Source organism: Miniopterus natalensis, chromosome 4, assembly GCF_054644295.1.
Source record: "Miniopterus natalensis isolate mMinNat1 chromosome 4, mMinNat1.hap1, whole genome shotgun sequence".
NCBI lineage: Eukaryota > Metazoa > Chordata > Mammalia > Chiroptera > Miniopteridae > Miniopterus > Miniopterus natalensis.
Window position 1 is genome coordinate 16,215,470 of NC_142084.1, and position 242,570 is coordinate 16,458,039.

Consider the following 242,570-nt stretch of genomic DNA (forward strand, 5'->3'; position numbering starts at 1 on the left):
ATCTGCATTCTCTCAGAGACCCAGGACATCGGCCAGGAGGTGCTGTTCCTTCTAAGAGTTCCTTCTCCATTAAATCCAGGAGGCTAGGTACCTGCCTCACAGGGTGGGAGGAGGCATGCAGGCACAGCCCTCCAGCCTGCCTCCCACGAAGACAGGAATGAAGAATGAAAGTTAACATTAATGGGAGCGTTATGTAGATCACTAGACCACAGACTCAAAGACTGTGGGCACAGCTGAAAAAAACCTGCCCATCCCAGTCAGGAAAACCCACTGGAGTATCCTAAAGGGGACTTCACCCAGCCTGTTGGGACATTTCTAGTATCAGAGAATTAACCACTTTAAGCAGCATCATACCTTGAATAGCTCTGAGAGCTCTTCACCACGCAGTTACAGAGCCCCTGTTCCACCTCAGGCCCTATGCTGGGAGCCTGGAGTACAGACAAATCAGAAACAACCACTCCCTTGGGGAATTCTCGGTCCAGTAAGGGAGACAAACATGTAAGATAGTTGTGATTCAATGAGTGGGAGGGATCAACTCTATGAGGGAAGGGTGGTCCTCTGGAAGACTGTATGGAAAAGAAAACATTTAATATGGGTCTTGAGATGTGAATGTCACTTCCTCAGAAAGGACAACCCAAGCAAAAATGGGCAGCATGTTTAAAGGCTCTGAAACCTGAAAGTATATGGCCAAATCTGGGAATTAGAACTGATTAGGTAGGGCTGAAGATCATGGTGATGGAAGTTGGAAACATTGATTCAAGTGCCTATTATGTGTCAGGCACTAGGTTAAACCCTGTGAATATAGCAGGAATAAAGCAGAAGTTCTTGTATGTATGGAGTTCAGATTCTAGTTGGCTGGTGGGGGTGAGAGGAAGACAATAAACATATAATATATCAGACTTTGATAAGGGCTATGAAGAGATAGGAGACAGAGTGTTGAGGATTGATATGTTATATAGGATTGTTAGGGAAGGCCTCTCTGATAGGGGATTTTTGAACAGATACCCAAGTGAATTGGAAGAGAGAGCTTGAGGCTATCCAGGGGGAAAGTATTTGAGGCAGAGACAGCAGCAGGTAAAACATCCTGAGGTGTTCGAAATGTTCAAGGAAACAATAAAGAGGCCAGTGTGGCTGAAGGAGAGTAAGCAGGGGTGGTGGGGAGAATGGTAAGAGATGGGATTAGGGAGTGGCAGGGCCAGATCATGTAGAGCCTTGTAAAGCAACACTACTCAAAATATGCTCCAATGCAAATTGTTTATTACTGCACTATGAGGAGGTAAGTAAAAAAGTCAAGAATAAGTATTTTAAAACTTAATAAAATTTCACCTTGCAGCAACATTTCTATCGTATTTTAAAAAGTATAATCTGCAATGAATTGGTACTTTAAAACTGAAATTGGTCCCATGCCACGGAGAATTTGAGAAGCAATGTAAATATGGAGCATAGTAATGACTTTAGTTCTGGCTCTTAGTAAGTGTAGGAGCCGTCTCTCTCCTCTGACCTTAAAGGGAAAGTTTTTAGTATTTCACTATTGAGTATGTTATGTTCATTGGTTGTTTTTTTAAAGTTGATTTTTAGAGAGAAAGGGAGGGAGAGAAAGAAACTACAATGTGAGAGTGAAATATGGATTGGCTGACTCCCCCACGCCTCCTACCAGAGATCAAGCCCACAGCCCTGGCAAGTGCACTGACATGGAATGAACCAGCAACCTTTCTGTGCACAGGACAGGGCCCAACTAATTGAGCCACACCAACCTGGGTATGTTCATTGGTTTTTAAGCAGGGACAAATGGCATGGTTGTGTGCAGTGGGAATAATCCAGTAGAGAAGGAAAACTTGATGATTCAGGAGAAAGAAGAGAATTATGCTGGAGAACTGTTCTTGGAGTAGATAAAAGTGCCTGGTACCTAATTCACTAGTGGAGGGCTTAGCCTTAGTGGAAAGCAGAGAAACAATCACTTTACAGTCTGATATAGAGGGCAGGGTGTCTGGGCAGAAATGTTGGTAGGTACTTGTGGTAGCAGGAGTCTGTGGAACTATGAAATTGAAGCTCTAAATACAGATCTTTGAATGGCAGGCACCTTCTCATTGTTCAGGATTCAACTCAAATGTCACCTTATATGAAGGAGCCCCTCATGCCTCATCCTTTCCTTTGCAGCATTGATCTCAAATGGAAATCATCTTCTTTATATCTGTTTTTGTTTGTTTAGTCCTGTGTTGAAACCTCCAGGAGAGCAACAATTGTGTCAAGCTTATTCAATTCTGAATCTTCAGTCCCTAAAACAGTGCCTGGCACATGGCAGGTGCTCCATAGTCTTTATTAAATAATTGATTGAATGAAGGAGAAGAGTGGGCTGAGGGCTTTATTGCTGCCATGAGTTGAGAAAACACTGATGTACTTCACTAAAGTCAAATAAAAACATTTGCCTAACTGAGGTTGGACACCATAATGTACGTGTCACCGTTCCAGTGATCTGATAGTGCACAGCACCTTAGGGGGCAGCATTCATTCAAAATTGGGGGTGGGTGCACAGGGCAGCCCAAGTGAGGCCCAAAGATTGGGCAAGTTGTACTGATAGGGGCACAGCTGAAAAATGTGCCCTAGACAGGGAAGGAAGTGGCAGATGAACAAAGAGAAGCACAGGATCCACTTCCACATGGTACAATGAAGTCGGATATTGGGTGTGGTGCCACAAATTTTATACTGCAAGCATAGAATTGGAGGTCATTGGACTTCTTTTTCTGAGCCAAAATCAGTCTCCTTATAGCTTCCTCTTTTGTTCCTCTTCCGTCATCTGGAACTACCCAGATGTCAGTTCATTTCCTCAAAAACCCTTGTACCCTGAGTCGAGAGTTTTTGTTCCCTCCCATGGAGTCTTCTTTTCCCCAACATAACAACACAACCCCCCTGCCACTTCTTCTAATGCTCAGAGCCCCCTCATTCTCCAGAACATGGGGGGCTCCTTATGAGCTACTTAGAATTACCAGGAGTAAAAAATTTGAACAATGTCTTGGATATTTGAATATTCTAAAAATTTCCTAGTTTTCTTTTTTAGTATGGTGTAGTGTATGATAGGTGTGACATTGTGGTTATGTATAAGAAAGGCTGCTTGATAAAGACATCCAAGAAAAGAAAATTTCAGTCCAATATCTCTCATGAATGCGGATGCAGTTACCCTCAACTAAATGCTAGAAATTGACTCCAGCAATATATAAGAAGAGTTATACACCACAACCAACTTGGATTTATCCCAGGAATGAAGAGCTGGTTCATATGTATATACTTACAATGAACATCTTGAAAATGAAATTTAAAAATTCCATTTGCAATAACATCTAAAAGAATAAAATACTTAGGAGTAAGTATAACAAAAGAAGAACAAACTTACACTTCTAAAACTGAAAAATGTTGTTGAAAAATTTAAGGATGATCCAAATACATGGAATAACATTCCATGTTTTTGGATCTTAATATGGTTAAGATGTCAATTCTCTCCTAATTGATCTACAGATTCAATAACATTTTTATAAGAATCTAACCTGACTTTATGTATAAATTGGCATGATGGTTCTAAAGTTCATGTGGATTTCAACAGATGCTAGATAGACAAAGCAAGCTCATAAAAGGAGAACAAAGTTGGAGCACTCACACTATCTGACATCAGAAGTTATTGTGGGGCAACAGCAATGAAGACAGTGCTGACGCACTCTCCTTGGGCCATGCCCACTCAAATCTGCTTTTCGAATGTATTTTCTTTCTCCTAAACTCTAAGGTCCCCATGAGATTTGAAACCAGGGGAGCAATGGGCAGTGGCAGCTCATTCCTGTCTAATCCCCTGAACCTGTCTCCAAGGTCCCCTTTTCTCTGACTCTCCAGTGAGCTGACAGCAGCCTCACCTTTGCCCACTTCTTTCCCATAATGTTTCTAGAGAGCCAAAGCAGCCCCGCCTAGGCTCTCACCTGTTGCTTCTTCTATCCTAGGCCCTTCCTTGTTTCACTGTCCCCAGCTTTAGTAAACGTACTCTCTGAAAAACCAAAAACCAAAAACCAACAGTGTTGTACTGGCATAAGAATAAACAGAGAGACCAGTAGAAGAGAAGTGCTGTCCAGAAATAAATCCATGTTTCCATGGACAACTGATTTTGACAAGGATGTCAAGAACGTTCAATATGGAAACACTAATCTTTTTCACAAACGGCACTGGGACACCTAGATATCCAGACACAGATGAATGAAGTTGGACCCTTACCTCCGACCATAATAAAAAAATTAACTCAAAATGGACCAATTAACTAAATATAAGACCTAAAACTGTAAAGCTCTTAGGAGAAAGCGCAGAAATTAATCTTCATGACCTCTGACCTGGCAATGAATTCTTAGATATGACACCAAAATACAACAAAAAAAGTAAACTAGATTTCATAAAATTAAAAATTTTGTTTATCAAAAGTCATTATCAAAATGATGAAAAGACAACCTACAAAATGGGAGGAAATATTTGAAAATTATATATCTGATCATGGCCTAGTATCCATAATATATATAGAACTCCTGCAACTCAGCAAAAAAAAGACCAACAACTCAAGTAAAATGGGGAAAAGACTGGAATGGCCATTTTTCCAAAGCAGATATACAAATGCCTGACAGGGACATGAAAAGATGCTCAACATTCATTATTCATTTGTGAAATGCTAAAAGACAAACAATTAAAAACAACAAAAAACTTGAATAGATGTTTCTACAAAGAAGCTATACAAATTGCCAACAAGCTTGTGAAAGATGCTCAAAATCATTGGTCATTAAGGAAACACAAATAAAACTGAAGGAGGTGCCCAGCCAACGTGGCTCAGCAGTTCAGCATCGACCTAGGATCCAGGAGATTGCGGTTTGATTCCTGGTCAGGGCGCATGCAGACTCGATCCCCAGCAGGGGGCGTGCAGGAGGCAGCCGGTCAATGACTCGCTCATCATTGATGTTTCTCTCTCTCCCTCTCCCTTCCTCTCTCTGAAATCAAGAAAGATTATATATATATATCTCAAGGAGGCACCACTTCACACCTACAGTATGTATGGTATGACTCTAATAAAAAGAAAAATAACCATTGGCAAGGATGTGGAGAAATAGGAACCCTCATGCATGGCTTATGAGAAGGCAAAATGGTGCAGCCAATGGGGAAACAGTTTGGTGGTTCATCAAAAGTTAAACATAATTACAATATGACTCATCAATTCTATTCCTTGGTATGAAATGAAAGACATATGTTCACATAAAGAAGTGAAAATAAGAGAAATTACAAACAGCCCTGGCCAGGTGGCTCCGTTGCTTGAAGCGTCACCCCAAACGCCCAAAGGTTGTGGATTTGATTCCCCGGCACATATCTAGGCTTCCAGTTCAACATCTGGTTGAGGCAGGTGCAGGAGGCAACCTATAGATGTTTCTCTCTCTTCCTCTCTCTCTTGGCAATAAAAAAGAGAAATAAAAACATAAGTTCACACAGAATCTCATATACAAATGTTTTTAACAGCATTATTCATAATAACTAAAAGGCAGAAGCAATCCAACTGTCCATCAATGGATGACGGATAAACAAATTGGAATATACACATACAACAGGCTATTGTTCAGCCAAAAAGGGTCCTGGGTTGATTTATGCCACAACTTGGAAGAACCTCAAACACTAATGCTAAGTGGAAGAAGCCAGGTTCTAAAAGTCACATATTGTACTTTTTTTCATATAGTACACCCAGGATAAGCAAGCCCATAGAGACAGAAAGCTGTTGTCTCGGAAAGGAGAGGGGGAAATGGGAAGTGATTGCTTAATGGGTGTGACACATTTTTTGAGGGTGATGAAAAAGTTTTGAAACTAGAGAAAACTGATGGTTGCACAACATTGTGAATACAATAAATGCCATTGAACTATACACTTTAAAACGGTTAATTGTATGTATTGTGAATTTCACCTCAATTAAAAAAATAGAAGATCCAGAGGGAGGAAATGAAACGGTAAACTGTAATAAACTGTAATGATAAGTATTATAAGTGGGATGCATCGGGAGGAGTAGAAGCACAGTGAACACCTGGCTTGGACTGGACAGGGCTGGGATCTTCACAGAGGACGTGACACTGAAATTGGGGTTTTGAAGAATGCATAGGAATTCAAGATATTGCAAGTGTAGAAAGTGAGAGAAAAGGGGTTCTTTAAAGAAAAGTGTTTTTTCATGTTTCCATGGAGAGGGAGCTGAATGGGCCAAGTCTTAGAGGTGTGAGAAAGCAATTTCCATACTGAGTTGAAGACATGGTGTACATGGAGAATATAAATATCAGGAAAGGAAGGCAGAGATCAGATGACGAGCAGCTTGGCAGTCCGTGTTAATGCCTTTTGACTAGGAATTAAGCAGGATTTCTTTGTTAGAGGAACAGCACGGATGTGCTTCTTTTTGACTAAATTAAACTTTATATTTGGCAATATCTTACTAACTCATTTTAAAAATTGTCATTAATATACTGTTTACTGTGGCCTTGGCTAGATAGCTCAGTTGGTTAAAGCATTGTCCCATTATGTCATGGTTTTGGGTTCAATCCCTGGTCCTGGCACATACAAGAATTAACCAATGAATGCATAAATAGGTGGAACAACAAATCGATGCTTCTCTCTCTCAAATCAAGCAACCCCCCCCCCCCATATATACTGATTACTGTATGCCAGGCACTGTTCTAATGCTTGCTATATATTCAATCTCTTCAGCAGTGGTTCTCAACATCTAGGCCCCATCAGAATCACCTGGTAGTCTTCTTAAAACACAGACACCAGAGTTTCTGATTCAGCCAGTGCAGGGTGAAGCCTGAGAATTTTCTTTTCATTCCAATTCCCAAGAGATGCTTGATGCTGCTGGCCCAAGGAACACACTTTGAGAAACACAACCTTATATCAACCGTTTATAAAGAAGGTAAGTACCATTATTGTCACCATCATTTCCATTTTGCAGACAAGGAAACAAACAAATAGAAAGTTAAACAACTTGCCCAAGGCCATATAGCTCTTACACTATCACCACTATGGCGGAACTGTGATTAAACATCAGGTGACACCAGCCATGCCTCCTAATTCAGAGGCTGCACATAAGGGATGGTAGATTCAATCCTTGTTTGCAACCATCACATATATATGTTACACACACACACACACACACACACACACACACACACAGAAATACACACACTGGATCATTACTGACATGAGATAAAAGAGTTAGACACACTAATGCCAGCGAGGAAACGTCTTGGAGGAACTCTTTAGGCCCCTGCAGTGAAGTTTTTTTATTGGTCCTATTGGGATGACACCAGAATTTAGAATGCACAAATGTCAATGTACAAAGTGACTAGGAAGTTCTTAAAAGGAAACCACATCAAGTAAAAAGGACAACTCAAGACTGAATTGTACATAAACACTCAATATTTGTTGTTTTAAAAATATTTGTTTTTAATTATTTGTAAATCATAAAAATTAACAGTATTTAAAGAAGACAACCTTGTTACATATGCTGCTTTTGGGGTGTTCTGAGATGGAAATGCCAATTATTTCATTAATCTGCTCACTTTTCACATCTTAATCTAATTCATATCATCTCCTTGGTTTTCTTCCACTAAATAATTACTTTATAAAAGAAAAAATGAGCCCTGGCCGGTGTGGCTCAGTTGGTTGGAGCATTGTCCCATGCACCGAAGGGTGGTGGGTTCGATCCCTGGTCAGGGCACGTGTGGAGGCAACATATCGGTGTTTCTCTCCTCCCTCTCCCTTCCTCTCTCTAAAATCAATTTTTAAAAAGAAACAAATAAAAGAGAGAGTAATTCCATTCCTAGGTATGAAAACATGTCCACATAAAAACTTGTACACAAAGCTCATAGCAACATTATTCATAATAGCAAAAGGTGGAGTCAACCCAAATGTTCACCAGCAGATGAAGAAACAAAATGCTGTATGTCCATTTCTGTATCATAAAGAATGTAGCTGGTAATTAGCCCCTAAATCCTTGACATTTCTTGAGTGATAGGAGTGTCTTTGTTAGGTGGTCCCTGCTAATTTATGAGTATCTACCTTTGGCTTCTTCAGATTTATATCTACAAATAAATTTTTTTGTTAATCCTCACCTGAGGATATTTTTTCCATTGATTTTTTTAAAAAAAATATATCTTTATTGATTTCAGAGAGAGGAAAGGAGAAGGAGAGAGAGAGAGAGAAACATCAATGATGAGAGAGTCATTGATCGGCTGCCTCCTGCACGCCCCCAACTGGGGATCGAACCCGCAACCTGGGCATGTGCCCTGACCGGGAATCGAACACTAACCGCCTGGATCCTAGGCTGACGCTCAACCGGTGAGCCACGCCCGGCCGGGCTCCATTGATTTTTAGAGAGAGCGGAAGGGAAGGGGAGAGAGGAGGGGGAAGAGAGAGAAACATCGATGTGAGAGAGACACATCGATTGGTTGTCTCCCGAACGCGCCCCTACCAGGGAGGGGGATCGAACCTGCAACCCAGGTACATGCCTTTGACCTGGAATCGAACCCACAACCCTTCGGTGCACAGGTCAGTAATCTGGACCAGCATAGTAGCCAAACCTTCCAAAGGTAGAAAAGCTTGAATGTAAATGGAAAGTGAGGACTAGTAGCTGAGGGTAAAGGAGTAAGTGGGGTATGCAATGAGGGAAATCCAGTATTGCACTGACACTTTGAAAGAGGCTCGGGACAAAAGGTGGCATTGTTCCTTAGCTCAGTTATGCCAGATGTCTGAAAGGCTGAAGCCATATATTGCTGAAACCGCTCTTGATCTTGCAACCTGCCAAGACTGAACGTAAGACTGCCAACATAGCTGGCCTTGCTGTGAGACATTTTGATCATAAAATATGATGGACTGATAAAACTCTTATTTTTTATGTTACATCTACGTAATAAGATATACTATAGCCCTGGCCGGTGTGACTCAGTTGGCTGGAGCACTGTCCCGTACACTGAGAGGTCATTGGGCTCGATTCCTGATCAGGGCACATACCCAGGTTACGGGTTTGATCCCCAGTCGGGGTTTGTACGGGAGGCAACCGATCGATGTTCCTCTCTCACATTGATGTTTCTCCCTCTCCCTCTCCCTCTCCCTCTCCCTCTCCCTCTCCCTCTCCCTCTCCCTCTCCCTCTCCCTCTCCCTCTCCCTCTCCCTCTCCCTCTCCCTCTCCCTCTCCCTCTCCCTCTCCCTCTTCCTCTCCCTCTCCCTTCCTCTCTCTCTAAAATCAGTAAAAACATATCCTTGGGTGAAAATTTAAAAAAAGATATACCATAACACTGGCATTGTTGGTCAGATTATAATACCGATATTGACAGCCACGCGTATGGGGAAACTGAGCTAAAAGCCTCCTGTGCCTCCCTCACAGCGACCCCTCCAAGTGTTAGGAATGTGGATGCTGCTGCTGTTGGCCTGCCTCTGTCATGCCCGCAGGGTCCCTAGATAGCTTCAGGGTGCGGGAGGCTGCTGGCCAGAAAAACCAGCCATATGATTAGAGGTGTGGAGCTGAAGACTTTGCATTTTAACTTGTGGGATCTGGCGCTCACTCCAGGTAGTTAGAGTCAGAATTGGATCGAAGTGTACGACATCCAGTTGGTGTCGGAAAACTGGTGTCAGATCCAGTAAGCATATGCTCTCCTGAGTTCCGTGAGTTGTTCTAGTGAATTATGGAACCTGTGGGGGTAGTGGGAACCCCTGAAAGAGAAGATAACTGGTCAGAGGGATGTAGGACTGAGGACCCCCGAGCTTGAGAGCAGGGCCTGAAGTAAGGGCAGTCTTGTGGAGGACTGTGCTCTTAGCTGGGGAGTCGGGTCACACTCTGGGTAGTTGGTGACAAGTCATTTCATTCCTATGTGGAACACTATTCAGCTGCAGAAAGGGAAGAAGCACTGACACATGCAATAACACGGAGGAACCTTGAAAACCTTAGAAGGCGGTCACAGAAAGACCACACACTGTATGATCCCATTTATATGAAAGTTCAGAGTAGGCAAATCTACAGAGACAGAGGATTAGTGAGTAGGGATGGAAGGGGGCGGCGAGGAAGCAGGTGAAGGAAAGGGAACCAAGTTTCTTCATAAAGTGATGGAAAGGCTCTAGAATTAACTATGGCGCTAGTTATGTGTATCTGAAAACATACCGAAAGCCATTGAAATGTGTACTTGAGGTGGGTGAATTGTATGGGATGTGAACTGTATCTAAATAAAGCTGTTATCTTTTTTAAAGGGTGATGACCTTTTAGAAATATATACTGAAATAGCTATGGATGAAATAATAAGACATCTGGGATTTGCTTCTAAAGAATCCTTTGGGGTGGGGAGGGGAACGGGGGAGTAAGCCTGGCCCTACGCTGATCATTGCTGAAGCCGGGGGCCTGGTTTCACTAGATAATTCTCTACACAAGTAGGTATGTGGAACATCTTTCATGAGCGGAAAACAGAATCCCATGCAATGTTCTGACTAACTCAGAGGAGAGGGGACTGTCGTACCTTGGAGGTTATTTAGAGGCCCTGCCCAGAGATCCCTATCGGAGATGAATTATTGAGGGGAACCTGAGAGGCACGGAAGCCCCGGGGTGGAGAGGCGCCCAGGCCTGGGGCTGGCCCGCCCTCGCTCAACCGCAGGCCATGCTCACCGCGGTGGTGGAGGTGGAGCGGGGGAGCCAGCCAGGTAGGAAGCCGCAGGCTCACCATCAGAGGCAGTGCCCGTGGGAGAGCCTCTTGGGGAGGGAGAGGGCTAGGCCGCCTCCGGATAGGAAACCGAGGCAAAGGCTGAGGGCAGGACTCACGAGTTCTGGGAGCCCAGTTCCCCTCATGAGAGCTGATAGGAAGTCCACCTCTCCTAGGCCCCGAGGAGACCTGTCACCCCACCCTTCTTCTGGAGGGGTCCAACAGCATCCGCCTGCTTCGGCCAGGGACTCTGGAGACACAGGTGGAGAGGGGGTGAAGTGTGGGTGGGGCAGGGGAAGAGGGGAGTGACACTGCTGACCCCAGCCCTGCCCGCAGGAACAATGCGTCACCTTTGACAGAGTCCTGGGCTCTGATGCTGCTCAGGTAGGGGGGTCTGAGGGGGTGATGGGAGGAAGATGGGAGCCCTCAGGCCTGGAGCCTGGGGTACTGAGTCCTCCCAGAGCCCTTTGCTCAGGCCGGTCTGGGTCAGGGCACCCGAGACAGGGGGCTGTGCCTGTGTCTCCCTGCAGGAGGCAGAGCAGGAGCTGCTAGCTCGAGTCCAGCCCGCACTGGGCTCTGTGGGCCGAGGGTACAATGTGGCCCTGTTGCTTCGGGGTCGGGAAACAGAGGCACCCCGGCTCGTGCCTCAGGTGAGTCCCAGAGGAGCCACAGGTACAGGTATCATGAGGCTCGGGTGTTGCCTTCTCGAGGGGACCTTCGAGAACCTTCCTTTCCCACCATAGCTGAACTAGGTACCCCTCCTTGGGGCCCCTGTGATCCATACAGGATGTTTGGCCTGGGTCAATTTATCCAGCTGTTGAGAGATCAGAGGAGGTAGGAGGCTGGGGCTGATGGGGTGAGGGTCAGGGAGTGGGGATATGCAAGGATCAAATATCCAGGGAGGTCTAATTTTCACAGTTCTTGATAATACTAATAATGTAATAAACTTTGTGATAATAATAATAAAGTTTTGTGTTTTGTGGCTTCATCAAAATGCCCCCAAATCAAAATAGCTGCCTCAGAACCTTGTCATGGGCCCCTGCGCTAGCAAATAACAGGTCCCGCTGAAAATGTCTCTCACTTGTTTAGCTTGCTGTGAACTTGGGGCCTCCACCTGTTTCTGTCCTGGGCACGGTTTCCCCAACACCAAGCATAGGGCACGTCACCCTTAGAAAATCTTGAAAGACTTTTTTTTGGTCAATCCCTTTCTCAATTATTTCTCAATCCCCATTGAACCTCTTTCCCCCCCCACTTTAGCTGCTGCAGATGCTGTTTGAGGAAGCTCTGCCTCTTGGGAGCTCTGATCCTGTGCTTAGTACTCTTAGCCTGGTGCAGGTGAGACCCTGGAGGAAAGGGAGACCTGAGGAGCCAAGGCTTTGGTGATGCTGCAGAAAGAGCCTGAGGCTGGAGGGCAGCCAGAAGAGCTTGGGTGTGGCTCACCAGTGTGGGCTTGCCTTTCTGGGGTCCCCTTTTTCCTGCCTGAAATGGCTGAATTTTGGTGTCTTGCTTGGCCCGCAGGGCTCCGGCATGAGGATCATGTGAGCTGAAGGCTGGGGAAAGGCTCAGTTTGTAACAGCTGTTGTGTTTGTTTGACCCCAGCTCAGCCCCAATGGGAAGATTCGGGACCTGCTCTCTCCAGGGACAGAGAACCTGTCGGTGCTGGATGTGACCCCTCTGGGCTTGTGAGTGTCCAGGGCCCAACAGGGTCCAAGGATGCTTGTACTAAGGCAGGGTCGACACCCCCAAACCAGGCCCTTGGAGGTTTCTCCCCACTGCCACCCTAGAGGAGGGAAGCTCTGAGTTTGGGGTCATGCTTAGAGAGCTCAAGTTTGCTCCCAGGACTCCTTCTCACCCTCTTCCCTTCATCCTAGATCCCCATTCCTCTCGCTCCTCTCACCCATCCACTTAAACCTCTTTAACGCAGTCATTATCATTCTGGGTGATGCAAGCCTCTCTCCGAGCAGAACTTAGTTCAGTTTCTCCATCTGTAAGATGGGAGCAATCCCAACTACCCTGGTTGCCTCACTGGGCAGATGACAGGACAAAAAATAAGGTCATGAAGGCTTTTAGGGGATATAGTGATCTTGGAGCCTTGGGGATAATTCTTACAGGCTTTGGGACCCCCATGGGCTCCCCAGGCAGAAGTTCTGGGGAACTCTGGTGCCTAAGAGCTGAGCTCAGCCTCCCCTTCCCCCAGGGTGGTGCAAGACGCCAATGAAGTGGAGGTGTCCGACTCAAGAGCTGCCTCAGAACTGTACTTTCAGGCCACAAGGGGTGAAGGCAGGTAAGGACAAGAGGGCACCTGTCACTTCCTCCCTCTTAGACATGTGGCCTGATCCTAGCCTCTCCTCCACAGGGCCTGCTCTCTGCTTACTGTCACTATGTCCCGCCCAGGGCCTGACCCTCCTAAAGGTCCTGGGACTCAGAGTGTATGGCGAGGGGCCTTGAGGATCTTGCAGCTCCCAGGAGCTCTGTAAGTCTGACAGCTTTGGGGCGGGGTGGTGGTGACTGAAATATGGATGTCGAGATTCAGAGCAGCATCTGAGTCTTCTCCTTTCCTCACCTCCAGCAGGCCAAAGGACTCTCTTTAGCATTTCTTGTAAGGCAGGTCTACTAGCAATGAGCTCCTTCTGCTTTTGCTTATCTGGGAATATCTTAATTTTTCCTACATTTTTGAAGGATAGTTTTTGCCAGATATAGAATTCTTAGTTTCTTTCAGAGCTTTAAACATGTCATCTTACTGCATTCTGGCCTCCATAGTTTTGTTGTTGTTGTTGCTGTTTTTAATATATCTTTATTGATTTCAGAGAGAGGAAGGGGGTCGAGAGAGAGTCAGAAACATCCATGATGAGAGAGTCATTGATCGGCTGCCTCCTGCACCCCCCGCTGGGGATCGAGCCCTCAGCCCCTGGCATGTGCCCTGACCAGGAATCAAACCGCAGTCTCCTGGATCATAGATTGATGCTCAACCGCTGAGCCATGCGCACTGGGCTGGCCTCCGTAGTTTTAGATGAGAAATTTGTTTTTCAGTCTTATTGAAGATCTCTTATACATAACAAGTTGCTTCTCTCTTGCTGTTTTCAAGATTCTCTCTGACTTTGGCTTTTTTTGTTGTTAATCCTCACTGAGGACATTTTTTTCCCATTGATTTTTAGAGAGAGTGGAAGGGAGAGATAGAGAGGGGGCAGAGAGAGACAGAGACAGAGACAGAGAGAGAGAGGGAAGATCTCTTATACATAACAAGTTGCTTCTCTCTTGCTGTTTTCAAGATTCTCTCTGACTTTGGCTTTTTTTGTTGTTAATCCTCACTGAGGACATTTTTTTCCCATTGATTTTTAGAGAGAGTGGAAGGGAGAGATAGAGAGGGGGCAGAGAGAGACAGAGACAGAGACAGAGAGAGAGGGAGAGAGAGAGAAGGAGAAACATCAATGTGAGAGAGATACATCGATTGGTTGCCTCCTACACACCCCCCAACCGGACCAGGGACTGAACCTGCAACCCAGGTATTACGTGTCCTTGACTGGAAATCGAAGCCCTGGCCCCTTGGAGCATGGGCTGACACTCTAACAACTGAGCCACACCAGCCAGGGCTGACTTTGGCATTTGACACTTTGATTAAAAAGTGTCTTGGTGTGTATCTCTTGGAGTTCATCCTCACTGGAATTTTTTGAACTTCTTGGTTGTATAGAGTCATCATATCTTTCATAAAACTTGGGGAGTTTTTGAGCAGTTTTTCCTCAAATATCTTTTCTGCCCCTTTCTCTCTCTCTTCTCGCTATGGGCTCCCATTATGCAGGTTTGTATACTTGATGTCATCCCACAGGTCTCTTAGACTCATTTTCCTTCATTCTTTTTTCCTTCTGCTCCTCAGACCAGATAATTTGACCTACTGTATCTTTAAATTGGTTGGGATTCTTTCTTGCACCTGCTCAAATCTGCCCTCTAGTGGATTTTTAATTTGTTATTGCACTTTTCAGCTCTAGAGTTTCTATTTTTTTTAAAAAATAACTTCTGTCCCTTCTATTGATATTCTCTATTCACTGAGACATCATTGTCTTGATTTTCTTTTGTTTCCTGAGCATATTTAAGATAGTTGAATTACAGTCTTCATCTAGTGAATTAATGTCCAGATAGTTTCTGTTAATTCCATTTTTTCCCCTATGTATGAATGAGCCATACTTTCTTGTTTCTTTGCATGCCTCATATTTTTTTGTTGGAAACTGGCCAATCTGAGTATTGTTTGCAAAGATTGAATTCTCCATTGTGTTGGTCTCTTGAGTCTCCATCCTTCCCCTTAGTGCTCTCACATTTTTATTATGGTGATGTGGTAACTCTAAACACCAGACCCGCCCTCCTCTCCAGGGTTTGCATTGCAGCTTGTGGTGGGATGGAGCCATCTGTTTGCTTAGTTAGCTTTCCGAACAACTTTTGCAAAGGCTGTATTCTTTGTGGTCATCAAAGTCTCCATTCTAATCTTAGTGGTTAGCCTGACAGAATTCCTTAAACTCCTGGGAGAAAAATCAAACAAACAAAACCCCCTTATTTTAAAAAAGGAAGAAAGAGAGAAAGGAAAGGGAATGAAAAGCAGGAGGAGGGGTAGGGTGAGGAGAACAAGGAAAGAAGAAATCCCCCAGGTTTCTACAGATTGGCTCTAGGTTGGGTCAGTCCTATGCTTAGGCCACTTATAGTTCCCGCTTAGCCTCACTTCTGGCTTTTACTGAGCCTAAAAATCAGCCAGAGGTGAAAGCTTATGGTCTTCTCAGGGCTTTTTTGAGCGTCCAGCCTGCCCTGGGCACGTGCATGACTTTCTTTCTTTTTTTAATATTCACCTGAGGATATTTTTTCCATTGCCTTTCCAGAGAGTGGAAGGGGGAGAGGGAGAGAGAAACATTGATGTGGGAGAGACACATCGGTTGGCTGCCTCTTGCGCGCACCCCGACTAGGGTGGAGCCTGCAACTGAGGTACATGCCCTTGGCCGGAATTGAACCCAGACCCTTCAGTCTGTGGGCTGACGCTCTAACCACTGAGCCAAAACACATGCATGACTTTCTAGGTTTCCCAGTACACATGGGAACTTTTTAAAGTCCTTATTTCCCCCAAATCTCACTCTCCAACTTTTCCTTTGAATCTGTTCATGTATCTATTGTTTACTCCTACTGTTATTTTTGGCCGTTCTTTCATCTTCCAATGTTTTGGGGGGGTTATGTTTTTAAAACAATGTTTTCAATGTTTTATGTTCTCTGGTGTAGCTGCTCTGCCCTGAAAGAGTTCCAAGGTAAGTGAAACAAAGGAAAGCCCCTTTTGTCAGTGCTTTGGGGGAGACGCCAACCAGTCAAAACAGATAAACACAATTCCTTGGGAACAAGATCTGCTCTGCTCCCTCCAGAACTAGGCACCCTCACCAGAGATGTGGGCTGTTGTCTACAAGACCACTTCTGTTCTGGGGAGGAGGTTAGGGCTAGGGTAAGTTAAAACGTCACAAAAGTCTCTTACCATATGGAAGTTGCCTTTCTCCCAGAATTCTAGCAAGGTTGATTCTGGCCATTTTTGCCAGATGTTTGTGGGGAGAGACTGACTCCCAGAGTTCCCTACTCTGCCATTTTTGTTGATGTCACCTTGCTTTGCCATTTTAAAACTGGGTTGTCTTTTTCTTATTGAGGTGTAAGAGCTCATTGAACATTCTGGATGCAAGTGTAGTTAAATAATAATAATCAAATAAAAATCCATACAAGGTTGCAAATCTGTGGGATGTTGCACAGAAATTACTGGAAATAGTCTAACTTTCCATCAGAGTGTGATTGGGACAGTTTCTTCCTTTGGCAGAGACTGCCCCCTGCTGCAGGTGTTGGCGGGTGAGCTTGCCGAGGAGGAGGAGGGCTCTCTGCCCTGGGTTGTCTCATGGCTCCTGGAAGGAAACAACTACAGTGGTCTTCTTCTTCGCTTGGACCTTCAAGGTGGCCTGGGGGACCGTGTGGGGTTCCTTGGGAAGCTCTGGGGTCCGGCCTTACGCCTGTTCCACCTTCTCACCCAACCAGCCAAAGCCCCACCCTAGCCCAGAGACAGCCTGACTCTGCAACGGACAGGATTCGGAAAGGTCCCAGGGTGGCCAGCCTGCAGAATTCTGCAGAGGCAGGGCCAATAGTAAAAGCAGCCCCCACCCTTCAGAGGCCTTCAACAGTTTACCAAGCTTTTTTACACTGACTAATACCTTTGGTTCTTACTAAAACCCCATGAGGCAGATCTGATTTACAGATGAGGAAAGGGAGCATGAGAGAAGGAAAGGCACCCATTAAACACAAAACTCTGGCCCCTGACACACTCATTTGGCCAACACATGCCCAGACCTCCCGTGTGAGAGGTCCTGTGGAATGTGCAGGATAAGCTGGGGCAGTTCACACCCTCAGGGACAAAGCAGTGAGGGACAGGCACATGCTTACAGGCCAGTTTGGTATCACGATTAAGGGCACAGGCTTTAGTGTCAGACAGACCTGGGCTTGACTTTCAGCTCTGCTTGTCACCAGGAAGTTGCTTGACCTCTCTGAGCCTTAGTTGCCTCATCTGGAACCCGGGGGGGCGGCGGGGGGGGGGGGGGCAGGATAAAAATTTTAGAGTTGTTGCCTCATTGAGTGTTGCGTGGGTAAAAGGCACCCAGAGAAAGCCTTAGCACAGTGACATCGAGCACATGTAATCAAGCCTGATCGGTGTTGGCTGTTTGATGAATACTGCTATTAATAAAAATTAAAACTACTAGAGGCAGTAAGCTTTGGATTCCAGAGGAAAGAGCAGTTCACTCTGAGTGTCCTCTTGCTAGGCTGCTCCCTGAGCTTGCTCCAGGCTGCTCTCTTGGGGGCCGCAGGAAGGAGAATGCAGGTGAAACAGGTGAAGCCGACCCTGTGGGATGCAGCAGAAGAGGCCCGAGCCCGCCGGGCTGGCCTGAAGAGCCTGCGTTCGGGCCTTCTTGGGGACCCCCTGACAGATGCTGGGCTCACCCAGCTGGGCAGGGCACTGCGGGAGTTGCAGGTGAGCAAGGTGAGCTCTGCAGGTGTCTGGGCCAGCAGTGGCCAGAGCGCACCTTGAGCCATTTCTCCATAGGTGGTAAAAGCCTGGAGCCGGCGCTTGGGAAGCTGCATGCTCAAAGGGGTCAAAGCTGAGGCTGTGCTGCTCTCAGAACCACAGGTATGTCTTTTTATCCAGCCTCTTAGGAGCCCCTCTGACACCTGCCTTCCTTCCCCCTGTTTGCAGAGCACTATGAGGGGGCCCTTCCTTTACTCATCAATTTATTGATTCCCAAACATTTATTGACCACTCACGGTGTGCTGGGCACAGTGCCACGAAGGCCCTAGGAAATCCCTGTCCTCATGGAGTTTACAATGTGCGGAGAGAAACAATTACAACATATCAGTGCTCTAAAAGGGCTTATCAGCACCGGGTTCTGTGGGGCATCTAAGTTAGTTTGGCAAGAAAGGGACGGAAGACTTCAGGGGAAGCTGGTTCCTGGCGGAGGTGGCCAGCAATGAGTGAAGAGCACCTGAGGCAGAGAAAATAACAAGAACAGTTTCAGGGGTACGCAGGGGCTTGATCTCTTTGGGGGACTGCAAGTGGCTACATTTGTTGGAAGATAGAGTTTGGGGACGAGAGTCAGGGGAGAAGAATTAGAGAGGGAAGTGGGGGCCAGGTCACACAGGGCTTTGTAGATGTTTGGACTTAATCTTGAAGGTCAAAAGGAAGCCGCAGAAGTATTTCAAGCAGGGAGGACAACGTTGCTCCCACTTTTCAGTTGAGCAAACTGAGGCTCAGAGAAAGAGAGTATCCCAGGGTCACTGGGATGATCCAAGGCAGCATAGGTGCAAATGCCCAAGTCCTTCCCCTCAATCTGGTGCTTGCACCCTCTCAGGACGCAAGCCCACTCTTGTGCCGAAGGGGGCGCTATCTCCCATGATTTGCCACAGGGTGGCTGGGAGGCTGCCTGGACCGGTTTCTCCTGGTGTTTTCCTTTTCACGATTACTTCCAACTTGTTTTTACAGCCCTGGGCCTTGGGAATTAAGCAGGTAAGCTCCCATTTACTGAGCAGTGCCTGTCGCTGCTCAGTGCTTAGGGTGCCTTGTCCCATTCCATACTCTCTACAACTTTAATCAGCTCTATGTTATGGATGAAGAAAAATGGTGGCTCAGACTAGTCACCTGCCTGAGGTTATACAGCTAAGAAAGGAGAGGCTGGGACCCTGACCTGATTTCAAAGCCCTGAGCTTGCCTCAGTCTTCGCTGTGAGGAAGAGTGTGGACTTGCCATTCCCAATATCTTCTCAGCAGGTGATAAGTTCAGAAGCAAGCCACAGCCCAAGCCTCCAGGGGGAACCCCAAGGTGGGTCTGGGGCTTGGGGGCGGAGTTGGAGCTCTTCACCTTCTATGTGCTTAATTGCATTTTCCACCAGCGGCAGGAAGAACAGCATCTCTAGGACCTGGGCTCCACCAAAGGCATACTCTCAGGGACTCTGAGGAACAGGTATCCTCACGTGACCCAGAAATATGGGAAGGCGTTGAGGGAGTGAAGAGTTGCAGAGCTGCAGAGAGCAGTTCACATGTCTCCGGCTTACCCTGCCCCAACGTCAGGGAGAAATATGGAACTCCTGGCAATTAAAGGACCTGAAGGTCTACTGGATCCCTGAGGGAGGGCCACAGAAAGTGACTGTTTGCCTACTGGGTTGGATTAGGAGTATGCAATTCTTAGGGCCTCCGTGGCATCTATTGGCAGAGTCAATACTTTTCCTCTCCCCCCATGGCCTCCAAGTCTCTGTACAGACTACAGACTCTTCCAGGCCAGTTAGTCTGGGATGTAGTTCTTGGAGTAGCCCTGGCAATGGGATTCTGTTGGAAATGTTGGGTCTTATGTCCCAATGCCGTGTGCATACATGGGCTTCTGGCTGAGCCTAGACTGATGGCACCTAGGCCCGGCAGGCCCCAGATGTGTCCCTGCAGTTCTTCCTGGCCCAGGCTCGGAGGCAGAGACTGCGAGAAAAGCACCAAATTTGGATCCAAGAGGAACTGAAGAATTTGGAACAGGAGGAGGAGGAGGCAGGAGACCAGGTCAAAAGCCTGGTGGCTGGAGAAGAGGTAAGGAGGGTCATGGAGGGGACTTGAGCCTCTTCTGATTGGGCCAGGCAGTGTGCTGGAGCAGAGATCTAACAGACTGGGCCATAGCCCCTCTCCTGGTCCTCACAGCTGTGTGGGGCGTAGATGAGGCAGTTCTCAGTGTTAAGTGTTGTGATGAGGGGATCTAGGGGGAGAAAGAGGTGTACCTGACCCAGGCTGGAGTGGATCAGAGAAGATGGTATCCAAGCTGAGAATTAAAGGACAAATAAATCAGCCAGAGGGATTCATTAGACTCTGAGCCCCCCAGGGGGACTCTGTGCCCATCACACAGAGCTACTCAGTAAATATTACTGGTTTGAATAAATTAAGAAACAAAGCTTATGTGCATGGGGTTGGGGGTGGGGTGGAGAAACACATGTTCTAAGAGAGGACGATATTGTATGAACAAAGATCCACAGGGAAGCAATGGCAAAATGTGTCCTGGGTATTGCAAACTGTCCACCTGACTGGAGCCTGGCAGGTGCATGGTCAGAGGCAAGGCTAAAGAGGTTAGTATGTGCCATGCCTCTGGATGTGGGCTTTACCCTGAGGATGATGGTGAACCCTTGAAAGGCATGACATCTCAGCTCTGCCCCTCACACGCCATGTGAATTTGGGCACATTAAGTCACTCCTCTGATCCAGTTTCCAAATTTGTAAAATGACAACTACCTTATAGGGTTATCAATGGATAAAATGAAATCATACACATGAAGTACGTAGGACAGAGCGGGCACAAAGGTGGCACTCAAGAAAAAGTCATCCCTTGGTATCCAGAGAGGAGTGGTTCTAGGACCCCCGCGGATACCAAAATTCATGGATGCTCAAGTCCCTTATATAAAATGGCACAGTATTTGCATGTAACCTACACACATCCTCCCTGTACTATCATCTCTAGATTACTTATTATACTTAATACAATGTAAATGTTATGTAAATAGTTATACTGTATTGTTTAGGGAATAGTGACAAGAAAAAACACTTTGTACATGTTCAGTTCAGACATGCAGACACTGTGGACCTAACTACATCAGCAATAAAGGAACATTTAAAAAAATAAAATTTCAACCCACGGTTGGGTGAATCCGGGAACAGGTTGCAGATACAAAGGGCTGACTATATTATCACTTAAGGCCTCCAAGAAGAGACAGCGATGGCACCAGGAGCAGACAGTGCTGAGACACCAGCTGGAGGCTCTTAAGGCAGAGCGGGACACTGCGGAGCAGGACCTGATAGCCCTCTATGACCTGCATGTGCAGGCCACCCGAGCTCGGACACATCACGTGTTACAGGTCAGTGGGGAAAGAGGACAGGCCTCGAGCTGGTTACCAGGCTGGCTAACTGACAAGACATCTTGGAATCTGGGCACAGGTGTTCCAAGCCTGGCGGGGGCTGTGGGAGGAACAGACCATGGCCACAGAGCAGCACCACCGCAGCCTGCTGGCTGGCATCCTGCAAGACACCATCAGTTTGGCTGCACAGAACCAGGAGCTCCAAGCCCAGAACCAGCAGCTTCGGCAGGCTGCAGACTAGGCTGGGGGCTGGGGAAGTCATGCTGTCATGCCGGAGCCTTGCCCGGGGGATAAATCTGGTGATCAGGAATCCTTGGGGGCAGTTTCCTCTCTCCTTTTTTTGTTATGTATTGATTTTAGAGAGAAACATCAATTTGTTGTTCCACTTACTTATGCATTCATTGGTTGATTCTTGTATGTGTGCTGACCTGGGATCAAACCCACAACCTTGGCATATTAGGACAACGCTCTACCCAGCTGAGCCACCCAGCCAGATCCCGCTCTCCTTCTTAAGGGTCCTAGAAGAAAGAGGAAGTTGGGACACAATAGCAAAGCTAACCTTCATTGTAATTAATACCATTACTAACCAGGTCTCATTGTATCGGTCCCTGCTAAGTGCCTAATATCCGTGATTTCATTTAGCCTTTTCTACTACCCAAAATAATTGTAAGGTACCATTGGCCCCCATTTCAGAGCTAAGACAACTAAAGCTAGAAGAGGTTAAGTATCTGCCCAAGGGCAGTCAGCTAGTGACAGAGGCAGAATTCAAACTCAGATTTAGTTGGCTGTAGCTCCACACAGCAGACAGTGGTTCACAAGCTGCAGTGTGCATCAGAATCACCTAGGGCGCCGCTTAAAAAAAGAGAAAAAATGATTCCCAAACTCACTAAGATTCTGTTTCAGTAGACCTGGGACTTTAAAAAACCCCCACAATTTTACTTGATATTCTACCATGTGAGCAGGGCCTGACATTCCTTGTCATGAGATCAGATGATAGGCAGGAATATCAGTGATGGATCCAGAGGAAATGAGAGTCATAACCACATTGAGTCTTGAAGAGTTTTCTGGCCTAGAGTCTAGTTTGTCCTGTTGGGTGTAGTGCCTTCTATTCCCAAGATGCCTCCAAATCCCCCAGCAACCAAGTTTTGTGCTTCAGGAAAATTTCAAAAGCTCTGTGACAGAGAACAGTCTTGGCTCCATGGAGCCCTCAGAGGAAATAATGCTGCTGGCAACAGTGGGGGAAAAAAACAGCCTTTGCTTCTAGTCTATAAGTTACCCCAGGATTAAGATACTAAGGGTGCCAGGGGAACAAAATTGTTTGAGAGGAGCTATGCAACACAGAAGACACAGGACAATCATGGCCGATTGTAGGAATCGCCTACACTCCAGAATGCTTTATTAAGACCTTATTGCTTATGCAGTCTGACACTGATTGAGCTATACAAGTTTCCCTGTGCTGGTCCCAGGTCACTCTGTGCAGAGCTTCTGTGGCTGTTGGGAACTGGGACACTGCTAGGCAGGGGCAGGACCTAGAGTAGGAAGGACGGTAACTCCTAGGAGCTGTAGAGGGGGGCGCTGGGCTCCAAGAGGGTCTTTGGGTGAGTAGAGAGGTTGGGAGTATAGACTTAAGCCAGGGTCCAGGGGCAACATTTCCTGAGATGAGTCAAGCCCCAGCCCCTCTGGGGTTTCCAGAACAAAGGCTGGGTGTGGAGAGAGCAGGGGTATACTGTCTTCAGGTGCTGCTGGAGCTATGGGACCTTGGCAGAATGGCCCAGGTGATGGGTGTGGAGCCTGTGGCAATTGAGTTTTTCTGCAGGACAGTGGGGAGCGAGTATCCTTTACGGGGGAATCATGCGCCACAGCTGGGCTGGGCAGCTGGCACCAGGCCTGGGGGCAGTGGGTCTGCTGGGGTGGCCACAGTAGGCAAGGAATATCAACTGTTGCCCATGCCCCACTTTAAGCAACTACATTCATGCAGGATAGCAGGGAACCTGCTCTATCAGGGATGGGGTCATTTCTCAGGCCTAAGTGTTGATGCTCCCTTAATTCCTTAGTCTAGAAGAGCTTGGGGGGAGGATGTTTAAGAGTTTCGTTTCCTTAACCAAACCCACTCTACATGTCTATAAGGGGTACACCTTCATCCACCCATCTGGCTGCTCTCTCTTCCCCAGGTTTTCTCACAAGGCACTTGATACAGGGCTGCTGAGGGAAAGGGGGCTGGGAGGTGGCTCTCAGAGTGACACCCAATCTCCAGGGTCAGGAGTCAGGGTGGAGGTGGTCAGGGGCTAGTGGCTGCCATAGTACAGGTGCACTGCCAGACCAATGAGCAGTGTGGCCAGGAAGAAGGCAGCTGTGAGCTGTAGCCGCAGCAGGGCTGCGGAGAGCACAGCGTTGACCACCAGTGAGCAGGACACCACGAAGAGCCGAGTGATGCTGCTGCCGTGCTTCATGACAGCTGACATGAGCAGTCCATTTACTGCCTGGCTCAGTACCACGAGTGCTGCCCATCCTGAGAAGCCCTCCAGGAGGCCTGGGCCCGGGCCGCCACCTGCATGCAGACCTAGGTTCAGGAGCACACCGAAAGTGTAAAGGAAGAGGTTCTGAAGTGCCAGAGGCAGCCGCTGTCGCTTCATGAGCAGCTCTGTGTACACGGATGACAGGCCTGAGATGAGGCAGTACAGGACGAGGAGCAGCAGTCCTAGTGGAGTGATATGCAGGGGCATGGGGCCAGCCGCAGCTGCCGGAGGGGGCCCGGGAAGGGTGTTCCCAGGGTCCTGGAGGCCACCAGCTGCATAGCAGGCCCCTGCTGCCATCAGCAGCAGCAGTGCTAAGCCCTGGCGTGCAGAGAGGCGGTGCCGGAGGCAGAGGCAGTAGAATAGGGCTGTGCTTCCAATCTTGAGATTGCTCAGCACCTGATAGGTGCTGGGGTCCATGTATCGTTGAAGATAGATCACCAGGTTATTGTTAGCGCCATAGAGCAGGGCTGGTAGTGCAAAGGGGGCAGCCTGCCGCCAGGGAGGGGGCCCCCGGGGCCATGCTTGCCAGCCCACCAGGAGGGAGAAGGCGCACAGCAGCAGCTTGGTCAGCTCAGTCAGCAGCACAGCTGAGGAGGGTCGGAAGGGCACTCGGCCATCCACATGGCACAGTGCCAACAATGGGGCATGGGCACCATACATGGTAGTGGACAGGAGTAGCATCAGGGTCCAGCGGGCCTGCCCGGGACGGCCCAGGCCTGGGACACCCCCGTCCTCTACACTCATGCCCACACCAGAGCCTGGTGGCCTGTGCAGCGAGCAAGGGGCAGTGAGGATTGTCACACGTTTGGGAGGATCAAGACATGGAGTTGGCTCCCAGGAGGCAGGACCGTGGTGCCGGGCCAGAGAGAGAAGTGAGGATCATAGTCCGCCGCAAACTCCACAGTCAGGGTGGAAAGGGTCTGGTGGCCTTAGAAGCCACAGTCTTGGGATCAGTCCCATGGGGTCAGGGAGGGGAGGAGGAGTCCAGGGTGCTGGTTGATGCACCACTTTCCACCCTCTGCAAGAAGGGAAGCAAGGATGAAGGTGGCAGAAAAACTGGAGACAGCAAGTGGGTGATAGCTGGGGAAGCCAGATAGGGTGTTTGTGGTCGAGAGGCTTCCACCTGCAGGCCCCAGCTGTTCATCCTGCCTCCCCCATTGGATCCAGAGCTAGCCAGGCCCTTTGCGCAGTGACCGTAGATAGTCCCTCAATGTCTTCTCCACATTGGGCACAGCATATGCCTGAGCTGCGTAGATGCCAGTGCAGGTGCCCACAGCAAAGCCCAATACTGCTGATGCCCTCAGTTTGGCCACCACATAGCCAGCCAGGAAGCCTTTGAGGAATGGGGAGGACAAGAGCGAGCCATCCTGTGGAAGAAGATTCAGGAAGAAACTCAGCAGGTTCTCCCCTTCTCTAACCAGGAGCTACTCAAGCTGGGCTTAGAGCATCCCTCCACCTGCTTCTTTTTACTCTGGAAAGTTGCAGTACTCTCTCTAAAGATGTTCTCAAGGCTCTGGAGGCAGAAAAATAACCTAGGAGTCCTGATCACATAATCTCAGAACCGTGGGGTTAGGAGGCTCGAAACACAGAACCCTATTGCCACAAGGCCACAGAGATGTCCCAGAGGAACCTGACCCTGCTTGCTTCTCATTTTCTAGCATGGTCTCCCACCAGTGCAGGCAAAATGAACTGCTTTCACCCCCATGTTCATCATGCTACTCCCATCACAAGAACACTGCATATGTTATTCCATCTGCCTGGAATATTCTCTCCTCCCCTCTTCACCTAGTTAATCCCTATTTAAGATCCCAGTTCAAGTGCCATTTTTCTCAGGGAAACTTTCCTTGAAGTCACAGAGAACAGGCCTTCAATAACCATTTGCTGAATAAATCCCTACCACCAATTCAAAAGCATATTGGGCAATGAAGCCTAGGTGGGGAGGGGTCAGATGCAGTTACCTGGCCCACACCACTGCTGACTTCGTCTTCCACACGCTGTTGCAGGCGCTCTAGCTGGTTCTTGAGAAATGCCAGGTCCTTAAGCTTGGGCAGAGAATCCTAGGACAAGGGAGAGACTGGCTCCAGAAGACTGACCTGGCCCCATCCCCTGCTCAAATCTATCAGAGGCTGGGGAGGAGGGAGGATGGGGTGAGCCTGAGAAACCTCTTCATATAATAGCTTCCTAAGATGATATTGGTAAAGGAAAAAGGGCATTGAAAAGGAGAGAATTCACACTGGAGCAAGGGAGGGGGTGACAGATGGAATGTGCATCAGGAACTTTATATAGTAGGCAGAGTGCAGGGAAGGCGGGAGGGACAGATAGGGGGCCTTCAATTAGATCAATCAGGAAAGTAGTAATGACTATAAGCTACCTGGGACTGAGGTTCAGTCTGTCTTGTCTACTGAGTCCAAGGCCTAATGCAGGGACTAGCAAGTACTTAATAAACGTGAGTGGTGCTGAACTTCCAGACCACAAAGGTACGTAATGGTTGCAGGCAGTTCCCTGGACAATTTGGGGGTAATCTGGTTTGTGCCCGGGCTTCTCTCCCTTCGCCACCCAAGGCCAACCCAAACTGAATGTGTGGCTATGCGCGCGCGAGGGTGGAAGGGGCGGGGTCATGGCTGGCTTCAGGAGTGCGGGTAAATGAACTGAGTGACTCTGACCGCATATAAGTATGAAATTCAGTGTATGCGCGAGGGAGTGTCTGAATGGTTTGTCAGTATGAATTGGAAACGTGTCTCTGGGAGAGAAAAACTGGAGGGCTGCGGAATGGAGCGGAGCGGGGAGTGTGTCAAAGTGAAAAGGTTTGAGTGTGACTAACTAGGGACCGTATGGTCCCCCAGAGGGGATGCCTGGAGGATCATCAGCTCTGTTTGCCTCGTGAAGGGCTCCGCCACTCTACTCTACACTGTTGAGGCCGTCCACGTGAGCAAAAGCCCGCCCACAGGAAAAACAAGGGGCAACTCCACACCTGAGCCGCTCCGGTGTCACCTTTCCCCGGGACTAAAAAGATGTGAAGACCACCCTGACTGTGGACCACCCCCACGGCCCACTAACCTTGTCATCCGCCATCTTCCCCGTCGAGCTTGTTGCGCAGGCGCAGCTCCGCCTCCCTTACGCCAAGTGCTACGGCCATAATTACTGAGGGGGAGCACTTCCGGGGCGTTTTGGGGAAGGGTGAAGGCGCTTTCCCGGCGGCAGAGCCCAGGCGGTCTCTCGCCCACAGATACTTCCACGTGATTCCTCCTGTGGCTTCCTAGCGGCGTGTGCGCGCGCGCGCATACAGGCGGGGCGTGATGATCTCACGGGTGCGCGTGAACGTGGCCGGTCACCCGCTGCTTGCTGAGCTCATAGTTGCGCGGTGCCGTAGGCTGCTGCGCTGGCCACGGTGCTCCTTCCCGGGACGCGCATCCGCTCGGGAATTCAGACGCCTGTTTGCTTGCGCCACCTCTCGGCGGGAGGCGCTGCTCAGGCCCGTCATATTTCAACCCCAGGACCCGGCCCCTGCCCCGCCCTGGATTTGTGCAGCATCCGCTGGCTCGGCTGACTCCGGCGCAGAGAGGCTGGACTTCTCCGCGCAGCAACTCCAGAGATCGAGCTGGGCTGAGGGTGCAGGCCGGCAGAGGCCGGCGGGGACGCGGCCGGGGCTATGCTGGGCAAGGATTACATGCTGGCTATAATTCTGGTCAATTGCGATGGTGTGCACGGAGGGGGCCCGATGGGAGGGAGGACTGGGAGTTGAGAGGGCTACCCCAAGGCCCAAAGACAGGGAGGAGGGTACATCCCGGGGTGAGAACCAGGGTACAGATGAATCCTGGTGTTGGCGCTGTCATAATATCCAAGATTGGGAGCCTGGACGGTCGGCCTGGACCTGCAGCATAAGAGTTGACAAGGTGTTATTCTGAACCCGCAAATATGCCCTCCTCCACTCCTGTGTTCTCCATCCCCATTCTATGTTCCTGTAGATGACTTGTGGGGGGACCAGAGTCTCGAGGGAGAGCCAGGCCTGCCCCCTGGCTGGAGGAAGATCCACGATGCTGCGGGTACTTACTATTGGCACGTACCCAGTGGTAGTACCCAGTGGCAGCGCCCAACCTGGGAGCCAGGAGATGCAGAGGACCCAGGCACGGTAGGTGGAATGTGAGGAGGGGGCCTAAGCCATGTGTGGACCTAGCCTGCTGCTACACTGACTTAGCCCCCTTTCTGCAGAGGATGGACGGGATTTGGGGACTTCGGCCCCCCAAGGGGAGATCCTTCTCCAGTCTGGAGAGCTCACTGGACCGGAGGTAACAGGGATAGGCCAGGTCAAATGAAAGGCTTGGGGTTCCATAGCACTCAGAGGTGCAGCTGGTTTCCAGCCCAGGTTCTGAACTCTAGCCCATGTTCTTGACTCTCAGTATTTTGAGTTTTGCCCTTGTTCCAAGCTCTGTCTTTTGCCACATGTTCTTTTCTGTGTTCTGGGTCCTGACATATGTTCTAGACCTTGGCTACTGTCATGGGCTCTGTCCATGGAGGTTCCCATCCTGTGTTCTAGGTTCTCTTATCCCAATTTGGGGCTCTGGTTCACATTTTGGACCTGGCTCCATGTTTGCAACTTTTATTCTATGTCCCGTGTCCTGAATTTTTCCTCAGATTCTAATTCACACTTTTTATGTTACATGTAATATGTCCTGGGCCTTGTCCTGTTCTGGTTTTATGTTGGGGACACTATATTCTGGGTCTTAATCCCACATCTTTGCCTATCAAGTAGTCTGTGCCTCACCAGTGTCCCTTCTGTAGGAAGTGCGGTCCCTTACCAGCTCTGTTCTGTTCCAGTAACTCTCTGTCCTGGTATGGTGAGGAATCCTACATCCAGAGCATGGAACCTGGGGCCAAGGTAGTGACTTGGGCCTGAGGGCCAGCCCGCGGCATTGGGGAGGGTCCCAAGAGAAAGGTGGGATTGGGCTGAGCAGAGATGATCAAGGGAGGGGGTATCAGAGGGTTTGTATGTGTGGAGCCTGTGGCATCTTCTACCCTATTCCACGTCTACTCACTTGGGGCCCTCCTGTCCTTTTTCCCAATCTGTCAGTGCTTCGCAGTCCGCTCTCTGGGGTGGGTAGAGGTACCCGAAGAGGACCTGGTACCAGGGAAGAGCAGTATTGCAGTCAATAACTGCATCCAGCAGCTGGCCCAGACCCGCAGCCGGAGCCAGCCTCCAGATGGTGCCTGGGGCGAGGTGAGCTAGCCAGCCTTCAACGGGTTCAGCCCAATGTCCAGCAGAGGTAGTTGTCTCTGAATTGCCTGTTCCCCATGGCAGCCTCCTTCATCTGAGCTCTGGGCTGTCCTCTGTCCTTGGCAGGGCCAGAACATGCTAATGATCCTGAAGAAGGATGCCATGAGCTTGGTGAATCCGCTGGACCACAGTCTGATCCACTGCCAGCCTCTGGTGCACATCCGTGTATGGGGTGTGGGCAGCTCCAAGGGCCGGTGAGGACCCCTACATCCCCTCAGGTGAAAGTTGCTCCTTCCACCCCCTGCAGGCTGTGTTCCCTACTGATGCTGATCCCTTGTACTTGAACCCCTGGACACAGATCCTCTGACATGGACCCAAGCTCTGCCTCCCCTGCCTGGTGCAGCCCTGGTTGGGGAGGGTGGGCCCAGCTCAGCAGGGACAGATGGGGGAGAGCCTGAGAGGCTGAGCTGATTCTCTTCTGTGCTCCCACATGCTTCTGGAACAGTGACAGGTGAGTGACAGCCAGGTGCCTTGAGCCCCAGCCCTGACCTCCATGTCCATCCTTTCCATATCCCCTGCCTGACTTTTTAGCTTCCTGCAGGCATTATAGGCCCCTGCCCCTACCCAGCCTCTATCCCAGCCCCATCTCTGACCTGCCAGGGACTTTGCTTTTGTGGCGGGTGACAAAGACAGCTGTATGCTCAAGTGCCATGTGTTTCGCTGTGACGTCCCTGCCAAGGCCATCGCCAGTGCCCTACATGGGCTCTGTGCCCAGGTAAGGGCCAGGAGTGGGGTAGGGAATGTGGGATGGAGCTGGGTCTGAACTTGCCAGGGTGGTTGGGGCAGGGTAGTATTGGCTCCCTTACCTCAATTCCTCTCGTGACTCAAGCTAGCTGCATTGTGTTTCAGATCTTGTCAGAGCGAGTGGGGGTCAGTGGTGATTCCTCTTGCTGTTCCCTAGACCCAATCTCCCCTGAAGATCTGCCAAGGCAAGGTATGGGGAGGGAGGTCCTGCACTGCAGCAGTGTGCTGTTTTAGTGAAAGATGGGAGGGGGGTCCTGCTTACTTAGTACTTCCTTGGAAATATGGAACTTCTGAGGCATCCTGGTTCTAGGAATCCCAAGCCCTGAATTGGAGGCATATCCATGGCCTTTTCTTCTATCTTCTGCTAGCTTCAGCTCTCAGAAGGGTGGGGAAAGGGGTTGTGGAGAGAGCACACGGGCCAACATGCTGTGTATATTTCAGTGGAGCTGCTGGATGCGGTGAGCCAGGCTGCTCAGAAGTATGAGGCACTGTACATGGGGACCCTGCCAGTCACCAAAGCCATGGGTGAGGACTGAGTGGGCTGGAGGGGCTGGGGGGCTGTATAAGCCAAGGGGAAGCTGGGTGAGGTAGGATCTACCGCTGTTTCTCAGCATGCTTCCATGGCCCTGTAAGGCCTGGGATGTACTACCCTCCCCAGCTCAGGATTCTGAGGGCAGCCACAGGGAGTCTCCCCATCTCCCTGAATTCCGAGTCAGTGAGAGGGGCTTAGACACTCCCTGCAGATTCCTTCTTTATGTCTGGGAGACATGATGGTGGGTATTTCACCCCAGGAATGGATGTGCTGAACGAGGCCATTGGTATCCTCACCACCCGGGGGGACCGGGATTCCTGGGTCCCCGCCATGCTCAGTGTGTCTGACTCTCTCATGACTGCACATCCCATTCAGGTACCAGAAGGTGAAGTTGGCGGCTGTGGAGGGGTGGGCAGGGATGCCGGGCATCATTGCTTGCTGCTGGAAATTGCTCAGTGGATCCAGCCTGTGCCTGGCCCTCTAGTGACTAGGCCTGGTGTGGGCAGGCAGAGGCTGATGCAGAGGAGGAACCACTATGGCAGTGCCCTGTGCGCCTTGTGACCTTTATTGGTGTTGGCCGCGACCCACACACCTTTGGCCTCATTGCTGACCTGGGCCGACAGAGCTTCCAGTGCGCGGCCTTCTGGTGCCAGCCTCATGCAGGGGGACTCTCCGAAGCTGTGCAGGCTGCTTGCATGGTGAGTTAGGGGTAGGAGTGGTGGGTGGGGCTGCCCCGCAGCTGCTTTGTACTGGTGACTGCGGCTCAGGATTGGCAGCCTCTCCAGAAATCACAGACCAGTGATACAAGGGCTGACTATGGTTCATAGTGTTTTATTTGGCCCTCATGCTGTTTTTAATATGTTTTAATGAGTCTCCAATATTTATTTATTCATTTATTTTTAATCCTTACCCGAGGATATTTTTCCCATTGCTTTTCAGAGAAAGTGGAAGGGGGAGGGGGGAGAGAGAAACATCGATGTGAGAGAGAGAGATTGCTTGGTTGCCTCCCGCACATACCCCAACCAGGGCCAGGGATGGAGCCTGCAATTGAGGCATGTGCTCTTGGCCAGAATTGAACCCCATACTCTGTAGTCTAAGGGCCGATACTCTTAACCACTGAGCCAAACCAGCCAGGGCTGAGTTGCCAGTATTTAAAAGCCAGGACATTTCACACAATAATTGTTATTCCTGTTTTTCTTAAAATATCAGAAGCTCTGACAACTGGGTTCACGTGCATAAATTTCAACATTCAGCTGGAATTGTGTAGGGGCTGTGCCCTGTAGGGTGGGCATTGTCTTTTCTTTTTGTCTCATTTAGGTAATTTCCTGGTATCTGTGGGCATTTGCTTGTGGAATGCTCTCACTCTTCAGTATATGAGTGCCCGCAGGGTGCCAGGCACTATACTTGACCCCAGGAATTCAGTGGTATAGAGGGCAGAGCCTTAGGTTGAAGCAGAGACAGACCAGAAAGAAGTTGGACACCGCAGGATGATGGAGGAGAAGGTCCGTTCAGGGGTTCAAGAAGCCTACCTGTAAGAGGTGATAGGAAATTGAGAGTTGACGGTCTAAGGAGGAAGTTAGCTAGATGAAGGGGAGTAGAACAGAAGGTAGGCCAAGTACAGGGAACTCCAGCTGTGAAGGTGAGAGATGTTAGTGGATTAGAGAATCTGAGAGAATCTAGTGTATCTGGAGTGAGAGATGGGGGCAGAAAGAATGGCAGAAACTAGGTCATGGAAGAACTTATAGGTCAGGGTGATAAGTGCATTTTATCCTGTGAGCCATTGAAAGGCTTTGAGCAGGACAGTGAAGTCAGGTGTGTGGATTAGGAAGACCACTTAAGCTATAGTGTAGGTAAAAGATTTGGAATACACAAGATGTAGGAAGACCATTGAGTACCCTGTTGAGTTCAAATGAGAGAAGATTGGGGCAGTTGCATTGGGAATGGAGTTTGCGTGGAAGACCCTCTCCTTGACTAGGGGATCCACTTTGCTAGGGACCAGTCCACTCCAGTGAGAGATGGAGAGTCAGCATAGTGGTAAGAGCATAGTCAGCAGTATGGTTAAGAGCACAGGCTCTGCAGTTTGAGTCCCATTTCTACCATTTTCTGGCTAGGTGACCTTGGGCAAGTCATGTATTCTCTCTAAATCTCAATTTCCTCATTTGTAAAATGGGGATAGTAACACCTGATAAGTAATTGCACTGTTACAGTATACAAAGCATTTAGCACAGTGTCCAGCCCCCTTTAAGTGCTCAGTAAATGTCAAGTGTTAATGTTTTTGTTCTTGAGCTACCTGGGAATGCTGTAGGGGCTCCAGATGTGGTGGACTATGAGCCTCATGTCAGACTGAAGCCTTGGCCAGTCCCTTGTTCTGCAGAAGCTCTCAGGGAGTCCGAGGCAGAAGGGAGTTGGATCCTCACATACCCCTTCTCCCTAGGTTCAGTACCAGAAGTGTCTTGTGGCCTCTGCAGCTCGAGGCAAGGCCTGGGGTGCCCAGGCCCGTGCCCGCCTGCGGCTCAAGCGGACCAGCTCTGTGGACTCCCCAGGAGGTCCCCTGCCTCTCCCCTTACTCAAAGGAGGGGTTGGGGGTGCAGGGGCTGCCCCTCGAAAGCGGGGCATCTTCTCTTTTCTTGATGCCTTCCGACTGAAACCCTCTCTGCTCCATATGTCCTAAATTGATCTGGGATGACTGGGTAAAGAGGCTCTGGGTCCATGCCCAATCTCTACCCCTTCGTTCCCCAGTGGCCTGCAGCCTCTCACCCTTTGGAGCCTTCTGCCTGTCCCTCCAACCTTGTGCACCCTCTATTTATTGCCCAATTTATTGTTTATATGAGTAACTGAGAGGCCCTGCACCACAACCTAGGACCCTGGCTCTCCTTTCCCTGGGTCCCTGTGTTCCTTGCCCCGTCCAGCCCTGGACAGTTGGCTCTACCTCAGCAACACTTTATAGCAAAATCAGTATAAATAAAAATCCCTCAGTGACCTCACTGGGTGTGAGTATATTGGGCCTGCGACAGGGTTGGGGGGTTAACCTGTGTGAAGCGTCTGCGTCTGTGCTTGGTGTTGGCGGCTGCCTGTAGCCACATGAGGGCATGGGTGTGATGGAAATCTGACTTCATTCAATAAATATATTTTTAAATGTCTTCTCTTTGCCAAGCACTAAACTAAGCATTGGGGATGTAATAAAATAGGGTTTTTACTTTCTGAGACTGTCAGGGAGATGAACAAGACAGAAGATAGCATGTAGTTCAACTGGGAACTCTCAGAGGGCTGTGGGAGCTCGGATGAGACGCTACCTGGCCTGAGGCAGGACTAGCTTTCCCGAGCAGACCTGTGAGGGAGGGCATCCTGTACTAGTAATCGAGCCTAGAGGGGACAGTGTAGAGGCAGCGGCCAGAGGTGAGGTTCTGGGGTCTACCTGGCTGCTCACAGGGGCCCAGGTGGGGCAGTCCTGGTGGTTTACACTTGCCCCTGCGAGCACCTGTGAGGCGGGGCGAGACTGAGGGTAGTAGGGCTCCCAGAGCGCCGCCCCTGGAGGGCGGCCCCACTCGGCGACCGGAGCCCGTCTCTCGGAGAGCGGGCGCCGGGTCCCCGCGGCTCCGGGCGACCGGCCGGGGCGGGGCGCCCAGCAGCTCGGCGAGGCCGCCCGGAAGTGACGCGCTGCCCAGCTGGCTGCGGAAGCGGACATGGCGGAGCTCTACGTTAAACCGGGTGAGCGGGGCGGCGGGCCAGGGGCGCCGGGCCGCCTGTGCCCCGGCGGGGGCGGGGGCGGGGGCGACGGCGGCGCGGGCTGCGCGCTGCGCGCCCTGCCGCCCCCGGGCCGCTTCACTCTTGCCCTCCCCTCCGCAGGCAACAAGGAGCGCGGCTGGAACGACCCGCCGCAGTTCTCCTACGGGCTGCAGACCCAGGCCGGCGGACCCAAGCGCACTCCGCTCACCAAGAGGGTCGCCGCTCCCCAGGATGGAGCCCCCAGAGGTGCGTGGGGGCCCAGGGCGCGGAGACCGGCCGAGAATGGGCGGTGCCAGGGATAAGCTTGTCCCGAGGTTCCTTTTGCTCCTCCGAGGACTCCGTGAGGAGAGGTCGGAGCCCCAGAAGGCGCCGCAGGGCAGGCCCTTTTCTGAGCCCCTTCTCTGCTGCCCAGGTCAATAAATGGTATGTGGTTTCAAAAGACTCTATGCTTTCATCCAAGGTGATCTCATCCAAACCTATGGTTTTAATGTAGTTTTTACTCTCAAGTTATTTTCAAATTTTATTTCCACCCCGTCTCTTTCCAGAGCTCCATAGTGGAATATCCATTTGTTCTACATCTTCACTTGGCTATATAATAAGCATCTCAGACTTAACGTGTTACTCATTATTGTCCACCGAGCACCAACTATATGAGCCAGGCACTGTTTGAGGGCGAATTAGTCAGTAATTAGGACAAAAAGGTTTCTGCTTTCATGGAGTCCACACTGTAGCTTTGAAGATACACAAATGAAATAGTGGTAAGGGCTTTGCAGAGAAATAAAACTGATGAGTGTGACCACGTAGCTGAGGTATCTGAGGGGTTGACATTTAAGCTGAAATCTGAATGATCAAAAGCTATTTATCTTCGCTCGCTGGCGATGGCTCAGCAATTGAGCATCAATCTAGGGTCCAGGAGATTGCGGTTCAAATCTGGTCAGAGCACCTGCGGGGGTTGTGGGCTCCATCCCCAGTCTGAGGCGTGCAAGAGGCAGCTGATCAATGACAGCTGATCAATGACAACTCTCATCATTGATGTTTCTCTCTCCCCCTCTCCCTTCCTCTCTTTGAAATCAATTACAAAAAAAAAAAAAAATCAGGTGCCAGAGTATTTCAGGCATTGGAAACAGCTAGTGCAAAGGCCTGGAGAACATGTTCAGCAAGTTCAGAGACTAGTGGCTAGAGCACAGTGGGCTAGGGATAGAGATAAGTAGTTGGCAGGGGCCAGACCATGGTTTTGTTAGCCAGGAGAAGGAATTTGTATTTTAATCTATGTAAAGATGAAAGCCACTGAAAAGTTTAGAGGAGGGCTGCCTTTTCCCCTGACCAGTTCCCATGCCAATGGGTGGGGCTGTGGCCCTGAGAAAGAGGCTCAGCTTCAGCTTTCAGCACCCCTCTTTTCTCCACACCAAGCACTGTAGAGGAATGATATAAGCTAGGAATGATACAAGCTAGTGCCAAGGTAGAGACACGGCAGGGAAAGGGAAAGGGAAAGGGGGTGGGTAGAAAGTGTAGAGGAGGTAAGATGTGAAATAGTTGTTCCGAAGAGTGGGAAAATGAGGCCAAGTGTAGGACTTCCGAGCGGCACTGGATACCTTTTGAAACCTTTTGCCGTGTGTTTAATGTGTAACTCCTCAGCATGGTTTATTTTTCCTTCCAACAAGTGCAGGCAAGTTGGGTTCACCAGGAAAGTGGGGCAGTGGGAGGGGATAAGTGAGGTAAGAGTGTTTATAAGAGAGTGATTTTAATACATGGTTAAATCTGAGTAGCTGAGCTGGAAGGGTAGGAGGGGTGGTCAGATTTTGGAGATAGTTCAGTGTTCTTGAGAACACGCAGAGGGGAATGAGAGGCCGAGGTCAAGTGGAAACAATGATCACTGGAGGTGAGGTCAAGAAACCGAGAGGCCACATTATTAGATGAATTAAATATCTGTGTGGATGTTGATGCCCAAGAGCAAGTTCTTGATTTTTTCTAATCTTTTTCTGAAGTGGTTCCACCATCCCATTACTAAAATCAGAAACCAGGAGTCATCTTGACTCCTGTCCCTCACCCCCAATCCACCGAGTCCTGTTGCTACTCCCTCCTAAATAAATCTGACCGCTCCATTTCCCCTCATCTTGAGTCTTCGCTCGAGTCCATGCCAGCACCTTCTCTTCTCTTTCCAGGACTACTACTTCACCATTAACCTCCCAGCTGGTGGCCCTGCCTCCATTCTTGACCTGTTCTCATCAATTCAGAGCATACAGAATTAACGTCTTGACTTTTCCTGCCTCTTGGGTGCTGCCCTTACCTCTACCTAGTACTCATTTCCTTCAACTTTTCGTGGCTGCATCTATCTCATCCATCAGTTCTTAACTCTGTGAGCACTTTTCACTACACACTAATCTAGCAACTGTATCTATATTCTAATCATCATTGCAGCTCTGTAAAGTAAGTGCTATTACTATACTATCCCAGCTCAGGTTAAAAGTAACTTGCCAAATGTCACATAGTGGGTGGGCTAGGATAAAATTAAATGGCGTTCTAGGTAGGTGCCTCTATCCCGCTTTTTCACTTAATCCACTTAATTTTTTGTAGTACACAGCATAATTTGGTGATTTTTCTATTGTTCCCCCCCAATTGAAGCTCTGAGATCAGGAACCTCATCTGCCTGGCTTACTACTCTATCTCTGATGCCTCACACATAGGAGGGACTTTATATACACTTTTGAATGAGTTGTTCCAGAGAGTAGCCCTCCTTAGAAGACATGAAGTTAGAGTTGAGCTTCTTACCTATTTCGGCACCTGTACTTATGCTTGTTTGATCCTGCTTCACCTTTTCAGTCCCCACCTCAGAGACTTCTCCTGGGGCCCCCCCAATGGGGCCTCCACCTCCTTCAAGTACAGTTTCCAGGCCCCCAGCTGTGGGGAGTTGTCCTGCCTCCACTGTGGACCCCACAGATCTCCCAGTCATTGAGTGTGAGACTCTACTGGAAGATGTGCTGAGACCTCTGGAACAGGCACTGGATGATTGCCGTGGCCACACAAAGGTAAGCCCTGGCACTCTGGTGGGATGGGATGATGGGGAGGGTTCCTTTTTTTTTTTTTTTTTTTTAATCCTTACTGGAGAATATTTTTTCCATTGCCTTTTCAGAGAGAGAGTGGAAGGGAGAGAGAAACACTGATGTGAAAGAGACGCATCAATTGGTTGCCTCCTGCACACACCCCAACTGGGGCCAGGGATCAAGCCTGCAGCCGAGGTACGTGCCCTTGGCTGGAAGTGAACCCAGGACCCTTCAGTCCGCAGGCTGACACTGTAACCACTCAGCCAAACCTGCTAAGGCTGGGGAGGGTTCCTATGGACAGCCAGATGCAGAGGGTCTCCCAAAGGTCGACCCTTTGACCCTCTGGGCCATGGCTCTTAACCTTTCCTGAGTTATGGACCCCTTTGGAATCTGCTAAGGCCTTCCCAGAAAAATAAACACAGCGTTTCAGGAGGGTTCAAGAGACTCTTGAAGACCAGTCAGAAGAGGCTGGTAGGAATGAGAATTGAATTCAACTCCCTTTAGTGATAAACAGCCTGATTATCATCTCTCTAGGACCTCTAAGCCATTCAGAGCAGACCTTGCAGATATTGTGCTCAGGGAGGCAGGGAAGCCTCTTTCCTAAATTCTCTGGAGACAAGGGATCTGAGGAGTCTTAAAAGAAAGTAGCAGAGTAATTTTCACCTATTTGGTCCTTAGTTTCCTTATTTGTAAAGTAGCACTATAAAATGAGTTTCTGAGGGTCTGAGACACTGGAAATTTTAAAATTCTAGCCTTACATGCTTTTTTCTTGGAAAGAGATCCACTGGTTTCATCAAATTCTCAGTGGGGCCTCTAATCTTTGGGTAAGGAACCAGAATGCTAGGATTAAATGTAAAGTTCCTGGGCCAGAAAAAGCAGGTGCTTCCTATATGGTGCTAGGATTCCCCTGCCCCTGTTGTGCTGGCAGCACTGACTTAGAGGGGCTTTCTGTCTCTCAGAAGCAGGTATGTGATGATATTAGCCGACGCCTGGCTCTGCTGCAGGAACAGTGGGCTGGAGGGAAGCTGTCAATGCCTGTAAAGAAGAGGATGGCTCTGCTGGTGCAAGGTATGAGTGGGTCCCTTGGTATAGCCTAAGTCCCTTATCCTGCTGTGGTTGGCTGAGCGGGAATAGGTGGTGATGACCAGTTGGGAGGGGAGGAGTGGGAGCTGTGTTTTGCCCCAGACTGCTTGCTTAGCCTCTCTCTCTCTCCTCAGAGCTTTCAAGCCACCGGTGGGATGCAGCAGATGACATCCACCGCTCACTCATGGTTGACCACGTGACTGAAGTCAGTCAGTGGATGGTGGGAGTTAAAAGATTAATTGCAGAAAAGAGGAGTCTGTCTTCAGAGGAGGAGGCTGATGAAGAGAAATCTGCAGCCACAGCCAAGGAGAACCAGACTGTACCAGGTGTCCAACAGGACTCATAATCCTGTGGGTTCCTCAGACTCACCTGACCATCTCCTATGCCTAGGCATGGGAGGCCTTGTCTTACTTGGCTTCCTCTTAGCATTTGGGAGACTGACTGCCCTGCTGGGGTTCTTGGCCTGACCCACCTCTGGGGGAAGAGGTCCCACCTGGGCCACAGGGAGGTCACTTGTTACCCCTAACATATGCATTTCAATAAAAAACATCTCAATGTGGGCCCTGGGTAGGTGATAAATCCTTCTTATTCCAAACTGGTCACTTCTGGTGTCCTTGACTGTGTACCCTACAAACCTCTGTTCTTCCTCCATTCATCATGAATGGTCTTACTAGGCATGACCTAGTAAGACTAGGCAGATTACTGTCTGCCACTTCCCCCAAAATAGAACTAAATGCACATCCCTTGCTGGGCCGAGTAACCCTGTCTTTGTATGATTTTATTTCAGCATGAGAACAGAGGTTTGAATAGCATGGGGAGAATTTTCCAAGAAAAGGAGACTGCCTTGTTTGCACTGTATCACCCTTAAGTTATGCAAGTGCTATGGAAATTAGAATCAGATTATTAGAACATAGCTGAAATAAATTGGAGAAAAAGACCAGATTGCTGAGACATGGGATCATGACCTTTTATCCTGGGGAAGGGGAATATAATTATGACTATCTGACTTACCAAATAAGCTGCTGCCTCATTTTGGGCACTAAGGTCTCTTCTGACTCTTTGAAGACAATGGAATCAGGTTGAAGGGGCCTGTGAGAAGGGCCAGTACAGGTTTTGTGTTGGAATAAGGGGATTAGTTCTTAAAGGTGGGAGGCTGAGAAGGCATGAGGAAGAGACCAGAGAAGGCTAAAAGGTTAGGGCAGTGCCTTTTTTTCCTGGCTTGGTAGAGATAGGGATTACAGGAGAGGACTGATTCCAGGAAGGCTGCTTCCTGGAAAGGCTGAAACAGCCCTTGGCAGGGGTCAGGCTACTGCTGTTTACAGTTCGGTGGCTTCTGTAGCTTGCCCCTGTAGCCTAACACAGGCTCAGATTGCTACTGGAAGTGGGCTCAATCTGAGCTGGGAAGGGAACCTGGGACTGTCGATCCTAACCAGGTCTGCTGGGGCCCTCAGCTGTGTGGCTGAGGTGGGAAGATCAGCATTGAGAACACAAGCCAACGCATTTCTTTCAGTATTTACTAAGCAGTCAGACAGTGACATACTCCATCCCCCAGTCCCTGCCTCAGCCCGTGTGGAGGCTGGGGGTTGAGAGGAGTGCCTATAGTCGGAAGAGAAAATAGAGCTAAGGGCTTGGCGAGGTGCCCACTCCTATCCTTGGTCTAGCTGCCTCAGAACTAAGGGAGGCCTAGAACCAAGTCACTCCCTTCCAGATTAGATGAGGCCAGCTGGCCTTTGGATACCCCAGGAAGAGGTGGTGGCAGCAGTGGCAAGAGGGATTCCTCTAACTCCACACACGGGTCATCTGCACCGGATTAGATGTCCATTTCAAATTGTGCGTCATCTGGAGAGAGAAAAGGCAGGAGGACTGGTTGCTGGGCTGAGGGTCTGCAGGCTCAGCTTGTGCAGAAACCCCTCAGAACTGAACCCCCTCTCTACTTAACCAGTGCATTTGGACTCAGGCATTTCTTAATTTTAGGTCAGTTCCTGCTTTCCTTACCGAGTATCTCTTCCTCTGTCTCCTTCTGCTCCTTCAGCTCCTCCAGCTTGGAGGGTGGGACTGTTGGAGGAGTTGTGACCCCGGGAATCTGAGGGAGGCAGCAGGGGGGTGTCCGGGCAATGGGTGAGTTCTTGCACTCCAGCAGGAACTTTCTGTCGTAGATGATCCTGGTGCCTGTCAAGGGGTAGGGGGGCTACGTAAGAGGCAGGAGCTTGTGTAGAGAGCTGTCTGGGGCCCCAGAAAGGCCTTTTAGGGACCTAGGGGTCACTTTTCCCTGTGTTTTAAAGTACTGCATTGTAGCCCAGCCAGGATCTCAGCTGACTAGCCTTCACAGCACTTAAAGACTTCTGGGCCTAACCAGGATGTAGCTAAGCAAGTGCAACATCCCAGCTGGCCCAGGCAGGAGCTTTTGGTTTAGGGGAGCTTCAGGTCTTCCTTCTAGGAGGAGAACCAAATTTGGAGTCAGGTACTTCAGGCTGCTCTTCTCTGGCTCTGCCACTTCATTGCTTTGTTTCACAAGGTGAGGCCTAGACCTCCAGCCTTAGTTGGATCAGGAGGCTAAATAGCAGATGTGAAGGCGGTTCACCCAGTGTTGCCACCTGGGCTCTGATATCCTGCAGGGAGGAGCTGTGTTCCGTATAAAACAGGACATACTGTTCTTATCCTGACCCCTCCCAAGTCCTATCAGGCTCAGCCCAGCCTGGAGGAACTTGGCACCTAATCCTGTCCTCAAAGGGCCCTGCCCTTGTTCTCAGCCCTCCCCTCAGCCCCCACGTGGCAGGAACCCCTGGGTGGGAAGCCCAGCAGCTCATGATCCCAGGCTGCTTGCCCAGTCAAACAGCCGCTAGCAAGCTAGCCACAGATACCCCGAAGCCCATGCCCCCAACGACACGACCCGCTCTAACAACTCTGCAAAACCTGGCGATTCCTGCTGAGGCCGCGCTCAGCTGGGGCCTCCAGGCGGCAAAGTAGGGAGCGGAGGGTGACCAAGCCTCCCAGAACCCAGACCAGTGAGGATTTCAGCCCAAAGTTACCCGGAAACTAGGCTTGGGCTCCACCCCCCCTCCCCTACCTCTCCCACTTCCCTCAAGCTACAACCAGCGGAAGGGGCTGCGGACCAGTGCAAGCGCGCCCCTCCCCACCCCTGCCCGCTGCCTGCGGACCCCAGCCCGGCCAGCTGACCTCCCGGGGTAGTGGCGTATAGCGTGCCCCCCGGCGTGGTGCTGTAGCAGTCGGGCAGCCGGTCTCTGCCCCCGGGAATCGGGCAGCTCGTGAACGTGGACATAGCGAGCGAGAAGAGCAGGAAGAGCAGGAAGGCAAACGGCTGGTACTGAGGGCGCGGAGCGCAGCAGAGTCTGAGGAGGACTCCGTCGACCACGTGCAGCCGCAGCAACACCACCAAGACTACGTCACGCCCGGGGCGGGTCACCCGCCAGTCAGTCAACCCGACGGTCCCGCCCTACCCGCGAGGGAGCATGCCCCGGGCTGAACAAAAGTTGGAAGAAGTCCGGCGCTCACACGCCTGAAGTTCCTCTAGGCCCAACATTGGCCAGCGGCCGAGTACTGCAGCAGCTCGGCTGTTTACTATTCACTGTTTACAGCTGGGCGCTGGGGTCAAGTGAGGTACCGCACACGTTACTACCATGTATTAATTCACCCGGTCCTTTCAGCAGTTTAAAACAGTAAATCACTATTATTTGCCACATTTTACAGGTGAGGAAACTAAAACCCAGAGAGGTTCAAAGCCACATATCTTCTGGGAGTTCCAGGGAGTCAGACCCGAGTGTTTCTGATCCCAGAGCCTGTGCCTTTCGGTGCAGCTGTGTTCCATTAATCAATTACAGCAGAGGGTGGAGGCCTGGTGCACAGCACCAAGGGCAGGCATGGAGGGTGGGTTTTCTGGAAGGGGTGATATCTGGAAGAATGAATAAAGGTTGGGGGATAGGAAAGGCCTGATTTTTGATCTCTCAGCCACAGCTAACCTAACTTAAGGTGAGGAAGGCTTCGTCTTTCACTCTCAGGAAAGGAAGGTCGGAGAGTCTGGCCTTAGGTTTTTTGATGCACACAGTGATATAAAAGGAGGCAGGAGGTGGTGGGAGACTAAACTTAGTACCTATATACACTAAAAATCACTTCATCCAGTTGTCCTCTGGCTTCTTCAAAATCAGTATACCTCCACAGCTCCACCCTCCAAATAAAGTACAGACCACCTGACTTCAGGCATTTATCAATATTAAAGTTCTGGCTTCATCAGATTTTCCCTTAGCTCTGATTTCTTCACTCATTAATTTTTTTAAAAAGACTTTTATAAGTCAGTGCTTCTCAAACTTTAATATGCACATTACCTGGAGAGCTTGTTAAAATGAGAATTCTGATATAGGTGTGGGCTGGAAAGTCTGGGTTTTTAGTAAGATCCTGGGTGATGCAGACCCTTAGGTCAGCAGGTCCTTAGAATCACACTTCAGGGAGCAAGGCTCTGTATATTTTATGTTCTCAGAACGTTTTTGAGCCTCTTACAAAGCGGTGTATACTTAAAGTGTCTTAGCAGTGCTGGAGGGCAAGGTTTGTGAGCAGATTGTGAGGCGCCATCTATGACAACTCAGCTTTTAAGCACATAAGTAGTCTGGTGGGGGGAATAGGGGATGGGATGGAGAAGAGTGAGAATGAAGGTGAGGACTCCAGCCTAGTGAAATGGGGTGGACAAAAGGGCAGTGAATGGAAGGATAGAGAGAAGTGGGGGGATCCAGATACACAGAGGAGGAAGGATAAGATAACTAACTAAGGGTGGGGTGGGGGGAGGGAGATAAACTAAGATAATTCTCCTAATCTCCAGACCTGAGAGTCTTGGTAGCTAGTAATACACCCAATATAATAGAGAACACAAGGGGAGGGCCTTATCTTATATTGGGGATGTACGATGTCTGTGGAATGCTCAAATGGAGCAGCTCACAGAACTTTGGGCTAATGATGCAGATTTGAATGTAGTGAAATCCAAGAGCAATGCATTAAGGTATCATTTGGCGAGAAGATACAGCGAAAGAAGAGCCCTGGGCACATCAACATGTAAGGGGTAATGGAAGGATTCACCAAAACAGGGCTGAGAAAGATCAGCCACAGAAGCACTAGCAGAGGAGTGTCAAAGGCTTCCAAAAAGGATCAGTGTGGAAATGAGGTCTCCCTTCTGTTAATCCCTACTACAAAACAACAGCAGTAGGTATTACGGATATAAGACTGCTGGTAGAAGCTTACTTTTCTTGAGATGCTGTGTGCTATAAGGGCTAGGGAACTAGAGAATGGTTTGAGAGAGAAAGCCAGATCATCATCCATTTAATTTGAACGAAGGACCAAGAGTTTGAATCAGAGGATCAGCATTAGAGTATGGGAGCTTTAAACCCCACAAAAAATCTACGCCCATGTCCCAGCCCCAGAGATCTGCCTAAGCCTAAAAGGAAATACCAGGTCTCTGCCACCAGGCAAATTACAGTTGACCCTTGAACAACACAGGTTTGAATTGTGTAGGTCCAATTATATGCAGACTTTTTCAATATACAGTCAGCCCTCCATATCCCCAGGTTTTTGAATCCACAGGGCTGACTGTATGCATTATTCTATGCCATTTTAGATAAGGGACTTGAGCATCTCAAATTTAGGTATCTGAAGGGGGTCCTGGAATCAATCTCCTGTTCATACACCAAGGAACAACTGTACTTTGGACTCACACCAATACCATCAAGATAAAACAGGAGTTGAAAAGTAATCACAATATAGGTTTGCAATCTGGTCATTAGATTGTTTATCTTGTTTTCCAAATTAGGTCTTGAATCCCAGGCTCCTGCCCCTTTTTGGTGGTGGTCCTAATACACTTAAGTTGTGGATATTTAGAACCACCTTTCCTTCACCCATATTCTAACAGGACAGCATGAAGGGAAAGGAACCTGCCTGTTTGCAAATGGTGACAAATCTTTGAAAACGAACAGAAGATGCAGCATTATCAGAGCCCCTCACCCCAGGGCAGGGTCCACTGGAAGATGTCACAACCAGTCACACTTCTTGGAAGAAGACATCTAGGGCTAGGTTAGAGAACAAGATGTTCAGAAGCTGTTTTCCTACAGGCTTGTTTGCCTCTTCCTGGGATTACAATGTGGTCCAAAGGTCTGACTTAAACAGTAGGACAGAACCATGTAAACAAAGCACACCTCTTTGTTTGGCTTGAAACTATATGACCAACTTTCCCCTCTACAAGCTACCTCAAACAGAGGATGGTCTCCTTATATACTTATTTTGAGGTTTGGAGACAGATTTGACCAGAATTTATAAGAACAGATAGAAACTATAGTTCCAAGTCCTGAGATTTCTTACCTCTGGTTAGGAGAGGGCACCACTGGCTGTCCAACTCTCTTCTTCGCTCTGGTTAGCTGAGGTGGTGGGATTTCCCCTTTGAGAGCAGGGACTGAAGGAAGCAGACTGGCCTATAAAAGGGCAAGTCAGCACACTGTAGCCATAACAGGTTTAAAGGGTCTTAAAACATCAAGAATTTTATTGATAGTGGGGTTTTTTGTTTTGTTTCTTTACATTGAACACTACTTAAGTGGGCCCAGAAACCCTGATGACATAGTTTTATTCCTTGAAAGAGGTATTATTCTCATAGGGTTTGATCTATGTCCCAGCAGAATGTTTCTTAATGACTTGAGGGCTCACTATTGACGTGCAAGGTTTTCTTCTTCCTCCACTAAAATCTCAAAATCAATACCGGACTCCACAACAGCGGCTTTTATTCCATGTGGGAATCAATGGTAGGGGCTCTCAGACCTCAGCAATGTAACCATTCTATTGGCTGCCAGTATTCTCATACTGTATATTCTTATTCACAGGAAGAAGGAAAGAATCTGTGTTAGAACTAGGAGACTCTTCTGAGTTCATGAATGTTCAATTTCATTTTCAGATGAGGAAAGTAAAGCCCAGAAATGAGAAATTATTTGCGTAAGGTCATATAGCTTCAAGTGGCCGAAATGAAAACAATTTAGGCTTCTGACCCTTGTTCCACTGTACCCATGCTGCCTCCCCGCAAATCCCTTGTATATTTTGAAAGTAATTAAGTTCTTACCTGAGCTAGGTTTAGTCCAAGGTTCAGGTTGGTAAAATGGCAGTAAAGTAATGCCAGGAAGAGGCAAGACAGAGGTAGAAGAGATTATAGCAGGCAAAATGGGATGGGGAGTAGGCTATTGGCATCCAAATAGTCAGAAAGAAAAGAAGGCAGTGTTGGTAAGAGGGCAGGGAGGAGGTTAGCCTAAATAACTACTACCAACTGCACAGCTCCTGTTTCTTCCTAATCCTTCTAGGGGGTTTCTCATAATTGCCTCCTTTTCTCATGGGTTCTAGTTCCTGAACTGACATAAATTTTTCATTCTGTTGTCCTCAAGGTGCAGAAGATAGGGTAAAAGGCTCTTCCAGATAATTCAAATGTATTGTGGATAGTTAAGATAGAACAAAACTCACCTTTTTGTCCCACTGAATAATTTACTTAATATCACCTCTCACTAGTATATGTTTCATTAAGAGTAGTTTCATTCATTGCACTAATAGGTGATTTTTTGTTTTGTTAGTGCTAAATGGAAACAGCAGGATATGTAGATGACCCAAGGGGTCTTTTATCTCCCTCAAGGTAAGGGGGTCTCCTGAGAACACTTGATGTAATTATCAAGCACTACAAAGGCAAAAGCTTCAATACCAGTGATATGCTCCAAATCCATTCAATAGAAAGAAATGAGCTTAAAGAAGTTCTCGTATGTAAGATGATATGGAAGGCAAAAGAACCAGGTATGTCCAACACAGAGCAAACATGGTGTGTCTCATATAGTGGTGGCTCTAGTAGCCAGGCAGAGAAGATTAAGAACTCCTGCTGGTAAAAGAGTAGAAAAGTGCTGTTTGTGTGGTTTTGCCCCTAATGGCTATTTTTTTGTGCACCCTTCTTTTTGTTGTTCTCATTTTTGTCTGTGCATCCTTCTTTGCCTTGATATGTGCTTTGGGTTCTCTACCAGCCTCAAACGTTTTCTTTTTTAGATTTCTAATAAATAAGTCCAGGAAATTCAACTATATTAAAACATGAACAAGTTGATGACTGTTCTTTTCACTGGGACAGTTTCTCCTTTTCCACTGCATCAGATTCTTGGCATAGCCTATGGTTTGGCCAAAGCAATCCATTCCAGTGTTCCTGAGTTTAGCTTGTTAAACATATTGGCTCTTCATAGTTGGGGCGATGGAACTAAGCCCAGAATTAGTCACATATTTACAAGCATTACTCAGCTGATTCAACAATACAACAGAATTATAGGAGACATCCCCGCCCCCCTCCTATGTCCCAATCCAAACAAAACTTAAAACACATACAACCAAAATATTTAGATAAAAAAAGTCAGGAAGCACAAAAGGAACCTGAAGTTGATGATTTGGGTGCAGTTTGTTCAATATCATCTGATTGAAATCCTATTGTTCTTAATGACATACTCATGGTCCATAAAATGCTAAACCTATCAATGACCTATCAATCTGCTAACATCCGATAAGTCACATTGCAGGGGCTTGAAACTTTCTCATTTATAAAATGATATGGGAGAGAAAGAGAAGGAACTTAGTTTGACACACTAAGTAGATAACTAGTCTTAAAAGTGCTTTTTCAAGGCAGTCTAAGAATAGACTCTAAAGTGTATAATGTGAGAAACCTGTTACAAAATATAGTATTAACAACCTGGTTCAATATGATTGTGGACTGGGTGGTACCTGCATGACCACTGAAAGGATCACACCCCACTTCTAAACACTGTTCATCTTTTTATTGAATATTCTGGTAAATATTTCACATTAATACAGGCTACATTAAGTAGAGCCACTATATGACAAGAAATTTACTCAACTTTTTCCTTTTAAGTATGTAAACAACTGTACATGTATTTACCACCCTAAAAGGTAATCATCTAATTCTCTTCTGCATACAAGTAGCATTCAGTATGTTTAGCCAACGCACTAAGTTCAAAATGGCTAAACTAACCACAGAACATAATCAGGTGGATAGGAAATCACTTTGTTCTTATACAATGGGCAATCAAATTTCCATTGCTAAAGCCTCAGAGAAAATTTCTTAGTTAGGCACATTAAAAAAAAAAATCCCCGGGGTTCTTCCAAGGTCATAGGTTTCTCAAACAAGGCTAAAGAATAAGACCTTCTAACTTAGTTGACATATTTGAGATGCATGTTTCCAATATGAGGTGCCCACGTGCCAGGCCAAATCTGAAAAGGGGGAGGAAAAAATTGGAATTTCTAATTAGGAATCTTTAGACATTTACAAAATGAATATATAAATGCAATGGCAATTCACTGTTTCTGCCTAGGAAGAATACACATACATGAAATAAAATGTTTAGTTGCATAATCTTGATATTGAAAAACTTAATTCAGAACAAGGTGATCAGATATGATGACTTTTGATATTCAGAACTTGCACTACCCAAAGAATGACATGAAAAATCTGAAAAATAAATGAGCAGTAAGTCCATTTTACCTGTTGGGCATCAGTGCATTCAGTTGAATTCTGAATAACTTTTATCATAGGGTTCCAAGCAGGATCTGGGCTGTGAAGTCCATTAAACAGAGGGCCTCCTGGAACATCAGCAAGCTGAGGATGAGAGGGTATTATGGTGCCTCCATACATGGAAATTGGCAGACCCTAAAACAGCAGAAAGAAAGGTTTAACCATCAAGTAATTATAAATGATTCCACAGTACCAACTTAGATCTCTCTAGTTTTCCTTCATTAAAAGAACTCCAGAGGATCCTGTAAGTTCAGCACTATACAGTGTTGAGAAACCAAAAGTGGTTATCTGCATCAGTAACACTTTTCAACAAGAAGAGAAAAAAACAACTAAATCAAATATCAAATCATCAGGAAATTTCCCATATTTGATGAACACATATAATACCTCAATTTTCCTGTATTTTAGTTTCACTAATAAGCTTGTGCTAAGAAAAGAGGAACTCTATAGGAATGCTTGCAGCCATAATCTGGCTTTATGGCAGCCAGGAAGCTCTCAGAGCAGACGGGGGCATTAGGGAGCTGGCAGCCAGCTTTTTGAGGGGCAGAGGCAAAATCCAAATCTCCTAGGCTTTCTGGGAAGACAGGGCATCTTCAGGATAGTTTGAAGACAAACTACTGGAGAGAACATAATCCATTCTTAAAACTGGATAAAGAAAGATGGGGCAAAGTCATGGAAACAAATTAGTTCCACCAAAAGGGAGAATTATTTCAATATAAACTATTCCTTAACATGTAACTATATTGGCTGGTAAAGTGTTAAACAAGTTACAATGATGTTTGTCAACTCACTTTAGAAAAATCCACAAAACTGCTTGCCATAGGCTGATGAAAAATGTTAGAGGGGGCTACCATTCCAGAATCATCTCTTTCCATTGGCTGATGCTGGGAGAATGTGCTTGGGTCTGATAATTGTTGATGCATTGGATGGTTCCCTATCACAGACTGTGACCAACCTGATAAGCCTTCTGGAAAGAAGAATTGAGAACAGGGTTTGATATTTATTTGGATAAATTAACAAAACATTACCACTTGATCTTTTTTCATACTAAATTTTATCAAAATCATTCCCCTGAAGAATTCAGGGCACGTTCATGACAACCTCTGCAAACCAAAAAAACAAGTTCCTGGAAACTGGGTGAAGTCCTCTGAGTACCCCAAACAGTCTACCTTGTCCTTCAAAAGATTAGGTGTTTTGTGAAAAACTCAAATGATTGTCCCATTTTACACTAAAAAGCTTAAGAGAGAAAGAAAATATGCTTTGAATCTTTTACTTCTAATCAACCCTATATGTTATTTTATATATATCATATATTATTATTATACATATTACATATATTATATAACATTCCAGACTCTGAGACTGTACTGAATTCTTCAAAAGTATAAACACTCCTAATGATTAAGTGTAGGAAATACGTTTTTTTGTTTTGTTTTATTTTTAAAAAACTAAGTTTTAATGACAAAATCCCACAACTTACTTGAGATATCCCTCCAGACAGAGGGCAAGGTAACTGTACCTGACATGGCGTTCACACCAAATGACCAGATTCCACTGTGTCCAACAGGAGCAACAAAACTGGTCCCCACAGGGGCTTGTGCGACAGACCCTCCTTGCCGAATCCGGGCTAGTCTCTCTGTTCCAATGGGGGGAGGTATCTTTCGATCCTGGCTGGCACTGCCTCCTTTTGGTTGGCCCAATGCTGGTGGGGCAGAAGTGGCTGAAAGAGGTGAAGGTGATCCCGAAGAAACAGATGGAATAGGAGAGTCACCTGGTGGCAAAATATTTCTCTATTGTTTTATTACATATAAAAACTAATGATAAGAATATGAGAAACCTTGTTGGAAAGATCTATTCCACAACATAGGTTCTGTAAAAAAAATTTTATAATTTTATAAGATCATTCAAATGAGAATGTGTAAATTCTATAAACATTATCCTACACTACCTTCTGCCTATAGGAAGTATAAACAAATAGTCTAAAAAAAAATTCCAGATTGAACTGAACAAGGTTAGAAAAGAAGGCTGTATTTATTCTTATACTAGTTCTAAATTATCTTATCAAAATATATATAGTCATATTTTAACTTAAATGTGGAAATGTTTGCACAGTACCTAGCATATTGTCTGGAAAACAGCTGGTGGCCCTTTGTACTTATTAGCTGTTTTCTTTTTTTCTCTTTCTACAGCCTTTGTTTCCCATAAGGAAAAAGGTTAAATATTAGCAAAGCATCATAGGATTCAACTCATGGCTTTGTTTCTTAATGGGACTGTCAGGTAATAAATATGGGTAGTTTTCCTTGTCAAAAGGGCCAATATTCACTGACTACCTCATGAAGCTCATAAAAAAAAAAAAAATCAAATATTATTCAAGTACTGTTAGAACTTCATCTATTCAAAATATTGAAATAATTAAGTCAGAATAGAGGAATACTTTTACTTATAAATGGCAATAATCCAATTGTCTAAAACATAAATGAGGAAGCATACCAAACTGACCAGATACATAAATTCAACTTCTTTTCAGACTTAAGAAATTATTTCACAACACTGTCCCCAAATGGACCTTTTATAAAACTACTTGTGTAGTACCTCTTTTCTTGATCCAAGTCCCAATGTAAACATTTCTGGCTTGGAAGAAGAGCTTGACCCTTCTCAAGGTTTCTATCCAACAAATGACTAACCACTTTTGACATGACTGCAATACAAACCTTGGATATCTGTATACCATTTAGAATACTAAAGTTACAATATAGTGTTCCCTGAAACAAATGGTTTGGTAACTTATTCAAGACATTTTGAGAAGAGTTCCTCCAGGATCCCTACATGAGTTTGATGCGCTCGTCCAAGGATGGGGAGAAAAATGTTGTCTGTTGAAACTTGGAGTCCCAACAGGAGCTGGCCCTTGCAGGAAAACACGTGTTCCTGGTATGCTGGAAAAACTTGTCAGAGGAGCAGAAGAGGAAGATGGGGAGCTGCCTGATGGGTCAATGGATGGTAACCCTGAAATAAAACAGGTCCAGGACATCCAAATTAGTCAAGGCTTTAAAATGGAAAGTTCAAGGTTCAGTTAATTTTTAAAAAGAAGAAAGCATGTAGTTAATTTCATAGATCACGGCAAAAAGAATAAATTTACACCCTGGCTGGTTTTGCTCAGTGGTTAGAACGCTGGCCCGTGGAATGAAGGGTCTCTGGTTCGATTTCGGCCAAGGGCAGGTACCTCGGTTGCAGGCTCGATCCCCAGCCTTGGTTGGGGCACGTGCGGGAGGCAACTAATCGATGTGTCTCTCTCACATCGATGTTTCTCTCTCTCTCACTGATGTTTCCCCCTCCCTCCCTCCCTCCCTCCCTCCCTCCCTCCCTCCCTCCCTCCCTCCCTCCCTCCCTCCCTCCCTCTCTGAAAAGCAATGGAAGAAATATCCTGTGAGGATTAAAAAAAAAAAAAAAGAATCCACTTACTATGTGCTATATGGGCCAAACCCATTTTTTTTCTTGCAGTCCAGAAGCGTATCACCAAATAGCACTAGACAGAAATGTGAGCCCAATGTTTAAGAATGGCAGCTGCTAGGAGTATGTTCTAGATAAATCTCAAAGCTTTCACTGGAGAAAACATGAAGTGAGAGTGTGTTGTGACTAAGTGGCACCTATCAATAATTTCTGCTTTCCCTTCTGTGAAAAATCTCAGAGTACAGCTTGCCCCTATATTCCTAGTCATGTTCTATGGAAGATGAAGAACAAAACCTACTGCTGTTTCCTCCCTAACAGGAGGAAAAGCATACTATTAACCCTTTGCAGTCGTTTGTCTACTCTCAGCCACCACAGCTTTTTTACCGTTCCGGTCGTATGTCTACTCTCAGCCACCAAAGCTTTTTTACTGTTCCGGTCGTATGTCTGCTCTCAGCCACCACAGCAAGGAACAGTACGAATCTTAACTGTATTCATTCATGTTATCAGTTCATAATTTCTCTGAAAGCTCTTAATTCCAACCAGTACGACACCCATGTCCAAATTTAATACGACCGCAAAGGGTTAAAGATCATTTCAGTCTGCCATCTGATAAAACCAGTTACAAACGATATCAGAGTTTTTACCTAGCTTGCATGAGTTTCAATTTAGCAGTCTTCTCAAATTCCATTGCTTTCTCTGGAAAAGGTATTTGAGAAAGGGGACAAGGGTCTGGAAAAGGATTATAGGTGCTCATTTCAGGACAAAGTATTAATATCAACAAAAACCTGTCAAAACTTTTTCAAGCTGGTCTTATTCATCTGTTTATATAATTCAAAGGTTTTTAGAATATCCACAGGGCTGTGCAACCATCACAATCAATGTTAGAACATTTTTGCCTACCATGAAAGAAGCTCTGTATGCATTACCTGTCAGTCTCCACGGTCCTTTACAACATATTGCCCACTTCTAAGCAACCACTAATAAACTTCCTGTCTCTACAGATTTGCCTGCCTATCCTGGAAATTTCATGTAATTGGAATCATACAATATGAGGTCTTTTGTGACTGGCTTCTTTCACTTAGCATATGGTTTTCAAAGCTCATCCATGTTGTAGCATAAATCAGTACTTCCTTTCTATTATATCTGATTATATATGTTATAATAATATATTACACATTAATACATTATGACCGTATCTATTATATATTGATTGCTTTTCTATTCACCAGTAGAGGGATGGTGGGTTGTTTCCACTTTTTGGCTATTATGAATAATGCTGTTATGAACATTTATGTACCAGTTTTTATGTAAACATTTATTTTACTCTAGGTATACCTAGGAGTAGAATAACTAGAACATATGGTAACTCTGTTTAACTTTTTGAGGAAAGTCAAACTTTTTCCAATGCCTGTACCATTTTAAATGTCCACCAGCAGTGTTGGAAGGTTTCAATTTTTTCATATCCTTTCTCATCTTCTTAAGTATTACTATTTCTTATTTGTAAAGCAGAAGAGTAAATACTATCCATGAGAGAAGATCGCCAGCAAAAGAAACCATACAATCAGTTAAGAAATGAGGCCAAATCAGTAGATGAGTGGATAAAAAAGCTGTGGTACATTTACACCATGGAATACTATGCATCTGTAAAGAAGAAGGATCTCTTGCCCTTTGGGACAGTATGGAGGGACCTGGAGAGTATCACGCTAAGTGAAATAAGCCAGTCAGAGAAAGACAAGTATCACATGATCTCCATCATATGTGGAATCTAATGAACAAAATAAACTGATAAACAAAATAGGTCCAGAGACATGGAAGTATGGAACAGGCTGAGGAATCTCAGAGGGAAGGAGGTGGGGGAGGGAAGAGATCAACCAAAGAACTTATATGCACATATGCATAACCCATGGACAACAGAGAATAGTGGGGTAAAGGCCTAGGAAGGGGACAGGAATGGGGAGCAAGGGGGGTCAGTGGGGAGAAAAAAGGGGACATCTGTAATACTCTCAACAATAAAGATAAATTTAAAAAAAAAGAAAGGAGGCCAAGCTTAATCAATCCTGGACCTCAGAAGAAAGGCCAAGGATTAATGCTTGCTTTTTTATTATTATTTTAATTAGCAATAAATTATTTTGATGCTATGGATCTGAATAACCAAAACCAAACTAAGCCAGATGATTTCTTTTACTCCCTTCCCCCCCGACATTCATAATCTGTACACTTTCTGGGATATAGTATGTGAAGTGCAAAGGGCTCAAACACTGGAAATGAGAACTCTGAAATCCAACTCTGGTTAGGGTACTGTAAATTCACGTATTAGTTAGTGTCGGTCAAGTCAATAATTAATGCCTTCTATCACAGCCTGAGCATTGGCAATGAGCTCTTCTTTTATTCTGGGGCCCTTGAAAACCTCTATTAGTTTCCCCAAAGTGAAAAGTTAAAATAGATACCTATTTATAAAAAAGAAAAAAAATCCTAGAGAACATTTTGGGCCATAGATGGTCTCATGTAAGCTTATATTTCTATTTGAAAGATGATACAAAAACTACATTTTCCTAAAAAGACAAGTAAATGGAAACATATCAGAAATGAAAGCTAAGGCTCTACAAATTTTAAACAACATAGATCAATTTATAATTAGTAAAAAAGGAAGGATGGACAGTTTTCCAACTGGAAGAAAAATGTTAAGTGGCAATAAAATTCTTATCCCCATTCTAGGTCTGCCACAGTTTCTAACTGTTTTTCAGAATAGTGCAGATTAGAGTGAAATTAGGCTCTTAGACTCTGGAAAATAGAATCTGGTTTTCCAAGTATCTCCAAGCCAACACAGGCCTTTCATCTTAATATATATTTCTTATAATTCTTTTTTTTTTTTTTTTAAATATATCTTTATTGATTTCAGAGAGAGGAAAGGAAAGGGAGAGAGAGGGATAGAAACATCAACGATGAGAGAGCCAGTGATCAGCTGCAGCCCACAACCCGGGCATGTGCCCTGACTGGGAATCGAACCCTGATCACCTGGATCCTAGGTTGACACTCAACCACTGAGCCAAGCCCAGCTGGGCTATATTTCTTATAATTCTTCAGCAGCTAATTTCTGATTTTGAGGGATGAATAGCTGAACCCAAGCTGGTCTTTTTAAAATAAAGAAAAAATGACTGGATCTCTTCAACTAGCTCCATTAACGTAAGTAACACAGAGTACAATTTTTTTTTAAATCCTCACTTGAGGAGTGAGGATATTTTTTCCATTGATTTATACAGAGTGGAAGGGAGGGAGAAAGGGGGAGAGAGAGAGAGGAAAAAAACATCAAAACATCATTGTGACAGGGACACATCAATTGGTTGCCTCCCACACACACCCTGACTAGGGGTGGGGATTGGACCTGCAACCCAGGTATGTGCCCTTGACTGGGAGTTGAACACACCACCCCCAGGTGCGCAGGCCAATGCTCTAACTATTGAGCCACACTGGCCAGGGCAACATAAGATTACTATTAAACAACATCATTTAATATTCGGTCTGAGCACCCAAGATTGAAAACAAAGAATGAAGATTATGGGCTGATGCCTAAATACCTTTGTAACTCAAACTTTAAATCTGAGAAAAAAAAGCAGTCACTGTGATTTTAGAAAGCTTATAAATTTGGAGTCCTTGAAGCAGCCCATAAGTCTTGTTTTATTATCATCTTATACCAATTCCAAGAAAATGGACTGACACAATGTCATTGCTATGAGGGACAGAGATCATATAGAGAACATAAAGCAGCTCATTATAAGTGAGTGGCTTACTTATAGCTACTTTTCTGTCCAGTCAGTCAGCAATGATTAAAGGGTCTTTACTACTTATGAAACACACTCATTTCTTTAAGATTATGCAATGTTATGTACAAAATAAACACTATTATCATCTTGAAATATTAGATGATGCTGTTAGAGCCCCAAACTGAGTTGTAGTGATAGTTATAGTCCACTTACCAACCGGACTAGTAGAAACTCGCTGGGAAGGTGGTCTGAAGCCAGGTGCCTTGGAGTTGTCAGGGTGCACATTTTCCAAGTGTCCAAGTACAGAGTTATTTAGGAAGGCTGACTGAACAGTGAAAGAGGCGTCTGCAGCAACTCGTGAGGATAGTGGAGCATCTCCCCAACCCTGATTAGCTGGAACCTGACTGCTATCAAAAAGACTACTGAAGTGATTGAAAAGTGTGGCTGGGCCAAATGTCGGCGGCAATGATTTATTTGCTGGGTTAATGTGCATCTGAGAACCATTCATAATGTTCATGGCTGAAGAAAGCTGCACTGCAGCTGGTGGGCCTTGAGGTGGTGTTAAAGGAACTGGATTTGTAACAAAAATAGACTGGGGATCTTGGTGTAGAGTTGCATTTGGTACCACTGAGTAAAAAGAACCTCTGGGCTGCATTCGATGAGAAACTCGAGGTGCTGGTACAGCTAACTGAGGTAAATTATTGGTATCCTGATTATCAGCAGCAACCAATCTCGGTGGTGCCAAAGTCAATGGAGCAGGTTCTGAATTAGACGCAAAAGGCATTGACATAGGACTTAAATCAGACACACTGGATGGCTGGGCCTCCTCATGCGTGTTGTTAGAGGGAGGAGTGGGACTACTGGATGGGTGAGTTTCTGGAGCTCCTGGGGTGTTACTGGCAGAGCTATTGCAGCTATTTGCAGTTGAAGATGGGGTACACAGGTTTGCCATTGGTTGGTCCTGTGTGGACACTTTCTCTTTGGGGGCTGGCATGGCAGAGAAAGACTCTACCTTTTGTGAAGACAGCTGTGCTTGAGGAGCACTTGCAGGTAGAAATGTGGTAGGAACTTGCCCACTAGTGACAGGTGCAGAGGAGACGGAAGGCAGGGAACTACAAGTGCTTGTCACAGAAGAAATCACTGTTGCTGGAGGACTTGTCTTAGGCACACATGCAAACAACTGTTTTCTGACTGATGAAGGAGTCCGGGTGTTAGTCACGCACAGTTGCTGACTGGCAGCAACTACAGAAGAGACAGTGATAGGACAACTGGCAGTAGCTAGTCCAGCAGACTCGGAGGGTAAAACAGTTCCATTCTGGTTAGGTAGACGGCCTGTAGTATTATGCTTTGGAGAGCTATTTGCATTGCCAGGATTCACAGGTCTCACTGGGAATGGTCCCCAAGTGTTAGGAGAGGGCGAAAAGGTTCCTCCAAACTGGGCCATGGGTAAGCGAGGATGTCGAATCTGTTGCATAGTCTGAGCAGCCAGTAGGGCAAAATGAGGGTGGGGATAGGCTAAGGGTAGAGAAACTGGGAAGGAAGAACGTACATTTGTTGGAACGTTCTTGTTAAGTTTATTAGTGGGCTGGAACGTAGATAATGTTGTCGCCTGTGAAGTTACAAGAGTTGGAGCACCCAAGGGAAATGCATTTTTACTGGAAGCTGCTGTGGTGCCTACTCCAGATGAGAAGTTTGCATGGATGGACTTGGTGCTGGTAGGTGTTCTGATATGATTTTTAGGAATTAAGTCTTCCAGTTCCTTAGCAGGATCTTGAATAAGTGCATTGATAAGTTGAACTGCATATCTTGTTGATTCTGTACCACCCCTGGGGAGAAAACAAAAACATTAAAAAAACAGGTAATCTTTACCATGAAAGAAAATTCTTTATTCTACCATACCTAACAAAAGTATGCTTCTAATAAAATTTAATTTTCACACAGAACTAGCAATATACATTTTCTAAAATTACCTTATTGTGATCATCCTCTCGCCATTCTTATCTTTTTGTTTATCCACATCAATATGGGCACCAGTAACATCTTGTATTGCGGTGATGTTGCACCCTCCTCTTCCCATTATCCTAGAAACCACTGAGGCTGGAACAGACAATTTCTTTGACCTAAAAAATGAAGACTACACATGAGCTTATGAAATCAAATGTCTTCAAATAGAATATTTATAAAAGAGATGTTTCAGTAAGTATCATCATGGACATCTGTAAATGGTATTTCTGAAATCTTGAAAAGGAAATTATTAGAATTTTTATTTTAAAAACTAACCTCATCATATTTAATTCAGTAAAGGTAAAAACTCCACTGCCATTAAAACAAAAACTATATTTAAATCACTCATGATCTAAGCATTCAAATTTGCCCAACATGTCATACATCAACTAAGCTGCAGTATTTGCCCAACATGTCATACATCAACTAAGCTGCAGTGACCATAGGTACTGACCCTTTCTATTTTTTTAAAAAAATATATCTTTATTGATTTCATAGAGAGGAAAGGAGAGTAATAGTGAGATAGAAACATCAATGATGAGAGAGTCATTGATCGGCTGCCTTCTGCACACCCCCGACTGGGGATCGAGCCTGCAACCCGGACATGTGCCCTGACTGGGAATCGAACCCTGATCGCCTGGATCCTGGGTCGATACTCAACCACTGAGCCACGCCTGGCTGGACGGTATTGACCCTTTCTAAATTAAATAATGTGTACAGTATTGTTAAACTTCATACTAAATAACAGGGACTAGTTTATCAATATCAGCAACTTATACTTAGCAATAAAGAATAAAGCCTCGGATTTGAACTACATAAAAAGCAACTCCCAAGTGGAACCTGGGACTTCCACTTGTGTGTGAGGTGAGTCAAGCCAGAGAGAATACTAGAGGCTGATACTGGGATCTGAAAGGATGGCCCAATGGCCTTGCAGGACTATCAAAGAAACCTAGTGTTTGCTGGCACAACCAGATGAGAAAAACACCCATTATTTTCATGTGGTCATTGGTAGGCCCTAGGATTCCCCCTTTGAGGGAGCGATCTTTAAACCTGAACTACTCTTTCCAGAAGAATACCCAGTGGCAGCTCCTAAAGTACACTTCATAATCAAAATTTATTATCTTAATATAGACAAGTTGGGAAGGAAATAGTTAGATATTCTAAAAGCTAGAGCATGGAATAGGCTATGTGTCATGAATAGTATTTATATCAATCTGATCAAGTGTGCATCACATCTCCTATTCTGCCAAGACTTCTTCCTTTTTTGTTTGCATTTATGGAAACAAAGTCTTAGAAAAATTACAGAATAAAAGCCCAGATACCTCAATCCTTTGGTGATTAAATGTACAATAGCAAATCTATGTCTGTCCTGACTCTGGTAAAGAGTGAGCAGAGGCTCGAAGTATCATTTGGATTGTGTGTAACATTTAAAGCAGCAGGTCCTCTCTGCTTTTAGTCATTTTCCCTATCATGGCTTAAGTATTAGGCAGTGTGAAAGTAGCTGCAGGGGTATGGGTGTTTTTCTTTCTTTCTTTTTGAGGAGGAAGGTGGTTTTGATTTTACAGGCTCCTTTCCCCCCTTTTTATGGCGATCTAATTGCATTAAAAGCAGTTAACCAGTTCTTCAGAATATGCTCTTTAGCCAAGTCTAACTTTACTGAAACGCTATAAATACATAAGCGTGATTGTCTGAACCAAAACGGGACCATTAAACAAACATCATAGCCTCACTAATAACATTGTGACTTTGCTGTCAGTGTAGAATCTTCCCTTTAAGAAGCTTGTGGCCATTTTGTATGGTTTGTAAACTTCTGTAAATCTTGTTTTTAAAAAAATTTTGTTTTAATAAAATATTTTTTGTTATTCTAAAGCCAATATTTGTCTTTTTATATAAAATATGCACGCAAAATTTATATATTACTTCTAATTTTGCTTTAGCTTACTATGGATTTAGTATGACCCTATAGTTTAAAATAATAACCACATTCAAATTATTCATGAATTAACTGGATAACCATCTTGCAGAGGACAATCTGTATGGTCTATGAAAGTTAAAAAGGTAAGACTAATTCTACTTACCTTCTTACAACTTCTTTCCACCCTTCTTCTCTTTTTTGCCCCCTTTTAGGGCTAGTAAGATTCAGCTTTATGTTTGGAGAGTTTAAAGGCAATGACACTGACTTGTAGCTTGTTGATAAGGAATTAGGATTCACTTCGCCTTCAAGTCTGAGAAGAGAGAAATATCAAATCCAATAAAAGATTAATTTTAAGTTAGAAACTCAAAAGATTACTATTATGGACAAAGTTATACTGAAATATTTGAATTAAAATAAGACACATCAAATTATCAATAATTCAGAAAAAAATAGGACAAAGAGTCCAACATCTATTTTAGAATAAAAACGGATTCAGAAGCCAAAAGTTGTACTATAATCTATAAAAAATGACATAGTGAAAATCAAGGTATGCTAATATTTTCAACTTCAAAACAGAATCATAAAATTTTTTAATAATCTCATTTCATAATTAGCACATTATTAGGATACTGATAAATTCCACTTCTGAATACTGAAGACAGATAATGAGGTGGACTTAAATTGGTAACACCACTTGTGCTTGAAGAATAAACTTCAAATTATTGTGCCAAGCATGAAAAAAAACATAAGTGTCGAGTTAATAAATCAGAAAAATTTACCGGCTTTGAGTTTTAGAAGTGGCAGTACTCGTTTTTTCTTCTTGGGAATGGAGTAGCAGTGATGAGTATCTCCGATCACCAGAGGAACTCACATCCATAGTGAAGTTTAACTCTTGGCTTTTACCACCACTGCTGCTCTCACTGTTGCAATCTGTGCTGTCCAGATTATCTGAATCACTGTTCCCTCCTGCCCCACCACCTCTGGGTTCTCCATTTATTTTATTTTTGTCTGCCTTTTGCTGTGTTAAGGATATATGCTGTTCTGGTAATATTAAAGGTGCAGTAGGAGGGGTCTCTTTCGTTTTGTTCTTCTTGTTTTTCCGATTGGTGCTGGGGGTTGTCACCACATTGGCCCTTTTTTTCCCAAACGCATTTGTGAATGTTGCAGATGTTGCAGAGATTCCAATTGTGGTGGTGGTAGTTGCACTAGGAGGCTCTATGGGAACTTCTTGCTCCACTGAAATTATCAAAAAAGATAAAAATCACATTGAGAGCCACAGATCTCAAAACAAATTATTACAGATATACCTAATATTTCATAATAATTCAGTCCCTTACTCATCTTTTTCTTACACCAATATTTACTAGTAAATAAATCTTTACTGCTGTTAGAACAAATATGCTATATCATATTTTGATGTTTAAATTGGTATAAAACATTCATACTGTTAACACTCTTAAGATCTAAAATGCTAGTCTCATAAAACAAAAATCACAATATTAGTTTGAATTTAGGAAATTTTTCTAATAGGATTTTAGAATTAGAATTCAAATACAGCAAAATTATTTGCCTACTACAAGCACTGTCACACTGTACAATAAACAACTCTTTGAGAGTAATAAACACCAGCTCTAGCCTGAACCTTAATTAAAAATTTATTGGGGAACTGGACCTCTCCCAGTTTCCAACTGGGGGAGGAGAGAGTTGAGAAGAACCTGGCATACCTCTCTCATTATAATGATTTTAGGACGTACACAATGTTTTACAGGGTGACTTAAATTACAACTGAACTTCCTCAAATTATATGTTTGCCTCCCCCCTTCTGTTTCCCCGTATCACTTTACAATGTAAAATATTTAGAAATATTTACTGTAAGAGTCAATTGTCAATTTCAGATTAAAGTAACTGAATATTAAACTAGATTTAATTAGAGCAAAAGGCACTCAAAATGAAGCTGATAAACACCAGAGAATTTTATGCCTAATTCAAGGGCATTTCTCACCATCGTCGTCATTCTCCTCTTCATCTTCATCCTCTGGGAGCTCTGAACTCTCTTTAGGTTTGTTTTCTTCATCTTCCTCCTGCTTCCTTTTCTGCTCCTCTTTTTTCTTTTTTCTCTTTTCTTTTCTTTTCTCTCTTTTAGCTGCAAGAGCCTGCTTTCTGCTCTCCTCTCTAGACTGCAAATAAAGCAGGTACATCATATTATCAACAAAGCAATAATTTAAAATACAGAATGAAATGACAGTTTTGTTTATATGAGGGGCTTCTTATGAATATCAGTCTCAAAATACATTCATAAAAGCAACAAAAGAAAAAATAAATAAACTGGACATCATGAGAAATAAAAGTTTTTGTGCTTCAAAAAAACTGTCAAGAAAGTACAAAGACAACCCATAAAAAGGGGGGGGAAATTTGCAAATCATACATCTGGGAAGGGACTGGTATCAAGTATATAGTAGTCTCCCCTTATCTATAGTTTTCGTTTTTTGCAGTTTCAGTTACCCAGTCAAACCATATGGCCTGCAAAGCCTAAAATATTTACTATTCGGCATTTTATGGAAAAAATTGGCCGATCCCCTGTGTTAATGAGAAAGGGACTGAGGATTGAAAAAAAAGACTGTATATTCAATTAAAAATCATTTCATTACTCTATTGGCATAAATCCAATTGGCTATTTAGGGAATTGCTGACCATGTTCTTGGGTAGTTACACAAAAATAGAAATTAGAGACATGGATGGGACCTTAGTTGTAATCTAACTTCAAACTTCACTTTACTTAAAAATGAAGATAGCTTTTTTCCTTCTGATTTTAACTGTAATCAAGTTTATCATGGAGTACTAAAATTTATTTAATTCCCTAATTATTAAGACTTTAGGTTGACACTTTTCCCCCTAGTATAAGCAATGCAACAATGAATTACCTTATATACATTCACATCTTTGAGCATTTGTCTATTTACTTTAGATAAAATTTCGGTAAGTGAAATGGCTGGAGTAAGGGTCCTCACCTTTTTAATTGATTCATTTGTCAAAACAGCTCCATTAGTAGTTATACTAATTTACACCATATATATAAAAATCATACTAGAGTGCTAATTTTTTCACACCCTCACCATAAATAGCTATTACTAGACCTTTAAATTTTAAGTTTGACAGTCTGGTCAAAAAAACTTAAAATACTCTTTAACTGTGTATTTCTTTGTTTATTTACAAAGTTAGGCATTCTCCATTTATTTATTGAATATCCGTATTTCTTTTTCTGTGAAATGTCCATTTATGTGATCATTTCTTATTCTGAGCAAGTTATCTTTTTCTCATTGATTTGTAAGCAATCTTTCCTTCTGTTCTTAGCTTACAAGTTTTGCTTTATGTTTTTTAAACTAAGAATTGGTGTCAAAATTTTAGCATTTCTCAAAATGATCATATCTTTTTTCTTTCTTTAATTAATAAAATATCTTCATGTTAAGCTATCTCTTGCATTCCCAGAATGATTATGATTGTGGAGTTTGTCCTTTTAATATAAATTCTGGTTTCAATAACAACACCCTTATTTCTCTGTTAAGTGGAATGAGCCTCAGAAAAATGATCTTTTGATTTAACTTTTTCCATTTTACCACACATCCTAGGCCTTGAGACTTAGTCTTTGAGGATCTAATAAACCACTTTACAGCCCAGATCTTATAATAAACAAATGATTTGCAATGTTTTACTAAATTTCTTCTCAGACTAATGTTAAAAACACTTAGGCAATAAGTGCCATTTAGTAAATTGTGATCTACTTGAAAACTAGTCCCTCATTTATATGGTTCAAAATATTTTTTATGAATGATAGGTTCAAATTAAAAATTATAGTGGTTTGATAATCTATTAATCATTTCCTTTGAAAAATATTTTGTTAATATTGGTCATAGAGGTGACAAATTTATCCTAGATTTCAACACTTTCTAATAAGGAAAATTATTTTTCCCACTCACCTTTTCGAGATCAAGTTCCTTTAAAAGAATACTTGCATTCTTATTTGCTTCTGCAGCCTGCTGGTCTTTAGCCTTCACAATTGTCTCAACACATTGGTGACACTTTTTCAACAGTTCCTAGAGTGAAAAATGGAATTACGTCAGTATAGGAACACATAACATAAATAGACCAAATAAAATGAAATGATTAGTATACAAAAATCCAGGGCTTAAGCTCAAATAACTGTAAATTCACTAAACCAAATTAAGTTATCCTTTGAGTCTAGTCATGAATCAATCTTTTATTAAAATAAGGAACCATTTCCTAAAAACTTTACATGTTCTTAGAAAACTCTAAATCAGGCTAATGGTCTAGTAATAAACTCTTGCTGCAGTCACTGTAATTATGGTTCAGAAGAGCCAGGGAATAATTTATCAAAAGTATTATACTGATTCTCTATTTACAAATGGAGAAACTAAAGCACAGAAAGATCAGGTGATCAGTCTCACAGAGGACATAAGAACAGGTTGGTAACTGCACATTTTGGCACATAATTCCGCAAAAAACAAAAATGTGCTTCAACAGCATATTAAACCTACCTTATCTGTAATCGTTGCTATGTATCTCATGCATTCTATATCAGAAGGGAACTGATTGACTTCCTTCACCAAATACTGAACAACTTTTACATGACCCTGTAAAGAGTACAACAAAAAATACACAAATAAATCTCTTGACATTTTCCCCATATGCTTAAAAACTTAAGAGTAAAAGGCATAGTAATACTTTAAGATAGTTTATTAAATTACAACTTGAAATTATAAAAAAAGAACAGTGTTAAGTTTATAAACAGAAAAACATAAGTACAACATGCTCAGGAATATATGGTAGACCAAAAGACATTTCTCCTGAATTTAATATGCCCATTTCCCACTCAAAGTAGAAAAGTTTTTGTAAATTAGTCCTAAAAACAAAGAGGATGTTCTAGATTCCAAAGCATTATTTTGGCTCTCACCTTACTTAACAAGGTACACTGCCACCTTTATCTGAGTCCTATGGCTTGAATCTAGAAAAAACACTTTCTAAATGTCATTATCAGAGGCCCAATAATCTGTAATCAATTCTAAGTACATCTAATATAACATAGTCAAATGTGGATAGTTTCTCCTCCTACTAAGGTTCTAAGGCATCCTCAAAAATTAGTCTGGGGGGAACACAAAACAGAAAAGTGGTTGCCTCCAGAGTAGAGAATTAATTGAGAACAGGCATGATAAAACTTTCTAGAATTACGGAAGTATTTTATATCTTTATGGGGTGTGGGTTACATGGACATATGCATTTATCAAAACTAATTAAACTATGAATCTTATGATTTGTGCATTTCACTGTATGTAAATTATACCTCAATTAAAAGAAGAGAAAAAAATTGTGAAACACAATTAAGTCTAGAAAATATTTTAAGATTTTTTTCCTAAGACACATAACTTAGACTGCTCTCATTCAATGGCTATTTAGTTACCAGCTATTATGAGTTAGGTACTGTGCCAAACAACTGGGCATGAACAGTGGTGAAAAAGTCATGGATCTTGTTCTTCATGGATCTTCCAGACTAGCTGAGAAGACGGGCATTAAAAAAGTAAACATGTTTGAATGTATAATTACAAATTGGGATAAGGAAAATAACAGTGTACTATAAAAGAGGGCCTTTTCAGATGTTAGAGAAGAACTCACTGAGAAGTGACACTTAAAATGGGAGCAAAGGGGAGAGTAGAAGTGAGCCTGGTATAAGCAAGGGAAAGAACATTTTGGGAAAAGAAAATCAGTGAGAAAATGCCCCGAGGCAGTTAAAAATTTAGTGCTGAAGTGTAGTGAGCAAGGGGAAGGGTAGCATAAATGATTGGTCTGGGGAGGCTGGCATAAGCCATATTCTGCAGGGCTTTGAAGCTATGTTAAGTAGTTTACAGTTTATCATAATTGAATGGGAAGGCTTTTAATAACAGATAAGCGAGCCTTTATATTCATTTATATATATATATAAAATAACTTTTATGAAAGAGTCCACTCATTTTTGTTCCTCTTGAGGTAGAGAAGACATCCATCTGCACATATCTATCCTTAAATCTCATGTACAACAGCATTACAAAATTAGTCCAGACACCAACTGATCTAATAATAAAGTTGCTTGTAGTGAACTACCATGTAGCTGTTAGATTTGGCCACAAAAAGTGAAAATATAGCAGTGATTTGTGTATAGATATATAATCAATTATCCAAGGTCAATTTATCTTTCTTATATGGTTTTTAACTTAGAATTGATTTAAAATTATTAAATTTTAACCCCCTTCATCCACATCAAATTACCTTGCGAAATGCTGACATAAGAGGTGTGATTTTCCGGTTATCTGCTGCATCCACATCAGCACCTGCTTGCACTAGCAACTGCACCACATCAAAATGACCACCATTGGATGCCAACCAAAGTGGTGTGTTTCCCTTCTTGTTATGAACATCAATATGGGCTCCCCTATAAAATCAAAAGATGTTAATAGTTTGTTTCATATGAGAAGAGGCAGGTTTTTTCTATTTTTCTCTATCTTTTATTGTTTACAAAATATCATGCAAATAATCTGCACTTTAAAATGTCAGTAAGGTAGGAAAATTTTATTAGCTTTAATGGCTACGGAAAGTGAAAGTGATCGTAGAAAGTTCTATATATAAATATAAAATCTACCCACCTACTAATCAGGAGCTCACAAAATTTGTAGTGACCTTTGTCCGCTGCTATTGTTAAAGCAGTATCTCTTGAGGAAGGCACAGGGGGGGCATTGACATCTGCTCCTTTATCAAGGAGAACTCTTCCAACCTCTGCATACCCTCCAGAAGCAGCTTCCATCAAGGGAGTAAGACCAGTCTGTTTAAACCAAAAATTATTCAAATACATTAATATAACTGCTAAACAATTGACTTGTGTTTTCTATTTGTGATTTTCTCTCATAAAACAGCTAAGCAATATTCACAATCTTAAATTTCACCAAACAGCAGGTTAAAATTATTAGAATCAGTTAGACAAGCTAGAATGAATTAACTTATACCATACAATATGCTAAATTTTAAAAAAAACAATTCATAACTTCCATACTGTTACAAATTTACACATGAGACCATACCTTCTCTGTACAGTAAATATTAAAAATAAATAAAACGAAAAATAAAGCACAATGTTCAATCGGAAAACTTTTTTTAAGGTAATACTTTATCTGAGAATGCAGTCTGCTAAATAACTCAGGGCAAATTCTTGCAATCCTATTCAAACTTAGGTAAAACAGATTAAAATATCTCTTCATAAATTTTATTCATATGTCTTTTGTTCATTAGGCTCCAACATTTTTGCCAACAGACATTTCCTACTGGTACCATATACAAAATAATATGACCTCTCTAGGAATTCTAATAATCAAGTAAGCCACACTGGTTATCTGTAATATGAAAAGATAAATTGGATAGCAGTAAAGGCTCATTTCTCTTTGTGCCATGAAAAGTCTGAGGGAAAACTATACTTCCTTACTAAATTTTAAGAAATATAATTAATGAAATTCAGGGAGAAAATATGAGATTTTCGTTCAAACCCTTCCAATTTGAAATGACTACCAGATTTGCCATTGTCTGATTATAAAGAAGTCTACATAAGCTACGTATTTCTAGGTTCTAAGTACCTAACAGTTCTAAGCAAAAAAAGAAAAAAAGAAAAATCAAAACACTGATATGCTCCTACTTTCTGAATGCTAAATAGTCATGAAGTTATCAGAATATGTCATGGTCAGGTCATATTTTAGCTATCTTAAATTTATAATCTATGGTATGCAGTAATTTTTAAAAAAATTGACGTGAAAGAGAGGAAGGGAGAGGAATATTAATGTGAGAGAGAAACATCGATTGGTTGCCTCCCATATGAGCCCTGACCTGGGATCAAACCCGCAGCCTTTTGGTATATGGGACGATGCTCCAACCAACCAAGCCGCACTGGGCAGGGCTGTGCAGTAATTTTTTGAATGGGGTTTTAACCAATGATAAGCACATACCTCATTAGAGCTCTTTAAAAATGTACATTAATGCACTCTATAAAATAATCTTACTACAAAAAAAATCTTACTACAAAATAATTTTACTACATTCAAAAGTTGCATACCAGAGGATTAAGAGAGCCACTCAAGCCTGAGATTGAAAAAGTACTGACTCTATTTTCTTCACTATCCTTAAAAGTCATGAATGGTGATGATAGTGTGTCACTGACCACTGTATAGCACAATTCTCCAATCCTGCATTGGGCATCAGTTTTAACTTACGACAATTTAAAACAGCACATCAATTTGAGTTGAAATGACATTCCCTAATAGAAATATATATGAGGAAGTTGACACGTTATAAAAGCCTTACCTTTGCTCTATGTTCAACATTGGCTTTTCGGTCCAGGAGCAAACTCACCACTTCTGCTCGACCTTGGAAACAGGCCAAGGTGAGAGCTGTATTCCGATTAGTCTCTATTTGGGCGTTAATGTCTGAACCCATATCAAGCAACAATTTCACTGCAGGAACGTGTCCATTCATTGCAGCCAACATCAGGGGAGAAATACCTAGTTTACTCCCAGTCCTAAGGGGGAAAATGTGCTTAGAAAATTAAAATATTTACCTATTATTTTTTAAAAAGCATAGAGAACATAAAAGATGAAAATGTTTCAGTAAAAAGAAACCAATGAATGACTTTGTTTAGGCTAATAATTAGAAATAGGGAAATCTCACAACTTAAAACATAATTCCTATTTAGAGTTATAAATTTCCAACTATACATAACAAAGTACTTTCTGAAGGAGAATTCTTTAAAAACAGCGACTATAGCTGAAACAATCTGTGATTATCTGTAAGCACATTAGGAATAACTGTTGGCCCTTGCAGCTTTAACGCTATCTTAATTAAAAATGATATCTATCCAAATATTTAGGGGAAGATACTTATTCCAAGGAGTAACTTATTAATCATGAGTAATAAAACAGATAGGTGATAGATACCTTGAATTAATTTCTGCCCCAGCATTAAGCAGAATCTTAATGATATTAACATATCCTCCAGATGCAGCTAGACTCAGTGGTGTATAATCAGACACATTCCTGTGTTCTTTATTTGCACCTCGAGCCAGTAGCAAGTCTACCACCTACAAAGTAAAATATGAACAGAGAAATCCAGTTTACACCAAGGGTTCAACTTATAATTAATTAGACTTTATGTATTCAAAAATCAGCGTTAGAGAAATGGATTCAATTTCACATCAAGGAATTCAGAGTTCTGAAATCCCAATTGCATTGAAATGACGAGGTTGCTCTTTCTATTTGTCAATTGTTGAGTAATGATTTGCATTTCATGTGTGTTAGGATTGTGGTCCATTCACCACATACGTATTTAAAATATAAGCAAAATATTTACAAGATGAAAATTAACATTAACACACCTCCTGACGCCCACCAGAACATGCCAATGAAAGTGGAGTATCCTTAGTTCGTTCAGACTGTGCTTCTATATCTCCACCTTTATCCAAAAGGATTTCAACAACTCCAACATGCCCTGCTGTTGCTGCCAGGATCAGTGGTGTGAAACCTAAATCAGAAAATAAAAATCTCAAAATCTGTGGTTTTTAATAATTAAGCCCTTGATTTCATTTCTTTATTGTTTTAGTAAGAAAAAGTCTTTAGGCCAGATACTTAAACCCAATTAACATAAAACTGCTCTAAACCCTAATTTGTTAGTGACAAAAATCCATAAACATCTGATAAAAAGGAAATGCTAAGTCAAAGGAAACTATTAAAGTTTATACTCATAATGAACTTTGATACCTCTGCATACTCAACTTTTGGATTAAGGAGAAAGGAAGGCAACCACACTTGCTGTACTTCACTGATAATTTACAGCTGAATTTTTGGAGAATAATTAGGCCCTGTAGATGAACAAATTTGGAATTCCAGATTGAAATACACTTACCCATCTTTCCACTGAGATAGTCTAGGAACCACTTATACATAGTGAAAAAAACGTTTTCTGATGTAACTACACTCTGACTTTATTTTATTTATTTATTTTAATTGATCTTAGGGAGGAAGGGAGAGAGAAACATTGATGTTAGAGAGAGACATGGACTAGCTGCCTCCTGCACATGCCACAGCTGGGGATTGAACCTGCAACCTAGGTATGTGCTCTAAATGGAACTGAATCAGCAACCTTCTGGTGCACAGGATGATGCTCCAACCAACTGAGCCACACCGGCCAGGGCCAGACTTTATTTTTGACTGACATTCCTTACCTTTTTTGTCTCTGTGCTCGATTTTAGCATCTCGTGCAATGAGTACAGATACAAGTTCTTCATGACCACCCGCACAAGCTAGTGTTAATGCCGTGTCATGATTGCTCTCAGTCTAGAAGGGGAAAAAATGTTAGAGGTTTTTTTGTTTACAATGGAGTTATCAACTGAAGAGCAAATAACATTTTCACAGTGAATATGAAATGATAATTTTCTTTTCCAAACAAAGAAAATAAAAATGTGCAAATAAGTTTAAAGAAAGCAATATACTCACATGCGCATCAATGTCAACTGAGGGATACACAGGGGGCAATGACTGCGAAGCCACATTGCTTGGAGACTGTGAACAGGGTTCAGGTGTAAGACATTCTGTGGTCTGAGAGGAACTGTTTGAACCAGTGGGCACTCTGCTACTCACAGCTGAAAAACAATATCCATATTGCTGAATTTTACTAAAAAGGGTAAAGCCATTTCTATACAAAAAATATAGAAAACATAAAATTCTGTATCAGTAGTATAATGCAGTAGTTAAATCCCAAGCTTTGGAGTCAGATGAACCTATGTTTGAATCCCAGTTCCACTACTGACTTTCTGGTCTTGGGCAAGTAATTAAACCTCTCATAGTCTCAGTTTTCCTTATGTGTAAAATGGGGATGATAATAATACCCATCTTGTAAGGTAGTTGGAAGGACTACTTAGAATAATGCAGGTAAAATACTTAGTACAGGGCCTGGTACTGAATGCAAATATAACAAATGGTAGCCTTTTACACTGTCAATAGAGAGAAAATATTTTCCATTACAAAATTAAAGAAATTTTATATCAATTTGTAAAAGACATTTAGATAAAAATATCCTGAGAACAATGCAAAAAAAACGAGAACAAGTTAGAATATTTCTCACATACACAGCAGAGAGCATGTTGTTTTTTTTAAAAAAAAAATTCAATATTTGCCTTGAAAATTTGCCACAATGAATCAGTGTCTAAAAACTAAACTATTTTGAACATTGGAACTTTTATTTGGGATCTCTATATCTGGTGTTTGAAAACTTTGTTAACTGAAATTATATCTTTATGCTTCTGCATTTTATTAGAGATGAAGTTTGCCTCCTAAAGAGGGAAATACAACCTGTCTCAGTGGGATGCTGTGAGTTGTCTGTGAGATAATTTATGAAAGGCATTTAACACAGCATTTGGCATATAGTAAGTACTCAATAAATGTAATTATCAGATATTTTATGGGACTTTCAGTAGTATTATTCACTGTATTCAAAATAAAAACATTACCACTCACTCAAGAAGGAAAAATTGAGAAAAAACATACAACCATTAATAATATAGAAAAAGACACAAAGCTTCAGTGATGGCAATAAATAAACTTCTATTACCTGGACTGAATAAAAAACATATAGGTCCTAAGGGGAAGTATAAGCATTTCAAATGTTAGAGAATGTTTTCTCTCTAGAATTTTGACTTTGATAGGACTGGATCCAGATCACTTGCTAAGGAGTTCACAGGTGTGAGTGACTCAATTTAGTACATTACTTCTTTAAATAACAAATTTTTAAGATGTTCAGATATGTTTCTACATGAGCTGTCCTTCCCCCTCCCAACACCAATATACATAAAATTATCTTGGCAATATGAATTTCTTCAGCTTGTCACCACTTAAATATATATAATTTAACTATCCATTTACAAACAGTAATGATCATTATATATATTTGTTTCACCTATAAGAACATGCAAATGAAAAAAAAGCTTATATATTTTTTGTCACTTAATCAAATAAAAGCAGATATTAATTTGTTACTCCTCCTCAAAATAGCTGATATATTTGAAAACTAGCTCCAGTAAACAAGATACTAAAGACTGATATACAGCACCTTTATATTAAGATTTTTACAGTGGTCTCATTATTAACATATACCTTATTAAAGAGCTACTTTATCATTATTAATTTAATAATTATTAATTTTATCATTATTATGTTATATGAAAAACAGACATTTAAAAATTTTTAAACAGTTGACTAGAGTGCTGTTCCAGAATGTGATGTTATAAAAGACTTCGTCACAGAGTTGACTTTAAAAAAATACTTTTGTGTATTTAAAAACTCTATTACCAAAAATGTGTTGTCACATCAATTATTGTACATTTTCTACATTATTCTAGAAATTTTTTCCTCCTTGCAATAATGACAATCAGAAACATTCTATAGAAATGACTTTAATAGGATTAATTACATACAAATGTTATAAAGATAAAACCAGAAAGTAGCAAAGATTTAAAGGTATATGTGGAATAAAGGTTTTATTAAGATAAAATTATACCAAGGCTATGACATTTTTATAAATCCTAAATTGTTTCCTACCTCTGAACAAAATATCTCTAAAAATGATTATGATCACTATCACAAAAGTCACTACATAATTCAAATTAAATTTATGCACTATCCTAAAAAGGGGTGATAAAAGAACTCAGGGTAATAGTCTAGTTAATTCTTTATGAAATTTAAGATAGTTTTGTAGGCAATATGGAAGATAATAAATCTTACTGTATAAAAATCTCAGATACTAGGTGTACATACTAAATTGTAAGGTTTTAATAAATTAAATCATTATAATTTGTTTTACATAACAGTCACTATTAGTTTCACGTAAATAAATAAAAAGCTATAAGTAAATATTAACATCTATTGGAAGAAATTATTATTTAAACATTTTATTATAAATGCCCTCAAAAATAAGAGAATTTCCTAATTACTCTTTTATTCTTAAACCACATTGGCTACTACCACAGGATTATTTATAGTAAAATACTTTTGAACTGGAATTTGTTATAAGGGAAACTATTAAGGTGCCAACAGCAGTAATGATGTGCTAAAGTCACAAAACTACATTAAATCTTACATGCACATCAAATCTTAATATAAAAATAAGAAAAATTTTATTTAATAGAATCTAGAAGTTTGAGAAAATAACATCTTCAAGATAAATTCTGAACTTCAAGTTGAATCAGATGCATGCATATTACATCTAAAGTTCTGGTTGAACTGACTTTGACTCTTGTTACTAGCAACTAAATTACCATAAGCCTCAGTTTTTTTTAAACAGAAAAACAAGTGAGAAAGTACCTATTTTATAGGGTTATTATAAATAGCCCACGAGATAATGTGCATAAGCATTTAGCACAGAGCTTACTGTATGGTAAGTGCTCAATAAATGTGAATAAATTAATATTAGTTGAATTCTTGCCAATGTTCTTTATATATCAATAATGAAATTTTTACCAGACATTTCTAGAACTGCTCAATGGTCAAAACTATTTTGAATTTCTTTAAATTGCTTTGAATTTCCAGACCTCTGTTCTAGACATCTGAACTGAGAATCACTTGCTATTATGCTAAACTCTAAAAGTCCAACACTTTCAGAAGAAAAGGACTTGAAGAACTATGCTCCCAATCAAGAATTTACATACATTTTGCCTGGGACTATATCAAGTATGACACAAATTAGACTATCTACTAAAAGTCTAAATCACGATATTAATAAATTATGTAGCTACCTACTCATGATAAATTTTGAGAATAAAACGGCAATAAAGAAAAAATATTCCTATATTCCTAGAGTAAATTTATTGCAATTATAAATAAATATTCTCTAAAGTATAACTGTAAGATGTACAGTATTCTCCCCTTTATTAAATATAAGGCATGAGAACTAATTTAATTTAGATAAAAGTAATTACATCTTTGGTCTCACATACACTCCTACCAATTTCAATACATCATACAATTGTAGAATTAGGTATTCACCAAATTCATCCTTTTCTAATTTCTTTAATCTTCAATTAAAAAATTAAGAGAAACTTGGGATCAATTGAAATATTTTTGTATGAACATAATTTTTGTATTTATTGGCTGATTTACAAGTTAAGGCTTATTAATAAAAGAATATTGCACAATATGGTAGGCAAACTATCACTAGACAATGTCTACCAGAAATTAAATATTATTAGCTTATATTAATATTATATATAATTAAAAGATGTTTTCTAAATAAGCTTTTTGAAGTTTCATGTTAACTTGTAAAAGACCATTTCAATTTAACAAATAGTTCAGTGAAATAAAATTTGACCTCCTGTACAAAACCATCCGACCATCTGTTAATACTACCATAAAGTTCTTATCGACAAGTTACCTTTAGAGCTGTTTGTACATTCTTTAAAAAAACAAACAAACCCCAAACAGGCCCTAAGTTACAACAAAACTAGATCAATCAGTAATGTGGGTTTCGTAGCTGCAAACTGAGTATTTAATTAGGCACATTATAATGCTACTTAATAGAACCCTATGTCTTAAAAATGTTATTCCTAGATGACCAGTTTTATTATTATTCATAATCATACTTCACACTCCAATATATGCTTTTACCCAGATTAGAAATTAGAACTTAGAACTATAAATGAACTATAAATTTACTTATAATTTATAACAACTCTCAATGCTAATGACACAAAGTTAATTTGAGTTAAGTGGCTGTGGGCTGAAGATATAAAAACCCAAATTAAAGAATCTAACTCCTTAAAACATTTCCCAGCATTTTTATTTTCTTTACAAAAACTAAGATATTTCTCCTCTGCACAATGATACCTATATTATATAACAGAGGAGCCCCACAGGCTATATTACAATTCTATAACCACTGAAAGTCATACACATGCCGAATAAAATTCCTGATTTAAGTAACTGTATTCCACATTTTTAAAGATTCAGTAAAGATTAGGAAGACTAAAGGCTCACAAAAGAGGAAAGAAAACTGGGATAGCATAATTGGGATGGGAGGAGGGGAGGAGAATATGACAAGAGGAAACAGACAACAGCAAGGAAAAAAATGTTGCAATCAAGAGACAGAGGACTGGCCTGCCTTTGAATATCACTCCAGCTACATCTTAGTTCTTGGTCTTCATCCACTGTCAACAGCCATTCTGGCTGCATTTCTGAACTGGGCTCTCATGGAGGTGATACATTCACCAGCCATCTTTAGGAAGGTAAATGATTAATTGCACTGTTTTCCCACTGCTGCAAGGACAATGAAAGGGAAAGTAAACTTGTGCACCTCATTTCATATCTAGTTGTAAATTTTCCACCAAAAAAAGAAAAGAAACATATACTTTAAGGTTACCAGGTCCTCGTGTGTGTGTGTGTGTGTGTGTGATGTCTGTCTGTGTGCTTTCATTAAGACAGTTAATATAAAAATCCCAATCTCCAAATCATCAAGTTGACAGTAATTTCTAACTTTAAATATTCTAACCACAAATACTGTATCAACATGGAATGCTTAGTTTTCTCTGAACATCCCTTTTAATCAGAAATATTTAAATTGATCTAATAACATTATAAAGAAAAAGCAATGTGATTTAGAATTCTGATTTCCCAACATCAAAATCACTAGCAAGAAAATTTATGTATAATCTTATGTGAATATCTCTAAAGCCTACAAAGATTTTCTACTTTGAGATCTCCTAACCAAGACACAACACTGGTGGTTTTGATACTAAAGGTCTAAAAGAAAGGATCATGGCAACTTTACTTTTTTGCCTTTGTAAACAAAAAGGAAGAGGGGCAAACACATCTCTGTGTGTTAGTGCTGTTGAGCTTAAATTCACTTCCAAAACACCTCAGGAAATAATTTTACAAAGATAGTTCTAAAATAGAAAAGTACAAAGTTGGTGTTTTTGGAGGGTCGTGTAAAGAAGTTGAGCACACAGATTAAAGAGAAATTATTACAGATATATTTCTTAACCCACCTGCTATCAGGTCATCAAGAGTGTCGGTAAGCGTCTGGGCTGGAGTTGCAACCATTAGTCCATCTGGTTCTTGAACTAACAGCCCCTGATCATGTCCAGTAATAGCAATCTGAGGCTGTCCTATAATCTGATGATTACCTGATACTTTGTGAAGTTCAAGAGAATTTGTCCCATTAGAACCTAAGTCACTGGAAAAGTTACACTGCGGAGATGATAAAGGCTGGACTGGGACAAAATCAATTTGTTCTGCCGATGGTGGAGACTGTTGCTCATCATCAACATCATTATCTTTAAATAAGATTGTGTCAACCTGAGGTAACTCTGAAAAGTGATCCTCTAGGAGACTACCATTTCCTTCCCCTTCTGGGAAGACTCCTCTATGAGAGCACTGCTGGTGTAGAGATACTGTGTCTTTCTGACCTTTGGTTTCCAAGTATTCTTTGGTAAATTGTTGCTGTGTTTTCATCTGCAACTGCCTTTCCACTTTCTGCAGCTCTTTCAGTATTTTCTTCTTCTTCTGGACTTGCTCTTCTCTGTTCTTTTTAAGTTCTTCTATCTTATCTTTGTTCAGAGGTTCACCTTGAATTAACTCCAATGACTTAAGCTGTGCTTTTTCAATAGCGCTAATTCTTTGTCCCAGTTCATTCAGCTTGCCTTCAGTCTCCTCTACTATGCACTCCAAAGGCTGGTATGGGTGAAAAGGTGGCAGTACGTCCTGATCTGCTACCTGCAGGGAACTGGACTTCTGCTTGGATGTACCTAAGCACATGAAAAATGTTTGAAAAAGTGCCATGCTAAAAAAAAAAAATCAGCTCCCCCTCCCACACACATGGACCTCCCTCCCCAAACCCGTATAACTAACGCTGTAGAATGAATGTTCAAAGATTCACACAGTGGTAGGTAGATTAAAGGCTATACTCATTTATTTAACAGCACAAACTGGGATTTGCCAATTAAAAAAATGTGTATTTTTTAATAAAAAATTTAATCTTTAGAACAGGAGGATTTTGGAAATTAAGACAGGACAGGAAGAGAAGAAAATCAAAGAGGAAAGAATCTCAAAATTCTGCTAACCTGACCAGACTTTTTAAAGAACATCAGATCTAAAGCATTATCAACATAGTGTTAAGATACCATTAATGTTAGCTTAACTGCTCAACTGTTCTTTGCACAATATTAACTGTGCAAGCAAAGATTACAGGAAACTATAACTTGTAGATGAAAGTAGAGTGTTTTTCAAACTGCCAAATGCTTCTCTTAATATATCAAAATATAATGTGAAATCAGTTTTTTTCAAGACATATCCCTCTAAACTTTTCCATTAAGTCTTTAGCACTTCTGTACCTGAACACTAATATTAAAAAGGACAATTTTTTTTGAGTTTAAATAAACTCTTTATGTAAAAGTCTATAAGAGAAAAAAAATAAATGTTACCTAGGAGAAAACCAGATTTTCCATGTAAGATGACTCATATTGATAATGTATGTTAAAAATAAAGTAAATATATATTATTTTAAGGTTTTGAATTACACTTATATTAAGTTACTCCCCTCAAGATAAAATATAATTATCAATATTAACAATCCTAAAATCTGGCCACAGCATGGAGGGTATATATAATAACTACTTTAATTCAAGGCTTAATCCTCTTCTTTAGGAAGAACTGGGGCTATTCAGCAACAAAAAGGAACAAACTACTGACATACCCTACAACATGAATAAACTTTGAAAACATTATGCTAAGTCAGCGATTTTCAACTAGTGTGCTGCCATAAGAATTTTTAAAACATGCAATACCTGACTATTATGTCAGAGGCACTGACCTCTTTCCCACTAGACTGTCAAAAAAATAACAACTGCCAACACAACAACAGCTGTCCTGAGTCAATGAATCAAAATTATACCTTTTTTTGGTCAGATCTGCAAAAATATTTGTGGTGTGCCGCAGAATTTTAGCAATTAGTTTATGTGTGCCACGAGATGAAAAAGGCTGAAAATCACTATGCTAAGTGAAAGAAGACATACAAAAGACCATATATTGTGCAATTCCATTTATGTCAAATCTATAAGGACAGAAAGGAAAGCAGTGGCTGTTGCTTGAGGGTATGGTGAGAATGAAGATTGTCACAAACAGGCATGAGAGATCTTTTTGGAGTGATAGAAATATTCTAAAATTAGATGGTGGTGATGGTTGCACAACTCTGGAAATTTATTAAAACTCATTGTACTGTACATTAAAATGTGAACTTTATGGAATTTAAATTAAGTAACAATGAAGCTGTTTTTTAAAAAGAACTGGGTTAAAAAGAGTTGTCTACTCTTCTGGACTGCAGTCAACAGATACATATACAAATAACATAGTTAACTTAAGAATTTAAAAAACAGATCATCTAATGCATTCAAAATGATTATCAAATCCAAAGGAAAAAAGTCATGCATTAGATGTTAAAATATACTGAATTGCAAGAAGGTGACAAGACCATTGAAAAAAAATAATCAGAGATTCAAACTGCTTCTTTGCTAGAATGAGAGATCTTAAAACTGCAGGTAGCTCAAATATCTGCAACATGTCTTATGAAAAAGTCTAACAGTTTTTCTATAGAAAACTGTCTTTAATAAGGTCAGAAGACAACAGTTCCAAAATCACTGTCATCACTTTAAGAGACTTAGTTTCTTTAAAAGCAAACTTCAGCCAAATGTATTGTCTATGCTCAATTTTATATTTCTATCTGAGCAAAGTGGTAGGGAAGGACTTCATCCTTTCAGAGCCATAGCCTTTAGATTTGTGAGATAATTTTATAAATATTTCCATAAGCTTATATTGAAATCCGTGGTTTGATTTATTTGTTCCAAGTACATAATGACAATCAACAGATAAGAAAAGGAAGGTTAATCAGTACGAATAGCAATATATAAATCTGCTAGCCCAGCAACAAAAATTTTCAGTTGTGTGGTAAATTTAATAACATGAGCAGACTAAATTTAGAAATTCTGAAAAGACTGAAAGCTCCTTTAAACATTTATTAATTTAAAAACACCCTTATACAGTTGCTATGTAATTTCTATATAAGATTAAGGAAACCCATTAAGAGTTCGATGCTAACCAGACTTAATTATATAAACTTATTCAATGTTCACAAATTAAAAATTTTATAAATAATAAGATGATCCAAAATAAAGACTAGAATTTTGAGGACAGTAACCAATAGGATTACCCTTTCTTGTTAACAAATAAGATGCAAGAAGCTTAGAGTACAAGATTACTAAAAGTAACTTAATTGAATACAGAAACTATAAGCCTAGAACATACGCAGCAGTAAAAATGAAGGATGGTGAAAGTAAAGAACAAAAAGCAGTTCTTCTCCAAAGAGCTAATGGCAGAGAATCGGTAACCATGGAATTAGTGGGATTGCCTACATACACATCAAAGCACTAACACAAGCTATAACAACATCAAGAGTAAACCAGGTCGGTGAAAAATAAATAATGTAACCTAATCATACCTAGAAGCTGAAGCAACACCTTCAGTTTTGGGGAAAAGTAGAGAATGTGACAAGTGTCCTTTTAGCAACAAATTTTCCGTTAGTGGGAAGGGTAGTAGCATATAAGATGCTAGAAAATAAGAGTTCTGTCTCCTTCCAGTATCTCCCACTGTCACATATAAATAAATAAATCTATTCATTGGTAACACTGAATGACATTATAAAGTACTTTCTAGGAATTTAGGAAAAGTCACCATCTCATCTTTTTGGTTTGGCTTCCATCCTACTTCCTGATCTTTCACTTTTCCTCCATTAATAAAAGTAGAAAAGCTTTTTAATAGGAAACCATAATATAGAGACAGCTTAGAACGTGACCTTTATTTTTTTAATGGGCAGTGAGGGAATGAGGTGGACATGTACTTGCCAAATATTTAGTTTATTACTAAAATGAGTTAATTCTACCAATCATTTTTGTGTCTAAAATAATTAGTATATGGCACAATAGAAAAATAATGGCCAAAGGACAAAATGCATGGCATACAGATGGATCTACATTTGCTTTCATATTTTCTTACTTGTTTTTTTTCCTAATCAAATATAAACTTTGTTCTGTGACTCCTTTGCTTTCTTATATCACTACATAGCACCTTACTAGAATAATTTTTTTTTTTTAGATGATTTTTTAACAGCATTCCCAACTGGGTCTTAAATAGAAAAAAAAAGGCTGATGTATAGAAAACAACACAGAATATCAAATACAGTAGAGCATATATTATGTAATGAAATGTGTGTTTCAATAAACAGATGTATATTGTGTCCTGGGTTTTAATATTCTTATTGTGGTCATAGTAAAAAATGAAAGCCATTGACCCAGAACTGACTCATTTTTTCTCTGTGTCTAAACATCCGCCTCAAAATTTCCCAAAGTAACAGGGCATGCCATAATCTTTAACACAGTAAGGTGAACCAAGAGCGTCCAAAGACATGCTAAGAGATTAAATTAAACCTTCTGCCTTTCACTATAAGCAGTTACATGCTAAGAGATTAATTAAACCTTCTGCCTTTCACTATAAGCAGTTACATGCTAAGAGATTAATTAAACCTTCTGCCTTTCACTATAAGCAGTTATATGTTAAAGACATTATTAAATTTGGGCATATGTAATCCATGTAAGCATTATTACGTAATGGAAATCTACAAAACGAGAATATCAGCAGTAAAATTTCCATAAGAACACTCAATTTCATTCACTTATACATATATTTTCTTCTATATACTTTTAATGATTTAATATAAAAATATGAGAACTTTTCATGTTACCTATCCCAATAAACAACTCTGGGATATAAAGCATTATGTTCATTTAATCCTTACCTTACATTTATATTTCTGTTTTCAATCTTTTCCCTGCCATTCTAGAATACTACTTCTTGATTAATTTTTAAAAAACATCCTTCTTTAATCACAATGTCTCCCTTCTTAAAAATTCTTAATAATTTTCTCTTGCATTCAGAATGATCTATCTTCTGAGCCTGGTATTTATTAGTTTATTCAACAAATATTGGAACATCTAGTACAAGCAAGGCAAGTAGACCATACAAAGATAAACAACATAAACCCTGCCCTTGAGGAGCTTACAGTCTAAAAGAGGAGATAAAAGTGTACAAGTCCAAATATAAGGATAAATCCAAGGGTTGGCAGGCATGGAATGGGGGTTATAATATAGGAACCCTCATGCATTGCTGGTGGGAGTGTAAGCTGCTCTAGCCATTCTAGAGGTGAATTTGTAGTACTGTCAGATAAACATCATGCATTCCTATAACAGGCAATTCTGCTCCTAGGTTTATCCCAAAGAAATTCTCACACAGATCCATAAGGGGAGTGTATCAGGATTCTCATCACAGCATTGTCTGTGGTGGAGAGAAATGAGAGGCAACTGGGTACCCATAACTGGGAGAAAGGTTAGGTGAAAACTGGAAGATACAGAGGGTGAAGCACTGTGCTGCAGGCAGAAACAACGTAGAGGTAGACACATATAGATCTTTAAAACAGTATTGAGTGAAAAAAGTAAAAAACAAAATGGGATTACATCCCAATACCATTTATGTAAATTAAAGATACCCATAAAGTAGTAAACATACTATTTTAACTTGTAAGAACAAAGGAACCTGCACAGCAAATAAAACAGAACGATTGCTCACAGGGTGAGTAGGGCAATGGGAAAAGGGATAAAAGGGAGTAAGTAAAACAAGGGCCACAATGTCAAAGCACCAGGAATTGAGTAAGATTAACTCAACCTTCTAGCTTGAGGTCCAAAAGGGAGGGGCAGAGGTAGGAGTGACCAGAGTCAGAAAGAAGATCCAGTAAAGTGCTGTGGAAGTTGAGAGCAAAGAAATTACTCTCAAGAGGGCTTGAGGTGCACACAAAAGATGTATGTTTTGTTTTATCCTGACATCATTTAAATGCTTTGTAACATATTAAATTCTAAGCTGTAAACCTGCACAGGATAATTGAGTCCTCTCAGAATATCTGTAGAACCAGTTACAACAAATAAGATTCAACAAATGACTTCAATCAACAAATTTATTTTAAAAATTGCTTTTGAAAGGCATGAGGTTGATATTACTTATATATCCTTTCCCATCTGAATATTCACAACTATACATAATAAAGCTAAATAATACTGGAAAACTGAGCGTACAACTCGCACCTAGTTTCACGTTTTGTTTATAGAGGTGATTCTGAGGTCTGTCAGATGCCACCTAGAATTGCAAATCCTTGAAAATCAACAACAGATAAGTGAGATTAGTTGCCTAAATCAGGAGATTATAGTCAAGATGGATGGAGCCTAGACAAATGGTACAAATGGGTCATGAAAGAAAAGAATATGTGAGTAGAATATATATATATATATATATATATATATATATATATATATATATAGAGAGAGAGAGAGAGAGAGAGAGAGAGAGAGAGAGATATTAATCTCTCTATATATATATCTGTAACACCTGGGTAAGATTTAAGGGTATGAATATATTTTAAAAGGATGCAAGTATGAATAATAAAAAAGATTTATTTAAAACAGACAGGAGTAAAATGTTATAGAACTTGAAAAGATGATTGCTAGAAGAGGAAAATAAGAGTCTTAGAGAATAAGAACCCTTCTTTATCCCTAATCACATATGCAACACAGATGTAATATATACCCTTAGGAAAACAAAAGGGTCAAACATCAATTTCATCACTAAAGGAACTTCTCTAGAGACATAAATGAGAAGTATTAAAGTGAAAAAGCCACCTTAACGAGGAAAATATAATAATATATCTTTAATAATTTAAGATATGTTTTTCTATCCTGTTAATTCAGTGTTTACTTTTATATCAACTGATTTCTCCTATTTCATAGTGATATAACATACTACGATGCACATGATTTATCCTAACATTACATCTTAACACAATGCATTATCACAGTTTGATTCTGCATAAATAAATATTAGGTTGTCAATGCCACTTGGCAGCTAGCAACAGCAAGTGCCCAAGTGTCTAGATATGTGTTAACATTTTTCTTTCCCTAATAATTTAGAAAAATGAAAGATTCCTTAAAAGGTTAGTTCATTTTTACATTATTCAGTAAGTAATAAAACATCAAAGTGAAGAAGATCAATTGATACTCCATATAAGAAGGTATCTTAGTAAGCAAAAATATGATTACTCACTTGAGTACAATTGAAAAATCACTACCCAAACATTTCAGTTTACTTACATATTAAATCTAAACTTAAAATGTTTTACTTCCTCTCTACAAATACTTGTCATTCCTAGCTTATTCCTTGGTTATTTTGTGGTCTGTGTTAATAATATATATATTTTAAAGATTTCTTATTTAGTACTGAATTTCCCTAGCCAAAGTCAGTACAGTCCTCTATAGGATTTAGTCACATAAGAAACAACAAAAACAGAGGCATTTAGGTTTCAGTATTTTACTAAAGGCTGTCAGCTAGTTATGATGTTCAGATTCCTTAGCAAGTACACACTTAATTTGCTTTTTACTTGTTAAGATTAAAAATGGCAGCTTTCATTTTCTGAAAAGTTTGAATAAGCTGTGTGTCCAATGGAAAGCTGCTATAATTAACATAAGTCAGAGAGACTACAGACATTTTATCTCTAAAATTAATAGTTTAGAAATGAAGTAATCCTTGATGAAGGCTCTCAATACTCTAAATTACTAAAACTGACATCATTTGAAAGAAGTTTCTGTTTGCTGCTATAAAAATTACCTCTAACAAACTTTTCTTAAAGCACAGTACTAAAGATACTAAAACATGCTAACATACCTCACCTGTGATTTCAAAAATCTAGGACCTGATTATCATATACCGAATGAAATATGCACATAAATTTGTTTTTATGTAATTTTTAATACCTTACAAAGTACCTATTTTCTTATATCAGAGAACTAAGATTTGAACTATATATGATTATCAAGTCAAGGTACTTTTTATATCTACAAATGAAAAGATAGCAGAAAGATATCAGAGATCATAAACTTGGGTCCTTTAAATAGTGTATACTCCTTAATCTTCACTTGGATATTATTTACACACTTTTTGGTAGTTATTTGTCCAAGTCCACATATTAACAGATGTTAACCCACTATATTTTGCATTATGTGAAACTAAATTTAGTAATTCTTAAACTTCTCACTCACTGAACTGAATCATTGTTACTAAGACTTAACTAGACAACAAATACACATTTTCATTCCTCATATTACACTACTGTTTGGCTAAAAAATTGTCAAATGAAAAGTGAATATCTGATAAATTTTTGCTACTTCAATTTAATCAAGAACTTGGTTTGCTTCTTCTTAAGTATTTCCACCTGTGCCAGATAAAAACTACACCTAGCAATATGTTAAGAAAATAAGAAGTTATTTTTCCTAGTACTTACACTTAATCTATTTTAAATAGTCTGTAAGACTATTAGCATTTTAAGAATTACCTACCTCAATTCATCATGGGATACATATTTATGAATTCATTAATTACATAATAAAATACCCATTTTAAGAAAATAATTTTAAAAACTAACCTTTTTGTACTCCTAAAAGGGCAGGGGAGTTCTCCTGTGAAGTTCTGTCAGGCTCTTGGGGAGGTACAACCATGGCGAGTGTATGCATTGGTACACGTGGAACCTAAAAAGTCAACTCAGAAAAAAATAATTTCAGACCAAAGAATAAAACAAAGACCCACAAATTAAACAGATATCCTGTTGCAGGTTTTCTTCATACTACCAAATTCACTTTTTTGTTTCTTAAAAATTAAAACAAAAACACCAAAAAAACTTCGCTAAGGGATAATTTCTGAGAATGTTGATTGGACAAACTCAGGCAATCTACAAGTAAATGATTTAAGCTAAATGGAATTATTACTCTCTTGCTAAGAAGAAAGCCTTGCTGGTTCCAGTTATAGCTAGGAGTACAATTCACATATTCACTCGCCAATTTACCCATGTTCAAATTCCACATGGGTCACAAGAAAGAAAAATTCTGCATATTTCCGGAGTTGAGGTATTTTAGCAGCTCTCAGGATAATTTTGTAGACAAGAACTTAAGATTTCACTAAATTCTGTATGCTTAGTATACTCTCTATGTTCTCTCCATATTTTTAGATAGGTTTAAAAGTTAACTTAATAAACTTTTGGTGCATATATCCTGGCTAACTATACTTTGCTGGTTGGCAAAGTAGTTATCTCTAGGATAAATACTTTTGGGAGATATTAAGGGACAAGTCTTTTCTTGGTTCAAAATTATGCTTAATACATTCATTAGAAGACAACCCTAAAGACCTCATTGTGGTAAGATGACAACTTGGAATATTTATATTTATATTTGGTAGTAAGTGTTCTTTAAAAACACTATTTTTAGTAAGTAAGATTTTAAAGTGTCCCATGTACTTTCGAAGAAAATAAACCTTAAGAACTTAGGATCATGTTTATCTCAATATGTAACAGAAAAAAGAAACAAACTAATTTTGCTTAAAACAAATTTTAAACCAAAATTCCCAATTTGTAAGAATAGTTATATTTACAAATAAGCTCTGTTTTACTTTACCTGAGATTGATCTTGAGAAGGTGGAGTGAGTAGAGATACATCTGTAGTAGGAACAGACAGAACGTTGTTTGGATAATCCAATAGATAAGAAACAACATTAGTATGGCCACCTTTTGCAGCTTCGATGAGCATTGTTGAGCCATCCTGAGAAAAATTGACACCATAATTAATTATTTGTAAATTTCTTCTCATATGATTACTATACACATTTAGTTTCTTAGCAACTCATATGAAATCAAAACTCATTAAGCAGTAATGAATATTAAGCATTAAGAGCAATATGTATTTTAATAACAATATATATATTATTTATTTGTTCACTTATTTTTAAGTAGAATACCTTGAGTCGATGAGTAGGGTCAGCCCCATGAGCCAAGAGTAGTTCAACAACTGCCAGGTGACCTCCTGCACATGCCAGCGACACCACTGTATGGTCATTATTGGCTGTAGCCCGATTCACATTGGCACCTTCAAAGAGAAATAAATGGCAATCTTAGCCAAAGTTGGAAATCAAGCCAGTTCACAGACAATATCATTTTAAAGATTTTTTTGAACTAGAATACAGATATAAGAAAAGCACATCAATCAATATTGTATAGTTTGAAAAATTTTCACAAAGTGAACACACCTGTGTCACCAGCACCCAGATTAAGAAATAGAACATTACCCACATACCAGAAGTTCCACCTTGTGCCCCTTTCAGTCAGTACCCACCCCTCCAATGGTAACTACTATTCTGACTTCCAAACTGGTTTTAGTTTTTGAACTTTATATGAATGAAGTCATACAATGTACTCTTTTGTTTGTGTCTGGCTTCTTTCACTCAATATAATATTTGTGAGATTCATCCACATTGTTGCACGTAGTTGTAGTTCGTTCACTCAATATCACTTTTAAAATGGAAAATCTAGAAGACTAAGATTAATAAATATATATGGGTTAACATAAGCATCAAATAATACCATTTTATGTAACTTTCAAAATGTTTCAAAGACATTTTTGATCTATTTCCAGAACAAGGCGCAATATAGCCAGGTCTCAAAGTAGAGAAAACAGATTTTTATAAACCATATTTAAGAGAAATGTAATTCTTCATACTGTGTATTTTAAGAGTCAGAGGATGTGGATATGAAGACAAGATTATCCAAATATGTTATCTGAAAGGCTATTTAGTAAATTGCTCAATAGCTTTGTACAATATGACTTGAAGCAAACCTAAAGGCAAAATCTTTTCTTAGCTTCTTTTTGAAAAATTATTTTTGGCCCCTGGAAAAAAGAGCTGGTTTTTAGTTCAACTACCTTTTACATACCCCAAAGGGCTAAACTAGATACTTAAGACTATAGCAATATTCATTCTTCCCTCTTCCTTAATTCCAAACTTACTTCACGAGGAGAAAACTAAACCTATGGGTGAAACTATTATTAATTTATTTAATTTTCAGAAATATCCAGCTGAACCTAATCCTTGGGAAAGTCAAGGCACATCAATGAGCATCCTTACTTTAGCAATGTGAGATAATATTTAAAGTTGCTAATAATAAATTTAGATGGTAGGACTGTTGAGCAGTTACTACAGCCTAGAAAGGCTACAATCAATGTGTTCCTACTCCTAACAAGCCTGGTTATATGCTTGGCAGGGTAGTTGTTGGTATGAAAGGAGCATAAGAGAACTTCAAAGGTTATCCATCTATTTATTACTTATGTGTGGGTGAGGTAAATAATTTTTACAGAATATATTATAACATTATATAAAGATAGGCCTTAGTCCTGGCCAAATAGCTCAGCTGGGTAGAGCGTCGTCCTAGTATGCCAAGGTTCTGGGTTCAATCCCCAGTCAAAGAATCAACCAATGAATGCATAAATGAGTGGAACAACAAATTGATGTTTCTCTCTCTCCCTCTCTAAAGCAAAATTGTGATATGAAAAAAAATAAACATTTTATTTAATTAAAGAAATATTTCATATTTAAAATGATAAAATATTATACTGCATTCTTAATGGCACAAAATGTCAGCATTTCATTGGAATAGATATAAAATTTTTATTTTAATAATATGACATCACCTGAGTGGACCTTCCTTGCATTTTACCATCCTATCCTAGAATTTTTCATCAGACACCAAAACTTCTAACACTATAATATGCAAAGTTAGACTACACCAAATGAAATGGCTGATATTATACACCATTTTTGACGTATAAAATGACAATTTTATGTGGTTCAGCCTAACATGAGTTCAGCAGCATTTCATTTTTCTATTGTAAACAGTACTGAACTACCTCATCTATCATTTGAACTTCTTTGCCTAAATATAATCAAATAAATATGTAATATAATAATAACCTTTGCATACTTGATTAATTCATCTGTCCCATAAACAATAGTAGCAGACTTTCTCCCTTCTACCTCCCCTTCCCCATTTCCAGCAGAACTGTCTTATAATCATTAAGTGCTGAACAATATTCTATCTACTAAATATACCCAGACATTTACAACTGGCTTTTCCAACTTTTAAGAGTTAACTATCTGCTATTCGGTTGATAAAAACTTCAAACTCAGAACTAATAAAGAAAGATACCAGTAACTACCTCACAAACTCTATGATTACTAAATAAAATATAGCAACAAAAGACTAGAATATAGCACTTATGGTGCAGGCAAAGTAGCTTTAACATAAATTGTAACAGTTTAGGATCCCCCCCCACCCCCCAGAAATTGTAGCCTCTTAGAAACGATCATTTGTACTCTCTTTACCTTTGCTAATAAGAAACTGCACAGTGCACAAATGACCAGCTCTGGCAGCTTTCATCAAAGGTGTTCTTCCACCTTCAGATTCATGTTCCTATTAAAGAAACAAAAATAATCCATCAGAAACAATTCATTAAGCATCTATTTTAAATAGTACCAAGACATAGGCATAATGAAGATTTAATACTTATTCCATGTAGTCACTTATACAATCTACCTCAATTCCTTTAAAATATAGGATTAATTTCAGTCCACACTAGAAGGTTGTAACCTTTTAAGGTCAAGTTCAGTTTTGCATACCAAACAATAACCATTAAAGATAATATTTCTGTTTAGTTTGAGCTCCAGAGAAATTGCTGCATTTTCCTCCTAAAATTAAAAAGATATTTTCCTAACTATTCATCTGAACTGTGAAAAAGGAACTTTAGTATTGTGAGGTGATTAGGAGGACCTTGATCTTATATCAGAAGCCGTTAAGAATTCTATCATAGGATAGAAAATCCCTGAAGAAAAACACTATGGAATTTCAGGTGTAAAGGGGAAAGGAAAACAAAAAATATACCAAAGAGCAGATATTTCTTAGAGTAGAAATTAAATGTCTGAATATCAAAGGCAAAAGACACAATTTTATAATAGCATAAAGACTGTTATTCTTCCTAGGAAGTTTGCCAACAAGAGGAATGAATAATTAAACAGCTTCCAACCATCCTAATATCAAATGTCACTAAAGGAATAATACTTGTAGGGTAAGTAGCACTGTCTGTTGGGAGAACAGGGAACTCTTTCTTATGCATCCACCTAAATGATAAAATGTAGCTAACACTCTGGCCAGCACGGTTCTGTGGTTAGAGCATCGGCCCTCTAACCGCAATGAAGGGTCTCACAATGGAGGGTCTCGGGCTCAATTCCTGGTCAAGGGCACATACTTGAGTTACAGGTTTGATTCTGGTACAGGTCGGGGTGCGCGTGGGAGGCAACCAATCAGTGTCTCTCTCTCATATCAATGTTTGTTTGTTTTTCTCTCTCTCTCTCTCTCCACCTCCCCCTTTCCTTCCACTGTCTCTTAAACAATCAATGGAAAAAAATATCCTCGGGTAAGGATTAACAACAAAAATGTAGCTGATAACATCGCTTCTATGAAAAGTTCTCTCACCTATCCACTCACTATGTATGCAAACAGTAATTTCTGTTGATCTGGTCTTCTTTTGTAAGTAAGAAATACTTGATAAAGAACAGTGATTAAGTCAGCTCTATTCTAATTAACTGAGAACCCTTTAGCTACCACAGAGTCAATTTAAAAATTGTGTGCTCTGCCAAAAGGATGCAACTTAATCTATTTACACAACTGTATCTGATCTACAACTCAGGCAAACTAACCATGGAAAATAAAAGTAGATTGTCAACCCAATGGAAACGTTAAACTGGCCTGCAGTGATAGGAACTGCCCTCTAAAAGACATATAAAAAAATCTTGGTGGTGTAGAATCTTTCAACCTCCTATAAAAATCAGTTTATGCTTTGACTTTTGTTATGAATAGGGTGGTACAAAAGTAGATTTACAGTTTTTAGTAAGAGAAACAGTTTATTCTTGTATTATTATTATTATTTACTAATTACTGTATTATTTTCCATAAGAACTGTAAACCTGCTTTTATCCCACCCTGTATATTGATTAGACAACAACTTTTATTAACTCTAAGGTACGGAAGAATGAATAACTATAGATAATGCCAAAATAATTTCGCTTTAGAATGGGTTTTGAACCTAAAGTCAAATGTAGGTAAATATGATTCTGGCAACTTCAAACAAAACAGAATATACACGGTGAAGATCTTACTCAGAAAGACCTAGAAAGTTGTTTGTCCAGTTTTTCATCTGACTTATTTCTGAAATATCATTACAACTAACAACACACTGGAAATAAACTACTCCTTTAGCAACTTATTTCCCCTCTTGCCTCAGGGCCTTTCTGCTCAGCTGTTCTCTCTTCTCAGTAATACTTGCCTATTAGCTCTTTTTCATCTTTCCTACTGTGTAATTTCCTCAAGGAAGGAATACTTCCCTGAAATTCTTGACTAGATCACTCTTTTTATTAATGACTTACAGCTCTATGAACCGCTCCTTCAAAAGTTCCAATTATATATTAGTTTGTGTAACTATTTGGCTAACATGTCTCAGCCACTAAAATGTAGGATCCATGAGAACAGCAATTGCATCCATTCTTGCTTACCATTATAAACCCAACATCTAAAACAATGAAGGGCCTGAACACTGTTTACCAAGAAGAAACTTAAGCATAACTGACCTCTTAAATCTTCCCTTTCATAGTACTGAGGTTTGAAGTTTTAATTTTCTACTAAGTAAGTAAGAGAAAGAAAAATTAATTTAACAGGGAATTAAGAGTAGTAGCTAAACTTAGAGTAAGATATTCATTATCTGCATTATCTACATTATTACTAAAGCATGGGTGGGTAATACTAAAGTCACTTTTCAGTTTTCTTTCTTTCTTATCACTCTAACATCTGGCAGTGACATCCATCACTAGATCACATAAAGACAAAAGATTTTGCCTGGCTTTAAAATAAACTTTTAAAGTAACTGTTGGTTCTGCATAGTTAAAATATTACCATAGTTGATAAGAGATAATAAATCAGAAAGTACTGTCCCAAGATCAAATCAAATTTCAAAATTCAATACACTAATAAAATTTCTGAAATGAACAGCATGAAAAACTGCCTATTTTGTTTTCCTTCCTATAAATATACATTCATTATTTTGGCTTTGAAAAATATAATTATGTTTGAGAAAGTGGCTGGTAAAACAATGCTACAACTTTATAATGTATTTATAATACTTCATGTCCTAAAATTAATAATGTATATCCCACATGTATCATTTGTACCAAAATATCTGACCGCCAAATCCTTTTAAAATAGGAGCCAAATTTGTATATATTACTTATGAATGTTGGATTAGTACAACCAATATTTGTTCAAGATCAATAAAATTTCAGGATATACATTATGATTTTCCTTTATGAACACAGAAAATTATTTTCTAAGGCTATAAACTAACATACCGTGCAGTCATGTTTTCTGTTCTTGGGAACAGCTAGAATAGTATAGGGATTATCTACTCCTTGAACATTCGATAAAACTCACCTACAAATCCATCTGGGCCTCTTACCTTCATTGGATGGCTGATTTTAAACTACTGATTTAATTTGTAATATGGTTATTGTTCTTTTGAGGGTTCCAATTCTTTTTTTTTTTTTTTAATCCTCACCCAAGGATATTTTTTCCATTTATTTTTAGAGAGAGTGGAGGGGTAAGAGAGAGGGAGAGAAACATCAATGTGAGACCCATGGATTGGTTACCTCTCACACAGGCCCCAACCAGGGCCTGAGAAAGATATCTGCAAGCCAGGTACATGTCCCTGACCGGAAATCAAATCTGGGACCCTTTGGTGTGCTGGCTGACACTAACCACTGAGTTGCACTGGCCAGGTGGAGGGTTCCTGTTCTTGAGTCAATTTTGAACATTTATATATTTATTAAAAAAATCAGTATTAATTTCATCTAAATATTCAAATTTATTGCTTGTTCATATGATTGCCCTGCAAATTTTACAGATCTCTACCTTATCGAATAGTTCTAACTCCCTTTAAGTGTCTATGATTTACCTATGCCTTTCTTCATTTTGAAGAGTCTGGATTATTTGATCTATTTCAGGAGTTTTTAAAAATCACCTTTTAATTTTGCTTTCACACCTATTTTTTCCTTTTTACCCTTATTTTTATGCTATTGCTTTCTAGTCTAGTAACTTTTGCTTTTATTTTTATTTCCTTCTTTGCTGTTATTTTTCAGCTTAATTTACTCTCATTACGTATACACACATATAAAATTTTCCTTCTTTGGATCACTTTAGTTGTATCCTCTCATCCAAGTTTTGATGTGTAGTTTTTGTGATAATTTCTACTTTGTAATTTTTACTATGATTGCCTCTTTAACCTATGAATTATGTAAAAGTACTTTTCATTTCCTAGATGTATAGGATTTTTAAAAAGTGTTTTATTGTTGATTTGTAATTTTAAAGCAACAGAGATGAGAGAATGTAGTCCATATGATTAACTAATTTGTTTTAATGACTTTATATGGCCTAAAACATGAACAATTTTCATACATGTTCCACGTACTGGAAAAGTGCATGCAGCCTACTTATTTATAAGAGCAAACTTGATTTTTCTATTCTTAACAATCGTTTTACGTTTAATCTATCAGTTTCAAAGAATGTAGATCAAATTTTCTTATAATTTTCTATTTTATCTGGAGGGTAGAATATTAATTATCAACTAGCGATTGTTTTATCAGTTGGAGGAGCATTTATCTATCTCTAAAATGCTTTTGGACTAAAAATGCCAATGTGTCTGATATTAATATTCCCTTACATAATTTTTCTATCACTTTTTCAGCCTTCCCCTGTCATTTTGCTTTAGGTGTGTCTCCTAAAAAGACTTTTCTAAATTTTGATTCTGAATCTAATTCGAGTCTCTGCCCTTTAACAATTGAGCTCAATAGGTTTATATATGTTCCGATTACTGATATATTTTTCTTAAAATAAAAATTAAGGTTCTTTAGTGTCTGATCTGTCTCTCCTGAACAACACATTGCCTCTAGAATGGCTTTTAACCTTTTAACACATCCTTTTGAATTTCACGCTATTGCTGTCTAAAATTTTACTACTACTTTGGTTCTAAACATAAAATCTTAGGTTTTAGGCCCTGGCCAGGTGGCTCTGTTGTTAGAGCATCGCTCAGTATACCAAAAGGCTGCAGGTTCGAATCCTGATCAGGGCACACACCTAGGTTGTGGGTTTGATCCCTGGTTGGGGCGTGTATGGGAGGTGCCTAATCGATGTTTCTCTTTTCCTCTCTCGCCCTTCCTCTTTCTCTAAAATCAATAAACATACCCGGCTGGTGTGGCTCAGTGTTTGAGCGTGGACCCAAGAGGTCACAGGGTTTGATTTCCAGTCAGGGCACATGCCCCAGTTTCCCGCTGGATCCCCACGAGGGGGCATGCAGGAGGCAGCCAATCAATGATGAAGGATCTCTCTATTTCTCTCTCTTCCTCTCTCTCTCAAATAAATAAAACAAAACAAACAAACAAAAACAAACCAATAAAATCAATAAAGATATCCTTGGGTTAGGATAAAAAAAGTAGCGTTTATTCTAAAAATTTTATATTTATAATAGTTTTACCAATTTTTTTGCTTATCATAGCTTCTTGCATCCCAGGCCTTCCTCCAGAGTCCATTTTTCTCCTTATTGATGTACACAACTTTTAGTAGTTTTTTTAGCACGGGTCTTAGGTGGTAAGCTCTTTTATTCTTTGTATATCTGAAAATATGCTATTTTTCCTTCTCTGGAATGGTAGCTGAGTACAAAATTCTACATTTTATTATTTTGAGGATATTCACCACTACCATCTTCTGTAATTATTATTTTAGACAGTAATCATTGCTTTATTAAGGCTCGGAGTAGCCCGCCACACTTCACTTTTGGGCGACACTGAAGGCGGAGGCTTTTGGAGATCCTGAGCCAGTCTATTGTGTTCCAAGCGCATCCACACTGAAGGATGGGAGCGGTGTATACAGATAACTTGGAGAACCTCAGCAGGGTGGGGCTGGCTCTAGTAGGCCCTGAGCTCTGACAGGGTGGTTGGCCGGGTGTGATTATTATTGTTGATGAGAATCTGCTGTCAAAAATTTTATTATTGCTCCTTTGTAAGTTATGCATTTTCTTCCTCCAGTAGATTTTAAGATATTTTTCTTTATCCTTAAAATTCTAGTTTCATTTGTTCGGCTTAGTGATTAATTTTTCAATCAAGGATTCATATCTGGCTTAAATTCTAGAAAATTCTACATCATTTGTTCAAACATTGCCTTTGCTTCTATTTCTAACCTCTCCTTTAGGAACTCCAAACAGATGTATGGTGGAGCTTCTCCATCTATCTATCATCTATCTATCTATCTATCTATCTATCTATCTATCTATCTATCTATCTATCTATCATCTATCTATCTATCTATCATCTATCTATCTATCTATCTATCTATCTATCTATCTATCTATCTATCTATCTATCATCTATCTATCATCTATCTATCTATCATCTATCTATCATCTATCTATCTATCTATCTATCTATCTATCTATCTATCTATCTATCTATCTATCTATCTATCTATCATCTATCCATCCATCCATCTATCTATCATCTATCTATCTCTCCCCTTTCAATTTCTCTTCATATTTGTGCTATATTGTATTATTTCTTGTTTTATCATCTGATTCACTAATTCTTTATTCAACTGTATTCAAATAGTGTTTATTCTATATATTGAGATTTTATTTTCACAATTTCCTCCTCAAAGTTTAAATTTCCTTTATTTGATATCCACCTGTTTTTAATTCATAATTAATTATCTTTTGTTTTATTGTCTCACAACTATCGGTCATAGTTTAAAAGAAGCATGTTTAAAATTTTCAAGATGAGTCTATTATTTCAATTTCCTTGGGCATAAAGTCTATTTGCTGATTTTGGTGTATTTTGCATTTTGACTACATCTCTTGACATAAATTTGGACTTGAGCTTTATAATTTTTTTATTTGAATAAGCTCATTTTGCATGAGTTGTACTTTTATTTCCATCTACAAACTTATCCCTTCTAATCAGATAGTTTGTTTGACAGTTGCTTCAGTCTGGCCCTTTAGGTCCATTCCAAAAGATCTTTTATTGGTAACTTAAGTTTCTGGTCCCACAAAATTCTTCAGTTCTGCTTGCTAAATCAAAGAATGGTGCGTTCCAGGTTTTAGTTATTGCTCTCTTTGCTTCTCCTCTCTACCAAGAACAATTAAATTAATTTCCAACTGCAACTGTGAAAGCTGCTTGGAGCTTTTTTCCATCTTGGTTCACAGGTAGGACAATAACGGCCCAGTTCCTTGCTTCATTCAAGTAGACTAGATCTATTGCCTTGTTCCATGTGAGATGTGTTTGGTCCCTATATCCCCATAGAAGTTAAAATTCTAGTCCCACTGCCCATGTTTTTAAACCTAAATTCTTCAACTGTGGATCAATAATCCATTTCTAGTCCACAAGTTCTTTTATTTTGTTTCTGGGTATAGCTACATATTTTTTAGTTTAGTTTGTTTTTCTCCCATATTTTATGTAATATGTCTGTGTGCTTGAAATGATACAGGGCAGAGAGATTTCAAAAAGGTAAGTGGACTTTACCTTCATGACTGGAAGTCATTTGTACTTATGTTTATTTTATCTTACTATTTTATTTTATTTATTTTTATTGACTTCAGAGAAAGGAAGGGAGAGGAAGAAAAAGAGATAGAAACATCAATGATGAGAGAGGGTCATTGACTGGATGGCCCTCCTGCATGACCCCAACTGGGGATCAAGCCCACACCCCGGACTTGTCCCCTGACCGGGAATCAAACTGTGATCTCCTGGATCATAGGTCAATGCTCAACTTCTGAGCCACGCCGGCCAGGCTGTACTCATGTTTATACAACCTTGACATAGACAAAAAGAACTCATTCAACATACAACAACCTAGAAAATAAAATTTGGCCTTTAAAAAAAAACACATTAGAAATTTTGTGTATTTCACAGATAGTTTTAGATCAAGAAAAAAATTGGTAAGGTTTCTAGGTTTGAGTAGTAAAATTAAACAATATGTCTATATGTTACTCCTTAATAAAAACTAACATTTAAAAAGTGGGAGGTCATATTTAAAGTTTATTAAGGTAAGCTAATCACTAACAATTGAAATATACTGATAAGTGGATAATTAGAGCTCATAAGCACCCTAAAAGCTAATCCATGTAAAATATACTACAAAGTTCTAGTTCTGATAAATAAGCATCATGGGGAAAAATGCAAATTTTTCTCTTAGGTTTTATTTATTTTTATTAAATTTGTTGGGGTGACATTTGGTCTTAGATTACAAAATTCAATTTTACATTAAGTTAATTTTCTTCAAAATAAGTTGATTTCCTCTAAAATCATAGTCATGGGCACCCAAAGCATATATTTAAAGATTTTAACTATATCACAGAGGTAGAGTTTTCTTGGAGTTGAAGGAGAAACTTGTCTATGGGGGAAGGACCAGAATCACAGGAGAGGGGAGGTAGACTGTTTTATACTACATACGTACTATGTACTAGAGGATTCTGATACTCTCCCCCACCAGGGTATGTTCTTCCAACCCACCACTGTATATTCATGATTACCTTAGTGATCTATTGTTACTGATGAGATTCATATCCCTTGGGAGAACTGAGATGGAAAAGAGATTAAGAGGTACTGTTCTAGGGTTTTTTGTTTAGCTTAGTTTCTAAAAATCACAAGTAATAAAGAAAAACCAAACTTCTTCAGTTGAGATGAAGGAAGAATGATCAATTATAAAGCAAAGATGGAAAAAGAACAGAACTCTACAGTGATGCACAATAATCTTTACAGACTCCAGCAATGTCTCAAAAGGATGGAACATGGAGGACTTGTCATGAGAATCTCCTGAAATATTAGTTAAAATGCAGACTCCCATTTCAAATCTGCTGAATCTGAACCTCTAAGAGTGGGGTTGCAAACCTCACTTTTAAAAAGTATCCTACGTTTTGAGACTTACAGAGACAGAGAGAGAGAGAGATTTATAAGTACATTTCCTTGAACAAAGCCAAGGAGAAAGAGATACCTTATCTGAAGTAACACTCAGCTTTACACTCTAGATAGGAGCCTGAGATATTCCACAAACTTAGTAAAAGTTCACATATTTTGTGAAATAAATTAATTTACTTTGTTCAAATTAGAACATAACAACTTCTTATTCAACAAGCCATTAATGAAGACATTTAATAAGCATTAAAAGAGTGAGTTGACACTGAAAAATTCATCTTAGATGGACTAAGTTAATTGTGATCAATCACAATTTATTCATAATTTAAATTAAGCAGTGCTCCTGAGTTTAAACAAATCTCTCTGTATTACAATGGATATTAACTTTCCTTGACTTTTAAAACCATCAGGCACAAATTCCACACTTTTTTTCCCCCCAAAAGAAAAGAAATGTTTGCCTATGAATAAGTATTCACCTTCTTAAAAATCCATTTCAGAATGAGATAATAGGAGACAATTTAAGAAAATTTTCAATTTATATAAATTAGGGCATGAATAATACAGTAAATAATGGAACTATTTTTTTGTTTAGGTGGGGATTATATTTTAAAAGTTCAATATATCACCCTAAATCTAAGTTTCAGATTTTCAATGAACAAAGTTGAATGCAAAGGACTTTATTATAATTGAGACTTTTTCTCTGGGTATCCTAATTTCCCTAATAATGGAGAAAACAAAACTACCTGAGTAAGAATATCTATTTTCCCCTGTGAGGCTCTTCAGGAGTGCCACATAAAAAGAATACTAAGGAAGCAAGTTACTAGTAATGTAAACCTCTCTTTATTTAAACTTCATAATCTTTTTAATTGAAGAGGCTTTCCTGTGTCGCCCACCAGGGTCCTGGAACTTCTTGGCTGGAATTCAGAGATCCAGAGTTCTGGTTACCTACAACATCTATTCTTTATGTAGCAGCTTACAAGCATCAAAGGCCACCCTCACCTGATGCTTGGCCGGATCTATGCCCTCCAAAATAGTCTTCATGTCCTCCTGCTTGTCCTGTGAAAGGAAAAAGAAGAACTCACGGATCTTATTCCAGAAATGAAAATCACATTTGGCCATGAAGACCTTGTGACTGACTGGTACTTCAGAGGCTGGGCTTTGTTAAACTCAGGATCTTCAACTAATCTCAGGAGCAGAGCATGGTTTTTTAAAGGGTGTGATAGTGTGGTTCTCTACCAATAAAACTTCAATATAAAGCTTAATATATGCAGATATAATTCTGCTGAGTTATTTGAATTCATGCCTTTGTCTCCAAATAGCTAAAGCCACAGAATCAAGAACAATATCTTTTAACACTAACCAAAGAAAATAATTAAAATATTTGGGGATATCATAAGTTGGGAGAAAAAGTAAGAAAAATATTGTAAGATAATCACATAGTTACGTAGTGCCCCTCCCACCCCATTATAAATGCACTTAGATGCTCACACTTTCAACTAAAGCAGAAATCTTCAAAGAATTTGAGAGGTAGAATATCTGTAGTTTCTCTAGATCTAGACTCCTGACAGAGAGAGTACTTGAAGGTGAGACAGGGATATAACTGAGGAAACAGTAATAAGCTTTGCAGTCACTAACCAGAGTCAATTAAGTTTCCAAATAAAAGAAATGTAGCCTAGAGCAGGCTTCACTCTAAGTTACTTCTACCTGCTACCTGGGAGATGTGCTGACCTTAAGGGGATGCATGCTCCTATGGTAGAGATTTGGTGAGAAAGGTGAGACAACCACATTTGTTAAGGCTCACTTCCTCTCCCTGCCCCACCCCTATATGATTTTCAACAAATGGCAAGCCCCATTCAAATATGAATAATAAGCACATAGTATCCAACACAGAACCTATTAAGAAGTTCCTACAAAAATGGAAACAATAAAATTTAAGTTAAATATTACCCTACACTTTCAAATAAATTAAAGAGAACATAAATTCTTTAAAAAGCTGAACGAAGTGATGTAACAGCAAGAAGAGACTTAAAAGTGAGTTGGAAGAGCAGAAGAAACTAAGTAATAATGAAACCATGAAAACCACACTAGAAACAACAAGTATAGAGAAAAAATAGTGATATGGAAGAAGAGAGTAAGAGAAAAACAACGCAGAGGAAAAGGAGAAAGAAACGAAAAGAATTAATACACTACAAATAAGGGAGATCCAATATATGTATAATAAATATCCCAGATGAAAGCAGACTAGAAAAAGAAGTATTTGATATAACAGAAGAAAACTAAAGGAGGAAGGGCAGGAAGAGGAGGAGAAGGAGGCTGAGGAGGGAGAATGGGAAGGAGGAGGGAACAGCAATAGCAAAAATCTTCAGTTAAAAAGCACTTACTGCTTTCCAGGGAAAACTAATATGGAATAATAAACACCAAGACACATCTTGGTGAAATCACAGAGGTTTAAATATAAGGAAAGAATCTTAAAATAATCCAGGCAAAAATAGGAAATTACGTACATATAATGGGGAATATTTTAGCAGGGGGCAACTTTCAGTACCACAAGATAGTAGAATAGAGGGCTTAGAATTTTGAGGGGGGGAAAAAACATGTGATTCATTAATTTTATATACGGTAATACTCGTTTATAAATACAACATACAGTAGTCTCAAAAATGCAAGCACCTTTTTTTTTCAGGAGAGGAGAGTAAATCCAAATCAAAATACCAATATTAGCCAGCTAAAAGATGAGTCAAGTTGAGGTGCTCAGGGATTAAGAAGCTACATAATATGAAAGACTAGTAAAATAAACACTGAATCCACATAAATGTATGATTAAAGTTAAACAACTAAGAGAAACGGGGTTATAAAACAGAATATAAATGTTAGATAGCCATAGTAATGTAAAAATATAGTAACTCCTGAAAATCCTATAGTGGAAGATACATTTAATCTCCTCTTTCAGAATGAAGTCAATAGATACTGTCTGAATATTTGTTTGTTTAAAAAATAAATTTGTTCTTTAAAGAAATTAACAAAATATTTCAAAATTTGCATTTGTAAATGATGTCCGAATATTCTTACAGAAAGTAACTTTATACCTGGGTTTTATATGGTTCACCAAAGCTTTGGGAGCAATTAATGAGCAGCTCATAGGGCCACATGGAACACAGGGAGACTTTTTAGTTAAAACAAACATGGGGTCAATTATCAAAGATTAGAAAAACCATCAAGAAAGAAAAAAGAAAGAAAAGAAGATCTAACTCATGTTAATGAGAATGTGGGAAATCAGGAAGTCTCAACTGTTAATGGAAGTATAGACTGGGTCTGCATTTTTTACCAATTTGGCAGCAGCTATCAAAATTTTAGATGTGGGCCCTTTGAAAATCAGAATTTCACTTCTAGGAATTTATCCCTATAGATACATTCACAAAAGTAGAAAAGATATGTAAATGTGCTTAACAATATTTAGTGCAACACCATTTGTAATATTTAAACCCAATAACCTAGATGTTTATGAATAAATAAACTAGTTAAGAAATAAGTAACTGTGAAAAGGAATGAGAAGTCCATAGGAACTGACATAGAAAAATATTAATAAGGAGAAAGCTGCAAGAAAGTGTATGTAGTAACAAATCCACTCATATAAAAAAAGACATATAGCCTGGCCGGTGTGGCTCACTGGTTGAGTGTCAACCCATGAACCAAGAGGTCACTGTTACTGGTTCAATTCCTGGTCAAGGCACATGCCGGGGTTTCGGGCTCGCTCCTCCCAGTAGGGGTAGTGTAGGAGGCAGCTGATCAATGATTTTTCTCTCTCATTGATGTTTCTCTCTCTCTTACTTTCTCCCTTTCTCTCTCTCTAAAAATCAATAAAAACATTTTTAAAAAAGGAAAATCATAAGAAAATATACATTTACAATACTTATTAAAAAAATTAAAGACATAGAGCCCACACACACAGAATATACATATACTTGGGTGTATAGAAAAGTCCAAAAGGACACACAACATATTGCTTATATTAAAAAAAGACATACAATCTTAGGAAAGGGGACCTAGTCCACATTTATATTTCATAAGATTTAATATAGATAAACTGATCCTTCAAATTTTTTTCTTAGTTTTAAGGGAAGTCCGTATCAAATCTCATTTTAAGAAAATAAGTTCCAGGAGTAAGAACCAGAGGGTGCTAATGCTCCCAATAGCTCAATTATTCTAGGAAAATGCCCCCCCAAAAGTTCATTTGGCTGGTAGAATACAGACCAAAGAGAGCAGCAAGGATCAGCGAGCTTACTCGCTGATGTGATGTATTCAAAGGGCCCAACTTCCTGAGTGCAAAAGTGTTTCAATCTTTAGTGAAACGTTAAAAATAAATTCTTAAAAGCTATAATCGATGCAATAGAAAAAATCAGTAATAATAAAAACCAAAATTCTATTTCAGTAAGAAATTATATGAAGAATTAAATGTTGGTAAGAATGTTTCTTTCAATATATGTGACTTTAATCATACATACATAAAAAATCTCTGGAAGGATCCAAGAAATGAACAACACTGATTCCAAGAGAGACAGAAACCGGGTAGCCCTGAAACATTTTTATACTTTGTGCATTATGAACCATGTAAAGGTATTACCTACTTAAAAATTTTAAAAACATATATTTTTTCAAGTAATTTAAGGTTTTGTTAAACAAAAATTTAGCCACAACAATGAGGAAAATAACCAATTGACAGAGACCAACTATTATTCAATACAGCAAAGACTCCAAAATTAGTAACACTGTATGCCTACCATACTTCTTTAAGTAGGTTCTATTTATTTTCTCTGATCCCATTTCATCAAAAGCAGATAAATTTTGAGCATAAAAAAAGAAACTCTTATATCATTCCCTTGGGTACCCTCTCCCTCTTCTACCCCGATCTTCAAGGTGACATCATCTTAAACTAAAATGGCATTTTCCTTGTTTTTCAGTTTTCATGCATACCTGAAAGCCAAAGCTAAAAAAACAATTCTAAATAAAGGAAATTTTGAAGTTTTAAGACATAAAGCATGAAAAGATGATGATGTAACACGAGTTTATTCTGCTTGAAATAAATTTTACTTGCAGGAAAAAAAAAATTTATAATTGAATAATTCCAATGAAACTGGAGAGTGTATATTCTTTCCATTGCTTTTCAGGGAGAGAAACAGATACATCAATTGGTTGCCTCCTGCACGCATCCAGGGCTGGGAATTGAGCCTGCAACCAAGGTACGTACTCTTGGCCAGAATTGAACCTGGGACCTTCAGTCCGCAGGCCAACACTCTAGCCACTGAGACAAACCGGCTAGGGCAAGACTATATTCTTTCTTGACTAACCTTAGTACTCCACAAGGGAAGAGGAAATAGTTTACTTAAAAATCCATGTTGAGTAAAATCTTCCAATTTCTTTGACAATATTTAAGTAGGAGAAAATATTAATAGTAGAAAGACTTATGGTGGAAGAGATAATGATATAGCATTATAATGCCAGATTATTCTTTATTGGGGTAGCCTTACTAAATTAACTGTGCATTTTAGGGACTAATAACTTTTATCTATTAAAATTATCTATATCTTATAAGCTAAATTTACTCATTATTAATTATAAATAACCCCTCAAATAATGCTTGGGGGGTCACTTAAGATACATTGGGTATATACACAGATTTTAAGAGATAAAATAATTTATATAACGCTTATCACCATGATTATAATGATGATGTATATCTTAAAAATTCATTTTCTTAGAGAATCTCATAGCACTTCACACATTCTTGGGCTAACAAAGCACTCAAGATCATTTAGTACATTTAAACAGGTAGTTGGTTAACTTGTTCTTTAGAAACCATAAAGTCAGATTTCTCAAGCTAGATAATTAAAACTCATTTGGTCCAAACCCCTCATAAAAAAGGAAAAGGATGCCCGGCCAGTGTGGCTCAGCGGCTTAACATTGACCTAGGATGAAGGAGATTGAGGTTTGATTCCTGGTCAGGGCATATGCTCGGGTTGCCGACTCAGTCCCCAGCAGGAGGCATGCAGAAGGCAGCTGATCAATGACTTTCTCATCATTGATGTTTCTATCTCTCCCTCTCTCTTCTTCTCTGAAATCAATTTAAAAAACCCATAAAAAATTAAAATAAAAAAAGGAAATGGATGAAGAGGAGTAGGAAACAGAAACAAAAACAAAAGAAGCCTATGAGAATTTAAGTGATTTGCCTAAGGACACCGAACAGAGCCAAAATAATAATGTATTACACAACCCTGGTAAAACAGTCCAGGACATAATACTAGATTTCATTTAACAGATAAGAATATTGTGGCACATGTTTGCTTATAGATCAGTGATTTGATGGCTATGATGAAAATTTAGGTGCCTTGTCTAATGTTCAGGGTCATTAGTTCTTTTTGGACCTCCATTCAGATCTAGGATTAATAAGATGCCTTTCATAGGCATTTCTTCCTTTAAGTAGATTTACTTCTGAATAGAAATGCAGGCCTATAAAATGCTAAGTTGTGTCACAACATCTCTTGGTAAGATGTATTTATCTTCTCTAATATCTATGTTAGTTGTTTTTATCTTCTCTAATATCTATGTTAGTTGTTTTTTACAGGAAATTCTCCTTGTGTTCAGAACCTACTGATCAATTATGCTAAGGTATATATCTTTTAGAAATAAAAGGTCAAGGAGCTGGAGACAAGGAAAGAATACTTATTTACCCGATTTATATACCACTCTCCCATTCCAACTTTAGCTCTGCTGGAAAATACATGTGAAGGAAACTCTAAAGATAACAAATAGTTCTTCTATCTTAACAAATGTATCAAAGTTTTAATGCTGAAATTAGTATGCCGTAATGAAAAGAGAAAGATTCTACCATCTTCACAAATGGTTTGAAAAACACAAAAAAATCACCAAATCAAAACACCTCTGACATGTTGGCCAACACAATGTTGCCACCTAAACATACTATCTATACTATCAGTAGGACCTTTGGAAACTCTGACCCGATGCAGTCATGTTTCATAGACAAGGATCATGTCTATAACAATAAAATGGTTGGGCACAGAAACTAGGAAAACACAGACAACAAAGTAGGTCTAAATTAAAAGCAAGCAAGAGAAAAAAGAAAGGGGTACTGTTTTATAATCCAAATTATACTGTTCAATAGTTCACTATGCAAATTGTCCACATTGAACTTGAGAAATAAAACTGAAGGAGGGCTAGGAGACTGTGTAAAAGAAATCAAGCTGTAAATGCTTGAGCTGAAGTAAGCTACAGAGATGAGGACAAGTATGAAATATTAAAACTCTGCCTTCTGGCCTAAAGACCTGTAATTGTTGAGAATGGTCTAGCGTTAATACAGGACACCCAAGCAGTGGCTCAAAGACTATAGGAGTCTGGCCCCAGTCGGATGGCTCAGTTGGTAGGAGCATCATCCCGTACACCTAAAAATGCTCCAGTATGCCATCAGTTCTGGCTGTGAATTTTTAAAAAGCAATAAATAAGAAATTTTCTAGATTTCCTTTAAAACTAAGTTCTCAATTACACCTACTATACATTTAGAATGAAAAGCTTTTAAACTCCTGTTTCATCTCAGGAAGCAATACAAGACAACCAAATTGCTGCATTAAAATTTTTTAAAACCATAATTAATATCCTAACTGACTCAGAGGCAGAATATTTTAAAGAATGGGAAACAACAGTTTTTAAGCTCCTTTTTAAAAATTATAATATCAAAACTTTGAATTATGGCAAAAGTTAAACTCTGAAATCTAATTAAGGCTTGAGGGTTGGTCCAGATTGTGTTCCAAAGGTTTATTTGTACATCCTTAATTAAAACTGAGTGTAAAAATAGTTCCCAAAAATAAAGGTTCACAGCCAGCCCACAAAAACATCTATTTAACTTAAAGAACCAGCAAACCTAGATAGATATCAAGAACACACCTATGAAATACAGGAATGGACTATATCTCTGTTCCATGCAATGGGAGTGGAAAGTCTTCCATCTGAAAACCACTGGAGGAAATTACTATAGCCCAAAACAGATATTAGGAGATGGCAGCAAAGAATGAAGGACAAGAAAGATGCTACTGCGTTGTTAGGTCCAGCTAGTAAGAATTACCAATCATTTTTCTCAGGACTCAAGGAATAATATGCCTCTTTTACTTACTTCTTGTATTTGACTAGGTCTTTTTTCCCCTCTCTGGCTTATAGTAAAGCCTGAAATTATAAAGTTTATTTATAAGTTTTAAATATCAAACTTGCTATACCTTCCCTACACTTTCCACATCTTCTATAAATATATAATTAGGAAAAACTAATATTAAAATTGAAATGTCTGTCCACAGAGTGCAAAAGTATGGAACAGGCAATATATTTTTATAAGTTAAAATCAATATATAAAATAATTGAAAAGGAGAAAAAAAAGTTATGCATATAAAGTTATTAAATCTAAGAGTATTTGTAACAGTGAAAAATTAAAAGCAAGTCAAAACTTCAACAGCAAGTGAATGATTATGGTTCATTAACTTGATGAAATATTATGCAAGGGTTACAAATATATAGACTATGTAACAATATGAAGATTATGAAAACACACAGTGGAAGAAATAGAAAAACTGTATTATAATTACATGTAAATATGAATGCAAAGATAGATTGCAAAATACAAAAATAATTACATTAAAATAACAGTATTACCTTTGTATTTAATTAAGATATATATTTATCTGAGCCTTCACCACACTGCTGTCTGAGTTCATGGGTCCCAATACTTGCATATAAATTCCTTGGTTAATATCTTCCCATCCACCCACCCCCACCTTCCTTCATAGAACTGTCAGTCTGTTCCATGCTTCTATATCTCTGGATCTGTTTTGTTCATAAGTTCATTTTGTTCTTTAGATTCCACGTATGAGTGATATCATGTGATACTTGTCTTTCTCTAACTGGCTTATTTCACTTAGTATAATACCCTCCAGGTCCCTCCATGCAGTCTCAAAGGGTAACAGATCTTTCTTTTTTTACAGCTGCATAGTATTCCATGGTATAAATGTGTCACTGCTTTTTTTTTTTACTGATTTTTTAAAAAATCTTATATTTTGAATGTAAAACAGTAAATTCAAATCTATCTGTTCATTTAATGCAAATCTTCTAAAGAACTCTAATCACGAACACTATATAATTCCAGAAGACTATTATACAAATAAAACCTCTGAAGATATTTAGTAAGATTTCTAACTAAATCAAAATCAGTAAGAATTTGATATACATTAGAACCCATTTAACATAGTTCCTCTTTTTCCTATTTAATATTTTCAGAAAAACTCCCAACAAACAGGTTAAGAAAGTGACTTTGTTGCAGAAAAATGAAAGAAGAGAGAACTCAGGTAAGAATTCAGAGGATAAGAGTATTAAATTTGTTTATAGTATCTAAGCTTTTATGCTCTACCCTATTTCTTTTTTTTTCCTACCCTGTTTCTTTATTTCAAGAGGTGAAATACTCCAATTCTTAATTTTTATAGATGACCCAAAGCAACTCTAAAAAAGGAAAAAGATATAGAAAGAAGGCAGGAGATTGAGATCTACTTAACATGTCTGCCATAATTCTCAAATAAAAAAGTACACCTCAGAAATTCTAACTGATGGGGAAGATCCTAATTAATAATAATGAATACTAGTGTTATTACAATATTTAGTATTAGTAGAAATAGTAGTAAATGGCATAATTATACTATACATTTACTTCAGTCAATTATTTTCCAACAATCTCAGGTATCTACTTAGGAATGTCTGTTATTAGAAATGATTTAAAAGGCAATATTTGCACAGTTTTTTCCAAATAACTGAAACTAATAAACTTGGTTCACTAGAATGTCTCATAAATTTCTATGAAATATATAAGGGAATTCTGTGAGAAACTCTAGAAAGCAGTTTAAAGTACCTTCACAAAATAAAAAGGAATCAAAGCACACATTTCAGAAAGAAAAAAACACCTTTAAGTGGGATATGATTTACAATTTCCACAGTTGTAAGGAATATTACACATACGAATCTGCCATCTAATTTGAAACTCTGAAAAGTCAAAGTAGGAAGTACTAAAAGAACAGAAAAATAAGAATGCATTAATAATGTTGTTAGAAAGATGATAGTAGCTTTGTTTTTAAAGTCCAATTAGAGAAACAAAAGAAATCACTTAAAGTGATTTGATAAGTTATTCTGTTCTGTAAAGCTATTACTGAATTTATAATACATCTAATGAAGGAAAGTTTACAAAGTTTAGGAATGTCAACTGGGATTGGGGTGAGTGGAAAAAACAAACTAATAGTTTTACCTAGGAAATGAAATAGTATACCTTATTAAAAACTAAGTATTTTTAAATACTGTTAATAAATGCAACAAAACTAGAATAGTCAAACCTTTTTTTAAAAATTATTTTATACAAAGCATGGAAACTATAGATCTTTACCAGCTTTTTCTAAATGTTAAAAATAAATGAATGAGAGCACAAAAATAGTTGAAATTAAAAATATCTTACTAAATCGGCCCCTGCTTGAAGTAAAACATCTGCAACATCTGTATGTCCATTTTCACAAGCATAGGTTAAGGCTGTGTCTCCTGTTGCTGTTGTAGCATGAACATTAGCACCTAGTAAACAAACAAACAAAAAACCATACATTTACTTTGTGAATTATAAATTATATTAAATGGTTCAGTTTTGCAATTTGGTGAAACTAACAAACTGGAAGTATGAAAATATTGATATGGATTTTAAATATCCTAATTTTCCTTTAAGTATGCTTTGTAAAAGTGTTTTTAGCTACACAGAAAGGAACTATACAATTAATTTAAAACACAGTAAAATCTGCCTACACATCCCCAGTAAGATATATCCTAAGAAATGAAAAAGCTACAAAACCAAAAAATATCCGTTTTCAGAAATTATATTGGTGGTAGTGTTGGACTGTATTCTGAAACAGTTCTATAGATATTGTGGTAAAAAATCAAATGTAATCCTTTGGTAAAAAAGTAAAATTTTTGGCATCATTAAGAGAAAACACAGACATGAGACTGCTGAGGTTAAGTAAAAACCCTATAGTTCTGAATTGGAAGTATTGACATGAACTCATGATGTATTTTATCTATAAGAAAGAGAAATATATATTTTTAAAATATATCTTTATTGATTTCAGAGAGAGGAAGGGAGAATGAGAGAGAGAGATAGAAACATTAATGATGAGAGAGTATTCATTGATTGGCTGCCTCCTGCACGACTCCCACTGGGGATCGAGCCCACAACCTGGGCATATGCCCTGATCAGGAATCAAATCCCGATCTCCTGGATCCTAGGTTGATGCTCAACTGCTGAGCAATGCCCGGCTGGGCAGAAATATAAATATTTCTTAAATCTGACCAACTAGAAAGGCTCAGAGACAATGATAGACAAACAGAAATAGCACCTTTAGCTTAGATTGTGGTCTCTAAGTCCATTTCCTACGAAGTGGAATGAGGGCTTCTTAGAAAAATGATTGGACCCAAGACTGGGGCAGAAGCTGCGTAAGATGAGCATGAAATACTTTGCCATATCAGAAAGCAAAGAAACCTCAAAGACTATAATGAGATCATATCAAAAGGATTTAGGAGATAATGTTATTGACCAAAGACAGTCAAATTGTGGCACCCTCTGAAAATTTTACATTGGAAAAAAAAAAAAAGAGGACCGTGGTGAAGTAAAAGCCATCATGTATGTTTAAATCCGAAAGTTCAAAATAATGTTCATATCAAAAAATAAAAACACTTGCCCGGCTGGAGTGGCTCAGTTGGTTGAGCATCATCCTGTGCACCTAAAGGTTGCTGGTTTGATTCCCGGCAAGGGCACATACCTGCGGTGTGTTTGATCCCCAGTGGGGCACTGATAGAAGGCAACAGATCGATGTTTCTCTCTCTCTCGCCCTTTCCTCTCTCTAAGCATGTCCTGGGGCAAGAATTAAAAAATAATAACAACAAATAAAAACACTTTATTGGTTACTACTGAAGGATGCTAGGGGACCACCTCATTATTTTGGAAATGTAAATATAGGGTGAAAAAAGCCCTGGCTGGGTGCCTTGGTTAGTTGGAGTGTCTGGTTGGAGGGTGTCCCATGCACCAGGGGGTCGGGGGTTCAATCCTGGTCAGGGAACGTGCCTGGGTTGCAGGTTGAATCCCCAGATGGGTGCATGTGGAAGGCAGCCAGTGATGTTTCTCTCTCTCCCTTCCTCTCTCTAGAATCAGTGTAACATGTCCTCGTGTGAGGATTTAAAAAAAGACATTTGTGGGAATATTTTTTTTAAAAAGGGTGAAAAAAAATCAAACATTTATATTGCTATTCCCACATAATTCACATCTAAGAGTAATCAAATAGTTCTCTTTATAGACATATTCTAGCTAATAAACAAGGAAGGAATAATAGACTTCAGAATATCATCACTTCGGAATCCCTACTGAATTAATGGATCTAAGCAATGATCATCAATGGCTAATAATATTACAAAAAGAGAGACATAAGACATTCATTATCTCAAGATAATAAATACTATAAATAACAAATACTACCTATAAAAGTAGTCTAGTAAACACTCACACCATCTAATTCAATCGAGTCTCTAGATCTAACTACTACTTTACAGGAAATCCAAGGGACAGAAAAACAAGTTAAGTGAAATAGGGATGCAATCGTCAATCAAAACTTGGAAGGAATAAGAAGAGAAAGATGGAAGGGGATTACAAGGATTATAAAATACATTTATCAATGGTTATTATATTAATCTTATTTGAATACTGATTCAAAAAGTCATTAAACACAAACACACACATTTATAGGACTATCAGAAAAATATGAAAACTGCTCAGATATTTAATGATACTAAAGAATTATTGAAAAAATTTAGATCGAAAATAGTATTTAAAAATATATATTATTACTGACTTTTAGAGAGAGAGAGAGGAAGGGAGAGGGGGAGAGAGAGAAACATCAATGTGAGAGCAAAACATCTATTGGCTGCCTCCTGCACAACCCCTAATGGGCATCCAGCCACAACCTGGGCACGTGCCCTGACCAGGTATCCACCTGGCAACCTTTTGGTGCATGGGAAGACACCCAACCAACTGAGCCACACCGGCCAGGGCATACTTTTACTTTTTGAAAGATTATCTTTTCGTGATACATACTGAAATATTTATTGATAATTAATAAAAATAAAAATTTTAAAATAATTTATTTTCAAATTTAAAAAATTACAAATTTAAATTTAAAATGTTTTTGTAACTATTTTTGATGACAGATGTTAACTAGATCTATTGTGGTAGCATTTCACAATATGATTTTATCTCAGCAAAATATTTTTAAATGTTTAAATAAAAATTATTTTATAAAAATAATGGATTGAAGGACATATAGATGAAATGAGATTGGCCATAAATTAAAAATTGCTAATGCTGGTGATGGGTTCTTTAGGAAACATTAAACTACATTTTCTAAATGCTGGGGGAAATGCCATAATAAAAGGTTTTTCATTTGTAAAAAACTGTATGAGCACTATATTAAAAGACCTACTGGAATTTTCTATAATGCTACACCAAAAGAAGAATTTTATGTGCTACACCAAAAGAAGAATTTTATGTAAGTAAAGTACACTTTAATCTAGAAAAAAATTTTTTAGGTAGTGATCATATAAAAAAGTGATTCTCAAACACCTAAGATAGTTCTGGAAACTATATGCTTCAAATTAGCAAAAGTAGCTCAATATGAGAATCAATGCTGATGTAATAGAAAAAACAATGTTAGGAGTTCTAAGTCAGAGTATTGGCTCTTTCACCTATTAGCTTGGTTACATAAGGAAAATTATGAAACATGATTATGCATCAGTTTCCATATCTATAATAATGTGTTTAATAATTTCTTACTATACAGGGACCAGTAGTAAGTAACAGAGATAATTAGCAGGATGTCTGGTATTCAATAATTTCTTAGTAAACATTTATTCACTTAAAAGCCTCTTACATTAGCATGGGTTTACTTAAAAGAAGGGTAAACAGCCTGGCCTGCGTGGCTCAGTGGTTGCGCATCAACCTATGAACCAGGAGGTCATGATTCAATTCTCAGTCAGGGCACATGCCCAGGTTCATGCTCAATCCCCAGTAGGGGCGTGCAGGAGGCAGCCGATCAAAAACTCTCTCTCATCATTGATGTTTCTCCCTCTCTCTTTCTCTCTCTCCCTTCTCCCTTACTCTCTCTGAAGTCAATAAAAACATATTTAAAAGAAAAAAAAAGAGGGGTAAACAGGAGTGTGGAGAATGTAGAAAGGTAACCACTGGTAGAGAAAGACACTTTTTTATTGAGTTAAAACTGACATGAGAAAGGCTCCTGAATGGGACACAGATAGGTACTGAAAATGATGAAGGAAGAATGACTGAATAATGCATACCCTAACTACAGTGATTAATAGTGTCTGAGTCAGAGAAGAGGTCAGCTTGTATGGTCAGTTTGCCTGCATTAATTCAAAATCTAAACAATCATCTGAATTATTAACCATCTGGATTAAGAAATTATATCAATAATAATTAAAAAGAAAAATTGAGGCTCAGCTATGTTCAAATTAATCTTAACAGTGAAAGCCCAAAAAGGATGAATAAAGTTTTGCTAAATGTTTTATTTTCCTTTACATAGTTTTAAACAATATATCAGATGTGGATAAAAAAGGATATATAAAGGTTATTATCTCTAAAGGATTCAGGTTTACATCTACCTGAATCAATTCATTTGGTATATTCTTACTTTGCTCTATTATTATTGCTTAACAATGTATAAATCACAAATTATTTTAATAGTAAGTACTTTTGCAAAAATATAAAACTCCCACTTATTCATGTCTCTGTGTGTGTGTGTGTGAGAGAGAGAAGACTCAGAAATGTAAAGAAATGAACGGGTTTTAAGGTACCAAATTATAATCTCTATAATGTGATCCCCACTTCCTCTTAGTAGGAGAGAGACTAGAGGTTAAGTCTCTCCCTTCCAGAAGCCACAAACCATTCACTCGAGAGAGAAGGTCAATAAGAAGCCTATGTCCCTAGCTGGTGTGGCTCAGTTGATTGAGCATCATCCTGTGCACCCAAAGGTCAATGGTTCGATTCCCAGTTGGGGTGTGTACGAGAGGCAACTGATCGATGTTTCTCATTTCTCACACTGATGTTCCTCTCTCTCTCTTTCTGTCTCTAAAATCAGTAAAAACATTTTTTTTTTAAAAAGTTCAGTCTTAAAACAAAAAAACAAACAAGCAAAAGAAGTCTATGGTCACTAAGCAAACATTAATAACAATAAGAAACATTTTTTAAAATGACATTTTTTAATATTTAGGAGCCTAAGAACAGCAGTTAAATTGTGGCACAGCTGTCCTTCAACTTTTGTAGATATGAAAAACTTAAGCCTAATTGTTAAACTTATGAAAGCAATATGAAAGCCTTTTTCTAAAAGGCATTTTTAAAGTCACATACCAGCAGCCAGTAAATATTTAACCAACTCCAGGTGTCCTTCCTGAGAAGCCTCCATCAGAGGTGTGGAGCAGCCAAGTTCTATATCAGCCCCTGCCTTAATCAGGAAGTCTGCAACTTCAGAAAATCCTCCACAGCAAGCCAAGGTCAAAGCAGTTTCTTGGGTTTCCTCTGTCTGGGCATTTATATTTGCCCCTGGGGAGAGCATAAAAATAGATAAAATTAGTTACAAAAGAGTTATGATAAAGATAGTAACTATTTTAAATTATAATAATCATCTCTATCTTCTCTGCTTCTGGGGTTCCTTCCAGGGTGTTGATAATTTACTTTAACCACTTATGAAGAAAGATATTTTAGTTGTAGTAAACTTCATCAATACTGACACAAAACATCCAAAAGAAATTTTTATTTAAGAAGTAAAACTACTTTACCTTGTGCTAAAAGGAGTGCGACCATCTCCTCGTGTCCTTCCCGAGCAGCTTCCATCAAGGGAGTGTATCCTTCATCATTAACTTCTTCAAGATTTGCCCCCCTTTCAATAAGTAGAGCTGCCAATTCAACATGCCCTCCACAGGCAGCTAGTGTTAACGGAGACTCGAATGAATCTGCAGGCATGTTCACTTGAGCACCACTATCCAAAAGCAAACGTGCTACCTCTACATGTCCATCCTGTAGATTTTAAGAAGTAAAACAAGAGGAAGGAAATTATTTGGAGATTTTTAAAGTGCAAAAAGAGAAGCAAGAGATTGAGGAAAGACAGAAAGAAAGATGTAGCTTAGATGCATATACATCATTATGCCTATCTGAGCAATTTAAGATCTGTCTTATCAAAAGCCCATTAAAATTATTTTACCTTAATTTTGAACCTCAAAATTTCCAAAATAATCATACTTGTAACATAGTTACATTCAAATGATTTTGAATTTCTATCTTCTTTGAAGTTCAAAAAAACTGTAATCTATAGTAGACAGTACCTCAAGATAATGTTTATACTACTGCCAAATCAAATATAGTTATACCTTCAAACTTAGGTGTCATGTTTAAATGTAGAAACTGTGTTAGACCTATTTAAGAAACAAAGACTTGGCAAAAAATAACAAATTCTGTGAGGTCATTACCACTTGGGATTGGGTCACCAAGGTAAAACCCTATGGACTAATACTACCCTATATTTTTCCTCATCACTAGCTTATTGCAAAGAGGAAAAGAATTTTATAAAGATGTAAAAATAAGTATCTCAGAAAGGCCATTAACTAAATATTCTCAGGGAAATTCATTCTATAAATACCATAAATACCCTGTTAAAGTTCTTTAATTAAAAAATTTATGTAGAGGAGGAGAAACAAGATGGCGACATAGGGAACAGCTGCACCCGCCGCCTCCCACAACCACATCAAAATTACAACTAAAATACAGAACCACCAGCACTCAGAACCTCCTGAAAGCTGGCTGAACAGAAGCTCCACAACCAGGGAACTGAAGGAGCACCGAGACCAGGAGGAGGGACGGAGACGTGCCGCAGGCCCACACCCAGTGCCGTGGCTGAAACCTGGGAGGGAATCTTGCCGGTGGGGGTTTCCCGGAGGAGGGAGGGGTCTCAGCCCCACAGCAGGCCCCCAGGCCAGGGCTCCAGGGCTGGGAAGAGACGTCCCCACAACTCCGGGCTGTGAAACCAGCAGGGACTGTCTCTGAGGGTCGCCGAGACTGCGGGAGCCCCAGCAGCTCCTCTCAAAGGGCCCGCGCACGGACTCACTTGGACGTGCTCCCTCTGAGCCCAGCGCCGGGCACCAGCCTGAAAGGACCTGGGACACTCGGGGAGGAACTAACCTGCCTGGAATCCGGGAAAGAGGTGCAGAGGCGGCTTCCTCTCAGGCAGAAGAGCTGGCAGAGGCCATGGCTCCTTTGGCTATTACAACCTGCACACAGCCTGCAGGGAGGCGCCATATTTGAATCGCCAACACCTGACTCTCACCTTTGGCCCCGCCTCGTGATTCCCAGAGGCCCCGCCCCTCCCCACCTGCAGGCTCATCCAGGCCATTTCCAGGGGCTTTTCTGTGCGAGTGGCCTCTCGAGCCTCATGCTTAGGACTTTCCTAAAATCTCTCAAACAAGCAGCAGCATGCCCCATACGGCTTGATAAGCGGCCCCAGGCCTGGCACTAGTGGGAGCCTGCACTGGCTCATAGCTTGGCCTCTCCTGGACACCTCCAAGCCCAGCACAAGTAGGAGCCAGCTACGGTTTGCTGTGTAGCTCATGCTGGGGGGCCCTGGGCAAGGCACTGGCAGAGACTGACTTTGCACCTCCCCGGAGGCCCCAGAGACAGTGCACCTGCTGGTCAGACTCGACCACACTGGATTACAACCCTACCACATCCACAAATGACACTCAAAGGGCACACCTGGTGAACACCAAAGCCCCACTGAAGTAAATCCTGCTCCATAGGGGTGTCTCCAGCACAGCAGCTCTTTGGCTGTAGTTGCAGCTGGTCCTCACAGCTGATTGGCCTGGGGGTCAGTTCCTCCCAGGGACACCAACAGCAACCAAGGCTCAACTACAACAGGACAGTGCACACAGCCCACACAGGGGAGCCCCTAGAAGGCCCAGCTCAGGTGACTGGGGAGGCTGAGCCACTGGACCCTACAGGACAACTACTACACAAAGCCACTCTACCAATTCCAGGAGACATAGCAGCTCTACCTAATACATAGAAACAAACACCTGGAAGCAGCCAAAATGTGAAGCCAAAGAAACATGTCACAAAGGAAAGAACAGAAGAAATCTCTAGAAGAGGAACTAAATGAAATAGATCCAAGCAAGCTAACAGATACAGAGTTCAGAATTTTGGTTATAAGAATGTTTAAACAGACTATTAGGGAAATAACTGAGAAAATCGATAACATAATAAAGTACCAATTTGAAATGAAGGCTACACGAACTGAAATGAAGAATAATTTACAGGGAATCAAAAGTAGAGTAGAGGACTCTGAGAATCAAATCAGCAATTTGGAACATGAGGAAACAAATACACCCAACCAGAAGAGCAAAAAGAAAAAAGAATTCAGAAATATGAAAATAGTATAAGGAGCCTCTGGGACAAACAAGAGGGCCAACATTCGTATTATTGGGGTGCCAGAAAGGGAAGAAAGGGCAAGGAATTGAAAACCTATTTGAAAAAATAATTACAGAAAACTTCTCCTACCTGGGGAAAGAAATTGACTTACAAGCCCAGGAAGCACAGAGGGTCCCAAACAAGAGGAACCCAAAGAGGCTCACACCAAGACACATCATAATTAAAATGCCAAAGGTCAAAGACAAAGAGAGAATCTTAAAAGCAGCAAGAGAAAAGCAGTTAGTTACCTACAAGGGAGCACCCATACGACTGTCAGCTGATTTCTCAAAAGAAACTTTGCAAGCCAGAAGGGAGTGGCAAGAAATATTCAAAGTGGTGAAAAACATGGAACTACAACCAAGATTGCTCTACCCAGCAAAGCTATCATTTAGAATTGAAGGTCAGATAAAGAGCTTCACAGGTAAGAAAAAGCTAAAGGAGTTCATCACCACCAGACCAGCACTATAGGAAAAGTTGAAGGGTCTTCTTTAAGAAGCTAATGAACAAAAGAATCTGATGAACTGAATAGATTCAGAGACATTGACACATGCAACAGATGATCATATTTCAGACGGAAGAGGGAAGGGGGGTGGAGGGTGGAAAGAGATTAACCAAAGAAGTTATATGCATATATGCATAACCCATGGACACAGTCAATAACGGGGGCAAGGGGGTGGGAGCGAAGTGGAGGGGATCAATTGGGAAAAATGTAATACTCTCAACAATAAAGATACATTTTTAAAAAAAATTTATGTAGGTCTTAAACTCTTGTTGTGACACATAAAAGTCAGATGCCGTTCAGCATTTTAAAAATGTCCAAAATATTGCTAATGAAAAGTAAAGACTGAGTACAAAAATAAGGTTTTATAAGGTTGGGCAATTCTTTTATTAAAGAATTAATTAAGTAAACCTTAATTAAATGTCAGATCTAGACATCCATCAAGAGTTTCATTATACTTAACTAAATGACTAGCCTAGCTTTAGTCATTTTGACACAATGCCAAAGATAAATGACTTCACATTAAAATTTTAGTTTTAGTAATCCTTCAAATATATATTTTAACCAAATTACTGTATTGAGTTATTTGGTGTTTGAAATACATTTCTAGTTGAAAACAAAATAAGGATTTATAAGAGTTCACAAATCAGGCTGTACCTAGCTCCTGAAGGCTCCCGATAAATTGTTTTGCATGAATTTACTTGACTTTTTGAAGATTCTTTATGGACTCTGCTAACGTATCCTCAGTACATAGACTAAGAAACTACTTTGATATTAATGAACAATATTAATTTTGCCAAAAGGAAAGAATAAGAAAATAAATAAATGATCCACTCTCAAAGCTCTAATATCTTTTTTTTTTTTTTTAATTCTTAGACTTTAAAAGTCCTAGCCACAGAACAATAGCTATTAATGGGCTTAACTATAAAAATCAGAAAAAATAAATAAAGCAATGGGAGGCATTAGGCAGCAACCAAGCTGGAGGGTTATGAACACTGAAAGAAGGGAGCAATGAGATGAATCCTACATTCATTCACTCCAGCTTTTTTGCCATCTTTCAAACCATGGCAAAATGAAATAGAGCTTAAACAAAGAGTGAACATCTCTGGGCAAAGGAATCAAAATCAGAACACAAGGCAGCCAGAACACTTAGGACCTGGGAGTGTGGGAAGGATACCTAAGAAAAAGAAGACACAGAGAAGGAGTCCAAAAAGCTATATAGCCCAGCCTGTGTGGCTCAGTGGTTGAGCACTGACCTATGAAGCAGGAGGTCAAGGTTCGATTCCCAATCAGGGCACATGCCAGGGTTTCGGGCTCAATCCCCACTAGGGGGCATGCAGGAGGCAGCCAATCAATGACCCTCTCTCATCACTGATGTTTCTCTTTTTCTCCCTTTCCCTTCCCCTCTCTCAGAAATCAATAAAAACATATTTTTTAAAAACCTATATAAAATCATCCTCAGATACTTGGGCAACTCCTGTGTTGAACACATCAAGGATGAGCCTCCAGGATAAGTAGCAGAGAATGGCTCCTAAAAGGTGAGAGACTTTGGTAGTTCAGACTCAATCACAATGAAAAGAACTTAGTGAGCCCTGGCCAGGTGACTCCTTTGTTTGGAGCTTTGTCCCATACACCAAAAGGTTGTGTGTTCGATCCCTGGTTGAGACATGTATGCATAAGGCAATGGATCGATGTTTCTCTCTCACATCAATGTTTCTCTCCTCCCTCTCCTTCCCTCCCTCCTTCCCTCCCTCCCTCTCTTTCTCCCTCCCCCCCCTCCCTCTCTAAAATTAAGAAAAAAAACATGTCCTCAGGTAAGGATTAAAAAAAAGAAAATCCCAGGTGAATTTGGTGAATATCCCAGGCTATCAGTTGAGATGATAGAAGACCATACCAAAGAAGTGGGACCTATAATCCCTTACTCTAGGATCAAAGAGTAAGGATTTAGGAGTAAGAGTAAAGCTGAAATTAAGCTTCAATAGGACCAGAGTGATTCACTGGTAATTTAACTGTCTGCTATAAGAAAACTTAACAGTCTTAAAAAGAGGACAGGATAATCCAGCACATAAAAGGTGTCATTCACAGCATATGGTTTATAATTTTAAAACTGTTAGACATACTAAGAGGCAAGAAAAAGTGACTAATCATCAAGATAAAAAAATAACCAATTAAAGCAGACCCAGGACTGAATCAAAGATAGGAGTTAGCAGAGAAGGACTTTAAAGTAACTATTAATGATAACTAACAGAAAGTAGATGAAAAAAATGGAGAAAACAGATTAAAAAATAAATTTCAACATAGGACTAGAATATAAAAACACCATATCAATATTTGTATTTAAATATAAATGGTTTAAACAAACCAATTAAGACACTCACTTCAGTATAATGATATAGGCAGATCAAACATATCAAAGTTTGAAGAAAAAAAAATAAAGCTCAGCCAGGGTGGCTCAGCAGTTGAGTGTCGACCTATGATCCAAGAGCTCAAAGTTCCATTCCCGGTCAGAGCACATGCCCGGGTTGTGGGCTCCATCCCCGGTGGGGGTTATGCAGGAGGCAGCCAATCAACGACTCTCTCATCATTGATGTTTCTCTCTCTCTTCCTCTCTCCCTCTGCCTTCCTCTCTCTGAAATCAATAAAGGCATATTTTTAAAAAATAATACTAATAAATAAAAATATTTATTGGGCAAACATTAATCAAAGGGAAGCAGGAGAAGCTACTATTAGTATCAGATAAAGTAGACCGCAGAACAACGAAAATTACCAGAGATAAAGACAGACTTTATAAAATAATAAAAGGGTTAATCTATGTAGAAGACAGCAATTCGAAAAATGTGTATGCACCAAACAACAGTTCCATAATGTAAAAAGGTATTTTAAAAAGTGAAGCAACTAAAAGAAATACACAAACCCACAAGTACAGTTGGAGATTTCAACACCCCTCTCTCAACAATTAAGCAGAAAATCAGAAAGGATGTAGAAGAACTCTACCATCTATCAACAGGATATAATTGACATTTATAAAACACTCCACCCACCAACAGAAGAATATACATTCTTTTCAAATGTCCATGGAATACATGTCCACATTCTGACTAAAAGTTAAACCTCAAAGAATTTTAAGAACTGAAATCATACAGAGTGTGTTCTCTGATCACAATGTAATCAAAGTAGAAATCATTAACAGAAAGGTAACAGGAGCCTGGCTGGTGTGGCTCAGTGGCTGAGCACTGACCCATGAACCTGGAGGTCACCATTCAATTCCAAGACAGGGGACATGCCCGGGTTGCAGGCTTGATGCCCAGTAGGGGTTATGCAGGATGCAGCCAACCAATGATTCTCTCTCATCACTGATGTTTCTATCTCTCTCTGAAATCAATACAAACATTAAAGGGGAGAAATGGGGGACATCTGTACTATTCTCAGCAATAAAAAAAAATTAAAAAAATAAAGATAATAGGGAAATGTTCAAACATTTAAACATTTGGAAACTAAACAATGCACATCAAAATAATTCATGGGTCAAAGAGGAAGTCTCAAGTGAAATTAAAATACATTGACCTGCTCTGTCTTTAGAGTAGCCATTCTGTCTCCTCTGTCTCACTGCTTCACTAATAAACTTTCACTTTAAACTCTAAAAAAACCAAAGCATTGAACTGAATGACAATGAAATACAAAATATCAAATTTGTAGAACATAGTTAAAGCAGTGCTGAGAGGGAAATTTATAGCACTAAATAAATACAATTAGAAAAGAAGAAATGTCTTAAATCAATAATACAAGCTCACATCTCAAGAACCTAGAAAAAGAGCAAAACAAAATGAGCCCAAAGCAAGAAGAAGAAAATAATAAAGAACCGAATATACTTAAATGAAATAAACAGAAAAATTTGAAAACCAAAAGTTAATTCTTTGAAAATATTGACAGTCTTGTAGCTAGACATACCAAGAAAAAAAAGAGAAGACTCCAATTACTAAAATCAAGACCGAAGGAAGGGACAACATTAAAAAAATTTTTAAAATTTTTAAAAAGGATTATGAGAGAACACTATGGGTAACTGTAATGCCAACAAACTAGATAACCTAAATGAATGGACAGATTCCTAGAAAGACAAAAATAAACTACCAACACCAACTCAAGAAAAAAATAGAAAATCTGAATAAAAGTATAAAACAAGACTGAAGTGGTAAGCAAAAATCTTCCCACCCAACAATCTTACTCCAAGATATATACCCAAGAGAAATGATTGCTTATGTCCATTAAAAGGTACTTAAAAGAATGTCCATAGCAGCTTTATTGGTAACAGCTGAAGTCAGTAAACAACACAAATGTCCATCATAGCAGACAATACTAACAAACTGAATTCAGCAGCATATTAAAAAGATTATACACCATGACCTACTGGGTAAAAAATTGTGGGTAACTTAAACTGCAGAAAGTGAAACCACAGATAAGGTTACTGTCCTTTCCCAAAAGCATACTCAAGCATTAATTGTATTTAATTTAGAATCAGGTTAAGAAATTATACAAACTGGAAAAAATTAAAGAAACTGAAAAAATGTTGAACTCAAAACTCTCAAAAGGAAGCAAATAATAAAGATCAGAGCAGAAATAAAATAAAGAATAGAAAAACAACAGGGGAAAAAAATCAATAAAACCAAAAGCTGGTTCTTGGAAAAGATTAACAAAATTGACAAACCCTAGAAAAAAGAGAAAACTCAAATTATTAAAATCAGAAATGACAGTGGGGACATTACTACCAATTCTACAGAAATAAAAAAACATATAAGAGAGAACTATGAACAACTGTATGCCAAGAAACTGGATAACCTAGATGAAATGGACAAATTCTTAGGAACACAAAGCCTACCAAGACCAAATCACAAAGAAAATTCCTGGACCTGATGGCTTCACTGGTAAATTCTACCAAACATTTAAAGAAGAATTAAAATTGCCCGGCCAGGCATGGCTCAGCGGTTGAGCGTCGACCTAGGATCCAGACGATCAGGGTTCGATTCCTGGTTAGGGCACATGCCTAGGTTGCAGGCTCAATTAATGACTTTCTCATCATTGATGTTTCTATCTCTCTCTCTCCCTCTCCTTTCCTCTCTCTGAAATCAATAAAGGAGGGAGGGAGGGAGGGAAGGAAGGAAGGAAGGAATTAAAATTAATCCTTCTCAAACTTTCCCAAAAAATTGAAGAGGAGGAATATATGAGGCCAGAATTACCGTGATACCAAAGCTAGACAAAGACACCCTACAGGAAAACTACAGACCAATATCCTTTATTTTTTATTTATTTTTTAATCCTCACCAGAGGATATTTTTTTCATTGCTTTTTAGAGAGAGTGGAAGGGAGAGAGAGAGAAACATCAATGTGAGAGAGACATCGATTGCTTGCCTTCCACACATGCCCCGATTGGGGACAGGGAAGCTGCAACCGAGGTCCCCAGCCCGGGATTCCAGTGCCAGGAAGAGACGTCCCCATAACTTCTAGTTGTAAAAACCAACAAGGATTGTGGTTCAGTGAGAAAGAGGCTGCTGGAGTCCCAAGCAGTTCCTCTTAAAGGGCCCGCACACAAACTTACTCGGACTCACTCCCTCTGAGCTCCAGTGCTGGGGGCAGCAGCTCAAAAGGCACCAGAGACAGATGGGGAGAAACTGAATTGTCTGGCATCAGGGCAAGAGCTGGAAGGGCAGCTTTCTTCAAGAGAGAAGTGTTGGCAGAGGCCATTGTTACTTTTCTGAGTCCTTCCCCTACAGAGCCAGCCAGCGGGTGCCCCATCTGAGTCTCTAACAACCTGGCTAACACACTATTTGCCCCACCCTGGTGATTTCCTGAGACCAGGACCCATCCAACTTGTGGGCCCACCTAAGCTGTTTCCAGTGGCTTTTCCATACAATGGCCTGACTTGGATCATCCTTCAGACTTTCCTAAAATCTCTCAAACAAACATCTGGCCTCAGTGTGCCCCATACTATTAAAAGGTAAATAAAATATTATGTATTTCCCTTTCCCTCTTTAGTATTGTACAAAATTTTCAAAATCTACTGATGTCATAGTAAATATTTTTCTAAAAAAATAGTATTAATCCTTAAAGCTTAAACACATATGATCCTTTTTCCCCAAAGAATCTCAAGTGAGTACAATTTAAAATTACCATGCAAGCCTCCATTAAGGCAGTGTGCATCTCATCTGTTTTGTGCTCTTGATCTGCACCAGCATCAAGTAGAAAGCGAACCATATCCAAATGGCCTTCAAAAAAGAACACATATTTTAAAACTATATTTCTAAAGAACCAACTATCAATTTAATACGTACTAAAATGAGGAATCTTTTTCTTTCAGACGTCTATACAAAATTTTAAGAGAATTTATTTTGCATTCAACAGGTAAATTAATGACAGTTTTACAAAGCCAATCCAAAATAATAAACAGGCTGTCAGCAAGGTAGCTAAGTTTTAAAGATTAAATTCACCCAAAGCACATAATTAAAGTTAAGTAAAGTAATAATACTTATTCTTTTATTTAACCTATATAAACTATCAAATCAAAACATTAAAATCAAATAGAATGCCAGGTAAAGTATGTTTGGATCATTTTTCATAAAAACAGCTTCAAATTATAACCATAAACTCACTGTGGCAATGAACAGGCACAGAAAACTCCATCAAAATAATTTCAACCCTCTTGACACATTTAATATAAAAAAAGCCTTAGCCCAGCAGGGCGTGGCTCAGTGGTTGAGCATCGACCTAGGATCCAGGCAATCGGGGTTTGATTCCTAGTCAGGCCACATGCCCGGGTTGCGGGCTCGATCCCCAGTCGGGCGTGCAGGAGGCAGCCGATCAATGACTCTCTCATCATCGATGTTTCTCTCTCTCTCCCCCTCTCCTTCCCTCTCTCTGAAATCAATAAAGATATATTTGAAAAATAATAATAATAATAATAATAAAAAAGCCTTAATAGTCAATAAGAAAAAGACAGACTCCAGTAGAGAAATGGATGAAGGACACAAAGTGGTAATTTTTTAAAATGCAAATGAATATAAAACTAATGAAAAAACATTCAACTTTCCTATTAAACAAATGCAAATTAAAATGACACACCATTTTTTAATATCAAAATGGCAAATATTAAAAAGAATGATAATAACCATTGGTGTTGGTGAGAGTGTAGGGTAGGTAGGGTAAAGGGTACTCTCAAACACTGCTGGTGGGAGTGTAAATTGGTTCAACCCTTTTATAACGCAATTTGGCAATATGTATCAAAAGCCTTAAAAATGTCCAGCCCGGTCGGGCGTGGCTCAGTGGTTGAGCATCGACCCAGGATCCAGGCGATCAGGGTTTGATTCCCGGTCAGGGCACATGTCAGGGTTGTGGGCTCAATCCCCAGTCGGGGGCATGCAGGAGGCAGCTGATCAATGACTCTCTCATCATTGATGTTTCTCTCTCTCTCTCCCTCTCCTTTACTCTCTATGAAATCAATAAAGATATATTAAAAAAAAAAAATGTCCATATCCTTTGACCCAGCAATTCCACTTCCCAAAATTTATCCTAAGGAAATAATCAGGCAAATATGTCTGCACAAGGATGTTACCACAGTGTTTTTAATAATAGTGAAAAACTGGGAACAATTCATGTGTCCAAAAATGGGCAATTATGGTGCATCCATTTGATGTACTTGACAGAGGCTGCTAGTTCCCTGCTCAGTATTCATTCTCTCAATGTTCCCTAATAAGAAAACTCTGATTTTATCTTAATGGCAACTTGCCTGACTAAAGACTACATTTCCCAGCCTCCCTTGCTGCTATGTGTAGCCAATGAGATGTAAGTGGAAGCTAGCTATAAGGCAGAACTGCTAGGAAGACTTCTTAAAGGTAGCTTCCAATTTGCCCTTACCCTTTTCCTCCTTCCTAGAATATGTTGGGGCCATAGCTACCATCTTGGTAACCTTGAGGGTAGAAACCACATACTAGGATGGTGAAGCAAAAAAACAGAATGCCGAGATCTAGATAATAATGGAACTGCCATACTAGTCCTAGATACCCTAACCCTGGGCTTGTTTTAAGAAAAAGAGAAAAAGCTTCTCTTTTGTTCAGATTATTATTAATTTAGGTTTTGCAGCCAAATCCACTACTAAATCCAATAGTGAAACACTATGTAACCATCAAAAGTTGTATTACAAAAATACTGAGATGGCAAAATGTTCATGATGCACTGCTAAATAAAATAAGCAGACTGTAAAATAGTGTTAGAATATGATTGTATGACTTAAAAATACAGGCATACCTCATCTTACTGCGCTTCACAGGTGTGGCTTTTTTCTTTTTTTACAAATTAAAGGCAAGACCCTCTACCTGCAAAAAGATTACAGCTTGCTTTATAGCAAGGCTGCTTTATTGCAGTTGTCTGAAACTGAACCTGCAATATCTCAGAGGTATGCCTGTGTATATATATTTGCTTATAAATATACTTTTAAAACACACTGGAAATAAATACACTAAAATATTGTTTACATGCTTTTTAAATCTTTAGATGGTAGCATTACATGTCATTATAAAATTTCTTCATGCTATTCTGTATTTTTCAGGTTTTCTGTATCAAGTGTGATTATATTATTTGAATGTGTATTATTTTTTAAATAAAGGCTAGAAAAATTGTATAAAACAAAAGTCATTAAAGAATGGAAACCCTCTAAATCTGTGCTAAGAGTTGGATGACTTTATAGCTAATTGAATCAATCTGAATTAAAGTAATACAGAAACATACATTGTGACACTATACTTTAGGAAATATAGGCTAAAATGTACTTTCTATATAATCTCTTATAAGCTACATAATTTTATAGCACAAGGAAAACATAAGCAATATAAAATTAACTCAAATACTCAATACTTAAATATTCAAAGTTGTTATTTTAAAAAAACCTAGTCATACATATATAGAGTACCTTTGTAGCAGGCAAGTGTAAGAGCACTTTCTTTGAATTCATTAGAATGAGTGTTGATGCCTGCCCCATGATCTAGAAGAACTCTTGCAACTTCCACATGGCCTGCACTGGCTGCTTCCATTAAGGGGGTATGTCCATTTTCATTATGATCTTCTATATTTGCACCTTCATTAAGTAGCACTTTTACAATGTCAACAAATCCTCCAGCACAGGCATAAGTCAATGCAGTGTTTCCTAACAAAGAACAAAAGATATACAAAATCATGATAGAAGGGATACAATTATAATTATGTTACTGCTTTAATTCTACCTCTTCCTCTATATAAAGGAATAAACTATCATCTCAAGTTTTTTTTTTTTTTTTGTATGGTTAGAAGCATCATCTTAAATTTCTTACTAATTAAAAGGTTTATTATAAATAGGCCAATTTACCTCTATTCACATTTCCTTAGCTCAAGATTAAGTATCATCGTGAAAAATTACTTTCAGTTATTTTTATCTAAAATATTCTAATATACCAGTTAAAATTATTCCTTTTGCCCGGCCGGCGTGGCTCAGTGGTTGTGCATCAACCTATGATCCAGGCGACTGCAGTTTGATTCCCGGTCAGGGCCCGTGTTTTGGTTTCAATCTCCAGTCAGGGGTGTGCAAGAGGCAGCCGATCAATGACTGTCTCATCATTGATGTTTCTCTCTCTCTTCCTCTCCCTCTCAAATCAAAAAAGATATATATTTTTTAAAATTATTCCTTTTTCCTTCAACACTGCATAATTTTCAAACATTTAATTTTCTATGTATATTCATTTCTTCATTTTCTTTTACCTCTCGCTTATCTTTACAGATTTATTCATAAGACAATTCATTGTTTTAGGTACATTTTCTGTCTGAAACATATCTTCCATCTAAATTTAGTGACCTAGTGAGACAGATATAAATTGCCCTCAGCATAACTCCTTCAAAAGAAAAATATCTTTAAAAGGTCATTATCCCTTGGTTTACCACTTATTTCTTTCCTGACTTTGTTTTGAGGATTTTCATTAAAGGCGGTGGGGAAATGGATTAACCAACCAACAGGATGAGACTAGAGAAGAGCAAGAAAGCTATCATTTCAGAACTCAATTTGTTCAGAATTCAACTATTTAATCATCTCAGACATTATGTGTATTAATATTAGTTGCCTTCTAGGAAGTCTTGCTCATTTTAAAAATAAATTAGGCTACATTTAACATTTACTTAATTGCATGGCTTTCATTATTTAAATCTCTTTTTAAACCATTTGGTTGTCTCACTAAATCCAAGGAATTTCACTACTAAAACTATCCCTATAACTCAAGACATACGACCAAGGCTCTTCTTCCTGTCTATGAGTCTGGAAAGCATTAATAAATAAAAGAGTAGCCCCCACCCTGGCCGGCATTGCTCAGTGGTTAGAGCGTCAGCCCATGCACTAAAGGTTCTTGGGTTCCATTCCCGGTTAAGGGCATATACCTGGGTTGCAGGTTCCCCACCCCGCTATGGGGGAATGTGGGAGGCAACCAATTGATGTGACTTTCTCACATCATGTTTCTCTCTCTCTCTCCTCTCTCTTCCCCTTCCTCCCTCTATTTCACTCTCTCTAAAAACAATGGAAAAAATATCCTCAGGTGAGGATAGAAAAGAAAAAAAATAGTAGTCCTTAGTAGAGTAGCTTTCATGCTCCCATTAGACTAGCTTATTAGTAAATGCATTCAGTACATGTGACATGAAAAACCTTATGGGTAAATACTCTCAGGTTAAGCTATAATCTAAAGTCATGGGAGCTATATTTAAATGAGATAAATTATGAGATACAATTCATAAGTTTGTCTCTTTATACGATGCATATCATTGAGGTAGAAAAAAAATTGGCCCCTACAGAAAAACTGTCACTCTTACCAAACAAAATCTAAATAGGGTTTAAAGACTTTTGAAGATATCAAATTAATCTGTATTTTACTCAGAAATTCTAAACAAGGGCTAAGATTTTTCAGTAGGTTTACAACTGGTTTTCCCTAGGAATCAAATTTTTATCTCTCAGATTATAATTAATTATATCAATTTATTTTCCTCAAATTCAAACATCATTTTCTATGTACCTGTTGCAGATTGGGAGTTGACATTGGCATCATGAAGAAGTAATAATTTCACAATATCTAAATACCCTCCACTGGATGCTGCCATTAGGGGAGTTATGTCTCCTTTAGTCCCTCGGTCTTCAACATCAGCATGCATAGCAAGCAATACCTTTAAAACACATACACACAGAGAAATTACCAATTCTTACTATTAACATTATTTCTAGAGTACATACTAAATCTGGGAAAATATGCTTTTAGAGTGGGGGTAAGAAAAAATAAAAATAATCACCTTTGGGAAAATATGTCAGTGTTCACTGCTCAAAACACCAAGTTAGATGCTATATTTTTACAATACCATTACATATTAATCTTTAAGTACATAATCACATTAGCCATCCTATTATAAAATGGAACTGCTCTTGTCAAAGAATTTGTTATGCTTGGGATAATCTAGTAAGAGAACAGCAAAACTACACTCACAAGATAGAAACTGATAAACTCATGGCCATTTCCCAGTATTGCTCTAACAGAAGGAAAAAATTGAAAAGAACTGGGGTAATCTGGCAAAATGAAAATAAATCATCACTTTCTATTATAGCTGTGTATTATTTCCAAAGACAAATTTAAAATACTATTTCTATGTGTTTATTCATTAGGACTAACTTTGAGTAAGTGGCAGAAAAATGGACCATACCTAGTTGCATGTATAGGCAACAAATTAATTATATATCAGTTTCCATTTTAAAAACCTACTGCCAAAAAGGAGACCTTGGCCTATAATTATAATTTTTTATTAATGATTAAAATAAAACATCAAAACCCTTTGATAATTTTAATCACCAAAGATTATCTTTGCTTACTTGTGCTAACTCATAATACCCTGCTGAACAAGCCAAACACAGCAAGCTTTCTCCTTCTTCTGTATGTTCATTTACACTTCTGCCTTCATCTAGCAATTTACGAACAGCATTTACATCCCCATCTGAACAAGCTTCTGCCAGACTGCGACTGAAAACAAAATTATAAACAATTAACGAACACAGAAAGACTCAGGGTTCCATGATAATAAATTACATTAAGTATAAATAGTCATAAATAGAAAAATATTGATATAGTAAAAACAAAAACTGTATGAACATCTTGTTTACTAAGCATCTTGTTTTATCTTTCAAAATTTCCTAATATATTGTCATATTAGATGCACAAGTTTTTAAACTACACTATACTAGTGTAATGACTTCCAAAGACATTTGGAATATAATTCTATTGCTCATCATTTTATTTGGTAACAGTAGAAGGTGAAAATCTAAGTAAAAATTTTATTGTAGAATAATTAACAAAAATCAGTGAATCTTAAACTTAATGTGCATACAAATCACCCATGTTTCTTATTAAAATGCAGATTCTACTTCAGTAGATCCAAGCTGGGGGTCTGAAATTCTGCATTTCTATTAAGCTCTGAGGTGATGCTGATACTGCTAGTACATGGACCATATTTGAGTAGCAAGCATCTAGATTATTGCATTAGCAACCCATTTCATTTATTATTTTCCCCCAGTTTTATTGAGATGTAATCGGCATACAGCACTGTAAAAGTTTAAGGTGACTTGGCTTACATATATTATGAAATGATTACAATAAATTTAGTTAACATCCATCGTCTCATTTAGATAGAAAAAAAAAAGTGAGTTTTTCTTTTGTTGTGATGAGAGCTCTTAAGATTTACTCTCTTAGCAACTTTCAACCATTTCATTTATTATTATTCAAGCAGTCAATTTAGAGTTTACTCCTATAACTATTAGGAAAAGTAACTTCCTTAGTCATGGAAACCAGATCTTATTCTGTTTCATTTCTCACACTCTAGTATAGTATATTCCACAAGAGTGCTCAATGAATGAGTAGAATGTAAGAATAAAAATATGATATCCATTTTTATATCCATACATTATATATACATTTATATATCAACTTAAAATATAGGAGTGGACAAAAGTAGGTTTACAACTTTTCGTACAAGAAAAGACATGCAGGTTATGATTATTACAATAGCTTTATTGACTCAAAAGAATGTCATAATGGCACAGTAAACCTATTTTTGCCTACCCTGTATAATATTTGGCTAAAGTTTATAAGCCCCTCCAAAAGATGTATTTAACAAAAATTTGCCACTCAAGAAAACATCTAATTTCTGGCAGAAGTTATTAAATACATACGTGTCTATTTGTCCTGCATTGTGGCCGTTTTCTGCTTTCATTCGTGTCAGTGCAGCAGCAGCTTCATCCAGCGCACAACTTACTGAGGATGTCAATCTCCGGAGTACCTCAGGATCTGCAAAAGCTTTACCATCAGCAGTTGACAATTTGCCAATTCCTTCAGTGTGCGTCAATCAATCAGAAGTGCAGGGGAAGAAAACCATAAAAGTGCAAATTGTAATTACATTTCTAAACACGATTAGCTAGGGCAAAAATGGCATAGTCTCCATGTATAAGGTTGAAAGAATAGTAGGCTGATAATTTCAATTTTGCCACTAATGTCAAAAGGCCATCCATAACCACCTATGTTTTAGTCTTTCCATCTTTACAATCAATGCACATGTATTAATTTGTCCTCTACCTAACTCCAAATGTAACTCAATATGATGCTTATTTTGGCAAATAAATGAGATTTCTTTCAAAGTATACAATCACACCATAAGGTCTCTAGTATAGAATCCTATTTGTCTAGACTGTAGCAATAAAGGGGACATTCTGTAATGTTACAACAAACAACCTAATAGTTTCTTCCTTTGGCCTAATAGCCACTTACAGCCATCTTCTAGGGCCACGTTGTAAATTTAAAGAAATTCATTCTTATTTTTAATATTTATTATTTGCTTATGATGTGCCAGACACAAGGGAAACAAAAAGGAATAAGGCATAGTTTCTGTCCTCACAGCCTGCACAATCAGGTAGGACTATCAGATGTCTAAGTTGGCAAAGAAATATTTCCTCCAGAATCAGTAAAGAATCAGTGACTACTGTAACAGAAAATTTTGTTGACAATATCACTGCCTGTCACTACTGAAGATGAGAGAAAAACAGTAAATAAACTTTTGGAGAGCAGCAATAAAAAATGGGAAAACTTGCCCAATAAGATATAAAATGTATTATGATGCTACAAATTACAACAGTATGATACTTTCATAGAAAAAAGATAATTATATCAAAGATATAGAGACACCCCCCCAAAAGATCCTAGATCATTTGTGAATTCAACATATGATAAAGGTGACATTTCAAATCAGTGTAGACAGTAGGGCTTATTTCATAAACACTGTTCAGATATTGGCTACCACTTGAAAATTAAGATCTCTAATTCACACCATTCACAAAAATAAATATCAGATAGACTTAAGATCTAAATGTAAAAAAAAATAAAACTTGAGAAGTACTATTATATACTGTGTAGTATTTTTCTAATGCTGATGGGAAGGGGGGGACTTTTCTAAACATGAGCCCAAATCCTAAAAGCCATGAAGTAAATGACTAGTAAATGTGATATTAATCATTTTTAATTTCTGTAAAAATTCCTATTTAATTAAAGACACATAAATAAAATTAAGGCAAAATCAAAACTGGAAAAATTAACACCCAATGAATTTATATCATTTATAAAGAGCTACCATACAATTTACTGATAATAATAAATAAATGCAAACAATGGAATTGAAAACAAAAATTGAGGTGTGAAGCCCTCTCAAAATCTCTTGATAGGAATTTATATTGGTAGAAACTTGGGGGATCAAATTTGACAACAGTCATCAAAATTTTAAATGCAAATATCTCTGACCCAGTGATACTACTTTCTAGGAATTTTTCCTGTAAAGATACTGGCACAAGTAAGAGAAGTTAGATATATGTTAACTACAACATTATTTGTGATATGAAAAAATTAGAAATATCCCTCAACATATTGGTAAAATAAATTATGGTGTATCTAAGCAACAGAATATTATCTTACCCCTTAAAAGAAAGAAAAAGGTCAACATATGTGTTATGGAAAGATGCCCATAATAAATTAAGTGAAAAAAAGAAAATTATATTTTATGTAGTATGGTTCTACTTCATTAAAAAAATTATGTATATTCAAACATATACATGTATTTATATAACAAGGGGGAAAAAGTCGACACTTATATGTGAACCTTGACAAAGGGAAGGTTACAGTCTATTAATACATTTCATATTGCTTTAGCTATTTTAGAATATGCATTACGCTTATAATTTAGAAAAGAATTTTTAAAAATTCTTGAAATGGCCTGAATTCTTAATTTTCTCTATGAATCTCAAAAAATCTTAAAGAAAAAAATATACTTTCATCTTTATTGTTTTAGTTAAAATAGTGTCAAGAATTCTATCTTCCTTAAGAAGCCTAGCAATGTCTAGCACATTCTCATAATTAAAAACACAAATATGTCTAAAAATTCCTCTTAATTGTAATAGGTGCAACACAATATCCAAAAAGCAAATGAAAATACTAAAGCACAAAAAGAAACTATTTACTAAACAACTGACTTGCACAGGACTTAGGAGGGAGCACATCATCTTAAAAAACATCTGACAGTATCTTTGACAAAATATTACATCCAACAATGTCTGGAGTTTAAATTGTCAAAATACACAACATTTTAAAATTCAACAGTTTCTTACACCTCCTGGAAGACAAAAGTCATAATTTTCAAGGTTTTCTCTCTAAGAATATGAGTATGAAAAACAAGCAAGTCTAAGTTATCTTCATGAACCAAAAGAGAAAAGGGGGAAAGAAAAATGCTTGAAAAGAGCCAGTCCTGAGTGAGAATCATGAGGTATCCAGAAAAATGAGAAATGAATTTAAAACCCTTACTTAGAGGTCTGAAGTAGTACTCACAACATGAGTCAGCCTAAACTGAAGGGTAAAGATGTACTACCACTAAAAACCTGGTCTGGCAAAGGAAAGGAAATTAGTCCAGAGAAGATTTGGAGAAAAGAAATGTCTTTTCTCCACATTTCTCTCTGCTATAAGCAAAATGTAAGGTTCCAAAGCACAGAAAAAAAGAGGGTGGCCATGGCACTCCCGTTTCAGAAATCTTATCTAGTAGATCCCTAAATCACAAACAGGAGACTCAAAAGAAATCAGACTAAAAGGGAGGGCTACCCAGTAAAACCCCTGTGATAGTCATACCTTTTTTTTTTTTTTTGTAATTACTAGTCCTGCCCTAAATTAAACAGTCTTCTGCTGGATACTTACATATTTTGTTCAATCTATTTTTAAGTTTGTATCAATTCCAAAGAGACATTAGATGGACTAAAAGTCAATCTGCTAAAAATGGTACCTATTCTCTTTCTTAACAGGATTAAGTTAAAGGATAACAAGATGGTATCAAGTAAACACATTCCTAACATACTACATCTTTCTAAGAATAATATAGAAATGCTCAATTTCTTTTAGCTCCTACTTTTCCCTGTCATTATTTGGTCAAATGTTAACATTGCCTATTTCCTTCAATATGAAATGTGTTAAAAGGCTGCTGTGATTTTCCTGAATACCTATCTTTAATATTATGTTTATTAAAGTACGGTTGACCCTTAAACAACACGGGTTTAAACTGCACAGGTCCACTTAAGCGCAGATTTTTTTCAAGAAATATACAGCTGGCCCATCATATCCCTGTGGTTTTGCATCCACAGATGTTGAGGGCTAACGGCATGCATTGTTCTGTGCCATTTTATATAAGGAATTTGACCACCCATGGATTTGGTATCCCCAGGAAGTCCTGGGACCAAACCCCACAGATACTGGGAAACAACGGAATTTTAGGGGATTCAAAAGTTATACATGGATTTTTTACTGTGTGGGGGTTGAAACCCCTAACCTCCTGGTTGTTCTAGAATCAACTGTACTCAGAAACTGAATGAAATTTTCTAAACTTTTAAAAACTTTTATTTTGTATTTTCTGTGTTTTAATAGCTTTAACACGGCCTAAGGTGTGTGTGTGCATGCGTGTGTGTGTGTCTGTGTGTATATATATATGGCCCTATATACACAAGTGTCTAAGCACCATTTTAAAAAATAAGTTGTAAATTCTTCCAGATTAAATTCTTATGTATGTGTAATGTGCACATATATTTATATTAAATAAATAAATAAATAAAGGAAGTGGCACCAAAGTGAACATCTCAAAAGAAATAATACAAATACCAGAAAGGGTTAACTTTCTTCTTAAAGTACAATTTTAGGAGATAAAAGGTTTTCATTACAGTATAATGGAAATTTTGCGTAGCAAATAATGTGCAGGTTGTAAAATAAAATAGTGATAAGTACATATTATTCTGAGAAAGCATGCTTATCACGAATATTTCTTGTCTGCTACTCCAGAACAAGTTAACATAGCTTGGTATATTTGACTACAGCTGGTCCAATTTTGTGTCCAATTTTTATTTAAAGTCTTCTAAGTAAAAAAAAAAAAAAAAAAAAGCAATCTACAATTAGGAGATACATACATACAGACTAAAAAAGCAATCTGTAATTAAGATACATACAGACTAAAGTGAGTAGTAATAGAATTTCCTAAATCAGTTAAAAGATTCATAATTTGACGAATTAAATTTATCTTTCACATTTTTGTTTTATAATATAATTAGTAATAAGTTTTCCTTGATAACTATATGTTAGTGTAGCCCTGTCCAATGTGATTCAGTGGTTAGAGCATCGGCCCACGCACTGAGGGGATGCAGATTTGATTACCGGTCAGGCCAAATACCCAGGTTGCAGGTTCGATCCCCAGTCCCAGGTGGGACTCCTATGGGAGGCAACCAATGGATGTGTGTCTCCCACATAGTTGTTTCTCTCTCTCTCTCCCCCTCCCTCCCTAAAAAAAAAGCAATAGAAAAAATATCCTTGGCTGAGTATTAAAAAAAAATTTAAACATGTGACTGTAGAGCCCAGAAATCACTCATAGAAAACTTTCAACCAAGAATTTTTAAAATATAAAATGTGAACATTTCCTTTAGGAAAAAAAATACAATAAATTTTATAGAGATTTCAAATTTCACATAATGTTATATAATTTGGGGGTAATCCTGTATAACTTTGTATAACAATCTAGACTTTTAAAGAGATGAAAAAGAGGAAACAAAATATAATGTACCTGCTGCTTCTAGTAATGCTTCTAGTCGTGCCTGTGTCTCTGGATCCACAGTGCGTAAGTCTGCTCCTTCTGCAGTACTTGATAAGAATATCTCCGACGTTGTTTTAAGCACTGGGTTATCCAGATCTTCTTGGTCCAAAATAAATGATTCAACCTGTTTATGAATTAAAGATGTAACATCTCAATATTGTTAGAATAATTGCAATTTAAGGTAATATGACTTCTGATTGAGAATTTAAGTAGAACCAGATAAATTATTGTAGAAATATGGGGTTATGGAAAGGGACTTTGAGGGAGCCTCCCATCTGCTTATCTTTAGATCTGACTACGGGTATAACATAGACACACCAAATTCAAATTTTCTAGAGAGCACTGTATCTTCTGTGCCTAAGACAGAGCCTAAAAAGCAGCATTTTTTTCAATGAAACAAGTATATGAACATAGTCCCCAAGATGATGTATATAGGACTACATAGTGAAAAGACTAGATAGTATAGAAAAGTCATTCAAGCACAGGTTTTCCTTTCTTCTAATTAATTTATTCAATTCTAACTCTTTAAAAAAAATTTAATCCACTGCCAAATATCTGCAGTCCTAGAGACGGGAAAGCTCCATGAGATTAGGAACCATACCTGTTTGTTCAGTTCTATCCTCTGGGCCTAAAAATACCTTGCAAATAGTAGGTATTCAATACCTATTCATTGAAATGAATAAATGGTATAAGCAAAATCAACCTATGAAAGTAAATGCAACTCTAATTTCAAATCAAGTTAATTCTAAATATATTCTTAAATAAAATACGCACAACTCTTCAGGAAAGCAATTTGGAAATGTGTCAAAATGCTTAAAAAGTTCATGCCATTTGTTCTGGTATATTTATTAATACTATTTTAAGGAATCTAGCCTTAAAAAAGTTATCTGAAAGCCAGACAAAAATATGCAAGGATATTCACTGCAGCATTAATTAAAATTCCAAAAATAAGAGGAAAAAAACAAAATAGGAAATTTGGTAAATATATTTTGTACATTCACGGGATAAAGGTACAGTCATTATACACAGTGTTTTTGAAGCATACTGAATGGCATGAGAAAGCATTCGTAAAACTAAGCAAACACCATAAGATTCAAAACAGTATGGTTGTTATTTTGGTAAAAGTAGATCTGTACATGTAAGTAAACATGAACATGGGTACTCATGTATATAATCATGAGTACATATTTATATACCTATATATGTCTATAATATATAAGTATGTATACCTGGGAAAGTTAACATTTTTTGTAGACAGATAGAAAAACAGGAATAGAAAGGTTAAGTACTTCTTTAAAGTCACACAGCTAATAAATGGCAAAGCTAGGTCTCAAACCCAGGGCTTTGGGGTACAGAACCTGTGCTCTTTACCACTAGGCAACACTATGTCACAAATTTATAATCAAAGGACCACAATATTTAGACTAGATTATTTGGCATATTTAGCTAGCTGATCATCAGTTTTCATAATGGACACCAAATAAAGATATCCTAATAAAGACAGTAAAGTTAGAATGATTTGGATGTAATTTATTATCCATTGTACTATAATTTTACAAAATAAGCCTTTAACTTCAGATCTAATAACACTGAGCTATGAACTATGTATGTATTTAGTAAAATGCAACACAGCCTCATAATATGTAATTACAAAGATGGCATTCTAGACCCATGCAACAGACAAATGTAGAATATTAGTAGTCATATGATATCGAAAGGTAACTGTACAACAAAGAGCTTGCTGCAAGTGCACAACATTAGGTATTTGCAGATACATATACCTTGTAAGACAGATAAAACCATCATTCCAAATTCTGGAATTTTTTTACTGAAAATGGTGTTTAGATGTTAACATTTCAATTTTATAAAAAGCATTGGTCTGATATGGTATTATACATTATTATAGAGACACATACAGAATATATGTATTATGTAACATTTTAAAAACCCAAGTTAAGGATTTCCAGTTCTCTCCCATTTGTTTCTCCAATATTTACTGAAGACCTGTTTTTATACAAAGCACCATGAGAGCACAAAAGTGTGGTAGAAGAAATAAGTCAAAGACTCCAACAACGATTACAAAAGGCCTAAAGAGAGGTAAATGGTACAACTGTATACATTAGAGAGAGGTCACTTCCAGTCCGAGTGATCTAAGAAGACTTTGCATAAGTAGTATTTGAGTTAGATTTTTAAGACTGCACAGAATTTCAACAGGTGGTCAGACATGGGGGTAGAGGTAGAAGGGAAGGAAATAAAAAACAGGCTTGAAGATGCATTTTAAAAGTGATAGCCCGGCCAGGCATGGCTCAGCGGTTGAGCATCGACCTAGGATCCAGGAGATCGAGGTTGGATTCCCGGTCAGGGCACATGCCCGGGTTGCGGGCTCCATCCCCAATGACTCTCTCATCATTGGTGTTTCTATCTCTCTCTCCCTCTGCTGCCCTCTCTCTGAAATCAATAAAGATATATAAAAAAATTATTTAAAAAAAATGATAAATGGTCCACTCTCAAAAAATATAAGGTCCCTTTCATACATTGCTAGTGGGAATATAAATGATGCAGCCACTGTGAGAAACAGTTTGACAGTTCTGCAAATATTAAACATAGAATTACCATATGACACAGCAATTCTGCTTCTATGCATATGTATGAGGACTGAAAACATATATACACGTTCACACAAAAACCTGTACAAAGAAGTTCATAGCTGCATTATGGCATAATAGACAAAAAATGGAAACAACCTAAATGTCCATCAACCAGTAAAAGGAGGAACAAAATGTAGTATATCCATACAATAGAATATTATTCAGCCATAAAAAGGAATACGTACTGACACATGCCAGAATAAAGTTATATGAAAGGTCCAACATAAGCAAATCCATAGAGACAGAAAGGAGATTAGTGGATGCCTGAAGAGTTGGGGAGGGAGGAATGGATGTGACTGCTAACAGGTCTGAGATTTCTTTCTGGAATGAGGAAAATGTCTGGAATTAGATAATGGTGAATGTTGCATAACCTTGTGAATGTACTAAAAACCACTGAATTGCATACTTTTAAAATGTTACATTTTCATAGAAACCCACACCTGAAACCTATGTTCATATTAACCATTGTCACCCCAATAAATTTAATAAAGTATTATTTTTTAAAAGTTACATTTTATGGTATGTGAATTATATCTCAATTTAAAAAAACTGTAAGGTACTTAAAGTAGAATTATGGCTTTAGAAAGAACTGGGGACAGATTTGAGTTAAGACCATGTAAAAGTTGGTAGACTGCTCATTACTTCCTGATCACCACCAGCAAGAAGACAGAGAACAAGTGGCAATGTTATTCTGGGTGTCAATAATGTTAGTATCACATACAGAACATAGCATATTCCTCAGTACTTGGGAAGAATCAAGTTCAGAAGAAAAACATAAAACAGATATGTGCCCCTTGCTTTCAGAGCATTTGTAACCTCTCTTCGAAAATTATAATTCATAAGACGGTTCACTGATTTGACTCTCCAGTGTCTTAGGATACATATAAATTCGTTTCAATCAGGCAACAGGGCATAATGGAATAAATATTGCACTAGAGATCAGGAGAATTAGGTACAAGTGCTAATTCTACTAGGCATATCACTCAACATTCCTGACAGTCCATTTCTTCCTCAATAAACAAAGATAATACCTGCCTCACCTACCTGACAGTACTATTAAAATGATGAAATAAGTTAAAAACTTTGAAGATAATAAAACACTATATAAATGTAATCTTTAGAATATAATTCTGTGTAATTACAACTCTTTTGTTCTGTCCTTCACCAAGGTGTCAATCTTTTATGCCTTTTGAAACTGGAAAAATGACACTCATTGAAAAATCAACATTCTCTTGAATTTTCTTTTATTCCATTTTATTTATTTTTTCCAGTTTTACTGAGATATCATTGACATTAAGACTGTATAAATTTAAGGTGTACAACATAATGATTTCATGTGATGCATATATTGCAAAATGATCACCAAAGTAAGTTTAGTTAACATCATCACTTCACATAGTTACAATTTTTTTCTTGTGATGATCACTTAAATTTTCAAATGTAGTTTTAGCCATTTTATATTTAAGTTCTGACCCACATGATCAAAAAAATTTAAATATCTACAACACCTGTGGGGGAAATCTTAAGTTCTCAGGATGTTATAGTTATATATAAGTAAATACAGAAATGATTTAAAGACATTTGTGTCAATCAGATGTGACAAAAAGCACTCAATTCTATTACTTACTTTGTCCTATCCCCTCTAAAGTTTTATTATCTGGAATTAATTTTTTAAAAATCCAGCTATGCCTATTACTTTGAGAATACCTGGGGATTGCTTTTGGCAGTTCATAAATATCTTACTGATAAACCCACTGAAACACATACTCTTGCAATTCAGAATGACATAGCATTACCTTGAAATATATCTGGCCAGCAAAAATGGAAACCATTTATAACTATATAGAAATATTAAATAAGATCAAGTCTGTACCTTTAATAAAGGCTTGGTGACATAGTACCAAAAAAGTCCAAATTAATGACATATCCAATGAAATTAGTCTTCATTATGCAAAGGAATATAAAGTCTCATAGTTTCTTACATATAGCTGAAGAATCACAGAAATTTCCCTTATTACCTGATGATACAGTTATACAGCTCATCTCTATCCAGCAGCTTCATACAGCAGCAAATATAAAACACCCACCTAGAGTGGTACTGGTTTTGCCAATAGCAAAAATGTTTATTTCAAATCTTAAATATTGCAGATTTTTCTCCTACCTCTCTCTGATCAGGTACAAAAACAAAAAGGTGGAGGAAACAGGAAAAGAGGGAATCTGGCTCACATACACACACACACAAAACTACCTGTTTTTCTCTTATAGTTAATCTCTTCTTAAATGCTAAAGGCAAAAACTTTTTCTTCTCAAGTCTTTTTTTAAATATCCTTTTTTTTTTTTTTTTTTTTTTTTTAAAAAAAGCATGTTTTTTAGCTTCAACTAGAATTTAAACAAAGGGGTGGAAGAAAACGGGAAAAGCATATTGTCCATTTTTTATCCCACTTGACATTTCAGAAATGAACCACTGGATGGCAACAGTTACTAGGGAGATTAACGACAGAATCAGCTATTATCATCTTAAAAACAAACAAACAAAAACAGTCACCGTGGCCAAAAATCTAGTTAGAAAAATCATTTATCAATCCAGTTATTATTTGGCCAAAACATGCCTCCACTAAAAAAACAATTTATATCAAGTAAGCAGTGCTATAATTAAAATTTTCAAAAATATTAATGTTTTAAGTCACGTAAGAGTAAAAATCTCACCTCTACATTTGTCAATAACCAATTGTTACCTTCTCTAACACTATATTTCTGGAATAGTAATTGCTAGTTAAAAGAGAAAAGAATTCAGTAAAAATGAACATTCTATCACAAAACATGCATATTATATAATTGTTTATATATTCTCTAGACAGGTGGTCATATCATGCAATAAGTATGATTAAAGAACATCATATCAAACTATCAAATATAAGTAGAAAAATACATTGTTTTACATAGAATGACTTTTAACAAACAGATTCTAAAATTTTTAACATATTAATTTGTATTTTATGTTAGGGACTAAAATATTAGTAGCCACAAATTTTGTTCCTACTAACTTAAGAATAATCATCACTCCCATGAATTCCACCTGGAGCTATGAGAAAGCTTAAGGGAAGGCTAAATATTTTATACTACCTCTCCTCACAAACCTTCAAAAATGAAGCTCCCTTAAGAAATTCAGATTTGATCATTAAAATAAGCTAAATAAGACATTTTAAACTTCTAAAATATACATTTTAAAAAATGTACTTGCTATTTCTCCTCTCTTATTTAGTCTATCTATAGGATAGATCAATATGTCTTGCCTTCCTCCACCTAAATTAAGCCCTCCCTCTAAGTCAGAACCATCACACCAATTTTAGAACACATATGGCTTACTATTGATTCCTAGTTGGAGCAGCAAAAAAGATGGGTTAAGTAATAATTACTGAAGGACACAGCAATTCCTTTTTGCAAAAAACAAAGTACTCTAAAAGTTATAATAGTAGCTAGCATCCACCACAAACATGCTCCAAGAACCACTCAAAGAGAGAAAGTAACACAGTTGCAATTCAGGACCAAATAATGATAAATTTAGGAATGAGTTTTGCTAAATACGGTAGATCCAATATAATCAGCAACATCCTGAAATACTGGAATGAAAAGGCTGTATTCCTTAACATAAAAACTTCTCAAATTTCTTTCTATAAGGAAAACCGTAGATCCGATTTAAGACCCACAATCCCCTTTTCACAAAACATAAATGTTATTTTGTTTTAGCTTCACACAGCACAAGAGAGAATCATCATGCTTTTCCTATTCTAAGTTAAAACTGTAGAAAGTTAACTGTACTTTGCTCAACTACAAAAATTTCATTTCTAAACTATAGTTTTAATATAAAATTGATTATTTTCTGAAGTTTTTAATTAAAGATGGGAGAAAGGAAGATCTTTTTAAAAATAACTACCATTAAGTATTTAAAAAATAGGTCACCATTAATAAAATGCCTCATATTTATCAGCATATTCCATATATTATTCCATTCAATCATTTTACCTATTCAGTGAAGTAGATGAACTGATCTTCATTTTAAGAAACAAACTCAGAAAAGGTAATGTCTTGCCCAAGATCACATAACTATGCAGCGATCTAAAGACATGTATTTCAGATTTCAAAGTTCACACACCCTTTCACCACATCAAACTGTATTAAGTGAATCTCCTAAACGATTAAGTATAAATAAAATAAATACTAAGCAATGAAGTAAGCAGAGAATCTACAAGTACTACAATGTAGCAGTTTAACAGTAATAGTAATGTACAGAAAAATTTCTTTAAATTGGCCTGGCAAGCGTAGCTCAGTGGTTGAATATTGACCTATGATCCAGAAGATCGAGGTTCAATTCCAGGTCAGGACATATGCCCGGGATTGAGGGCTCCAGGATAGTGCAGGAGGCAGCCAATCAATAACTCATCATTGGTATTTCTAACTCTCTTTCCCTTCCTCTCTCTGAAATCAATAAAAATATATTTTTTAAAATTATTTAAATTAAATTAAATGTAATAGATTATCAAGCCCACTAATTCCTCTCTGCCAGAGTTCTTAAACAGACAAATCTTTTCATTTAATAATTTGACAGCTACATCTACATTCTTTCTTTCTTTTTTTAAAATATATCTTTATTAATTTCAGAGAGAGGCCCAGCCGGGCGTGGCTCAGCAGTTGAGCGTCGACCAAAGATCCAGGCGATGGGGATTCGATTCCCAGTCAGGGCACATGCCCAGGTTGCAGGCTCAATCCCTAATGACACTCTCATCATTGACGTTTCTGTCTGTCTGTCTCTCTCCTTTTCTCTCTCTGAAATCAATAAAAATATATTTAAAAATAAAAAAATTTCAGAGAGAGGAATGGGGGAGAGAGAAAAAAAAACATCAATGATGAGAGTCATTGATCGGTTGCCTCCTGCACGTCCCCCACCAGGAGTCGAGCCCACAACCCGGGCATGTGCCCTGACCAGGAATCGAACCGCAATCTCCTAGATCATAGGCCAACGCTCAACTGCTGAGCCACACTGTCCAGGCTACATATACATTATTTCTAACCAGCACATGTATAACAAAATTTGTGCCACGATAAGTTTTTAAAAAAGAAGACAGCATGCTTACATATTCATTAGCAAAGCCACAGGAATGAACTATCTGGCAATTAAGGACAAGAAAATCTTACTGTTGAAGGGAAAAATGTTACTCTATATTTTCCCCATCATAATAAATGGGTAAAGTTGAAGTCAGAAAGTTCTGGCTTCTGCTCATTATCCTAAATAGAAAATAAACACTGAACACTCCAAAGGAATACTCAATTTTAACACGTTAAAAGAGCTCAAACACCTATAAACCTCCAATTAATACCGATAAGGGGAAGACAGCATAATGACTAAAAGCAAGGACTCGTTAGAATACCAGCCCACAGAGCTCACAGCGTGATCTTAGCTAACTTGTTTTACCTCTCTTAGCCTCATTTTCCTCAGCTATAAAATAAAGATAGAAGCCCTAACCAGTTTGGCTCAGTGGCTAGAGCGTCGGCCCTCAGACTGAAGGGTCCCAAGTTCAATTCTGGTCAAGGGCATATTCCTCGGTTGCAGGCTCACTCAATCCCGGGACCCGATCCAGGCACATGCGGGAGAGGCAACCAACTGATGTCTCTCTCACATCGATGTTTCTCCCTCTCCCTTCCACTCCCTCTGAAAAGCAATGGAAAAAATAGCCTTGGGTGAGGATAAAAAAAATAAAATAAGAACAGCAATAACTATACCACAGAGTTGTTGATTATTAAGACAATATATCTAAACTTGCACAACAGTGCTTAACACATGGTAATCGCTCAACAAATATTGTTATTACTATTAATATTACCACTACTACTATTATTAAGGTCAGTTTGCCTTAGGACCTTGTCTTTCTGTATTCTTACTTTCTACTCTACAGAAATAATATAGAATCCATTATACCTGTCTTAGACTAACAAATAACCTGAGCATATTAAGCACTATATATACACTCATTCAACATTTATTAAACACTATGTGCCAGACATTCTAGTATATACTAGGAACATAAAAATAAATAAGACAAGCCCTGGCCAGTGTGGCTCAGTTGGTTGAGCATCGTCCCAAGCACCAAAAGGCTGCTCGTTCAATTCCTGGTCAGGGCACATGCCCAGGCTGTGGGCTCGATCCCCGGTCAGGGTTTATGCGGGAGGCAGCTGATCAATGTTTCTCTCTCTCTCTCTCTCTCCCTCTAAAAAAAAAAATTTAATAAAAACATTTTATAAATAAATAAGACATGATTCTTGCTCATTAAGGCAGATAATCAAATAAATGCAATGACATAATAGACACTATAACAGTTATATACATAACATGGGAACACAGAGGAAGGAATGGTCAATTCCAACTGGGATAGTAATGAACGTCATCAGTTAGAGATGACAACTCTGAAACAAAAAGGTATCCAAAAGAATGGGGAAGAGGGACAATAGTGACAACAGCAGCGTATAGTAGTAGTAGTTATAAACACCTGCTTTACAGTCCAAGAAGATACCTGGATTCAAATCCTGGCTCCATCATTACCAGATGCATGACTTCGTATATGCTACATAATGTCCCTAAGCTTCAGTTTCTTTACCTGTAAATTGGGAATAATATCACTTTCTTCATATGGCAGTTGCAAAATTTATTTGAGAATATATAAGTATACATTTAACCCTTTGACAATGAGCACTCAGCATATAGTAGTTATTATAATGATTCTAGAAGCTAAAGCAGTAAAAGCATATATACCAGGGTATATAATAACTTGATAGGTTCAGAGAACTACAGCGATTTAGTACAGAATATAAAAAGCAAATAGAGTATAGCAAGAATAGGATTGGGAAAATAGAAGAAAAATCCTAAATAACTTCATATGCCATTAACTGAGGAATTTGGATTTACCCTTTACCTATGGAATGGAAAGGCTTTTTGCCAAAGGAGTGACATGATTGAACTGTTATAGAATTTACTCTGATAACACCATAGAGGAAGAATTAGAGGGGTAAAATCTTGGAAGAGTCCAAGATTACTGCAATAAGTACTGGTGAAAGATGATGGTTTGATTTACAGCAGAAGCAATGAGGATATAGCGAAAGGGACACAGAAACAAGATGTTAAGAACAAACCTACATGATGTAGTGCCTGCTTAGATGTGAGACGTAACAGCAGATGTAAGCTTCGAGGTTTCTGAGGACAGTGACTAGCTTTAGGGCAATACAATTTACAAAGGTGGGGGGGGGGAAGGATACAGGTGGAGGGGGAAATGATGAGTTCAGTTTCAGAACTGGTGAGCCTGAGATGTTTATGGAACATAGATGCAGTAGGCAGTTGGAAGGCCTCTTAGCAGACTGCTAAAAGAAGTAAAACAGGGAAGCAATATGGATATCTAAGAGAAGACTGCTGAGAGTGAACTGCAAATGCCAAAGGTCCTGAACCAGAACATGCTTGGAGAGTTTATGGAACATAATGAAGCAGTTGTGGTTTGGCTCAAATATGAGCACAATCTTATGCCGATGGACTTTGTAGCCTTTCATGTAAAATCACTGCCCCTTTATTTTTTAAATATATCTTTATTGAGAGAGGAAGGGAGAGGGAGAGAGAGAGAGAGAAACATCAATGATAAGAGAGTAATCATTGATCGGCTGCCTCCTGCACACCCCCGACTGGGGATCAAGCCCACAACCTGAGCATGTGCCCAGATTGGGAACTGAACCTCAATCTCCTGGATCCTACGTCGAAGCTCAACCGCTGAGCCACTCCCAGCCAGGCATCACTGCCCCTTTTAAACCTCTCGCTTAAACCCCATCAAACTACTGAAGACACCTAAACATCAAACTTTACAGTGACCATCCAATTAACACGGGGCAATGATCCATACATTAGTTTGGAATCTTGGACTATCACAAGACCATGAGAAAATTAAATGAGGTAATGCAATTAAAGTACACAATGTCTAGAACAAACACTCAAATATAATTTATTAATATATGAAAGGAGTTTAGAAAGGCAAATATAATTTGAATAAAAAATTTACCTTGTTTTCACATTCCCTGAAATGTTTAGTTCCTGAAAAGACTGATGTCTTTCATGAACAGGGAATACACTTTTTTATCTTTAAAATTCCAAAGCCTAGTACAAAGCTTAACAAATAGTAGGCTTTAGATAAATTATTGTGGAATAAATACACTCTACAATACTAATCAGAATTCTCAAACAGACTGCCAAGGACTCTAATCTCTGAAAGATATAATTTTATTATGCAAGACGTGAGTTCATTAAGAAGAAGGCCTACCCCAAACAAAACTCTTAATTTTCTTCTGTAGAGAATGAGTGAATAGTAACATTAGCAACAAGGAGATCATATATAACAGTAAGTAGCTTTGACACTGTATTATCATATTATTCTAAAATTTGTTAGGGGGGTGGGTTATAGGTCAAATCCATGTATCTGATTTAAGTAGTCTTAAATAATGGTCTCTTCAAATTAAAAGAAAATAAACCTTCCTTTGTTAACCTGTCAGTCAAGTCCTAAGTAAAACAGATACTAAAATATAGTACAGACTCTTACTATTCATTGAATTAAAATAACTAGTAATTTAACATAATTGGAACCATTTGAGCAGTGACATCCAAGATTTGTTTTTGCAATTTAATCACACAGGTGATAACACTGGCTTGGGTGTCAAGCAAATTGTATGCAACTTAAATATTGAATTCACACCTCTTGAGCAGTGGTTAGAAGATACCAGATGCAAAACCTCTAACTGCTATGTTTTATATGTTATTCCATTTATCGATTTGTTTATTATCCTGGAAAAAGAAATTCTGTCCATATTCTTATTGCAGACTATATTCCACATTCAGACTACAACTACCCAAACCAACCATCTCCTCCCACTTCAGTTTTATCTCCTCTCAAACATTTTTCCAGGCTTTGTCAGAGAGGAGATGCATGAAAAACAAACACTAATACTATGACAACTTGTTCTTCTGGTAGCATGACACACAAAGATTTAAATCACATGAGTCGTCCCCCCCCCCCCCCCACACACACACTTCAGCATATACAAAAGCAGAAACTTCAAGAGCTGGAATATTATTATTAGGGGTGGGGAGAAGATCTTTTGTGTGTGACCACAAATTCTGCAGCACATTAAATACACCCCATTAAATCTCTCTTGAAGACCAAATCAAGAGAACAAGAACAATCCAATAATCCAGAATAGCCAAAAACAATCTTGAAAAAGAACAAAATTGGAGGACTTACACTTCCCAATTTCAAAAGTTACTTAAAAAGCTATATTATCAAGACAGTATGAAACTGGCATAAGAAGAAAAGAAATAAAGCCTCACATTTAGTCAATTTGTTTTTGACAAGGGTGCCAAGACAATTCAATGCAGAAAGAAATAGTATTTTCAACAAATGGTGTTGGAGACAGTTGGATAACCCATATTCAAAATAAAGTTGAACCTCTACCTCATACCTTATATAAAAATTAACTCGAAATGGACCAAAGACCTAAGTGTAAAAGCTAAAACTATAAAACTCTGAGAAGAAAACAGGCAAAAATCTTCAACCTTGGATTATGCAATAGTTTCTTAGATATGATACCAAAATACAAGCAACAAAATAAAAAATAAATATAAGGAACTAGTACCAAAAATATATAATTTTTTTCTTAAAAAAACCCAAAACACAATTTAATAATAAAAAGACAAATAACTCAATCAAGATATGGGGAAAATATCTGAATAGACATTTCTCCGAAGACACACAAATGGCAAACAAGCACATGAAAAGATGATCAACTTCGTTAGTCACTGAGGAAATACAAATCAAAACCACAAGGAGATATCACTCCATGACCCCCAGGATGCTATAATAAAAAAAACAGTAACAAATGTTGGCAAGGATGTGGAGAAATTGGGACACTGAAAACATTATTGGTGGAATGTAAAATGTTGCAGCTACTGTAGAAAATACCTTGGTAGTTTCTTAGAAAGGTAAACAGAGTTATCATATGACCAAGCAATTCCACTCGTAGGTATGTATACACACAAGAGAGCTGAAAAGATATGTTCATGCAAAACTTGTACACAAATCTTCACAGCATCATTACTTATAATATAGCCAAAACATGGAAATAACCTAAATGTCCTCAAACAACAATCAATCAACAAAGTGTGGTATATGAACAAAACAGAATATTAATCCAATGATACAACATGTAGAAACCTTGAAAACAATATGCTAAGTGAAAGAAGCAAGGCACAAGATTATATATTGTATGATTCCATTTATGTAAAACGCCCAGACAAGGCAAATCCCGAGAGAAAGTAGGTAAATGATTACCAGGGGCTGCAGGGATGGGGGAATGGGAAATAACTGCTAATGGGTACAAGGTTTTGTTTGGGGGTGATAAAAATGTTTTGAAATAGATAGGGGTGGTGGTTGCTCAACTTTGTAAATCTATTAAAAATCACTGAATTGTACACCTTAAAGAATGAATTCTATGATGTGTGAATTATATGTCAATTTTTAAAACTTTGGGAATGTGAATTTGAAAAATACTTCATACGTTCATTAAATTTCTTTTTTTTTGTTTTGTTTAGGGAGAAAAAGAATGGGATAAAATGAATATAATTGGTGAGTCTAGGTAAAAGGTCTTTGGGAGGAGTTCCTTGTACTATTATTGCAACTTTCCAGTAAGTCTGAAATACTATCAAAACAAAAAGTAACAAAAAAAGAGAATGTATCCAATATAATTGGACTATTGCCCCTTTTGGGATTTGCCCTTTAATGATAATTTGTTTCACGCTATTAAATTTAGCAACTGTACAATTTTTAAAAGACAAAAATAAAATGCAGAGATTTAACAGAAAATAAGTAAACACATAGAGGAAAAACTAAATTAGAAGCTGATAAGTGCTGAAAGTCTTTTTAAAGTATACTACTCAAAGTATCAACTGACATGGCCAAAATTTTACCTTCTAAGATGTAATAAAATGCCTATGTGAAACTTTTAAAATTCTGTATCATTAAAGAAAATACTACAGGTTCATTTATCTAGGTTTAATACCATACTGAGATAATTTTTCCAAAACTCAACTCATCTCTAATGATATAAAGGATAAAAAGTATTCTTCCTGCCCACCAGGTGTGGCTCAGTGGTTGAGCATCAACCTAGAATCCAGGAGATCGCATTTTGATTCCTGGTCAGGGCACATGCTCCCAAGTAGCCGATCGATCCCCAGTGGGGTGCGTGCAGGAAGCAGCCAATCAATGACGCTCTCATCACTGATGTTTCTCTCTCTCTTTCCCCCTCTCCCTTCCTCTCTCTGAAATCAATAAAAATATATATATTTCTTAAAAGTATTCTTCCTAGCATTTAATCAATATATGAAGAATTGTAATCAGTCACAAATAGTCAATATGAGGACAAACCAGGAAAAAATGTGGGTTATATTACAGAAATATCTACACAGAGCACAGTATTCCATGTTAACTGGGTTCAATGCCTTCAAGGAGGACATCAGTTAAGTGTTCAGTCTCTTCCTTCTTTTCAAAATATTTTGTCAACATTTTGATTTGCTAATATCTACTGTGATGAAATAATTACATAAGATTTATATTAAAACTTGTTCTCAGTCATAGCAATGTACAGATTCAAAATCATCCCTATCAAAAGCCAATAACATTTTTTGCAAAAAGAGAAAGACCCATTCTAAAATTTATGTGGAATCTGATGGGACCCTGAACAGCCAAAACAATCTTGGGGGCAAAAAAAAGAAAAAAAGTTGGAGAACTAACACTTCCTTATATCAAAACTTACTACAAAGGCCACAGTAATAAAAACTGTGATACTGGCATAGAGACAGACATATATTCTGGTTGAGCAGTGGAATGACAAGTGTAAATCAGTAGTGTTCATTTGACTTTCCAGGGTTATTTAGCAAAGTTTGTTCAGAACCAAACAAGTCTTTTCTTGGTTCTCTTTTTCACTCTTTTTGTTGAATTTGCAACCTCTTGATTAAATGTCTGACACATTAACAAATGACCAGCTGCAGTTTTTAGCTCTTTAAAAGGCACCCGAATTATGATTTTACATGCTGGTTATCTGCCCCGTTGTTGTAAAATGCCCACTCCATCAGATGTGTTCCTCAGTCTCTCTTGTCCACAAAATACTTTCCACTTTTCTCAAATTGTCACATTACTAAACGGTGCTACATTAAAGCCCTGTGTTAAGCATCAAAAAAAAAAAGAGAGAAAACCATATAGAGCAATAGAATAGAGGCAAGAGTCCAGAAATCAACCCTCTCATATATGGTCAATCAATTTTCAACAAGGCTGCCAAGACTATTTGATGTCAGAAAAGAGAGTCACCCGGCCAGGCATGGCTCAGTGGTTAAGAGTTGACCCAGGACCCAGGCGATAGGGGTTCGATTCCTGGTCAGGGCACATGCCCAAGTTGCAGACTCGATCCCCAGTCGGGGGCATGCAGGAGACAGACAATCAATGACTCTCTCATCATTGATGTTTCTATCTCTCTATCCCTCTCCTTTCCTCTCCATGAAATCAATAAAGATATATTTTTTAAAAAAGAAAAGAGAGTCTTTTCAACAACCGGTGCTAGAAAAACTGGATATTCACATGCAATATAATAAAGTTGGACCCTTACCTTAACACAATATAAAAAATTAACTCAAAATGGATCAAAGACCTAAATAGGAGCTAAAACTGTAAAATTCTTAGAAAACTTTGAAAAAAAAATCTTCATAACATTGGATTTGGCAATGACTTCATGGATATGATACCAAAAGTACAAACAAACGAAAAATAGATAAACTGGACTTCATTAAAATTAAAAACTTAAGCATAGAAGGACATTTTCAAGACTGAAAAGGCAGCCCATGGAATGGGAGAAAATATGTACAGATTACATTTGTGATAAGAGATTAACATCCAGAATACATAAAGGACTCCCACAATTAAACAATAAAAAATTAACCCAATTAAAAATGGGCAGCCCAGCCGGCGTAGCTTATCGGTTGTGCATCGACCTGGATGCATCAACCTATGATCCAGGAGATCAGGGTTAGATTCCGGGTCAGGACACGTGCCTGGGTTGCAGGCTCAATCCCCAGTGTGGGGGGTGCAGGAGGCAGCCGAGCAATGACTCTCTCATCATTGACGTTTCCCTCTCTCTCTCCCTTCCTCTCTCTGAAATCAATAAAGATGTATTTTCAAAGATAATAAAAAATAAATTGAAATGGGTAAAGGATTTGAATAGACATTTCTCCAAAGAAGATATTAAATGGCCAATAAGCACATAAAAAGATGCTCAACATGCCCTGGCCTGGTAGCTCAGTTGGTTGGAGCCTTATCCCCTACACCAAAAAGGTTAAGGGTTGTTTCCTGCTGGGGCACATACCTGAGTTGCAGGTTCAATCCCAGGTACAGGCACGAATGAGAGACAAACAATCAATGTTCCTCTCTTGCATCAATGTTTCCCCCCCCCTCTTTCTCTCCCCCCCAAAATCAATAAGCATATTCTCAGGTGAGGGTTTTTTTAAAACAAGATGCTCAACATCACTAATCATTAGGGAAATTCCAATCCAAACCCCAATAAGATAACACTTCATACCCATTAGGATGGCAATTATTTAAAATAAAACAAAGCCCTGGCCAGGTAATTCAGTTGTTTAGAGTGTCATCCCAATATGCCAAGGTTGCATCCCCGGTAACGGCACATACAAGAATCAACCAATGAATGCATAAATAAGTAGAACAACAAATCAATGTTTCCTTCTCTAAATAAATAAATAAGTACAGAAAATAACAAGCATCAGCTAGAACACAAAGAAATTGGAACCCTTGTGCATTGCTGGTGGGAAGGTAAAGCTGCTGTAAAAAACAGTATGGCGGTTCCTCAAAAAATTAAAAACAGAACTACCATATTATCCAGCAATCCCACTTCTGGATATATACCCAAAGAACAGAAAGCAGGATTTGAACAGATATTTGTACACCCATGTTCACAGTAGCATATTCACAACAGTCAAAAGGTAGAAGCAATCCAAGTGTTCATCAATAATGGTGGAGAAACAAAATGTGTACACATACAGTAGAAGAGTATCCAGACTTTAAAAGGAATGAAATTATGACACATGCTACAAGTATGAGCCTTGAAGACATTATGCTAAGTGAAATAAGCCAGTTACCAAAACAGAAATACTATAAGATTCCACTTATTTGATATACCTAGAATAGTCAACTTTATCGAGAAAGAAAAGTAGAACTGTGGTTGCTAGGGGCTGGGGAAGGGAAACTGGGATATTACTGTTTAGTGGGTACAGAGTTTCCATTTGGGAAGACCAAAAAGTTCTGGAGATGGCTGGTGGTGATGGTTACACAACAATGTCAATGTATTTAAAGCCACTGAACTGTACACTTCTAAATGGTAAATTTTATCTTATATATATTTTAACACAATGTAAAAAAAAAAGGTTAGAGTGGTAATTTTTATGTAATGTATATTTTACCACAATTTAAAAAAAGAAAACTTGTTCTCAATCTAACTGTCCTCACTACAAACTGTTAAACACATCAAACTTACCTTGGCAACTTACTGTTCTCTGCTCGAGTCTTTAGTTCTTAGGGCTAATTCCTGAGGATACACTTGGCCTTTCTCTTTCCAAAATTGCACACTAATACAAGAGAATCAAACCACTATGATACAGTGGAATATCTACTTTTTAAAAAAAAGCTGATTTCAGAGGGAGGAAGGGAGAGACGGAGAAACATCGATGTGAGAGAGATACATTGATCAGTTGCCTCCCAAGCATGCCCCAACCGGGGATCAAACTCACATCCCAGATATGTGCCCTGATGGGGAATCAAACCCACAGCCTTTTGGTGCACAGGATGACACTCCAACCAACTAAGCCACACCAGCCAGGGTGGGATATCTACTTTTAAAAAAAAACACCCTTTCTACTGCTGAAAACAGCATCCATTAAGAAAAAACAGGAAACTGGAGTGTGTGCAGTGGAGAAAGAACAAAATGTGTTCTTTGACACAACAGTTTCTATATTTCAGCCTAGCAAACAAAAAAAAGCCTTATATACAACTTCACTTTCTTCCTATTTTCAGTAAAGTTGGCTGGAAGAAAGGTAAACCAGTCAGTCATTCACCATAAAGAAATGAACTTCATTCACAGGAACCATACACTGCCAGTAACTACCAACAGAATGGCATACATTAACCCCACCAGTGTTGCGCGTTGACCCATGAACCAGGAGGTCACAGTGCAATTCCAGGTCAGGACACATGCCTGGGTTTTGGGCTTGATCCCCCCAGTAGGGGGGCTGCAGGAGGCAGCTGATCAATGATTCTCTCTCATCATGGATGGTTCTTTCTCTCTCCCTCTCCCCTTCTCTCTGAAATAAATAAGAAAACATGAAAAAATACCCACATACATTAATTTTTACAAATTAATTAGAGTGTAACAATATTGCAAAACAAGTGTTTCCCACATTAGCAAAGTTGCAAATGTTGGTGCAAAGTTGGGTACATGCCTTTCTCTATCAGTGGTTTTAATATTTCTAATTCTTTAAAAATGAATAATGGCCCAGCCGGGCGTGGCTCAGCGGTTGAGCATCGACCCAGGATCCAGGAGATCGGGGTTCCATTCCCGGTCAGGGCTCAGGTTGCAGGCTGCAGCCGACCAATGACTCTCTCATCATTGATGTTTCTATCTCTCTCTCTCCCTCTCCTGTCCTCTCTCTGAAATCAATAAAAGATATATTTTTTAAAAATAAAAATAAAAAATAATAAAAATGAATAATGACAAGGCCTGAACTTTTCAAGTAAGTTCAATCACAAAATTACCTTAGCATAGTACTTCTTCTATGCTCAATGGTACACCTTTGGTTTCCTTCAATATATTGATCTTCATGACAGTCACCAATTTCATTAAATAATATAAAACTTTACCAACACAGTCAACTATGGAGTATATGCTAGTTTGAGATAGGCACTTCTTTTTTTTTTTTTTTTTTTTAAAAAAAAGGTTTTATTTATTTTAGAGAGAGGGAGAGGGAGAGAGAGACAGAAACATCAATGATGAGAGAATCATTGATCGGCTGCCTCCTGCCCACCCCCTATACTGGGATCAAGCTGGCAACCTGGGCATGTATCCTGATTGGAAATCAAACTGTGACCTCCTGGTTCATGGGTTGAAGCTCAACCGCTGAGCCACACCAGCCAGGCGAGATAGGCATTACTTAAGCAACTAATTAATTCATTGGTACAATGCATTGGAAGAGGAACAGTAAAGCAGGACAATTTAGCAGGTAACATAACTAGAATGGGAGCCGTATGACCTATTTTCTACTACAAATTAGCTGTGTGATCCTTGATAAGTCACTTAGCTCAGTGATCCTCAAACTTCTGAGGCTTTACCCAGGGTCCTGACATGAAGTTTCCAATGTGATATTTTGTCAAATACAAATATTTTTAAAATTCATTTTGTAACAGTAGCAAGGGAATTATCTCAAAAATAGAAAACAAGTGGGGAAAAACAGCTTTAAGAGAAATTCACTACATTGTTGTTGTTTTTTTTGAAAGAGAGAAAAAAGACAGACATTGATTTGTTGTTCCACTTATTCATGCATTCATTTGTTGAATCTTTTATGTGCCCTGACTGGGGATCGAACCTGCAACCTTGGCCTACTGGGACGACACTAACCAACTGAGCTACCCCACCAGGTCCTGCATACTTTTCTCATTTCCCTTTAGATCTATGAAAACTTGAACAGGGACTAAGCAAACATGTACTGGAGAAACAGCATTCCATAACCAAAATCTTTGCCTATTTCTTAATCAGAGGAAGCAAAATAATAGCATGGCTTCTGAATTCAGTACTCAATTCAAATCCTAGTTTTACCACTTACTAGCTGTGTAACATTTTAACCTTTTTTTTTGGTTTGTTTTTTTGATTCATCATTTCTCTGAGCCTACATTTATTTGTCTATAAAAATGTAGATAATATACCTACCTCAAAGGGATGTTGAAACGATTAAATAAAATAACGAAAGTATCTAGTACGGTACAGGCATATAATAAGCATTCAATAAATGGTAGCAGTTACCTAAAAATGAGATGAGATAGGGTTATCACCAAGATTCTATGACTTTATAGACAAGCAACAGGAGAGGAAAATTGTAAATAACAAGGTCCAAGAATATTGAAATAATTCACTTGTAGTGGGTTAAAAAAATTTATTTCTTACAACTTTGGTTCTGTAGGAAGGTAAATTTGGCCAAAAAGTAAATAAAATTGGTAGACTCATTTCTTAATACTTGCCAACTCAAGACTAATACTTTAAAAAGCTGCTTTGCTTTCTTTAGAGCAACATATTTTATTTATCTTATCTCTATCACTGAATCAGAAGGCCAGAATTGATTTTCAGAGGGCATCTAGTACATCATCACTCTACTACCAGATAGACTCAGAAAAGAATGTCTTTAAGCATCCCCAGTGCTTCATTCTTAACATGTTTTATTACTGTTTAGATAAAAAGTCTAAATCCTTCTCAAATTTACCATTTAAAAATCTCATATGAATAGTATGTTATCTTTTGTGTAACAATGGGGAAAATAAAAGTACATATTTGTATTTCCATAAAGAAATCCTGAAAGAATATACAAGACATTAAAGGTATATCGGACAGGATACTTGGGAGCAGGGATGAGATCAAGACTTTTAACTGTATTTGTCTTTATTTTACTTTGACTTATGAACTATATGAATGTAATCACTTATCAAAATGTACTAAGTAATAACCAAAAGAAAACCCCTACATATTTCAAGTTTCACAATAAGATTTCCTCCACACATACCAATCAACTGTTTTGACTCACCATTCATGTAACCATACTCATCAATACATCATTGTATATGTAAAGTCTTTAGGCTTTACAGAATGAAACTTGTGCAAGGTTGATACTCATGCTATATAACAAATCATTACAGTTAATAACAAGTAACTTTTCCTTCAACAAGCATCTCCAATGTTTCCAAAATTTCCTCATTAGAATACAAAGTTCTATTTCCTACTTCTCACTTCTGATGACAACTTATAAAGTCCTTTCTACCTTGAACAAAGTCCCCATGAAGGTTTTTAAAAAATTCACTTTCCTGAACAATAAATAAATTTTTCAAAAATAACATAGTACTTGCTCTGGCCAATGTGGCTTGAGCATTGTCCTGTGAATTGAAGGGTCGCCAGTTTGATTCCTAGTCAGGGCATATATGGGTTGTGGGTTCGATCCCTGGCTGGGGCGTGTGCAGGAGGCAACCAATCAATGTTTCTCTCTCACATTGATGTTTCCCTCTTTCCCTCTCTTCCTCTCTCTCTATAAAAAAAAATCAATTTAAAAAAAAGAAAAAAATAACCTCTGCAACATATTATTTTAAATATATATATAGTATTTTAAGTGAAAGTTCCCCAAAATGATAAATTTACCATAGAAAATTTACAGCATTAAAGCTTTCAGAACCCTCTTTCAATTTCTTTCTTGTTCAGGTTATGAGCTCAAGCCTTGAGATGCTATTAAATGCAGTGACTCACCTTGTTTACCTGAAGTTTGAATATAGAGTATTCAGGATAAAATTGCCATCCCTGACAATAAGAGTGGCCTCTAGACCAGTGGTTCTCAACCAGGGGTGATTTTGCCCCCAAGAGACATTTTTGGCTGTCACAATTAAGTGGGTTTTGCTGGTATCTAGAAGGTAAAGGCTAGGGATGCTGCTAATGCATAGGAGAGAGCCCCTCATAACAAATTATCTGGCCCAAAATGTCAATATGTTGCTGTTGAGAAACTTTGCTCTAGATCATAAATAACCCTAAAGGAAATGATCCACCTCCTCTCCTACTACAAAAAGGCAGAATGGAACTTCTGTATGAGTCTGTGCCTTTGACTCTAAAAGTAATTTTCAGGGAGGGGAAAAATTCCCTACAAAGCTTTTGTTATAATTTGCTATAAATTATTACATAAAATGTCTGTGTGCTTTTACCTAATTATAAATACAGCACTTGCCTCAAGATCAGGAAAAAACACCTCATTATGATATAAAGCTATGGTTTCTAAATAGATATGTTTTTTTACACCATGAGACTATATTATTTTTATAATTTTAAAAGGAGGATGTCACATATATAATACACGCAGTATATGCATACATTCTTATGACAGAAAACTAAGTCATAAACCTCATCTAAGTCCCTTCTTTAGAAATTTTATTTTTCTTTTAATTTGCTAAAAAGAAAAGACTACAGATCTAAAATTAACATTTAAAAATTGGTTTTTAAAGAATTTTCAACCTGATCTCTATTCTGAACAATGGGTACATTTCAATAGAATCCATTCAAGTCCTGACTTCTATCAGGGGCCTTTGACAGCTAAGGAATATTCTCATTATGTATGAAGAAATACATAACACATATTTACCCCAATATTTAAAACAAGAACCAAAGAGCCCAAATGGTGGAATTCCCTAAGGTAACACAATCCTCATATAAACATTTACAAAAAGACCCAACCACGAAAACTAAAAGGTCTTTTGACTTAGCCAGGAAGGAAAAGCAACTTTTTTTTTTTCAGCTATAGGCTCTGATAATGAATAGAAAAGAGGTCTTTAGAATACCTACACCCCTATACACCAAATGTATGACTTCAACTAATTCTAGAGCAAATACACTAGGCCTCTATATGTTTCTTACTCATTTCTCACCTAGTTCATTTGGGAAATAAAACAAATTTCACTCTCCAACTACAAACAACTCATTATCTCTATGATGTCTAGATTCTAAATCCTTCATTCTAAAACATCTATGAAAGATGAAAGTAAAGATTTTAGTATTATTCATCAAATGCCAGTCAGCGAGTGTTTTTTGAAGATCATTATTTATGGTCTTCATATTGGAAATTCAAAGGCAATAACATGGGAGAAGACAGCTCATCTTGTCAGGCAGAAAAAAATGCAAGAAATTTGCTTGGGCAAAATAGGTCATTTCACTCACAAAGGCATAGACTATACCCTATGTACTATACAGCAGACACTAGATACTCTAGGAATTTATTCTCTGTGTGATATGGGAGAAACAGGACAAAACAAAATTTCCTTTCTCCACAGGTTAAGAAAGTATCTGTATACACACTGGACATCATCTTAGACTAGTCGCTGGGTATCCTAGAAATCTCCACTCCAAAAATGAGGTCTACATATACATTTAATATCCGAATCCTTTTTAGACAAAGAAAACTGAAGTAAACAGGAGACTAAGGGGTTCTTCTACCATTAGCCTAAATGGGTACAGGAATCATGAAAGATCATTTTTAGGATAAACATCAAAACAAGACAAAAGGTGTGGATTCTGCTCATAGTTTTAACCACATGATATGCAGACTCTAAATGAAATTCTGTGTGTATGTGTGTGTACATACAAGTCTCACAGAAATGACAGAAATGGTTTTCAACAGTTCGTTTCCCAGATATAACACATGAGCCCAAAGAGTTAGAGATTTACGACTTTGGAGGCTCACTAGCACTCTACCTCTAAAGAAATTTAATACTACTTACTATGTAAAAGCAAATGAGTGATCTTTTATCTATTAAAAATAGTCCAAAAAATCAAGGACATCGTCTTTTTATCGGTCTTAGACCAAAGCAAACCTTTCCAGTCTCTTTTACAAGTTTCAAAGAAAAATAAGACTCTAGAGTCTAAAGATGTTCCCACTTTATTTTATAGGTAAAAAGCATATGTATTCTGGGCTCATCTCTCATCAGTTTTCATCAAAGATACAGATTCAAGGGACTAGCTCCCTTACAACCCACACAGTTTCTTCCAAAGCAAAATGCTGGGGTAAGAATGTTTTAGATCTAAAGGAACCCCTGTTCAGACCTAGAATGTAAAACAGTGCATTAACTGTATTCTGCAACTCACAAATACAGTTTCTCCTATTCCTCTCAAATACAACAGCCACAATACTTGTACACACAGAGAAATCCCTGTACTTTAGCACCAAGATCAGAAGTTAAAATAGTTGGTCATAAGGGATGAGCTAGGCACCTTAGAACCCAAATAGAATACTGAGCACTTAGAACAATAGTCATCACAGTACAGTACTGTATCCAAGCCATAGTAAAGAGGAAAAAAGTACATATATAAAATATCTCCTTTTTCCCTAGAGCCCCAAAGATGATGCCTACCATCCTAGGTTGCTCAGACCTAAAAAGGCCCAGTACACCTGAGTTAAAATAAGGACCTGATTTCTAATTTCCCTCACTGGAAAAGATGTCCATAAGGTGCCTCACGTTCTCCAAGCCTAAAAATCCCCAGAGTTCAGCTATCCAGCTACTTTGTAGTAGTACGGGAACTTCCTTTTCCTAACTTCACAAAAGGTTCCAGGTGCAAGGCTCACGTGATTTTTCGGGGTAAAGGCAGGAAGCTCCTTAACACTAACCGGTGCCAAACTAAAGAAGGGAATTAAGAATCCGACTTAAATACACAGAAAAAGCATAAAGCAAATAAATTTCCAACCCCTCAACTTGGGGAGAGGCATAGTGTAGAAATGTTCTTTGAACTAGCTAGCTCTGACTCCCAGTCTCTGTCTCAGTCCCTCTCTCCCTCTCTCGGTCTCCCTCTCTCAGTACCAAGGGCAGGGACTCAGGCAAGACCCCGCCCCCGCCCCCCCATCTCCAAAGCGGGGTGGGCGGGAGGTAGCCTGGTGAGTCCTTGTTCCCGCGCGAAGCTCAGAGACCAAAGGACTCCCCATTGTGGATCTACGGATGGTGACGGGAACCGGTCCGGCTCGAGCCGCGGGCTAAAGAGTAAGCTGAGGGGAGCACTAGGCCCGCACCGCTGCCACTGCCGCCTTAGAGCCGATTGCTGTCAGGAGACTCCGCCCGGGCAGCGGGAGGGTGGCCCCCGCCCTGTACGGGCCCACAGAGCTTTCGTGCCCCAAGCTGTGTGGGAGGTGGGGGGTCCTGGAACCGTACCTCGGACACTTCGTCCTCATCGCTGCCAGATGCACCACCTCCACCCCCGGTCCTCAGCACAGCAGCCGCCAACTTGAAATCCAGCGCCGCGTCCCCTCCGCCCGCACCGCTGCCGCCGCCACCGACTCCCGGAGCAGGCCCGGCCTCCCCAAAGAGTCTCACGGTGCGGATCCCCAGCCCGACCCCTCCCGGCGGAGGCGGCTCCGAGGCCCCGGCTGGGGCGGATCGCGGAGCCACAGAGTCCAAGTCCTCCTCAAAGGAGGTGCCGCCGCCTCCGCCGTCGGTCAGCATGGTTCGCACGCGGAGCCGGAGACACTGCAGAGTCACTCGCGGCCACCGCCGCCGCTGATCCCAGGAACGAGAGGAACAGCAGAAGGAAGAAGCGTCTCCTTCCCCCCGTCCCAGCAGCGCCACTAACTTCTCACTGCCTAACCTGCTGCCTCCCGCCCCCCACACTCGCCACTGGCTACAGCTCCAAAGAGGCTGCAGATCATTGGCCAAGGTAACCCGTCGCTCAGGCTCGTCGTCACGCGCCGCTCGCTGGCTCGGGGCCCCCAAGCTGCTTTGACCCGCGCAGGCCTAGGCGGTTGCGAACACCCGCCTTCTATTCCCCGCGCGCTGACTTCCGGTCTCTTTCTACGTCTATTGGTCAATTCTCTGACTGTCACGTCACGACCTTAAAGTGGATTAGTTGGCCTTATGGTCAGTCATAGTGACCCCTGACAGTGGTAGACTTCATTGGCACCATAAAGTGTCGGTCACTGTGTCACAGGACGTCGCGTGGTACAATTGGTCAATAAGAGTAGTATTCATCCCGCCCCAATCTGAGGTGACGGGAAAGGGTTGGGGAATTTCCACTTCTGATAAAAGTGCCGGCTGAGGTGACGACCTGTGAGAATTGGTGAGATTTGGAGTAGAATTCACCACGCGCTCGGGAGGCTCGGACGTCAAGTATGCAAGAGAGCGGAGGTAACGCAGCTCCCACCTGTCGCTCTGCGCCAGGCGCGGAGACTGTGACCGGAGGTTTGCTGCACCGGGATTGGAGGAAGAAGGAATCAGTCTCGGCTAGGCTCCACCTTCCCGCCAGGCCCTGGTTGGAAGAGCGGAGCGTCAGTCACCAGAGCGTCGCCCTTCTGGGACAGGTGAGGCTACCTAAAGTATCTGCCTCAGGCTCTTTGGGCCCGAGTACTGGGCTGGGAGAGGCGACGGGCAGGGCCGGTCCTGCTGCGCCCCTCCAGCGTTTCTGAACGGAGCCCAGCGCGAGGATTTCAGGGGACAGTGTAGGCTGCTTGGGATGGCCGCCTGGAGGCGATTCGGCCGCCGCGTGCCGGGACGTGGCTGGGCGCGGCAGTTCTACCACCTGCGGGCGCGATCGCCCCGCGGGGCCGCGTTCTCTCGCTAGTGGAAGGCGGCGGGCCTGAGGGCTGGACAGCGCCATGCCTCAGTACTGGGAACTGTCCCACGGAATCAGATCGCGGGGCTGAACGCAGGGGTTAAAAACAGCGCGCGTTCTGGAACCATTTCGAGTTCTGGTGCTGCCACTTGTTTGCTGTGTGACCTCCGGGCGCTTGTTGTTTAATCTCAGTGACTTTCATTTCGTTCATCTGTAAAATGGGGTTCATATTAATACTTCCCTCATTGTGTTGCTGTTATGAATAAATTAGATAATAACAAAAGGCGCTTAGCAAAGTGCCAAACTTAGAGGAAAAATTCATTTTTGTTAGCTACTCCTCAGTTCTCCACCGGAGTCCTGCCAACCAAAGTGATTCTTATCAGATCTCTGCGATGCAATAGAATGCTAGCTAATTCATAGCTAGCAATAGAACGCCACCTCTAAGGAGCTCTATCATTATTTCTATATCCTTTGTCAATAAAGAGGGTTTAAAAATGCTCATGCTCCAACTAATCCTATGATAAAAAATCGCAAGAAAGGCCCTTGGTGAAGTTTGCATGGCAAATGTCCTTTGATCCAGAGAATGTCTGTATGATTTTTAGCCAACGGAGGCTGGCTGAAAGTAAACGATTCAGCATTGTCTCCTCTTTTGCAACTTTAACAAAGGACTTTGTCTATCTTGATTGTGCAATATTTAATATTTCACCTCCCTTAAACTGGGATCTGAAAATTCTAAAGACTATAATGATTTTTTAAATGACTTTAAAAATGGATTCTGCCTAACCTTTATTTAAAGAAGATTTTGAAGATTGTGAAAATTTCTTTATCTTGGTAATTGCTCATTTTGGCGTTTTGACATGCAAAAAGAAAAAAAGGACAGTGTTTCCTATGAGCAGAGCATGTTAGGTAAATGTTCTTCCTAGATAATAAGTTGTAGAAAATGGGAAAAAAGAGTCTAGTACCTTTTCTAGAAAACTATTTTGATGTAAATGCCAAATACACACTGGCTGTAGTTGGAATTTGTGGTACATAATTAGCCCATATCCTCAGTGCTGTTTAAGTTTTCAAGGCATGTGTGACTAGGCCACAACCCAAACTAATAGCACCAACAAAAGAAACCCAGCACTGCCCATCCCACTTCAAAGCTGGATTATCCAGAATTGGTATGGATACATCCTTAGACAAAAACAGGTATTGACTGGTGCAGCATTACAAAGGAACTACTTGTCATTCCTACCACTAGTACAAAAATAATTTCTGATGCAACTCTCTGAACAAACTCAAATTCTTTAAACAAATGTAATGAATCTCAAGGTCAGAGGAAAGTTGGGTATATACGTTTTCCCCAGTATATTTGAGACAGAAAAATATTCTCTCAGTATATAAAAAATACTCCTCTACTCAATGCCTAGCAACCAACCCTGATGATAGCCAGGAAAATATGATTGAGCAATAATTTTTTTTCTCCTGGACTTTTACCTAAGGCACTTACTGTCAGTAGTTTGACAGCAAGTATGAGAGTTAGGAACTCCCAATCTCCTAAATTTGGTGATTGCTGTATAAGGCCTGTATTTAAAATGATTTGATATTTCCATATATACCACATTCATGTGGTTTCACAAATTTGAAAACTAATTGGTGAATATATGAAATCACACTCAATATATTCAATGTAAATATCAATAAGTATTAGTATGATTTTGTGGGTAACCTTAATTTCAATATGTTGTATCTTAAGATGTTATTTACTAATAAAAAATGGTAATACACTGATTTTTCAACTGTTAAATAAGTCATAGAGAGTAAAATCCTTAAATGTATTTTTGTTAGAAATGAGGATTAGAATAAATGTTTTCCCATAGAAAATGAGTGGGAATATTTATTAGGATAGAGTTGTAATTTGTTTCAAAATACTCTCTTCCACCCTAGTGGGTATGGCTCTGTTCATGGTCCCGTGTACAGAAAGGTCACCAGTTCAATTCCCCACCCAGGTTATGAGTTAGATCCCCAGTCGAGAGGCAACCCATCGATGTTTTTCTCTCTCTCTCTCTCTCTCTCTCCCCCCTTCCTCTCTCTCTAAAATCAATAGAAATGTTTTTAAAAAGAAAGAAATGAATTCCTAAAAACATTAAAAAACAACAACACTTTCTTCTCACCATCTTTCAGATAGGGAAGGAAAAGGAAAAGGGGACACTGTATAGTCCAAGGATTTTTTAAATTTCTGAGGTAATAAAAGACTAACTTCCTCCTAAAAAATATGAGATTGACAAACTAAATTGTACATACAGGGACGTCTTTCATTGCAACCTGCATTTCCTTAAGATATTTAATTTCTACATGTCAGTCCATCTCAGTTCAGTCCATTTATATAAGGAATGGAGGTTAAGTAAACCAACAGAATTGTTGCAATTGGATGTTACGTCATTTAACCTTTATAACAACCCTGTCAAGATTTCACCCATTTTATAGATGAGAAAATTGAAACTCCAAAAAGGTTAAATAACTTATCCAAGCTTATAAGGCCATTGTATGGAATAGCTAGGATTTGCATTTATTTCTGCCTCATCTCAAAACCCATGCTCTTCCCACTATATCACATTGATTTCATGTTACCATCCATGGCAGAGGAATTTTGTCAGTCAAGTAATCTGATATAATATTCCAAACATTATAGCCTTTTTATAAACCTTCTAATTAACAGTGTAGGTAGAGTTATCCCTAACTGGAGATTTCTTCTGTTCTTTCATTTGTGGCATATTTCTTAGTCTCTGCATTTTAGCTGCTTCCCTGCATTTGTTTCTGTGTATTAGGTAGAACCACTATGCCTCCTGGAAGGTAGACTGGCCTTATGTAGTGGGTGTCCTGTAGGGCCCAATGGCTCAGCTTTCCCAGTCACCTGAGCTGGGCACTCTAGGTGCTCCCCTATGTGGGTGTGTTTACTGTCCTGTTGTAGTGACATTGATTGCTATTGGCATTACTGGGAGAAATTGACCCCCAAGCCAATTGGCTGTGAGGACCAGCAGCGACTTCCGAGGGAGAGCTACTGTGCAGGAGACACCCCTGTGGAGCAGGATTTGCTTCACTGGGGCTTTGGTGCTCACCGAGTCTGCCCCTGGAGTGTGTCACTCGTGGATATAGTAGGGTTGTAATCCAGTGTGGTCAAAGTTGACCACCAGGTGCACTGTTCTGGGGCCTCCCAGGACTGCAAAATCAGCCTCTATCTGTGCCCTGCCCCTGGCCACCCAGCATGAGCTTCATAGCAATCCGTGGTTGGCTGCTACTTCTATTGGGGTTGGAGATGCCCAGGAGAGGCCAAGCTATGAACCAAGGGAGGCTGCTGCTAGTGCCAGGCCTGGGGCCAGTTATTGAGAGGTATGGGGCACACTGAGGCCAGCTGCTGCTTGTTTGAGAGATTTTAGGAAAGTCTGAAGCATGAGGCAAGAGAGGCCAGTTGTGTGGTAAAGCCACTGGAACTGGCTTGGATGAGCCTGCTAGTAACGAGGGGTGAGGACTCATAGAATCACCAGGAAAAGTGTGAGCCAGGTTGATGGAGATTCAGAAATAGTCCCTGCCTGCTGGCTCTATGAAAGGGAGGGCTCATCAAAGGAGCAATGGCCTCTGCCAGCACTTTTGTCCAGGAGAAAGCTGCCCCCCTTATTCCAGGTAAGTTAGTTCCTCCCTATATGTCCCTGGATCCTTTCAAGCTGCTGCCCCAATGCTAGAGCTTAGAGGGAAGGAGTCTGTGCAGGGCCCTTTAGGAGGAACTGCCTAGGGCCAGCAGCCTCCGTGTGACTCAGCCACAATCCCTGCACACAGAATATTAGAGAACAGTCTTACACTACAGAAAATCTAATTCAAGACAATATAACCATTTTACAGTATTGAGTAAATGGAAACTAAAAGAGAAATCAAAATGGAGTGTTTGTTTAGGAAAAGGCTTTGATTATGATCATTTTGAGCTAGGACACTGACGGAGGGAAATAGAAGAGATAAAGCATTCCAAATGGAAAGGAATGTTAGGAATGATGATAAAGAATTGAAAGTCTTCAAATTCTGTGTCAGGATGATAAAAAGACTAACTTGGTTAGTGCAGAGAAATTGGAAATGGGATGAAAGAGAAATTTAGTTACATAAAAGTTGAAAATTGTACTTAAGTCTTTCAGTTTGTTCAATAGGCCACTCATCATGGATCTTGAAAAGCAAAGTTACCAAGATAAAAATTGTTAAAAGAAGATTACAATTTTTTGTTGTTTTGGCTGCATTGTGTGAGTGAGATTGGAACAAGGAGATACTGGAGTCTAGGAAACAAGCAGCCTTGCTATTGTGCTTAGTCCAGGTGTGAGGTAATGAAGGCCTGAATCAGAATAGTGGCTATCAAAATGCAGCAAAAGGAACTGTCAGCAAGCATAAGGAATCAGCGTGACTTGGTGCCTGATTAAATGTGGGAAACAAAGAAGTATAAGAACAAAAGTTACTCTAGAGAAATCAATACAAACTTTCTGAAGAGAAATGTAGTTTTGTATGTAAGATCCTTTCTTTTAAAAAAAAAAAAATATATATATATATATATATATATATATATATTTTTTATTTCAGAGGAGGGGAAGGAGAGGGAGAGAGATAGAAACATCAATGATGAGAGAGTCATTGATTGGCTACCTCCCACACACCCCCTGCTGGGGATCAAGCCCGAAACCCAGCCATGTACCCTGACTGGAAATCAAACTGCAATCACCTGGATCATAGGTATATACTCATCCGCTGAGCCACACTGGCCAGCCTCAGGATCCTTTCTTTAAATTTTTATTTCCACCTATTAGAATGCCTAAAATCCAAATAAATGACAATACCAATTGCTGGCAAGGATACAAAGCAACAGGAAGTCTCTCATTGCTGGTGAGAATGCAAAATAGTGCAAGCCACTTTAGAAGAGTTTGTAAATTTCTTTTAAAGCTAAACATGATCTTACAATACAATCCACAATTGCACTCGTAGGTATTTACCCACTGATTTGAAAACTTATATTCACATAAAATCATGCATGTGAATTTTTATAGCAGCTCTTAATCACCAAAACCTGGAAGCAATCAAGGTGTTCTTAATAAGTGAATGGATAAACAAATTGTGTTACAGCCACACAATGGAATACTATTCAGTAATTAACAAAAGAAATGAATTATCAAGCCATGCAAAGGTGTAGCTGAATTTTATTTTTTAATTAAATTTACTGGGGTGACAGTATTAATAACACTATATATTTCAAGTGTACAGTTCTGTGACACATCATCTGTACATTGGCTGCATTGTGTGCTTACCACCCAGAGTCTAGTCTCCCTTTGTTACCATATATTTGACCCTATCCTCTTCCCACCTGTTCCTTTTTGGTAACCTTCATGCTGTTGTGACATAGATGAATTTTAAATGCACATTTCTAAGTGGAAGAGGTCAGTCTGAAAAGGCTACATATTGTATGGTTCTGTTTATATGACATTCTGGAAAAGGCAAAACCATGGAGTTGATAAACGTATCAATGACTGCCGGGGTTGGGGAGGGGGAAGGGTTGAATAGGTGAAGCACAGGGGGTTTTTTTAGGGTGATAAAATTCTATATGGTATTGTATTTTGTGTAATACAGTAATGGTGAATACATGATACTATGTATTTATCAAAATCCATAGAACTTGATGGTACAGAGTGAACTTTAATGTATGAAAAAAATTTTTTTAATCATTTAGTAGATTAGGGAATTCCAGAATAGAATGCAGACTATGACAGAAGAATCTAATTGTATTATAAATGTGTGAAACAACTTCATTGAAGGGAGTAAAGGAAAAAGCTACTAACCTTTGTAACTTTGGAAATGAGTGGTGGCTCTAAGACCAAAGGCAAAAGAAGCAGCACATAAGAACTGTACCATAGTTAATAAAGTTGTTTCCCATGGGGATATGCATTAACAGTTCAGAAATCACTATGCACATGTACTGAAATTGAACAGTTATGTAAATGGATGACAGATGGTGGGGGCTTAGTTTCTTACTGTTGAAGTGGGAGATTACAGAAAAGCAATCAGAGAAGGCTAAAATGATCCATATGGTAATGGATTAGAGTTGGAAGCATCAATATGAACTCATATTAAGTTTAATATGGTTACAAGTGGATACATGTAAATACAAGTATAGGTATGTATATATACACAGATAGTATGCACACATATTTTTCCTTGCTCTATAAACTGAGCAGACCTAGGAGCAATGACACTCCAGTAGCAACATGCACACCTTGCACCCAAAACTTGGTTTTTAATATCACGCTTCAGTAAAAGGAACCATGACTCCTTGGAGAAATCGCTAATTCTAGAATGGGGCAGAAAATATACAAACTGAGCCTGGAGCATCTTATAATGCCAGAAAGTAGGAAGGTACTAAACACACACACACACACACACACACACACACACACACACACACACACACACACACACACACACACACACACACACACACACACACACACACACACACACACACTAACTAAGGTATACCAAAGAGATACAGGAGCTGCGAGCTCCCAGTGGCCAAAGCTGAAACATTTGAGCAAATAAATACTGTTATAACCCAAAGTATAACATTTTCAAGAGTTCATATGGATATAAATAAATGATTGAATAAATGAGTAAATGGGGAGAATAGATAAATCTTCCATTCGGAAGAATTCCAAATTTATGTAGATACTTTGTCCTCAAGGAGGTGAAGCATAAATTTCGCTCTCCTAAGTGCGAGCTGTGCAAAGTGACATTCTTCCAAAGAGTACAGTGTAGAAGTTGGGGGTAAAATAACTTTCTGGTGGAGAAAACTGATAAACACTGCCTCAGCCAGGTGGTTAACAACAGTGATAAGTCATGTTGATAGTATGTACCCTTGATATTGTGTACAAGAAAAGTATAAGAAACTGTTACAGTCCAAAGGTGCCTAAGGAGACATAATGACTAAATGTAACGTGGTATCCTGGATGGGATCCTGAAACAGAGAAAGGACACGAGGTAAACGAAGGAAATCTGAATAAAGTATGGACCTTAGTTAATAATAACATATTAATTAGCTAATAATAATGTATCACTGTAGGCTCATTAAGTGTTTCAAATGAACTATTCTAATGTAATATGTTGGCACTATCTTCACAGCTTTGCTTTTAAATCTAAAATTTTCTAATTAAAAACTAAAATTTTTATTTTTTCCAGTTTTATTGAGATATGATTGACATAGTGCATTGTATTAGCTTAAAGTATACAACATAATGATTTGATATATGTAAATATTGCAAAATGATTACCACAATAAGTTTAGTTAACATGCATCTTCTCACATAGTTTTTTTCTTGTGATGAGAATGTTTAAGATCTACATTCTTAGAAAAGTTTATTTTTAAAAATTTCTAGCCCGGCCGGGCATGGCTCAGCGGTTGAGCATCGACCTGGGATCCAGGCAATCAGGGTTCGATTCCCTGTCAGGGCACATAACCAGTTGTGGGCTTGATCAATGACTCTCTCATCATTGATGTTTCTGTCTCTCCGTCTCCTTTCCTCTCTCTGAAATTAATAAAGATATATTTAAAAATAAATAAATAAAAATAAAAATTTCTATTCCTTTGGACTTCTAGGAATTTATCTTTAAGAGTTAATCATTGATAGAGAAACAACTAGTTTCTTTCCTTGAAATAGGAAAAGGATACTTTTCTAATGTATAATATTTCTATAACTTTCATTCACGGATTTTCAATTAATTTCAAACTAATAATCATAGATGCATCGTCATTTAGTGAATGTGTTTATAAAATGACTGAATTTTTTTTTTTAAAGAGTTAATTAGACATGGGCACAAAATATTGTATAGGAAAAAAATTAATACAACCTAAATATCTAACAGGAAAATGGTTAACTCAGTTATAGTATACAATTTGAGTCTATAGTCATTAAAAATGAAGTTCACATATTATATTAAAAGTTTAAAAAAATTTTTTAATGAAATAAAATTATAAAACAAAAGGTATATGATATTCCCAATACACACTAAAATGAATAGAATATTCCCATACTTCAAAATGACATACACTGGACAGAGATTATCTATGGATGATAGTATAATGTGTAATTTTTATTTATTTTACATATTTGTGTTTTCAGTTTTTCTGTAAGTAATGTGTCTATTACTCTGGTGGTCAGAAAAAATTTTAATAAACTTTGTAAGAAAAAAAATCACTATAGGTGTAAAATTGGGATTAATCAACTGGATTATTTATTGGTAGTGTTAGGGAAATTGAGCAGGAACAATTATTCTTCCAGTGAAGGAGATGATGATGGGTTCATTCTATGTGTTGGTTCCAGATAGCAATGAGAAGAACTTAGCTGATACAGAACATTACATGGTAAATCAGCCAGAAGCCCCCAAGAGAAACATACTAAACAGGAACACAGATAAGTATCTACTGTAATTGGAAAAAAATTTTTTTAAGATGTCAAGTTGTAGCTTTGCTTTTCGCAAAAGGAAACATTTCTCTGCAGAAAAGTCATGTGGTTAGCAATGAAGGTTAAGCCACTTTTCCCTCAGCTGAATCCTTGGCAAGTATATTTTGGGTATTGCCTCCACAGAAAGATGCATACTGAAAATATGAGTACTAGCAGCAATTCTGTAAGCTTCCCTCCACCTCTCAGTACTAATTAAAAGAGGAGGCCAAGAATCATGCTGAAGAATACGTACCAGCAAGTGTATGAAGGTTTAGCCCGGATGCCCTGGTGCATAATTATATATGCTCTTTGATAAGAATAGACTTCTAAGAACCTGCGATCAGTAGATCCTTTGGAAAAACCCAGAAGCTTACCATGTACGAAACATGAAGTTCCCACCTCCTGTCCCACACTCGGAAAACCTGAGGCTAACCACTCCAAACATCCTGTTTCATGCAGTGGTACCTCGGTTTTCGACCGTTTCAGAACTCGGTCTTCCGGAACAGATTACATTTGAAAACCGAGGTACCACTGTATATCCTCTTGTACCCTGCAACTTGGACAGCCACACCCACCTTCTTTAGAAGCTCTCCTTGGCCGGTAGCATGGCATTCTGCCACAGACTTTAGAGGGTCTCAGGACTGGCAAAAATTTGGAATCTCATGGTCTGAGCACTGTCCTGATGAGAGAAGAGTTAGACAGTACCCCCCACAGCAAGAGCCAGCTTATTTTCCAGGTCATGGTGGTCTGCCATATAGTGAATCAGGACCCTCGAGGAGTCATGTAGTCTTCACACTCCCCTTCTTAGTAAAGGAAGAACTAGAGAACTGGGCATTAGGGTCAATATCTCCCAGGAAAATCTCTGAGGTGACCTACATGACCCCATCTATTACCCTCTGATATTTCCTATTTGAATCAGAAGTACATCATTGCTTACCAATGTGAGAAGAGAGCAAGCCCAGGATTCCAACTCAGGAGGCAATTTTGGCTTTTAAGTGAGAACTGAGTCACTCTCAAGGCTGATCTTGGAGACTCTTGGGGAGTGTTTGAACTCAACTTAATTTACCACACCCCATACTCATCAAGGCAGGCCCATAAATTAGGAGACGCAGCATGGCGTTCACCTGCAGGGCAGGTAACAGTGCCACCTCCAGATGTTCTTCCCCAAGGAAGTGGCATGGTGTCTTCTACAGCCCCAAAAGAACACCTATAGAGTCTAGTTGAGGCATGAATCTGGACAAGATCTCAGAAGCTATAAGAAAAATTGTGGCCAGGACTCTACCCTGAAACTTTTCAACCAGAGAGTCCTCTTAAACCCTAGCATTGGCACATTTTCAGATCAAATCTAGGGAATTATATTTAACTCACAGTAATGTGAACTTAGGGGGAAAATATTTTACATATATTTCAACATATACACACACACATGTGTATTGTCATAGTTCTCAAAGTATGGTCTGTAGGCTCCTGGAAGACCCAATGCTTTTTTAGGAAGTCCATGAAATCAAAACTTTTCATTGTAATTCTAAGCTATTACTTTTCACTGTGTTGACTTTTGTAATGATAGTACAAAAGCAAGGGGGATAAAAATTGCTGGTGCCTTAGGCAATGGCATCAAACTGTATAGTGGTATAGTCTTCTCCACTGAGCACTCAAAGGGGGAAAAAGCCAGTTTTACTCAGGATATCCTTAATGAAGCAGGAAAAATTAATTTCATGAAAACTTGACCCTTGAGTACATATATTTTAAAAATTCAGTGTGAGGAAATGGGAAGTATACATAGAGCACTTCTGCTGTCATTGGCTGTTTCAAGTGCATTGGTTGTCTCAAGTACATTGATTGATTGTCTCAGAAAAACACTTGTGAAACTATTCCAGTTTCAAGCTGAACTAACCACTTTTTCATGAAACACCATTTTTACTTGAAAGCATAACTAACGTGAATTTTGGTAAGTCGAACTTGTGTATTTGGCAGACATTTCTGGAGCCTACCACTTGAAGGCAAATAGCTGACAGTATTTGTTTCCAATTATAAAATTCAAGCTTTGGGACAAAAATGAGGGGTTTGGAATCAATATTCCCTGCTATGGGTTGACAGTTTCCCAAAATGTAAAGATTTTTCTAACAAGGTAGGTGATGTTATTAACAAGTGTAGTTTTTTATATTATATAATAAAATATGTCAATATTTGCAAGATCTGCATAACTCAGTGAACCAAGATTTCCCAAATGACCAGTGCATGATTTTACAAAATCATGCATGAGTAAAAGAATCATCCAAAGATAGACCAATGGATTTTAGTGTAACAGAGTACAAAAAGTTTATAGTATGGTTTCAATCTTTACAAAACTAATAGTTGTTTAATTTTGGTATGGTATTAAAGGGAATAACCACAATTATCTGAAAAAGCCATTAAAATGTTCCTCCCTTTTCCAACTGTGTATCTGTGAGTCCAGATTTTCTTCACATTCTTAAACCAAAGCACTATGTTACAGTTGACTAAACACTGAAGCAGATATGAGAATCCATCTGTCTTTTATTAAGCCAGGCATTAAAATTTTCACTCTTCTTATTAAATTTTTTGTTTTGAAAAATACATTTTTCATAAAAATATGTTACTTAAGTTCACATTTATGAAATGAATTTATAGGTTTTTTAAATTCCTCAGTTTTAATCTATGATACAGTAAATATCAATAGATAAAGCCCACATACATTAAAAAAGCTCTTTGATCCCTAAATAAAAGCTCTTTGGGTCTTTAATAATTTGTAAGACTGTAAAGAGGTTTTGAGACCAAAAAGCCTCAGAACTATTGCAGTACTGTATAGCAGTTCCAATGGAAGCGATGACCTATGGAAACTGCTGGGTTTTCAGCTTTTTCCCACTCAGTCAACTTTCATCTTTAGCCCAGCCATCAAAGCTTGGGTGCAAGAGCTCTGAACTGTGCCCTGGGTGTCTCTGGTCGAATCTATGAAAGGGGAAGGGCACTCCTTTCCCTCCTCCTCCGACTCTACGTCTCCAAGACAGGACTTCGGGGCAGTGGTGTGTAGGGTGAAGAGAGAGGCTTGGGAAGGGCAGGTGAGAGTGAGGGAATTTCCCAACCATTAAGGAGTTCATTTAAAAACCATGTAGTTAGATGCGAAGGACAAGCCATCAGGGGCCACAGTAGGTCCACCCCTCCAGAGGAGCCAGAGCCATCCCCTAAAAGAGCAATATTCATATTTCCTTCCTCCTGCTCTGGCCCATTTCTTAAAACAATCCCTTCAATGACCTTTAAGAACCAAAAATTCTCCTAGGCCACAGAACCACATGGTTAACTAGAAAAGGCCAACATGGAAAAAAATCAAGCTTAAAGAGAAAAAAATGTATGTACTTTACCACGTACTTCCCCTTCTACCTCCACCTCCACCTCTCCTCTTCCTTTGCCTCCTACCATCCATCCCCTCCCGCTGGTCTAAGCTCTGGCCTTCTTTAGGCTATTACTGATTCATTAGGGATGTGGTCACTAGCATGAGAAATTTACTGGAATGATTTGAGTCCCCTCTATGGCATTTACTGGCTGTGTGGTTGAGCAGGTAACCCTCCTCTGGACCCTAGTTTCTGCATCTTACAGATGAGGTGATCTTCCAGCTCTCTGAGCCTATGGTTATTAATAAACAGGAAATATGTCCATACTGAAGCTAAGACTCTGAAATGAATGTATTATCGTTGAAAAGAACAGAGGACCAAGAGAGGGAACAGCACTCTAGTGTGTATCACAGTATCCCTTTTGAACATGGATATATTCATGGGAGGTGAACAAACACAGGTTTCTGAAAACAACCTGCAGAAACCTCCCAAGGCCATGGTTCTTCCCTTGGGTTCACTTAGCTAGTAGGTTCCTGGAGTTGATATTAGAGAATTCCCCAGTTCTTGCCCAGCAATGGTAATTCCTTTGGTCTTGGAGGCCCTAGAGATTTTCAACCTCTTTCTCGTGCCCTGCTAATTAGGTAACAGGCTCTGACCCCTACCTTTAAAAAATTTTTTAAACAGCTTTAATGAAATATAATTCATATACAGCACAATTCAACCAAAGCATACAATTCAATGGCTTTTGTTATAGTCACAGAGTTGTACAACTATCACATCTATTTTAGAACATTTTCATCAACCCTTAGCTATTACCTCTCAATCCCCCAGGTCCCCAGACCTAGGCAAGCACTACTCTACTTTCTGTCTTTATAGATTTGCCTATTCTGGATAGCTGATATAAATGGAATCATATAACGTGTGGTCCTTTGTGACTAGCTTCCTTTGCTTAGAATGATGTTTTCAAGTCTCACCCATATTGTAGCATGAATCAGTGCCTCAGTCCATTTCATGGCTGAATAACATTTCACTGTATGGATTTCATTTATTCATCAGTGTGGGTTGTTGGGTCATTTGCATTGCTTCTACCTTTTGACTATCGTGAATAATGCACTGTGAACGTTAGTGTACAAGTATTTGTTTGAGTCCCTGCTTTTAATTATTTTGGACATGTACCTAGGAGTGGAATTACTGGATCATATGGCAATTCTATGTTTAATTTTTTGAGGAACACAAACTGTTTTCCAGGGCTGCTGCACCATTTTACTTTCCCACCTGTGATGTATGATGGTTCTAATTTCTCCACATCCTCACCAATACTTACTAAATATAAACATCCTGGTGGGTGTGAATGGTATCTCATTGTGGTTTTGATTTGCATTTCCCAAATGGCTAATGATGTTGGGCATCTCTTCATGTGCTTATTGGCCATATATATTTTTTTTCTTCAGATCAGTGTCTATTTAGATCCCTTTTCCATTTTTAAATTGGGTTATTTGCCTTTTTATTGAGTTGTAAGTGTTCTTTATATATTCTAGATACAAGATCCTTATCAGATATATGACTGCAAGTATATTCTCCCATTATGTAGGTAGTCTTTTCACTTTCTAAATAGTGCCATTTAGAGCTTAGAAGTTTGTGTGTTTTTTTAATATATCTTTATTGATTTCAGGGAGAGGGAGAGAGAGAGAGAAACATCAATGATGAGAGAGTCATTGATCAGCTGCCTACTGCACGCCCCCCCCCCACTAGGGATTGAGCCTGCAACCTGGGCATGTGCCCTGACCAGGAATCGAACCACAATCTCCTGGATCCTAGGTCAATGCTCAACCACCGAGCCATGCTGGTGGGCAAGCTCAGTAGCTGTAAATTTTGATGATGTCCAATTTATTTTATTTTTTTGTTTGTGCTTTTGGTATCATCTAAGAAACCATTGCCAAGTCCAAGGTCATGAAGACTTATACCTATGTTTTCTTCCAAGAAGTGGTTGAGCCCTTACATTTATGTTTTTGATCCATTTTGAGTTAATTTTTACCTATGATATGAGGTAGGGGTCCAACTTTATTCTGTTGCTTGTAGATATCCAGTGTTTCCAACACCATTTGTTGAAAAGACTGTTCTTTCACCATTGAATTGTCATGGCACTCTCATCAAAAATTAATTGACCAAAAGTGTGAGAGTTTATTTCTAGACTGTCAATTCTATATGTCTTTCCTTGTGCCATTACCATACTGCCTTGATTACTATAGCTTTGAAATAAGAAACTGTGAGTCCTCCAAATTGGTTCTTCACTTTCAAAATTGTTTTGACTGTTCTGGGTTGGCCTTTACTGTTCTAAACCCAAGGGACAGGGCCTCACTCACACTGCCCCTTCCAAGGCACCCATTATGGTAGCCTACAGCCCTAATCATCTTCTCCAGTCTCATCTTGCAGCGTTCTCTCCTTCACTCCTCCACTCTAGCTACATGGGCCTCCTCTCAGTTTCTCAAACATTGTGAAATCCTGCCTGCCTGAGAGCCTGTGAACTGATACTCCCTTTGCCAAAACTGCTTCCACTCCACACCCTCCCCTCTATTCCTAACTTCTTTTTGTCATTTAGGTCTCTGCTTAAGTGCTATCTTTTCAGAGAAGCCCTCACTAACCCCCAATCTGAAGTAGTTACCCTCCCTCTTTATCACATTAGCCTATATTATTATACTATATTATTATTGCATTATATCACTGTCTGAAATTACCTTGTGTATATATTGTTATATTTATTTACTTTCTGTATCCCCCTACTAGGATGGAAACTTTGGGAGATCAGAGATCTTGTCTCACTTGACACTGAATTCCTCCACATAGAATACTGCCTGGCATAGAATAGATTTTTAATATGTATTTGTTGACTGAATCAATCAATCAATCAATCAATCAATCAATCAATCAATCAATCAAACATTTGTTCAAGTCCTAGAAAGCCCCTGTAGGAGGCATTCAGTACCAGGAATAGAGGTAAGGAGCAGTGAACTGGCCCTCAAACCAGGATTACTTTCCTTGTACTCGCCTTCTCCCATTTTGTACCAGTTAGCAATTCTTCCCTCCTTCTTTCAAAAGTTTCCCCCAAACCCTCCTCCTAACATCTGTCTACAGCTGAGAAGTAGATACAGACACATTCCTGCCTACTCCAATCTCTGCTTTGGATTGCTTTTGGGAAAAATGAACAAAGATGTCTCTGACCATAGTATTTATGCACAAGTGTACACTCAGGTCCATTTGCAAAGACAAAAATCTACAGTGCTGGAAAACATGAGGCACTGGATAAGAGGACAGAAGAACACAGACCTAAGAAGATGGGAACCCAGAATCTTAAAGAGCCTAAGAATTCATATTATAACAACCTTTGATTCTAATACCCACAAAAGCTTGAGACCCATTGTCCAACAGCTACAGACTGGAGGGGAGAGGGCCTAGGTTACTGATGGAAATTTTCCCTGGGGTTTGGGAGGCTCTAATGACCCTCTATACAGCCCTGAGTCTTTCAATTAAAGGTCTTAAGGAATGTTACAGGCATCAGTTAACTCTAGCAGTACCCTAGAATCTAGGCTTTTGGCCCTGTTTTACTGACAGGAAACTGAAGCCTATGGGTTAGAGACAGGAAAGGAGTATCTCAGGCTCACATGGCCTGGACAGAACAAGCTAAGGGCTAAGTTTGAAGCCAGTACTGACCTCAAAACCTTTCCCTTATGACAGGGATTTCCAATCCAGGGACAGTAAAGCACTTAAATTCATGTATATGTTTACCACACCTTTATTGCAGGCATATGATAATTTGTCTGGTTCCTTGTCACTCAGGTCTCAACTGAAAGGTCACCTCCCCAGAGAGACCTTTCCTGAACATCCTTCTTAAGTTCCTATTATATTACCCTATTTTATTTTCTTTATGGAGTACTTGCCATTATCTGAAATTATCTTATTTTTTGCTCATTACTTCTCTCCTTTACTATAACATAAATTCCATGAAGTCAGAAACCTTATCTCACAGGACAATGTCAAAATTCAATAAGTATTTTTTGACTGTTTAAATAATAAATCTAAATGAAGATGTTGAAATAAGTAAATATACAATTATCTAAACTTAAATGATACTTTTGGTATGTATTTTTTTCAGTCAGCAGATACTTAGACTTTCGTGTTAGGATCCTTCTTTATAACATTAAAAAGGGCCATCAGAATTTCCACTTTTGTCATAGTATGCATTTAAATTTCTGAACAACGTCATAACTAAAACAATTAAAGTGCTAGGTTAAATATAATTTTTAGCTTTAAAATTCCTAAATGGCCTGGCTGGCATGGCTCAGCAGTTAAGCACTGACCCATGGTTCAGGAGATCGAGGTTCAATTCCCAGTCAGGGCACATGCCCTGGTTGTGGGCTTGACTCCCTGTAGGGAGCATGCAGGAGGCAGCCGATCAATGACGACTCTCTCATCACTGATTTTCTCTCTCTCTCTCCCTCTCCCTTCCTCTCTCTGAAATCAATAAAGACATATATATTTTTTAAATTCCTAAATGAACTGTCACAAAAATGCTAAGTTAGAATGAGCCCAAAACAAACTGTAAAAAGAAACTCTTCTCCTTGAACATTTCTTTATTTCAAGAATGACACCTTGTTCTCCTCGTTTTGGCTTCCATGTCACTACAGCCTCCTCAGTCTCCTCCTTTCCTGGTTGCTCCTCAACATTCTGCCTCTTAGCACTGGAGTGTTCCAAGATTTGGTCCCTGGGTCTCTAACTTTACCCACAACCTTCACAATCTTATCTAGTTTGTCTTAAATATAATTTAGAAATTTAGATCTCCCTGATTTTTATCTCTGATTCAGATCTCCCCCCTGAACTTCAGATTTGCATGTCCAGCTGCTTATTTGACATTTCTACTTGATTGTCTAAAAGTCATCATGCTTAAAATGCCCAAATGTGGCCCAGCTGGCATGGCTCAGTGGTTGAACATTGACCTATGTATGGATCAGGAGTTCATGGTTCACTTCCCGGTCAGGGCACATGCCCGGGTTGTGGGCTCAGTCCCCAGTAGGGGGTGTGCAAGAGGTAGCCAATCAATGACTTTCTCTCGTCATTCATGTTTCTATCTCTCTCTCCCTCGCCCTCTCTGAAATCAATTAAAAATACATATATTTTTTAAAATGCCCAAATGTAACCTTAGTGAATGGCAATTCCATTTTTCCTGTTGCATAGGCCAAAAACATTAGTCATCCTTGACTTTCCTTTTTCTCAAATCTCAAATGAGTAGAGGGAAGAAAATGGAAAAGAAAATGAAAGGACAAAAATAGTTCGATCATTCTTAAATAAGGCAAGAAAAATCAAAAAGGGAAAAGAAACCAAAAAACAGGACAATAGAAAACCAAATAAAACAAAACAAAATATATTAGTAATTTCTCTAAATGTAAATATACTGAGTTCTCTAACTAAAAGATGGGTTGTCAAATTGGATTTTAAAAAAACCCTAAATCTGGCTTTGTGCTGGTTATAGTAGATATACCTAAAAATAAGAACACAGACTAAAATTCAAAGGACATAAATATGTATATATAGATATATAATATAGGTAAATTCTAACCAAAAGAAAACAGATCTAACTATTTTGCTAGCAGAACAAATAACTTTTAAGCAGAAAGCATTACTGTTCACTACAATGTAAGACCATTACAAAATAGTAAAAGGATCAATTACCTATCAGAAAGATACAACATCTCACTCTCCCTCCTCCCCCTCCCTCCCTCCCTCCCTCCCTCTCTCTCTCTTTCTCTCTCTCTCTCTCTCTCTCTCTCTCTCTCTCTCTCTCTCTCTCTCTCTCTCGGAAAAAAAAAAAAAAAAGTCAATGGGAAAAATATCCTCAGGTGAGGATTAACAACAACAAAAAAGATACAACAAATTTTTTTTTTAACATATCTTTTATTGATTTCAGAGAGAGGAAAGGAGAGGGAGAGAGAGAGACAGAAACATCAATGATGAGAGAGTCATTGATCGAGCCCACAACCTGAGCATGTGCCCTGACCGGGACTCAAACCCCGATCGCCTGGATCCTGGGTCGATGCTTAACCGCTGTGCCACGCCCGGCCCGGCAAGATACAACAATTTAAACTAGAAAGCACCCAATAACACAGCTTTAAAAAATAAAAGCAAAAGTTAACAGATCTACAAAGAGGTGTTGACAGATTCATTATTGTAGATATATTAACATAACTCCTTCAGTATTTGGTAGTTTAAACATTAAAAAAAGTCATGAACTATATAGAAAATTTTGAACAACACAGTTAGGCTAGCCTAATAGAAATAGATTGAAAATTGTTCCAAAAATTGGAAAATAAACATTTCAAGCACACATGGAACATTTACAAAAAATGGCCACGTGTAAGACCATAAAGTTAGCCCCATAAATCTCTAAATGCAATTAAGTTAGAAATCAGTTACAAAAAGATAATTAAGGGGGAAAACATGTATTTGGAAATTTTTTAAATGCACTTAACTTTTGGGTCAAAGAGGAAATCATGTAAAAATTAGAAAATACTTAGAAATGGTAATGAGAATACTGTATCAAAACTGTGAAATACAGGTAAAGGAGTACTTTGAAGGAAATCTATAGCAATAGTGCTTAATGCTATAGATTTAGGAAATAACTAAGGCTCAAAATAGTGAGCTAAGATGTTAGGAAAACAACAGAATAAACCTAAAGAAAATGAAAGGAAATAATAAAGAGCAGAAATTAATAAAGTAGAAAAATATTCAGTAGAGAAGACCAACAAAGCCAGAAGTTAGTTATTTGAAAATACTAGTAAAATAGACTAACTTCTGGCAAGAGTAACCAAGAGCAAAAAAGAAAATGTACAATAACATTAAAAATTATAAGGGCTTGGCTTAGTGGTTGAGCGTCAACCTCTGAACCAGGAGGTCACAGTTCCATTCCTGGTCTGGCCACATGCCCTGGTTGTGGGCTCGATCCCCAGTAGGGGGCGTGCAGGAGGCAGCCGATCAATGACTCATCATTGATCTTTCTATCTCCCTTTCCCTTCCTTTCCAAAATCAATAAAAACATATTTAAAATGATAATAAGTAAATAAAAATAAGGGAACCATATCTAAACAGCTAAATGTGCTACATAGATTAAGCAGATAAAGAATATAATAACTTTATGCTAATAAATATGAAAAATGAAATGAATAGATTCCTAAAAAAATACAACTTACCAAAACTGGCTAACGAAGAAATCAAGAGCCCAAGAATCCTATAACTTGAACCAAAAACTGCTCTAAAAAAAAAATAAAGTCTTTAATTTCTTTTTTAAATCCTATAACCATCAAAGAATTTGAATCAGCTTAAACTTTCCACAAAGCAAGCACCAGGTTCAGAAGGCTTCACCAGGAAGTCAACAGAAAAAGGGGTCATTGAACTGTGGTGGAATCATACAATGGAGTGCAACACAGCAATGGAAATGGCTGAGTTGGTTGAGCATTGTCCTGATTGATGTTTTTCTCTCACATCAATGTTTCTCTCTCTCTCTCCCTCTCCCTTGCTCTCTCTCGAAAAAAAATTAAAAAACATTTTAAGAAAAATACATAAATGGATGTGTAACTATAAAGAAAAGCAAGAAAATACTTACCATAAAATTTAGATAGTGTTTACCTGGAATTGGGGATGGAATCTGGGAGGAGCATACAGAGGGGCTTCTGAAGGACTAGAAATAATCCTATTCCATAATATGAGTGTTGGATACAGCAGTGTTCTTTTTATTGTTACTCTTTAGTTTCATACCTAGGTATATACTCTGGGGGAATTCATGGATTTGCTAAAAACATTTATATATATAAAAATTTATATTATACATTATATATAAATTTATTATATACTATATATTGTGTATTATATGTCTATTTATATATAATATTAATATATAAATTTACATATATTTATATATGTGCATACACACATACATACACTCTCCTTTATATATATCTTTTTCTTTTTTTAATGTATCTTTATTGATTTCAAAGAGAGGAAAGAAGAGAGAGATAGAAACATAGATAATGAGAGAGTCATTGATTGGCTGCCTCCTGCACACACCCCCACTGGGGATTGAGCCCAAAACCTGGGCATGTGCCCTGCCTGGGAATCAAACTTTGATCTTCTGGATCCTAGGTCAATGTTCAAGAGCTGAGCCACACCCGGCCGGGCTATATATATCTTTTTCAATTTAAACGCTATTTATTCTATGCAGGTGACAAAAAAGAATGAGGTAGATATGTATATACTGACATGGGGAAGTATCCAATGCATATTCAATGACAAGCATGTTGAGGAACTCTACAGTGTAATCCCATTTTAATAAAAACATTAATGTGTCCATTGAAATAAATCTGAACAATATACAATAAAGTGTGAACACTTGTTATCTCTAGGTTGGTTTCCATTTCAAAATTATACAGTTCTGTAGTATTTTGGTATTTTGCAGTAATCTCATTTACTTTTGTGGTAAAAAAAAAAAAGAACATTATTTTTATATGTGAAAAATACCTGTTTCAAATAGAGGGAGGAATACTCATTTTAGAAAGAGGGATTTTGTCTCCCTTTTGCAAGCCAAGAAGAGTTCCCTGACAACCCACCAATTCTGTAAAAGAGAATTTGTGAGGACAGAAAGTTCAAAATGGGAAAGGCTTCTGGACTCAGGTCCCTTTAATGGAGTCGAGCATAAATGGGGCCTGGTCAGTTCCTCTGGCTTACCAGCCTTTCCTAACCATGAAGCAAACCTGCTTGTTCCCTGTCACTCTCCACCCTAGCTCAGGAGGGTGACTGAGGTCTTGGCCAGCTGCCTTTCAGAGAACCCGCTGTTCCAGGTTCCCAGCTAACTGAGCATCTGGCAGTTAAGCCAACAGTGTCCTGACTTCCTGAGTAAACACCTGTGAACTAAGAGAGGACATGGTGGGGTCAGAGCAAGTGTTCAGGGACACAGTAGGGCAAAGAACGGAGCAAAACCTTGATGGGGGATAAGGAAAGCCCAGGAGATCTTGTTCTGGGCCAGCCATTGAATTTTCCCGTTGCCCCAGAATTTTCTATTGCAAGCGATGGGCTCTTGGGCTCCGAGAGGCATGGAAAGGAGGGTGTTCTGTGGCCCCAAAGAGAGTTCACCTCATGAGGCTGAAGGGGGAGGATTCCAGGCTTTGAACTCTTGTGCCCTCAGCTTGGCCTGGGTAGCTTCTATTCATTCTTCAGATTTCAAATTAATAGACCACTTCCTCTTGGAAGCCTTCCCCAACTCCCAGCGCCCCACCTTTGCCACCCTCCAAGAAGAACTTAGAGGCCTCTGCTCACACTGCTTGTGCTTCCCCTTAGCCAGCGCTGTCCCACTCTAACAGTTGCCTGTTTGTCTTTCCCACTGGAATTTTAACTTCCTGAGGTCAAGGACTGTGATTTTCTTAACTAGTGTATCTCTAGTACCTAGGTACTCGAAAAGTACTCAGAAAATGTTTTTTTTGTGGGTTTTTTAAAAAAAATTTTTTTAATTTGATTTGAGAGAGAGACATGGATTTGTTGTCCCACTTATTTATGCATTCATTGGTTGCTTCCTGTATGTGCCCTGACTGGAAATCCAACGCACAACCTTTGAATATAGTGAGCTGCTGTAACCAACCGAGCTACCCCAGCAGGGCAGAAAATGCTTTGATAAATGGATCAATATAATGAAGGAATGGCAGAGAGGGCAAGTTCTGGAGTTTGGTTCTCAGCAGCCTAGGGAGGAGCCTCCAAAGGCAAAGGGAAGTAGCCGGGAGATTTACCCTCCCTCTTCTCCCCTCTCCTTCCCGTTGGGTCAGTGCACCCCTCCCTTCCCCACCGCCCAACTCCACATCCAGCTTGGTGTGAGCTTGAGCTCCCTCTACTGGCCATACTTTAGTGGCCACAGGGAGCCAAGCCCAGGTACACTCGTTCGTTTTTTCCTTCCCTCTGGAGAGGCTGTTCTACCCACTTCTGGACTCTGGGGTTCATGAGGGACTGGAGCATGAAGAGAAAACAGGGCTGGTCAACATACTGGAGGTTTCCCAGGTCTGAGCTCCCATCCCCACGCCCATTCTCGACACCAGGGGGGACTTCCCTCACCCTCACCCCATGCTCACTTTCCTGTAGTATCCACTCCCAGATTCCTACTCCAGCTAATTCACAGAGATGTTGATTTCCGGAGCCTTTGGCTGATACATCAGCTCTGACTGTGGAAAAGAGATCTCAGGATGAGTTGGGAGTAGATAAAAAAAGACAGAGACAGCAGAGAGAAAGGGACCCAGAGAGTGAAAGGATATAAACCCACATTGAGACAAAAACAAAGATCAGGGTTGAGAATGACAGCCCCCTAGAGCTGCATCTCCAGCCCTTTCCACCCCCACGGGCTCATAAAGTAGGGTCCCTGCCCTAAGAAGGAAGATTTCCCTCACCCCTTCAGTGTGCCTATGTCAACACAGAGCTAAGAGGACTAACTGTATTGATCATATCTTCAGGCTTCACAGAGATATTAGACTTTAGGAACAACTCCTGGACGACAGCACTTTCCCCTCCCGTCCCCTCTCCTAAGAGGGCCCATCCTGGAGCTCACATCTTCGCTGTCACTTCCACTGAATGAGCACTCTGGCTCCAGCCCCTTTTCAGGGATGCTCCTTTCTGCCTCTGGCATCAGCTCATCAAGCCAGAGGAGTTCTTGTGGTGAGAAGACCCACTCCAGTGCCTTTCGGACCCCCACCAGGCCCAGCAACTGCAGGGATAGAAACAAAGCCCAGGGTTGTCAGCAACAACAGCAGGAACATTAACAACAGTAACATTTATTCAGCACTTCCAATGTGCCAGGCATTATGTATCATTTCACTGAATGCTAACACATTCCTATGGGGTAGATATAATAATTATTGCCATTGTACAGAGAAGGAAACTGAGGCCCTGAAAGTTTAGGAACTTCTTAGAGGTCACACAGCTGGAATGTGGTAACCAGATTGGTCGTACATAGCCCATGGCTCTTAACTTCCTCAGTAAGAATAAGCCAGAAGCCACCTATGTTATCACCTCACTAAGTAACAAAAGTGGCAGCATTGCCTTTCCTAGGGCCTCAGTTTTCTTCTGGGCTTTATATTCCTACCTATGGTTGATCAGCCCAAAGAGGCCGGGTATCCCAGGACTAGCCCATCTGTAGGTATCCCTTGGCCATCTTTGTCCTAGGATTCCCAACCAGGCAGAGCCAGGGCAAGGGAAAGAGGGAAAAGTCTTCCTCTTATGGAGGCTTTGGCCACCTTCCCAGGCTCGGAGTCTCCCAGGAACCCCCAGGATACCACCCAACCCTGAGTCACCATGATGGGAAAGATGATGGCTGCTGGTGTAGACTTGACGATCCAAAGCAGACCCAAGCAGGCAAGCTGGGTGGCTGTGAAGAGGTGCACCCTGCTCAGGGGCACATGCCTCAAGAGCAAGAGGTCTGGCTGGTGTTTTGCTGGCATCAATAATAGCTGCACCCTCTTTGTGAACTGAGGGAACAAAAGGAGAGGAGGAAAGCAGGGTATTTACGTAGTCTGGAAGGGTGTCACTGTTAATCATTAAAGCTCAGCACTGGGGCAGTCAGAAGACTCCCTTGGCCCCCTCCTCACCCAGAGCATGGCAGCAGAGTCCCTGAGCCCAGAAGAAATAGGAACAGAGGACAGGAGGGGAATTGGCCAGTGCAGGCAGGAAGTACCAGCAGGAAAGGAAAGGAGGAGGGAAGTTTCATGGTGATTTTAATGGGCTCACCTGGATGCTGCTAATTGCTGCCACCCCCATGTACAGGAAGATGCCATAGAGCACAGGCATTGGGATGAACTGGTAGAAAGAAGTGGAGAGCTGGCAAGGAGTTTACCTCTGCCAGTTGCCCAGGGGCCCCCCTTAGGCTCCAACCCCAGCCTGCAGCCTCCAGCCAGGATCTAAGCCTACTCAGGTCTGTCCCTTCCGTTCCTGCTTTGCATGCTTGATCTCACGGAACCGTCACGTAAGTCAGATGAGGTAAATTCTGTAACTGTCTCCACTTTACAGGTGGGGAAATTGGGTTTCAGAGAGTCTTGGAAACTTGCCCATTACCTGGCTGACCTCGCCAACCTTATGTACCACTTTCTTCTCTGCTTTCTCTGTTCCTGCTATACTGACCTCCTTTCCTTCCCTCAACATGCCCGAGTTCATTTCTATGCCTTGCAAGGCCAAATGCTTTGCTATTTTTCTCCACCAAAAATGCCATGACTCCCTTCTCACTACCCACGACCCACCAGAAAGGCCTTCCCTGATCATCTAAAGTAGACCCCTGGCACTCAATCACCTTACTCTCTTTTACTTCTCATAGAAGTGGTCACTATCTGGAATTATCCTATTTTATGTTGTTTTTTTAATCTGTCTCCTCTCAACCAGACTGCAAGGGTTAAGTGATCTCTTTTGAGCACCACTATATCCCCAGTCCTGGGACAGCGCTTGGCATATGGTTTATGCTCAGTAAATATCTGCTGAATGGGAGTCATCTAGTTAGTAAGCTGCTGATCCGGTCCTTCTGGCTCTTTCAACTACTCCACTCTCACCCAGCCTCTGTGACCTTTCCCTCCCCTAACCTCCCGTCCTACCAGTGACTCTTGTGGGCCAGTCTCCACACCCTCTTGACTGCGTTGCTGTCTTGGCTTGTTGAACCTTTCTGCTGTTACTCATTACTTAACTTTTGTTTGTGTGTGGGTATTGCTGGCAGGGGATTGGTTCTATATTCCTTTTCAATACTCCCCTCCACACACACACCTTCTCCCAGGTGCCTAGCAGAGCCTTGCACACAGCAGGTGTTCTATAAATATCTGGTTTGGTACAGGGAGAAGTGAAGGGCTTTTCCCTCAAAGTTTTTCTGGGCTGTGATGATCATAATCCGAGTCTAAGACTTGTTGGGAGGCTGGAGCAAGGCGCTTGGCCTCTGGGGGGGGGAGGGGCGCGGCATACCTACACCCTGTTCACTGGGTAGAAAGCCCACTGGGTTAGAGTTTGGGTTCTCAGATCTGAGAAACTAGGTCTCCTGGTGATCTCTGTGAGCTACTTAACTTCTTTAATCTCCAGGCTCCTCATTTGTCAAGGACATATGCCTCTCAGGGTTAAGGACTGAATGAGGCCAGGTACGGAGAAACTGAACATGCAGTAAGTGTTCAGCCAGTGTTGGTTCTTGTAGTCCTTACTACCCTGCCCCTGACGCCAGCCTGCCTAACAAATGTACCTTGAGTACAGGTGCCAGGAAGATGGAGATTCCTGTGAGGATGAACACCACCAGGCCTGTCAGCCTCTGCTCCCTGTGGGGGAGGGAAGAGTGAGCCAGGAACTGGGAGAGCCCGTGGGGTGCCCAGGCTGGAACCCAAGCCAGACACCACTATAGACCCTGGCAGGAGGGAAGCGCAGGGATCCTCCAACAGTCATCTAGCAGGGAGGGGGCCCCAGCTTGGTGTGAACAACTGGAGAGGAAGGGTCAGGGTGCTTCAGTATGGGGGTCCCAGGCCTCTCCTTTAGTTCAAGCTCATAGTTGCTCTTTGCTTTTATTTTTTAAAATTTTGTTGGAAAAGTAGCAATTTTTACGCTGCCATAAAGACTTTCATTTCAGTTTGCAAAGTTGATTTCACATACTTTGAACAGATTGTGTTTCCAGCAGTTACAAAATTGTTTTTGTGATGTTTACCTTGTAACATCAATGAGGTGCTTCTACATTGAGTAGGGTTTATCAGGCGGCACCTCACCCTTGCTCAGCCCTGGCTGCCTCCACCCTTACTTCAGCGAGGGCCCTCCCAGTCCCATGGCTGAAGGAGGAGAGGGAAGATCCGACACACCCATCTCAGAGCCCAGAACCTACCCATTCACCCCACTGCAGTGATCCTGGGGCAGTGAGAGAGCCCTCTGGAGCCACCAGCTTAGAATTTAAGCTGCCCAAATAACTCTGCCTTGTCCCCTGCTACCCCACCTTGCTGCCTGCCTTTCATTCCAGCCTCCTGACTGGCCTCACCTGATACCCAGGAAGCTGGGGGGCTCCCCCAGAGCACAGGCTCTGCTCTCTCTCCGAAGACTGTCCATGTGAGCCAGGGAGATGACAGTGGCTGAGACATACCAGGGCAGCCCAAGCGCTGATGTGAGCAGCATCAGCACAGCCACACAGAAGAGGTCCAGGTGGAAGCCAGCTCCCTTCTAGGGTAGCGGTGGGGCGATGAGAAAGAAACGAGCCCGCGCTAGCCCTCTGGATAGGAGAGGGGAAGCCTGGAACCCACCCTGGGCCTTCTGTCCCTTGGTTCAGGGGCCTAGGGTGCTACCCGGCAGGCCTTACCCGCAGCCTGTATTCGGCACGGTTGAGAATGACCGCTGTGATCTGCTGGTCCATGAAGATGAGAATAGACAGCAGCAGGGCAGGCAGAGCAGCTGCCACACTCAGCCACCAGGGGTTGGTTCCAAAAGGTGACACTAGCCAGTCACGCCCAGGTAGTGTGGGCTGGGGGAGGACGTTCCATAGACAGGTTGGAGAGGGTCTCCCAAGAGCACCTTACCTGCACACTCCAGCCTTGGCATTCTTCCACAACCTCCCTCACCACAACCCCTCCCCCTGACAAGGCCCTGGATGCTGGGTGGGAGCAGTGTGTGTGTGCATAGCTGGTTTAATGCATCCCAGTGCCTTAAAAGTGGTCAGAAAGAGGGGAACCAGCCCTGGGGTTGGGATGGAGCCAGGGCTCTGGACTTTGATCCTCTGGGGCCCTCCCTCCCTGCAAGAGGAGGCGGTAACAGGTGAGGACTGCCTACTTCCTGGTGTACAGAGCTCTCCTCCCTAAGCAACCCCCTCAACATCCAGGGTGGGGCAACTCGGGTTCAGACCTGCCTTGATCTGGGGCAGGGGCGGGGCTGGGTGTGTCTGCGTCTGCTCTGATTATAAGCGTCTGTGTGGAGCACGGGGCCCCAGTTGTCTTGGGTTCTGAGTCCCTGAGGCTGCCTCAGTTGGAGCCCCCCTGCTGTCCTGTCTTGGGGGAAGCTGGAAGGGAGGTCTCCAAATGCACAGGCAAAGTCTAGGTGCCAAGTTAGTGCTAAGCCTTGATCTGTGCACTGTCATGCCCAGGGAGAGAGCTCCAGCGTCACTGAATCAGGGCAGGCAACCAGAGGTCAAAGAAGAGAGTGGCTAGTGGTGGAATGGGTAGGGCCCTGCCAAGGGTAGGGAGAACCATGACAATAGCTAACATTTAGTGAGGTATGTGCCAGTCCCGGCACTGTGATAAGTGTTTTACACTATTATCTGTAAACCTCAAAACACCTATGGGTAGGAACCTTTGTTATTATTTCCAATTTATAGATTAATAAATTGAGGCTCAGAAATGTGGCTTAACTTGCCTAAGGTCACACAGCTGAGAAGTGGCAGAACTGGAACTCAGACAAAGGGCTGGCTGGCCCGAACCCATTCTCTTAACTCCATATATATAATAATAGCTACTGAGTATTCTGTGCTCACTGTGTGTCTGGAGCAGCATCTCATTTATCCTCACAACTCTGAGGCCATTATTGTTACTATTTCTATTTTACAAGTGGGCAAACAGAAGCTTCGAGGAGATTAAGTGTGAGATCTATGTGTCTTCCTCCTCCAGGGTCCTGTCTGCTGGCCCTGCCTGTCCCTTTCCCAGCTCTCACCTTGAACTCTCTGGGCACCATGAGCTTTGGTGTGGCTAGGCCCAGTAAGGCGTCAAGGCCACAGCCCAGCAGGATGGCCAGGACTGAGGAGAAGTCGCTGAGTACCTTGCGCACCTGGCCACACAGTGGACACTCAGTCAGGTTCGGGCCTCCCATCGCCCTCCCTCTGCACTCCTTCCCATTTACAGGCAGGGCCCAAGGCCAAGAGCTAGTCGTCTCCCACAGAAAGAGGTGACACTCACCACGGATGGGAAGAAGCGGCTTGTCCTTACATACTTGAGGGCCATGGCAAAGAGGAAGGAGGCAAGGAAGAGGAGGAGGGAGAAGAAGGCAATGTCTGGGACCGTATGACAGCCGGGGCCACGAGGGTGGCCTCCCCGCCGGACACACTCAGGTGGCGGCAGCAAGGATGCATTGACCAGGCCTAGGTCCTGTACGGAACGGTGGTCAGGATGAGGACATGGGCCACAGCAGAAGCATCCAGAGACGCCCACTGAGGCACCGAGGGCCCGGGACAGGAGGTTCCCCAGCCAGAGCAAATGGCTGGGCCTGTGGCCTATGGGGGTTTCTCTAGCCTGGGGGATGGAAAGAGCCAGGAGCCACTGATGTCTTTGGCCTCCACCTTTGCTCTTCCAGGCCCTCCTAGGAAAAGGCGCTCACCGTGCTTAAGATGTCATCTCTGTCTTTTGGCTTTGTCCTGGGCCACTGAGACTCATTTCCTGGGAAGCAGAGAATTTGGGTGTATGTCCCTCCCCTGGGAACCTTCTCCAGCCTCTCAGAAGCCTGATTTCATGGGTCCAGCTGAGCCAGAAGTTCTTAGTTCTGACTCATCTGTCTGCTGACTCCAAGTGCTACCATGTCTGCTCCTCAGGTATGCCCTGCCTCTTGCCCTGGCCCCTTCAAATTCTCTACCTGTCTTATCCCTGGTGCCCAGCACAGGACTGGCCAAAGCAGATGCCTGGCAAATGGTTGCTCAGTGGATGGGCATACAAATCTAGCAGAGACAGAACTGGTATTGTTCATGCCTAGCACAGAGTCTGGTACTCCGAGAGGACACCTCTTCGCCAGTCCTGGTGTTTCCATCCATGTGGAGGAATATGTGTAAGCGCAGTACTTGGAGCTTCTCTCCACCTGGTCAGTCCCTCAGATCCAGAGGAAGAGTAGCGATTTATTTGATTGGTGCATTTAGGAGAAGAAGCTGGGCATGCCTGGCTTTGTCGCTTCCTCCCCTGCTCTGGGGTGTAAACTGCCTGTGCGTGTGCATCGAGCTGCTCCTCTGCAGCAAGACAGTCTCTGTCCAGTGTGGCCATGATGGATGGGTAAGTCTACCTAATTTTGGTTTCATTGTTAGGAGACCCATTCACCCATACCTATAACCATGTTCTATCAGCATTGTAAGAAATAAAGATGATATTGGGCCTGCTCTGTTGACTTATTTTCAATTGATTTCGAATCAGAGGGGAAGAGTGCTGCTGTTTATTAAGTAAGTACTCAGAATTTTGCTGAACTTAACCCGGGGGACAGCAAGGAGACACCCCTCTCCCTCCTTACCCTCCCTCATCTTCCCCAGCTCCCTATTTCCCTTGCCCACCTCCGAGGTCTGGGTACTGGCAGAAGCAGCCATAGGCGGGAGAGCCAGGCCTCTGGATGGGATAGGCCTGGGTCAAGCTCAGCATTTTCCCCACGGCATCGTAGATGAAGATGAGGCTGATGAGGGCACAGAAGCCTTCCTCGGTGAAGCGAGTAAAGTAGCGCACCAGCACACTGGCCTCTGTGGCCACCAACACCAGGCAAAAGGTGGCCACCCAGATGCCCACCCACAAGCGGAAGGGCAGGTAGTCCAGGCTGTAATCCCTGGGGGGGGGGGGAGACAGGCAGGGCTTGGCGGGGCCGTTCTGTTCTTCATTTAACCCAGGTCAGTCGCCCCAGAAACCAGGCGGTTCCACCCTCTCCTGATTCAGCCAGGACCAGGCTAGTGAGGTGCCGGAGCCCCACCTGCTGAATGAGTAGAGCAGGCGTTCAAACACCAGCACGGGCCCGGTGCTGCTGAGGATGGTGAGGGGCTGGCCGGCCATCAGGCAGAAGGCAGCTCCAGCCACTGCCGTGCCCAGGAAACTTTCCAGCACCCCCTAGAAGCCAACAGGCGACCCTGTCAGCTCAGGACCCTGGAGTCCTCTACACAGGAACCCAAGCTTCCAGGGAGCCTCCTCAGGCCACCCATCGTCCCAGGGAAGCGCGAAGGGCATGGCTGCAGGACCCCCGAAGCTTGTGCCTGGCTCCCTTACACATCCCCACCGACCTGAGCACCATGGGTAGCTTCTCCCAGCAGCCCTCCAAAAGTGATGGCGTTAGTGATGGTGGCCAGGTAAATGTAGAGCACAGCCGAGAGGCACTGGGGGTGCAGGGCGTCCAAGAAGTCGCTGGGGTACCACGAGGCCTTCCGGCGCACGTCCTGGACGAGGCCCCCAAACAGCCTCCCGCCCACTGGTCGTCAGTTATACAGATTTCCACCCCTCATGCCCATCCCCACTGCTGTCCCTGAGCCCCGCTCACAGTGAGCACGCACCCCCATGCTCCGCCCCGCCCCCCCCGCAGCCCCCCCCCCCCCCCCCCCCCGCCCCGCGCTCCCACCCAGCTCGCCTCACCGGCCGGTGCGCTGCAGCTCCGGGCTGGGTGCGTGCGGCGAGCGGCCGCGCCTGTCCTCAGCCGGGGCCCCACGCCGGGCACAGGGGCCCCTGGCCTCCTGACCTTGCGAGGGGAGCCTGAGATGAAGGGGAACCCAGGCTGACTGAGGATCTCCAACCAGTCGCCGCCTGGGCGCCCTGCCCCCTGGTGGCTGCTCGTGTGTCTGCCGAAGGACTTCAAATTCAAAGGTAAGTCCCTTTTCCTTTCCTGGGATCCCCTCCCCTCTTCAACAGTGGAACTGGGCCCAAGACTGTGGGGAGAGAAGGATCTATACTGGATGATGACCCCAGATACCTTTTGTGCTGAGAAGGCAGGCATTTAGGCGGGGGAATCCGGGCTGTCGGGTCCCACCGACCTGGAGGGAGCACTGTCACCTCCTCTAGGAAGGCATCCAGGGCTGCCAGAAGGTCATGAAGGTTGCTGGCCCTACGGACTGACCACTGGAATTGCTGGGGACAGGCACAGAGTGGCAGCAATATGCATATCTGGGCTCTTACGTACATTTTCACAGTCTCAAAACTAGATATACGAGTCACACAGGCAGACTAGTCATTCCAGCATTCGTTCATTAATGCACGCATTCAGCGAGTATCTATCGGTGCCCACTGAACACCAGCACTGTGCTAGGTCAGGGGCTACTGTGGTAGCCAAGGAAACTTCAGTCTTCATGCTCACAGACACAAAACCACCCTCTGCCTCATTGCTATATTCAATCACACATATAGAGTTCGCACACACACACATGCACACAGCCTGCCCAGCTCACCGGGTCACTGAGGAGGACAGCCACTGCCCGGCCCATCTCATGGTAGCTCCTTCCCGGTGTGGGGGGACCGAGGAGGAGGCAGAAAAACCTGAGGAAGGAACCAAGCCCCAGAGAGGGTCAGAGGCTGCTATCCCATAGGGCAGCCCTGACTTCCAACCTCCCTACCAGCAGTCATATACACACTCATGTGCACACCTACTTTGCAGTCATGACCACTACCCCCTCCCCAGACTCCTGAGCACCATCCCCACACACCCCAAGAGAACTGGACCAGAGATCTCTCAATCCCCTTCCCAGTAAAGGCCTTTCTCTGGGCTCCAGGATCCATCACTCCCACTCAGCAGCCTCACCTGCTGGGGAGGGGCACCTCAGTAAGAGGTCCCAGCACCACTGGATCCTGCAGTCGCACAAAGGCACCCAGTGGCTGTGCCAGGAAGCCCAGCTCTCCTGCTAGCACAGCCCCTGCCTCAGCCCCTGGAGGCAGCTTCTGTCTCAGGGCGTTCTGACGCTGGGTGGGGGTGCAAAGAGACACAGGATAAGAGGTTATTTTGGGAGGGGAGTGATGGCAGGATGCTGACTGATGAGGAGTCCAGTTGAGAGTAGGCCCCTGTTAATCCCTGACCCCTCTCCCAGCCCTGCCCCAGGAAGGGCCTCAAACCTGTTCCTTCAGGGGGGCTTCCTCATCGTGGGAAGCCTCTCGTGAATGGGCAGACCCTTTAAAACAAGATTTTGCAGTGAGTAAGAGCACAGGCTTTGGGAATGGACCCACCAGGTCTCCCTGACCAGCTTTGCCACTGACAAGCTATAAAAACTGAAGCACACCCTTCCCCTCCTCTGAGCCTCAGTTTTCTCATCACAAAAATGGACATTATTGCAGTACTACCACACAGGGTGCTTGTAAAAATTAAACGAGACACCTATGTGAAGCTCCCAGTGCAGTGCCTACCAAGAACACCTCTTCACAGAGCTCTGGCTGTTAGGGTTCTAGCCCCTCCATTCTCCCCGCACCATTACTCCCACTTCCTTCTCACCCATGAGTCCTGGGTTGAGTGTCGAGGTCTAAGCCGAGGCTAGGCCACTCCTGGTTCAGGAAGGTGCAGGGGAGATCTAGGACCCTCCCACCCCAGGATTTTTGGTTCTGAGTCCAGGGAGGGGCCTCTTACCCCAACAGGGCCTGGTGCTTGTGGTCTGGATGAGGTGCTGGGGTCTCTGCAGAAGCAAGGACTGCAGCTGCCCTCTCAGCTCCGGGCTCAGCGACTCCACTCTGGTCACCTGCTCTGGGGAACAGAGGTGGGGCTCCAACCCTTTCCTGAGAGCTCTCTGCCCCCGAACTCTTCCCCTTTCCCCTCTGCCCAGGTCATTTTCCCTCCTGGGGGTCTCAGAGAACAGAGGAGTCAGTGAACTTACTCCTTCACTCTGCTTTTCCATCTCCCCCCTGTGACAGGGATGGATAATCCCTAAGGTGGGTATTGTGGGCTCGGGAAAATTCTGAGACTTTGGGGGGAAATCTTAGGGAAATGGTGGCATGGCTACCCAGGCCCTCCCTACAAAGGCTCCCAGCATACCCACGAGCTCCAGGAGGCTTTGAGCTGGACAGTCCAGCAGGACAAGGCCCTCGGCCAGTAGGCTGCGGAGCTTCTGCAGGCTGGGCAGCGCCAGGGTGGGCACATGGGGGGCACTCCATCGGCCCCCACCCACCTCTAGCTTCTCTTCAAACAGCACCCACCTGCAGGGGTGAACAGTGTTATCGGGGGCATCTCTCCCAGGTCCAGAGGGTGACACAGAAGAGCCAGGTAAGGCAAATTAATGAGGGAGGCGTACACCCAGTGGTGCAGAGTATGCCCCTCCTTAGGCAGCGACCTTTTGTCTTGGGTCTTAGGAAACTCAAAACTAGATTGCAGAGAAGGCTAAGCATTATAGAGGCCTGAAAAGGCCTGAAATGTGGACAGAGAGAAACTTCTGATTGGGGGTGAGAATACCACTTACCTAGCTGAGGAGGCCCCAGCCGAGGAGGGGAAAGACCCCATAAAACTGGCCTGGGTTTCACTCACCTGCCTGTCTCTCTCCACTCCAGTGCCTGGGGCCAGCCCAGCAGCTCATTCAGCTGAATGAAAAGTACAGGGTCTTTGGGTATGCCCAGTTCCCCGCTGTCAGTGTCTGAGAAGCCACCAGGGCTGGGGCCAGGGCCAGGGCCAGGGCCAGGGCCACTGTCCAGCTCTCCTGTGGGCATATTTTCATAAGCGCTGTAGACATCAAACTCCTCCTCTGGCAGTTTCATCTGGGTGAGGCTTGCAAAGCCTTTTGGGACTAGTGCAGTCCTAGGTTCTGAATCCAGAGGCCCCTGGGCTGGCTGCATTTATAATGTAACCCCCATGCAGCACAACACAGGCAGAGAAAGGTCTGCTGACTCCAGAGCCAACCAGTCACCTCCTCCCCTGCTTGCTTTCCCCATTCCCCACTGGCCTGAGGGTGTTTGCAAGGCTAGCCTGAATTCTCCCTGACTCTCCAGAAATGCCCTAGCTGGGGCCAAAGTGAACTTGCCAAAAGTGTGTGCATTTTCTGTGGGATCAGGTCTGATCTTACGTGTTTTGTGTAAATAAACAGAAGTAAGTTGTTGGCCTGGGTCTGAGGATTGACAGGGCCAGATTGTGCTGACCCCTGCTCTGTATCAAATAAAAACACCAAACACTCAGGACTGTTTTGGGTGTCACCAACACACCCGAAGGGCACTCATTTGGACAAACAGAGACCTCACAAATAACTGGGTCTATAAAAGCCAGGCAGGATAAGGGAGACAGCAGGCCCAATAAATGGGCTAATGGTGGAAAATGGAAGCAGTTCTTGGAGAACACAATGGCTAGTCTTACATTCCTTTGTCAAACACCTGGAAACTCCCCAATTTAACTGTGTCCTCGGGGTCTACCCTGCTAACCACCCCCCAGTGAGAATGGAGGAGCCAGCTAGAGTGTGTGCGTTTGAAGGAGTTCCTGGGGCTGAGTGAGCAAAGGAAAATGCGGCTATTAGCCACATTGCCCCGCCTCCAACAGTGCTACCCTATTTCTCCCCTGAATTATTTTAATAGCTTTCTAATCCCTTGCAACAATCTCTCTGCTTCAACTCCTTCTCCCTTCTTTCCTCCCAAAGTCCATTCTCCACAGAGCAGCAATGGGGGTGGTCCTTTTAAAAGGCGATCTAGCCACATTACTCTTGTGCTCAAAACTCGCCTGATACATTCCCATTACTCCTAGAAAAAAAAAATTAAACTCTGTCCTGGCCTACAAGATCTATGGCCTGGCCCCAGCCCACCTTCTCACGCCACTCGCCCTTTGCCCTCTGCTCACCGCCACGCTGGCCTTTGTTTTGCAAAGCCTCTCCCACCTGAGTGTCTTTGCAGTGCCTCTTCTCTCTACACGGAAAGCTTTCCCCACATGACTGGATCCCCATCACCTGAGTCTCATCTCAGATGATATCTGTTCAAGGAAACCTTCCTTTTCCATGCTGTCCCAAGTTTCCCTCTTGGCTCACTCTTCACATTTCTGTTCTGTTTTCTTCCTAGCAGTTATCACTGTAATAACTGCCCTGGTTATTTATTTTTTTATCATTTATTGCCTGCTCCTCCACACACTCACACTCACTGGATTGTACCGTCCGCAGAACAGGTATTTTATCTATAATCTTTACCTCGACCCCTAGAGCACCTAGTGGCTGGCGCTCAATAAATACTTGTTCAATGAGCGCATAGAAAGGGAGGGGTGGGGAAATGAGATGCGTTTCTCCTGGAGGCCACACGAGGGCGCTACTCCATGCGGATCGGATCCTTAGGCGGCTCCCTTGGGCCCAGGCGGTGAGAGAGCGGGGCGGTTCCTGGATCCTCACAGCTGACTCGCCTGATGGGATGGGGTGTTGGGGGAGCGCAATAGGGACGGGCTGAGAGGGCCGAGCAGGCTCATCTGAATGTCAAAACCTCCACTAGATACCTGAGAAATGGGGCTCACTCTAGCCCTCCCCACCAACCCCAGTCTGGACTTGGAGAGATTTGCCCCGAGTCCAAGGAGCTCACAGGGCAAGAATTAGAGGAGTGAGTCACTATAGTACTACCCGTTGGGGACAAGGTGCTGAGACTGAGGGGGGAGTTGGTTTCAGTCTCGGAGGAATAGAAACTGGCTTAGGCCTGAGAGGGCCTGGAATCCTGTGACCGCCCCCTTCAAGAATGTGCCCCAAGCTCAGGGGCAAGTGACTCAAGGGAGTCTGAGGGAGACAGGAGCATGGGCTTCGCACGAATACACCCTTCCCACCCCCACTCTTGCCAGAGTTCAGATGGCCTGCGCTCACCCTCTCTGTGGCCCCAACTGCCCTGGCTCCAGAGACTGCCTGTAGTAGAGGGCTACAGTGCCCCCATTCTCCCCAGGTCCCGCTTCCACCTCTTGGGCCCCAAGTGCCCTGTGCTGGGCAGAAGGGATGCAAGGAGGGACCCGAAGGTCTGCCTATGGGCACCAGCAGTCTCGCGGACAGGGAAGGTGTGCTGCGTGGGTGAGCAGCCCTGGGTGTGGGCACTGGAAAATACCCTGGCCCAGGAGTTCTAAGACTGGACTCTCATCCTGGCTCAGTCACGGACTTATTAGGTGCTCTTGAGCAAAGCCCTTCCTGAATTTTCTTATCAGCAAAAGGAGAATAATAAAAGTGCTTGCCTCATAGGCTTCATTGAATGAAATAATGCATGTAAAGTAGACCTGGTACATAGTTATCACAACAGAGGGGAGCTGTAATTATTATATAACTATGGAAATAGTCACTCCCAGAGTGGGGAAGAAAGAAAATATCCTACACTGAAAAGCCAGTTGTATCCAACCATTGTGCGAGGCACATTATCTTATGTAATCCTTAGAACAAGTTTTTAAAAACTTTTAATTTTTAAAACTTATTGAACTTATTTTTTAAACTATTTATGTGAGTCTAATTATAGAAGAAGAAATATAGAAATTCAAAAAAGTGCAGAGAGGTCTCAGGCTGGTACTTTTCATCCAGCCTTCCCCAGTGGTAACGTCATACATAAGGAAAGTACAATATCAAAACCAGGAAAATGACATTAGTACAATACTCTTAACTAGACTCTAGGACTTATTCAGGTTTCACCAGTGTCTGTATGCATTCATTTGTGTTGAGTATGTATAGTTTTTTTGAAATTTTATCTCATGTATAAGATTCACTTACAAAAAGTTGGGCAAGCCCTGGCCAGTTTGGCTGAGTGGTGAGAGTGGGGCCCTGGTTCCTGGTCAAGAGCACATACTTCGGTTGCAGACTTGATCCCTGGCCCAGGGCACCTTTGGGAGGCAACCAATCAATGTGTCTCTGTCAAATTAATGCCTCTCTCTCTCGCTCTCTCCCCCCTCTTCCACCCCCTCCATTCTCTCTACAATGGAAAAAGATATCCTCAGGTGAAGATTAAAAAAAAAAAAAAAAAAAAAAAAAGAAGAAGCTGGGCAAATTGCTCAGCCTCTTAAGCCTTGGTTTTCTCATCTATAAAATGGAGTGAAATACTATCTTCCTCAGAGGACTGTTGTGAGAATTAAATGAGATACTATATGTAAACTGCTCAGAGTAATGCCTAAAATGTGGTGAGAGTACTCAATAAATTTGAATACTTATTTAGAAAAAGAGTGTTTTGAAAAGTGACCTAAAATACATAAATAGGGCCTGGCCAGAGTGGCTCAGTGGTTGAGCGTTGACCTACGAACCAGGAGGTCATGGTTCGATTCCAGGTCAGGGCACACGGCGGGGTTGCAGGCTCCACCCCTAGTAGGGGACATGCAGGAGGCAGCAGATCAATGATTTTCTCATCATTGATGTTTCTATCTCTCCCTCTCCTTTCCTCTCTTCTGAAGTAATAAAGACATATTTTAAAAATCTCTTTAAAAAAAACATAAATAGGGGGCAGATGCGGGTGGAGGGGGTCAATGGGGAGAAAAAATGGGACATTTGTAATACTTCCAACAATAAAAATAAATTTTTAAAAATACATAAATAATTCATATTTGTTGTAGAAAAGCACAGAAAATGTCCATAAAAGTAAAAATAAATAAAATAAATTTTTCATAATGTCCTTAACCCCAAAATAACCACTGTTAAGAATTTTACTGAGATCCAAGATGGCGGCAGACTGAGTGGAAGCTACACCGACACTCTCCCAGGATCAAACTGGAATTACAACTATAATATGGAAAACCCACCCTGAATAATCAACCGCAACTGAAGACGAGCTGGGGAGCACCCTCACAACCAAGCAGGAAAAGCAGAGAGGCATAGAGACTGGTAGGAAGTGCAGAGGAGCAAGAGGGCCGGCTGGGCTCCAGAGGCAGCAGCTGAAGGTCCGCAGGGAGATCTCAGCTGTGGGGGTTCCCACTGAGGACTCTGGGGCCTAAACCCCAGGCTGGGCTCCAGAGGCAGCAGCTGAAGGTCCGCAGGGAGATCTCAGCTGTGGGGGTTCCCACTGAGGACTCTGGGGCCTAAACCCCAGGCTGGGCTCCCCAGCCCAGAGCATCAGAACTGAGAAAGGTGCCCACATAACATCTGACTGCAAAAAGCAGCAAAGTTTCTGTCTGCCAGGAAGAGATGGCTGGAAAGGCTGGCACCTTCTTAAAGAGTCAATGCACAAAGTTTCGTGTGCAGCCACTCACCTTGGGTTCCAGCAGAGGGAGGGCAGAGTGGGCTAGAGCACTGTGAGGAGAATCCAGGGGGACTGGCGGGAGGGGCATAGATCTCAGAGGGCACCCATCTGGACCCTGGTGCTGAGTCATTCCTCCATATGGCAGAGGACATCTTTCTCAGGCAGACATTGACCTTCCAGGTAGCTTTTGCCTATAGGGGAAGCAAGTGTCCCACCCTCCTGGAAAACCTCTGGGCCCACCCTGTGGAGTTTCTATAGCCTGAGGCTCATTAAGAGACTGAGGTGCTTTGAGTCTTTACCTGATTTGCTTCTGGACCCAGGGCTTAGAAAAGCAGACCTTGGTGCACATCTTGGTCCTGTCCAAACACAACCAACCCCAGCAGAGGAAACCAGAAGCTGTGGAGTGTGGAAAACTTCACATAGGGTACTCAAGGCCAGTCACAAATAGTGCCTCACATTGGGCTGAGACCATCCAAAAAACTGGGAGTCCTAGCAGATCTACCCAATACATAGAAACAAATCCAAACAGGCAGCCAAAATGGGGAGACAAAAAAACAAGCCCCAAATAAAAGAATAAAAGAATTCTCCAGAATAAGAGCTAAATGAAATGGAGATAAGCAATCTATAAGATACAGAGTTCAGAATACTGATCATAAGGATGCTTAAAGGCATGAAAAAAGATACAGAAACCATGAAGGAAATTAAGAATGACATAACAGAAATAAAAAAAACATTGGAAGGAATGAACAGCAGATTAGGGGAAGCTGAGGATCAGATCAGTGAATTAGAAGACAGGGTAGAAAAAAATCACCCAATCAGAGAACCAAAAAGAAAAAAACAATTAAAAAACAGGAGAACACTTTAAGGGAGCTGTGGGACAACATGAAATGTAACAATATTCACATCATAGGAGTGCCAGAAAATCTGGAAAGTAAGCAAGGGTTAGAGAACCTGTTTGAAGAAATAATGGCAGAAAACTTCCCTAACTTAGTGAAGGAAAAACTCATACAAGTTCAGGAGGCATAGAGAGTCCCAGGCAAGAAGAATCCAAAGAGGCCCACGCCAGACACATCATAATTAAAATGCCAAAAATCTAAGACAAAGAGAGAACCTTAAATGTAGCAAGAAAAAAGCAAGCTATTACCTACAAAGGAGCTCCCGTAAGGCTGTCAGTTGATTTCCCATCAGAAACCCTACAGGCCAGAAGGGAATGGTATGAAGTATTCAAGGTGATGCAAAACAAGGATCTGAAACCAAGACTACTCTACCAGTGAGACTATTATTCAAGATAGATGGTGAAATAAAGAGCTTTCCAGACAAAAAAGGCTAAAGGAATTTATCACTACCAAACCAGCATTGCAAGAAATGTGAAAGGGACTGCTGTAATAAGAAGTTGAAATAGCGAGAATGAGAAACACAGGCATAAAGAAATAAAATGGCAATAGATAAGTACCTATCAATAATAACCTTAAATATAAAAGGATTAAATGTCCCAATCAAAAGACATAGGGTAGCTGAATGGATAAGAAAACAAGACCCAAATATATGCTGTCTACCAGAGACCCACCTCAGAACAAAAGACTCACACAAGCTGGGGGGGAAAACCAAAAACTTCTGGAGGACTTTAAAAGAGAGATTGACAGCAGTACAATCATAGTAGAGGACTTTATTTAACACCCCACTGACTTTCTGGATAGATCTTCCAGACAAAAAGTCAACAAGGAAACAGTGAATCTAAATGACACACTAGATCAGATGGATTTAATTGACATTTACAGAACATTCCACTCCAAAGCTGCAGAATAGGCATTCTCCTCAAGTGCACATTGTCACTCTCAAAGGTAGACCACATGTTAGGACACAGAACAAGTCTCTACAAATTCAAGAAGTTTGAAATCATATCAAGGATCTTCTCGGACATTTACACAATGGAATACTGTGCAGCTGTAAAAGCGAAGGATCCCTTACCCTTTGAGACAGCATGATGGGACCTGGAGAGTATTATGCTAAGTGAAATAAGCCAGGCAGAGAAAGACATGTGTCATATAATCTTACTCATATGTGAAATCTAATGAACAAAATAGATCCAGAGACATAGAAGCATGGAACAGACTGCCATTGTTATTTTTATTGTCAAATAACATTCCTTTGTATGGATATACCACATTTTATTTATCCATCAGTAATTCTTCCCATTAATCTGTTTTTGAGGAGCTGAGATTTGATGCACATCCTTGCCTCCAGGCTCACTCCTGGGGGCAGCAGACAGGCCTATGAGTAATAGTGACGCGTGCAGACTGGGATGAGCTATGTTCTAAGCACTGCCTTAGCACCTCAGCAGGTTACCTCTGTGAGTCTTCACGATAGCCCTTTGAGATGGGTATCATTCCCATTTCTGGAAACTGAGGCTCAGAGAAGACTCTTGTCCAAGGTCAGAGCTAGGGGTCAGTGGACCCAGGGTTCAGGAAACGGTCTCATGCCTCTGCCTGAGCTTCAAAGCCGCTGCTCTGAGGGATTCAGACAAGATGCTGGGAGAGTGTGTGTGGAGAGTCTCTCCAGTTGCAGCTTTGGGCTTCTCTGATCCTGGAGCTGGGGTGCCCTTCCCTGATCCCACTCTGGCCCCAGATCACCAAGATCCAGCCAAGACTTGGAGTGGGCTCTGACAGCTGGAGTCTGTTTCCACTCCTTACGATGCCCACATACCCCTGTGAAGGGGAAGAGGCAGAGGTATCAGAGAGACGGAGCCTCCAGAGGAAAACCACCTGAGCCTACCACAGGCTTTCTGGACACCTCTGACCTAGACCGCCAGACCCAGGAAGTGTTGAGTTTCACACTAATTATGATCCCCTTACTTCCAGAAAAGATTTAAAGATAACAAGAGCCCGGCTGGGAGTGGCTCAGCGGCTGAGCGTCAACCTAGGATCCAGGCGATCAGGGTTTGATTCCCGGTCAGGGCACATGCCCGGGTTGCGGGCTCGATCCCCAGTGGGGGGCGTGCAGGAGGCAGCCGAGCAATGACTCTCTCATCATTGATGATTCTCTCTCTCTCTCTCTCTCTCTCTCTCTCTCTTCCTCTCTCTGAAATCAATAAAGATATATTTTTTAGAAAAGATAACAAGAGACATAGATACAAGTAAATTTTTAAAGAATGATTAAATCACCCCATAATGAAATCAGATTGGAGAAGAAAGAACTAATGGTCTTCAAAATGCTAGGCTAGGGATAGTCACTGCTAATGACCACGTCAACTTAACTTTCATCTTTCTGGCAGTAAAGGCATAAAGGGAACATAAGAATTCCAATCCTGTCATTAGCTAATAAAAGGAAGTACCTATATCAGATAGTCATGAGTCAAACTTCCTAACACTGACTTGCCAGAAGAATTTATTACACTTTATTCATGCACTGGTCAGGGACCTATGTGTAATAGCATCTAGCACAGCATCTTTACAAAGGCCACAGAAAGGCTTTTCATGTGAGTATCTCTTGCATGAGTGGTTCTCAACCCTTTCACAATCAATATTTCCTTTTTATAAATGTTAATACTTGCTTACTATTCTGAAACAATGTACACCCATAATATCCTATCTGCACATTTACTCTGTAAAGAAAGTCAATATCCTAATTAATATAAAAGAAAATGATTTAAAATGTTTGTATATTCAAATGCTTGGTCACTACTCTAGAAATCTCAATGAAGTAGCCCATTGCTTGCATCTACACAGACTTATTTTGAATGTGACAGCTACAATACTGACTAATAAAGCTGTATTGTTTGGCCATTCAGATAACACTAAAATGAACAATTCGCACTAATTTCATTCTTGGAAAACTCAGTGCAAAACCTCTTTTTTATTTTTGTGTAAATTAGACATAATTCTCAGCACAAGTAATTAAAATCACATTTTTCACCCATATGAATGGCTTGGGGAGAGGGCAATTAAAAGCAGTGTGGAATGCGGGGGCAATTCTTAACTGTGTGGTCTTGACTGCTTTTCAGTTCCGAATGCCTGAGGACTGCTCAATCAGTGACAACCAAAAAGTCCCCCAGAGATTCCTAGAATGTCCTCTAGGGGTCAGTATCTCTCCCTTTGTGAACCACTGTCTTAGAGCAACCTTCAGTTACTAAAAAGAGCGAATGGATAATGTCAGACTGTTAAACTGCAGCTCTGTGACCACATTCCTAAGAGAAACTGAACTTACCCATTCCTTTTTTAAAATATGTTTTTATTGGTTTCAGAGAGAGGAAGGGAGAGGGAGAGAGAGAGATAGAAACATCAATGATGAGAGTCATTGATCGGCTGCCTCCTGCACACCCCCCACTGGGGATTGAGCCCGCAACCCAGGCACGTGCCCTGACCGGGAATCGAACTGCAGTCGCCTGGATCCTAGGTCTACGCTCAACCGCTGAGCCACGCCAGCCCGGCTGAACTTAGTTAAGGCTGTGCTGTGACCTCATTCCAAGGTTGAGCCCTGGAGAAGTTAACAACAGCACTGACCTAATTATATAGAGCTTTCCATTTTGCCAAGCATCTTCTCCTTCAATTGTCACAAGAACCTTTAGGGTGAACCTCCCCACTTATAGATGAGGAAGCTGAGGCACAGAGAGAAAGGTTAACATGCCCTACAGATCAGGCACTGCTGATCGTCATAAAATTGCTTCAGCAAGCTTTTTGACAGAGCGTGACTGCAAACACTTCATGATGGATGGCACTGGGGCCAGTGCCTGAAGCGGAACAATTATTTCAACCCGTCGTTTTACACAGGAGGAACCTGAGGCTTGAAGGCGGAGGTGGGTCGTGTGATGGGTGAATGAGGGATCACTTGCCCCCTCCCTGCTGACAGAGAGCCATCTGTGCTAGGGGAAGGGGCAAAGTCCTGGGACTGGAGATGTTAATTCCTCAAAGTCACAGAAATTGGCTCCAAAATGGAAGAGGGTGGCTTGGATTCCAGGCCTGAGCCAAGTACATTATTATAAATGTCTCTTCTTCAACATCTTCTGGGGATGACTGTTCCTGACCCTCTCAGCTCATCCATTCCTATTCTTTACCTATTCAAATGGATCCTGACCCCAGAGCCTGTGCCCCCCGAGTGCATGCGCATGAAGTGTTATCTGGTACGACCTCCAGTCAGTGTGGGAGGTGCAAGGGGCCTCCAAAGGGCAGGCCTGAGCTCAACTCCAGCTGCATCCCCAAAATTGCCTCATCAGCTGGTTTAGATGGGGATAGAGATCAGGGTTCAGAGAAGCCTGTCTGGGGCAAGAAGCAATGAACCCCTACCCCAAGCTTCCAAGTTTGGATGACTCTGGGCTCATGGCCACCTGGTAATAGAAGTATCCTCAATGGAAGCTCCCCTCCTTTACCCCTCTCCCCAGCCAGCAGAGCTCTGGGTCAGCTTAGGACTCACTTCTCCTGGTCAGAGTGGAAGAAGGCAGCTGAATCCCCTCCCCCAGGGAGCACATGCTTCTCTCAGAGCTCTGAGCCAGGGGCTTTCTTGGGTGGAGGTTTCCAGAACTCCGAGTTGCCTTGAAGATCACTGTCTCATGGAGAAGCATGGCCATCTATCAGCAGAGAGGGACCACTTCAGCTCTGAGGATGGCTGGCCCAGGGTAAAACAGCACCTTATTTAAGTTCCCATGGGAAGGAAGGAAGGAAGGAAGGAAGGAAGGAAGGAAGGAAGGAAGGAAGGAAGGAAGGAGGGAGGGAGGGAGGGAGGGAGGGAGGGAGGGAGGGAGGGAGGGAGGGAGGGAGGGAGGGAGGGAGGGAGGGAAGGAAGGAAGGAAGGAAGGAAGGAAGGAAGGAAGGAAGGAAGGAAGGAAGGAAGGAAAGTGAAAGAAGCATTTGTTTTTAATAACTGCTGGCACTGAGTAAGCACCTACTATGGGCCAGGCATCATATTCTGCTTTATAGACATGATCAGATTTAATCATCACAAGAGTCCTATAATAATAGCTATTATTATTATCTTCATTTTGTAGATGAGCAAACTGTAGGCCGGAGAAGTTGAACAACATATCGAAAGTTAGAAAGCTAGAAAAATAGCAGAAACAAAATTTGAACCCATGGCTGTCTGGCTCCTGGAGTGCACCCATTTCACTGGCGACCCTGCCGCCGTTACCTAATCCTCCTTCCAGGCAGAGACTCTTGTCCTCGACTCCGGGACAGATGGAGCACTGAGCCTCAGTAAAGCTGGTGCCGTTGCTGTTGCTAGAAGCAGGGAGAGGGCAGCTGCCGCCTCGTCCATTTATCCAGGGTAATGTTGAGCTTCAGAGCACAAACCCAGGAAAAACTGAGGCTGAAATTCTTACTAGTAGGGTGACCTTGGGCTGGTCCTCACCTCTTTAAGCTTCAACCCTTTAAAATGGGGAGGACTGTCTAGTTGTAGGGCAGTTGGAAGGATTACAAAAGATAATGCATATGAAGTGTTGAGCATGTGGGAAGTGTCTTTACTTAAAGCTCCTCTGCCTCTGCCTTAGAGGTTCAGATTTTGTTCAGATGCTTGACACATGATCCTAGTTAATTATGCACACCAGTGCTTCTAAATCCTGCTGATGTAAGAATTACTTGACCAAAGTATAAATGCTTGGGCCCCACCCCAAAAGATCTTGAATTAGGAGGCCTGGCTGGGGCTTAGGACTTTTTATCTTTAATAAATTCCCAGGGGATTCTGATGCACAGCAACATTTAGGGGAATCAATCTACTAGTGTAGACATCTCAGCCACAGTGGGGAAGAGACAGATCGGCTCCTCTCTAAGTCCCCTTCTTCCCTTTCTTGTCACCACCAGCATCCCTTTTGCCCAGTTCCTCCCCACTGGCTTGAGTGCTCTCCCCAAATCAAGGTCTATATGGCTTATTAGTGAGTCAGTCAGTGGCACTCAGAGTGTCATGGACCTGCCTCTCGAGAGGCCTGGGAACCCAGCACAGGGCTGGGGAGCAGGATGCCAGGGTTGCCAGGCTTTCTAACCCCTTCTGACTCACTGGTAGCCCACGGCCAGCAAGTCTCCAAGCCTCAGTTTTCTCATGGTCAATAGACAGGGAAAGCAGCGTGGCCCATTTGGACTCTGCTTCCTGAGATGTGTGTCCCTGGCACCTGACAGCCAGAGAGCAGGTGGGGGAAGACGTGAACGAATTCTGCATAACTGTACTTCCCCATTGATATCTCATTTGATGTTCACAATGGTAGGGCATAAAATCCAGTGTCTACCTTGGCCTATAATATCCTCTGTTATCTGTCCCTAGACTTTGCTCTGACTTACCTCATATCCCTCCTTCCTTTCTGGCCTCCTTGCTGTTTCTTGAATGCCCCACACCTGTTCCCACATCAGGGTTCTGCATTATTGGCATGGCTGGGATTGCCTTTGCCAGGGATGGCCACAAGTCTGACTCCTTCTTATTATTCATGCCTCAGTTTACATGCCACCCCCTCATAGAGGACTTTGCTAATCGGTCACCGAATCTAAATTGTCATCCCAAGCACTGGGACACACAATTTTGTAGCACATCATTGTATTTTAACTTTCACCTTGGCACTTGTCATCATAGCATCTGTTTCCTTCTTTATTGACTTTGTCCTGCCTGTCTCCCCCTGCTATAGAATGTAAGCTCCATGAAAGCATGTCCTCGGCTGTCTGGTTTATTGCTGTGTCCCTGGTGCCTGAAAAGCACTCGGTGAAATGTTTGTGGAGTAAATGAGTTAATGAGGTTGTCCCAGCATTAATTGCAATTTCTTTTTTGGTCAAGGGACACTCAATGTTCTGAGAAGGGAAGTGGCTGTCCCCAATACATTCCAGGCCTTTTGTCTTCTTTTCCAAGCCCTTCCTGTAAAACCTGGCTGACACACAAACCTACCTGGGGTGAGGTTTCCAGGTGTGATGAAAGCTTGGGGTTACCCTATGAATGGGACTAAGGCTGATGTGGGGGTGAGAAGGCGGAAGAACATGCAAAGGGAGAGGCAGGCTGGGACAGGACAGCAGGGTGTGAACCTGGCCTTGGGTCTGGGAAAGGGGGGGTGACTTGGCTGTGTGTCAGGAAGTGTTTCCCTCCACCCTACCCTGGGGAGAGCCCTGACCCCAAGGTGGCTTTGTTTTGGGGAAGCAGGTGATCAGGCAGCTGCTGAGGGGGAACAAAGGCATGGCCTGCGTGGCGAACATCCGAGGAGGTCCTAGGTCCAATACCTATCACCCAAAGCAATAATTCCACAGTGGCACTTGGCCAAATAGGTAATAGGTAAGCTTCCGCCTGAAACCAGCACAACCATAGCATGGAACCTCAGACCTGTGGGGAAAAGGGAGAAAAGAGGCCTCTAAGAGAATGGAGTGGTCAAGGTAGAATGCTTAGTGATGATAATGATGATGATGATGATAATGTCTCATTTATCGAGAGTTTATAATATGCCTGGCACTGTACTGCTTTATATGTGTTCCCTTGTTCAATCTTCAAAAACCTCTCTCCAAAGTAGGCGCTAAAGTTATTACTGTTGCCTGGCTGGTGTGGCTCAGCAGTTGACCATTGCCCTATAAACCAGGAGATCATGGTTCTATTCCCAGTCAGGGCACATGCGGGGGTTATGGGCTCAATCCCCAGTAGGGGGCGTGCAGGAGGCAATCAATGACTCACTAATCATTCGTGTTTCTATTGTCTCTCCCTCTCTCTGAAATCAATAAAGTCATATTTAAAAAAATATATTATTATTGTTATCCCCTTTTCAGAGGTGTGGAAACTGAGGCCCAGTGAGATTAAATATCTTGTCCAAGGTCACACAGTAAGTAGAAAAGGCAGGATTCCAATTTAGGGCTGTAGTGATTCCAGTGCACCTTAGAACCTAGGGCCTGGGGAGGGTTGCCCCGGTAGGTTAAGTTGTCAGAGCCTGATTGACCCCTGCAAATTGGGGATGGGGAGGGACAGTGGGATAGACTATGTATAAATAGCAGGCCTGTTTTTATCTCTACACATGGGCTGAAGCAGCTCTATCTGGCACAATTTGAGGGCTCTGAATGCCAACCCAGCCCTGTGTCATACAAATCCCTCCCCAGCACCTCCCTAGGAGCTGAAATACCTACTGAGAGTCATTTCTTTGGGTCAGGACATTGACTCCAGAAGACCCCCATCACAATGAATAGGTTGGGAGAGAAACACATCAGTCTCCTGGCACCTGTTGAACAAAGCAACCCTTGGCAAGCTAGCTTCTTCCTGCAGGAGTGCGGCTCAGTTTTTATGTTGGAGAAGAAGGCGGTGTTCAAAGGCAAGGAAAAGTATGAGGCTTGTTTCACAGCCTGTGTCTCTCCAATCCCAGAAGCCTGGGAATTATAATCCATGGTCCAAAAGTCCTAATGGATACTATGTTCTCTGGGAAAGAGATGGGAGAAGCCACTCCCAGGCTGGAAGAATCTTAACCTCCTTTGTTTTTGTTGGGTTGATATCAGGCGCCTGCAACTGCAACTCTGGATACCCCGGGCTCATGAGATCTGCTGGCATTCATGTGTCTGCTTTTTAAATGATAAATAAATATATTATTAATTACTACTTGCAGTGTTGGTGGCAAAGAAGCAAGTTTCCAAAACTCAGAAGCTGACATGGTGGAGAGCCCTGGTTTACAGCAGGGATGGCCTTAGGGACAGGGCCTGGGAGAAGGGAAGGCATGAGGGGTGTCCAAGGGCAGAGCTCAGCTCAGCAGTCACAAGGCTGCAGCGCGACAAAGGTTTGGGGAAAGGTAGGAACCGGTCGCCGCCACCTGCCGGTCACCAGTCTTACCCACAGTCAGGCCGTGGCTGCCCTGGCCTGTTCCCAAAAAATGTGAGCGCCACCCCTACTCCCGCCCCCTCCCCCGGACCGCCCGCCCGCCCGGTCGGGGGCTACGTTGCAGGCGCCGGGAGCCGGGCGATTGTCCCAGCGCGGGAGGGGGAGGGGGCGGCGCGGGGCGGCGCGGGGCGGGGCGGGGCGGACGTCGGCGCCTCCCGGAGCCTTATTCCCGGCCGCGCGCTGGCAGCGGTCAGTCTACCGAGGGAGCTGCACGCATCACGAGCCTGGCCGCCCCGACCGAGCGCGGGAGCACCGGCGGAGGGACGCGCGCACGGGCTAACGGAGTGAGCGGACAGCGGCCCAGCAGTCTCCAGCTCCACGCAGGTCCCCGCAAGGCTCGCACCCGGAGGCCGGCCGCCGACCGTGCCCCGCGCAATCTCCTGCGCTCCTCTCGCCCCGGTTCCCGTGCCAGCGCCCGGAGGCCGCTACCTCCAAAGTGATTGTTGCCTCGCAGCCTCTGCCGGGTCAGGGACCATGAAGCTGCTGCCGTCGGTGGTGCTGAAGCTCTTTCTAGCTGCAGGTAAGAGGGCTGCCGACGCCCCCGGAGGTCGGGGCGGGGGGATGGGGACTCTGCTGGGGGTACGGGGGAAGGTCGCTGCAGCGCTCCTGGCGTGGGCCACTTGGTGGGGCCCGTGCTCCCTGGCAGGCGGGCCCTGGCATCCTGTGGCCACCGGGGGCCTGGGCGGAGGGTCTGATGCGGCTTCTCGCCTTCAGTCGCAGTGCTCTCAGCCTTGGTGACTGGAGAGAGCCTGGAGCGGCTTCGAAGAGGGCTGGTGGGTGGAACCAGCAACCTGGGATCTCCCACTGAATCGACGGACCAGCTGCTGCCCCCGGGAGGCGGCCGAGGCCGTGAAGTCCTGGACTTAGAGGAGGCCGACCTGGACCTCCTCAGAGGTGGGTGTAGGAGCTGCCCATCCGCAGACACTGGTGGGCAGGTGCAGGATAAGCAGATCCGGATTCATGTTGCTTGGACACACCTGTGGGTTTGGGGTATTTATTCATGGAGGACTTCAAGGAAAAGCTGCTCGGCCTGACAAGCGTCCTGAGGAATCCTGGAATATGGGTCCCGCTCTTTCTTGCTCTTGGTTCCCATATGCCAAGTTGCTCCCCTTCTGGGCACCTTGGAGCAAATTGAGACAGGCAAGGTGTCTGGGATCTGTACACTTCTCTGAGGTATGCTGGGTGGCAGGAACAAGGAATGATTGAGATGCTTTCCCTAGAGTTTCTGTGTAAAAATGGGCACGAGTCCTAATTTCCACATTAAATGACTATCATGGGGAAAATAACAGATGTGGAGATGTGAGGCACATAGTAGGTATGCAGTGTTAGTCTTCTCCATCCACCTGTCTCCAGGTTGGGGAAACAGGGGAATGAGAAACTGTTGGTCTCCCCAGGTGAAGCCAGCAGCTCCTGGGGAGGCTTTGAATGATGAGCACTGGGTCCCTAGGGAGCTATATTGAAATGCTGGGTGTGTACAAATCCTACCCAAAGCCTCAAGGCTCCCTGACCACCTTGAGTCCCTGAGAGAAACTCCAAGGGAGGAAGGGCCCAGTGGGATCTTCCAACCAGCAGATGTGGCTATGGCTGAGTATAGGCACAGACAGGGCAGAGTCCAGAGCTTCTGACATTTCCCACTTCCCTGGCCCCAGCCACCTGCAGCAATTCTTGAGGGTGGAGCTGGGACTGAGCCCTGGGGGACCGGAATGACTATATTTGGTTGGAAAGATACCCACCTGTTCTAGCCCCGTTCCCAGCCACCCATCTCCCTCCTTACCCAGTGCTTCCCTTAGGTGTTAGCTCTGCTTTATACAAATCAGGGTCTGCTGCAAAGCTGAACCTGGGCTTCCTCCCTTCATCCTTTCATAGTGGACCTTTGGGGTCACTCCTGAATGCTCCTGGCCCTCTCCTTCTAGGCTGGGCAGAGCTGGGCTGTGACTCACCCTCCACCCACACGGCTGCTCCTCATACCCCTGCAGACCTGACTCACTGCTCCCTCTGCCTGGTAGGAGACTGACTGTCACCCTGTCACTTTTCCCCTCCCCTCTCTGATTGACTTGCGCTATCTGCCTCAATTTCACTACAGCTCTGGTCACTGGGTTCCTCTGGGCATCTGCCTCACCTTCTGATCTCTGAAGGGACCTGGGTCTGCACCAGAAAAAACTACTGGGACCTGTCTTTCTTCCCTTCTCTTAGCTTTGCTGGGTGAAGACTATTTTTCAGGTCTGGCTATTCTATCACTTAAAATACATGTTACCATTTATTAAGTGCCTACTGTGTTCTAGGCACTCAACATGTTATTGTGGGTTGTTAATTTATCCTTATAGCAATCCTCTGAGAAGGGAACTCTTACTGTCTGCTTTTTACTGAGAACCCCAAGATTCAGAGAGATTAAGTGACTTGCCCAAGATCACGTGGCTGAAATTGGAGTGCATGTCAGCTGACTTCAGAGCCCATCCATTGTCTCATTCCTGGCTCAGCATCCCAGGTGCTCTGGACCTGTCTGGGGGAGGGGACAGGGGTGGTGTAAGGCAGCTTGGTATATTGGTAAAGATCCCTGGATATAGAGTCCAGAGATTATATTTCTGATCCCAACCCTGTATGACCTTGTATGACCTTGGGCAAGTCACTGCCTTTTGGGACCTCAAGTTTTTCATTTAAAATGGAAAGCCATAATATTCTTTAAAAAAAAAAAGTTTTTATTTATTTTAGAGAGAAAAGAAAGGAGAAGGAGAGAGAGAAACATCAGTGTGAAAAAGAAACATCAGTCAGTTGCCCCATCCCCACCCCTGCATGCACCCCAACAGGGATGAAACCTGAAACCTGGGCACGTGCCCTGACAGGGAATCCAACCACCGACCCTTCAGTGCATGGGATGACACTCAACCAACTGAGCCATGCTGGCCAGGATGGAAAGCCATAGTATTCTTTGAAACCATTTCCAGCTTGAGGATCCTAGGTCTCCAGTCTAATGTTTGATGCTAATCTGTCTGCCAGATACTTGGCTGTAACCACGGACAGTGGACATCTTTCTTTCTGCTGGGGGTAGGGAAGGGGGGACTGATGTGAGAGCGCTGGGCTAATGAGTATAGGCCATGGTCAGTCCTAGCTGGATGTCTGTGTGAGCTGATTTTTCCCTTTTGAAGTGTGGAAAGAATGGGGGAGTCATTGTTGTTCCAGTTCCTTCTGGATAGTTCCTTACTTTTCATCTTTTTACCCCTTGTACACACTTACTCCCCATCCTAGAGAGCCATAAACAGGACATTTGGGGATAAATGTAAATGGACCTTTGAGAGAAGTGGTGAGCTGCAAAGGGCACAGAACAGGGTAAATATTTTACTTGAAGTAAAAAAAGCAAGGCCCTGACCAGGGATGGCTTACCAGTACTGTCCCTGAGCCTGGCTCTGCGCTGGGCTCATGGTACCCTGGTGCTAATAGGTCCTCCAGAGGAGGCCACCTGGATGTGGACCCTGTTCTTATTTAGAACCCACCCCCCAAGAAAAACCCTCCAAGAACCTTCTCCAGCAGCGATTTTTATCTCTGACACTGTCTTCCTGCAAGTGGGTCACTGAGTGCAGCATCAGGAAGTGAGGTTGATTTAAGGCCAAAATAGAACCAAGGTGGCATGGGACAACAGGAGATGGGGATGGACAGTGGGGTGGGGGGAGGTTGGTAGAATTGCCCAATCAGCCGCAGTTACTCAGCAGAAGCTAGCATTCTTGGAAAGAGGTTTTGACACTGAGTTTGTGAAATGCCTTCCTTGGGACCCCCCACTAGCCTCTACTTCCTCCACCACTTTCTGGTGGCTCTGCCCGGTCTTTGTTTTGGAGGGACTGAGCCAACTGGCCTTCCCTGGCCTCTGACTTCAGGTGGGATCCAGATGCTGTGCTATTCTGATTCTTTCTCAGTTGCAGGGGGTGGTTCAAAGACTTAATAAAATACTTTTCTCCTGCAGCTCCTTTCTCCTCCAAGCCACAAGCTCTGGCCACACCCAGCAAGGAGGAACGTGGGAAAAGAAAGAAGAAAGGCAAGGGGTTAGGGAAGAAGAGAGACCCATGTCTTCGGAAATACAAGGACTTCTGCATCCACGGAGACTGCAAATATGTGAAGGCGATCCGGGCTCCATCCTGCATGTGAGTGTTCCTGCCCTCAGCACTCTTTGTCAGCCACGTGGATGGTCCTAGTTGTCACTGTTCCTTGAATTCATAATTCCACCCAGTTTCTTCTAAACCCCTGGGCGGAAGTTGGGAGGAAGGGAAATATTTTTAGTAAGAGGAAGGGGCTTCCCCCGCATAGGATGCAATTTCCTGTGGTGCGGGTCTGTGACGTTCTTTCATCCTTGAGGACATTGCCTGCTTGCTTGAAATAAGCATGTGGCTCGGGGAGCTGATACCTGAAGACAGGTCCTTCATTCCCTGCCTCATGCCTACTCCAGATGGAGTATTTCTGGGGGGAGCAGAGCTCCTGCGGCCTCCTTTCCTGAGACCTGCAGGCAGGTATGAGGCACATTTGGACACATGCTGTGCAGGTGTGTGTGTACTCAAACATGTGTGCACGTGAATGAACTAATGTGGGTTGAGTCTAAGGCCTGGCAGGACTGCACAGAGAGTGATCATCATGGGAGTGGAGAAAAGCCCCTCCTCCCTTCTTTCTCCCCCTCTCCCGGCCAGCAAAGGCCAGGAGGTGGGGGACATGGTGGGTACTGGCCTTTGGCCATGGGGTGGGAGAAAACTTCCTTTGTGCAAGATTAACAGGAAATGGAAACCGATCCAGTAGGCATCAGCCCCCAGTCAGGCAGCACCACCCTTCCCTAGGCAGGGGTGTGGGTGGAGGGGCCATGGGTTCCCCAGCTGATCTGTTAGGCCAAGCCCAGTAAACGGCTGTCTTGGCAACCCCTCAGGAATGACGCCACTGCCATGCTCTCTGGCAGGCATAATGTCGCCAGTGTGCCTGAGGCCAACACCCGCATCAGGCTGTAAACAGCCACTCTCTTCTGCTGGGCAGGAGGCCCTGTGGGGAGGCAGGCTCTGTGACCTGGGAGACTCTGGACAAGGCCAGGAGACTGTTGGGTGCACACCACCTCCCAACCTGTCCAGAAGACTGGCTGCCTGGCATCTCTTGTACTGTGATGGTGCAGACCCCTTGGCTTTTTAAAGCTCCCTTGTCCCGTTTGACCTCACATAGCAGAGCTGCCCTGTACTTGGCAAGGGGCAGACAGACTCATGTCCATGGTCACTTGTGTGTCCTCTCCTATAACATCCTTGTCAAGAGTTTGGTATTGGAGGGGGTTGCTTAAGAATGACAGACAGTTGCCACATTATCCTTCCCAAAGTCTTGGGACAGGGCAGGAAGTGTTTGTCTTAAATTTATAAAATGGCATCATTAGCACAGGGTGGAGGCAGTGACTCTGAGGGTAGTCAAGAGGGATTGAGGCCAGGAATCTGTCTGGGTCAAACTGGTTCAGGGCGTTGGTGGATGGACTTCCACTGCTCAACTTGTAAGATTGCTCTCCTTATAAGATTGCTCTCCCGGAGAGCTGGGCTCAGCCAACCACCTAAGCCCAGAGAACCTAGATAAGGGTGCCCAGGGCCAAGGTGGCCCTAGGGATGGTGATGATAAATAACCATGATGATGCCTCTCTCCTTTGCCTTGAAGCTTCACAGATTACATCTAACTTGAGTTGAGCCCAACAGGTGTATGTTTTTTGTTTTTTTAAATATATCTTTACTGAGTTCATAGAGAGGAAAGGAGAGGGAGAGAGAGAGAAACATCAATGATGAGAGAGTCATTGATCAGCTGCCTCCTGCAGGCCCCCGACTGGGGATCGAGTCTGCAACCGGGGCATGTGCCCTGACCGGGAATCGAGCCCCCATCTCCTAGATCCTGGGTCGACACTCAACCGCTGAGCCACGCCCGGCCGGGCAACAAGTGTATGTTGCCCGCTGTTCTAGGGGGTGGGGAGATATAGTCCTTTTTGAATATCATGGGATATTCAAAAGCCCTCTGCTTGGTAGGCAATGCTTGAAAGATGAGGAAATGGGAGCCAGGAAGTAGGAAGTGATTCGCCTGAGATCAACAGCTAAATAAGTGAATGGAAACAGGACAGGGACTCAGGTGCCTGACTTCCAGTCCAACATGCTTTTTATGTCCCCGGGCTGCCCTGCATGTTGGCTGGCATCCTTCATCCCCACCTGTCCTTACAGAGTTTGAGCAGGATTTTATAGAGGGCAGCTGTTAGCCTAGAGGGCTCTCAGGGCTTTTACTAGGCGAAGAGAATGGCAATCTGATTTGAAGACTGTGTGTGCTTCCTAGGCGTATTTTCAAGGGGCTGGATTCTGTCTGCTGTGGCTGCCCCCTGCCTCCAGCCCTTCAAGGCAGAGGGCGGCGAGAAGACACAGAGCTCCCACTGTGGGGGAATGTGACAGCTGGGCACCTACATCTGGGGCCCTTTGTGGCTCCTCCTTGCCTCCAGACCAGGAACCGCCACAGGGTGTGTCTAGGCTGCTGTGGTGAGCTTGAGGCTAGCTGGCTTCCTAAACCAGCCCTCCACAGCCACCATCCACAGGAGAACTCTTTTGTGTCACCAGCCAAATGTTACCCTCAAAGAGCAGTTTCCCGGGGCTCCTGACTGCAAAGTTTCCTGTGGCTGGAGGAAACCTAGGGGCAGTTGGGCTGAGGAGGACTCAAAGCTGACATAGGGATGGGCTTGGGGGCTCTACTTGCCTCACTTCCAGGTGCTGAGAAGGAATGGTGAGCCCCTTCTCTTTGGATTCATCTGACTTTGGTGCCCCATCCCTCAGGAATGGGCAGTACCCTCTGGAGTCTGATTATATACTAATGCACACATACATGGGACCTAGCCTCTTATTAAGTGCTTTTATCTGTCTTATTTGATCTTCACAATACTCTAGTGAGGTAGGCATTTATTATTCCTGTATTTTACTTGAGAAAACCAAAGCTTGCAAAGGTAAAAGTAACTTGCTCAAGATCACCTGGCTAGAAACAGCAGCAAAACCAGTCTGGAACTCATGTATTCTGAGACCCCTGCACTGGATGGTGCCCGTCCACCTCCTGGGGTAGCAGTGGAGAAACCCAGTTTGGAAGATGTCTCTGGACCTCAGAAGGTTCTTGCTTCTATTGTAATACAAGTTCTGAAATGGGTCACAGACATGGGTAGGAGGGACATGTCCCAGTTTGATGGCTCACTGGCTCTGGGGAAGACACAGGATCTTGCTGCCACGATCTTGCCCCCACCCCTTGTTTGGAATGCACTCATCCCCCCTCCTTCCCTGGGGAAGCTGGGAGTCTGCTGCAAAGGGAGGGGGGTAATATTAGGATGTTTACATTATTATCTTTTGACTCAGGGTGGGGGTGAAGGGATTATGTAACCGAATTGCAGGACTCTGAGGCCAACCTTTATTTCTATCATCTGAGTAACTACCTGTGGGGTTTGAATGATAGGCTGCAAGTGAAAAACAGGCTCAACGTCAGCTTGCTTCCCCCGAGAGAGCATAGCCTCTGAAGTCATCCGGATTGCTGGGTTGAATCTGCCTCTACCACTCTCTAGCTATGTAACCTTGGGCAAATTATCTAAGAAGTTAAGCCTCAGCCTCTTCATCTTTAAAATGGGGATAGTAATTCCTCCTTCAAAGAGATGTTTTTAAGATGAAATGAAATGATCCTTGAAATAAATTAGCAGAATACTTGGCTTATTTATTACTCAAGTTAATAATAACAGTAATAACAACAATAGTAATAATAGTAATAGAGAGCAGGGTCAAACAGCCCTAGGAACCTATCAACCATCAGATATGTATTTTCTTGGGGTAACCTGCACTGTTCATGAATTTGTAATCTGTCAAGACTGGTTTCTAATCTTTGCCCTGCTGCTTTCTAGTTGTTTAACTTTTGGCAAATCAATCTCTCTGACCCTTAATTTTAGTCTTTCAATCTGTGAAATTGGGCTGTACCTGACTGCCAAGGTGTTATGGGTCTCAGTTGAGCTCATAGATAACGATGGTGTCTTATAAACTGTTAACTTCTGTGCATGAGTGATTTTCCCTGGGTGTTCCTGAGAGCTTCCTCCACATCCTGGCAGGACGGGAGTTGTGGTTTTGCCCACCTGAGCCAATGAGACAGATGCATGGAGTGTGTTCTGCTGTGTGTATAGGGAGCTTGACCTACATTTATCCTGCAGTGAGTTGCTCCCAAAGCACCTAAGAGGAGCTGGGACCAGGAGAGGTGCTGGGCAGGAAGGCAGGGGCAGCTTGGCCCCTCTGCTGCTGCCAGAACTGGACAAGTCTGCCTCTTAGGTGCCTCTCCTTGTTCTGAGGCACCAGCACAGCCTGCTTCCCAGAAGGAGGCTGAGCTCAGAATAGAGGGCCCAGGTTCCCAGTGCTCCCTTCAGTAGCTAGTAGCCTGAAGTCCTCAGGCAGACAGTGCATTGCACCCCCTGGTTGGGGGCTGGGCAGCTATGCGTGTGAGTGGGCAGCACCCTGAGCTCTGAATCAGACAATGCAGTCCACACTTCTGCCCTGCTGTGTGCCCATGGGGAAAACAGCCCTGCCTTGCTGTGTGCCATGGCATTCCAACCTACATCAAGGGGTCTCTGGGTGCTCGGAGAAAGGAAGGGACGGAAATGTGCTTGTTCAATTGTAAGCGCTTCCGAGTCTTCCTAAGAGCTTCCAGGAAATGCTTTGTGTTAGAAGAGGCAGTTGCCATTTGATTTATTTCTAGAGTGAGAGAGCCAAGGGGATGTTTTTGACATTCTTCCATGCTCTGGCAGGACAGCTGGGCACGATGTTACCTTGGTTTGTTTGCTTTGTGCTGTGATGTAGGAGGCCTCATAGCCCAGCGTTCAGAGGCCAAAGGCTGAAGTTGAGCTCTCAAGTTGGACCCTGCACCCAGGGGGAGCTGGGAGTTAAATGAAGGGAACTTGAGAAAAGTGACTCCTGGCAAAGGCTGGGGACCTATTAATAGGCTGGGTAGCGGCGGAGAGGGACTGGACTCACAAAGCATTGATGGGGAAGGCCGGGTTTATTTCTGGGTCAGAGTGTTAAGGGGCCTCACTAGAGGGAGTGATACTGAATCTGCTCAGCTCACCCTACCAGCTCTTATGACTAAGTCCCCTTGACCGGCTTAAACAGACCATCTTCCACACATGCAATAAATCATCCACATGTGGAACAGGTCTAGCTGAGACCTTGAAGTCCTCCCTCCCTTTTTCCCTGCCTGGAGCAGGAATCTCAGGCCAAAGAATCAGAGGGAGTGGGGGGGGGGGGGTGAGCAGCGAGAGAGGAAGGCCACAGCATCCTCACAGGGGCCTTCAAAGAGTCTCTACTGGAGAAGGCTAGAGGGCAGGGGTCATGGTCAGGGACTGATAGGCTGAGGGTGTAAGGAATGGGGTTTGGCTCGTGTAGATGGGCCATTGACAAGAGTGAGAGGCCAAACAATTAACCTCATCTTTGCTTTGTCTGTCTTGAACCAGCTGCCACCTGGGTTACCATGGAGAGAGGTGTCATGGGCTGAGCCTCCCGGTGGAAAATCCCTTATCTACTTATGACCACACAACCATCCTGGCTGTGGTGGCCGTGGTGCTGTCGTCTGTCTGTCTGCTCGTCATTGTGGGGCTTCTCATGTTCAGGTGAGTGTCAGGGGCCCCTGCAATCTGTTTCTGCAAATCACTTTCATTCCTTGTCTTCCTCCTGGGTCTTCTCCCTGGTGACCACATGAGCCCTCCAACCTCCCCAAATTCTAAACTAGGATTCTGATTGCATTCCTGAGGACAGGTTCTCCAGGGATCTGAAATCTCTGGCATAACATGAGTCCAGTGTCTAGAACCCAGGACAAAACTTGCTGGACCATAGCAGGTCCTGCTACTCATAGCAAGCCTGGTAACCCACCCATGGAGCCACCTTTCCACACAGTTCTTTTTCCTGGCTCTGTTGTTTAATGGCATTAGTATGTGGTTTGGTAGTCAAGGCATGGGTAGTGCTATTGGTATATCCTTCCAGTTCTGAGGCATTTGGCCCTCAGGCCATTCTTCCAATCCAGGCGATGTTCTAGATTGGAGGAGACCTACCAAGCCGCACAACTCAGTTGTTGTGAGACCTGCACCAAGTTACCTGTCTTTTTGAGGGTTCTAATCTTTCAGTGATTATAATCTCTGTCCAACTACCTCTTAAGGATGTTGCTAGGATTGTATAAATGAGGTGTAAATTTCTTAGCAAATTATAGCCTGCTGCTGTTAGAGACAATTTGGGTCCCTTGGGGCAGTTGGGCCTTTGACCAGAGGTCTGTTGGGCTGCCATCCCTCTGGGCTTTTCCAAGTAGTGGATGGAACCACCATGGCAGCGTCCTTTAGAAGGACCCTCTCTGGGACCTGCACCCTGTTGTAGCAGGCAGAGCTTGCTTACAAAATTTAACCTTCCTCAGGTACCATAGGAGAGGAGGTTATGATGTGGAAAATGAAGAGAAAGTGAAGTTGGGCATGACTACTTCCCATTGAGAGAGACCTGTACTCAAGGTAATGGTCCATTCTTTGCCCCCATGGCACCATCACCACCTTTCCTGGATCTGTTTCAAGGCATACTGAATTCTTCTCTTGACCTAGGGGTTGGCTTGACCTGGGAGGGTAGGCTACTTGTAGAGTCAGGGTCCCAGTGCAGGATTGTTTTCAAAAAGGCTGTCAGCACTTTATCTCCACTTAGGGTGAAAGTTGCTAGAGGGATGCCCAAGAGAGATGCCTGAGAGACAGCATCTCCTGCCCTCACCCCTTCTCCTCCCACCCCCTCCCAGGTGATCTTTCCACTTATTAAGACTTGACCTGGGAGACTCTTAAGACCTCTTAAGACTGGATCCAGCTTTAAAATTCTACCTCTTATGCTTTAGGAATCAGCTGGGGACTGCTACCTCTGAGAAGACACAAGCTGATCACAGACTCCGCAGAGGGGAAGGACTTCACAACTAGCCATGAAGACTCCTTCATCCCCAGTTGCCATCTAGATTGGGCCTCCCATAATTGCTTTATCAGAGCCTTCAAGTGCCAAACACAAGATGTCCAATGGGATCTGGGTCAGAAGGAAGCAAAAGTGAGGGACCTTCATGCCCTTCTGATTCCCCTCCACCAAATCCCACTTAACCCTATAAAGTTTGTTTAAACACTTGTCTTCTGGATTAAGATGCCAGTTAATTCCATATGCTCCAGGATCTTTGACTGAAAAAAAAAGAGAAGAAGAAGGAAAGATTTGTAGACTGGAAGAAAGTAACAAAAGATTGAAAAGCCACGGACTCAAGTAGTCACCAAGGGATCTTCCATTTGGACCCTCCAGTGCTGGATTTGATGAGCTAACTGTGAAATACCACAAGCCTGAGAACTCTGAATTTGGGACTTCTACCCAAATGGAAAAATAACAACTATTTTTTTTTTGTTTGTAAAATGCCTCTTAAATTATATATTTATTTTATTCTATGTATGTTAATTTATTTAGTTTTTAACAATCTAACAATAATATTTCAAGTGCCTAGACTGTTACTTTGGCAATTTCCTGGCCCTCTACCCCGCATTCCCCCACCACCTGGCTCAACATCACCCGCTTTTGCCGCAAATCTGAGATGGCTCTATGACCCATCTATAATCCATTGTCTGTTCACATTTCCACAGATCTTCCATGATCAGAGTGCCACAGGGGGCGGCCTGTATGGTCAGGATGTAGGAGTTAACTTTGTCAGATCCACTCTATGAGTCGGACTACAGTCTTGCCTAGGCGATTTTGTCTACCGTTTGTGTTTTGAAAGCCCAAGGTGCTGATGTCAAAGTGTAACAGATATCAGTGTTTCCCCGTGTCCTCTCCCTGCCAAATCTCAGTAGAGGTGGGGTTCCATGCTTGCAGCTTCCTGGCCCCTAACCCCCATAGCCCCAGGCCCACTCTCCCTTGTGTCAAGACATTTCTTACTCCTGCCATTCTTCTGGTGCTACTCCATGCAGGGCTCAGAGCAGCAGAGGATAATCGAGAGAGGTATTAGTGAAAAAAAAAGGCTGAGGAGGAACAGGAAACATTGGAGCTGACTGTTCTTAGTATTGATAACCTACCAATTGCTATAGAGAAGGTTGGAGGTGAGGACAGCTTTTGTGTAAACCCACCCACCTCACTGAAACTATGAACGTATGCTGTCATGGTCCCTTCTGGAAGTTTCTGGTGCCATTTCTGAACTGTTACAACCTGTATTTCCAAAACTGGTTCATATTTGTACTTTGCAATTCAAATAAAGATAACCCTTACTCCATAGCCTTCTGTCTGCTTGTTTTAACTGGGAATTGGTTTGACATAGGTACTTTCTAAGCCCTGATTCGATATTAGATCTACGCCAGGCCCGTTTATATACACTCAGTATTCTCAACAACCCTGTGATGGAGGTACTACTGTTGTGCCATTTTTGCAAAAGCAGAAGCTCAGAGAGGTTATATAACCTGCCTAAGGATGCTCAATTGGTAAGTGACAGTTGGGACCGGTAGTCTGACTCTGATTATTTGTCTAAATACTTACATCACACTACTTCTGAGAGGAGAGAGAATAGATCTTTCACATAGGAAGTTTGGCTTGGCTGTAACCAGGAAGGACATGTACCCATTCAGTCAACCAACCCTGGACTCAGGGCCCGATCCTTGGCTGTATTTGCAAGCAAGCATTGCTGTTGGTGGAAACGAGGCACCTTTGACTCCCCTCCTCTGCTCCACAGCTAATCCATCAGTAAGTCTTACCAGCCCTACCTTGAGAATATATGCCCAATGCAGCCACTTATCACTGCCACTGCCATCACCCTAAGTCCAATTCATTCTCTCTCGCCTGGACTCTTACAAGGGCCTCCTCTCTCACCTTGCTCCCATGTAGCCCATTTCCAACATAATAGCCAAAGTGATCATTTAAAACATAATCTAGCCCTGATGGCATGGCTTAGCAGTTGAGCATTGACCTATGATCCAGGAGAACTCCGTCTGATTCCCGGTCAGGGCACATGCCGGGGTTGTGGGCTCCATCCCCGGGGGGGGGGGGGGGGGGCAGGAGGCAGCCAATCAGTGACTTTCTCATGACTGATGTTTCCATCTCTTTCCCTCTCCTTCTCTCTGAAATCAATAAGGATATATTTTAAAAAATATTTTAGCCCGGCCGGGTGTGGCTCAGCGGTTGAGCATCGACCTAGGATCCAGGCGATCGGGGTTTGATTCCTGGTCAGGGCACATGCCCGGGTCGTGGGCTCAATCAATGACTCTCTCATCATTGATGTTTCTATCTCTCTCTCTCCCTCTCCTTTCCTCTCTCTGAAATCAATAAAGATATATTTTTTTAAAAAAATTTTAAAAAGCAAAACATAATTCAGATCTTGTCTGCCTCACAGACCTTCCCTGACCACTCAGTTATACAATAGCACGTTCCTCCCCCACCCCGCACCTCTTATTCTCCTTATATTGTTTTACTTTCTCTATAGCCCTTATTACCACTAACATATTATTTGTTTATTGTCTTTCCCTTCCTACTAGCAAGCTAGCTCCATGAGGGTAGGTGTACAATTCTTCAATGCCAGATTCTAAAACAATGCAGTTGAGTTGTAGGCACTCAATATTTGTTACATGGATGAATGAATATAAGAAATTACTAAAACCCACTCCAAGGCCAGCAAGTGAACAGGTATGCGATCCAATGCCTCCCTGGAAGCATGCTTGGGTAAAAGAAAGGCCTTTGCTGGGAGGGTGGATGGGAATGACAAGATGAAAGTGGAATTTGGGGCAAGTCATGTGGCCATGTTGTCCTGGGTGGATTGAACACAAACCTACTGGGAGGCCATTGGACAAGTGCCATTGGACTGACCCCCCCCCCCCCAGTCCTCTTCTTTTAGAGAGCTGTGACACTCTGAAGTTTCTCTAGGAGCCCACACAGAGATCTTGTGTGTACTTCAAATTTTCTTTTGAGACTTTGGGCAGCAGTAACTGCCAAGGCTGAACATATATACAGGCTATAATACAACAATTCCACTCCTAGGGATAGACACAAGAGAAATGAGTACATATGTTCACCAAAAGATCTGTACAAGACTGATTTTAGTATTATTTACAATAATTGGGAACTACCCAAATACTCATCAGTATTTGATGGTGAAATGAATAAATAAACTGTGATATAGCTGTATAATTAAGTGCTAAAGAGCAATATGGTTGAATCTCACAGCATAATGCTGAGTGAAAGAAGCCAGACACAAAAGGGTACGTTCTGTGCCATTCCATTTATTTAAAATTTAACAATAGGCAAAATGAATCTAAGAGGAAAGAAATTAGGAAAGGGATTCCTATTGGGATTGGTAATAACCAGAGGGGGCAGATAATGGGACTTCTGGTGTTCTGATAACATTAAGTTCCACGATCTAGGTGCTGGCCAACTAGGTGCATTCTTTTTGAGAAAATTCATTGAGTATGACTTGCGCATTTCTGTATCTGTTCTAAACACGAGTAAACATATTTTTAAAAACTTGGATGGGGACTCTTTTGCTACTTGTGTTATATAAAGCTCTGTAAAGTACTGATGTATTACTTGGGTAATCAGAGAAAATAGTACAGATGTCATAAAACCAGTGGGGGAGTGAGTTGCTTTGAACTCGTCGTGGGGCCCCCTTTCCTGCCCACTTCCGAGCTTCAAGCCTCCAGCCCTCACGTGGGGTGGGCTTTTCTGAGCATACTTTGTTTCTCCAGCTAATGTTTCCTGTGGGCTCTGGGCTTCCTGCCTTTCAGCTACTCTCTCCTCCTGCCCCTGCCGTTGATGGGAGTTCTCCTTGGTGTTCAGAGCTCCCCTGGGCATCTACTTGGCTGATATGCTGACTCTGGGAGCCTCTGAACCTGCAGTCACTTCTCAATTGGTCAGCTCACTAAGCATGGCCCACTGGGCCGCACACTTCACAGACATCATCTCAGCAACGTCTCCTCACAACCTAGGAGGCAGGTGCTCTGATTCTACCCACATTGTAGATGCTGAAGGCGAGTGGCAAAGGCAGGATGTGCACTCAGGAAGCCTGCCTCCAAGCCTTCACTCTAACCACTAAACTATATTCCCAAATGAATTAGTTCTCAGTGCCAGACTTATTTTCTCTTCTTCCCGCATCCAGAAATGATATAGTAAAGAAATCTTATGAAAAGGATCTTAGAGAACAACTCCCGAGAGCCCAAGAATTTCTTCTGCCCCCAGTTAATAGGTTCACAGAAGAAGGCCTGCGGTGCTGTGTCAGGGTGCAGGGGGAGGAACAGGAATGCAGGCTGACAAAAACTCGGGTCTGAGTCTAGGCTCCACTGTTTATTACAGAGTGCCCTCATGCATGATACCTGACCTCTCTGAACCTGTCTCCCTATCTACAAAATACAGATATAAGAATACCTGGGAGAGTTGCAAAAATGAAATGTGCGAGTAAGGTGCCCAGCTCAGGGCCAGGCACATGATAGATGCTCAGTAAATGTTCGTTACCTCCAGCAACCTGTCCAAGGAGCTGATTAGTGGCACATCCGGGATTAAAATCCAACCCTCTGATTCCCCATCCACAATTCTTTCCCTTAGAAACAAATAATGCCTTTCAATCACCATTTTACATTTTAATGTCAACTTTGGTTTCAAAGGAGCCCCAAAGGGTCTTAATAAATATCTGTGGATTTAAGAAGCAGTGGAACAGCGACTATGTCCAAATATATCACTTCAACTCTGGCCGGCCTGAAATTCTTCTCTTTGTCAACAATGCCTGAAATTCAAGCTTCCTGTTTGAGAATGCTAATACTCCTGGGAATAGCCAAGCGTTAAGAGGCTGGCATTCTTTGTTGGCGTAATTCATTTTAGCTTCATTCATTCAGCAAATATTTGTGGAGGCCTCCCTTTCACCTTCCAAATGAGATTTATGCTCTGAAGGAGGGGGGGCATTTTGATAAAGTGAGGGTGGGGTAAGAAGAAAAGTCATTTTGGAGACAGCATTCATTTATTCATTCAAAAAAAATTGACTGGGTGCCTATAACATGCCATGTACTATTTCAGTTTTTGGAAAATAGGGACACTACTGACACGTGGACCAACAATACATGTGTAAATAAAGAAACAGGAGAATTTCAGAAATAAGTAACACACACACAAAGGAGTGCTGTGCTAAAGAGTCAGTGGGGACAGAGTTAATTTATATGGGCAGCTCAAGGAAGGTCACTCTGAGGAGGTAACCTCTGAACTGGGATAAGACGGGATCAGGCATGTGAAGACCTGAGACGAAAATAAGCTTAATGTGCACGAGGGACAGAAAGGGACCCCTACGCTGCAGCACAGCAATTGGAGGTTGAAGAAGGAGGCAAGACCGGATCACATGAGACTTTGTAGATCACAATTTGGAAGCCAAAGGAGTGTTTTGAGGAAGGAAGTGATATCACTTGATTTACGTCTTAAAAACAAAAACCTGACTGCTAGACAGAAAAAGGACTCTAAGGGTAAAAGTGGAAGAAGTAAGAGCAATGAGAAGACTTTTGCAGTCATCCAGGCAAGATGCTGGTGGCCAGGATTAGGGTGGTAGCAGAGGAGCCGGTGAGAAATGGTTGGATTCAGAATATGTTTTAGAGGAATCACCTCAAGACATGCTGATGGATTGAATGTAGGTATTATGGGAAAGAGAAAAATCAAAGCTGATTTCTTGGATTTTAGCCTGAGAAACTGTGTAATAGATGGTTCTGCTCATCAAGTTAGGAAAGAATAGAAAGTTCAGGAGGGCCATGGAATGCAAGAACGTTTTTGTGGACATTTAAGCCTATATGGGGTGAAGGAGGGCAGTACAGAGAGGGCAGTGGGGGGAAGGGCAATGCACGGGGTGGGGGGAGGCAAAAAGCCTCTAAATAAGAAGGGCCTGAAGGCAGAAAAAAAATAAGGACACCTGACAATTAAATGGTGTTTCACAGCTGTAAAGTATACTTCTCTTACAGGATCCTATTAAATCCTCACAGTGCCCCAGGGGGGTGGGTAGTGCTATTTCCCCCAGTTTAATGGGTGAGGGCCCTGAAACTCAGAGGAGTGAAATACCTTGCACAAGGCTGTTACTAAGTAATGCAATTTGGCTTGACACTCACCTTTTCCTGGAGGCCCAGGCTCCTCACTGACCATGAGCCACCATTCTCCAAAGAGGAGAAGGCTCTGTGTCTTCCTCCTTGCTGTGGTGAGATGCCCAAGCCAGGTCAGACCTCCAGGGTACAGGGCACCAGGCAGTGTCTGTCACTCCGTGGAGACCAACCCCCGAAAAAAAAAGTCTAATCTCGTCCAAGAGCAGGAGGAGGAAGTTAGAATTGCCCCATCCGTGATTGATTTCCACAGTGTCAGGCCACCACCAAATCAATATAATTTGGAGGTTGCTGTGGTTTGGGTTTCCTTTTTGAACTTTTAAAATTGCACATTTTTTCTTGATTGCCCCCTTGATTGATGGAGAAGAGAACAGGGGCCTCTTAGCTCACTGCCACCCACACAGCTGTGAAGGGAGCCAGCTGCCCTCTTGCTCTTCAGAGGACATCCCTCCCTCCCCTCTTTCCTGCCAGCATCTTGGCCATTACTAACCAACAGGGCATCTAAGGAAAAGGGCTCCTTTCAGGGCTGGAGTGCTGTAGTTAGTGGATCACAGCGTGTGTGGGAGGCTTCTCCAAAGACATATGATGTGGGTGTAGGAACCAGACAGGCTGGAGGAATTAAGTCACCCTTTCCCCCAACCCTTAGTTCCTTGCCTAACCTGGAAGTCACTGGGTTGGTTTCCCTAGAACGAGGGAGTAGTTTTCTTTCTGCTGTCCCCAGCTTTCGACAGTGGTCAGGCTTTCAATGGGAATGTGAAACAAGGAAGAAGCTACCAGCTGTTCTTCCTTCTTGCCACCGGCGTTGTTTACATAACACTGGTTGTGTAAACCAGGCCTCACCCAAGGCTCTCTAGGAAGGCTCACCTTTCTATTTTGTCAGTGGTACTGAGTGCCTTCGGTGGCCCTGTGCTTCTGCCATCAGGTCCACTGGGAGGAAATGTTCTCTCCTGTCCAGTGGATGCAACTCCAGGCCCTGATATTACAGGCCTGAGAAATCTAACTCAAATTCAACTCTGTAAGTGCAGACATCCTATTCCAGGTGTGTGTTTGGCAGACACACTGGACATTTTTGGAGAAAGTCTGTCACCTATTCCCAGTCCCAGTTGGGATAGTCACACCTCTGTGCTTCCACAGCACTGGGCATTGGACACTCCAAGGAAAATCGGTTCTCTTCCCATAGCAGCTTTGGTGTCCCACCAAAAACTCTCCTCATCTCTTTCTCCCACTATGAACTCTTGGAGTTCATGGAGTGTAACCTTTCACAGCTCTGTACGTCTGTGCCCCCATTCAGTTCCTACCACATCAAAGGCTTTCGCTCAATGTTTGAAGCATATGTGAATGAATGGGCAACTGAATAAATGAATGAATGTATGACTAAATGAATGAGTGAAAACAGAGTGAAGGTTAAGAGTTTTGGCTCTAGATCAGACAACCTGGGTTCAAATCTTACCCATGCCATTTTCTGGTTGTATTATAATCATGGATAAGTTATTTAACCTCTCAGAGCCTCAGTTTTCCTATTAGGATTTTTGCGGGGATAATAGTGCATATAAAGCTGTTATAACAATGCCTGGCATGGAGTAAGGACTCAATACAGAGCTATTAACAAGTTCCGACTGCTAGTTTACCCTCATGGGTCTTGTTGGCACCTTCTTTTCTAGATTCTTGGCACAGCCAGGTCCTTGCCAGACTCAAGGCTTGGCTCACAGGACTGTCCCAGTGGGTACAAGTCAGGGTCAGGTTGTGTAAATGGGTACCGCACTGGGCTTTGCTGAGAAATGGAAACTTGACAGGGGCCTACAGCTGCACAAACAGGTCAATTGTCACCCCATTGTCTTAGGCCTTCTCTGCTGGCGGGTATCCTCAGGAAAACAAGAACAGTGCTGCATTTAAGGTGTCCGGATGACAGCCACATCAAATATGTGACCTTTTCCTAGGAAGCCTGTTTCCATGGTGAGTGGGGCCTCACTCTCTTTCTCAAGCCACTCTCTGTGGCTCACAGCCTGCTCTAGAATGTGATGGTAGTGGCCCCAGCAGCTACGTGGGGACATCTGCCCAGGGTCTGCTCCTCTAAGATCTCTAGGATAGAGGAGGAACTGAGATAGCCCCTTGAGATATCTAATGCCCACACCAGCCCTCCAACCTGGAAGGGTTTGCACTGAAGCCCTGATACTATGCCCCTACCCCCACCCCATACACACGCACATTTAATGGCTCATGGCCAACTGGCTGCCAGGCTGGGCAGAAAGAAGGGGACCCTTTCTATGATTCCCCCATCTTAGACAGAGGCCCTGACCTCCTCTCCCTCATCTTGGCAGCCTGGGCTGGGAGAGAGAGCCTGCCTCCCTGGCCTTGGCAGAGTGTGTGTTCGGGCCCTGCCTCTGCAGCTGCCAGAACAGGAGCTGAATGCCCAGTGCGGCTGCCAAAGCTCGCTGACTTCTTTCTTCTTTCTCAGAGCTATGCACACGGAGGCCGCTGAGGAATGTCAGGCGAACCTCCCCAGCACCCGCCTCCCTCCTCCTGTGGCCCCTAAGGCTGGAGTCACATCAGAAGAATGCAGGGGAAGAAAGAAATCCCCCAATGTGTCATGACATTACGTTTCCGCCTGGCGCTCAGAAACAAGAAAAACAGGAGGAGGAGGGGAGGTAGCCTGCTAGGAGCCCAGTGACTGTCTCACCTCTCGGCCTCCCCGGGGTAGATCACCTGTTGCCTTGGGGCTGTTTCTTCATTAATAAGTGAGGAGCGAATCACCCTGACTCAGGTGCCAGAGAAACTCTAAGAATTAACTCTTAGAGCGCTGATATTCCTAGGAGGCTGCTGAGGTGCCATATTGCAACTAGTTTACTGCTCAGTTGTCTTCATTTAACAGATGTACAGTGATTCCTACCTTGTTCTAGAAGCTAAGAACACACGGGTGAACAGGCCCAGGCTCTGCCCCCTAGGAGCCTGCACTCTAATGGGAAATATAGACAATTAAACAAGTCACAACAACCAAGAGTCAGGAGAGTTATCATGGGCAGTAGGGGGTGCCGGGGGCTCTAGGGGTCAGGGAGGCCACTTCTGAGAGGGAGGTAGATTCCAGCTAAGGCCAAAAGGATTAGCAGATGTGGTCTAAGGGATGGGGAGGGGTCTAGGGTACCTGGGCAGAGGAAAGGGCCAGAGCAGGGAGGGAGGGTGAGGCGAATGAGGAACTGAAGTGAGTTTGGCGTGGCAGTGGAGACAGCTGGGTCGGGGGCAGCAGAAGCAGTGAAGGGGCTGCAGAGGGAGGCCGAGCCAGGTCACGCAGGGTCTTTAAGGTTGTGCCAAGGAGTTTGGACTGGCTCCTCAGGGCAATGGGGAGCCAGCTGGGGGTTTTAGTGAGTGTGGGTAGGGGGTGGCATGATGGGATCTACTTTGGGCAGATGAATCAGGCTGTAATGTGGAGAACGGGCTGGAGGGGTAGCTACAGTAGAGTGGGGAGGCCTCAGCTGGTAGCTGTTACAGCGTCTAGGTAGTCTGATGGTAGTAGCAGTGCAGAAGAGAAGTGTATGAATTCAAGAGGTATGTGGAGGATGAGAGAAAGGGAACAGAAGTCAAGGATGACACTGAACTTTAGGCTTGTACGCCTGGGTGGAGAGCAGTGCCATCCACCGAGATGGGCCACACTGGAGACGGAGGAGCTGGTTGGGGCTGAAGATGGCAAGCCCAGTTTCAGTCACGTTAAGTCTGAAGTGGTGACCACTGTGTCAGTAGGGATGTCCAGTGCACAGTTGTAGAGCCAAGTCTGAAGCCCAGGGGAGGGTTCTGGGTTGAAGAAGTGTCATTGTCCTGGAGAAAGTAAGGAACTGTATAGTTAAGATAATGCTAGCTGCTCTAACAGATAAATTCCCAGCCTCAGAGGCCAATCACAGTAGTTGATTTGTTGCTTAGGTTAAGTCCAAAATGGGTGCTCCTAATAAATGGGAAGCTCTTCCCCCCAGCAGTAGTTCAGGGACCCATCCCTTCCATCTCTTGCCTCTGCAATCTTTAATACATGCCTTCCAAGGTCACTGTGATGGGGAAAGTACATGAAGGATCACGCATGGGAGATTATATCATTGGCATCCACATTCCACTGACAAAAGCTCAACACATGATCACACCAACTGCAAGAGAAGTGGGAAAATGTGGTCTAGGTGGGTGTCCATGACAAACAGGAAATGAGTTTAGCAAGCCAACCGCTGGCACAGGAAGGCACAGGAGTGGATAAGATCAATTGGCAAATCTGGGGCTTGCACTCATTTGTGTGTTCCCATTTTTACATGCCAACACAAGCACGGTACAGACGGGAGTGAAGATAAGCCACTTTCCCCCTCCCCAGACTCATGTTCTTGGAGACCAACGAGAGAGTAGGCTCCCACCCATTTTGGTCCCCCTTATAAGTTGGGCAGACCTTCTGGGTACGGTGATCCTACACTGGTTTCTTGTATTGGCTCTGCCACTGGCTTTCACTGAGGCTGGTGCCATTCACCTCACTTCACTTTCCTTCACCTCAACAAGCACTTACTGCATATCTGCAATGTGTTGGGTACAATGTCCAGTTCTATAAATGCAGCAATGAACACGGCAGAGGTCCCTGTATTAACTGCTTATTTGTTTATTGTCTGTCTCTCTCACTAGAATGTAAGTATCACAAGTAGGGTCTGTGGCTTATCTTGCCCACAGCCGTATCCCCAGCCTCCAGAACAATGCCTGGTACAAAGTAGGAATTCTGGAAATAAATAGATGGTTGAATGAAGGCCTTTTGGGACTCATATCTGTAGTGAGTGCTATGAAAGGGGAAGAACAGGGTTCTATGGGGGTGGCCTATAGCACAGTGATGAAATCTGGTTCCGGAGATCACGAGGGGTGTTCCTGGGGGTGGTATTCCTTTCGAGTTTAGAATTATAGAATAAGTGAGTGACAGACAGGTGAAAGAGCATGTGCAAAAGCTTGGCATCAAACGGGTGTAGGAGGAACAAAGGAAGTTCAGCTGGCCGGAGCCTAAAGGAGAGGGAAGAGCACTGCAAGATGAGGCAGAAGGGGCAGGCGCAGACCAGGCTGCATGTGACCTTGAGGGACCTCTAGGCCTCTATTTTGTTCTGAGGATGCTTCATTCAGCAGCTTCTTTGACATGCCAACATTATACTTCAGCTCATTGTTTAAAGAGGGCAATTTTTTCCTTTATTAGTGATTCTCACATCACTGTCTCAATAATGTTTGAACTGGGGTCAGAATTAAAGTTCCTGTGAGCCTGACCCTATTTTCCACACAGAGACGTCTTCTTTTTAGCAAAATAGGCACTGAGACTTCTTTTTGCTGAAGGGGGTGGGGAAAATGAACAACTGCCTCGATGTGCTTGATGCTTTTACATAAGACCTCATTCAACTATCACAATAACCCTGGGAGGTTGGCACAAGAATCCCCATTTTATAGATAAGGAAACAGTCCTAAAACAAATGAGAATCTGTAGGAAGGCTCAAGTGAAGTGCATCTCTCTAAATCAGAGCTTTTGAAGCAAACACTAGTCTATTGGAAAAATAACAACTCGGAACTGCTCTAACTGGCTGCAAACTGGCAGAGTTTGAGAAGAGAGTTGCCAACAGTCTGATGAGTCAGATTAGATAAGCAGCCAGTCAGAAAGTATTCACTGACATCCAGGGTGCTTAGCACAGCATTTCAGAAGAGTAGAACATGATCCTTGCCCTCAAGGAGCAGACAGTCTCCTGGGACAGGCAGCCAGACAAGTGACCTATGATTTCAGTGCTGTGTGAGACGTTGCTCACACAGGCATAAAGGGAGAGTTAAGGGAGCACAGGGGCATCAATAAAGTTTACGGTGTGCTCAGTGCTGAGCGGGGCAGGGAAGATGCATAAGAGCTAGCAGTTTAGACATTGACCCAATCGCTCCTCTTTTTTTTTTTTTTTTTTTTTAATATGTCTCTTGACTTCAGAGAGAGGAAGGGAGAAGGAGAGAGTGACTTGAAATATCAATGATGAGAGAGTCATTGATTGGCTGCCTCCTGCAGGCCCCCTGCTGGGGATCGAGCCTGAAACCTGGGCATGTGCCCTGACTGGGAATCGAACCGCGATCTCCTGGATCCTAGGTCAACACTCAACAGCTGAGCCACGCCCAGCCAGGCCAACCTCTGTTCTTTTAACATCTGTTCATTTATCCCACTAACACCTATAAAGTGCGAATTATGTGACAAGTACCAGGAATAATTCGATGAACAAATAGACACAGTGCCCACTCTCAGTCTAGTAGAGAAGATGGCTACTTAATGAATAATTACATGGACCCACAAAACTACACAGAATATCTATAGATTATAAGTGATAACAGCATTTGCCTGTGGGAAGAACTGAGAATTGGGGTCAGGAGCAGGGAGCTAATTTCCTTTTCCTGGTATATGGTGTACTGTTTCCATTTAATATGTGTTTATTGTATGAACTATTTTTTTTTTTTAAAGTGAAGTTTAAAAATAATCACACAAATAAATCTACTATTAAAAACTGTAATAAATTCCATGAAGAAAAAGTGCAAGGTGCTCTGGGAGAGGATAACAGAGGGAAAATACTTTAAATTGCGGAGTCAGTTAAAGGCCCCTTCAAGAAAAGGCCATTCAAGCAGACACCCACAGGTTTAGTCACAGGTGACTGGGCAGAGTGCAGGAAAGAATGTTCTAGAGGAGAGCCAGCATCTGTAAAGCCTAGAGGACAGAAAGGCTTGGTGTATTATAGGAACAGAAGAGAAACTACTGTGATGGAGCCGCTAAAATAGAGGCAAAGATCTCTTTATAATCCCAATTCTCAGTAAGTCTGTGAAATGAGCCCAGCACCTATGCTAGACTGTAAGGGTCACGAGGACTGCTAGAGCAGAACTTAGCAACTGGTAGACACTTAAGTATTTGCTTCATGCATAAATGAACAAAGTCAATGAGTGAATAGGTTTTTTGTTCAGAAACTATAAAAATGCCAAGATGTGATGGATTTGCATTGATGTTCTATTACCCTGAGGATTGGGGATTCACAGAATCTGATGGTCCCTGGAGGGTAGAGTCAAGGAAAAAAAGTATGGGCTAAGAGCTGATTTGCTGGGGTGTAAGCGGAGCTCATAATGCAATATAACAGAACCTTGGCCTTCTTCTGAATTCTATTGTTTTCTCTAAGACTTCTGGGGTTTCAACTCCCTCTCCTTTCCAGGATTCTAATTTTCTCTTTGTTATAAGTACCTAGAGTATTTACATCAGAATGGCTTTAACGTGCCAAGCCCTGAGGCAATTTTTCCTTCACCTTTACAGAAAAGCATTTTCATTAATATTTTCTTCTAGAGCTGTAGCTTCTAAGGATGGTGAGCTTCCAAAAGATGCAGATTCTTTGTGCCCAGCACAGACCCACTGAAGTACCTCTCAAAAAAGAGGGGCCCGCTATCAGTGCTTTTAAAGATTTCCTGCTCTCTCTGATGACAACCCACATTTGAAAGATCACTTAAGAGTGGTGGTTTTTAACCTTTTGAGGGTTATCAACCCATTTGAGATGCTGAGGAGATTATGCTCATCCAGATGCAGAGACAAAGCCTCATGGGCACAACATTTAGCACACACTGTGAAGTATATCATAGACATCCTTGTGTATCTATGGAATACCCAAAGGTCCCAGTGCATAGCCCAAGTCTGCTCTAGGGACCAGAGCCCTGGAGCCTTTTCTGTCTCCTCTTTTGGTGCTCTGGGATTGAGGCCCTTTTCAAGATCTATATGTTTAAGTGCCATCAAAGTGATGCAGGCCTTCCCGGAATCCGGGAACTGGAGGGTCACGACCCTCTGTGGGTTCTTGGCTTTGTGCAGGAAAGAATTCAAACATGAATCAGCATAAAGTGAAAGTGAGTGAAACCCTGAGACAAAGAGTGGGCTACTCCACAGGCAGAGCAGCCCCCCTTTAGGGGAATTTGCTTTATTTATTTATTTAAAAAAATACATCTTTATTGATTTCAGAGAAAGGAAGGGGGGGGGGGAGAGAGAGAGATAGAAACATCAATGATGAGCAAATCGTCATTGATCAGCTGCCTCCTGCATGCCCCCCACTGAGGATCGAGCCCGAAACTGGGCATGTGCCCTGACTGGGAATTGAAGCGTGATCTCCTGGATCCTAGGTCAATGCCCAGCCGGGCTTTGCTTCTTTTATTAAAGAGGAGGAATATTCAGGATCCTAGGAAAGGGGTGGAGATTTCTGGACTGAGCTCTGTCAGCCATTTGTGTCCTTATATGGGCTTTCCATTTCCAGTATCGGCCTTTGGGGGGGTGTGTGTCATTTAACATGCTAAAGTACTACAATGAGCATATAATGAGGGTTACTGTTAGGGGGAGTTAGTTGCCATATAGGGTCAAGCTGGTCTTTGCTGTTTTTAAGCTATAAATCTGGTGGGGTGTGGTCTTACTTCCTTGTTGACATTTCTGGTAGTTGTTATTAAGTGGAGCTGTTTCACCACATACCCTATCTCAGAAGGTAAGTGGCTGCAAAAAGGAGCCCCCACGTTTCAGAGACAAATGGAGCCTCTTGACTCCAGATTTTGTGTGAAACTCAGTAGTAGTCTGGAAGGGAATTCAAGACTCCTGGGCTCTAGTCTTAGCTTGGACACCGATTTGCCATGTCCTTGGCTAATTGCTTCTCCTTGCGAGCCTCATTTTTCTGAGTGAAGCGGTAGACTAGAAGAACCCAAAGATTTCTTCCAGCTCTTTGACTCCAGGATTTTCCGAACTTTTTATACAAGACCCTGTGCTTCAGATGGCAGAACACAGTGGAGATATGTGGCAAATGGTAGACTAATAGGGTTCCCTTGGACAGTTTTCCCCTTGATTCTATATGGCCTTCTGTCCTCAGATTCTGATGTTCCAGGGTAAGTATTCCTGCTAGTGACCTCTTATGCAATCTACTAATCACTGTGGTTAGAGGGGGGATCTGTGAGGTCACGGAAGCTACTGACCCACAGCCAGCCACGCTTTGCCATCTTCCCAAATGAGGTTGAGGCATGTGACCTTAGCTGAGGGCACGAAAGGAAGTGGTAAGTTCCACAATCTAGTAGCTACTACAATTTGTCTTTAATGAAACACAGAGACTGTACTTAGTGTCTCTGAGCTAGAAAAGCCAAACATTAAGTCTTAGATCCAGTCCCTTTGGATGGGACCCTCCTTGTCCAATGATCCAAGGACTCTATTGCAAAGCAAGACTGTTACCTTGAGGTCTCTGGCCAGCACTGTCTGGGGAAGAATAGGGGTTCATCATCACGAAGCTCATGTCACCGTTGAAATGAAACTGGCTTATTCATTAGGAGAGAGGACCGAAAAAGTTGAAATTTTGATGGATAAGGCATAGTGGACATTAATTTTCTCTCTCTTTGATATTCATTTCTTCTTCCTTTGATGGTTCCACTTTACTTTTTTGCAAGAACACACTTTCCCAACTTAAGCTCAGTCCACGTGTTTTTTGGGTGAGGCTGATACTCCTAGCCTTCCAGGCTAGGTGACCTACACCTGGCCAATCAGAGCACGCCATGTCTCTGGCTGTTGTGATTGGTTCAATGATGGTCACATGACCCAAGTTAGGCCAGGGAAATCCAATCCTAGCGCTCTTTCTGGAACCATAAACTGGAACGGAGGCTAAACCGTTCAAACATAAGCCTGGGGTTGCTTGTAGCTATATATGAGAGTAACAAGGGAGACTATGTGAGGCTTCCTATTTTAACTAAAATTTCTTGGTTATTAGGTGCTACAATCACTTACGTTCTTCTATTTATAACAGGAAAAATATTAAAATTTTTAGCTTCTCACAATTAAAAATAAATTTTAAAACGGCTAAATGTTGGTTCTCTGGGGAAAATCTTTAGTCACCTTGTTCTCGGTACAGCTCTGAGGGTGAAAAAACATTCCTTTGCACTGGTACATTTTGGTGTCTATTTATAAAATGCATGGTGAGTTTTCTCCAGATTTCAACTCAACCCCATTGTATTCTTCTTCCTGTTCTAAAGGACTGTGAACTTTTTCCACTTGGGGTGAGCTGGTGGATTCTCCACTAGGCTTTTGATTTCCCTGATTTTATTTCTTTCCCATTCTTGGGCAGAGTCTCCTGTTCTTGGCTTTCACCTCTGGTAGGCCCCGCACCCTTACTTTCTCTGGTGAGCAATGGCATAAATAACTCAGCCTTTGTTATGCTCTGTTACCCTGCTTCATCTCTTATAAAGGTTTAAATCATCAAATTGACTTATATGCACTGTCTTTGGACTTTTCATAAACAGATTGAATCAGATATGGCAAGGTGCCTGGGAAAAGCCACCACCAGTTCCTGCCTACGACTCACCTCCTCTCCTTGCATAGTTTCCAATGACTATTTCATTTGGTAGGTGCAACTAAGTCCCCCTTTCCCTCCTAGGGAGGTCCCAGCCCCAAACCTTACTCTGTCAGCTCGAAGAGCTGCCTCAGAGTTTCTTGAGAAATGTGTCACTTGGGGAGGCTCCGTCCCCATCCCTGTCTCTGAGGCCCTCCAAGGACTATCATATAAGCCTTACAAATGCTTCACCCCATCCCATCCTTCTCTAGGCAAACAGTTGTATATAATTCATTTTCAAAGGGACAGATGCGGATGTCCGTGTTATTAGGAGGCTGCCCGCTTGGGAGAAAGTCTTAAAAGCCTTCAATCCTGTTTAATTCAGTTTAATACTCTTAGAAGCTACCCACAGGCCAAAGAGTTTCCAGTGTTATAGACCTTTTCCTTGTCTTGGGTGGGATGACTGAGAACTTGAAGTGAACGGTCTGGAGACATCCAAGAAAGGATGACAGGGCAAGGGGATGTGTGGGACAAAGTGAAATAAACCAGAAGGCAGTAGGTTTATAACAGCTGTAATTTCAAAATGCTTGCAGCAAATACAATGTTCCAGGCACCAATCTAAACACTCAGTATATGCTAATTCATTTAATCCTCACAGTGACCCTGTGAGGTAGTTACTATACTGCATCATCCCCATTTTTCATGTGGGGAAACAGAGCTAGAGAGAGGTGAAGTCACCTGCTTAAGGTCCCGATACAGGAAGGGGTTAAGATCTGAATCCATGCAGTCTGCTTCCAGACACTACACTGACTCTCCGTAAGACTCTAAAGGTTGGGTGACCAACTATCCCAGCCTGCCCAGGACTAAGGGGTTTCTCAGAATAGAGGATTTTCAGTACAAAAACTGTTATAGTCTTGGGTGAACCATGATGGTTGGTCAACCTTATGTAGCAATGTTATCAAATAAATTGTTTCTCTAGTTATTTAAGTGATGCAAAAGTAGCTGAAAAAAGCAAAGTAAAGAGAGAGCTTGCTCAAGACAGGACAGGAATTTTGAAGAGCAGATAAATTCTGGAGCTCTCCTCTTCTACTTTACTTCTAGCCCCTTGGTGTCTAGACGGCAGCTCTAATTCTGATGTCTCTTTTGCCTTTTGGGAATCACTCCACATAAAACAGCCATGGTAATCTTCTGGGGTATAAATGTGACTAGTCACTCCCCTGCTTACAACACTCATTGTACTCAGTGACCACAGGATAAAACCCAAACTCTTGAGCTTGACCTGGAAGGCCCTCCACCATTGGGACCTCATCTATCTCTGTCCCTTTCTTTTTTTTTTAATTTATCTTTATTGTTGAGAGTATTACAGGTGTCCCATTTTTCCCCCCTAATTAAGCCCCTCCACTTTGCTCCCATCCCCTCCCCAGGCCTTCACCCCGTTATTAACTGTGTCCATGAGTTATGCATATATGCATATAACTTCTTTGGTTAATCCCTTCCCACCCTCCACCCCTCTTCCCTCTTCCCTCTTCCCTCTTCCCTCTGAAATATGATCGTCTGTTGCCTACGTCAGTGTCTCTGGATCAATTCAGTTCATCAGAGTCTTTTGTTCATTAGCTTCTTCTTAAAGAAGACCCTTCAACTTTTCCTGTAGTGCTGGTCTGGTGGTGATGAACTCCTTTAGCTTTTCCTTATCTGAGAAGCTCTTTATCTGACCTTCAATTCTAAATGATAGCTTTGCTGGGTAGAGCAATCTTGGTTGTAGTTCCATGTTTTTTATCACTTTGAATATTTCTTGTCACTCCTTTCTGGCCTACAAAGTTTCTGTTGAGAAATCAGCTGACAGTCGTGTGGGTGCGCCCTTGTAGGTAACTAACTGCTTTTCTCTTGCTGCTTTTAAGATTCTCTCTTTGTCTTTAACCTTTGGCATTTTAATTTTGATGTATCTTGCTGTGGGCCAATTTGGGTTCCTCTTGTTTGGGACTCTCTGTGCTTCCTGGACTTGTAAGTCAATTTCTTTCCCCAGGTAGGAGAAGTTTTCTGTAATTATTTTTTCAAATAGGTTTTCAAATTCTTGGTCTCTTTCTTCCCCTTCTGGCACCCCAATAATACAAATGTTGGGCCTCTTGAAGTTGTCCCAGAGGCTCCTTATACTATCTTCATATTTCTGGATGCCTTTTTCTTTTTGCTCTTCTGGTTGGATGTTTTTGTTTCCTCATGTTCCAAATTGCTGATTTGACTCTCAGAGTCCTCTACTCTACTGTTGATTCCATGTAAATTATTCTTTATTTCAGTTTGTGTAGCCTTCATTTTAAATTGGTACTTTATTATGTTATCAATTTCCTCACTTATTTCCCTAACAGTCTGCTTAAACATCCTTATAAACAAAATTCTGAACTCTGTATCTGTTAGCTTGCTTGGATCTATTTCATTTAGTTCCTCTTCTAGAGATTTCTTCTGTTCTTTCCTTTGTGACATGTTTCTTTGGCTTCACATTTTGGCTGCTTCCAGGTGTTTGTTTCTATGTATTAGGTAGAGCTGCTATGTCTCCTGGAATTGGTAGAGTGGCTTTGTGTAGTAGGTATCCTGTAGGGTCCAGTGGCTCAGCCTCCCCAGTCACCTGAGCTGGGCCTTCTAGGTGCTCCCCTGTGTGGGCTGTGTGCACTGTCCTGTTGTAGTTAAGCCTTGGTTACTGTTGGCATCACTGGGAGGAATTAGCCTCCAGGGCCAATTGGCTGTGAGGACCGGCTGCAACTATAGCCCAAGAGCTGCTGTGCTAGAGACACCCCTATGGAGCAGGATTTACTTCAGTGGAGCTTTGGTGTTCACTAAGTGCACCCCTTGAGTGTCACTCGTGGATGTGGTAGGGTTGTAATCCAGCCTGGTCGAGTCTGACCACCAGGTGCACTGTCTCTGGGGCCTCCGGGGATGTGTGAAGTCAGCCTCTGCCAGTGCCTTGCCCAGGGCCACCCAGCATGAGCTACACAGCAAACCATAGTTAGCTGCTACTTGTGCTGGGCTTGGAGGTGTCCAGGAGAGGCCAAGCTATGAGCCAATGCAGGCTGCCGATAGTGCCAGGCCTGGGGCTGCTTATCAAGCCGTATGGGGCACGATGCTGCTTGTTTGAGAGATTTTAGGAAAGTCCTAAGCATGATGCTCCAGAGGCCACTTGCATAGAAAAGCCCTGGAAATGGCCTGGATGAGCTGCAGGTAGGGAGGGGCGGGGCCTCCGGGAATCACGGGGTGGGGCCAAAGGTGAGAGTCAGGTGCTGACAATTCAAATATGGCGTCTGCCTGCCTGCTGTGTGCGGGGAGGACTCGCCAAAGGAGCCATGGCCTCTGCCAGCTCTTCTGCCTGGGAGAAAGCTGCCCCTCTACCTCTCACCCCAATTTCAGGCAGGTTAGTTCCTCCCCGAGTGTCCCAGGTCCTTTCAAGCTGCTGCCCGGCACTGGGCTCAGAGGGAGCTCGTCCGAGTGAGTCCGTGCTCGGGCCCTTTAGGAGGAGCTGCTGGGGCTCCCGCAGCCTCCGCAACCCTCAGCCACAGTGCCCGCTGGTTTCACAGCCCGGAGTTGTGGGGCCGTCTCTTCCCGGCCCTGGAGCCCTGGGCTGGGGGCCTGCTCTGGGGCTGGAACCCCTTGCTCCTCGGGGAAACCCCCACCCCCGATATGTCCCTCCCGGATTTAAACCGCGGCACCGGGTGTGGGCCCGCAGCGAATCTCCGAGATTCAGCCCCAATCCCCCCGCGTTTCCGCCCCTCCTCCCGGTCTCAGTGCTTCTTCAGTTCCCTGGTTGTGGGGCTTCTGTTCAGCCAGATTTCAGGAGGCTCTGAGTAATGGTTTCTCTGTATTTTAGTTGTAATTTTGATGTGGTTGCGGGAGGCGGCGGGTGCAGCTGTTCCCTACGCTGCCATCTTGTTTCTCCTCTGTCCCTTTCTCTTACTGGTTAACATGCTTCCGTGCTTCAGCCATACCAAACAACTTGTATTTCCCTGAAGACTCCAGGTTCTCACTTTGGTGTTTTTCTCTCTCTTCTAGGAATAGCCTTTCTCCCTTCCTTACCACAAATTCCCATTTTTTTCCGGCAAGACTCCTGGTTTAGGAGACTCTCCTCTGTGTTCTTCCATCTCCTGTGGTCACTTCCTCTACAGCAGAATTTTCATATTCTTTGATAACTCTCTATCAATGTCCTTCACTGTACTGTGAACTGCTCATTTATTTATCTGTAGGTTTGTCATACTTGACATATAATGTTGATTAGGTACAACTATATTGGGGACTTTGCATGCATTATCTCATTTAATCCTCATAACAACTTATGAGATGGGTACTATTATTATGTCTATTTTACAGTTGAAGAGACGGAAGCTCTGAGAGGTTAAGTAATTTTCCTTGAAGTCTGACATCCTTGGTGTAAACAGGATTTGGCTAGGATGTCAGACTCCAAAGCTTATATTCTTAACCACTCTGCAAAACTTCCTCTCAAACTGAATGAACCCTTACAAAGTTGTGAAAATCAGACGATGCAATGAATAGACATGGCTTTGTAAGCTGAAAAACTCTGATGTCAGAAGCTGCTTATTTCCCCCCAATGACTGTTTTCTGTTTCCCTTTCATAATAATTGAATTCCTGGTGTTTAACTAGACATATAGTTGCCCATAATAATAACTACATTTCCCAGCCTCTCTTGCAGCCAGGAATGGCCATTCAATTCTTTCTGGGACATGCCTTTATTTATTTAATAAGTTATTTATTTAATAATTGTGTCTTTTTTTAATTTTTAATTTTTTAATTTAATTTAATTTTTTATTTTTTTAAAAAATATATCTTTATTGATTTCAGAGAGAGGAAAAGCGAGGGAGAGAGAGAGAGATAGAAACATCAATGATGAGAGAGTCATTGATTGAGCCCGCAACCCAGGCATGTGCCCTGGCCGGGAATCGAACCCTGATCGCCTGAATCCTAGGTCGACGCTCAACTGCTGAGCCACGCCCGGCCGGGCTGTGTCTTTTTTTAAAAATCCTCACCCAAGCATAATTTTTCCATTGCTTTTCAGAGAAAGTGGAAGGGAGAGAGAGAAACATAGATGTGGGAAAGACACATCCATTGGTTGCCTCCCAAAAGCAGTCCCATGGGGATCAAGCCTTCAACTTAGGTACATGGCCTTGGTCAGAAACCCAGGACCCTCCAGTCCGTGCAGGCTGACGCTCTAACTACTGAGCCAAACTGGCTAGGACAGGACATGCCTTTAAACAGAAGGAGTGAGCCTGCCCTTACTTTCCCCTTTCCTTCTAGCTAGGCTGTGGACATGGGGGTGATGAGTAATCTTGGATCATATGGATAAGATAGAAGGGGGTTGGGAACTCTGGCATTGTGGAACTCAGATACTTACCCTGCACCGCTTATGGCTGGATGATTGTGACCAAGAGAAATGGGCTTCTGTCTTGTTTTGATCTGTGTTATAGTAGCTGAAGCTATACTCTCAACTAATGTAGTCTATTCACAGGGGGATGGATTATTATTATTATTCCTACAGAGTGGCTCTGAGACCGCATGCAGGCTATATCATAAATGAACTTTCTCTTCTCAGTAAAAGACATTACTGTTCAACTAGTTTGCCAGGTCAAAAACCTGGAAGTCTTTGCCTTCCTTTTAAAACAACTTTATTGAAGTATAATTGACATACAATAAACTGAATACATTAAAGTGTACAATATGATACGTTCCCACCCAGGAAACCATCTCTACAATCAAAATATCACAAACATACCCATATCAATCCCTTCAGATCATTTCAGTTCCCTTCTTCAAATCATTCAATGGCTTTGGATCACACTCAAAATAGCATTCTAACCCCTGACTGTAGCTTACAAGGCCTTTCATGGTCTGGCCCCCTGTCCAACTCTCCAATGTCACCTTCTACTATTCTCCCCATCCAGCTTCTTCCTTTTGTTCCTCAAATATGCCAAGCCTGTTCCCATCTTAAACCCTTTGCTCTAGCTTTTCCCAGCTCTTTGCATAGCTGGCTCATTCTCATTTTTTTTGGTCTCATCTTCTTCCAGATAGTTTCCTACACCTAAGCGGCCTCCACCCAGTGCATCTCTAACCACACTGCTATTTTCTTCCTTAATAACACTTACTGATATCTAAAATTATTTGTTTGCATGTTTAGTGTTTGTCTTTCCCCACTGGAATATGTGCTCCATGAGGTCAAGGAATTTGTCTCTTGCAACTGTTACATCCCAAGGGCCTAAATCAGTGCCTAACAGATGGTCAAAAATATTTGTTGAATAAATAAATGTGTTGAGCATGGGAAAAGCAGAAGTGATGGATAATAGGAGATCACCTTTCTAATTTCCACAACTGATTAAACCTTGGAAGGAGTATATTCCTGTATTAGTGAAGACTTCAGTGTGAAGTCTGTTTTTCTATGAAAATAGTAGACGCAAGGACATCCTGGTTATTTTCTAGGCAAGTATCCAAGAACTGAAAAGTCTTTGGGACTTTTGTAAATAGTCTCTTCCTGCCATTTTAGAAATTCTAGAGAGAGAAAGGAAGTAACTTTTTTTATTTATTATTATTATTTTTTAATCCTCACCTGAGGATATTTTTTCCATTGCTTTTCAGAGAGAGTGGAGGGAGAGACAGAGAGAGAGAAACATCGATGTGAGAGAGACACGTTGATTGGTTGCCTCCCACATGCACCCAGACTGGAGTCAGGGATCGAGCCTGCAACTGAGGTACGTGCCCTTGGCCCTAATCAAACCCAGGACCCTTCAGTCCTCAGGCCAACACTCTAGCCACTGAGCCAAACAGCTAGGGTGGAAATAAACTTTATTTTGAAGACTCAAATGAAAAGGAGATATGGAAAAGTAATACAGTGGATTCCAGTCCATAAATGTATATCACATTCTGCTAACTTTATGCTTAGAGAAAGTTTAATTTCCCCCCAAATGGCTTCACTCATGTGGTGCCAAGAATTAACATAAGAACTGGTCAGGAACCATGAATCTCACAGGGCTTTGGTAGAAGTGAGTGTGAAGCTACCCTTAGGGATGTTTCCACAGCCCAAGACATGTTAGACACTGAAGATAGGTTTTTAGACAAAAACTCATTAGTCATATGAGAAAACCAAGTATCGGAGGAAAAACCAGCAGATGCTCCCAATGGAAGAATTTATACCCGAAAAACCTCAGTTGATAAGACAGTGTAAAGAAATTTTAAAATCATTATGTTAATTATATTCTAATTATATTCACTATAAGGCAAGATTGTATAATTACATATCATTATGAAAAAGAAAAGAGCGGTGGATTGCTTCCACATTTTGGATATTGTGAATAAGCTGCTATGAACATGGGTGTACAAATAGCTGTTCTAGTCCCTGCTTTCAGTTCTTTTGGGTATACACCCAGAAGTGGGATTGCTGGATCTTATAAAAGAAACCCCACAGAGATCCGTTACCTTTTCCACCAAGTGAGGACACAGCAAGAGGTCAGCAGTCTGCAACCCAGAAAAGGGTGCTCACCTAACCATGTTGTCATCCTTATCTTGGAGTTCCAGTCTCTAGAACTGTGAGAAAAATGTTTATGATTTATAAGCCACCCAGTCTGTGGTATTTTGTTATAGCAGCCTGAAGGACTAAGACATATTGGATTAGGGCCCACCCCAAAGACCTAATTTTAACATGGTTACCTCTGCAAAGAATTTCTGAAGAGATGTCATTTGGAGGTACTTGGTGTAGGACTTAAATGTATGTTTTTTGGGGGTTGCACAGTTCAACCCATAACACAAAGACTAAAGAGTTTATGCCTCAAAGACTCTTCCTGAAGGAATCTACTGAAGATTTACTTTACCAAGAAGGAACAATGACCAAAGTGAGAGAGGACTCTTGCCTAAGGTCAGATTGCTTTTAAGTTATGCAGGTAATACTTGAAGCCAGGTTGTCTGACACCTTAGGCCATGCTCTTAATTTTTATGGTATACAAATCTTTATGAAGAGTATTTAAAAATCTCACAAGGTAATACAGAGGGAAGTATCTGAAGCTTTCTTTGAATTTCAATATTCAGTCATTATTTACTAATAATCCATAATGAAGTTCTAAGAAGATCCCAGAGTAGAATTAGGCTCCCTTTTTCCCTTTCTCAAGTTAGAGAGTGATGACAAATTTTCTTCTGAAGAATTCATGCTCATTGAGTGTTTAATTTGTATTCCTTCGCTGTGAGGCACTGTGATAA

General features: G+C 41.5%; 9 protein-coding genes across 17 annotated transcripts; 4 read left to right on the plus strand and 5 right to left on the minus strand.

The window, feature by feature from the left end:
• The first annotated feature begins 10,676 nt into the window (after positions 1–10,676).
• On the plus strand, positions 10,677–21,379 carry LOC107537995 (uncharacterized). Its single transcript, XM_016214121.2, has 13 exons — positions 10,677–10,719; positions 10,895–10,980; positions 11,249–11,368; positions 11,976–12,053; positions 12,318–12,400; positions 12,916–13,002; positions 16,543–16,673; positions 17,531–17,739; positions 17,812–17,895; positions 18,745–18,768; positions 19,665–19,829; positions 20,980–21,138; positions 21,218–21,379. Exons 1-13 carry the CDS (start codon positions 10,677–10,679, stop codon positions 21,377–21,379), a joined length of 1,431 nt encoding a protein of 476 aa, XP_016069607.2.
• A 1,119-nt stretch (positions 21,380–22,498) lies between these two features.
• Positions 22,499–24,398, minus strand: SLC35A4 (solute carrier family 35 member A4). The gene has a single exon (XM_016214146.2). The coding sequence runs from the start codon at positions 24,396–24,398 to the stop codon at positions 23,424–23,426; it is 975 nt and encodes a 324-aa protein (XP_016069632.1). The 3' UTR covers positions 22,499–23,423.
• Positions 24,399–24,813: 415 nt separating this feature from the next.
• LOC148093200 (SLC35A4 upstream open reading frame protein) lies at positions 24,814–26,846 on the minus strand. The gene is made up of 3 exons (XM_087816334.1): positions 26,712–26,846; positions 25,613–25,711; positions 24,814–25,021 (listed from the first exon to the last, which is right to left on the minus strand). The coding sequence occupies exons 1-3, from the start codon at positions 26,724–26,726 to the stop codon at positions 24,824–24,826; spliced, it is 312 nt and encodes a 103-aa protein (XP_087672460.1). The 5' UTR covers positions 26,727–26,846; the 3' UTR covers positions 24,814–24,823.
• Positions 26,847–27,288: 442 nt separating this feature from the next.
• On the plus strand, positions 27,289–33,342 carry APBB3 (amyloid beta precursor protein binding family B member 3). Its single transcript, XM_016214122.2, has 13 exons — positions 27,289–27,352; positions 27,620–27,783; positions 27,864–27,940; positions 28,470–28,530; positions 28,723–28,869; positions 28,993–29,120; positions 29,372–29,377; positions 29,527–29,641; positions 29,776–29,860; positions 30,112–30,195; positions 30,462–30,577; positions 30,709–30,900; positions 32,637–33,342. The coding sequence occupies exons 1-13, from the start codon at positions 27,304–27,306 to the stop codon at positions 32,871–32,873; spliced, it is 1,461 nt and encodes a 486-aa protein (XP_016069608.2). The 5' UTR covers positions 27,289–27,303; the 3' UTR covers positions 32,874–33,342.
• Positions 33,343–33,825: 483 nt separating this feature from the next.
• Positions 33,826–38,989, plus strand: SRA1 (steroid receptor RNA activator 1). The gene is made up of 5 exons (XM_087816333.1): positions 33,826–33,910; positions 34,049–34,174; positions 36,749–36,954; positions 37,929–38,037; positions 38,187–38,989. Exons 1-5 carry the CDS (start codon positions 33,886–33,888, stop codon positions 38,396–38,398), a joined length of 678 nt encoding a protein of 225 aa, XP_087672459.1. The 5' UTR covers positions 33,826–33,885; the 3' UTR covers positions 38,399–38,989.
• Positions 38,990–39,552: 563 nt separating this feature from the next.
• On the minus strand, positions 39,553–44,400 carry EIF4EBP3 (eukaryotic translation initiation factor 4E binding protein 3). The gene is made up of 3 exons (XM_016214136.2): positions 41,230–44,400; positions 40,048–40,221; positions 39,553–39,891 (listed from the first exon to the last, which is right to left on the minus strand). Exons 1-3 carry the CDS (start codon positions 41,330–41,332, stop codon positions 39,863–39,865), a joined length of 306 nt encoding a protein of 101 aa, XP_016069622.2. The 5' UTR covers positions 41,333–44,400; the 3' UTR covers positions 39,553–39,862.
• A 2,462-nt stretch (positions 44,401–46,862) lies between these two features.
• ANKHD1 (ankyrin repeat and KH domain containing 1) lies at positions 46,863–158,478 on the minus strand. 4 transcript variants are annotated; one of them, XM_016214129.2, is made up of 35 exons: positions 158,053–158,478; positions 133,254–133,407; positions 128,302–128,458; positions 126,949–127,096; positions 126,107–126,254; positions 123,994–124,227; positions 121,203–121,297; positions 111,865–112,102; positions 111,437–111,628; positions 106,445–106,554; positions 96,898–96,954; positions 87,223–87,310; positions 84,808–84,935; positions 84,468–84,611; positions 83,447–83,549; positions 74,868–75,626; positions 69,331–69,476; positions 69,060–69,171; positions 68,214–68,359; positions 67,777–67,919; positions 67,148–67,361; positions 65,449–65,624; positions 65,075–65,237; positions 63,313–63,408; positions 62,734–62,850; positions 60,762–60,936; positions 59,539–59,995; positions 58,923–59,069; positions 56,811–56,960; positions 55,054–56,666; positions 50,459–50,635; positions 49,152–49,403; positions 48,424–48,599; positions 47,603–47,767; positions 46,863–47,331 (listed from the first exon to the last, which is right to left on the minus strand). In XM_016214129.2, the coding sequence occupies exons 1-35, from the start codon at positions 158,341–158,343 to the stop codon at positions 47,272–47,274; spliced, it is 7,731 nt and encodes a 2,576-aa protein (XP_016069615.2). In that variant the 5' UTR covers positions 158,344–158,478; the 3' UTR covers positions 46,863–47,271. The 4 variants fall into 4 exon arrangements, with proteins under 4 accessions (XP_016069615.2, XP_016069616.2, XP_016069617.2 ...); XM_016214130.2 differs by lacking the exon at positions 96,898–96,954 and having other exon boundaries at positions 49,152–49,352; XM_016214131.2 differs by lacking the exon at positions 96,898–96,954.
• Positions 158,479–181,483: 23,005 nt separating this feature from the next.
• On the minus strand, positions 181,484–192,805 carry SLC4A9 (solute carrier family 4 member 9). 5 transcript variants are annotated; one of them, XM_087816328.1, is made up of 21 exons: positions 192,501–192,805; positions 192,015–192,175; positions 191,613–191,726; positions 191,108–191,163; positions 190,800–190,957; positions 190,450–190,537; positions 189,978–190,132; positions 189,644–189,760; positions 189,298–189,472; positions 188,994–189,127; positions 188,590–188,852; positions 187,649–187,717; positions 187,241–187,449; positions 186,999–187,112; positions 185,659–185,820; positions 185,344–185,522; positions 184,570–184,642; positions 183,093–183,161; positions 182,660–182,833; positions 181,918–182,073; positions 181,484–181,537 (listed from the first exon to the last, which is right to left on the minus strand). In XM_087816328.1, exons 1-21 carry the CDS (start codon positions 192,803–192,805, stop codon positions 181,484–181,486), a joined length of 2,985 nt encoding a protein of 994 aa, XP_087672454.1. The 5 variants fall into 5 exon arrangements, with proteins under 5 accessions (XP_087672454.1, XP_087672457.1, XP_087672456.1 ...); XM_087816331.1 differs by having other exon boundaries at positions 187,241–187,429; positions 187,659–187,717; positions 189,298–189,443; positions 189,648–189,760; positions 192,501–192,727; XM_087816330.1 differs by having other exon boundaries at positions 187,241–187,429; positions 187,659–187,717; positions 192,501–192,727.
• Positions 192,806–207,117: 14,312 nt separating this feature from the next.
• HBEGF (heparin binding EGF like growth factor) lies at positions 207,118–219,195 on the plus strand. Of its 2 annotated transcripts, XM_087815923.1 has the most exons (6): positions 207,118–207,431; positions 207,626–207,805; positions 210,864–211,041; positions 216,396–216,551; positions 217,343–217,433; positions 217,799–217,861. In XM_087815923.1, the coding sequence occupies exons 1-5, from the start codon at positions 207,386–207,388 to the stop codon at positions 217,413–217,415; spliced, it is 633 nt and encodes a 210-aa protein (XP_087672049.1). In that variant the 5' UTR covers positions 207,118–207,385; the 3' UTR covers positions 217,416–217,433; positions 217,799–217,861. The 2 variants fall into 2 exon arrangements, with proteins under 2 accessions (XP_087672049.1, XP_016069613.1); XM_016214127.2 differs by lacking the exon at positions 217,343–217,433 and having other exon boundaries at positions 217,799–219,195.
• The last annotated feature ends 23,375 nt before the right edge of the window (positions 219,196–242,570 follow it).

Excerpts from the sequence above, each read along its gene's own strand:
- LOC107537995 (XM_016214121.2), top strand. The coding sequence starts at position 10,677 with ATGCTCACCGCGGTGGTGGAGGTGGAGCGGGGGAGCCAGCCAG. Across the intron at positions 13,003-16,542 it reads GCCACAAGGGGTGAAGGCAG|AGACTGCCCCCTGCTGCAGG; the intron begins GTAAGGACAAGA and ends TTCCTTTGGCAG. Across the intron at positions 16,674-17,530 it reads TCTTCGCTTGGACCTTCAAG|GCTGCTCCCTGAGCTTGCTC; the intron begins GTGGCCTGGGGG and ends TCCTCTTGCTAG.
- SLC35A4 (XM_016214146.2), bottom strand. The coding sequence starts at position 24,398 with ATGAGTGTAGAGGACGGGGGTGTCCCAGGCCTGGGCCGTCCCGGGCAG.
- LOC148093200 (XM_087816334.1), bottom strand. Across the intron at positions 25,022-25,612 it reads TCAGCAGTGGTGTGGGCCAG|GATGGCTCGCTCTTGTCCTC; the intron begins GTAACTGCATCT and ends CTTCTTCCACAG.
- APBB3 (XM_016214122.2), top strand. The coding sequence starts at position 27,304 with ATGCTGGGCAAGGATTACATGCTGGCTATAATTCTGGTCAATTGCGAT. Across the intron at positions 28,531-28,722 it reads GCATGGAACCTGGGGCCAAG|TGCTTCGCAGTCCGCTCTCT; the intron begins GTAGTGACTTGG and ends CCAATCTGTCAG. Across the intron at positions 29,861-30,111 it reads TGAAGATCTGCCAAGGCAAG|TGGAGCTGCTGGATGCGGTG; the intron begins GTATGGGGAGGG and ends TGTATATTTCAG.
- SRA1 (XM_087816333.1), top strand. The coding sequence starts at position 33,886 with ATGGCGGAGCTCTACGTTAAACCGG. Across the intron at positions 33,911-34,048 it reads GGAGCTCTACGTTAAACCGG|GCAACAAGGAGCGCGGCTGG; the intron begins GTGAGCGGGGCG and ends TCCCCTCCGCAG. Across the intron at positions 36,955-37,928 it reads ATTGCCGTGGCCACACAAAG|AAGCAGGTATGTGATGATAT; the intron begins GTAAGCCCTGGC and ends TCTGTCTCTCAG.
- EIF4EBP3 (XM_016214136.2), bottom strand. The coding sequence starts at position 41,332 with ATGTCCACGTTCACGAGCTGCCCGATTCCCGGGGGCAGAGACCGGCTG. Across the intron at positions 40,222-41,229 it reads ATACGCCACTACCCCGGGAG|GCACCAGGATCATCTACGAC; the intron begins GTCAGCTGGCCG and ends ACCCCTTGACAG. Across the intron at positions 39,892-40,047 it reads GACAGAGGAAGAGATACTCG|ATGACGCACAATTTGAAATG; the intron begins GTAAGGAAAGCA and ends TTCTCTCTCCAG.
- ANKHD1 (XM_016214129.2), bottom strand. The coding sequence starts at position 158,343 with ATGCTGACCGACGGCGGAGGCGGCGGCACCTCCTTTGAGGAGGACTTG. Across the intron at positions 128,459-133,253 it reads AGCATTACTAGAAGCAGCAG|GAATTGGCAAATTGTCAACT; the intron begins GTACATTATATT and ends CGCACACTGAAG. Across the intron at positions 84,612-84,807 it reads ACCCTACTCATCGACTCAAG|GATGGCTCAACAATGCTCAT; the intron begins GTATTCTACTTA and ends AATTTTTCTCAG.
- SLC4A9 (XM_087816328.1), bottom strand. The coding sequence starts at position 192,805 with ATGCAGCCAGCCCAGGGGCCTCTGGATTCAGAACCTAGGACTGCACTA. Across the intron at positions 191,164-191,612 it reads AAGCACCAGGCCCTGTTGGG|GGTCTGCCCATTCACGAGAG; the intron begins GTAAGAGGCCCC and ends CTTGTTTTAAAG. Across the intron at positions 183,162-184,569 it reads TCCTGGCACCTGTACTCAAG|TTCATCCCAATGCCTGTGCT; the intron begins GTACATTTGTTA and ends TCTTTCTACCAG.
- HBEGF (XM_016214127.2), top strand. The coding sequence starts at position 207,386 with ATGAAGCTGCTGCCGTCGGTGGTGCTGAAGCTCTTTCTAGCTGCAG. Across the intron at positions 207,806-210,863 it reads CGACCTGGACCTCCTCAGAG|CTCCTTTCTCCTCCAAGCCA; the intron begins GTGGGTGTAGGA and ends TTTCTCCTGCAG. Across the intron at positions 216,552-217,798 it reads GTGGGGCTTCTCATGTTCAG|GAATCAGCTGGGGACTGCTA; the intron begins GTGAGTGTCAGG and ends CTTATGCTTTAG.